Raw genomic sequence first — 272337 nt, 5'->3', positions numbered from 1 at the left:
GATACTACTATATTCCCCAGTAAAGGAAAATGTTTCTGCAACAATTTTAGAAGCTTTCTTCTTTAAAAGCATTCAAGCAACTTATGGAATTATTTTCTGAATTGTATTTTAATTTCCACATTCAATTTTCAATAGCCTTTTTCTATGAGTGTATCTGTTGTTCTGGCAACTTGTCCACATCATGGCAAAAAACAAGGATGCGTGGAGGAGTGGTAGTATAAGCATCATTGGGAAAAACAAAGCAAACAAGAAACAAAGAGAAAGCCACATGGCATTGTTCATTATCAGAAAATATAACAAATTTTGAACAGACTTTATAAAAAATGAAAGTTACTTCTTGGACCAAACTTTGTATTTTGACCTAGTTACCCCTGTAAGTTTGCACAAGTTATTCCTTGGGTGCTGGGTAGCACGGCCATTTCAAAGCGAAGCAAATACCTGGCAGCACTACAACATTTCATGTTACAAACTAGAAAGAATAACAATGCATTAAAAAAAATAAAAGTTTTAAACACTAGTCTATGCATATTTCATGTTATAACATGCAGACAATCATCAAATACTAGCTGTGGTTAAGATGAGTTAACATATAATTTCTACACCCTGTTCTCAAAGTTTACTGTGTCCTATGACCCTTTAAGCAGTTCTCCCACTGTGAAAATGTAATGTTATTTGTATTAAAACACAAATATGCCTCACCAGTCTATGGGAATTAACCACCATTTCTCTCTTTCTCTGCAATCGACACAGCCTCCTACTAAATACGTGTTGGTATGAAAATATAATTTCCTCTAAATTTTTGTTCAATGCCTCCTTCAGAGTGGGCTACCTACAACAATACCCCACATGCAATAATTTAAAGTAAATTAAGGTATTATTTAATACCAGGCTAAGTCAAATGCAAAAATGAAGGGTTTATATCTTTAAAGGTAAAAGTACCTTTTCTGAGTAGAACTGAACAGTGGCAATTAATTTCTACCTTCCCACCAGTGTCACTCTCACACAGGTCTGAAAAGATCTCAGGTCGTTTATATCAGACTATTTTACAATTAAAGTTGTAAATTACCTTTTAATTCTGACAGCCAAAAGCTAAAGTATATTTTTTGACAATGATACATCAGGTTAGTTGTAGTCTAATACTCTTCTCTGAAAGAATATTAGATGCCCTAACACCTTGAGTATATTCCTCATAGGTGCCCTAACACCTTGAATACATTCCTCACTTCTAGAGCTGAAGCTAACTCTGCTGCACAAGCATTGTGCCCACGATCTGAAGTAAAGAAGCATCTCTTTGGAAAATTTAGAGATTAGCATTAACAAGGTTGGATAAGAAATGCTAATTTTTGTTTACTAAAGGGACTATCATGAAAGTAAAAATGGTCTTGAAGAAGAGAGGGAGGCAGTAGAGAAAAAAAATTAATTCTGCATTTAATTTCTAGCAGTTTAAAGACAGCTTGCAATATCCTCAGGGGAATGCCAAAAAATATGTTTGTTTATTTGAATTTCTTGCTTTACATCTAATGCTGCATGCAAGAGAGCTTTGGTTTAGCTGTAAGCAAACAGTGACTGTAAATCCCACAGATACACTGAAATACAGGAGAACAGGCTGAAGCGGAGGCTGAGCTCCACAGTTTAATGAGTGCCAAGGTCCCAGAAAACTGAATAGGAGAGGCGAAACAGGCACGTTACAGCATTTACCTGAGGTCTAGTGTTCATATTTTCGCTGTCTTGGTGGAAAAAAATGAAGTTACCCAAGTCCATCTCTGAGCTGGATGATAGGGAAATAGCTGTTGTTCTCTTAGTTTTTTCTTCTTGTCTTCTAATAAATTGATCAAGCTCCAAACAAACAAACATCACTAAAAATTGAGAAAGGAATACATTTAAAAAAGCAAACCCAGAGCCAGAAAATCTATGTCTAGAAATCATTCACATCAGTCTCTGAAAACTTCCAGTCTTCCAAGTTGTCTTTTACAATATTGAAAGACAAAACTAACAGCATATTCCTTTTAACAATAAAAAAGAGAGAAAGCTATGTTTACTTTTGCTATCTCATTTTCAACAGCAGTTTCTCCTCCACTTCCCAGCAGCAGAAGTTCTCTATTATTGTGTAATACTGAGATCTGCAAGCTTGATGAAGAGCAGTTTAGAGGAGCTGCATGACGCTACCTGCCACTTGCCAACACGCCTTCACACCGTGCAGCCCCTGTCGTGACTACAGACTTGAAGGACAACCATAATAAGCAATACTTCGCAGAATCATCAGCATCAGAAATGAGATTCTAAAAAATACCTGCAAAAACAGTATCAACATATAGCTGTTGCAGCTGCAGGTCCAGGTACTTCCTCCTGGAGTCCAAGGAGCACGTCCTTCAACGATAATCCTAAACCCTGCTTGAAAGGTCTAATCTATGTCCTGCACCAATCTAATCTGGGGTGCTGGTGACCGCATTAAACCACGGACGAAGGTTTTAATAGAGCAGAAAGTACCAAAGCACTCTAATGCCCCTGCTGCTACTCACAGCCCACACGAGGATGCAACGCAGAATCACCAGGTTGGTACAGAAGCCATTTGTTTGATTTGGGCAGAAAGTAAAGCCTAGTACCTTGGAAACTGCATCAAATAGATGGTATGAAAGAATTTTTAGGTAATGCCCAAGCAGTCTGCATGAGACTTACATATTTATATCAAAACATAGGTCAGGAACAGCTGCAAAAATTAATCAAACTCCTCCTTGTTTACCACTAGCATAATTTTGAAATGTGTTCATTCAGTGAACAGATTCAGTGCTCACAATTCTCATCCCTAAAAATGTATTTTGTATAAATTTTGGACTGTTCCATCCTTTGCAATTATTTTCAATCTATTGCCTTAAATTACTAACCTAATTTCAAGAAAAATAACAGCTCTGAAGACAGAAAAATCCTCCAGATTTACTAGAGCAGAAAGGTTACGTAAAAATCCAATATTCTCAAGCATTCAGTAAGAGATAACAAACTACAGGACAATAGATCTAATATGATTCATATGTTTTTAACCTTTTGAAGCTTGCATTTACGCTTTCAAGCAGGGGTATCCTTACCCACCTCCCGTGCGAGTGCCGATATTGCAACCCGCAGGTGAGCTCAGAGACCGCTCTGTCACAGCAATGCCCACGTAGCAGATGTCCGGACCTTCGCAGCCCTGCAATGAGCACACTCACGCTCACGTTTTTCTATTCTTCTCTTCAAGAAGGTCTGTACAACCTTGGCCCTTCCACATCCAGCATACCCTTCCTTCACATATTCCCTCTTTATCATTTTGGGGTCGTCTTCTGTCATTCATTCCTTCTTTGTGTTGTATCCTCTTTGTGCTCTACTGTCTTTTGACAGGCTTACGGCTCCCCTAGCCAATTTTATCTAAATCCTCTACACAAATGAGCTTCTTTTTCTGCTCTTGTTTCAGCCAGGCCTGTCTTTTGAGCCTTATCTTTGTTTTTCCAAGGCACACAGACCCGACTCATTCCCACAGCGGCACCGTGCCTTGCTCAGACGGGCACACCTGGTATTTCTGCAAGTGAGGAGAGCCCCAGGTCCGCAGAAGCACACTGTGGGTACAGCTCATTTGCTATGCCAGGCCACAGCATAAAGCCAAATTCCAGATTTTCTACTTGAGTAATTCCCAGTGTCAGCTTTGAGCTCCAGAGTACAGCAGCACAGATTTTGCTGGGACACAATTCTCTTGCCAGATGATTTTTTTGCAGCCGTTCAAGCCAATCCCAAACCTAAAGGTGACTACAAAGGAAGATATTATTCAAGCTTCTCTAAGGAATTTCCTTTTTTCCCCTCCTTCGTCGCTGCTTTCTGCGATGAAGCTTTGTGTACACTAATCATCTTCTGAAGCACTATCATAAATACCAGGAAAGATAATTAAATGGATTGATTGGAATAGGTGAATTACATTTGCAATATGCTCACATTTGAGATTTCTCTTCTACAGCTTTGACTTTTCTAGACTATCGACATGCCAAGACCTTGTTTCTTCATTCTATGAAGTTGCGCCTAAACCCTGTCTCATCACTGCCTGTTTGTGTTCCCCCCCCCTCTGGAATGTACTGAAGTTTCTCAAGGCTGTAACCAAAACTTTTTTCATTTTTTTTCATTTTTTCCAACAACAGGTGTGGTTTGCTGCTGGAACTTTAAATTATAACTTTACTCACTTCTTATTTCATCCCTTCAGCCAGCAGCTGCTGATCATTCCCTCTGTCCAAAAAAGTTCATTATTTCAAAGCCACTACTTTTCCCAGCACCAAGTTCTAATCACAGATGCTTTAAACTGTTTTTTGTGTGGATAAGGTCTCCTTGAGGGCTCAGTTAGTTCTATCAGAAACTCATCCAATTAAGCATCTTCTTCATCTGAGTCCTTTAAAACGGGTACAGCTACAAGCCAATAAGCAAGGACCAAAGTCTCTCTAGAACTCTATGAAATGGCCAGAGTGGAAATTCAAAGCCATAACAATCTCTGTCCTCAGCAACCATATAGTCTCTGGAGTCTTGGAATGCTTAAAATACAGATACAAAACTGGTTCAGCAATTCTATTAATGGTGAGCAGAGCTCATGTCATCAGATATCAAACAACTTCAATGCTTTTCTTACAGAATGTGCCTATTCCAAGTACTGAGGATGCAGAAATGCAACAACAAAAACTTTCTGGCTGCAAGAAAGTTCCAGAAAAGGTGTTGAATTTGGTAGTTTTCCAATGGATATTCATCTCCAATAGCAGCCCTAAGTCAACCACAGCATAACAGGAAAACATACAAATGGGATCCTGGGGTGCATTAGGAGGAGTGTGGCCGGCAGGCTGAGGGAGGTTCTCCTCCCCCTCTACTCTGCCCTAGTGAGGCCTCATCTGCAGTGCTGTGTCCAGTGCTGGGCTCCCCACTGCAAGAAAGATGAGGAGCTACTGGAGACAGTCCAGCGGAGGGCTACGAGGATGATGAGGGGACTGGAGCATCTCTCCTATGAGGAGAGGCTGAGGGAGCTGTGCTTGTTCAGCCTGCAGAAGAGAAGGCTGAGAGGGGACCTCATAAATGCCTCTAAATATCTGCAGGGTGGGGGTCAGGAGGATGGGGCCAGACTCTTTTCAGTGGTGCCCAGCGACAGGACAAGGGGCAATGGGCACAAACTGAAGCAGAGGATGTTCCAACTGAACATGAGGAAGAACTTCTTCCCTCTGAGGGTGATGGAGCACTGGAACAGGTTGCCCAGGGAGGTTGTGGAGTCTCCTTCTCTGGAGATATTCAAGACCCGCCTGGACGCGGTCCTGTGCAGCCTGCTCTGGGTGACCCTGCTTCGGCAGGGGGGTTGGACTAGATGACCCGCAGAGGTCCCTTCCAAACCCTAACATTCAGTGATTCTGTGAAAAGCTCAATGAAGAATGGTTATTTCCCAGTGCAATACAGTTCTTGGAGAGATGCTATCCTACATCTTGCCCTTCCTCTTCAAAGTCTCTTGTCTTTTGAGGAATAAAAAAAAGTCAAGACATGCTTTTGAGCATGAAAAAAAGTCAAGACAAACACCTTTCAGTAGCTACTGCTAAACAGAAAGTTTTCCAAACTACACCTCTCAGGACATGTTCACCCACAGCAGAACGTGTCCAAGGCAATGCCTCCCAGAGAACTGCAGTTCCCATTGAAGAACTTTTCCTTCCTTCTCATCTAAAAGCATCAAACCATAAGCATCAATACCATGTTGTACTGTACAGCATTACAAATACAATAAGTAACAAAAATTATAGAATTGTAAACACCTTAGCCATAAAATTACTCGCATAACAAATATCCAGCAGCATTAAAGCTGTTAAGACAGAAACTCTGGTAACCTACTGATGGCTGAGACAGAAACACCTGGTAGATAATGAGGGTGCTCTGCTCCATCCCGCTCTCCAGAGCTGGGACACTGCTGCACGAACCAAGTCTCCATCTCATAGTTCACATCCTCCTACCCTCCTCCAAAGACAGTCAAGCAGCATTTCTCCCTCACCCCAGAGAACTGCCAGAACCACAGGTTTAGGTTAGTGTTGGGAGCAGAGTGATGCGATCTGAGGGACAGAGAATCTCAGCACAAGTCACAGCTCCCAAACAGGACAGCACTGGGAAGAAAGGGGATTTGTAAGGGGAAAGAAAAACCCAGCCTTACTCTCAATTCTATAAAAGAAATACAAGATTAAATTCTATCCCATAGTATACAAGTTTTGAGTGACACCTACACTATTATAACACATATTCTCCTAACTAGCTTTAAGAAAATCATTAGGCAAAACTTAAGCTTATCCAACACATACCCAGTCTTCTCTTGCCCCTTGCTCCTGCAGGACCCTCTATCAATCTGATTTTTTTTTCTTAATCTAAGCTTGTTTTACAGGTCATGAATTTAATTTCTCAGTGCTTTCGGTTCTCCAATATTCTCAATTAGAATTACATTATATCCATCAATCTTTATCTCTGAATCTTCAGCTTTTCATTTAGCCTCCCAGCAGTCTTGATCAGAGCTTTTCAACACCTTATCAACTGCAACCATGTTGACTAAATTATACCATCTATTTGCTAATATTTACTGAACCATTACTAAATACATCCAATTTTGTTTGCTAATGCATGTTTGTGTCTCTCCATGATGTGAAACCAAAACCAGGCAATCCTGCTCATCTCGCGTTTCACAGAAACCTGCGAATAAAACAAAATATTTTACCTTTTTTAAAACTAAAAATTACAAGTATAGGCAAGGAACGTTCCCTATTCTATCCTGTATCAACTACTAATGAGAAAACTTCCTTTCTCCTTGTTCCCTGTTAAGGAACTGTTAATTTCCCATTAATTAAATTTAACTAAAGAGATCTAATTAGAAAACCACTACAATGGAAGCATCAGTGTCCTAAAGAATTAGAGGTTATTCTATTTATTGCTATCATATTGGTAGGGTTTTATCCAGTCCTCCATTTTTCAGTCATTTTCACAGTTCTTCACTCTTCTGAACCCACGCCATTGTCATCATCCTTTCAGGCAAATAAGTTTCCATTAAGCAGCAGCACTCTTTGCCCTAAGTATTCAGATATGTATCAGTGCAGGACGAACATGAGTACAAGAAATTAACCTTTTCACATTTGGGACAATGCTGTCTTCTCTGCAAAATGTATAGATGAAGGTACAGACCCACATTACAGCTGTCATCAATCATCCACTCAATAGCACAGCAATGTCCTCCGCCTGCAGCCCAGTGCAAAGCTGTCCGGCCCGCAGATCTCTGGCTTCCCAAGAAGCACCTTGTGTTCTCAGGTACTTAACCATATCCAGCTGACCAGCAAAAGCAGCTAACATCAGGCTGTGACATCAAAAATGCAGAAGAAAAGGAGATTAACCCGCTGCAAAACCAGGACATCATTATCACTGTTAAAAAATAATTCAAGTTTGTTGCCTACTACGTAAATTTCTGATAAACAAGAGTAAAAATGTACCGATGGTAGCCTAACTCTAACACATGAGAACCGAAAATACTTGACCTAGTAAAGACAAGGAATAACACTGTGAATATATTTTAAAAGCTTGATGCAGTCCTAAGAGCTTTCTGAAATCTCTGGCAGGGTTACCTCGCTTCAAAGGAGGGGAAGACGACAGACGAGCATGGAAACAAGCGCTGAGAAACCCACACTCAGATCTTGACTCTCCTGCTGCCTTAACTATCCATTAGTTCAGAAAGGGGATGGCACTACAACATCTACATTTTACATTGAATGTCATTCTTCTTCCTACTGAATTTTCAATTCCCACTCTGGTGCAAGGGTATGACCTTTATATTTCCAGATATCAGATGGAAACTACTGAAATCTGAAGGACCTGGACTTAAGCTTCTACTCTAAAAGACACAAAGCATGGCTCTGAAAATAGGTTTCTGTCTCCTTGGCTAAATTCCTAAAACACCCTTTTCATACTAAAAAGGAAAAGATATTTAAGATGCTTTTATTCTCCAGAGGTTTGTTACTGCATTTCTATACCACCTACGGCTGGAGGTCGGTGGCACTAACGGCTAAAATAAAACCACCAGATATGTGTCTCTGATAGTTCTTCGCGTGCTTCAATACAGTCAGCTGTGTGTGCCCAGAACAGCTTTCCCCTGCCACTGAACGTCTCCGTCAGCTCTCTAGTTAAGCCTTATCTCCAGCACAAATGGTAAGATCTTAAACTCGGTACCTTTTCTGCAGTGAATGTCTACAACTGCCTTAACCATAGGATCACAAAAACTGGCAGGGACCTCAGGGGGTTTCTAGCCCGACTCTGGCTCAAAGCAGGGTCAGCTCTGAAGTCAGACTGTGTTGCTCAGGGATTTATCTAGTTCGGTCTTGAAAACTCCTAGGGATGAAGATGAGGCACAGCTCTTTGGGCTACCTGTTCCACCGCTTCAAAGTCCTCGTGGTGGAGAGCTGCTTCTCGCATCCAGCCAGAAACCTCTCTTGCTTGAGCTCACGTCTGTTGTCAAGTTATCGGTGAACTTTAAGCATCTATAGGGTTAGGCGGACTGAAGGTGTCGATGAAGTTTAAAATGTTAAACTAAGAGTGTTTGTCTTGCGTTTTCACTCTCATCCTCTCTCTCCCTTTACTGAATACTGTGCTTCAGATGCTCTCAACATCATTAACTGTACTAGCCACACTAGTAGTTCTTGGATGATCCCCTTCTTCATTTAGTTTAAAATCATTCTGGTTCTCAAAACCTTAACCATAATAGGAAATGAAAATAGATACAACAATTTAATAATCAGTGAATAAATGACAATAAAATACAAACACTGTGAAAGAACCCCATAACCTTGTAGCACGCCAGCTAAAGAAATATCTCATCAGAGATTATTATTTTACTTATTTTTTAAATGATTAAAATATCAGATGATTTTGTTGATTTTCAGCTGATACCTTCTGCTACTGTGACTCTTCTGTCCCTCAGCATGGTTCCACAGCACCCCTTATGTGACACCGTATGTTTATTTATAGAAGATATATATACGTATACACGTCTCTTAAAATTTATGAACGTAGGAGTTAAAGAGATCATCCAGGTCATGAAGTCCAGCCTCCTGCTGTTACAAGCAACCATATTATTTTACGTCTTTCCAAACTTTAGCATGTAGAGTCCTCAGTTGAATGAGAACTTTCCCCCTGCTAGCTGGATAGCTATTCTAAAATCTCACTATGTTGATGTAGAAAACTTTCTTTTTTTCCTGAGATGGATGTCTTTTTTCAATTCTGCATATTACAGTCAGACCCAGATATGATTGGTGCTTAATTATCTGCATATATCTCTCAGAGGTTATAATTAACAAAGCTGTAGGACTCTCTCAACTAATGAGTCTTCAATGCAGTGCTCGGCCAAATAACATTTCTGTGTCAATCATGTCAAAACCAAGTTCCAGTTACCAACAGATGAAGTTTTCTGTTTAGTTTTTTTCATTTCTAAATGAGAAAACATTTATATTTATCACAGTTCTTTTCGAAGTACTAGGATATATTTGTCCCACTAGTAAGCAGACCAACCACCATGGAAATGAATATGCAAAGTGTCAGCTACACTATGGTTAAATTCACATGAAAAGGTTTGTTGTCTTGGATATAGCAATGTATAATGTGATTCAAAATACAATATTATACTGGCTTACCCAGTCACTGATACAATAATTCTACACCTCATCAATACATTTACTAAATACGTAGTAAAAACGTAAATAAAGCAAATTAAGGTGAGAGCAGAATGCGAGTGTGGTGACTGTCCATCCTCCTCCACCAGTCAGCTGTAGAGTCACAGTCCAGCTGACACTGCAGTGAAATGGATTTGCAGAAAGAACTGCATGTGAGGCCCATAGGACAATGTCAAAAGCATGTCACGTACCCCGCTTAAACACCCTGGCTGAGCAGGTAAATGCAATTCACAATTCAGAAAATTAGTCTAAAAACATTATCTCAGCAAGCAAAAGTAACCAGCCTGTTTTAAAATACTCTGTGTCCACTGAATGTAGAGTTGCACAGTGATTTTAGCCAGCAAACCTTAAACACTTTGTAAGCTCAGAAAGTTTTCAAACCCTGGCTCCTTGGTTGTAAATACGTACTTTGACAGAGATGAAAACATGACACAAAGCATTTTTTTTCAAGTAAAGACAGTGAATCATAACATCCACATCAGAAGAAATCTGAAAAACTTTGGGACAATACATGTAAGAAAATGCATACAAGAGAGCGAGCCCACCAGTTCCTGAAACACTTTAAGCAGTCCAAGAATGACAGACAGGTCATGAAAGCAACCAAGCAACGCCATTGCCACCTGCACAATTCATCAGCTTGCCATGCAGGATGGCACAGCTTCACGTGGGCCATGAAGCTGCCCAGTAAAACCAGCCCTGCTTGCCAAAATAATGGGAAAATCACCAGAAGGTAGTTGACTGACACACGGGTGCTCCAAGGGAAAGACCTACAGAAGTTTTGTGGCTGTCCCACCAGGTAAGTAAATATGACAACACTGCATGAACACAGGTTACTTACTAAAGAGTACCAAGCTAGTTAGGAGAAATAACTTCCATGGATGGCCAGAGCCCAGGGAAGAAAAAGTCAAGACGGTTAAGACAAACCATCACAACGAATACAGGTTTTAAGCATGGGATTGCTGGAGGCTAACAACAATTTTATCAGCCTCCCCACGATCATCAGTTCTGTGATTGCCAGCCATTAGGGTTGAGTAGGTGTCAAACAATGCAGCAATCAGCACACAAGGACTTCTATGGATTTACAGCTTAGCTAAGAAACAACTGCCAAATTCCAAAAGAAGTGTTTATGCCAAGGTTCTGTAATTTCTGCACTACCCTAGCTGATGTCCTTTAACACCGAGGATGGAGGTGGCATTTGGTTACAGCCTAGAAATTAAAGACATAGTCACCCACTGACAGAACCCTAGACCTAAAATGACATTATTTGGATGGTACCATCTGATCTACAGAAAATTCCTTAAACTCTGTAAACGAAGAGCGATGCCTAACGCAGATTAAGTCGGAGCCATGCCCCTCCTCCTTCAGCATTCTGCTTGTAAAGAGTGCTTCTGCACATCCAGCACACTGAACTCGCCTACCTGAGCTACTTCACTCCTGCTTTTTCAACCTTCAGTAAAAGGGACATAAAAACTGACCTACAACAAACAGAAAGTGGCATTTGACTACATACTGGTTTTTCAGTGAAAATGGCATAATACTACTTTCAGGATACAAGGGAAGATATCAGTAGGACACACAGCACAGCGTACAGTGATGTACAGTGATTCTTTGCCTTTGAATATGGAGAAATAGTTGTTTTTCAAGCAACTCCCTCGCAAAATGTACGTGAAGTGGTGAGGTCTGACACAGAAAAGGCTGCCTACTGATTATCTGGTCGTGCTCCCACGTTAGTCTGCTGGAGTTTATCTTGGGATGGACATTTTTAAATAAAGACATTAGTTTTGTTTGATTTCTTTGCAAATCTAAGAATACACACATGGATTAGTGAAGGGGAAAAAAATCCCTACTGGTTAGAGCCAAGTGCATGCAGACTTTCAGTAATACATAAAGAACACATACAACAAAAGATTCCTCTCGTTAGATCCCATGTAAAAGACATCCCTTCTGACCTACAACGTTCAGTGCTCAGAAGGGAGGCAAAAGCGGATTGTCAAAGCCGCCCGGTTCCCTCAACAACACAGAGATTGAAGGCACAGACGCTTTATTGTGCCAGACACAGCTACGGGACTGTGGGCTATTATCCCTCAGCTGCTTGATGCCAGTTCTCGGGCTGGAGATCACCATCCCCTCCAGAGAATCCGCAAGCAAACTCTAACCTACTTCAGTGCAAGTTCAACCAGCTCCAACCGTATCCACTGGATATTAAAGGAAGTGGCTTAAACAAAGCAGATGAGAACCTGCATCCCATGCACGGGCTAAGGGAATGGTAAGCCCCAACCTGGGGTCTGAAAGAGCATTTGTTTTCACCCCCAACACCTATAGCAAAATCTGGAATATATCAGACAACCCAAGACTAATATTAACATGATATTTTTTAACTATGATCTAAACTAGATTATAAATCACATTCTCCAGACATGAAAAAGGAATAACATAAAAAGTACTTCATGTATTTTAATATGGATATTGATGTGATTCTAGATACATACAGCAATTTTTGTATGTCATATAGCCTCTATGTATCATACAGGAAATATATTCACACTATACCTGCCTTTTCCACTCCATTATTCTGTCACTTTTTGCTTCAATACAAATGCTTGCAGAGTAAGTTTTAGCTAAAATTTGCAGATAGAACAGCTAAGCCTGATATAAAAGAAGATACAGTGATAACTGAATTTGGAAAGTGCAATAGCATGTCGTTTATGTATTTTAACATTATAATGGCAATTATAATGTAAATAACATTTACAGAACATTGCAAAATGTTGCAAAACCAAAATATGAAGCACAAACCTAGAGGCAAGGGCAAACCAAAAGATAAGAACATAACAAGCGAGCACAGTGACAGTCCTTAGCTGCAAAAATCACTTGCAAAGAGGAGGAAAAGAAAAGGAGATACAGAAGGGAATAAGACAAGAGAGAAGTAGTATGAAAGAACAGGAAGGAAAGAAGAAGACAACACTCAAACTTTTGTCAAGTTGAATTGAAGTCTTATGTTTCACTGTGTCATACTTCCCCGGCAAGCTTTGCAACTCTGCTGCAGACCTGCAAATGAGCAGTCAGAAACAGGGAGTAGGACAGATTCCCAGCTCAAAAGAGAAGCTATAAATTAAAGTAACAGAGAGCTTGTGGAAAATAAATAAAACTACATGAAGACTCATGGAGAACAGGAAAAACAGAGATAACGGCTGCCTTCAGCTACCAAAAGAAGTGTGCAGAGAAGGTGGAGAGACTGTTCACCTAGGTGCACAATGGAAGGGTGGATGGTAACAGACTCACCTTGGATGATGGGAAATTCTGACTTTATATAAGGTAACAATTTCTTTCACCATGAGGTGGTAAAACTCTGGAACTGGAGCACAGAGGAGCTGCGGGATCTCCATCCTTGGAAAGCTTCTAAATTCAACTGAGCAAGGCCTTGAGCAACCTGCTGTGGGTAGATCTGATCTGAGCAGAAGGCTGGACTGGATGAGCTCTGGAGGTCCCTCCCAGCCCGCAAGAGTCTATGGTTCTACACGAGAATCCTTTCTCAGAGTGGGAAACCTTTACACTTTGGTATCATTTTTAACAGGAATGTAATCTTTCAGCTAGGGAGATGAAATAATAGGTTTATCCCTTGGTTTCACAGAAGACATCCGACCTTTCACAGGAAATGTGATTCTTAGATGAAAGCAACGAATCTGCGAGGGGGAAGGTCACATCTTTGTCTTTTGAAAGAAATTCTTCATGTATTACCTGAGCTGCTTCATTGCAAATGTGCAGGCAGTCATATCGCGTGGTGATAACACCTTTATTTACAGAATTTCAGGCTGCACTGAAAGCAGTGAGTAAATGAGTCCATTGGTGAAGAAGACATTCACCAATTAACAAGCAGCAGCTGTTTGTCTTCTTTTCTTAGGGTACAATTGATTAAAATTGCATGCTTCATTTAAGCAGAATTCTCTTGTACTTTACCAAACGAGGAGAGAAATCTTCTTTCAAATAGAGTAGTTTCTTTTCTGATTTATTGAACATCTTTCCAGCTGAATATAAATTAGAAACCTATTCGGTTTTGTTGTGTATAATATGCAGACACTGTTTTAGAAATCAGAGTTAAAATATTCTGAATGTTAATCAGAAATGAACTGTAACAAACAAAAGTTGGTGCAATAAGTTATTTCAGGCTTAAACTATACTTCTTTTGCTATTTAGTCCACAGGTGTATATATACACAAACATACACATATGTGTGTTATATATATATATGTATATTGGATAGTAGGAAACGACACGTTAGTATAAAGACCTTCTGGATGTTAGACCAAGCAGAGGACTGCTCTGAACCAGCACAGTCTAATCTGCAACGCAACCAACCTACAGCAAAACGACTTAGCTTTCTGCTTTGTGCAGTTATGAAACAAAAAAGCTCAAAAGTAGTTAGAAAGTATCGAAACGGGGAGCAAAAGCTGCTGATGGCATCTCAGCTTTTCAGTGTAGCAAGCAAAGGCAGAGGAGGATGCATTGACTGGAGACGAAAACTAATGAAGTACACACCAGACACAAGGTGTACATTTTTATGGGGGTAATTAATCCCTGGAATAATTTATGTACTACTGTAGTGGATTCTCCAGTTATTCCAGTTTAGCCATTGCAAGAATTTGAGAAGAAAATCTTAATGCTTAAATTATGCCAGAGATTAGATGCTGCCCGTAATGATCTGGGCAAGGGGTTTATGTGACTTGTACAGTAATACTTTGCGTCCAAAACTATTATTTTAAGCAATCTCTGATTACTTGAAAAGCTGAAGGTTTGTTACAATTGCATGAAGAAACAAGTCTCAACTTTGGAAGATCTGCCTACCATCCAATGAATCTCCTCAAGCTCACTTTACCACATCTAAGTCTCTCAAACATTCCGTACAACGACTCTTACATACTATCAGTTTTAAACAACAACAGCGTCTATAAAAACATACATTCACGTTTTAGGAAAACTCTCCTTTGCTGTGGAAAGAACATCTGCAATGCCAACCTGGAGATTTAATGAAGAAGGCTCGTGGTAAAAAATGAATTCCTGAAGTAATTTCAGGTGTCAGCTAAAAATACGAAAAATTAGAACTTCTGACAAACTTGAAAATGAGTTGCCGGATATGAAGCAGACATTATTCAAACATGAGAATGTTTATTAGAAAAAAAAAAAATCTTTATTATTTTCATTCTTAATGATTTTAATATTATTTTCATGACAGTGGAACACCTGCCTGTTACAGAAGTTCCTCTTGCCTTTGTCTGCTTACGAACACCGTTTCTTTGGTTGGTTTCATCCCACTGAGCACCTCCAACAGCAATTTTCAGCTACTTCAGAAGTACAACACACTCAAGGCAAGATCCTCACTGACCGGTGTCTCGGACACCTGAAATATAACCTACCTTCTCAGTAAAACATGCTGGCTACGTAAGTCCCAGGAAAGAGCATGCATGTCTACACTTTCATTGATGGAAACATTTCTGGTATCATAACCATATTCTTTCTAAATCCAGAAGGCACGAGATAAGCTACATAAAAGGTACACAGCTGCTTTTCCACCTGCTTACCTCAAACGACCAATACTTGGCTAAGGAAAAAAGATTTTTAAAAATAACTAAAAACAAAAAGAAAGAAGAAAATCAAGTAATGTTTTATTCTTCATTTTTAAAATTATGTTAGAGAGTACTCTAGAGATTATGATAACTATAATTTCATCTACAGAATAACTTTAGTCTATATTAGTTAATCTGAGTATTAAAGTAAAATTGTATGGTTTCCCCAATATCTGCTCAGAAAACACTTTTATTCAAGCGTTCCTTTCTTTTTTTTTTTTTCCTAAATCTGTCTAAGGAGTCCTTGAATTAGTCATTTCATTCTAATTTAAAATCTGTACTGCTTTCTAGTAGGAAGCACAGAAATAACTGGACTATAAGCAAAGGCTCCTTTAGGGCTAGGGACCTTCAGTCGATATCTTGTAAGATATTCTTGGCTTACAGCCACCTACAACATGCTGTGTAGAATATCCTCTAAAAAGAAAAGAAAGTCTCGTATGTTCCTTCAAATATTCCAAAGACTTTCCAAACATTTCAGCACATAGTAAGTGATCAGAGATGTTTCCACAAAGTTTTCAAAACATATGCATTATCCCTCCAAATAAAATGTCCTCAAGTTCTGCATCACTGCTTCCATACGGATGCATCTGTCAAATCTAGGCACCAAGATATAATCTATATTGCAGCATAACGATTTTTTTCAATATAGGCTAAGTCATAAATTAAGAGCAAAATACAAATGGAATAATCACTGTTTTTTCCAATTAGAGCAGAGTTTTTTCAGTTTTGCTTATGTCTCTGATTAAAGAGATGTAAAATTGTCACACAGAGGAAAAACTTAATTTGCAACTAACCTTAACTGTGCCAGTGCATTAGCTGTTCTCATACGAAAAATGGCATTTAGAGACAAGAAAAGACATTTGCACATTTAAATACTTCATCTGCACATGTAGTTCAAGCAATATCTGAATATTATACATATTTGGAAAACACCAAAGGGAAAGAACATGTTCTCATTTACAGATCATCTACAAATTTGAGTACTAAAATATTTCTAAAATGTGGGAGTGAAGATTTCAGAAGAGCAGCAAGTTTTATCACAAATCCAAAGTGTTTATCAAATATTTACAACAATTCAGAAGTCCACCATAGTATACCTGCTATTTTAAAAAAAAACCCAGTCCTTCAAAACACCTGCCTTTATTAGAATTTGTTTTAACATTCAGCTCTTTTTGAATGCTGGGTATAGCTAGAATGGTATTTATGGAATAGAAAGAAGCCAACTGGACAAATCATAAAAAAATGTTAGTACTGATACAGTCTAATTCTGCCACCTAGTGACAAGCTTCCTCCATACATTTTCAAAGCTCATTATATGTGTCGCTAGGAAACATATTCGTCTGTCGGAAAAGGACCAAAGCAGGGACCCTTCATAACCAAACCAGCAAACGCTGAATTTTACTGCCACCACCACTTCACACTCAGTTCGAAGGAAAGGGAAACAGAGTGTCTGCACTCATTTGTGACAGTACCTAAAAAGTGAATGTTATCTAAGCGTATGGCAAGTGTTGGTTTGTTCCAAGCAACTCCAGAATTGTCAAGAGGTTCTTTGGGAGATACCTCACACATAAGCAGGGTAGAAAACAAAAACAGACCCAGTGAAGCCGACAGAAGTTGTGCATGCTGTTCCTCCATGGACTGACTGACCCTATATAAGAAGTCGCACCATGATAGATCTGAACAAGGAAGACACGGCAGATTGCTTGGTATGAAATAGCTCTGAAATTATTCAGGACTTGCAATGTCCCCTTCTGAAAAAAATCTGCATGTAGCGGGGTGGCAAAATATTCCTTGATAATATCTAGTCAAAAATGGAATTATTCAAAATATTTGTTAACAAATTACTTTAAATGGTAATAATTCAAAATTCTACTTTACCATCTTAGTCTTGCAAGAGAGACATTTACAGCAAGTATTCAGCATTTCAGTCACTCTCAACTTTAAAATGCTTTACAAATCTGAAGACAGTACCACATTAACTTTCTACCTGTGTATATATCTGGATCATCTTCTTCAACTGAATATTATAACCATTGTCCTTATGATCCTCTTCTATCTGAGTTTTCTTCTAGGGTCCAAAGCAAATGAATACAGTGGTGTGTCACTCCTATAGCTGGAGGATGTGGTTTATTGATGGTTCTTTTTCCTGAAAATGAGTAAATATGTCAAAACTATTTTTTTAATATAGTTTGTATAAATATTTTCACATATGAGAAAATGTATTTTGGACGTTCAAAAATAAATTATGTTAATGTTTGATTTAGCACTTGCACCTATAATAGGTGCTTGGAGAACCATGAGTACACATTAAAATGATACATATATTTTGCATCTACATCTAAGTAACAGAATCAACTTTTAAATTAACTAGTTGATGGAAAAAATAATATCTGAAGTTATTGCATTGGGTTACTTTACAAATCTGCCATCCTAGCGTACTGAGCCCATGCGTTCAGTTTTAATACAGTCTCTACTTCTCAGTACATATCTTTCTATACTCACAGGAACTCCTCTTACCAAATTTTTTTTCAACCGGTCTGAGGTGCCACATGATTGTAAGGAAGGCTTTGGGCTGCTGTATACCAACATGCAGCTCAAGTCACAAAGCAAGCAAATCTAGGGAACAAAACCCAAAAAAAGACCAACCAACAACTGTTCAGCCTCAAATACTGAGTTTCCTGACTACAGAAAAGGAAAATGTCTATTTTTGTGATGACAGCAAAAAGCAGAGATGGTTGCCTTCCTGCTGTTATAGCCTGAGTGACCAAACACATGGTGCCCTAACTTGGAAAGCACTGCTTTACAAATACATATCCCAAAAGTGAGGACAGCAAAAATCCGTATGCAGGAATTTTAAATTAGGCAAGACATATTGCGTTAATGTAAACTATTTTAAAACCCAACCAACATTTTTATTTCTGGTTAAACTGCTTCCAATAACAGAAATCTGGATACAAGAAAGATAATTTTGAAAATAATATGTGACCCTTGATAAGAATTAATATAATGAGAAAAATACATAAATAAGAAAAATATGTGTGAAGGGTGAAAAAAGACAAGAAAATTTGGCATTATGGATCTTCAGGGAAAACAAGATCCCATAAAAATGCCAGAAGAGGGGAAGATGCAGTTCCAATGAAAAGATGAGGAAAACCTTTGATTTCGTAAATTATTGGTATGTCTGACAGTCAGGCTGGCAAGAAAGTATTTCTCAAAAAGCCAGCAGGTGAAAAACTCAGACTCCAAAAAAACCCCCACACACATACATCAGCTGGGAATCTGGGATGCCCAATGATATGGATACTTGCTGTTGACTCTTAAAAATGTCATTTTCATGTAGATTGCCTTTCATAAAGGAAAAAAAGAAAACCCTACAGGTGTCAGTATCATAGATATTATCTGAACCGCAGATAAATATTGCTGGGTTTCCTGAAGAAGTTGCCATATACGGAGGCTGTGAATGGAGTGACATGAACTTAAATCGCCCTTCAGTTATGTTTTAAAACATTGCAAGATATACTTACTGGTTTGAAACTACTATGAGAAAGGCAGTAGTGTTTTCTGTGAGCTACACTACACTGTACAAAACCAGTATTTTTAAGCCTACTAGTAACATCAGCCCCGTTGCATTTAACAAGAAGCACTCGTTATTTATTCTCCCCATTTCACATTATTCTTCATTCATTCCATTTAAGCCTACATAAGCTAAATGTCAACTCTACTTCTCTTACGACAAAATTACCTCACAAAGACATTCTCAATATGTTATTAGTTAATTAAACCTCTTGAATGTAAAACTTACATCACTTCTGCATAACAACACGGTAGCGACCAAAAGCGGTGGGCTTGGGTAGGAAGTAACCAGGTTCAGCAGGATCCATACAGCAGAACTAACGGCCTTCATGCTCCCCACTCAGGTCGTACGAATGCTTCCAGCAAGTTTTTACATCCTCTCTGTGCAAGACATCCCTTTATCAGGGCAGATTCCCTTTTAACGTACAGTCTGATTTATTACAGTGTCTAAATTTGCTCTTGCGAGAAGGACCTGAGCTATCTCGGTAGGTGCCCGCTCTTTTGATGAAATGGTTTCATTTCCCTAAAGAAAAGATGTCTCTCACTGCAAAGCTGTGCAGCAACATCTGATCTGAAGGAAAGTCCCCTCAGCTTCCGGGTCCATTCTACTTTTACACATTGGCGACTTCAATTTGCACAGTTTCCAAACGCATGCAAAGGAGAACGGTGTATTAGCAAACCCAAGCCTTCAAGACTTACTACCACCTTCAGCATTCCTAAATACCAGCGAAGGAGAAACCTTGTCTTAGAGAACCCCAGCTCTCCATCCAGCTAATTTCTTTGGCCAAAGAAGCCTTCAGCAAGAGCTCAGGATCACATAATCCAACCCCTGTTTTGTGGTTACGTTTCTGCTGCCAACCAGCCTAGGTAACTACGTCCTACTCATAGGAACTTCAAAATGCAAATATTTCCTGCATGATTTTTAAATCCCACCTTACCTCTGTTTATTTCTGGAGCACAGAGAAACGGTATAAACAAATGAGTTGTCAGAAGTCTGTATTCCCTTGCTCACTCCCACCCATGTTTTTTCTCCAGTCTGGAATAGCAAAGTTTTAGTAGAACAGTGAGACTGTTTTTCTTCAATGTTAACCTAAAATATTTACAGCTGTTTGTGTATAAAGAAATATATTATACACACAAGTACTGCATTTCTATTACCATATGCATACCTAAAACATTTCCATTTCATTATTTGCTCTCACTTAAATCTCATTTTCTCTAAATGAAGAGAAAATACTACCTTTGTTGACAATATGTAACGGCTCAATTAGCTAAATCTTTGTCCACTGGATATATTTTAACAATAACAAATACTGTTCTGTAACTACTGCTATGCATAAGAATTTTAATCGTTAATCAAGAATTTGCATGTTATTAAAAATGCTGTATCTGTAAAGAAATAGAAAAAATCTTGCCATTTTAATTTAGGAAATCACATTTTCCATGGACAATGAAAATCTCAGAATTTTCTATACTTTAATCCTACTGAATAATAAAAAGCACAGGAGAAAGAAGTCATTTTTAGTCCATTCTGGACACTCTCTCTTCAGCAGCCTCTGTGAGCACAATTTGGCTTTCAGCCCTAGGGACAGAGCAAAGCAAGCTGGATGCAACGTCCTTGCTCCTGCTCCGGAGATCAGAAATCATCCATTAAGGCAAGGAGGGGAGTTGAAGGATGAGTGTGTGATTTGGATTGTTTTACCTCAAATTATTACCTAATCCGATGACTGGATTCCCCACCTAAGAAATCAAAGTTTACCTGCATGCAGATTGCAATGAGTATGATTTTACTGCTTTAACTATTATTTTTGCAAAGCTTTTGCTCACCACCACTTAACTTGAATGACATTCGTTTCACTTCACTCTCATTTCATCAAACATTGCTCTTCATTAGGCAGGAAAGCATACACAACACAGTGCTTAGTATTAGATTTATTTTACCTACAGGAGAAAGAAACAAAACAAACCAACCGCCCTGCTTTATACCTTGCTAGATCCAGGACTGTGATGTATTGCCCCACTTGTATGAGATCGTTCTTCATGATTTATCCCATAAAGGCCACGGCTGAAAGCAACTGAAAAGAAAAAGCATAGAAATAATGAGTAGGTGAATTTGAATATTCAACAGTCCATTCAAAGCTCATGAAAACATGTGTAGTCCTTAGAAATAAACAGTACCATTTAGTCAATCCAATTCTATTCTGATGTTTAAAAAAAAATACTACCTTTATGTACCTACAAAAGGCAAAACCGCTATATTTGCCTCTCATTCCAGAGGCTCTAAAGATTTTTTAATTGAAACACTTATTATTATAGGAGATATCAGATTTCATTACCACGACCATACAGCCCTTCCTAATATATTGCACAAAGGTTCTAGTGCTGCAGCTTGTTTTAGCGCTATCAAAGGAAAAAGTGAAAGCTATCTCTCTTGAAACTTTCAAAGTTAAGGTGACAGGAAAGGTGAAATTTTCTCAGAAAAAGCAACATAGTTACTGAGGATGGAGAAAATAATAAAGCAGGTATTTTTCTTAATCAACATGTAAAATTATATTTGCTTTCTTCTACGGAGGTAAACAAATTCAAGATCAAGAGATCACTCATTATCTAACAGTTACTTTTTTGCTTGCATCTGAAAACTATAGCAAAGTTCGACTTCACATAAAGGGTTACTCCACCTCAAGAAAATTAGATGCATTTCCATAATTCTTTTAACCACACACCTCTCACAGATATATTGACAACATTTTCTGGAAGAAAATTTGGCTTGATTTATATCACTGGGAAAATTCCTTTTAAATTCAAAGGCCAAACATTTAGTTCTGCATCCGTAATGAAGCAGACATTCATACTAAATGTTATCTGCACATGCAACAACAAGGAGGACTTGATTTGGCAGAGTATAGCCATGTAATTCACATTGACTTCCCTAATATTTTGGCTGGAATAATGCCTGCAGGGTAAACGCCAAAGAACAAAGACTGACTCATTTATACGTGCAGCAAAACTCCTACTGACCTGATTAGGGTTGGAATATTGTCACACTTTGGACAAAATCAATGCAAAATGGTGGCCAAAGCAATGACACGGGATTTTCTGGGTCTCAAGTCGACGATCACAGCGTTACAACAGCTCTGTAATGAAACCCAACAGTGACGGTGACCAACGGCAGCTGAGAGGCACTGAGCCAGAGCAGTGTCACATGAAAACGATCTCTGATGTCAAAACAATCTTTTATTTTGGTGCACACTGATCCTTGCCAGTTCCCAGTAACAGTGTGCAACCGGAGGAAAACAGCGACGTCAACTCTGGCTCAGTTCAAACAGTACCAGGGAAAAAAAGTTCAGCTCCATGCAAAGTCGGTCTGTCATAAAGGCCAAGGTCTCATCCTTCTGCCTCGGTTTTCATTTGCAGTACTGCAGCGTTGTGTTTTGCAGGAGTGCAGTATTCATTTATCAGAAAACATCCATAACGTGCAACATCTTCACAGCTCATGCTTCATTAAATGTTATTGCGTTACAAGTTCCTTAAGAGTTAGTAAGGACAAATAAGTACTAATAAATGAAAATTTTTGGAACGTGAAATGAATCAATAGAATTTGTGCTTACAAAAAAGTAGCCACAAAATACTATTAATTTTATATTAAGAAATAAACTAGATTACCTTTGCATATGCTTTTTCCATTCTGCATGATCTAAAGCATTAGAAATCCATACCCATAGAGAAAGGAATAGACCTCTGTGTAGAGAAAGGAAGAGAGCCTGTGATAAAAAAACCCTTGGGGGCTGTGCGTGTAATATATTTCATTGGGCAAATATAAAATATAGCCACATCAATCACATTCTAAAGAGGAGGTTGGAATATCTTAGAATACAGAAAATTAATCCTAAAGAGACTTCTCATTCTATCATGCATCAGAGTAGCAATGCCCACCCTAAAAGTTTCATGCCTGCTGCCAAAAGTTGTAAAGAAAACTGAAGCCATGAATTCCCAAAACAACTGCCTAGCCGCGCTCTGCTGACGCAGCAGGTCTGCTCGTCTCTGCAGTAACCCCTTCTACAGTTGGAACCATCTTCTGATCTGGGGTTAGGTAATTTGAAGAACCCGTATAACTCCTTCTCAAACTCTACCGGTTAAATCAAGGCTCCTTTTCATCAACTGCAAAAGCCTGCTGACTGCTGGGTGACTAAAAGGTTTGCCTTCCACTTGATCCCTTGTCGGCTGCCCGTAAATCCATCACCACCGCTATTTACCACTATCCGTAAATGCTTTACCTTGTTTATTTTCCATCAGATTGCACACATTTCTCTTGCGTTGCTCAACATCCCTCCCATATGCTCCACTTGACCTCCCCAATAATCCAGAAATTCAGATTCCAGGCCATGAAAGTATTTCAGCCTTCTCACTCAAAGAAAAATACAACCACATCACTAATATTTTCACATAGTTCCCAGCTTGTTCCAAGAGACTTTCCAGAGCATATTTTTCATCAGTTTATAAAGCAAAAGCACTCTCTGACAAACAGCCTGATGTTTCTCCATTCCCCATGCTGCTACAGCCCTAGCTTTTTTTGCCGCCCCATCAGACATTTTGGCCCCTACCCAAACTTCTTGTCTGTAGTTCCTGTCATCTGGAACAAACTGTACTAATACTGTCTAGCTGACTCTTCATCTCATTTCAAATCCAAGTTCAAAATAGCCTTTATTCTCTTCCCTGTGAATTATCTCTACTCCTTCCTCCTCCTGCTGTTCCAGCTCTGGAAAGCGTAAAGTCCACAGTACGCTTGAATATTATACTAATGAGAATGCTGGTCTTGCTTTTTCTAAACAACAGAAAGAGAATAGAAAACAGATGAAGATACCCCATTACATTAAAAACACAATAATAAATTAGAATAAAATTCCATTTAGGCCTCCTATCATCTGTCTTTTTAAGATGTCATGGTGTTTAAATAACACTAAACAGCTCAGGAAAAAAAAAGTACTTGCAAAAGATACATATAGCTATTAGTTTGCTTTTTGTGTCATCATTCAAACAAAGAGTAAACAAACAGATCTGATGCCTGGCTGACAGTTCTGTGGATAATGTCCTCACACAGCTATGCTACAGATAATGAGATAGAGAATGGTTTTATTAAGCAAATGGTAGTGATAAACATGGTAATATATATACAAGAAAAATTTGCTTTGAGCTGTCCTTTTTTTTTTTAACTATGCAAGTTCAGGACATTCAGCCTGCGCCTCATACCAAGCCAGCCCACCCCGCTGTCCTTTCCTGGAGATCACCTGGGGTCACGGGGTTCTGACAGCAACCTCCCAACCCCTCTCCTCACCACCTTCTCCTCTTCCCACCACCCATCGCAGAAAGAAACGTGCTCACCAGACTCAGCAAAATCCCAGCAGCTCTCGGTTTGCTCCACAGGTCTGTTAATTGCAGTACTAATGGGAACCTAATGCCTGCTACTCCACACGGAGAAAGCGCCAGGACTTTCCAGATGTACTGTTTGGACTTCAGTGGTGCATAAATTAATCTTCTGTATCCCTATCTAAAAAAGGATACTGGTATCACTAACAAAAATCCTTCAAATTACTCCTGCTACTGATTTGGGATGGGTAGAATACAGAACAATCAATGAAGTACTGAATCTGTGTATTTAATTTACTGTTTCTACTTAAAAAAATAAAACTTACTTCAACTTCTCGTCAATTTATGACAAACAGTATTAAGTCCCGAACTCGCTGTAAGCCATGGTAGAAATAATACTGGAGCAGTTTACAGTTATCGCCACTAGTGAACTGAGCAAAGTCTCTGCACTGCACCCAGAGCCTGCTGAAATGATAAAACAGCTTCTGACCACTGAAGACTCCATGCCAAAAGAGAGTATTTTCTTGATTTGAATCTTGTGGGATGATACTAATCTGAAACCACTCTCAAGTCACTATTAGGCCTCACTGCCTTCTTTTATTACATCTGATTAGAATTTTAAAATATTATGGTTTTATTATTATTTTTTAGGTTATTGAGTATGTAAAATAATTTCATTGCAATTTTAAAATTAATTTTGATATCAATCCACAACTAGGAAAAAAAAAAAGCATCCAAGTGTCTTACAGACTTTTACTTCACTTTCACATAAATGTGAAAATGAAGACTCTCAAAACCAAGCAGGTATATTGCTTACACACGCACAATTTCAGCTCAAAACCCATTATATTTTTATTCAGTACTGGGAAACCAGTGAGTTAAAACTAGATTTTTCTTTTTATTTGCTGACTTGAAACTCTTTGTTCTAAATCAATCTATCACTGGCTGTCAGTACTGCTAAGAGCAGTAATGCAAAACTAATAATATTTTACCAGCCAACAAAACCTTAAGTGGAAATTAAAACATAATATGTTTAACTCATCTGTACTGCTACAGTCTCTCTTATATGATGGAAATTCTCTGTTTTGGTTTTACAATTTGCTCAATAAATAGTAATACAGTCACAGTACAACCAAGGTTAAATGTTGCTGTCAGTAGGCCAACAGAGAAGCTAAGAGAGTCTTCAAATGAAAGGGTTTTTTTCCACATGTTTGCTGCCTGTTGGCCAGGGACCAAGCTTTAATATTCATAGGAGTATAAAAAACAATCCAAAAAAAAATCCTGCAGAGACTATTAAAGTGTCATTTTTAGTAATAGAGCTTCATAAATCATGGTGATGTTCTTACCTCCAGGATCTACCAGAGCTTGGCACTGCCTGCCCCTGCAGTCAGGTCCAGTGAGTTTATGGATACAGGTTTCTGGTTCAGCTTTTTTTACACACAAGAAGACCCCCATCCCCTGTCCTACTTTTATCACAGAAGAGCTCTTCAGTGAGGATTTAACACGGGCCAAAATCTAGCTATCACCCAACCCTCCTACTTGCAATACCTGCTGTGGCAGGCTGGCCGCCCCTTGGGAAAGGTGGCACCACGGCATCGGGGATGGTGAGCCACAGGCCCAGGGGACAGCCTGGGCTTCTCCTTCTCTTGGACATGTTGGTGGCCCTGAAGTCCCACAGCTGAGGCCATCAGCCTCAGGCCACGGGAAACCAGAGGTGGCTCAGCAGGGTAATCCAGTCGCAGGGAATAAACTAAGCTATCTGGGTAGGTGAAACAGAAAGATGTTTACTTCTGGAGGCCATCTGTCTTCCGAGATGTGTTGGCTCCACACAACCCTCATTTGGTCTCATTAAGAAAAACAAAGAGTTCAGACAGATGACAGCTCCTGGTCTAAAGTGCAGGGGAGCAACTGGGCATTGTACCAGGCACACACATAGCAATATGTTACCAGCATACATCTTTTTTATGTTAAAAGGGAAAATGAGCAAAGCCTTCAGGACAAATGTAATTCAAGGTTAGGAACGGCCCCTCCGCTTTCAGCTGCAAAGGTGCATTTCCACGTCCTGGTGGACAGACATATGAGTGCTGGAGGGATTTGGCATCAAAAGACGTTGTGCTGGAAAATAGGATGGAAAGAGGAACTGTGCTTGACAGCATCTGCTGGTTCTCATCTGACAATAATAAACTATAATTTTGCTTTTTAAAATGTGATATATTTCACATTCATAGTTCGTAGGCTTCATTTGCCTCATTATGAAGTAAATTTAATCTGAAACCCTCTATTTCAACAACATTTTGGGGGGAAAAAAAGAAGTGGCATCCTTAAATTCCCCTTGCTATTGCAAACTATTGCTGCCAAAATGTGGAAAGAAAAATGGAAGAGAGAAGAAAGAACTTTATAATACCATTGATATTACAAATCCAAATTCTGCATAAATCACACAGGGAAAATCCTCCTCCTCTGAAAGACTTGATAGCAAAGCTGCAAAGAGTACCTACATATTAACAAGGCTTTATTAAGGATACAGAATATGTTATGCGGTATTTACTGCTTTCCTACAGCACATTATCATAAGCACTTGCACAGCAACATATAATTTAAATCAATAACAAAGTTCTCATTGATATCTCTGAAAGCAGCTTATACCCTAATTTACGAAAAGCACTCATCTGCAGCAAGTGTTTCTGTTATTTATTAGAATTAATTAAATCCTTCTGTATCATGTTAAAAAGTATATCTTGTAAATCCTTAAGGGCCTGCTATAATGACAGCAATCAGCAGAGATGATCAAGAAGCCTTATCAGAAAAGCATGCAACACCCCCAAGGGAAGAGGAGATCTCGCTAAACAGCAAAGCCAAAGCCAAGAACAACGGCAGCGGCGCTACAGGAGACCTTCAACAGAATGACCAAACGCAGGTGGAGTGGCAGGGACCAGGATGGAATAGACAGACACCGCGCGGTCAAAACCATGGGCTGAAAGAGGCAACACCAGAAAACAGTGCTCTGGAAGAAAACGGCAGAGCTACAGCAATGAGGCATGCCGAGTAGCAAAGAGCTACTGCTTGGATGTCTTCATTTGCACGGGCAGTGCTCAACCACGCTCCTGACCCGGTGTTTGGCTTGGTTGATGACACTCCTCGATTGCCAGAGAAGCTGGCTCCAGAGCACTGTTGGGCTGATGCTCCACGAACAGGCTCAAAGGACTCAATCAGGTATCTGGCTGAAGGTCAGGACAAAGCTTTTACAGGGCCCGCTTTAGCAAAGATAAATAATGTCGACCTGTTAACAACCTGTTCTGCTAAAACACTCATTATCGTGAAAGGAATATTGGTTTGATTTCCAAATAATAAACATTCTTCTTGATTTGATAACATTTAAATTTGCTCTCTTCCATTACAGGCATCAAAAAGGAAAAACAATAAAAAAAAAATGATGTGGTATGACCCTTCAAATGTGTTCAATGAACCAGAAAATATTGCTGTCCAATTCTTCGTGTTTTGAAGACAAGGCTATACTGCAATTGAGGAGAGCAGAGAGCACATACTGCTACTGCTGCTAAGCACGTGAAAAACAAGCAAAATGCAGGGTAACAGCAATTCACCCGTTTGCTTCATGTCATTTTAAGCTGAATTGCACAAAACCCAGCCTCTGTAAGATTGTGCTCTGTCAGTCCCCTCATGACATTTATGCCTTATTGAGTGATTTCCACCACATTTGAGAGGCAGAGATCTCAATGGTAGTGAATTTGCAACGATAAATTGGAAGGATGTAACAGAAAATGAGATAAAACATTAGCCTTCAAGGGATCCACTAAAGTCACAGGAAAAGTGACTTCCAAGTTCAGCTGAATGTGACATAATTCAGTGTCATCTTCACAAGGACCGTGGTATGTCATCCTGTCATCTTCACAGGCATCGGGTGCATCCCCACTGATGGTCGGTCTGAAGCCCATTTTGCGGTACTGCAATGCCAGAGCGGGCAGATAAATCACCTGGTCCTTTTGCCTTTCAGACCTGCTCCTCCAGAAGATCACGGTTGGTTTTGGCCCTCAAACTGGGCAGTCTGTCAGGCTTTGCCGCCAGCCACTCTAAGCACTGATAATCAGCCTGTTCTGTGAGCAGCATATAATCAAACTTATCTCATTTGACATCTTGGATTGAGATATTCAGACCGCTGAACAAAAGATTTTCTCCTGCTTCTCTTTGTTGGTTTTCTATGCTGCTGTCATCAGAGAATGCGTTAACAGCATTGTAGCCAATACGGTCCAAAGCTATGAAACAAGAAAAATTTGTAACAAGAGGCAATAACTTTTATTATATTACTTAGTACAGAAGAAAGCTTGATACAGAAAAAGCACACAAGCATTGTGCTCGTAGTCTGTTCATCAAGACATTATCAGTATCATTGTTCAAAAGGAGACTTGCCTCTGGAACTAAAATAAAAAATGTTATTTAATATTTGTGTAACAGTACAGATCAGTCAAGATTAGGAGACTGTTCTGTTACTTCTGAGTCCTAAGAGTTGGAGTTACTTTACGTCAGTAATTTGTTCTTCTCCCATCTTTCAAGGCCACTTCTGGTGCCCTCGGAGGAGTAGAACTGGCATCTCTGCTTTTTTTAGTGTTTTAAGTATACTTTAGATTTTTAATTGCGGCAAAAGCTGTTAAAGCCTGAGTTAACACACAAGAGTACATAAAGAGACTCTTTACTACTCCAGCTTTCTAAAACATTACAAACAACATAAAACAAAGCCACCGGCTCTTCCCGACCGACGCTTTCACGCAGCGGTTCCCTCCCGTTAGCCGCCCGCTCGCAGCCCCCGTGCTGCGCTGGCTGCGCCCAGGGGTGAAGCCGGCCACGTGACGGTCTCTGCAATCACAATAATGCTCACGGCAGCCGGGGCACGGGCGGGAGCGATAAAGGTCAGGCTCAGCATGCTCTTTCCCCACTCTTCTCCAGCCTGGCCAGGCAGTAGTAAGCAAGAGCAAACACACCGGCTGGCACTCACGGTCTGGCTTCAACACGCTACCAAAGTGCAAAGCTGCTCAGCTGCCGTTTAACATCGCTGGCTTTCATCACCATTATTTTTATAGAGTTTGGACATTTTTTTGAGGCTCATTTGGGTTATTGAACCACTTAAAGTGTGGCAAACAGACCACAAAGAAGGCAGCTGGAGCCCAAGACTGAACTTTTAAATTGAAGAGCTGAGAAATACTAATCCTGAAGCTAGCAGAAATGGATTTCCTCGGGTTTGGGGAGCCTGAATGATCAATCAGTACACAAAGGACTTCTGCCATTACTAACGAGTTTTTGCTGGGAAAAATATACACAAGAAAAATGGAGACTTTAACCTTTTCTCCAGAGATCCACTGCTTTTCAGAATTACTCGACTGCAGTGATGGTGGTGAAGAGGAAACACTAGTGTGCGGAGAAGATTTAGAGCTTAATCCTTTCGATGGTTTGCCTTACTCTTCCCGTTATTATAAACTTCTGAAAGAAAGACAAGAACTTCCAGTATGGAAAGAGAAATACACTTTTATGGAAAGTTTGCTTCACAATCAAGTTGTGATTGTGTCAGGAGATGCTAAGACTGGCAAGAGCTCCCAGGTCAGTACAACATACTTGGTTGGGCTTTTTTATTATTTTTAGAACATTTAATATTGTATCTTTTTTAGAGTTACTATTTTACTAGTATTATGTATTTTTAAAACAGAAGAAACTTTTTGCAACCGATTTACTATTCATTGCTGTTACCATTTATCAGGCACATCAATACCCAGATTTAGACTATAGTAGTATCTGGCTTCAGTTAGCAGGGGACTGTTTCTACACTGAGTGCTGTCTGGTGTTGCAATATAATAACATCTAGTAATATAACATCTAGTTTTGAAGAGTTCAGAACTGGTTCAGAGCTGTGTTACACACACACAGGGGTGTACTGAGTTCAGCAGTGCTCAGTGTAGAAACAGATGTGCAGTCACCTATCGTCATCTGAGGTATTAAGTCCAGAGAGGGAAAGTGAAATACAAAAGGAGATAAAAGATTAATGCAGTTAAATACAGATGTAAAATATAAATATATACATATAAACATACATTTGAATAACTTTCTTCAAATATTCACAAATATTTGACACTTACTTTACGTTTGCCCATTACAGCCAATTTTCACTTAGCTGATGATGTCTTTTGGGCTTCAGGGTAAACTGAGTACTGAAGAATAACACTTTTCAGACTGTGTCTGACACAGTGTCATAAACAACTAACAAAAATCTCAGACTACAACTTTATACGTACTAAGTAACGATTTTAAAAATATCAAGCCCTTTCTGAACACTGAATGAAGAACAGATGCATCAACTACTGCAGTCTAAAATTTAGAACCAAATATACATATAACCTTAGAAAAATTCTGCATAAAACATTGCTGTATCTATCAGTATGTGCACTGTATTTTTTTCTTTGTTTGTATATCAAAACATCAAACCTCAATGTGAAAACCTATCAACTATATACTATCAAATCTGCGTATCAGAATACATCAGCTAAAATTCTTCCCTACTGAAATTACAGGTGTTTTCCGCTCTTTTCAGAGATGCCAAGCCTAAGTGTAAAATACTTTCGGACTTATTTCAGGTGGCTCTAGTATTTTATCAATAAATAATTCCATCTACATTTTATTCATTTGGAGAATTCTATTGCCTCCTCCCTAATATTGACCAAGCTTGTCATTTTATCCCCTTTTTGTCCATCATCACACTGAATGCCCAGGGGAAACGGTAAACTCTACAACGCCTATGTTGGATTCAATGCATATTCTTACTTGGAAAGTGTGTTTTGGTTCTGATTAGTGCTCTGTCAGGAAAGAAACAGAGTGGCTTTGCAGGCAGGTTACAAGAGAAGGTGCAGATGTTCTCAGGGAATGAAGGATTGAAATCAGCAGGGCTGCTTCTCAGGGAAAAGTAATGGTCCTCCTCTCGCAAGGCAGAGCAAATGCTTTTTCTGAGAATACACAATTACTTTACAAGAACTCATGCTAAAAGACATCATTGAAGCCAAAATCTTAGCTGACTCACAACACATAAAGATGCACTAGGACTATCAAACTCTGTTGTAATAACACAAAACAACCTAAGTCTGTTACCACAGTAAGCAGAGAAGGATTTTCAAGCAAGTGCTATAAGCCAGACATGATTGTTTTTGACTAGGATTGGGAGAAATCTTCCCTGCAGGTAAAGCAAGATAATCACTGTTACAGGCCATCTCATACCTGGCAGAGACTTTGATGCTGGACACTGCCAGAGATCACATATTAAACTAGAGACAACATCCTTCTAATTGAAAATCCCTGTGTTCCTCTGAGAAGGAGATACACCCACCTGGTGCCTGGAATATTTGTTGGAGTAGAAAGTCTTTACCCTTTGTTACTGACAGTAATTTATACAAAACAAACTTGGTATAATAATAAACTACTTGCTAAGAAATGTTAGGTTTTTTAATTGTCCTTAAAGAAGTTTATTAAGATGTAACACACTGCTGGCTGATTTTTAAAGATTTTTAGAAACATAAATAATTATACAAAAATGAATTATATGTGTCTGACACACCTAGTTTATGTATGTTGATTAAGTAAAGGATTTGAAAGCTAACACTTTCACTAAATTAATATTTATAATGTAATTACACTTTCTCATGACAATTACACATTAATATTTTCTAGTGTTGATTTTCTACTGTAGATATATAAATTAGCGCCTACTGCACAAGTTTGTGGAGCAGTTCCCTTTCAGTTGTCTTTGTTTACAGAGTAATTAATCTGAAATTACATGTATATCCTGTGGCTTTTGTCGGTTTGAAGTCGTCTTCTTCCTGGGACATTTCTCATGCCAAGCACCTGAACACGATACTGCACGGGCAGGTTCCCTGCCCAGCCAGCCCCTGACAACAACTGCACTGACACCGCTGGATCAATCAGCAGATGCTTTAGTACGATACAGCCAGCGTTACCTGCTCCCCAGAGGCCAGTTCTGTCCCCTCTACAGTATATTTGAACTAATCTAAGTCCAATAGAGAAATTCCCAGGTAAACCTTCTAGCCCATGTCACTCCAACTCCTGACTATTTAAGAGATTCAGGGTCTTGACATTTATGGAGGCAGATAATTTCTGTGTCGGGTGCAGCTCATGTGCCAGTAGTCAGGCAGAAGGTAAGCACCAGTTCCTCACGCTGATTTAGTCCTTCTACACTACTTCTTTCGCATTAGTCTCTGCTAAATGTGTTAAATACCAAATACATCTGTTTTTTTACTTCCTTGCAGATTCCTCAGTGGTGTGCCGAGTCCTGCCTTTCTGCCCGCTACCGACACGGCGCAGTGGTCTGCACCCAGGTGCACCAGCAGACAGCGGTGTGGCTCGCACTGCGCGTAGCTGATGAAATGGACGTCAACGTTGGCCATGAAGTGGGGTACTTCATCCCGTTCGAAAGCTGCTGTACAACAGAAACTATCTTGAGGTTTGTGTGTTTGGTTTTTGCTGCCTTCAGACTAATACAGCTTACAGTTCTCCGCAAGTGCAAAAGTTTGCAGCTGACAGCGCTCCAGCCCTCCGCTCTTCATCGCACCACTCCACTGACGTGGTCAGCGCAGATAACCTAACCACTGCGGGGGAACATTGCTACTGCTGCAAAAGATTTTTGCATACAGTATGAAAACTAAAAAAAGAACACTATAAAGTTGCATGTAATATTTTAAAATGCAGATACTGGAGATTTTGTGATTAAGCAATAAGCTGTAAAACGCTTCAAGGAGGTGTTCTGTGCTAAATGGTAGTAGAGATTTAAATGGACAAGGTTACCACGGGTGTAAAGCTTCATTAAGCACCTCAGTAACCTCCATCCTGTGTTTCTTTCTCTGTTTTCCAGTACAGAAGTGTTCATTACCATAAGAGAACATGGGACAATCTATCAGAAAGTACAGCTGGAATTTGAAGGCAATCAAAAATCATGGCTAGAAAAGGGTATATTCAGTAACAAGAGAAAAAAGCATTTAGGAGGATTTTTATGAGATAATAAATGCATTTAATGTATTAAATATAGGCAGGTGACAGCAGAAACACAGGGATTTGGATTTTGAGCCTCTCTGAAAGTTAGTAATTTTCTCCAGTTCCTTAACATGGCAGGAACAAACCATAAAATCTAGATCATAAGCCTTTTCCCCAGCCATGTGAGCTCCCACTGATTTCAAGCAGAGAAGAGGATACTCACCACTTCTGAAAACCAAGTTCAGTCGCTCTTCCCTTTGTGTGTCCTTTCTCTTTCGTGGAGAACTACGTAACCCTCCTCTTGCAGCACATCTTCCGGCAGCTGCTCCTGCTGTGAAAGGGAGACGAATCCTATCCTCTCACACACTGAAACGTGTTTCAAGAAGATTCAAAGTCCTGCTGAGAAACACAGCAAAAAATAACATTCTTCAAAAAACTTCCAATAGCAGGAATAATAGGGATTAAAGAGAGAAGGGCCTTAAGGTATGGATTAATCTCCCGTCTTGGTTCTGGCACTACCAGCGTGTGTGTACACCTTCTTTTCCTCATCTAAAAGTATTAGTTCCTAGCTCAAGAACTGGTTATGGCATGCAGTATGCTTGGATAGTTTGGAAGATTAAAACCAATATAAGTTAGGATTTTAGGGCAGAAGTATTTCTGCTTTTGCCTAGAGCATCCTTTCAACCACAGTGCTGCTTAGTGTCATTGAATTACATTCAGTTTCTAGCTAGTTAAAGGATTTCAACATGTAGTTGAGACTGTGATACTGTCTACAAAACAGAGTCTCTGTTCTTATCAAATCTTTCTTGTTAGAACAGAAAGAACAAAGCTGTCCTCAAAACCCTGAATGAATTTCTTGCAGTCAAAGCTGACCATTCCAGGAAACTTTGTAGAGTTTTCTGTTTGTACGTTGCAGATACTGTACAGACGATATGCTACAAAGGGAAATGATGTCTTCTCCTCTTCTGAACTGTTATGGAGTTATCGTCTTGGATGACGTCCAAGAAAGAACAGTTCCAACGGATGCGTTACTTGGCCTTCTCAAAGATGTCTTGATATCGAGACCAGAACTGAGGCTGGTAATACTCACTGCGCCCCATATGTCCAGCAAACTGCAGAATTATTACGGCAGCGTCCCCGTCATCAGAGTGGAAACCAAGCACCGCGCGGAGGTTGTATACTCTTGCAGCGTTCAGAAAGACCACTTTCTGTCTGCACTAAGATTGCTCTTCGAGATACACCACGCAAAAGAGAAGGGCAACATTGTGATCTTTCTGGCATGTGAACAAGTAAGCTATTAACTGCTTCCAATTATTTCTGATTTTAATCAAGAAACAATTTACATCTGTTTTTATATGACCTATAAATATCTTGTTGCCAATATCTAAGACACCAGACACTGCCAACAGCTTTTATCATGTCAGGTTTTTCATACAAAGAAGTTATGGTATACATAATGCTGTATTATATGTAGCATAGACTAATACAAGGAACTACCAGGCTTTCTGTAGCCTTAAAGGAAGGCCATCATCCTTCTGTGTGATGCAAAAAGTAGCAAAGGCGGCATACAGGGACAAGGGCCATAGATGCAGGGAATTAATACATTGCAGCCTCTCCTGGCATTGGGTATATCACACTTTGTGTTATCCCTGTTTTGCAGGAACGGACGCGTATCCAGCTTGTATAAATGTCCTACTTCATGTGAATGTTTTTACCTTAACCCTGCCTATAAAGTTTTTCCATTTGCATTCTGCTTTACAGCTGCAAACTTCCCAACCATTTGTGTACACAACAGCAGGAGGCAAAGGTCACTCTGGAGGTGCTACAGAAAATCCAGGAATCTGCATGGGCTGGGCTATTTTAAATATTGGCCTCTCTGAATCCCTGAAGACAGCAGAGATGCCCTAGATTCACTGCTGCCAGGACTGCACGATCCAGTCCGGCTCAGAAAAATTTCACAGCACGTTATAGCTGTCAAAGCAATGTCCCATCAAATAAACACATGAAGACTCGAAATTACTACATATTATTATTATTATTTATTTCTTGATAGTGATCGTGAACTTTGTATCACTAAATCTGCTTCAGAATAACAAATTTGCCTTAGTAGCTCCAGGAGATAATGACTTTTACCACAAACTACCCAGACAGCATTGCTTTTCGCTGTAGAAAGGGGGATGGATATGTAACACTTTTAATAATGCTAATAATCAGTTGTAAACTATATAGACTCAAGTTTTACCAATGATGAAATAATGAATTCTCTGTATCCGCTCCCGTATTTACAATAGGTAATGTTAGAGAGAAAACACATAGTCTTTCCATTTCAAAGGACTGGGAACAAAGTTTTATTTCTGCTTATCATTTTTTTTTGGTGGACAAGTCCCACACAATCCTGAAATAATAATTTCTTCCTTGCCGAGAAGAGATTACTCCATTTTCTCTCTCACGACGAACAAAACACTCATTACGAACTGTTACCACACAGTTCACGTCCCATGCCTTCTTGCATAACTGTGATTTAAAGTATCATATCGCTAATGGCTCACTGTTCCCCAGCACTCAACTGTCTTTTAACCTGAACAAAAATATGAACAAAGAACATTAAGATTTATGTGTTGTCTTGGCGCCAGACTTGCTGTTAGATGCCACTGTCATATCTTTATAAGAATTTTTATAGAATACTTTCAACCTATAACTACTGTAAATGTAGTTTCACTCCCAAATAAAAACTCAATCTGGTTTTTCAATTTTGAAAAATGTTTGCTTATAAAAATGCTTTGGAAAAAAAAAATCCTTTTCAAACTGAACAAGTCTATGAATGATTTTTGTATACCTTCAAAAAAAAATGTTCACAATACAAATGATTTTATATTTTAAAAAAAGACTGCAACAACCACAAAAACCCCTTCTACGATTCATATTCGACCTCTGAATTTGTGGACTGTTTTAAAAGCGATGTTCCATTAACACAGCTTAGGGACATTTTATTCACTTTATTAAGTCTTCATAGAGTTTACTAATCATTGGGGAGGGGGGGAACACAAATTAAAACATTTTCAATACTTATATCTTCTTAAATACAATAATCAAGGTAAAGTAGGGAGGTTTCTGCATACTTTGATCTTTTTATGTCTTGCAATTGGAGTAAGAACATAACAGCAGTTTCCAAAGCAACTCAGACCCGGGCTCTGCCATCTCAGCCCTTCCAGTGAAGGGACAGGAGGGGTTGGAGAGGGCGGCAGCAGTGGTTTGCTGTGACCTGTTCTGACTCCAGGAGCACCATGCGTGCGGCACCTTGGCCAGCAGTGCAGGTCACCCCATCACCAGCCCCAGGGTGCACCATGCACACACAGAGAGCTGCTTCCCCAGGGACGCTGCCACTCAGGGCACCCCACACACATTAACTTTGGTTCCAGCACAAGAGATGACATTTGGGGCACAGCAGTGGGGCACCTGAGTATCTGCCACAGCATTACCAGCCCTACGCGCACGACAAATTCGCACCAAACTCTTTGGCACTAAATCAGTGCTGTGGATGCATCCTACACATCCTACACACATAAAGTTTAGTGATTGTTTCACAATTTCTCAGCCCTGCTATTCCTACACTACATTTTGCCCACCTGTCTTCCCCTGGAGGCTGGTTTGGATCTGGTTAAAGCCAAAGAAGACCATACTGAAAATTGCCACAGAGAAAATGGCATTTCAAAAAACAGCCCAGCTTTTCCCTGCTCTACAGTTAGCGGATACAGGCGGTAAATTCTCCTACAAAGTTCTGTTCCCTTTAATTATTAATCATGCAAGATTTAAATGTTTTTATAATTTGATACATAGTTAAAATCCATTTTACAATAAAAAATTGCTTTAATATTGATATTTATTTTTCATACTCATGTGAAAAAAAATAAATAAATCCGTCTTTCTCTTGATACAGGAAATTGAAAAAGCTTACCAAATGATCAGACAGGAACAGTCTCATTTAAATCCTGACCTTGGAGAACTCATCCCAGTTCCTTTATACCCCACAAAACAAGACCTAATGCCCAAATCAAATCAGGACAAACAGAAATGCTGCAAAAAGTACAGAAGAACAGTGCTACTCACCACAAGCTTTGGAGAATCTTTGATTTGGATTAAAAATGTAACCTTTGTCATTGATGTCGGTGTTGAAAGAAGAAAGGTTAGTAAAGTTAACTGAAATCAGTATTCCAAAAATTAACTATGCATCATGGGTTTTTTCAGGGTGGGGGAAAGGGAAATGCACAGCTAATAGATAGGTGTAAATGGTTTCTAAAGGATTAAATATTTTTCTATTCTTTCATAAATCAGATTCTGTAACATCTTTAACATTCAAATTACCAAAATTGAAATAACGTTCATAGACATCTTATGTGAAAACCAAGCAAGAAAACACATTTACTTCCTAAATTCAGTCAGGAGAAAAAAAAAAAAAAGTCAGGTTTAACACTCCCAGATGAAACTGCCACCCATTTGGGCACCAAACCAATGACATTTCATTCGCAAGCTATATCTCACCTTTGTTTTAGCCTATCACTCATAATTATCTCTTCAGTATCTTACAGACAGAGCAAAACACAGTCAATTCTTGGCTACCTGTCGGCAGATTACCTGGTTTAGTAGACTAACTTCATCCCTTGTTTAACAACTCCGTGATCAGTGTAGTGCCAGAGGTCACATAATGTCAAGGGACGCTCACACAGGGAACCACTCCTTTCTAAAGCTTCTTGTGCTGCTTCTGGATATGTGCTTCCATCCAAGTACCTCAAAATGCTGCAATTTATCAACTTAATCTTTGACCTTCTATAGTTCATTCTAAGTATGTCCCAAGTTCTTGTTTTATACCCCGTCCTGGGAAGGACGGGTGCAGCTGCAAACACATCTCTTGTTTCTTTCATTTATACAAAACCAAATGTCCTAAAGCACGAGTGACTATGGTAGGAACAAGTCATTACATGAATTGGAAAGCTGCACTACTACAGGCTTTGTAACTGTCCTATGTGTCTTGCTAGTCAGAAGAAACATTCCAGTAACAGGCAAAAGCAACAATACAGTACAGTTTCTTTACATAATCCAGAATGGAATCACCAAAATTGAAGTTAAGTGTTCCTAAAATTTTGGATGGGGGTTCATTAATCCTGATCAGCCTTGAAAGTCGTTCAGGCAAAAGCTTGGGAACCAGCACTACCTTTCATTTTCACCGCAAAAATCTGTGTCTAACACTCTCATTTTTAAAGGTTCTCATCTGGGAGTTCTAAACTAACTCAGCCTAAAGTCAAGCTGAAAAAAAATTGTCATACTTTTGTGTGAAACGAACAAAAGCCTAAAAGCAGTTTTCAATTAGGCCACACATAAGTCAACTTATTTCTGAGACTAGTTGTCCCAGATGACAGAAATGAATCTCACTTTGATGATGATCTGAAGCCCAAAGTAAAATTGAGTGTTTCCAGTTTGCAATGGAAAATATTCACAAATATGAAGCAGTGGGAACAAATCAGTTTCGACACAGTCCTGATGGCCATCAAGTCACCTCTATTGGTTACACAATTTTTAACCTTTAATTCAACTATTGTGTCCTAACAGCTAAAGTTCAGTCCTGTAACTGTCATTCCTCAGCAGTTCAAATTCCCATTCAATCCACACGGCTGAAAGTCAGTTGAACATAGAGGGAACAGGCAAAGTTTTGTGCAGAAAAAAATCCCATGTACGTCTTGCAGTTGGGATACATAATACATTTACCTGGAGGAAAAGAAATTTGTCCCCTGCACTGAAGCACATTTTATCTTTTTTATTAAAACCCTGCTTAGAACAGCCAAAGTTGATTCAGATGGCATGACTAGAAAGTTGTTTTATCCAGACGTTCTATGTCTTGCCATATACTACAGAAGCTTACGGACATCATCTGGTGGTCAGAAGAGTCAGTGAATCGGCTCCTCAGTTTAATCAAAATAAAATACAATTAAGAAAAAAATAAAATGGGGCATTGTGCACCTTTGTTACAGTCCTTGCCTCCTGTAACGAACTGACAGGTTTCAGTATTAAGACAAAAATCTGGAGTTATGGAACAAAATGTTATCAGACAATGCTGGGATTCTGTCACTGGAAGAAATAAATAATCCTTCTTGATGCTTTTCTTCACGATATCATAGATACACATTTTGTGCTTTAGTACAGTACATTTCTTCAGAAAGAGATATTTATCTTGAAGTATACTCACAGAGTTATTGCCAAACATGTCTGTCAATTTATCAAAGTGCTGACTGCTCTCGTTTCCAAGCTGGTGACATACATAGTGTAAGAAGAAATGCAACTGTTACTACACTTTCTGTAAAATGACCTGGACAAAAATTCAGTGCTGACCGTTAATATTTTTGTAGTCTTCACTTACTTATCTGATGCTTAATATCTCTTTCATTTAAAGGTGTACAATCCTAGAATCAGAGCAGACTCTGTTATAACGCAGCCTATCAGCACAAGTCAAGCAGAGATGCATAAGCAAATTCTGGGCATGTCTTCCTCAGGTAGAATTATTAGCTCAAAATTAAAATCCATTAGCTCAAAATAGTAATAGAATCAATGTGGCAATGAAAAAGAAAAAAAAAAAGGTAATTTTCCCGAAATCTCTTCCAGGAAAACTCTTCTGCTTGTATCCTGAAGAATTTACTTACAATGAAATGAAACCACATCTACCAGCCAAAATAGAGGAATCAAACCTAACCAGCATGGTTCTCTTCCTGAAGAGGATGGATATAGCAGGCTTAGGTCACTGTGACTTCATAACCAGACCAGGTAATGACAATGCAGCAATTTTCCATATTTTTATTACTATTTTTGCAGTTCTTTAAAGATTGATTTTGCCCTGTTATTCACAGTACTGGCTTTTTTATTGAAGTATTTGTGACAATATTGCCACTGCTTTTACTGCTTGCCTGCTAGAACAGTTCACAGTGCAAAAGTTGCACTTAGGAAAGCAGTATATGAACTGTTTGCACTGAAAAAGACATAAAGGTAATAAAGGATCTGAATGGAATTGGAATGAAAAAAAAAATTCAAAAATCAATATTGCAAGTATCTTCTCATCTAGGTTTCATATAATTTTCCTCGAACTTGCAAATAAAATGTGTCCCATTGTACAAGGCCTTGTACAGATATCTAGCAAAATATATTCCTTTAATCAAAAGTTTATAACCCAAATAAACTACTATTGTTACCTAGGAGCTGTACTTGGAGGAAACCAGCTTTCCTCTTATCCTCCAGCATCTCCCACCTCAATTTTACAACAAGCTATTACTTAAGGACAAGATTACTTACAAAATAAACCCACATAAACTTTCAATACGAGACAGGGAACACTCTGAATTTTGAGATAAGAATGTGAACAAAGTGGTTGTTTTTTTGTTTGTTTGTTTTTCTGACTTCATATTTTAGGGCTTTTTTATAGAAGGATATTCTCCTCTGTTCTGACCTACCACAAAACCCAAGTACCACTGCAAATTCTGCCGTTGATTTGAAGCCAGTTAAAGTGAGGGAAATAGCATTGATTTCACTGGTTTCGGCATCATATGACCTATTTCTAGCTTCATCCAGTGCAAACAGGAAGAATTCTTATATTATCCTCCCTTTCCTCATGCACAGACACAAAATTCGAACAATCACTTGTCTTCTATGTGTTGTGCATGATAATTAATGAGTAATAAAGAGTTTAATTCCCACTCTTGTATGTTGTAATAGATTGTAAGTGGAATTTTTAAGTAGAATTTATTCTACTTTTCCTTTGTCTGGCTGTTTAGCAGGAATGTGCTTAAAAGAAATGTGAAAAAACTTTGCCAGTCTGAGTGGTAACTAATTCAAGACTGATGAGAATCAGAGTATTTTGGCCTTGTGAGTGTCACCTCCTGTGTTGAATCTAGAAAACCTTCATGGAAAGTGATTATGGAGTACAGTTGGCTTCCACTCAAACTTGTAAAGTATTTTACTAAACAAAAAAAATATTCTAAAACATATTAGTGCTTTTACTGGATATGAAGAAAATTGTTCTTGAACTGTAGAATGAGTGAGTAAAGTTACATTAGGAAAAGCATTCAGCATTTTTGGATTTAAAGGCACGATGAAGACGGTTGGTATTCAGAGAGAATGAAATGCTGGAGGTATTTAAGGATTTCACAGATACAGGAATTCTAAGCTTTGTCTGCATTTTTGAGATAATGCAGCTGTAGAAAGCGTCTTGCTGATATGTACAAAATTGTAAAGGCATCTGATGAATGTATCAGCTATACTTGGATGGGCATCAAATATGAAAAAGTTTTCGCTAACTAGATAAAAAATGCAAGGTCAAGGTATTGAAAAGTTTGAGGAATTACTGAAACAGTGTGAGGAGTGTTAGACAAACTGTTTGAACAAAGAAAAAATCCCACAAATGCTGTAGAGGGTCCACTGAAAGGAGATGAGAACGTCTGCACAATTTCCTGGTCTCCTTGCCATCTTAAGGCCCCACACAATTAAACATTTGAAACACTGCTTTAATTGTCTAGTACAACCCTTCCTTTATCCTAGGATGGATCACACACTGGCTTTCTTTTTCCCACTTCTGAGCAGGCAACAAACCTCCCTCCTAGTAACACTTCAGTTGTAACCCTACCACAGTTCTCCAGAGCTGACTCCAAAGCTCACACTGTAAAAAGACAGACAGTTTGAAGTACCTGGTGCGAAACACGTTTGTCTGAAAGACAGGAACACTGAAGTAAGCAAATTTGTAAGGCGAGTTAGTTACTGTATTAGACCAATTACAGAACTCAAAACACATGTCAAGCTTTCAAGCTCACAAAACCTTCTTTTAGGTCCTTCATCTTCCCGAGAGCTTTGGGTCAATGATCTCAGCCTGTGAAAGCCCAAGCTTTCTCGTTCTGTGCTGAAATAGCCCCAGCCTGCCGTGCACGCTCGATGCCACAGCGGCTAAAGAAGCACACCATCCTCCAGCAGAAGCAGAGGCTGCCCCTAAAGTCACACCACAGAGTCCTTGCTGCCCAGCTCCAAACACCTCTGCTGCCCAGTTAAAGGGTAGCCCTGAGGATTTCTCGTGGCTAGTCATAAGGGCAAACGAACATTACACCTTTTGGGTTTAGGTACTGCAGGAGAGTGTGGGAGAGGAAGCAAAGAGAAGAGCTATCAGAGATGGAAAGTGTCCTCTCTTGAGCAAGAGATCTCAGCTTCCCCAAAAAGCTTCATTTTCTCGGCTGCAGTCAGTTCAGCTGCATAAGCCTTCTGTAAAGGCTGAGGAAGAGGAGGAGGGGTCTGTGAGATGGTATACAGACCTAAGTGAAAAAGATAAGCAACAAAGCTCACGAAACAAGCAGTGTGGCTTTTCTGACCTAAGAAAACTCCTGGGCGTAACAGTTCTTCCTCACATCTACTACCAATGTATACAAAGCCGATTTGCCCACCTTCAACCAAACATCGCACAAGGTCAACCGGACCAAAAAACCCACCCCACAAACAAGCAAACAAAAAGACATGGCAGCATTTCTACCTGCTCTCATCCAAACTGGCCAACTCAAGCGCTGTTCAGAGCGTACAGATACTAAATACTCAGTCAGCCTTTCTACTTCTCCCCAGCACAGTTTGTCCTTGGCTTGACTATTCCGTATCTCTTCACCTCCTTGGACTTGATTTCCCTGTGAGTAAAGGGAGTAGACACTGGCAGCATCTCCTGTGTGCCACACATGCTGCGGTCTTCCCTACGCACCCTTGCTGTTCAGCTAACATTCTCAAGCTTTCTTTGCAATTGAAACAGAGGGAGGCTTTGGGGTTTTTTAACCCAAGGTGAATTTTCTCCTAAACAAAATAATGCTTTCACTGAGATGACAGAGTGACCTACGAACACAAACTGGTGAATAAACAAATCAGAAGTACACCAAAATTCACAGCAAGAATTCAAAGAGAAGTACTTCACAGCCCATTCCCCGTGCATGAAGTAGAGCACATACAGCAGATAAGTAAAGAAACAAAAATTACAGCAGTAAAACATTTTATTTCTGCTCAGCAACAATGTGCACAGGGTTTTTTTCTGCTGCTCTTTGAGGAAAAACAGAAGCCTGGATTAACTCTGACTCATTACTGCATTATGGAAGCAACAAACATGTCAGGCTTACAGCTGCTGCATTTAATTCACGCTATAATCGAGATGAGCAAATGCAGCAGACTTGTTACTCTTTTTAGAATTCATGAGCCATATGAAAATGTATTTGGCACTGCAGTTCTGAAATGCGTTATCTGAAATCCTGTGCCACCGCAACAGGGAGGCCTTTACATTTTTATCAGTTAACCAGCTAGATCTTTACTGTGTTACATAACAGGACAAAAGAACTCCTTTCCCATAGATTGCAGCAACATTATGCACTTTTGTAAATCACTGGAAGATCCTTATTTAAACTATGCAAATCAGTATAAAGATGAAGCCTTGTAAACTTTCCATGAGAAATCAAGGTGAAAGCTGTTTGCAGATTCTGCATTCATGCAGAATTACCATAAACAATTTTCAGATTAAAATATTTGCGGATGGTCACAGATACCATGACATTTGAGAGCTATGCTATTATAAGCCCACTGAGAATACATTTTTTAGAATCTCCATAATAACAAGAGTTGCATAAATGCATATAATTTCATGTTGTTTCAGAAACAAAATTGTTTGCCTATTTTTTCATTAGAAACAGTGTCAAAGATAGAAACTCAATGTGCCATGTAAGGTCCGCTCAACAGAGATCACTTCACGGCAGATTATCTTAAGTTCACCTGTTGATGCTTTGATGTTTTAATTTCTGAATTTCATTACTTAAATAGTATATATCTCCTAGCAAAAAGCTTTCTGCTGGCACAGACATGGCCACACACTTCAGAGTCTGTACTGCACAAACCAGTGGAAAAGCATAAAAAGAACTGAAGGAGGTAAGGACCAGACAGCAAGCAAACCTAGGAAGCAAAGTATGGAGTGGACAGCCTGACACTTGGCAGCTGCCCCATGTCCGTGGGACACGAGGCATCGGGAAGGGCAGTCAGGGCAGTATGCACAGCCCAGTAACTGAGCACATACCACACTGAGCGCAGCCAATTGCTTAGAATAGGGAGCTGGTATCACAAAGTGCACCCCAAAAATGAGCAGGGGAGCCCAGTACTGTTAAAGCTGGACTACTCTTGTCATTTAAGAGTGATTAACAAAAGAAACTTTTTTTATGCCATCATATAATATTCTTTAAATTATACTCTTTGTGGATACACTTGTTGCACAGTTATGTACGTGCTTTGAGGATGACACAAAGCAAACAGAAAATCGACTGCACTAAACAGCCAGCGCTATCCCTCGTGTGCAGTTATTACTTGGTACGTTTGTGTTGGGAAAATGCAGGTCAGCCTCTGTGCCGGCTGTCCCTGCTGGCAGAAAAGCACAGTGGGGACCATTACCAACCAGCTTGGAGGAGTGAAGAAGCAGTCTAAGGAGGAATGGAAAGGCTGCAAAGGATGAGTTTGGAAAAGGAATTTTTGATGATCAACTACAACTGTAATTTCAAAATAATAGTTGTAGAATTGGTGGCTTCAGAGCATGACAGACTCATAAAAAATCCTACCTCAGAAGTTACAGGGGAAAAAAGAGAATCCAGTTGAAACCTGCACACAGAGGTTTCTCCTTGCAGAATAACAATCTTTGTATAATTTGAAGAAAACTTGGCACTAGATTTCTCCCTAGCTTTAGTTTGCTATCCAAGGAGCAATGTTAAAAAACAATGACAGAAAACACCATTCCCCAGAACTAGTCTCCCTGCAGTAATTACTTCAGCAGTTCTTCATGCTGTTAAGCCTAACAGAAGCTGGAAAAACTTGTGGTTTGACAGGCAGTGAATCAGCTCTTTAAAGACACTATCACTTCACCTGATGTTCATGTCAGCTCTAACTCTATAACAATTACTTCCAGGGAAAGAACAGATCTATCAAGAAAAAGGTACTTTACATACTCAACATTTTCACACAGTAGGAGACCAGAACACAGGACCTGTAGATCCTCCACATAAGCACAACATAGTAGTTAAACAGACTACTAAAAATCATGAAATTTATGTTTCATTCCTATATCTAATATTCATTTATTACAGAACCTTGGGTTAGTCGCTAAATCACTTGTTTCCTTATGCAACAAGAATACTACTTCTGTATTTATTTTATCACACCTTAAACACTTCTGTTTCAGCCATGTAGGATTTGGTACTGAACAGATTAAAGACATAACCACTGTAAGAAACATAACTTACTCTGCTTGTGCCAAAGTTGCAAAACACCTGTGAAACAAAGAGTATCATCTTAAGTTAACTTGAAAGCCTCTGATAAATGATTTAGGTGCAAAGATTAACATTTAGTCACATAGTTGCTTTACTAAGCCTAAGTATGATCCAGAGTAGGATCTGTATTAACATAAAACTGGTCAGATTTCCCAAGACAAGTCCAGAGCAACCCAGCCTTAAGCAGCCAAAGAACACAGGCAAGGGAAAGAAAGTATCAGAGAAGGAAATACCTTTTAAACTTCCAGGGATGTCACAGTTTCTTGTTGAAAGCACAGGACATCTCTTGAGAGCTTCTTTTTAACTTTGCTCCTGTGAAAGCAGCAGTCGAGTCCCGACGCCTTGCAGTTTGCCTCGATGGCAGCAGTAGTTGGCGTTGGCAAGCAGCCCTAAAAATAATGACGCTTGCTAGAAATCATTATAAGACAGTGCAGATTTCTGTTCTGTAAAGAACAGCTTTCCGCATCTAAACATACACACTACTTTTATCATAGTTTTCATTTAAATAGGAACCATACCATAAAGAACTCTCACATGAGTGTTTGCTCTTCTTACAAAGCTTTTTATTGAATTTGTGCCTCAAAACGCAGACCCACACCTGAAAACCCTTCCCTTCTCCTCCCCTCCCCCCCATTCCTTCATCTGCTTAATCTACATTTTCCATCTTGCCCTTTCTAATACAACAAAACTCCAGGAGTCCTCTTTTCCTTTTTTTTTCTTGTAACACTCATAGCAAAATAGGGAAGTAATTTGTGCTTATAAATCTCAAGGCAACTAACTCTAGGGCATAAAAATGCAAATGACTGATGCTATCAGGGGATTGAAATTGGCTGCCATATAACTATATATTCTGTAAGTTCTAGCATAAACTACTTTGTTGATTTCTGCAAATTAGCTTTCCACGATTTCCTAGTAATTACTGTATGTCTGAATGATCATTTTACTCTCCTGTACTTTCAATCACTGATATCCATTCCCTGTCACTGACTCTTATTCTTCATCAGCTGTTACTTTTCATTTCTTGAAACAGCCTAAGTATGTTCTTCTCAGACACTTCAGCTTTTGCAGAGGCTTATCTTTTATCCCATTACACCTCAGCTATCTGATAACTAATGTTCTCTGTAAACAGAAATCCTCGTGCTGTACAGGCAGATATATGAACTCTAATACTGAAATGAAACAGGTCCACAGTTTTAACAGAAATTTATAGACTCCTGAGACAATTTCTCAGAAAACTAATAGTAAGTGTTTTAAAATTAAGTGAAGGCACAACACTAAGAGATCCTGGAGAAGTTCTGTAAAAGCTCATGCAAGGGGAATCACTAAACTATTTTTACCCTTGAAACATTAGTAATAGAAAAGGGTTAAAATTAACAAGTGTTTGCTTGTTTCCCATTTTACTTTTTTCTTTACTTCATTATCACTAGTTAATTACAGAGTGACGGCAATAAACTAGCAGTTCACTGCCAACAAAGTAAAAACCCAAACTCAGGATCTTCTTGCAGGAAGGCAGGGTGCCTGAAGCGCAGCGTTACGGCTAAATGCGACCCACCAGCTCTTAACAGGCTTTCCTTGCTTTTAATCTTCGTGATGCAGAAGCAGCCTGCCAGAGACAGGTTCACGTTCACAACTAATTCAAGCAAGAAATTATTTCTAGTCATCTACTAGACGACTAGATAGAAGAATAGATACAAGACCATATACACGCCCTGCCTGCGTGGGTAGCTGTGGTTGTGTTTAGTTTTTTTTATTTAGAGATTTTTTCGACATTAATATGCAAACTGATAGCAGTCCAGAGAACTCTGAAAAATTGCCAGCGCAGTCATCAGTTTCCCAGTGCTGGGTATGCTTGGCTGGGGATGAGGCCAAGTCCTGCTGTAGTAGAATTTTTGCCACCAACTTCAGTGGGACTAGAATTTAAGTTGTTATTCATAAAACAGAGAGAAAATATCAAACAGTTCCTTAAACTGGAGTAAGGACAAAGTTGCTGCAGTGATAGGAGAGCAGTTATGAATTTAAATGAACTGGCACTCAGAAAAGATACTGACCATTACAGCAAGACCCAGAACAGAAATCTACCTTTGAAAGGAGCTGGGGGGAAAAAGCCTTCACACTTCAACAGTTCCCAGATTTCCCCCAATGTCTTTCATGCCCTACCAACTACTTTTTGGACAGTGCAGGCACGACAACTTCTACTCAGTGCTCAGGGTCACTCTAGCCCCAGAACTGTAGCCACCACGGCTGCACACAAAACTCTTGCACGCCTGTTTTGCTAAAGGGACCTACTTTCACCAACAGCAGGTTTCCTACAGACCTCCTCAAGTTCTAATTTTAAGTACCTATTTGCTTACTCCTGTCCTTTCAGACATGTTCCCTCGTCACTGCAGCTGTGAGGGTTTGAATTCATTACACCATTCTTTCAGCAGAACAAAGTGGTGCTGAGAAAACACTTATGACTAATCTTTCCAAAATCTGACAAAAATGTCAGAATAATGCTTCGCATTCTTCTGCCACCATCTATCAAAAGAAAAAGCAGTCAACAGTAGTAAAAGGGCTAGGGTATACATAAGCTGGTTCTGTCTTCCACTGCCTCAGATGCAGAAAAGCAAAAGAAAAATAGTGGGGAAAAAAATGGTAAAGGAGAAATTCAGCAAGATACTTAATGAGAAAGGAGAGTGTTTGACAAACTCCTTCACTATTTACTCCCATCCAGCTGAGAGGTTAAGAAGAGCTACTGCAAATGCCATCTTTTGGTCTATCAAGAACTAACTGATGAGATGTAACGATAACTGACGAAAAAGGCACGTTCGTGTCTGTGTGTATAAGCCATTTTCTGTATCTTCAGATCTTGTGGGTTGCTGAGTTCATTCACCCCCATCCGTGAAAGAGGAAGATATACCTATGGTTTGTGGAGGTACTCCTCACAGACTAAGCTTAATTTGCTGTTGATCAAAACCAAATTAAATGAACAATTAACTGAATGAATTGCTGATATTCCAGCAGCCTTCAGAAAAAAGACGCATGGGCCACTTTAGCCTGCGAGCTCAGTGTTCAATGTATGCAGATGCAAACCTCAACGAACACTCCTGGCAGGCCTCCACTTGCACTTATCTACAATATAAAAACATCAGTTTTGTCTTCATTCTCCTCTGCTGTCACTGATCAGTCCCTCGTCTCAAACACTGAACTCTCACTCATAATATCCTTCATGTTTGCTTCAGTTCAAGTCCATCTCGTACTCATGCTCCTTGCTCCCTGCGTGGCCCAAATTCTCTTCTTTCCTACTTTTTTCCCAAATTAGTCTCTCAGCCTACCTCATTATTTTTCTATATTCACTCTATTTTTTCTGCCTCCCTGTTCTCACTTCTACCTGTATAGGTTGTAAGGAAGTTAAAACCTAGAATAAGGGAAAATTGAACACTTATTTTGTAAGAAAGCACAGCAAATTGCTGGGGAGACATTTTCTTTTACCATGCTCCCATTTTTCATCTGCCATCATGAGAAACTATGTAAAAAAGTAATAATAATTTCAAAAAAAGCAACCAAGAGAACTCCAAATACCTGCAAGAACGATAAGACAGCTACAACTTCTGTAAATGCTTGTCTTTTGGTTATAATTCTCTTTCCCAGAGCTGTTGTCTACCCCTCAACACCCCTCAAATGTGACCATCCCTCTTGAAAAGGAACGAACACGCACCAAAAAAAAATACCTGAAGACTGCCAATAGCGCAAGGAGTTTTTGACACGGTCTGGGTGCAATACACTATTCAGCACTCACTGTGTCTTCTGACAAAAACTGGAAAAAGATCAGCAAAGCTATTTACAGCCCTATAATTGTTACCCCTTATTTTCTTCCTCCAGAATGTTCTCAGCCTTCCGTTCATCTCATTTATTACTTTTTCTTCTTACCTGTTGTCAGATTATAGAAGCTGACTTCTATCTTTTTCACATAGGAAATATACAACTGAAATATTATAATGAGAATTCAGTCATTCATTTATATGTAGCTGTTCTCAAGAATTTGAATTATCTTTCCTTTTTGTTAGCTCCTGAAAGCCTGATGCAGGCTTTGGAAGATCTCGATTATCTAGCAGCCCTGGATAATGATGGAAACCTTTCTGAATTTGGAATTATTATGTCAGAATTTCCCCTGGATCCACAACTGTCAAAGTCAATTCTGGCTTCGTGTGAATTTGAGTGCGTTGATGAAATGCTCACCATTGCGGCCATGGTAACAGGTGCTCATCAATAATGTCTTCCGCCTGCCAAATTCACATAGACTCTTTCAGAGTCTATTCACAGAGGCAACCCAAAGGCAAAGTTTTGTTATTCACATCCTGCTTATTTCAAGTAAACGAGTATCTTTGGTTGTTTAAGTCTTTAAGCACGCAGTGAAACACAAGTGATGAATTCACAAACAGCATTCCAATTCCATGCTTCAGATGCCCCATTAACTTCCACCCTTTTGTCAGAAAGCAAACACAGAACATCCCTTCCAAATGAACCTTCTTATCTCATATTCATGTACATTTGTTACAGACTGAAGCAGCAAATTGGTAGTTCTAATTACAAACAATATTGAACTGCTGACCTATAAAAACTTACTCTATGATCTTGTTTCTCCACTTTAAGGCTATGTTAGTTTTACGAAATACTTAAGTGTCCATACCATTCTGCCCGTTCTGTCCTGATGGATCACTCCTACACGGCACTGTGAGAGAAACAAGTTGGCCCCAAACACTGGACATGTGAAGTCTGGAGCAAGAACATAGATATTAGAATGTTGTTAACTATAGAACTTCTTTCATTTGGTGCGAAAGAGCTTTCAAACCAACACATAAACCTCAGATACTTAAAACCTATTCCTTCCGTAAAAGCTGCTATTGAAATCTTAATACATCGAAGATGCACATTTTAGGATAACTGAGAGGAGGGTGACTCCAGAAGTTCAAGTAGCAAATAACGACAATGACTTTTTAGGATCCCACCAGATAGTGCAGGACCGGGCTAGACCTAGATTCTTTCAGGTCTCAGCATTACACTGTGATGTTGGCTTCGCTAATATTTAGCTGTTCTACTTCTCTGCACAGCAGCCCACTAAACATATAGCCCTATGCTACTGGTTTTCTGGCATAACCCTAGCACAGGACCAACGTTTGAGAGCTATCTACTGCTCAACAGCCACAGCTTAACCTTGCCTGAAGAGAATGTTTTGGCATGGCACTACTGTGACATGAACCCACAGGACAACAAGCTGCAATAGCTACTCTCCATATACAACAACTTGGTGTTATGCATAAGCTAGCTTGATTTTTAATAGTGGTCCTAAACTTGTGATAAAATTTTTAAGTACATACAACAAATGCAAACAACTGAGCATGGGCACCTTTGAGTTTTCAGAAATCCCAACCATCTCGAAAGACAATTTTGTAGCACAGTACCACAACAGAAGTAAAATGCACTGGAAGGTACAAATTTCAACATATAGGAGCAAATTAAGGCACTACATCCATAAATTCAGTTTCTTTCTATATTAAAGAAACCATATGCTTGGATTCTGGATAAACTGGATCATGCCATTCTGAAGCACTTTTGGCATCAGTCTAGGAAAAAGCTTCTCACCTTCTTTTGTGTTTACAGCATAAATTAACTAAACAAGAGATTGAAAGAACATTCGTATAAATAAAACCTTAGTGAATGCAATAGACTCAGTTCATCAGCAGCTGAAAATTAAAGGGAACTGAGAAAGGAAAAATCCCCAAAATATCAGTGGAGGTACTATTTGTGCATGCACCTATGTAGCTTAATAACCAATGGCTTGATTTTTTTCTAAGCTCCTAATTGCTTCTTACACACACCTCCTGGAACAGAAGAGATTGCTCTTACTCGCTGGAGAAAATTCTCGCACCCTGCAGGAGATCACTTTACTCTTATCAATGTCTTCAACGCCTTCAAGGAAGCCAGTGCAAACTCCACAAGCCCACGTAAGTGTACTCACACCAGACAAAATGAAGCACATTCTAACTAATTTGGAAAAAAACAAATCAAAAAGAATATTGTTGGCATTTAGTTCATAAACCCTTTTTGAATGATTCTTTCTAGAATTGCTAATTTGCAAAGAGAAGAAAAACCTAAGATAGTAGCCATTACAAATGAGTATTAATTTTAGTTTCTTTAATTGAAAGTGACCTAGGATAGCGTACCTCATCCAACACGGATATGCAAGCACTATTACAACTGTTACGTGACAACGTACAAAACCACAAAGATCATTCCTCCTGTAAGAGCACATAACCCAGGTTTAAGATGTAAAATGACACAAACATAGATGAGGAAGGACTTGATTCCCCCAGCAGCCTAAGAATTCTGGTATTTTTTGGATAGCTGTCCACTAAAAGGAAAGTTTAAGCGAAAAAATTGAAAGTAGTAAAGTTCACATTTACAGAAAACCAGATAAAAGCCAGGGGACTGCACAGCAGACAGCAGCTCTTCACAGCATTCTCCTGAGCTCAAACATCTTGCTCAGGTTTGTTTAGCGTGCGATCAGTGCTTAGACATTGGGGTGACAGATTTGGATATACCAAGTACAAACATAGGACAGGAGAGTAGGATTGTTTCACATTCAGTCATGCCAAATGCTGAAAAGAGGTCCAAGAGAACCTGTCTTTCACCAGCATGCAGGGTGTGATTTCAGTTCCACATCCTGGCCTGAACCCAGACAGCCTGGAAATAGAGTTGCTACTCAGTCCATTTGAAGCTACTACTTTTTACAGACCAAATAAGGGATTTTGAACAATTTTATTCAGAAAAATATAGCTAAAATTCCATAAAACTAAGTAAGGATATCAAATATTGCCCACTCACTTCGCAAGCAAGATCAACAAGCCTAAGCTGTCCATATGGTTCTTCTTATCAGAGTTTTGGACAGCTCTGGCATAGCTACTCACTCCAAAATGTGTTTAATCTATTGCACCAGCCACAGATCATTTTACAGAGCAGTATCTGTGGATGCTACCTATCAGTAAGACTTTGCTTTAAGCCAAAATACTGTTTTTATCTCCACAGACTACAGTAATGAGAAATGGTGTCGTGATTATTTTCTAAGCTGTTCTGCACTGAGGATGGCAGAAACTATCAGAGCTGAACTAGTAGAGATTATGAAGCATATTGAACTTCCCATTTCAGAACCGGACTTTGGATCAAAAGAAAATATACTAAGCATTAAGAAATCTCTCTTATCTGGTTACTTTATGCACGTAAGGAAAAATATTGTGGTTTCATCTTACTGCATTGTTAACTTACATAGAACGCTTCCAGAGAACTTGAATTAGGTAGTGAAATAATTTGATCATCAGAAAGGATATAAGCCATTTTTTTTTCCCCACAGTGTATCAGACAAACACTTCTGCCAATTCCAATCTTCACTCTGGGGTTCAGCTATCACAGCAAGAAGTCCACACACTTCACTGCAAGAGGAAAACTGTCAATATGCCTTTCACTTAAAGAACTCTTTTATCTCAAAAAACTCTTCAACTTGTAACTTTCTCTCAGACCTCATTTCCTTTTTGAGGATATTTTTGTGAAAATACCCTGGAAACAGAGAATTCCCTTGTTGAATATGTCTAGGTATACTTAATATACAGCTGTCTTCATCTCAACCAAATGAGATGCTCTAACTGTAACTGTAAACATAGGGAGATTAACTTATTCCCACTTGAAAACACGCTTTCCTGCACATCATTATGCTCCACCTAAATACAAGAATGACACCCCCAGATGACACTACTTCAAGTACCCACCCACACATTGCATTTTAAAGTCTTAGAATTCTTTAAGAATACATCTCCTTTCACACAGACCCTCCAAAGCCAAGTTCAGGTACTTACTGTGTAAGGCAGCCCTCATTTATTGCAGAGTTTCCTTTCAAATACATAGATGAACATTTCCGTTAACTCTCAGCCTCATTTAATAGCAGCCAGTTCCTACCCTTCCTGCAAAACCCTGGGAGGAGGTTTAGGCTTGCGCGACACAGTTGAAAGTATCTGAATACAAGTTTGATTCCTGGTTTTAGTATACAAACACTGATCCATGCATCTTGAACATCCACTTAAGTAATGAATAACTCTCTGCATTTTTTTAGATTGCTCGTGACGTAGATGGCTCAGGTAACTACTTAATGTTAACACACAGACAAGTGGCCCAGCTTCATCCTTTCTCATCTTATTACAACACCAGAAAGATTCCCGAGTGGGTTTTATTCCACGAGTTCAGTGTATCAGAAGACAATTCCATCAGAGTCGTCTCTGAGATATCACCCAATCTGTAAGTCGACAATGCTGAAACTGTTTCTTCACTCAGACCTCTACCACAAAAGTGTAACTTATGTCACAAACAGGGTAAGGATGTGTGTGTACATTGTACATGGACAGTAACGCTTGAAGAAGTCAACTCCAGTCATCTTCTCCTTTTCCTTTATCTCTGGCATAAAAGTAGCTGTGTTCTGGTCCTGTTGAGAAACCACTCAAGTGTAACTGATTCACTCTAGGTAGAGATGTGGGTTTAAAAAAAAAAAAAAAATCAGTAAAATAGGCATAAGAAAAGGACAATTTTCATACCTAGTCAAGAAAAAGGAGTTGGCATCATTGCAAGGGTAAATTAATTGTTGTTTTTCACACTATTCTATATTCACTAGTGAATATATGTGGAATAACTTTTATGTCTTTGTTGCCAGTATTGTTCTGTCACTGTGCGTAGCTTTGCTTGATGTCTTCATTTTCATTCAGAACACTCACTGCATTAGAAGACCTCAGAACTATTAAAAAAGGGAAGAACTGTGATCTCACACCCTTACTATTCTTTTCATGCTAAACAAAACATCATTTAAGTCAGCTTTTCTATTTCCTAACATGTGCTTATCTGTTCAGGTACTGAAGTTACGTCTCCATGTCTGCCACTGCAACTGTAATCAATTCATCCACTGAAAACACACCTTACAAGTAGCAAGTTTCTTCTAATGTGAAATACACAGGAAAAAAAAAATCAAGGAAGAGTTAACACAGCAGTGTACTCATAGATTAATCTAGCTGCAAATTTCTTTGTTCCTTGAAAAGCTATTTTCCAGCAAATCTTTTTCTTGACATGTTTTATGTACCCAGCCAGCTAAATCATCCTGTGTCAACTGTTCATGGATTCAAGAAAGACTACAGTTCTCCTTCTGCAAAAATGCCTTGACAATATACAATTACTATTTTCAGTGCTTATAAGACAGCCTTTTTCATACTTATATTGAACCAAAAATATGTTCGAATCCAGAAAAAACACTATGTAATGCAATCTGCAGCACTGAGAATTGAACGACAACCGCCTCAAGTGCAGACCCAGCACATTAAGTGCAAGTCCACTGAAAGTATAAACTACGATGACATCTTGCAGAGAGTTTTGATTTTGAGTTGAAATACCGACTTTGTAGCTGCACGCATTAGCATGTTGCTGGTGTCTTTTGTACAAACCTGGAAATAGCTATTCAAACATTTCAAAATTCAGTTAAAAATGTAATAATGTTTTTTTCCTATTTCCTCACCAGATTCGTGGAGCTGGTACCACAGTATTATTTTAGCAATCTTCCTCCTAGTGAAAGTAAGGATATTCTGCAGGAAGTGATCAATCACTTGTCACCTGTTTCATCCATGAAGGAGGAACAGAAAACTAACCATGACAACAAAGAAAATGAAAAATTCCCCCAAACTCCCACTGAACAAAGATGTATTATTCAGTGATTTTAGACTGAACTATCATATACTGAACAAATATAAATAAAAGCAGCATATGCAATACACAACCACATCTTAACCCATTTAATTATTTTGAACTTTTTGGCACAAAAAGAAACATACAGAAAAACACTTTGCTTAATAAAAGGAGTTGTGTGCATTATTTTGTAACAAAAATATACAATTTAGTTTTGGTTAAAAACATATTCAGCAGATCCTCAAGTTTTCTTGTAGCACTGGGTTTTTATTGACTGGTTAATGATGACACCAAAGTACAATGAGATACAATGATGGATACTTTTAGTTGTACCACCTACTCGTCTTCTAAGCGTACGTAGGAAGCACTCGAGCAGTACAAAACCATTAACTCAATGGCCGTCTTTGGAAAATATTGTGAAGTCAGTTCTGCACCGCTGCTTTATAAAAACAATTGTTTATAGGAAAGTTCAGAGTGAGAGATAGTCTTTGAGTTTATCCATAATTGCATTAATTCCATCAGCTGGAACTATCATAACAGTCCGCAAAGGTTTCATGGGTACATCATCAAAGGACCATCTGCCGCCCAAACAGGTGTCACTTTCCTCTTGCACAGAGTAGTCAAACTTCAGAAGGGCTTTCTAAACAACAGAAATAAATGCATTAGATTTAAAATTTTTAATTAGCATGAAGATAATACACCATCTAAACAAAGTAAAAATGACACTATTATGCACATGCTTATTAAGAAGTTATTTTCTTCGCTCTCAAAAGGCTCACCAAAAAAACCTACAAGAGAATCCACTACTAAGTGCTTTAAATTATTTGCCTTTTACACAATTTATATAATTCATATTAAATTCTAAAATACTTGCTATCATTATAGTTTGGTATCAGAAAAAATACCTAAGAGGGAGGGGGGGGGAGGGAATCGATGTCCCCTGCCTATCCTTACTGTGCCTCATTTCACATGGTTTTAAGACAGCATTTCATTCCATATTATCACATTAAGAAATGCCAACCCTTAGAAGCTGTTGTGTGAACTAGCAGAGATCCTTGACCAATATCAGGCTCTTAATAGACCTTCAAGCCTGGAACAAGAGCAAACCACTAGCTGTGTAGTTTTGAGAATTAGCACATCAGCCAAAACCGAGACAAAAGGAACAGCAAGAGCATGCAGGTAGAACAGAGCCTGCAATAAGGATGACAGCTTGGTGTGGGCAACATGTGGAAGGCCTGTAGCAACAAACAGGCTCTGCTCTTTTCGTGGCCTACTCTAAAACTGCTCAGAGTCCTAAAAATTAAAGTATCTGTAAGAATATGCGGCACAGTAATCCCCTCTTTCACACACTGCCAGGAGAAATTAAATATTAAGGGGATGGGCACCAACACGAATCCTGAGCAGAATTTCAAAAGCTCTTGGAAAGCCTTGAGATGGCTGGCGCCACTGAACAACATATTTATAATGGTTGCTTCTTCAGATAGGTAGGTGTCCATATTGTGTATTATTTCTTTTCAATGATATATACTGTGCACAGATAGAACAGTCCTTTTTTATTAGCTTTGCCAGACAAAATGCCTGATGGATAAGAAAAACCTAGCTAACAAATGTTTTTAGTTCTCAAACAAGTCCGATTAAGAACTTCGAACTGAACTCCTACATCAAAAAATGTATCTAACCTTTTCCATTTGCAGGGAAAGTTCAATCCAGTTTCCTTTTACGCTTGCCATTTACTAACAGTATCTCAAGGTTGTAAATTTAATTTTGGAAGAACCATCGAAATAATTGAGTGGCTTTGCTCAAGAACAAACAATTTGTGCAATGGAGGCCCTAAACCTTTAATCAATTCCAAGTTTGGTTATAACAGAACTTTTCTTCTGCTCCCTCAATAGCATTCTAAGGAACAGCACAAAGCACAAGGAACCGACAAGTCCAGAAAGGCTTCTCTCTGTTTCACTTGGCTCTAAGTGTCTGCCTCACCACATTTAATACTATTTTATGGCAATCTAATTAACGCTATGTGTGATCAGGGAGGATATACACTCCAACACTAATTTAACACATATACATTATTAAGTACAGAGACCCACTTAATCTAATACCTTCCATCATGTTTAAAATGAATTGGTTCAAAACACTAGAAAGACTGATAAAAAGAAAAGGATGTTCAGTTTGAGTCTATCCACTTCAGTTGAAAACTATTGCAATTTCTATAAAAGCATGCAATTAGTCTTTAAAATGTCACCCAAAATAACAAAACAGAGATAAATACAAAATAGGCCTCCTAGAACATAACACCTGTGGGCACACGGGCATCACAGACTTCCGCCCTTCAGTTTTTCAGTAACACGTTTACATAGTTCGAATTCAGTTGGTAAAGCTGCTGTGGCAAAAACACAAAAAGAAAATCCCAAACTTGTTACTGCATAGAGGCTACAACAGTATTCCCTATAGCTAACAATGAATTCACCCACTTCTATTTTTCTTCCTCACAAGAAATACAATTACAGCCATATCACAGGCTCTAACGGAGAATGTCATGAATGATTACACACAGGAACCTTTGCCATTAACCATATGACTCATGTGCAAGTACTTTATCCTGTAGGCACTGCCAGAAATGAAAAATAATGGGCTCTTGACAAAGCAATGATATTGTAGAATAATATTTTTAAAGCTTTGGAAAAAAAAAAAGAAAAATTCTTTGCATCTCAAAGTACATTTTTTCTTTCATTTCCTACATCGTCCCCTCTCCTGATGTGGCTTGGGACCAGCAGAACTGTGTAGACAGGTTGCCTCAGGAAATCAGAGTAATACTTTCATCTCAGTATTTTAGCACTTTTTATTAATATACTTGCCCTGAGTAGCACAGAGACAGAAAACAGAAGTGATAGCTACTTGTTTGGATCTTTGAAAGTTTTTTGTTCTGAGCATTTTTTTAAAGTAACAGATATCCAAAAGGAAATTGATAAATCAGCTTTCCACATAATACAACGAGGACACAAACACAGAGCTTTGCGTCGGTTAAGTTTCTTGGGAAGAGATCTCAGAGAAATGCATTTAACTGCATTACCAATCCTAAATGAAGTCTCAGCAACTGTTTCCTGACACAGGACTAACCACGCAGGGGCAAGGAAAAGACATCTGTATATTTAAGTATTAACATGCATTGCAGATGCTGATTGAGACTCCTAAAACAGATTCCTCTGCATTTTTTTAAATCTTTATTCTTTTTAGGGCTTAAAGTTGTGACATGTGATTAAGTTAGAGCACCTTTGCAAGTTACTACCTGTTGTTTGAGCTGCCACTCTTGCACACCACTTGTGATGCAAATCATGTTAGGCTGAATCTCAGAGACAGATATTCAAGCTAAGGTGCACTTCTGCAGCCAGTCTTCTCTGTTCAGCCCACATTGCAATTTAACCGGTCTTTCACATTTCTTACTATTCAGGTTAAAGAAGACAACTTCACTATTTCAAACTTTTGTAAACTCGGAAGGCCTGGGACTTGCTGCTAAATTCAATATCCAGATTTATTACCATTTGTTCATCCTAAAACCGTGGACATTCCATTCACAGTATTTCAACCAGTTTGACAATTATTACATTCAATTCAATTTCTTCAGCACTGCTATACGAGTAAAGAGATGAAGTTTATTAATTCTTTGAGGCCAAGACACCGGCCTCAAGACAAAGCAATGCCTGAACTTTCCCCTGAAGTCTTTGCTTGTTTCAGGTATTCTTTGAATTTTTCCATTACCCTCATAGCACTGGAGACCCTATTGGGTAGCAGTGCTGCCACAAGCAGTCTACGCCACACCCTCTTATAGTCAGGTAAATTGTGACCAGATACAAACAACATATTGGTAAATTCATGTCAATACAGAGGATTCATTTCATAATTTGGATTTATGGATGGCACACATCTCCACAATTCTCTAAATACAAAAGGTATTGTGTTCAATACACAAAAATAGGTTGCTTTCTTACCTCTCAACACTACTCTGAAAAAACCTGGAATTAATTTAAAAGATATGTGACAATCTCTTTTTTTAAAGTCCCCCTTCAATTTAAGATGAAACACCTATTTTTGCTGATACATAAAGGAAAAAAAAAATAAAGAATCACATATGTTACCTCATAAAAGAATTCTTCCTCTGCATTTGCAAACATTAATTCCTTCTTTTGCTGATTTCTCCCTTCCCTCCTCTTAGAATTGCTCTTTGTGGCTTCTGTAAAGGTCTTGCTGATAAGAAGATAGTAGTGGCACTTTCCACAAGGTTTGTTTGTTCTCTGTGCCTCAGTCAACTCTTTCCTAAAGATAAAGAAATACTTACACATACAAATTGAAAATACTTGTTTACATACAAACCTCAAACCCTCAACAAATGTATAAGCAAATCTTATAATGTATTAGCATAAAAAGGATATTCATAGTGCAGCCTACTCTCCTACGAGTGCCGCAGAACATAAATTTTTCACATGCATCCCCAGTACTTAAACATAATATTTCCACTTTAAAACAATAAAAAATATGCATGTCTTTTCACACCTCCCAAAATAACCCTTTTTTTTTTTCCCCAAAAATCTTGTTCATGGTAGAGAGTCTGTGAAATGATTCTAAGTGCAACTGTCCTGAAAATACATTACACTATTGCTTCTATAAGATACTCTCGCCCACCCTTGTGTTAAACATGTTGTCACTGCAACACTGCAAAACCTTTAAGACAAAGAGGCTGAGACCTGAATCTGAGCTGTGGCAAGTGCTGCACTAACAGTAAGCCTCAAAGCCAGGCCTTCAAGCATTTCATTTCTTTCTTTATAAACCTTCCTGACCAACCATATCTACATATTTTCTTTCATACCAAAGTAGTAATTCTTTAAAGGACTATTTCATTGTTTAAATGAGCCATTACAGCAGTCAACTTCATACCAAAGTAGTAATTCTTTAAAGGACTATTTCACTGCTTAAATGAGCCATTATAGCAGTCAACTTCATCTGACTTCTACTCTCACCTTGCACAGGAGAAAAGAATTAAAAGAAGAAGAAATTTAAAAAAGATATCTTCATTTGATTAGAGGAGTTCCTTATCCAACACAATTTCCTGGTTCCCAACATGGCACTAAAACAATACAACACTGTACCTCAGTGGATTCATTTACTTACTGTCACCCAGCCTATGATGCAAGCCCATGAACTGGTAGCGATCAACCAGCACCTATCCTGCTTCACTCATTTACTTGAAACTAATCAAAACGCTGTGTATGGTTTCCATGCACCAGAACTCATCCACCTTGTAAGCCTGTCCCTCAATCCAAATCTTCCATTCCAGAGCCAGATAGTAACACACGAGTCGATACATTCAACTTACTCATCATCCGCATGCTATAAAAAGTTCTCACTTTTACATTTTCCTAGATCAATATGAAAATAATCTGCAACACAATGATAAACTACAATATCCACACAGGTATTTCTGCAGTAGAACAGCATATATTCTGGCATGATTTCCTCTGTCTTAACGTATAGAGCTGGAAAAGCCTAAAGATAAAAAAAATATTTCAAAAATAACCAAAGACCTTACATGATACGAAAATATTTTTTTTCTGCTCATGTCTTATTTATCTCTGTAGTATCAACTGACTTAACATAGTTCTATATACATATGATTTCTGGAAAAATATGAAGAAAAAGTGCTATTCAACATCATGTCAAGAAAAACCCCACACAAACTTACTGCAGCTGCTGGTGCATGGGCAGAGCGATCTGCGGTGGCACATTAATGAATCTTTCACTTAGTAGAAGTCCCACAGGCTTTGTACCATCATTTAGGAGCTTACTTAGTTGTTCAACTACATGCTGTTCACAGCTCTTCTCACACCGACTTAGAACCAGCTCTTTGATTTGTTCAGCACACTGTGTACCCTAGAATCAAAAGGTATATTTTCTTCATATTATAGAACAACTACATACACAAGAAAACCTTGAATGTGAACTTCAGGGGAATATTCTACAGGCCTACTGGCAATTTCCTTCACCAGTCCCTAAAGCACTGAACAATTTCTCTGAAATTATTTACCAACCCTGAAGTTAGGGGCAAACAGAAGTTCTTAACTGACAGGAACGCAGCTAGGAGCTGCAACACCAGTACACTCCACAGCAAAACTCAAAAGCTGCAAAAGATGAAAGTGAAGAAATACAAGTGGCTGGCAGCTCAGTTACCCTGGAACGACTTCTCAGACCTGGTTTTAACTCTCTGTTCCACTTTTTGCTTTATATGTGACCTTCAGCAAGTTATGCAGGACTAGATGCAAACGCAAGCTAAGTGAGACACAACTTTTAAGACCACAGTCCTCCACGGTGGAACTCAAAATCCTGATCCGGCTGTCCAGGCTTGTTACACAAGGCAGAAAAATCACATGCAGTCTCACTTATTACCGTCTAGACATTAATGACGAATACCAACCTTCCTTTCCGCTAAGTTTAAGCAGCTTATAAAACCAAAGACTTCATCATCATCTTCATCATCATCGCTACCGTCTTCTTGGACTTCTGCTTGCTATTTAATGAAAGAAAAAGCAACAACTCATATTGACATTCTATTTCCACTCTCTGCAGCAAGAAATGTTTTTCTTCCCAGAAGACGCTCGGCAGATGACAACCATCTAGGTAATCTGAACAAACACACAACCTACAAATTCTGGTTACGGTTATGAAAGTGCTGCATCACTGAATGTCTCTGTGCACTTAGAGCCAGCTATATAGAGAGCCAGGTCATGTATCTTCTACAGCACCATCTTCTGAAAGGCACTAAAATTTGATAGCTCACATATAATGAGCAGCATCTCAGTATAAAAGATGGCAATACCTTAAGCAAAACCAATTTTCTTCAGTTTCTAACGTAGGGAAATAAACCTGCAAAGTCTTATAAACCACAGAGCAATAGAGCTTTGATACAGACTGAAACAAAAAGCTCAATAAAACTCTGCAATGAAAAACTTGGGGAAAGAACTGGGGATCATGCAGTTGTAATATCAGGATCTTATTAAACTTGGGTGGAAAAACTGTTGGCACAGGACAAAAAGGGACTGTATAGCAATGATACCACGTGACATGGTACAACCATTGTGATAGCACAAGGGGTGATGGTTTTAAACTAAAAGAGGGGAGATTTAGACTGGATATAAGGAAGACAATTTTTACAATGAGGGGTGGTGAAACCCTGACACAGGTTCCCCAGAGAGGTGGTCGATGCCCCATCCCTGGGAACATTCCAGGCCAGGTTGGACGGGGCTCTGAGCAACATGATCCAGTTGAAGATGTCCCTGCTCACTGCAGGGGGGTTGGGGTAGATGGCCTTCAAAGGCCCCTTCCAACCCAAACCATCCCGTGATTCTATAATTTTTGTTCTGTACCTCTGCACACTCTGAGAATGTAGGGAAATCACAAGGTCCTATTTCTTATGGAGATGGTAACAGACTTCTCCACAGCACCTACGGCATTATTACTCTACTACGCCAAAATTGAGAGAGAAAAGTGAAGCGCCTTCCATATGCAAAAAGCAATCAACCAAAATAATCAGTCAAGTTCCCTGTTTGGTTGAAAGCAGAAATTTCAGCTCCCATAGAAGAATTATTCTCAAAGCAAACCAGCAAGAAAGCGCACAAATTACACAGGCAGGATCCTGTTCTGAAAGTCTTTTGTTATTTCAACATGAAAAGTATTGTACTTCATTTACAAATGTAAATTCTGTCTTACCTTGATAATACTTCCAATATGATTCTGTTGTATTAATATATCAGTTAATTCAGCGGTGTTAACAGGAGCTTTTAGAAACAGCTGGAATATAAGAAACAAGTATTAAGAACTTTTAGGCCTGATAATGTATCATGGGCCACTCAGTAGAAAATAAAGTCTAATTTCCCTAAGTTGTTATGCAATACTGTTGCATTTTTAATTTCCAATTAGTGAGTTTGTTTATTTAACTTCCTTCAATCTAATACCGCAAAGACTAAAAATCAGCTTCCTGAAGTGCTCGCTCCTCGACCCTCCACAAGCCGGCATTCTGCAGACCTTTTGAGTTTGGTATGATCTGAATGCTTGCTGAGCATAGATTTACAACAGAAACAGCCGAAAGAAGACTGGAAGCTGCCATGTTGAACAGACACCTTACTCACTTGTCTGTTTTTTAAACGCTGTAATTTACAAAAACAACCTCCAGAAAGCTGATTAATGTGGAACGAGGTTTTCTGGGTAGCAACTAACACAATGAAGATGGAAAGATTACAGACACTGTGGAAGAACAGCCCTACAGTTCACTGGGTAAAGTTCTTGAAACCACGGTTTAGAAGGCACATGTTCACTGTGGCTGTAATTGTTTAATCTTCATGAGCTGAAGCACAGCAAAACTATGAATCAGTACAGATAACTGATGACTTTGCATAACTCTTTAGATATGATTTATTAATGGAAATATCAACCAAGCTAAGAAGAATTCAAAGTACCTGTTGTAGTAATTTCTTTATCCCATTGTAGTCATTGTCCGATATGGAATGTGCTTCAAATTCAATATTCACTTCCTATGAAGAAGTAAAATAAAGAATATCAAACATACTTGGCAAGAAGCTATATCAAAACAAAGCTAAATTGTCAGAAACTTGAAGACAAGTAATGGTCAACGTCAGAAATGGAACTTACTTCCATCTTTCACTAATCTCAGCAGTTGTTACAGTTGTCATTTCTTCTGTAATCTTTAGTGGGCATGTGTGAAACTAACCTTTTGAAACTAACTTACAAACTGTGTTGTGAACAAGCCTTTAATGCTTTGTTCCTGCAATCTGGTTCACACTATGTTTACCGTAGCCACACAGACTCTTACCACAGAGAGGCTTCATCCAGGCAGTTAAACTCTTAAAACTGCAGGATTCGAGTGTAATGCCTTGGCTAAAGACGAAGATTCCACTTTCTGAACAATGTAAGCCACTGAGCCTTACTTTTGTCACCAACGAAGACTCCTAACTCTCTCCAATCCCGTACCAAGGTCATGGTCTTCACTGTCCATTGGGCAAAGAGTCTTACTGGCTAATTTACAATGTAGAAAACAGGTATACAACCACTTTTGAGGAGGAAAAAGTACAGATCAGGTGACATACTCAGATATTCCTCTCTGGTCTATCAAAGCAAGGAAGCTCTACAGAGGCGATACATAAGTGACTTTCTTAAGAAGGGCGCAGTATTTGCTTGAGAAGCTACTTGTCTAAGAGAACAGATTGTACCTTTGGTGTATAGAGCACTCATCCCTAGCATCCAGGAACCTTTTGACCATTTTAAAATTCAAGGATCTCAATGAATGATTAAGCCAGTAAATTCTGAACAAAACACGGTTTACAGTGGTTCTGAATACTGTGCAAATCATAGCCATAAAATTGATATAAACCACCGGAGCACTAGATGTTCTAACATTGGTCTTGCTTCATGGCTTTTCCACTACGCAAAGTAACAGCCTGGTGTGAGAGTTTACAAACCTTCCATCTTTCATCTATTTAAATAAAAAAAAGGCAGATAAAGACTCATCATATATTCTGGTGTGGCCTGTCTTGCTACTGTGTGCTTATTCTTCTCCCCCTGCATTGCATCCAAAGCACAGTAAGAGCCTGCAAAGCAAGCTGTTATATGCAACAGTACTCTGCTACACACAACTCCGCAGCAGCGAGCAAAGCTCCTTCTCAGCAATCAGGCCCCCTTTGGCGATCACATAGTTGTGCTCAGATTGACAGAACTACCACGTGCCCCTTTCTATGAAGAAAATATCTGCATAAAGGAAGATATTTTCCTTTTGCCACCTGAAGGGGTAAGAGGCGAAGGGAAAGGCTAATATGGTAAAAACAAAAATGCTGAGAATTGCAGAGAAACAAACGCCCGTTAAGTACATGACTGTACAAATTTCTACATTGTACAGTTATAAAAGTTCAGTACATTTCTCTAATATTAGCAATGCACATCTTGATGTCTTATACAAGAACTGAGAGAAACTGAATCTACCTTCACATCAAGACTTCCAAAATTAAACAGATGCAATAGTGATATATCATCCCCAAAAGTCGGACGACTAAAATAAGTGTTATATTGCAAATTTTATCCAGTGCACAAACAATTGCAAATAAAACACAGCAGTGCACACCAGCGCAGGACGCACAGAAACCATCCTCAAAACCCCTGTCACTGAAGACTCAAGAAACTTCATCCACAAACACCACAATAAAAACCACCGTCCTACCAGGAATGCTGAGCACTTCTAAGGAAAAAAAAAAAAGGATTATTGCTATTAGCTTCAATTTCATAGTATCTAGACACTGGTGCAACACCTTCTATCAGCAGCAGCCCCAGTCACAAACTTCATAACCATGTCAGCTCAAACTCAATCAGTACCCGTTTCACGTGGCACATATTTCTAGCAAATGGCAGACATGCTTTTCCATCACTTTGGTATGACTGATAACACAATTAAACCTACACTTTTTATCATTCCATAGTTTTTAAAAAAGGTAGGCTTTGCCTTTTTTATTTCCTAACATAAGCTAACTAAGGCCTCGTCTATGAAAAAAAAAGATCACTAACTCGGACCGAAATCTGAGTGCAGACAACGAAGTCAGCAAAATATTTAACTTGAAATGTACGGAGTTAAAACCCACAGATACTTCTATTTTTCAACTCTTTTAAGCCCTGTGACAGCGACAGGCTGCCTCATCACCTGCAGATTTTAATAAGAGTTCAAAGTGCTGCCTCTTCCTTGCCTAGAAAGGGTGACTCCTCCCAGCGTCGTGTTTCACAACTAAATAATGCATTTTCACACATGTCCAGGTGCAGCTATAGAGAGCGAGCTCAGGAAGTAAATTAAAATTGGATGTTTCTTCTTCCCCCCCCTCCTTCTTACACGAGTAGAAAATCAGAGCAAGCCCCCTGCGTGGATTATCCCAAAATGTTTATAAATATCTGCAGGGTGGGTGCCAGGAGGATGGGGCCAGACTCTTTTCAGTGGTGCCCAGTGACAGGACAAGGGGCAATGGGCACAAACTGAAGCAGAGGAAGCTCCAGCTGAACATGAGGAAGAACTTCTTCCCTCTGAGGGTGACGGAGCCCTGGCCCAGGCTGCCCAGGGAGGCTGTGGAGTCTCCTTCTCTGGAGATATTCCAGACCCACCTGGACACGGTCCTGTGCAGCCTGCTCTGGGCGACCCTGCTTGGGCAGGGGGTTGGACTGCGTGACCCACAGAGCTCCCTTCCAACCCCCACCATGCTGTGAAGTGGCCGCCTCCAGCCCCGCACCAGGTCACGCGTGGACAGGCCCCACGCAAGGGCCAAGCCCGCACAGCCGACCGCGGCCTCGGCGATTCCAACACTAAAACCCCCCCCTCCCCGACAGCCCCGTCAGCCCGGCTGCTCTTTCCCAGCGTTTTACACCGTGTTTTAGCTACCAGCGCGCAGGGTTAAGGCTCCGGAGGGCGGCAGGGGATGACGGAGGGGGAGGGGGGGTGCCGAGGCCCGTGAGGGGAGGGCGCGCGCAGGCGGTGGGAGGGTCCGGGCTTCCCGCGCTCACCTTATCGATCCTCTCCTCCTCTTCCTCCTCCTCCTCCTCAGAGACCGACTCCGAGTCCGACTCCGAGCCGCTCTCCGCGGCCGGGGGCTGCGGCCGGGCCCGCCGCTTGGCCGGCGTCGCCATGCTGCCCCTGCGCGCAGGCGCCCCGCAGCCGGAAGGAAGGGAGCGGCCTGTGGCGGGCGCGGTGCCTGCTCGGGGCGGCCCGGCCGCCGGCCCTGCGCGCAGGTGAGCGCCGGGGGGAGCGCGGCCCTGCGGGGCACCGGCTGCCGGCGTGTGGTGACCGCAGCGCGGCGGAGCTCCCCGGCGGGAGCCGCGTGCCTGTCCGGGGGAAATGGCGGGGAGAGGCGAGAGGGGCCTGTGGGGAGCGCGGAGCCGGGGGCGGGACGCGTCCCGGGCCTGCCCTGCTGCCCCACCGTCTGCTGAAAGGGAAGAAATAATTCTGCCGTGCGGCAAGCGGCCGCCCGTTGCCAGCAGCCTCTTCCTTGGCCCGCGTCTGTCGGGGCTGTCAGGGACAGCGGTGTCAAGGCGGGACGAGCAAGGGGTGGAGGGCAGGCTGCCCAGGGAGGCTGTGGAGTCAGCTTCTCTGGAGATATTCCAGACCCGCCTGGACGCGGTGCTGTGCAGCCTGCTCTGGGTGACCCTGCTTGGGCAGGGGGTTGGACTGGGTGACCCACAGAGGTCCCTGCCAACCCCGACCATTCTGTGATTTCTGTGACAGTGCTGGGGCCTGGGAGCCTGTCCCGAGCAGCTATCGCTCGAGTCACATTCCCGAAAGCCAAATTCAGAAGGGAATCAAGTGCTGACTGCTTGCTTGAAAGATTAATTCCCTGGCTGGTTATAGATAATTCCAGACAAGCGAGCGGCAAAGGCAGCGAGGTGGAGCGTGGTAAACACAATGCGAATATGTTCGATAGAAAACATCGGTCAGGAAAAGGTGTTGAAAAATCCGCTGTTAGAAGTGGCTGTCAATATTTCAGCCTCATTCATGCGGACCGTGTGCCACTGAAGTTTCAGTGTCTAGTTAATGAAGGAAGGTGGGTGTTAATGAGGTCATTTGAAGAAGAGGATCGGGCGTTTGCTGTTGCCAGGCGGAAGAAGTGCAAGGCACAGGGCCTGGGATGTAATTCCGCTTTTATAAATACAATCCAAATAGGCGAGCATTTGCATGTCCCTTTAAAGTATCAAACATGTCTGCGTTTATTCTTTTTATTATTATTTTTTTATAATTTATTATTTTTTAAGAGCTGTGTCTGCTCCGGGGGTGCTTAGGTCACTGCCAAAATACGGATACTGATACACGGGGAAAGAATTTAGTGTGGAAAAAGATGTAGTGGCAAAGTCCTTTACTGCTGCAGTGAGACTCCTGTGTGGGGCTACAATCTGTATCTATACACCATTTTCCGTTTTGGTTTTGAAACTGTATCAGTTAAGAATGACACTAATTACTAACATTGCTTTTGGTAAAATCCGTGATGTAGTAGAAGGGTCTGAGTCCTTTGCTGCTCCTGTGGATTGCTGTGTCAAAGGACCAGTTTTGTTGTTGAGCTTTGTGACATAGAGACCCAAATAGCAGGTAGTCTTCTCAAATCTGTTCTTTGCTGTTGTTGTTGTTACTTGATGAGATGTATATTACATGATCTGTGAATCCGGTAGATTTCTGAACCGTGCTTCATGGCAGCCTTACAGGTAGGCTTTTTTTTCTTCTCCGGTTATTAAACCCACGTAATTCTACTAAAAGAATATTGGTAAGAAATGCATAGCATCAGAAATCCTAGCCCAGGGATTTTTAGCAGTTTTTTAAAAATCATATCTCAGTAATGTCTTACAATTCATCTCCATTTATGTTTGTGATGGAACAGACAATTCCCTTTGCATCTGATAATCAGACCTTCTTGTGTGACCCATTCAGTAGCCTGTAAGAAGAATAGTATTAGAAAAGTTTAATATATTTTGGAGCTCTCAGTGTCACTTAGCAGCAAGAAACAAAAAGACACATTTATTTCTTGTTACCAGCTGTCTTCTATATTAAAGATAGTTTGCAGTTAGTCTGAGGACAGGTGAAAGTTCAGTGACCTGCAGAAATGTTCTTTCTGTACAGTGTTTTATATAAAAACTCTGCAAAGGTGTTTTTTTTAATATGAGAGGGTATTGCTCATTTTTACTGTACTAATATCAGAGACCTAGAAATACAAATTTTACTCAGCTTTATATTTTAATTGAAGGCACAAGGATGTTGAATTTTACTGTGTGATGGTGTGAATGGGAAGCATTTCAATTATGTCTGTAAAGATAGTATTCTGAATATACAATGTGACCTAAAATTACCCTTCGTCTTAAGTAAGTAATGTAGACTGAGAGAAATAGCACCAAACTGGTTTTAGCCTTCAGTCATGATGTAATGCCTCAGACACTCCAGTCACTCTTGTAGTTTGTTATCAGAGCTAATTGGATGGTTCCCAAACCAACCTCAGACTAATACAAGTTTTTCTTCATCTTTTTGTCTGTGTGCTGAAGACAGAAAATCTGTTGTCCTCTGATTAGCTGTTTGCAAGCCTAGTGGGTTTTAAATGGTGTTTTTTTAACGTTTGAAGAACAATCTTTGCAGGGATGGTGGTGGTGCTCAGGCAGACAAAGTGCTTGTTTAGTGAGCCAAAAGTGGGTGCATAGCATCATCCTACAAACAAAGACTTGGCAGTGTGAAACTTAATAATGTTATTCATACACATTCTCTTTTCCAGATGCAGATTGAGCACTGCTGGACTCTGCTGAAGTCCATTTGTTGTTCTAAACAGAAACTTTTTATGGCTGTTTAGAAGTTTGTGCATACCTGTCTTGATTAAATATATAATATAGAAGATACAATTTATAGATAGGTAAAATATATCTATATATTGTAAGTACTTCCCTCAGAGTACATCAAAAATTACCGAAGATGCTGAATGTCCTATGTATGTGCTTTCTCTTAATACTCTTTGATTCTATAGGAATGTTTGTCAGGGTTCTTGACTCTTAGATTTTTTAAGAGTTTTAACTTCTTCACCCACTGAATATGTATTGGCATATATTTTGTTTGAGAATGTGCTCCGGTGTGTTGGTCCCTCTTTGGGATCTTGTCTGCCTTCTCCCCTGCCTGCCCTTTGAAGTGGCATTTTGCCCCCGTTCCCAGCGATGTGGTGGTGGGACACGCTTTCTGAGGAAGTGAGTGTGGGTGGGTTGCACTCACAGTGTCGGGCACGAGGACCTGGCATCTGGACATGGGTACGTTCCACCAGTTTTCATTTGGTCACACCTGTCACCAGGTCTGGGTGAACCTGTCTGAACCCCGCAGGCAGGAAGAACAGAGAGGTTTATGGCTGTGGAAAAAGAGACTTAATTTTTTCAGCAGTGAAACCGAAAGCACTCAGAGGGTAGTTGAGATCAAAATACCTGTTATTCATGAATGCACAAACTTACAGATTCACTAGGTCAAATTTGTCTTACGCTGGACGCTTGCAGAGCCTTTTTGGAGTCGATAAATGAGCTGCCTTCTGGCAGAATCGAAACTAAGCCAGTGGCTTCTAGAAGCGCCAGGGCTGTGCAGTCTTGCTCTTTTTACAAGTGAGCCAGATGGCCGAGTCCAAAATACAGCTTGTATGATTTCTTTGTGGAGGAGACAGCTAGGTAATTGCATCTTCATGTAGTTCATGATATTTTATGGCTTTGTAATTATTCCTTGGTTTCAGTATATATTTTGTACGCAGGATCTGAACAAAATAATTTATTTGATTATCGGAAGTCACCTTGTTAAGCATGGATGTTTACCCATTTCTTATTGTTATTCGTTACTTGACACAGTAATAAGGCATAGGATGGGAAGTTAATTCATTTCCAACTACCTAAAGTAATTAATTAGAAGTCTGCATTCCCCAGGTGTACCTGAATTAACTCTCTCATGTCATCTAGGGGTTTGTTTACAATTCTTTTGGAAATTGCTCTTTCCAAAAAGTATTATTGTCTTGTATTACACAATTTGGAAGGATTTTGCATTTTTTTCCTTACATTTATGTTTTGATGACTTCATAATGTTGTTAAATGTTATATAGTTCGGAAATAGGAAGGTGTGGTAGATTAGAGTTAACAGCATTTTTCGTGATGCTGTTAGACTTTAAGACTACCAGTAGAAATGTAAGTATCATACTTAGAGCATAAGCACTGAAAGCAGAGTTACAGTAAAGATTGTTAGTAGCATCAGTATCAGAACAACAATCTGTATTACAGAACTGTACTACTGAACTGTGTGCAAACTAGATTTTTATAAGAATGTCAGTTTTTTTCAAGTGAAGACTGTTACAGTGTTAAAGTGACTGAGAAAAGTCGCTCAGCCCTACCTCCTTCAAGCTACCAGCAACTGGATACTCAAGAGTATTTGGGAGTCTGACTCTTGAAAGCCAAGGATGGGATCTATGTTGGCACTTGCTGTAGTTTGAAATCAGCAAGAATTACAATTTCTGAGGATACAGCCCTCGACAAAGTCCTTGTTTCTTTTTCTGTGTGTGCTTTTAATCATTCCCTTTGACCTCCCTGGCTGTGGTGTTTCAGAACTGCAAAGCCCCCCACTTCCCTTTGTGTCAATTTAGAGTGCTGGAAGTCTTGTGGAAGTAAGCGCTTTCATGTCTAATGGTAAGATGTTCAGAATCAAGCATCACAATCATGACACCATATTTTAAAACCTAGATTAAAAAAAGAAAGTTAAGAATCCATCAAATTAACGTAGTGTCACTGTCGGATATCGAGTTCCTGGGGGTGGTGCTTTGGGTGCCCTTCTCGCCACCTGCATTTCGCAGTGCTTCTGGCTATCGATGAATGTGTGACACGGAGCTCTGGTTATTTGTGCCAGATCCTGGTTTGCCCGGTGCTGTCTAAAGCTGCCTTTTCTCTTTCCATTTTTGTCTGAACAGGTTTTTTTGTCTTTTATCAAGTTTTGAGGATTTCGATGCATGTCATGAAAATGAATAAAATTTAAGATGTTGTGTACATATGAATATTCATAATTATTATAAAGAGAATTTGCTACTATGTAATGTATCAGGAAAGTAACACATAGCTAAGTAAGGTAAATGTGCAGTTAGAGAATGGATTTCTCTTTGTTTGTATTATTGCGTTTGTTTACTTTGATACTTGGTACATTTGCTTATGCATTGCAACAGACTTTGAATGCAGCACCAAAGTCAACTTTTAAGGAACTGAGAACTATCATCTTCCATTTTAATGGCAGAATATATTTTTTCAGTCTTGCTTTGTTTACTACAGAGACATCAAAGAAGGCATATGAATATTATATATATTATTTTCATATGTATAAATATGTGCGTATATATACATACATATGTTGGTATTTTTTAAAAAAACCGAAACACTGCCCTGCACGTTTTCCGCCATGAAAAGGGTGAGACCATAAATGAAGGCAAAGAAGTTATTTGATCCATAAGCCCTTGCATACTCATTATGGTGAGCATAGGGTGGAAACTAGCATAGAAATTAATAGAGTAAGTAAGTACAGACAGAAACTTATTATGTTGCTGAACATGATTGCACTGTAGGGTTTGTTACTTCTTTTACAAAATATTCTCCTTTAAAATGTGTTCTCCTTGATGGCTTTCATTATAGTTCCTCCCTTAAGCAGTATTATCTAAAGGCAGCATGCTGTTTGTCGGTCTTATCAGGGTGGATATTCATGCCCAGAGAATGTACGTTAACTGCTTACTCATTGTGTGGAGTGTAGCGCAATTGTTAGCAATCCGTTTCATTGAAGCTGAGCTATTAAGGTCACTGTTCAGTAGAAAGTCCTCTAGATCTAATTTAGATAAATTCCCTTATTGTATTTCAGAGTTCTTTTGCAGTTATTTGGTAAACAATGAAGGTTCTGTTGCTGAAGGATCCCAAAGACAAAGATTCAGGACCAGATCCCTATATTAAAGTGAGTAAACTTTTCAAAAAAGTAAACAATAGTGTCACTTCACTGTTAAATAGTAGTATCATGTGTTCAGCAAGATAGATGAATGTAACTGTTTCAGCTGAAAAACGTGCTTAATCAGTATTAGGAGTGCATGTCTGAACTTCTGCTAAGAAAAAAGTATGCTAGAAAATGTACCGTTACTGAAGAAATTACTCTTGTTATGGGGCATTCGTACTGGATTCACTGTTAAAACTGTCAGCGAAGTACTGATATTAAAAATTTTTATTGTAAGTAATTATTATGGATTACGTTCATATGGATAGAATTAAGATTACAAAACATGTTAGTTGTTTTACTGGAAATGTAATGTGAAATAGAGGTTGCCTGCTGCTGTGGTCCTTTCTGCTGTTGCCTTTAGTCATGTGAGTGGGACTTGCTCATAAGAGCGGTTCTAAATTACAGAGATGTACAGGAATATTTGCAAGACGAGGTGATCGTTTGTCACTCGGGAGGTCAGAATTATGTGCTGGTTTACTCTGTAACTATGCAGTAGCCGTGTAGGAGGCCTCAGTTCCACAGCTGTTTGTGTAGTGTTACATTCTAATTCTAAATAACTAACAAAACCAAACTAGATTCACTAGTAAAAGCAAATAAGATGCCTTTGTGTTTTACTTTAGTAAAAAGAAATATTTGTGCTAACTTAGTCAGTTCTTTGAAAAAGAAAAAACTACTGTTTGAAATATACCTTTTTTGATAGGAATTAGGATTATATGGATTTGAAGCAACTTTGATTCCAGTTTTGTCATTTGAATTCATATCTCTTGAAAGCTTATTTGAAAAGGTAAGTTTTAAATTATTTCAGTTGTCTTATTTTCAACAGAATTTGGGCCGTGGTTGCCAAGATGCCGTGTCTTATCATAGAATCATAGGTTGGAAAAGACCTCTAAGATCATCAGGTCCAGCCATCACCCTATCACCACCATGTCTGCTAAACCATGTCCGGAAGTGCCACATCTACACATTTTTTGAATACCTCCTTTGATTTAACTCCATTCACCACCACTCTGCGCTCGGCCATCCAGCCGGTTCTTTATCCAGCAGAGAGTACACCCATCCAGACCATGGGCAGCTGGTTTCTCCAGGAGGAGGCTGTGGGGAACAGTGTCAAAGGCCTTATGAATGTCCAGGTAGACAACATCCACAGCCTTTCCCTCATCACTAGGTGGGTCACCTGGTCGTAGGATGAGATCAGGTTGGTCAGGCAGGACCTGCTTTTCATGAACTCATGCTGGCTGGGCCTGATCCCGTGGTTGTCCTTCACATGCTTCACATGCTCAGTGAGCACACTCAAGATGAACCGCTCCATAATCTTCCCCGGCACCTAATGCCCTTTGTGGTATCTCTTTTTGTGTTTCTGCAGACACGGTTGTATACAATACAAGGTTGTGTACAGCACAATACAGATCAAGTAGGTTCCCCATACTTGTTAAAGATTTTAGTTGGTCAGATGGAATTCACACTTAGATTGATGGACTACAGATAGTCACGGGTATTGTGGCGTTTTCTCACAACAAAAAGTTAGAAAACTGTAGTGACAACTGACGGTAGCCTGAGGTTCAGCCTTATACTGTAGTAAAATTGTGTACTGCATCTCCTAGTTACTTGGAATAAAATTACATAGTCAGTGTTCTCTTTCTACTCTTTCTTCAATGTAAATATTTCACTTTAAAATGTTGGAAAGACTTTCCAAAGGAGGTTCCCTTTGTCGGCAATCTCCAGCAGCAGTGAACTTTATTAGGTGTTTGAATATATCATGATCTACATTAGCAAGTGATCCAAGAACATTTTTCCTTTCTTTGCACTGATCTTTGAGAGCCCATTAGTAATCTTAGCTGTTCTTTGAGGGGTGGGGGGCAAGGAGCCCTCTGAGTAGTACCCTCTGTGTTACTACTTGGAATAATGGTTCATTTCTCTTGGATGAATTTGTAAGTACTTCCCATGTTGTTTGCCCATCCTTCCAGCTCATTTCAGTGACAGGAATCCTTGTCCATTCCTGCAGATTCTCAGAATGAATATAACCTCTGCAAGTTTTGTTCTGAATTTGAGATTTGGTTTACATTTCTCTTATAAATACTCTGCCTGCCAATAGTAATGAAATATTTGCCCATTTCAGTTTAGACATTTATTGAAGCTGTTCTGTTCTTCACAAGATTATAAAGAATCGGTCAACTTAATTTTTAAATTTATTTACTCTTTTTTTATTTACTTCTTAAATTTACTGTTTATAAATAGCTTTCTCATCCAGAATGTTATGGAGGCCTAGTTTTTACCAGTCCAAGAGCAGTAGAAGCCATCAAGATATGTTTAAAAGAGAACAGTAAAAATGATGGTAAGTGTATACCAAGGAAGTGCACTCCTTGGTCTTTCTGTTTCAGTATTTTGTGAAGTCTGTAATTTGATTTCACCCACCAGTTGATGTTCGGAGTATGTCTTTTTTAAAAACTCTTTATCTCATAGTTCTTTTGGCAACATAAAGGCCTCATGCTAAATCGAGCTTTTAAAGGTTGCGTTTTCCACACTTCTGCTCTTGTTAAAAATGAAAGGAAAGAGCTTTTGGTGCAGATTACTAATTAGTGTGAGCTTATTCAGATGTGGCTGTCTCGTGCATAAGGAATATTTTGCTGCAGTGCCTAGTTTCGCTTACTAACTACTTTCCTCACTTAAAGGGAGGAGCATGGTATAGAAACTGCCCACTGCTACGGCTGTGCCTATGTAATTTATATGAAGTCTTACAGACAAAGAGATTTCTCTGTCTTGAATATAAAATTTCTCAAGTGAATTAAGCATTGGCTAAAAAGCTGTGAAGAAATGTTGACGCATAAAAGGCAACAGATTAGCTGAGAGTAAGAATCCTGCAGAGTGCTAAATAGAAATGACCCTACCAATGCTCTATCAAGTCATTGTAAACTCTTCCAAATTCTTAAGCTAAGTGATAACTTCTGGCTTGGAGTTGCTCCGCTTACTTAGGTACACTTCAGTTGTTTTAGGACTTTAACTGCTCCATATTTGGGCTGTAGTCCTACTAATCAAGGTGCAGTGACTAAGGCTACACTCTAGAGTAAGCAGTAAATACGCTGAGGCGATAGGCTTATTTTAGCATTTTCGACAGCAGAGGGCTACATTTTAGGATTGCTGGCCAAATGTAGTCTCTTATCTAGAGTTCATTCCTAATCTAGATTAGGACTTTTGGGAGCTGCTGAAATACGTATTTTAATGAATAATATGAGTATTTAGTTCCCATTTGAGGTCCTTTCAAAGCTAATCAGTACTTATCTTTTTACATCTTTAGAATAGTCTCCTCTGATTTTTTTTTTACTGTTGCTGTAGTTTCTGTTTCTAATTTTTGTTTTTCAAGAATACTAGAAAGGAACTCAGTGTCCTATATTGTACTGTTTTAAGTCAAGATAGTAAAAGACTTAGCCTGTCTATTTTTGACCCATTAGGATTTCAGGCATAGGGATCAGGTAGCTACATCTGAGAAGTGTAATCTATGACATACTTACTGCCTGAAAGAGGAAAATCAGTTCCTGGTAATTTTATTTTGGTCTCTGGTTCATTCTATTTCTGAGCTGGTACCTTATTTTTTGTCTATGTTTAAAATATGATCAGTTTCTATATTTTTCTTGTATAAGAAAGAGTTGCTTTATAGAGTACTGTAGTGCATGGATGTAGATTTTTACCTTTTGCCTAAGCCTCCAGTTTTAAACCACCAGGTTTTATGTCTAAATCTCCCTTTGTCCTATGTGCTGTTTTTTCCTATGAGTTTTGATGCTTTTTTAAGTTCTTAATGCCAAAATACAAATGTACATTGCAAGTTGCGTGCAATCTGCCATAGAGCAAGTGTGCATTAAAAATGCTACTTAACAAAAGCAGCTAAGAACTGTTTACTCAAATTAAGCTTTTACAAACATGACTGCTATTTACACAATGAAAAAAATACATTAAAAATTCATTTTGTACCTCCAGATTTGCTGAAACATGTAGTGGAGTATTAGTTATTATTGTGTTGCTGTATTTGTAGATTAAACTGAAGTCCGAATACTCATTTAGCATTCATATTTTGTTGCCACGTGCTTAAATTTAATGTAATGTTTTTCAGCCTGGTCAAAATCTCTTAAACAAAGATGGAATACCAAACCAGCGTATGTGGTAGGAAAAGCTACAGCTTCTCTAGGTAAGCTGTGGTTTAAAGAAAGAAGCCGTAGATAAATATGTCTTACATTGTAAGTACAATTTTTGGAGTATTTGCTGCTATTCAACGGTGCTCAGAAAAAAATATAGGTAAGTGTTATAAATAGATAATTAGAAAAGTAGGAAATTATATACACATTAGAAATATATGGGCTTTGTTCATCTAAGGATCTAGGTTCTGTTTTCTCATTACTTTGATTGTAATGTGATGGTAACTACTTTAAGTATTTGGCCAAAAATGACAAAAACGCTTTGTTCTTCATTTGCATGTGTTTTTTTTCATTCACTTTGAAATTGAAATTGGATTAAGAGGATTAGAACATGATTGTCTGAGATTGTACGCAGTGTAGTGCACTGGCCCTTCGTTCCCTCGGTGTTCCTTTGAGGTGTTTGCCAGACAGAAGTCAGCAGTATGCATCTCATTGACTTCAGTGGGTCAGCTGCTTTGTTTGTCTTGGCACTGGTTTTGATCTGATGCAATATATATTTCATGTACGTAACAAAAATGCGATGTAGATTTTAGTTTGTGAAAGCCTTTCTTGTTATGAAGTTGCACTGTGGCTTTGGCTTCCACTGCACCGCACAGGAAACATGATGAAAAGCATTTGAGAATTTTAAGTGTCTTGAGGTTTTTCTGCTTCTTGTCCAGAAATAATTGGGATAAGAACTGGCATACTTTTTCAGGCAGGCTGGTAACGACACTGGATCACCAACCGGTGATGCCTAACGAGCGTCTTGAATCAACCAAGTCCCAAATGAGTTAACTTCGCAGGGGTTCTTCTTATCCCTACTTACCTGCTTAAATAAGAGCAGTGTTCTGCTCTTGGGTTTTCCAATAGGGTTTCAGCCTTCACTACAGAGAACAGCGATGCACTCACTAGCTGCAACCAAACCATGCCAGGAGCTGCAGCCCCTTCAGCATAGTCAGACCGTGCTTTCTGTTTCACCACCCCAGGTATGAGAGTTTAACAACTCTCCAAAACAGCTATCCCCAGGATTCTGCTGTTGTCCTTTTTTTTAATCTGTGTCTTTCCAAATCGAATTTTTCATAGCGCGTTACTACTTGAAGTGCTCTGAGTTTTTGCTTTTCAAAGAAGCATTTGTGTGCTTGGATCCACTTGTGTCTCCCTTTTCAACCCATGTTTCTGGGATGGTAAATCTGAATTGTTCTTACGAATTTCAGTGTCTGTCTTTGTTACTTCTGCTTACAGTGGAAGAAATTGGCCTTACTCCACAAGGAGATAAGTCTGGAAATGCTGAAAAGTTAGCTGAATATATTTGCTCAAGTAAGTATCTAGAATTTTCTACTTAAATTAAGCTAATGTACCTTCCATTGTTTGAGAATTTCCTGTGAATAAAATCGAGTGTACACTGAAGCAGAGAAGTATGTGCCGCATATATCTCTCAAATGTAAAACCTGTGAATTCAGCTTCTGGGAACGTGGGTGATATCTCTAAAAGATGACTAAAAATAGTTTGAAATACCTGTACAAAATACTAATTCACATGAAATCTTAGACTCTGTGATTAATTAATAATACTATATGACCCAGTAGACTTTACTAAAAGGCCAGAGCTGTAATGGTTGGAAATTGCTGCTTAATCATACGATTTAAATGGTGGTGACTGCAGGTGTGCTGGTTCTCCGTGAACTTCAGCTGACCTGACTTTCCTTGCTTCAAAGCAGTTGATGCTGGGGTTTTTTCACCGTGCTGTAGTTCAGAGTAGCTAAGGGGAACTCCTTTCCTCGGGATGAACATGTGGTTTCAGGGGAATCTGTTTCTCAGCACCACAGGAGAGTGGTTTCAAAGCAGTTGTAGAAAGGGTTGGTTAAAATGATGGCTGATGTTTTGTTTAAACTTTTTTTTATGGTTAAAGCTGCAATGCTGATCAGTTTGCTGCTTCTAAATGTGTGATCGGATTGCTGGGTAACTTGAAATGTCTAGTTAGGGTGCTTCCCCTTTTACTGTAATTTGTCAAAATTTCCAATAGTAATAAGAAACATTTTTAGGCTTAGGGGCTGGTTATTTTTTCAGTGGATAGGTCAATACAAGCTGTGAAGAAAGAGGCTGTGTTTTTGTACAGCCTGGGTTATAGAAGAACTTGGGTGAAGAGTGTCGTAAGCAAGAGCTGCCAGTGCAGTGCGTTTGACCTCGGAGCTTCTGACGCATGTGGGAACCCCGTCACTCGGGTGCATGCTGCCTTCAAAGGGTCCGTCTGAGTATCCACTGCGAGGAACAGTTATCAAAAGAAGTCAGCAGAGTTAGTCCCCAAGCACTCTTGCTAAAATAATCTCTGTACCAGGTAAGAATCACGCCTAAGGCTCAGTATCTCAGCAGCAACCTCTTTGCTGGCAGATCCCTCTCAGTACTTGTACGTGGCCTGGATACATCCCTGCTCGTCTGAGAAAGCAGGGGGCTGTGTAGTGGAGCCTCACAGCAAAATTAGAGGGCAGCTCTCAGTCTGATAACAGAGGTCTAGCCTTCGCTGAAGGACTTTCTGCCCCAAATTTAAAAAGGGAAACAGAAACCTTCATCTAGAGGCTCGTGCAGTGTCCAGTAATTGAACAGAGGCTGCCCAACGCTTCGAAAAGCCACGTTGATCAGCCAGTCAGGGTAAATAGTCTGCCTTTGGCTAACGCTAGCCAGAGAAACAAATGACCATCCGTGCAGTGATTCTAGATGTTGGATGACTTACTGTGTCTGCTGGTTTAAAAGCTCTGCTGCTGACCACGCTTTGTGAACTTGCTGAATAAGGTGCTGGGGTGCCTCACTAGTGGAAATGATGTCAAGAACCCTGACATGTTATTTTTGGCTGTTAGGCAAAACATTAGGCATGAAAGAGAGTGTTGATTAGCAAAGTCTGCGTAGCAATAGAGGTTTATAGGTAAAAGAAAAATTGATTTTAGCTGGCAAGTATTGGTTTTTATGGGCAGGATGCTCTGTAATTCATTGGAAAATACAATATTTTAACTATCTAAAATATTTCATGATAAAAATGATAGTTGCCAACACAAGATTAAATAATAAGTTCTGAAAATTAAAAATGAAATTTTCGAAACAAAAATGCCATAAGTGAAGAATAACCTGTATTTACTCATCAACAGATATTTTAAAACAAAGCTTTTAGCTGATTTTTTAGTGCTAGGAAATATACTTCTGGTAATGAATTAGTGTTTGCCAGTTTGCAGAAGGAGGGTTCTTTTTGGAAGGAAGACGAGAAGAATACATGTGTCTTCTGCTGTATGAATGTGAAAAACCATAGAATCAGAGAATGGTTTGGGTTCTAAGGGACCTTAAAGCTCATCTCGTTCCAACCCCCTGCCCTGGGCAGGGACCCCTCCCACCAGCCCAGGTTGCTCAGAGCCCCGTCCAGCCTGGCCTTGAGCCCTGCCAGGGAGAGGGCAGCCACAGCTTCTCTGGGCAGCCTGGGCCAGGACCTCACCACCCTGAGTGAAGAATTTCTTCCTAATATCTAATCTAAATCTCCCCTCTTTCAGTTTAAAGCCATCACCCCCTGTCCTGCCACCCCATGCCCTTGTAAAAAGCCCCTCTCCAGCTCTCTCATGGGCCCCTTCAGGTACTGGCAGCTGCTCTAAGGTCTCCCCGCAGCCTTCTCTTCCCCAGGCTGAACAGCCCCAGCTCTCCCAGCCTTTCCTCCCAGCAGAGGGGTTCCAGCCCTCGGATCATTCCTGGGGCCTCCTCTGGCCCCGCTCCAGCAGCTCCAGCTCTGTCCTGCGCTGAGGGCTCCAGAGCTGGACGCAGTAATCCTAAGCCTAGGATGAGGTCTAAAGAAAACAAGGCATGTAGTACCAGGAGTGGAAAAATGCCTTGTTGGTGAGCCTGTGGCTGGCACGGTTACTGCGTCGTAGCCTCTGCTGGGTTATTTTCTCAGTCTGGCTGAGGACCCTCCAGGCTCTTCTAACTCCCATGTGAGCTCTGTGGTTCACAGACCCTGTTACTCCTGACCGGGTTTGATCCCAGGGCTGCATTTAGCAGCTGGCAGTCACAGAGGGAGCAGGGCAGGGGACAGTGCTTTCTGGTGACAGCAGAGAAGTTCGGTCCAGAGCCAGCAGCTCCTCCTGGTAGCCACCCCAGGGAAGGGAGATCTGGGTGTTTTACAGCCTTTTACAGAGGGTGTCCTGAGGGTGGTTTCCCACCAGAACGCAGGCAGGCCAGTTAGACCATTATCCTTGTGAAAACGACTGCCTTTGAATGCCCTTCAGCTCTCCTAACCGAGCAGTGAGTTTCAAGCGCTGGAGGCTGCCTGTTGTTGATACATACATAATCATGCTCGGTGATTTATTGGATTGTGCATATTTATGCGGTCGCAATTTCTCAAGGGGTTTATAGCAACCTCTGAAGTACGGGTTAAATTACATCGTGTTCCCCATTATGCATGTATTTAGTTTTGTTTATGCATAAAATGAGAAGTAAATGAAAAGAATAGCTCTAAAATTTTTAAATCATTAAATTTATTGTCAGAATAAAAATAAAATCTGAAGCAATGATATTTCTTTTGCTATTCACCTTTTGTGCTTTGGTACCCAATGCAGCTTAAGTGATTGGGAAAATAAAGGCATTTACTCCTTGACTAGCTAGCTAGCTTTACTCTCTTTTCAAGGCAGAGATTTTTTAGTTTTATTACAGTGTGACATTTGTGTTGGTGAGAGAAGCAGGGGATAGCATTAGGGCCGATGCTGCTTGTATTGCTCAGGCCTGGTAAGGAATTTTTCTGTGCTTTGTAAACCCAAGTCAGAAAGGATTAGTGTTTCGTTACAGATACCACACTGACATTTCAATTAACTGACACGAGTTATAGAAGTATTAATGCTGAAATATTTAGCTTTTATCTTGTTATTTTAAAATCTCTTTTATATTCTGTCCCAAGTTCATTCTTCCTTCCTGTAATTTATTACAAGTGTATCTATGGCTTCTAATAAAACTTCAGCATGCATTTAGGACAGACAAATATATCTGTGTTGACTCCTGCGAAGGTCTTTCCATTTGGTTTTTAATATGCTGTCCTGTTTTTTGTTCCCCTGAGGCATCTCTGATGCTTACTGTTATAAATCGAGAATCTACTTCCAGCACTTTAAAAAAAGCATTATTTTTCTAGTAGTCGTCTTAAACGTGTATTAACATATCTGAATTCATAATAAAATAATGTGTTGAGGAATTTTTACTTATTTTGAAAGGTGAATGCAAAGTTGTGTGCAGCTTTGTAGAACTGCGTCTTGAAATTTTCTTTTCTAGAAAAGGCACACTGTGCAAAAAAAAAAGTCTGTTGTTAAATTCTTATCCAAAAATCAAATTCTACCTCGAAAATGCTCTTTATCTTTTAAAAAGTGTCAATATTCACTAAATCTAAAATAAAAGATAATATCTAGTAGTGAAAAGCTTTCTACGTCAATTGGTTTGAGCCCACAGCCCCGGAAATCATGGAGAATCCCGTACAGACAGTGCCATGCCTTCCTCGGAGCCAGGTGTTTGCCTTCGCACCGCGATGACTGTGGTCAGCGTTTGCGCTTGGCCGTCTCCGGCGCGTGGGCGTACGTGGGGGCACAGGGACAGGGTGGCCGCGTGGGTGGAGGAGCTGTAACCCCAGAGACGGCGGCAGGAATGCTGTTACCTGGTGGTGTGCTTTAAGCAGAATTTGTCCAGCCCTCTGATGATGTGTTAGAAACATAACAGAACCCGTGGGAACTGTGCCCCGGGTGTATCATGTCCTACCAGAGGTAGGTTACGAACAGCCCTGTGTCAGAAAGGTCCTTCCAGCATCACCCAGGGGCTTTCACGTGTCGGCAAGGCAACAATAATTAGTGCTGGAGGTCAATTCCATTTTGAATGACAAGGGCGAGTGAGGATATCCACTTCCACCCTAGCGCTGGGAGTAGAATCGTTTGTCCTTGGGGAAGTAAGAAAATAGTTTCAGATAGATTGAAGCTTTCCAGCAGGGTATTTCTGTCCTCTGCTTTGTCTGCCTGAACATTGTTTTGTACAGGGAGAGCTATCGTGTAGCGAGAGGGACTAAGGATTTCAATAGAAGATTGAGGAAGATTGTGTTTCGGAGGAGGAGGAGGAGATAACTTGCACAGTCCTTGTTCTGCTTTGTTGAATGGCAGGGGGAATTGCAATGCTGTTTATCTGTGTGAGATCTTTTCAGCCAATGTATTCATATTACAGTTATGGAATATTTTTTAATTTGCATGCTAAGTAGCCTCTGTCCTCTGAGTTGTGGATGCAGTTGCACTGCGAATGTTTGCAGTTGTCTTAGGGCTGTGTCTGTGATGAAGCAGGCAGCACTTTCTGCAGCGATCATCATTTGATACCTTTAAAACGTATTAAATGTATCTTGTTTACTCTTTATTAAAGACAGAAATTAATTAAAGTTCTTGTTTGTGTGTTTACAGGAGAGAAACCTAATTCCTCAGCTCTTCTTTTCCCTTGTGGAGCCCTGAAAAGAGAAGTACTTCCTACAGTACTGAGGGAAAAAGGTTGAACTTCCCTTGGAGCCTCATTTTAATTAGTCAGTTATGAGAAAAGTTGTGTCTAAAGCTTGTGAACCAAATCTGAATAAGTGAAAATTGAATTTGCTGTTGTGTTGGCTAGAAGTTAGAGGGTGGGAGTGAAAACTGTGAGGCTGGGTTGCTGCCCGCAGCCGTGGGACCGAGCTGGGGCTTGGCAGGAGCAAGGTTAGTTGCCTTGTTGGTCACTTGGCGTTCTCACCTGCGAGGTGGAGGGTCATTTACTCCCAGAAGCGTTGCAAGGCCTGCCAGTTGCCCAGCGTGCTCCAAGGTCCTCTGAGGATGGGTGCTTTAGTTGATCTTGCAACTCTAGAAATGCCTCCAAATCCTTCACAGAAATTTTTCTGTATCTTTTTAGCCTAGAATAGTACACTGAAGTGCAATTAGCATGTTGAGAGTGTTTTATTGAAATGATAGAAATTAATGAAACCCTGGTTAATGATGAATGTACCTTCTGATTCCAGGGGTACCGCTGGAAAGCCTTACTGTGTATCAAACAACCCAACACGCTGATCTGCAAGAGTCTTTGAGCCGTTATTTCTCACAACAGGTATTGGACACTGATGTGGGCTGAGAAGTTTGGAGGTGTACGATAATACCTAGCAATATATTCCCTTTTTTTCAGCTGTCTGTAAATGGTACTTGCAGTGATACAAGAATATCCTGCACAGGCTTCTTGTTTTGTTTCCCTGTTGATTATCAACAAAATTCTTTAGCCAAAGTTTCAGGCAGAGCGTGAGCCCCTCAGTTACTTCTTGTGGCAATTATAAACAAGCCTAAAAGACGGAGTGCCTCCCTTTGGAGAAGAAAACAAATCCTTTCACGTTTTGTCTGACTTTCAAAATATCTGTATACTTCGGAATTACTGGGAAGAAACTCCATAAATAATTACATATTCAGTTTATTCCTGTGATCTGGATGAGACTGCTTTTTAAGTAATATGCTGTCAGAAATTACATGTAGCTTTATTAATTTTTATGAATTTTTACTAGCATCATTGAACCATCACTGGATGTCTTTGCTATATATTACAAATCACAATCCAACAGGACTCTGCCCTGCATAGTTTCAGTGTTCCTTCTCCGATTATTTATTTATGGGGCCAAGTTCCTTCCAGTGGTGCCCAGCGACAGGACAAGGGGCAATGGGCACAAACTGAAGCAGAGGAAGTTCCAGCTGAACCCGAGGAAGAACTTCTTCCCTCTGAGGGTGACGGAGCCCTGGCACAGGTTGCTCAGGGAGGCTGTGGAGTCTCCTTCTCTGGAGATATTCCAGACCCACCTGGAACAAGGTCCTGTACAGCCTGCTCTGGGCGACCCTGCTTCGGCAGGGGGTTGGGCTGGGGGACCCACAGAGGTCCCTTCCAACCCCTGCCATGCTGTGATTCTGTGATTATCCAATCTATGAATGTATTCATGATCTCATTTGAAGTGTGAGAATTCCAAGCGACATGCTGTTGACAATTATATTGAGATATATTTACTAGAATTTTTAATGTTTTTCTCTTTTTAAAACCATCTAGTAAATCTCATTAAGCAAGGATCAGTGCGCAGTAAAAGATTTGAAGGTGCTAATATAATAATTGCTTTTATTTTTTTCAAGATTGGCTTTCTGAATTTTCAATTTGTAGGAACCTACGTGATATCTAGGATTAATTTTACTCAAAATATAGCCTTCTTACAGAAACTTGGCCTGCTTGAGCATGCTCCACCTCTTTTGAAACTCTGTGCATTAACGTCTTGTTAAACTACATATTGATTTTAAAGTTCTTTTTCAAGAGGTCACAAAGGGTTATGGCACGGGCAACCTAACTGATGCGTTGTAGTATCCTGGGGTATTGTAGTTGTGAACCCCACGGTATTTAGTTTATAGCAGATGTAAAAGCGAGTCAGTAGTACGTACGTGTGCTGTTAACTTCCCAAACTCTCGTGGAACTCCTCGCCTGCTGCAATTACCCGTTAGCTTCAGTGTAGAGCTGTTAAAGTGTGTTGCTCACGCGCTTTTGAGTTGTTCTTAACTGCTGACGTTGTGGTTATATATTTAGTGCACGCAGAGCTGACACAAAATGACAAGTGTTCAGCCCTGTGTGAGGCAGTGAGCAGCACCGTGTTCAACTCGCGTTCTGGCCCTCCGGGGCTCAGGCTGACTGCCCAGCCCTGCGCTGTAAAATAGCAACAGATGGGGTTTGAGCGGAACCAGCGTCTCTTTGTGGTCGGACGGAGAATCGTGATAAAGGAGGCATGTGCTTTGGGGCTGCAGCTCGAGAGCTCGGGACCTTCACTCCAGACAGAATTTTGTGTTCAAGAAAGATGAGGAGCTACTGGAGAGAGTCCAGCGGAGGGCTACGAGGATGATGAGGGCACTGGAACATCTCTCCTCTGAGGAGAGGCTGAGGGAACTGGGCTTGTTCAGCCTGAAGAAGAGAAGGCTGCGAGGGGACCTAATAAATGCTTACAAATATCTGCAGGGTGGGTGTCAGGAGGATGGGGCCAAGCTCTTTTCAGTGGTGCCCAGAGACAGGACAAGGGGCAACGGGCACAAACTGAGGCACAGGAAGTTCCGTCTGAACATGAGGAAGAACTTCTTCCCTCTGAGGGTGACGGAGCACTGGAACAGGCTGCCCAGGGAGGCTGTGGAGTCTCCTTCTCTGGAGATATTCCAGACCCGCCTGGACAAGGTCCTGTGCAGCCTGCTCTGGGTGACCCTGCTTCGGCAGGGGGGTTGGACTAGATGACCCGTAGAGGTCCCTTCCAACCCCTGCTATTCTGTGATTCTGTGATTCTGTTTTATTTGGCTATGGAAGGCTTCTGCCGCTGTCTTAAGGCAGGCTGATTCTGCCAGAGAAAGCCCTTCCATGGGTCGGCAGTTTTAAGGCATCACCTCGTCTTTGCCAGAGCATCTCAGGGCGGGTGGCACTCAGGGTAACCCCCACGAGCTGGGAAATGGAGAACACGTGCAGGATCGAGATAAATGGGAATGGATTTAGGGAAATCACTTGCTGAGTTTTCTTGCTAAACAGGAAAATGGAGGGCGGCCTCAGAACCCGTTCGGGACCTTTATCAGCCAGCGCTTGGGTGACGAAGTGTTTGGTTGAAGTCACACCTGAATTTCAGCATTCTGTGGTAGAATGGGGTTTGGCAGGCTGGCTGCACCAGGGAAACCCTTTCTGTTGGCTTAACTGCTGCTTCTTGCCAAGAAAAATGCTTCACCTCCATCAGAGACAGTTGAGGGGATTTATGTGAAAGTGTGCTGGTACACTGCTGGGGCAGTGAGCGATCGATGCCAACCTATGGTTACTTTCACCCAGGGAATTCCAGCGAGCGTCGTGTTCTTCAGTCCATCTGGCGTCAAATTCTGCCTCCAGCACATTCAGAAGCTTTCGGGGGATTTTATCCACCATATCAAGGTACCTTCTCTTTAAAAGTGGTGAAGTACAATAGCGAGTAAGTTTGGGGTGGGTGAATGAGAAACAGGAAAGCTGTTACACCTGTTACAGACCTCCATTTTCTCTTTTGTTTGTGTTTATTTCTCTGAAAAAACAGGTGATAGCAAATACAAATGCTGTTATATAGCTGAGAGCCTTTTTAAAAAGAGAAAGGAATGGTTTTCACCTAGAATTTTTTTCCCCAACTAACTTACCCAGTCTCCACCAGGTATAGGCTTTATTTTCTCTTAACGACGCAAAGGTGGGAGTAGGACTTGCTTGAGTCAGCAATTACAGGCTGAGGCATATTAATATTCCTCTCACTTTTCCTGTTTCGTGGGACTAAGAGCTTTAAATGTTTGTAATGGCGAGATAAATAATAATGTTTCCTAAGTAATTCCTAAGTAGCTCAATTGATAAGCGGTTTTTCATACTGAAAATCTTCAACCCGAAATGGTTGGCGCAGGTGTGTAAGCTCAGCCGTGCAAGCTGATGCGCTGACACTGCCAGCAAGGAAGGGTATGTGCCTCAGTGACCAGTTAAGAGCCAATCCCCCACCGGCCTGCGCTGCTGTAACCGCAAACACCGTCATTGCAGTTTGCTGCCATCGGTCCGACGACGGCGGAAGCCATGGAAGCAGCAGGAATCCCAGTCAGCTGCACTGCGGAGAGTCCGACTCCCCGAGACCTCGCCGCTGGGATCCAGGGAGCGCTTCCCCTGCAGAACTGCTTTTCGTCGGAGTAAGAGCACGGCCTGCGTTGGAGGGTGACCTGGTGCGGTAGAAAAGTTTTCTGTTTTGCAAACCTGTTGTCCTGCAAGGAAATATTTTTCAGGATTGTGCAGCACTGTCCTTGTCAGGGCCTGGTGTGAGAAGCTTGCTTCAAAGAAATCTAGAGTTTGTCCGGCGTCTCTTAAAGCATCTTGCTCTTTCCCTTTCCTCATCTGTGCAGTGTAAGTCCACAAAAACTACTCGTGAGAGGCTCATCTGCACCAGAGTGGTATCTTGAACTAGGTTCAATTATCACCTCAGGTATCTCCTAGCATACAGGGTAAAGTTTTGATTTCTCTGTATAATCAGTTTACATCCACATCTTCTTTTGTGGACGAAAAGCATACTTACCCTGAAGTGTTTTCTGTTGTGACGCTTACTCGGTCATTGTTCTGCTTTTCAAACATTTATATTGAAATGATGATCATAGATTCTCAGTGGAAGAGGACTGCTCTTGCAGTGCAGTTGCACTGCGGGGAGCTAATAGCAGGTCAGCTGTTGCCACTCGGTATCCTCACAGTACCCGGTCTTCAAAAATTAGTGTTTGCTTTCTATTCCTGTAATGAAGGAGGATTTATTAACAGAGAAATAAACTGGCTTATGGCTAAAGTGGTGTTAGAGTTGTCTGGTTTGGATGTGGTTTATGCTTCAATTGTTTATCTGTGAAAGGAGAGACAGTAATCCTATTTAGCGCTAATGCTACCTTCGCTAATGCTAAGAAATCCAAAGAAGATTTAAATCATAATATACTCAATTATAATCCTCATGAAAGTCATTTGTGTTGTTAGCACAGTGCTGAGGTTCACAGAATAACAGAAATCCTCATTTGCTGCAAGTTTCTGTGAGCTTAGCTCTGAGAGTATGACCTGAATTCCCAGTCAGGGGAGATGCTGTGCACCCAGAGCAAGAGTTACGCTAACGTGAGCGGCAGGGATTTCGGATGTGTACGTGGATTCATCAGCCATTTTGCGTTATAACGCAGCTCCGATCCTCGAGATGAAATAGACTCTCAGAAGCACGCTCGTCGCTGGGAGATACTGCGAGCAGCGGGAGGAGTACTTCACCCTGAAAGAGCAGCAGCCTGTAGGACACCGGAATCACTGTGGTAACAGGATGTAGCTGCAGGATGGGGCAGAGGGAGGAGAATGTTCACACAGCAGTTGTTTACTTTCTTTGGATTTTTTTTTTTTAGAATCATTATTATTCGTTAAGGTTGGAAAAGACCTCTAAGGTCATCAGGTCCAACCGTCAATCCATCACCACCACGCCTGCTAACCCGTGTCCCAAAGTGCCACATCCACACGTTTTTTGAACACCTCCAGGGATGGGGACTCCACCACCTCCCTGGGCAGCCTGGTCCAACGCCTGACTACTCTTTCAGTAAAGAAATTTTTCCTAATATCCAACCTAAACCTCCCCTGCTGCAGCTTGAGGCCATTTTCCCCAAGAGAGTTGTGGTTAAGCTGTTGAAGATGTGGTTCAGCTGGGCAGTGTCATTATCGCAGAGCCCGCAGTAGCGTTCATCTCTTCGCTCCGAAAGACGCGACACTATGGCAAGTTCTTCTGCTAGTGTGAGTTGTTTGTCCCACTGACTGGCTCAGGACCATCTCTCCAGGTCTTTCCAGCAGGAACTGTCAGTAGCCACCGTTTCCGAGCAGCACGCACTTACCCCATTCGATGTAACAACGCAGAAGTGAGATGGCAGCGGGCTCGGGCAGCAAACCAGGCTGCCCGACGGCTGATCAGCGTCCTCCTCCTTGATGCGGCAAACGGAAGAGAACATGGGAGGCTGGCTCCGTGGTGGAAGAGGGAAACCTACGGGGGTGCAGCTGGCGTTTGCCGGGGTGCGCGGAGGCCGCGCAAACAGCTCCTGTGACTTGGCTGAGGTTAGGGCTGAATCTGAAATTCAGACATGCTGCTTGCCCAGGAAAAATACCAGCTTGACAAACAGCAGTTGGAAAATACCTGTTTCAGTAAAAAGAGAGCAGGAATGCAGTAATTGAGTGGCTTTTTATCCCTTCCCAGCCAGGTCACAGAATCACAGAATAGTAGGGGTTGGAAGGGACCTCTGTGGGTCACCCAGTCCAACCCTCCTGCCGAAGCAGGGTCACCCAGAGCAGGCTGCACAGGACCTTGTCCAGGCGGGTCTTGAATATCTCCAGAGAAGGAGACTCCACAGCCTCCCTGGGCAGCCTGTGCCAGGGCTCCGTCACCCTCAGAGGGAAGAAGTTCTTCCTCATGTTCAGACGGAACTTCCTGTGCCTCAGTTTGTGCCCAGCTGACGTACAGCCCTGGCTTGGCTTCGTGCAAGCAGCCCTTCCACCATTCGCAGATCCCAGTTCTCCCCGGGCTGGGGAATTCATCTTTTTAGGCGATCCCTACAGTGTGCAGTGCGGTGGGCTGGTGGTTGGTTGACCCACCGCCAGCCTGCCTCCAGAGCACTGCAGGAGCCTGGTCCCTGCGCACCACGGCTGCTTCACGCTGCCTGCGTCATCAGGAAGCAGGAGATGCTCTCCTCCGAGGAGTCATCGTCCTGCCCAGCTGCTGCAGCAGTCTTAAGCCCTCTCTGGTTTGAGACTTCTATTAGTCAGCGGTTTGACCTGATCTATTCTCTGTGTCTCAACAAAGCACTGTAAAATATTACTTCGATTTTGTTACAGGGAAGCGGGAAGAGGTGATGCAGCTACCCCAGAGGCTCAGCAGCAGGCTGTTCTTGGTCCTCGGAGCTTACGCTGAGGCTCTTCTTGTCAGCTGGCTGACAGTCGTGTGCCGAAACACCGCGAGCCTGCAGCCGCACGCACCAGTACCTATGCTAGCAGCTGCTTCCGACATCAGCAGCGCAGGGGAAGGTGTACACGGGGTTTTCTTCCAACCACTCTTCACAGCACTCAGTTTAGGGTTGGTTTTTTTTTTTTTGAAATAGCAGAAACACCTCCCCACCACTGCCTACTGCCCCTACAGCCCCCTTTCCATTCCTCCTCGTGCCTGCTACCCGTTTCCTCCGGAGAAAGCGCTGCCTTGCAGCACGGATCCGTACAGTGCCGTGCCAGCAAAACACCCTCAGGCAGGCAACATCTCTCCTAAAAAAGCCCAGTGAGGCACCTGTTTCGGTCCCAGGTCTGACACGTCTCTTCAGGACAGACCTTCTGGACTTTCCCTCTTGGACAAAGTGAAAACCGCAGCAGTGCACACAAGGACCCCTGGTGTCACGGGGGCATTGCACAGAGCCACCCCCGGCTGGGAAGGACACGGAATCCTGAAAGATCCCGCCGCCTTGTTCAGGTCAGTCACTGCAAATCAGAAGGAACAGAACCGACACAGACAGGGCCTGTCGCCTTTCATCCGTTCCCAAGGTGCTCTCGCTGCTCTCGGGTGCATCTGCGCTCTGTGGCGCAGCGGAAGCAGCGGGTTGTGTCTGAAGACAGAGCTCAGGCTGCACTTGTAAAACCACGTTTAAATTGTCATGATTGTAGAAATTTCTACAAACTGGGGTTTTCTGGGTGAAAATGTGCCCTGTAACAAAAAAGCATCGCTCTGTATCTCTCACCATGGGAGTAAGAACCACTTCCTCAAAACAAGCAGCTTAGGGAGTGAATTCACTACTTGTGTATTAAGTAGAGATTAAAAATATATACACCTCCATAGATACACACATGTAAAAAATGTTAGTACCTTTAAATAAACAGTATGTTTTATACTGTGACTATACAATAATGAGCCACATTTGTAGAAAAACATTAAAACATCAGATGTTATGTTTTTGAAATCTTTAAATACATATTTCTAAAAACCAGAGTCCCCTCATGCTGAGACCAAGACTACATTTGTTATGCTGGATTTTACAGATTTTTTTTTGCCAGCCCCCTCCACCTTTCAAAGTTTTAATTCTGTTGAGCAGTTTGCGTCTCTGATGAGGGTCGTAACGGTCATAACCGACAAAAACAAGACAGATTCATCAGTTCATATTTAATAAATAAATTTTTATTTAAAAATATGCTCTCATTTATTCACAGTTTCAAGTCTGAAAAAGATAATACTATTGTTGATCAATTCAAACACGGCTAAAACCACTCCCCCTCGGGGTACGTCAGGCCCCAGCGATGGCGAGTATTTGCGGGAGTCCTGCCCCACAGCTAGGAAGGCACACGCTGGTGCGCGGGGCCGCAGCTGCCGCAGACAGAGCGCCCGCGCGGCCACGCGCTCCGCAGAAACCTCCTCGCCGTGCATGTTACCAGTTAAAGTGCTCCCACGAAGCCTTGCTTACAAAGTGCGTTTAAGTGTCAAACCAGAGCAACTGTGAGATTACATTTTGATGCCAGACATTTCTATCACTGCAACCCCACTAACTGTAGGAGAAAAATCGTGACTTTCTCCAACATCAGAAAACTGTTAAATTTCTCTCCAGAACCCCAAATTGGCATTTCAAAGAAACGCCAGCGAGCGAACCGCCGCAGAGCTATCGCAGGATAGAAAGGACTCCCTGTCCTCTCCCCGATGCACCGGGGAGCCGACACTGCCACCGCCACCCAACGCAGAGACCACGTGGGAAGCAGCAGCCCTGCCCCCCGCGCAGCAAGGCACTGTTTCTGCTGCCCCGCAGCCTGCCGGTCACTGCGCTCCTCCGCTACCAGCCTCGCTGCTTCCAGCCAGCTGTTCCAGTAAGCTCACCATCACCTCTACTCGTTCCAGCAGGGTCGTACTTCTGTTCGCAGTTGCGCGCAACAGCAGGGAGTAAACTTGCTTGTTTGTTTTAAGAACAACTTCTTCTTCATTAACACCCCTAAAAAGCAAGCAGATAATACAAGGCATTAACCCCACCACGGTATTTTATTCTGGAAATTATCAAAACAGTGGTTAAATATCAAGATTGATGACTACCCCTGCGAAGCCACATGGCTGGTGTTCCAACTGGCGCCTTGTTCCCTCGGTCCCCATCTCCTCCCATTCCCCAGCAGCGCAGCCAGGGCTGTGGTTTGTGCGGCAGCGCGATAAAGCGTTCCACTCCGTATTCAGCTCCCATCTGGCCGTGTTAGAATCACAGAAAGGTTTGGGTTGGAAGAGACCTTAAAGCTCATCTGGTTCCAACCCCCCTGCCATGAGCAGGGACATCTTCCACCAGACCAGGGTGCTCAGAGCTCCATCCACCCTGGCCTTGAGCACTGCCAGGGAGGGGGCAGCCACAGCTTCTCTGGGCAGCCTGGGCCAGGGCCTCACCACCCTCATGGGGAAGAATTTCTTCCTGATATCTAATCTAAATCTGCCCTCTTTTAGTTTACAGCCATTCCCCCTTGTCCTATCACTGCACACCCTTGTGAAAAGCCCCTCTCCATCCTTCCTGTAGCCCCTCCAGGTACTGGCAGGCTGCTCTAAGGTGTCATTCACTTAGCGTCCCAAATCGCATTGCAAACCCTCCAAACCCAGGTGTCCATGCCAAAACCCTGTGCTTTGGTCTCCATCAGCATCCCACCTGATCACACCAAAGGCCAGCGGACACCCAGAGGCCCAGGAGCCGTTCGCTCCCCGGCCATCGGCCCCTCCAAACCACCACGGGCATCCTTGTCCCAGGCCAGTCCGACCTGGCCTCGTTCTCTCAAGCTCCATACGCCTGCCCTACTTCCCTGCGACAGAGACCTCCCCGTGCTCAACACAGCTCTGCACAAAGAGCTTCTCCTGCCAGCCTGCAGCCTACGCTCCCGCCCATGTTCACCATCTGACAAATACTGTCAATCACTTCGAACACACGTGCTGGGTGTCTGCGTCAGTGCTGTCACCCCTCCTCTGCTACATTAACATCCAACACTAATAAATAAGTGACCCAAACTAGAAAAAAAATGAAAATAAAAAATGCTGTCATTGATGAAATAAATAAATTGTTGTCTGTGTGCAAGGAGCAGTCAGTCTAATGGCAAGTGCTTCAGGAATTACCAAGAAACGGTGAAGCAAGCCAAATTCATAACACTTGGCAGAAATCAGACAGGTATAGGTATTAAACAGAACAGGCAGTTAGTAAAAAGTCACGGAAATGAGAGGTATTTCCAGGGTAAGTTACAAGAATTCCCAGAACAAAGCATTAGTTTCAATCACTTCTTTCCTCCGATTAACATAGCCAAATTCAGCTACACATTTCACTTTTAGAGGCTAAAACTCTGATCTCATCCGATTTTCTTGCTGGTCTGCAAGTTTCTCTGTCAAACGTTGGTTTCGCCACATGCTCTGCTCTCCGCCAAAGTGCGCCCGAGACCCTGACGCGGCATTTGTGAGCTCCCACTACCACCCTTTTCAGGCTCTTATTAAAGCAGGCGGACGTTACCTCCTGCTACAAAGCAGAACCGAGGACACGTATGCAAGCTGTGCGCAAGGTACCGAGGAAGGTTAAGCAAAAGGTACGTTTTAAGCTCAGCCTCAATCCACCATTGTTTAAGAAGCGAATTTAACATGTTGCAGCAAGGCTCCCACTTCCCCACGTTCACCCTGAAACACGTTCCCTGTATGGCATCTCCAGTACACAACCCCATTCAACAGAGCCAGTGACGAGACAGTAAACAGGGGAGAAAAAACCCACAAAACAAGAAGGTGTTGGGTTGGTTTTTTTAAAACATTTTTTTTTCCTTTTACAACACTTGTCCAAGTAACCGAGTACATTTGTTTTAGTTCTGTTATCTTGTAATATGGGTATCTACTTGGTCACATACGAATGCTGCTTCAGTCCTCCACATTTCCCATATTCGGATTGCCACCTTGTGGAAGCTCTTCTCTACAGAGCGAAAGCACCGAACAACACACCTAAGCCCTGGCTGAGACAGCACACGGCTTTCTTCTCGTCTCACATTTTTCTATTTACCAGTCTCCTACTATAAGACCTCTTACTGCGCAGAATGAATTCCTTTCACAGCTGACTTTTAGCAAAATAGCACTTGGCATCAGCAGTGCTTCCATCGGAAAAAACTACTGACACGGCTTCCAACAATAAAAGAATTCTCTAGAACTAATGACACCGTTTCGTATATTAACTTGATATAACATTATAAACAGCAACAGTGTGCTGCTGTAGCTTCTGCAGACACGCTCATTAGCTGCTGAGGGAATAGAGGGTATCTTCTGGATCCACAAGCACCACCACGCGCATTCAGATCTAACCAGCAGCAGCAGCCGTGTAAGGAACCGCGCTGCCGCACCGAATCCCAACAACGCTTCAAGGTCAACGGAAAAAGGAGAAGCCACATTTACTCTGCATCCCAGCAGCAAGGCAGAAGATTATTTTCTCACTGCATTCCACGAGGTGTTAGAGAGTTCTTTAACCCCAGCACCTTCCCCACGTGCATCCCTCTCTATTTACAGCATTACTGACGTCCCTGCACCTATTCTGAAATATTTTGCTTGCTAAACTATGCTGTCACTGGTATGTTTCATCATCAAGACGTGTCAAAAGATCAGCAGTATGCAGGACTTTCTCCCCCATTAACGTTCAGATGCTCTGTCACAGATGAAGACCCAACGTCTGTTAAGACACAAGACATCACATACCTGTACCTCCTTCTCCGAACAAACCATTCGGTTAAAAAAAAAAAGTGGGAAGCATGCCAGCAAAACTACAGCAGTACAAGTGAAACTGCTTTGTGTGTGCATTAATACCCATGAAGGACATAGGATTTATACCCTCTGAAGGGTAAGTTAGGTATCGCAGAGCACGATAAAGCATCAGTGATTCAGAACTGTACCGTGCTTTTCAGACGGTGATTACGAACTTCTGTTCTCCTGTGTGAACAGAGCCATCCCAGCCTGGCTTTTTTTTGTCCCTGCTCAGTCCTGGACTGCTATCAGGAAAGAGGAGACAAAAACGCTGCCCAGACACACTCAGTAAAGATGTTTCTTGGTCATTCCCTCAACTACACACAGAACCACAGAAAATGCTCAAAGTTTAGATGATCCAGGTGTTATCTCCGCTCCTTCTCCCCACAGAAGAGTCACCAATATAAAAGAACAAATATCACACCTCCTTGCACACTTAGGAGCATGTAGTTTGTACGTATTTACGGATGAGAATCACACCTACATGCACAGACCAAGGTTCAACTCACCCAATTTTTTTTTTGGTTGAAGTTAACAATTTAATGGATTGGAGGAGAAGGAATGACATTCTGGACTCAAAAATACCAAGCAGTTTCAACACTTCTTCTTTGTTAAGGCCGGCAGAGGAATCACTGGGTGGCATGTTCTCAGCAGTGCTTTCACCCTGGCTTATCTGCAAGAAGAGAGACAACAGAAGCCACTTCATTGAATGCCACCGCGGCAGGGTTACGGCGACAGCCACGCTTGCCGGCGAGCGCACTCTTCCCAGGAGCAGCGCCGATGTCACAGCCGCGCTGCACCCTGTTTACGAGGCTTCAGTAGCTGGCTCAAATCCACACCGTGCACAAATCATGCCGATTGCATATGTTGTACATATATGTTGGAGTATTTAGTTATGAAAACATCAGGGGAATGTGGACTTGACTACTGAATCTGTTGCTCAAATTGCCAGCAAGGGATGAACACACGTCGGCACATAATGCAAGTAATTCTTTACTTAGGCATCAAGAACCTATTAACCCTGGCTACAGATAACCTTCCACAATTTAACATTTCAATATCAAGTATACTACACAGAGAGAATTCCCGTTTATACTGTACACACATTCTTAAGTTAAGATGACTTTTAAGGGATAATGGGGTTGCACAGAACCCCACTCACTCAGTCACTCCACATACATCCATATACAAACAGGTTTTAGTCCACTTCTGGATGAAGGGTGTGCTCTATTTTTTTTTATTTAAATCCACTGAAAGGCTAAAAGTGAACTGCAATAGGGTGGACAGGGTTTCAACCTATCTAACCAACTAGCTCTACTGAAAAGCAACCAAGCAGTACCAGTACCATCACTGCCAAATGACCAGTTCTACGTGAATGCAAGCGATCCAAGGCAGCAGACAACCACACCGCTTTTCCGATTACCTGTTCGCTTTCTGCCACAAGCTCCTTTCCGATGAGCTGAAACGCACCCTTGGTCTTCACCATGATATCTAGGGCCCCGAACAAAGTCTTTAATTTCCCAGCACTGCTGTTCTGACCTTCAAAAAAAAAAAAAAAAAAAAAAAAGAAAAAAGTCAAAATGCAGGACAGACAGCTTGTGTTATGGATTGCACTTTTTCTTCCATCCAAAGATTTCAAGACTGCTCACAAGCAAAGCACATGCTGTTCCTGGTCAATTGAAAATCAGTAAGATAAAAATGTCTATTCTCTCAAAGAAAATTCTGCTCCAAGAAGCAGATTACTCCTGCTCTCACATACAAAGTTATCTGAAAATTAAATTAAATAGGTCATGGTAGTTTGGAAAGCTGTTGCAGTAAGACAGAGCCAGACTTACTCGCCATCTGGAATTCTGCAAACGCCACTCTTTCCAGCTGCACACGAAGGAACTCGCAGGGCGCGTCCTTCAGGAGTTGGAAGAGTCGTACTGCTTTGCTATAATGAAGATCAGCAAGTACTCGGTGCTGTTTCCTCAAATGTTCATCACCAACCTGCGCTCAAAGTAGGGCACATCGTAAACCCCAGGCACTTCGTATGTTCATGAGGAAAACATTAGAAAAAAACCTGCATGCGTTGGCAGAGGAGGTACCAACAATTGTTCCCCAGCTCATTTCATAATGGTTCATCTGAATGCCTGCACGGTTCTAGAACACATCACCAGCCTGCCGTCTTGGAAACTACTGCAATTTCACAGAATCACAGAATCACAGAATAGTAGGGGTTGGAAGGGACCTCTGTGGGTCATCTAGTCCAACCCCCCTGCCGAAGCAGGGTCACCTACAGCAGGCTGCACAGGACCTTGTCCAGGCGGGTCTTGAATATCTCCAGAGAAGGAGACTCCACAACCTCCCTGGGCAGCCTGTTCCAGTGCTCCGTCACCCTCAGAGGGAAGAAGTTCTTCCTCATGTTCAGCTGGAGCTTCCTGTGCCTCAGTTTGTGCCCATTGCCCCTTGTCCTGTCACTGGGCACCACTGAAAAGAGCTTGGCCCCATCCTCCTGACACCCACCCTTCAGATATTTGTAGGCATTTATAAGGTCCCCTCGCAGCCTTCTCTTCTTCAGGCTGAACAAGACCAGTTCCCTCAACCTCTCCTCGTAGGGGAGATGCTCCAGTCCCCTCACCATCCTCGTAGCCCTCACAGCTAATGCTAACAAATTCACACCAAGTAGAACCAAGTTAACCATAAAGAATAATAATTTGGGAAAAAAAAAAATCAGAAAGCGATACGCACGTCTGCACTAAGGCTTTAATACATCCTGTGCTAATGCTCTAACAGAAGCCTGGCTGCTGAAGTAGCAGAAGGGTGGCCTGGATGCAAACCCAAGCCAAAGAAAACATTTATCATCAACAGCTTCTGTTGTGAGAGCTACTTAGAACAGACAGAGCCATAAAGCTCAATATAGTCTATAAAGGACAGGCTGCTCTTCAAAGTAAGATTATATTTCACAATGATTTGCAAACAAACCACCTCACAGTTCTTTGGTTAAATCGTTTAGATAACTATATCCCAGCTACAGGTAGAAGGATAAATATCACTCTGCGCACACGCTGGAGACACATGGAACCTCTGCAGAAGAACAAAACCGTCTGTACTAATACCTGGTTTCTCAGGCAACTGTGGTACATGGAAGCAAGCCTGTGGTGGATGGTCGCAGCCCGGTACTGGCAGAGAGGCTGTCGGGCAGACACTGTATCAACATCACAGTATTTCAAGGACTTCATCATGGCTTCACTAACTTCCTTCTCTATCTACAAAATAAAACAAAAAGATGTAGGGTGGTTACTTTGAAACTAGTACACTACTACGTGCAAGCGCAAGGGCTAAAACACTGTTTGTGGCACCATCTTTTCATTTGGCAAAATCTTTAAAAAAGCAAATGACGAAACATTTTATGGTTTGCAGGAAATACTTTACAGAAGTTTTGCAATCTAATAGAGGTTTAGAAGCTATTCCAATATCAATTTTGTTCACTGTTCAGTTTTTCAGGAAGATAAGAGCTTTTTTTTTTTTCCAAGATGTCATAAACGCTCTTTATTACCTGTTCCTGAGCCTTTCTAGACAATGGAGCATAATCCTGCTGTAGAGTTGCCATAGTGAAATACGTAGTAGACAGCTCCCAGTTCACAGAATCCCAAACAGCTGGATGCACGTCTCTCTTACCTAGCGATCTTAACGCCTTCAGGTAGTAGTCAATAGCCTACAAATGACAGAATAATACACATACAGAGTTACTGCCTGTATTTATAGCAACTAGAATTTAATTTCCCTTCACTCATTCTCAAGGAAGCATTCCAAAAATCTCCGAGTCTTCTTCAGTATTTTCTTTATGCCCATTTCAGTCATAATTTTAATGCTGACCACACATTTCTAGCTCCCTTGCATGCGGTACTGCAGTCTGTTACTGAACATCACAGCGCTTTATGTATCAGAGCAAGGGAATCAAACCTCAACAACACTGAAGCTTATACAGTGCAGATTAGGACGGTATGAAAGCAGGAGAGGTATCCCAAGTTATTACGTCAAGTCTTACAGATACTTACAAAGATATTTACAAGTATTCTACAGCAAAAGGCATATTAGGGCATGGGCTATTCTAAGAACAGTATGGTGTTACCTTATTATAATACAGGGCCTCTTCTGGGGAAAACTCTCTTTTGAAGTCGCCTTCGGTTGCACAGTGCGCTTGAGCGCAAATTCGCATCAGCCTCCCCGTGTTGCACAGCAGGAGAGCGGCGTTGGTCGCATCATCAATCGCCTCAAAATTCTGAATTCCTTCTTCAAAGCACGAGAAGCTTTTCTTCCAGAGTTGCTGCTCCGTCGTCGATACAGTTTTACTCACTAGGGTTAAGACACAAGGCTCACCATCTTATTCAGACTCTTAAAAGACACTCAAACATTTCCATTATGTTCTTTTTCTCGTAAACGACCTTTTAGAATTTAAGGGTGGTAAATGATTCTGGAGACCCCATTCATAGAAAATACCCTTAGGAAAACCCCAGTCTTAATACCTAGAGTGCACAATTACACATACGATATTTCAAAAGAATTGTGGTAACGTGACACACAAAAAACAGGAGAAATTAACGGGATAAAACACAGGTAGTTTTTCTCCCCACAGTAACATTCAGGGTACTGCAGTTACTTCTATAAACTTCCAGTATGACAAAAGTAAAAGCCACCAACATCTATTTTCTTCTAGTTTTATATAACTCTTACTTGTAGAAGAGACGTTACTGGTTTTGCTTACAAAAAACTGTCAAAAAAGGAAGCTTAGGCAACCTCCATTTTCCCCCAAAAAAACACAGAAAAACACCACCATCCCCCCCTAAAAAAAAAACAAACCCCAAAAAATCCTGAAAGCAAAGCCTCCAAGGATTTACTTACCAAAAATTCATAGACTGACTTCACTAAAACTATTCTTATGTTCAAAATTAAGCTTACGCTTGTTCATACTGAGCTAAACCAAACACATCAAGCAAGCAACATGCCCTCCCTTCTATCACAGTGTTGGTTTCAACTTTCTATCATGTTTCTGAGGGCATTGTACACACTTTAGAAGAAAATCTCCAAAGCTAGATTCCATTATTCAGTTTAGGCTCAGTTAAGTACAGTGTACAAGACACAGTAGTCTACTGTAGCCAAATATTTCTAACTGACATTGAAGTTCTTCAAATGTACTCCTTATAATCAGAAATACTCCAGGTTTCCCGCACTGCTAGTGAACGTGATCACATGATCGTTGTTGTAACTCCGTGAAATAGCAAAAAGTGAAGAAAGAATACTTGCCCACTCTCTCAGTCTGCACCGCAGCCGCCTGGTTCATGTAAAACACTCCGATCTCGTTCCTGATATTACCCATCCTCTTTAGTACCTGTACACGCTGCTCCGGATTTTGGTTTTTTAAATTACTGAAAAGTAAAATTTCATGTGCTGCTTCATAACATTTACAGCTGACGGAAAGTTGGCATTCCAAGTCCGTAGACAAGTCAGTTGCCCAGGCAAACACTAGAAAACAAAACGCAAAGCCTGCATATCAAACAGTATTTCCAGACAAACTTAAATCTGCCACGGTCATCATTTTGGGCATTCCCCTCCAGACTAAGTATCAGACCCATGTCAGAATGGTCCCACAACTTCTACAGAAAAGCAAAATTTACCCATTACTTAAACAATTACAGTCTTTAGTTATTTTACGGCTTCAGGCAAGTCATACAATACCTTGACAGCCTCCCTGCGTGTGACAGGCACAATAAGCTTGCTCTGAAGAAAAGAGAACTGAAGCGTAATAAACCCTCCTCCAGAAATAATACTGGTGCGGGGTTTGGAGGAAGCACAATGAAATTACTTATGTCTGTCATATAACCGAATTATGGCAGTTATCTTGTCTCAGCATCATACCTTGGCACCTGGATTCTCTGTGAAGACTGTGTAATATTTCCTGATCTTCTTTTGTCTGGTAATTATATTCTTCCAGATATGCCGCTCTGTTGTTTGCATTTTGAGCAAGCATTAATTGGATATCTCCACAAAGGGTTAAACACTGACAAAGAAATACTACTACTTCAGGAAGCATGCTGGCGCAGAGACAACAGTAGGTATCTATTTGGAAAAAAAAAATTACACAGATGAGGGAGCAGAGGGAAGAAAAGAATTAAACGTCAAAAGGTTTGACGCAGACTGACAATATAATTGGTTTTTATGTTACCTGTCACACTCATTCTCTGCATGCAGACAACACATGTTCTTCTAAGACGAACTAAGAGATTCTAAAGTCACAGTTGCTCTACGCAGCTGACAGTTTCAAAACAGCAACTATGTTGTTCAACATGTGCACTGAATCTGGTAATTACAAATGCTAATCTCATTTGACAAAAGGAAAACTGACTTTCCACAAAATAACTCGTGAGATATAGCCTGAAAAATTAATTTCCAGAAGGCTCAGTTTAAACTTCATTCTCAAGCCTTTAAAAGGCTGAAAGCTGAAGAATGTGTTATCGATGAGCATATTGATGCTTTGTGTCAAGATCAAGTGTTCCTGCTCTATAAGCCTCCTCCTGCCCCAAGCCCTACAAACAGGGAAGCAAAATCGCAGCACTATGGTACTAATAGCATTTTTCAATTACTTATTCTCATTATTGTAGTAATATCCTACACAGCCTGACTGTACTTCCTTCATTTTCCTTGGAAATACTTGGAAGATATATTTAATGTTAGGGGAGCATCCAATTCAGCCGATGAACAAGTTTGGTATTTCAGAGTCAGGAATACATTTAAATGAAACTGGCATTTCCAGGGGAAAAACCATCTCTCTGCAGCGACAGCACTTAGGCCACAGAACACTGTTTTGGGCTTGGCACCAGCACCGACTCTCCCAACTTCAGTGCTCTGAAGCTCCAAATCTGCACTCTAAGTTTCCCACTGCGTCAAAATGGGAGCACCTTTCTACCAAACAGAGACGAGAGTTATTCTTACCCCAGACTTCCCTCCAAAATAATGAGCTAGGACACCTAGTTCAACTAAACACCCGGTAGTCACACTTGCCACTGCATGCCACAAGGGTAAATCATGCACAACAGAAGCGTGTGATATCGTGAAAGGTATATACAGGCAATGGCACAGATCACAAATACCTTCTAGCAACTTACCGTGGCACTGTAAAGCCAGCTTGATGTATCGTAACGCTCTCCCATATTTCTGTAGAATCATAGCAGCATCAGATAGGACGTAATAAGCCTTTGACGATTTCAGAATGAGCTGGAGTTTCATTTTATACTGCCACGATCCAGGAATCATTCCCGACTGACTGGAATGCTTATCCTTCTGAAACGAGCCCACTGTAACACAAGCAGAACCTCATCAGTAAATCTCATCTCCGTAACATATGCCTGAGGTCAGACACAAGTCCATCAGCATACAGGCAGAATGTAAATTGCCTCATTACAGCTCTGCACAAGTAGAGTTATGCCAACTTGTCTGCCACTACATTTTTCATCTGCAAAAAGCACCCAACACTTGGAACTTTTTCCATGTACTCCACCTGACGGCCAGGTGTTCGAATACAGCGAGCACAGTGACCATGCAGCTGCCCTCTCATGCTCTGAGCAGCTCCTGAAATGCGGATGCAGTGGCCAAAACTATTCCATTAGGTTGCAGTAGAAAAAAAACAAGAAAACCACAGGCATAATTTGTCACGTTCTCCACCAAACCCTTAGATACATGCTCTGTTCCTGTATGAACAGTTTCAAAGTGCAAAAGCCTCCATCCGTGGGTTTAGCCTCCAGCACAGAAGAAACTGGATAACCTGGTCCTTCCCACAAGGAAAACCAACATCCTTCTCACGCTAGTTTCAAGACATTCTCAGCATAAGATTATGCAGGTTCCTCCTTCAATGCTGCAGTGGTTATGGAACCAGAAAGAACAGGCCACTGACTTCAGGCATACCAAAAGGACAGATTCTGTCCTAACAACATTTGCATACAAAAATGAGTCTCTTGCTTACAGGTGGACCTACAAGGCCTGACTTGCAAGCCCATTATCTTTAGTAAGTACTAGAAGAACTACATGTTTATGTTAGGACAAAGACAAATCTGATACAGCAACATCTCATGCAGTTAAAGACACTGATCACACCTATACTGTATCTAGATACTACTCAGAAGTACTTCTCTTCAAGAATTAGGAGCACTTGTCCTTTCTATATGTAAAAATACACATGTAGCAGAGAAACGACGTAATTTGCATCACAGAAAACAAACCCACATACTGGAGAAGCAAAAGTTTCTCCCTTTTGTTTGAACTGTTTGTCTCTAGGTCCAATTAAATCCTTACAACTCAAACAAGTAACACCATTGCTACTTCAGGGAAGAACTCCAGCACAGCTCCAGAAGTCAACTAAAATATTTTTTTTCTGATCTGTGCAATATTTACCTCCCACATCACCCAGGAAACACTTGTTTCTAAACAGAAAAAGTTCACATGTGGACACCCTCCTTGCCAGCTGGCAAGCAGCTGCAATGTGTCATCAGTTCCAAATTGTGAAGGCAGAACATAGAGCCTGGCTGCAGGAGAGCCGAAACCAGCATAAAATCTACTGTTTCTCAGTAGATCATGGTAAAAATTAGTCTCACAGTCCATATTAACAGGACTGTGCAGAATTCGTGCAAGCCTAATGTAACTTTCTGATGGAGGTGTTAAAATTCTGTGGTCACATGTCTGGTAAAAACTAAGCAAGCATGCGTACGTCTCCAGGTCACTGACATTCAAGAGACAATCATAAAACTGGAAGAGAGACGTGAGAACACTTAAATGAAAAACTCAAAACAGAACTGGCTTATTATTTAGAGATTTTCATACAGGGAATGGAGGAGAAAGGAAAGAATGAAAAACTGTAAAAATATGCAAGGCTTAAATTTCTTGCTGGGTCATGCTTACAGGGCTTCTCACCCTGCAGAGAACTCTATAATTTTCAGAAGAGTCTCTCCTATCCCATTTAATGGCATTCCAGATAAAAAGAAAACAGACAGACTACAGTCTGAAACTTCTCAAGTTTGAGTATTTAAGCAAACAAAGCATCTTTTATTTGCTGCTTCCTTCCACAAATGTAGAGTTACAGGAAAGAAAACAAAATCGTAGTCGACGTTTCATATGCAATTCAGCAGCAAGCATAATGTAGGAGAAAAACCTACCAGAAGCAAGTTCTTCCACAAAACTTCCAAGTCAGAAAAAAAGAATGAAGACTGTTTTAAAAACAACCCCCCTCACCAAACCCCCAAATACTAAGCCCTAACGGAAGTCATCGGCAACTCACATCTAAATAAGGTCCAGTAACATTATGTGTTTACTAATAAAAGACGCTTTGATATGCAAAATACCCCAGATGAGCTATTGTTTTCATATTTAAAAAGAAACAGACTGTTCTCCAATTTTCAGTATACTACTTCTGCTTAGGCAATAGCGTAATTGGTGACTTAGAAGTACACTGTTTTGACAATCAAAATAAAGTAGCAGCAGTTTGTGTTGGCACTGGGAAGGTGTTATTTGCACAACAATACAACTTACTTTTGTCTAAAAATAATGCCATCTGTTTTTCCAGACACTCGGGACCACCACTGGTGGATTCATCTTCATATTTCAATGGGATTGGTGTGCTGGGGTCAGCTGCAGGAAGGTCACCCTCTTTTTTAACACTGCTGTCAACAGACTTCAAGCCCTGCAAGAAGAAGAAATAATTTAATTCACCCTGAAAGCACTATTCAGCACATACAGAAGACACCAAGCACTGGGTACTAGGTGAAATGTCATTAGAAAGTTGATGATAAAGTTACCTCCAGGACGTAGCTGAGCACTAGCCTGCAGCGCTCCTCAGTGCCATGGCAGATGGGAAACGCACAGCTCGGCTTCAGGGAGCAGGGCAGCAGGGAAGCAATGAAAAGAGAATAAATGTTCAACACACAAAATGTCAAAGTTACTGGCTAGAAGATGCAAATCATAGAATGGATTACGCTGGAAGGGACATTTAAATGCCAACTAGTGCAACCTCCCCTGCCATGAGCAGGGACATCTTCAGCTGGACCAGGTTGCTCAGAGCCCGGTCCAACCTGGCCTGGAATATTCCCAGGGATGGGGCCTCGCCACCCTCACTGTAAAAAATGTCTTCCTTATATCCAGCCTAAATCTCCCCTCTTTTAGTTTAAAACCATCACCTCTTGTGCTATCATTACATGCCCTGCTAAAAAGCCTGTCCCCATCTTGCATATAGGCCCGCTTCAAGTACTGGCAGGCTGCAATAAGGTCTGCCCGGAGCCTGCTCTTCTCCAGGCTGAACAGCCCCAGCTCGCCCAGCCTTTCCTCACAGGAAAAATCTCTCTTCCAATAAGAGATAGCACTAAGATAACCTGTTACTGAAACATCTGAACTCTATAATAAAGTATCGCAGTATTTCTTTCCTTTATCCCAGACAGCAATTCACATACCCAGTCGTCTACACTGGGTCTCTCCTGGTAATGCCAGAGACAACGCAAAGAGGAGAAGAGATGAGACAACTCCATTCCCTAATAAGAATTACAAAAGCATCCACAGCTGGTTGGCAACACAGAGCCAGGAAGACAGGCAGATTAAATACTCTGCAGAAATATTTTCTTCAGCCTATACATCAGAGCTGCACTTTCGTCACCTCTGAACAACTCAGTGTCTTGGGCGTTTTTTGGGGGGTTGTACTTTGTGTTCTTCTGGGGTAGAGTAGAAGGGGCAGAAGAAACGGGAAATGGAGTGCTTCTGCACCTGTACAGGTTGTTTTATTTTTCACCTGATGGACCCTGAAGTGTTAGAAATTAAGATAGCAATAAGAGTTACAAATTTTTTTTAGGAAATCTTGTTCTTTGCTACTCAGCACAGATGTTAGAAAAAAGGTTTAGCTTTTGACCAGTGAGAGTCATTTCATAACCATATCTCTATACAGGTAAGACAAGTAAAACATCAGAAGAAAAGTAAAATGCTACGAACAGTTTCCTCGCTGATCTTCGTGGCTTCTCGTATTCCTCTATTTTGTTTCAATAATAACGCACAGAAAGCACGATGAAGGTAGCAATATTACACTTCTGCCAATTCGTTGATTAAGCACATGTATGTCAGTTTCAGGAATACTATGACTATGCACCCAGCTGTCCCCTTTGACACAACACACACATATGTGCAGAGTAAAGTTTCATCTCTCTTTTAAAATTAGCCATTACCAAAATTTCAAGGAAATCAAATTGCTGTATTCTGACCAGTTACCTTGGAAAGACAAATCAAAGAGGGAAATCAAAGACTATGTGGATATGAAGTAGCTGATGCTCTCAGAGAAAGCCACAAGTGTTAATATTACTCCAGAAAAAAAAAAAAAACAACCACACTACAATAACCTAGGTATCCACACAAACTTGTGGTCATTTACAGCTCTTACACATGGCCACAGCTGGCAATGTTTTCTCTGCTGCCATGACAGGAATAATTTTCCTCTAGCCAGCCATGCAGACTCATGCCATAAACCACACGTGCAAGACGGTAGAGGAAAAGCTACATTAACTGTGCTACACTGTAAAATTCAATGACCTCAAATTTTATGAGCAGCTCATGAAAATTTTGTTTCCCTACTGCCTCATGCTTCAGTTAACCTGAAGACAAAACTAACAGGTAACCAATTTTCAATAATAAACCTTGCACGTGAACCGAATCTTTCAAGAAAACCCTTAAAAAAATCCAGAACTTCACTTACACGTATTCGATGAACAGACTTGTATTTTTCTGGTACTGATAACTCTCCAACGGATTTGATTATAGCCACTGCTTTATTGTCATCTGGTGGATCAGAACTGTTACTGTAAGAACCGTTTTCATCACTGTCTGGCATTTCTTCTTCTTCCTCGCTATAGCTTTCATCAGAATTTCCATTTATAGGGAAGTCCGTACTGTCTTCTTTTTTAGGTTCATCCAACTGAAAAAGCTCTGATAACATGTAGTTTGCTGAAGCAATAATCTTTTTAAATAAGAAAAAAAAATTTAATTTGTTTTCAAGTTAAATGTTCTTTTTAAGAGGCAACATCAATTCAGTTTGTCTTAAAATAAGGAATAAACAGTACATGCAAGTAGGTATTTGATCAGCTGTAAATACAGCCTGTACACACACATACACACACACTGTATGACCATGCTTTTGAGCCCTGATTTTTATCAATATTTAAGAAGCAAATGGCTGGAGACAGCATCTTATCAACTATCCACATATGTGCACACAGCTCCTGCAATCAAGCTTGCCCACCCTTGGTTTTAACCCCCAGCTTACAAGGTTTTCACCTCTTGTTTTGCAAGTGAGAGCATAAAGGCAAAAACTGGGAATATAGACCACCATAGCCCATGATGCTTTCGTCTGGGGGGTTTGGTTTAAAAGAAAAATAAATAAGAGCATCTCTTCATCACCCTATTTACATCTTTTGAGCACAACCCTAACAAACTCCTTGTTTATTAGCATCTTTTGAGTTTTATGGATTCTCTCAAACTGCAGCTAGCTGCATTCCAGAGAAGCTTCTACCTTCTTCACTTTTGTTCTATTTCAGGCAAGAAAGGTAAAATCTGCCATAAGAAAAAAAAAAACCAGCAGCTATCTTCTTAGTTGATGGTAAGGAGGTATTTACCCTTTCTCTTCTCTAGACTGCTGCTGCATGGAGAAAAATGAGGAAGTAATGAAAGCTATGTTCTGGCAGGGCTCGGCATCAAGCAGTCTGCATTTCACTCCTTCCTGCTTCTTCAGTTTATTCATCGTGTACTTTAACATTATACACTGCCAGAGTTTCAAAACATATTGACAACGGAGGAGATACTGGATACAAGCATTTAAAAGCTACCCTTTAGCAGCAGCAGCATTCACAGTACTAAAAGTTTAGAGCATGAAGAAATCAATTTCAACTTCTCAAAAACAAGAAAACCACCAGAACTGACAACTCAATAAATAAAGAGATTCAAACTGAAACTCCAGAGGTCAAACAGGGCACCAGGGCACAAACAGCATATACCTGTAGCAGTAACTGTAGCTTGCTTTTTATAGTGAGAAAGCAAATAAAACTATACAGTGAGTCAGGAGAAATACAACGCACGCTGGTGATAGCCTAAAACAAGCAGCAATCCCCCGTCCTTCAGTGTGGTTTTACACAGAAATAAAAAGCAGTGAGGCAAGACGTAGAGAAGTCCAACCCCATTTCTTGCCTAACAGTACTACGCAGCCCTGCGCACGTCGCTCTGTAACCCTCCCTGTTCCACTCCAAAGAAAAGGAACACGGACGCCTGAAAGCCAGCCCAGGCCAGCAGCAGACTGCACCACACAACGCTCACATCAAAGACTAAGACAGCAAGATGAGAAGTGTGTGCACACACTATAGGCACACATACATACACACACTTTTTTCCCCTCTAACTTCACGAGCCGAAGTGCTTAGAGCAAAGGTTATTTGGCAACCACTGACACACCTAATAATTAAGCCAGTGAGAACAACACAAGAATAATCCTTACAATCAATGTTCCGCCCTTTTCTTTCTACCTCAATTTACTTGGAGACTGAACTCTTGTTCAGACAGTTCTCACACTCCTGTCATGAAGAATTTCAACACTAAGAGATGAGTCATCTGCTAAGAAATTTGGATCAGATTCAGTCTAAAAAAAAAACCCCACACAAACACACCAAATACACATACATGCCTTAAAGTGACCTGCTTTTGGGCACCTGGACCCTGCATTGGAATGAACAATTTTATACCAAGTGCTTCAATCGCACCTTAAATTACCAACTCTTGTCTACCTCCAGGAGTATCCAAACACTAAGTAACAGCTTCAACTTTTCAGGCTTCAACTTTTGGATCTAGGCACCCTAAGAAGGTTCTGACTGCCAAGAGACTTGCATTATTGCTTCATGTGCACACAGAGTGATTATCACAGGGCGTAAGGTCTACAACATATTCCTACAGTTGAATCTCTTGCTTTCACGACGCCTCTTTTTCCTCAACAGCAAGTGAGTGTCAAGTGCAGGACTTGCAATTCACTCTCCTGAAATTCACCTTGGGGATACCAACTCCTGCATTCTATTTCCTGAACATTCTGAATATAAAAAAAGTGTCAAGAGTAATTTCTAAAACATAGCAACAGAGTGGCTGGGGAGGGGAATTAAGAAATCAGTCACAAATTGTGCCCACATTCCCTCCTCCTGCTTCCCAACATCCTCTCTACTTCTGACTGTTCAAAAAAAGAGATCATATTTAACGCCACTGAGCCCTCCGTTTGGGACAGCACGGTTACTTACAGCTCCTGTCCTGGTAATCGAGGGCACGTTCTAGCTCTTGGTTCTGCTGGAGTCTAGTGCGACCGGACCAGAACACAGTCCAGCAATTCCATTCAGAGAGAAACTGAGATAAAAGCTCTCCGCAGTAGCACTGCCATATCATGTAAGCTATGCTAAGTACCTTTCCACCAGAACAGCAACCTTTGGCATGAAACATTTGTCTGAACTGCAAACCAAACAACATCTTCCACTTCTTGTGTATTTTTGGAGGGCTTTTTGCAGAGGTGTTGAAAAAAAAAAATTTAAAAAAAATCCCAGAAAATTAGTTGTTCTACCAGGCTGTTTTCTGAACTGATATACAACTGCTGAGAAGGCAAAGGAGGCCACCACTGTGCAGGAGTATGAATTCAATTACCCACTCAAATAAGCACTCTCTCCTGCCCTACTAAAAAGTTCCTTATGAAGTTAAAAATTCCATATAGGAAAAGGATTCAAGCCTGATGAAGTTTAGAAAAGAATAAAAACTAACTGGTAAAAAAGGAGTATTACCTGTTCTAAAAGCATGTAGATCACAAGAGGCAGAGGAGAGAAGGATCTTAAGCAAGCAAAAAATAACTTTCAAGACCTTTTAGTGGGATTTTGAGAGCTTCCCACAGCTTTAGAAGAAATCTGCAAAACACTTAATTCAGTTTATATAAGCTATGTCTCCTCTTGTTAATCCATTTTAAATACAAACCAGATTTTTCACATCACATTTTTGGGATCAATTTTCAGTTGAAAACAGCTTAAATCTAGACCACTTACATGTAAATTAAGTTAATCTTTGGATCAGATTTAAGTGTCAGTATAGATATTTCTTTTTGAAATTTATGATGCGTTGCCTATAAATAGTGAAAATGTCAAGTTACCATGTTAGTGTACCATAGCCTGAATAAAGCAGCTCCTGCCCCATCACCCTCCAAGCCTTTTGCGGTATCCCAGTTTCTTTCTTTGGTCAAACACATCGATACTCCCTTAGTCCATTATGAACCGACATATTTCTCAATTTAAGACAAGGAGGAGGTTGTGAATAGCCTCAGTCAAAATCCCAATGAGAAAGCAGCACACTCCATTATCTTCTGCAATTAGAAAGGAAGCTAGCACATCTGGCAGCAGTAATACTCAAGAGATACACCTTCTTCACCTCCTTAATGTTTAATCAATTACTTCCCTTTCAGAGCAACTCAATTCCTGTTTTTCTTAGAAAAGAACCAGAATCAAGTATCTGAAATAAAGGAGGTCAATACAGCTTCATCTTTTCATTACTTTTCTTACTGCTTCTGACAAGTGCAGAGCATCAAGGTACCGGTGGCCAATACAATGGTCTAATGAACAGATCAAGAGTTTGAGGTTCTGGAGGTTCCCACCTACCACAGAAGAGCTGAGCCTGGCAGGGACCTCTGGAGACTGCCTAGCCCAAACCCCTTGCTCAAAGCAGGTTGCTCAGGACCATGTCCAGTGAAGCTTTGAGTTATCTCAAAGGATGGACACTATAACCTCTCTGCTTGACCTCTCCCAACATTCAGCCACCTTCAGAGTAAAAATGTTTTTTCTTCTATTCACATCTTACAATGCCTAGCTAAGATCTGCTTTGGTGTCTGTACAGCTTCCAAACACAAAAGGGCTCTTTGTAAATGAGAACAAAAGAGCAAATACAATGAAAAGTTCCTTTTTAGAGCAGGACAGAAGACTTGTGTAGCAATGAAAGTCAGTGAAGGTTACTAATTAAAAAAACCCCCTAGGGTTTCTTTAAACATAAATCAATTGCTAAGTTTATAAATAAATTTAAATCCTCTCCCTTGCAGAGGGAGGAGGAAGTACCACACAAAACATATCCAGGTGCATTACGATGATAGCATTTCCATTACATCTACACAAAGCTACAAGAAAACACGTCATTCTTACCTGAGGATGTCTGCCATTGTCCAGTAACTTAAGGCAATTCAGGAGCAACGTTCTGATAGTGCCATAGTGTTTCTTGTTCTGGTTTTTCTTCAGCATCATATTGCAAGCAACTCTGAAAGAAAGTTAAACAAAACACTAAATCCCTGGATAATTTCTTTGTGCTAGAAGAAAAAAAGCTTTAAAGAGCACTACTGCAAACATAGATCTCCCAAACTTTATGATGGGTCTACAAGACTTACTCAGCAAGAGTGTAGTTTACATGAAGAAATGGTGAAAAGGAGAAAGTCTGTTTTGATTTAGTGGGACTGAGGCTTACCAAGCTTATGTGTAAAAAGATGTTCATTTCATGCATTTTCATTTCATCATAATTTTTCATCTGTATTCTTAACAACTACAACCACACCAACAATCAAGTATTACAACAAAAATTATGAAAACTCACTTGTATAGAAGAATTGCCACTGGCATTGTAAAAGGGTTTTGGTATTTGTCTTCTGTCTCTTCACAAAGGGTGGTTAGGTCGTAGAGCTTTACTATATCACTCCCACTTGCTGAAAGTTAAGACCTTTCATTAATCAACATAACACGTAACATGAATATTTTTAAATTGATCTAAATCTGCTTACCCTTAAATAGCCAATAAGTATGTCCTTCTTTGGTGCAATTTGATTTCAGAAAAGATAAGATATTTTGAGCAATATCTTTTATCACTTTGGTAGAAAAATTAGAGTTTTCCAAGTTCGGAATATCTTCAGTTTTAATCATTTCATACTTCTGCAAGGAATATATGTTAAAACTCAAGATTAGGAGGGTTTTCTGCCCCTTAACCCCCAAAAATCTGTAGATCAGTGTCTCTATCAACTGCTAAAAGAAACAAAGGCTACTATTATGATACAGAGTCATGATAAATCAAGTTAATTTCTAGAATTTACTTTAAAAGCAAGCACATCTTGCTTGCTTACACCACTCAATGAAAGAGGACTCACTTCTATGACAAACCTGGGGAAGTAAACAGAGAGAAAGAGGTGGGAAAGTGGAGAAGGTGCAACATCTAAGTATTACTTCAGTGACACCTAGTCAGCCTAGCACCCGGTAGCATGCAGTTGGTGCCAACAGAAACTCAGCTGGTATGTGTGGTCTATTGTAAATGCAAACAAAAATATTTAAAAGCACACATCTGTGTTGGGAAGCGAACACTACAGATTTTAAGATGCAAGAAACTGATGTATTTCTGCTGCTACATTTTTAATTTTTGCCTTCATTCACACATTGGGGGAAGAAGGAATCTTGCATGCATGGAAGGGAAGGAAAAAAAAAAAAAAAAAAAAGAGAGAACATTATTTTTGGATGACTCTTCCAAGCTGTGTAGATGCTCCTCATTCTGCAATAAAGGATTTTTATAATCTTTTTGTCAGAACAGTAAGATTAGAAAGAGAGCTGTTGCAACTGGAGCCATTTCAGAAACTGAAGAATGGATGAACTAAGCATAATGCAAAGAGCCAGACTTACCTGAACAATTCCATTAACATGAAAGCACATCACAAGCTCGGGTACATTGCATATTAAGTTGTCCAACCAATAGTCAATTCCTGTTAGCACATTTATTGGCTTGTTGTTATCCCTAAAACCAAACATTTCCAGTGTTACTTTAGTCTTTATTTACTCTTCAGAAAATATTAAGGATATAATGGGATTTATATTTGTGTCACCTGAGAGTGGATGGATACTAAAACAATTATTTGTGAATTGCTATAAAGAAACAAGCAAATAATTATATCAAACAAACCAGATGTACTGATCTCTCCCACCAAATACATTCACGTTCCCTCTGCAGTTTTGAGCTTTTGCCTACTGAAACTTTAACAAGCTTCAGAAGTCACACTATTACCAAGATAACAAGTACTCAGGAAGTTCTAAAGGAATAGCAGTAATAGCTGCAACTAGTTATAGTGCAAACCTTCTCCCAGACCTTCCAAAATTCCTTGGAAAGCAAGGTACTGTTCATTCCTAGCAGTGTCTTAAAAGGATGATAAATATACCAAATGAGTTTCCGGTTTTTGCTCATTATTTGCCTATGCACAGATGGGAACAGAAGACTGGTAATCAAGTGATCAACTGTTAGTGAACAGCAAGTCAGAGCTCAGAACAGCTATAGTCACAAATTTTAAGTACTTCTGCCCAACTAGCAGTTACTGAAATTCAGAATCCCAGTAGGAGAAATATTACTGCCCTCTTTTACAAAAATGGCAATAGAATGAAATTAAGGACTAGATATACAGAAGTGTTTTAACCCTCAACGTTCACGCTGAAGTCAGGAAAGGTTGCAAACCGTCACTGCTCTCAGACAGACATTTAGTTACAGAGCCAGAAAAAGCGGCCGAGCATCTCAAGTCCCAGCACAGCAGCATGGCTATGGGACTGTTCCCATTTTCCAGTGCTTTACAATGCCATCATCATTTAAGTTGAAAGAATGAATTTTATTCTTTAAACTGCAGGTAAAAGTTACTCTTAATTTCCAAACAAAACACAGGTAGCTAAACAGGAAGCAAAGCAAGAAGTCAGTCCTGGCTGGCATGTCTATATTATCAACTTCAAAACTCACCTGAGACGCAAGCTCACAGCAGGGTATCTCCCCCCTCCAAATATAGGCATATTTGATCCTACTAACATGTGGATATCTTCAAAGGTCCATAAGATATTACGAACAAAGTCATTTTTAAGTCCCTTCATTAAAAGAAAAAAATGGGTCTATAAATCACTGTTATAAAACATGTTCTCTATGACACTCTGCAGAACTATGAGAAAGCAAGAAGCAAAAGCAGCAAATAAAAGACAGCACAGAATAAACTATGCTACGCATTCACATTAACTTAAAAGACTGAGATCACAGATGCCACAAAAGCTACTTCTACGGGGAGCTTAGGTTTGCTTTTGGTTCCAATTTAGACCAAATTTTAAAATGTTTGATTAAATTGGGGGTTCAGTGTTTGAGCTCAAACTTCACATATAGCATACCTGACTGTTTTCCCCGTCATTGAACAAAGTAGTCAGGTTTTGTTCTTTGGGGGCTGAGGCCACATGCCCCACTATATATGAGGGTTCAAGAGGCACACTTCCCTGTGAAAAGCACAAGGATAAGGAGTGATTCTGCTGCTGAGGTAAAGTTAGGCCATTAAAAAAAAATCTGAACAACAAAAGCACACAAGGGAAAAACCTTTACCTCTAACATCTTTCAATGAGTATTAAACCACAAAAAGCCTCGAGTCAGTGACTAGAATGCTTCTTATCTGTAGCTACTACCAAAATTTTGTACTTTATTATTCTCAGAGGCTTCAGAAAGAAATCAGAAATGTTTCACAGAAACACTTTATTACCCCAGGGGTCAGCACCAGATGATCAGTCTCCGGAAGCAAAACCTCTATCCTGATGTCTTATTTGTAAATTAAAGAAAAAGATCCTGTACAAGTGGACAACAACTTCTTTACGACAAAAGTCTGTTGTATTAGGTAACAGTTCCTCAAGAAGGCAGACAAGAGAAGTAGTTCTTTTTCTAAAAGCTTTCAAGTACCGAAATATTTCTCCACTTTAGAATATTAGTACACCACAACACATACAGTTACACTTTTATAGATAAAGTAGGTTAGAGCCTTCATAAGTTAGCTGACCCAGTCATTTGGCATGCCAGTTTGTAATACTGTCTCAGCATAACTACAGCATCATTATTATATTACTATAGACTTGAGTACAACAGATCTTACGACTTCTCAAAAATTTGATCAATTACTGTATTATATTACTCAGAAAACCACAGGAATTAACAGTTTACATAAATAAGCTTAGCCACAGACCGAAACCCTGATTAGGGCCCAATACTAATCATAGTTTATTGTATAATTGCTATAAACATCTCTGCCTTCCACTTGTGTAATCTCATAGCAAGTACTTGTAAGTGTTGCGTAACTGTTTTGCAAACATGTTCGTAGATCTTCATCTTCCTCTTCACCTAATAAATTCAAGGCCGCAACAGATTGATTTTAACAGCAGATTCAAAAAAAAAAACAAAAAACACCAAACAAAAGGCCAAAACCTTAGGCTTCCAAACACACTCTCTGAATAACAGATTTTCCTACTTTTTGGTAAAGTTATTGATGACTACTCCTAGCCAAACTTTTGTTTCTCAAAAATGCATAGATAAATATGTATTTAATATTACGGTGACAGAAAAAGATAATTCTGACATCTGGAGCTCTGAAACACTGGCATAAGCTAAAGCACATGTACTGCCAAGTCCTCCTAATGCCTTTCTTCGTTTCTTTCCGCAGAGTACTGCAGCAGGACCTCTGAAAACCTTTCAATATACACGTCTCCGCAAGAACTAAAGTGTTATTTAAAACATCATATACACTAACCTGGTTAGAGGCACCTGTATCTTCAGATAATGAAGAAGGCATTTCAAAAGGAGCTGGCCAGGAGGCCCTTCCTGCTTCATCACTCTCACCTGAAACAGGACCCTCTTGGTGCTGTTCTGAAGTGGAAGGAACGGGCTGAGCAGCTCCATCACCATTAATGCTGACAAAGTAACATTAAAAATTTCAGTTGACAATATGCAAACAGAATCCTTTTCAGAATTGTTAGATCTGATGCACTGGTCTCAAAGAACAACTTTGCTAATACCCTAAAAGATTGCTATATTGACAAGCTGCTCAAGCTCGTACAATATTACAGCAGGTGTCACAATCTACCTTGCATGTTATACACTGTTCTTCCCTCAAATCCAGTTCTCAGAAGGAATACTGAGACATGCCATTAATTAAGTCACCCTGTTTATTTTATACTTTAACACTTCAAATGCTTCAATTCCTGTTAAAAACATTTACATGTGATTTCCTCCCTCAGTTTTCTCTACATAAGTATAAACCAGTAAATAAGACAGACCATAACGGAATTTTAACATTTACTTCAAGGCAAGAAACCAGGCAAAAGCGAGGGGTACAGAATTCAAGATTCATGCAGACATAAGGTTACCTGTAATACAAAAATTTAGAAAGTATGGCCTTCTGGTACCAATGTTCTTTACTCTTCTTTTTTCGTTGCCACTTCTGATCAATCAGCCTTTGATAAAACTCTTTCAGCCATGTCCAGTCCCCTGTCTAGGCAATATCATAAATAGGAAATCAATGTCAAGAAGCATCTACAAAGTAAACCAAGTGCCTTATTAACTTACGAATACTCTTCCACAACAGCAAAAAAACCCTCAAACCCCAAAAGCAGAAAATAACTTCACAGCTAAAGCCCTGAATTGGTCATTTATTGACAACGTATCTTCTAGAGAAGTTATATTCTCACTGAAAAGTTGACCTGATTAGAAAGTCAGATACCTGCTAAGAGATTACGCAATAACAAACAGCAATAACAAAATTAATAAACTAGTATAGAAATACTGAAGTAATTACAGGAATCTGGGACATGCAATTCTAATCCTACAATACCATAAATACGGGGCATCTCATGCAGTTCGTGGGTAAACAGATTGCTGCAGAATACAGTGTCTTTTGTACTCGCATATTGGTCTCAGGAATTTTGATACATACACGCTTTCTTGCTAGCTACATAATTCTTGAAATAATGCCTTCTGACCATACAACACAGTTAACAAAAGACAAACGGTTAACCTGAGATGATCTCATGAAGAGTTCTTGAATATCTAGCTCATCCAACAAAAGAGTCCGCCCAATGCGATGTACTGCCATGCTCACATGGGACTTGCTGTAAGGTATCTTCAGGAGTTTTTTAATATTCTTGCAGAAGAAAAGAGAACAGAGATCATATTCCATATAATTATACTGCTTTGCAAGACAATTCTCAGGAAATTGTAAGCAAATAATACAGTACTAACACTGGAGAGGCACGGGTAGGCAAATAAAACGTTACAATGCCAGTGATTTTAGGAAAACCATTTCGCAAGAAGTTGCATTTGTTGAGGTCAGAGAACCCGAATGACAGTGAGAAAGAGACCAAGTGATCAGTATCAACCACACACATGGTTTAAACCTGATCTCTCTTCAGATCATCACAACCAAGTATCATCAAAAACAACAAAAAAATGCAACTAGATAGTTTGAAATTTAGAACTTTGGTCTTCACCAGATGAATACCAATACTCTGTCAGATACCCAGAGTAATCTGGACAGAGATCCAAGTCTGACTAAAAGTCTATCAAACACAGATGTTTTCTCTTCGGAACAGCTTCATCTGAATTCTGCAGATATTACCAGCACCAAAAATAGCCGGCAAAAATCACAGCAAAGAAGAAGGAAGTTAGAAGGGGGCTATCTCTTCTAGGTAAGAGTAGAAAAATACATCTTGAGAGTAATAATTTACATCAAAATAACCAAATTTCAAACACACAAGACAACTCCATTGCAAGACTGAGGTGCCGCATTCACTAAACTGCATATTTTAGCTGATGATTATTTGTAGAAATCCACAGGAAATATGATGTTATCTATGCATTTCTTACTCGGTGATCACAACTCCTTTAAATGACAGAGCAAAAGTTAGGTGATCTGCTTGTGTTTCACTAGTGGATCTTTACTTTTCCTCAACAGGCACAAAGATGACAGAAACCATGACAGTATTTATACAGCATAAGGGTTCAAATAATGGAACTTGAATGTTGTACATACCTCTGAATCAGACACAACATCGACATCATTTCCAACTGAGTCAATGAAGTCATACGCCATCCCAAAGCTATTCAGAAAATATTACAAGTTAAGACAAACGCAGTGTGACAGCAGAGATCCCTTTCTCCAAAGTTTATTAAGTCTTTGAAAGCTTTTTCTTCACCATAAGAAGAATCTAGCTAAACATTACCAGGTGTAACAACCTACAGTTAATTAACAAAATCATTCTGACATTCTACAAGTTTTCCAAAGATATCCTTGGAAGTGCTCAGAACCAATTTCAAGACATTCTAAAATGTATTTTAAGTTTTGTTGAAATTAAGAAAATCAGAAATACTTAGTGTTTGTTAAGACAGCTATGTGAAATTAGAGAAATTAATTTTTTTTTTTTTTTTTACACCAAAACGGAGAGCAGTTTTTCAAAGAGCTTAAGGCATTAAGCAAGCTGGATTATTTCATTTTAGCAGCTGTCATTTCTTTTTACTTCTTATTTACATTTTCTAAAACTGGTCTACATATTGCAACAGACTCATCCTTGTATCTTCATCCACCCTCATTAAGGCCTTTTTAAATCACAATCTATTAAAACAGAACACTTCAATGTACTGATCATTCCTTCAAGTTAAACCAGGTATTACTATAAGGGAACTACAGGCCGGTCAGCCTCACCTCCATCCCGGGAAAGATAACGGAGGAACTCATTCTGGAGGTCATCGCTAAGCAAGTGGAGGAAAAGAAGTTCAGCAGGAGTAAACACGGATTCACCAAGTGGAAACCATGCTTGACCAACCTGATAGCTTTCTACGATGGCATGACTGGCTGGGTAGATGAGGGGAGAGCAGTGGATGTTGTCTACCTCGACTTCAGCAAGGCTTTCAACAATGTCTCCCATAACATCCTCCTAGGGAAGCTCAGAAAGTGTGGGCTGGATGAGTGGTCAGTGAGGTGGACTGAGAACTGGCTGAATGGCAGAGCTCAGAGGGTTGCCATCAGCGGCGCTGAGTCTAGTTGGAGGCTGGTAACTAGTGGTGTCCCTCAGGGGTCAGTACTGGACCCAGTTTTATTCAACTTCTTCATCAATGACCTGGATGAAGAGTCAGAATGTACCCCCAGCAAGTTTGCTGATGACACAAAACTGGGAGGAGGGGTGGGTACACCGGCAGGCTGTGCTGCCATTCAGCAAGACCTGGACAGGCTGGAGAGCTGGGCAGAGAGGAACCTGATGAGGTTCAACAAGGGCAAGTGCAGGGTCCTGCACCTGGGGAGGAACAACCCCAGGCACCAGTACAGGCTGGGGCTGACCTGCTGGAGAGCAGCTCTGCAGAGAGGGACCTGGGTGTCCTGGTGGATGACAGGTTAACCATGAGCCAGCAGTGTGCCCTGGTTGCCAAGAAGGCCAATGGGATCCTGGGGTGCATTAGGAGGAGTGTGGCCAGCAGGTCGAGGGAGGTTCTCCTTCCCCTCTACACTGCCCTAGAGGCCCCACCTGCAGTGCTGTGTCCAGTTCTGGGCTCCTCAGTTCAAGAAAGTTGAGGAGCTACTGGAGACAGTCCAGCGGAGGGCTACGAGGATGATGAGGGGACTGGAGCATCTCTCCTATGAGGAGAGGCTGAGGGAGCTGGGCTTGTTCAGCCTGGAGAAGAGAAGGCTGAGAGGGGACCTTAGAAATGCCCATAAATATCTGCAGGGTGGGTGTCAGGAGGATGGGGCCAAGCTCTTTTCAGTGGTGCCCAGCGACAGGACAAGGGGCAATGGGCACAAACTGAAGCACAGGAAGTTCCAGCTGAACAGGAGGAATAACTTCTTCACTCTGAGGGTGACGGAGCCCTGGCCCAGGCTGCCCAGGGAGGTTGTGGTGTCTCCTTCTCTGGAGATATTCCAGACCCGCTTGGACAAGGTCCTGTGCAGCCTGCTCTGGGTGACCCTGCTTCGGCAGGCGGGTTGGACCAGATGACCCACAGAGGTCCCTTCCAACCCCTAACATTCTGAGATAATCCAATCAAATACATGATGTGTAAGTGTCTAAAGTTATACTTTTGTGATCAGCTTTTTACTACCAACACTAGAGACAGAGATTAAACTGCCAGCCTCTATTTGACAAACACAGTATCTAAAATACATCGGAAAAATACATAAAGCCCTGAGAAACATTACCCTGCTCAAAAATGCACATCTCCCAAAACAGATCATGAATATCCGCAAACTCTTAAATTTCACTAACTAGTTGACTTAGTGTGAATCTGCTTGCCCAGCACAGGACTGAAGCCTCCTATTTATAAACACTCTGAAATCAACTCATCCAACTATTTAACAAACATCCATACTGAAAGGTAATGCTGCTTTTTGGTTTTGCCCCTCATTCCACTTCTGTGATCACTCTTAACAAGACTATGAAATTTCTTTCACCATTAGTTAGACAGTTCCAGTTTCTCAAGATGCAGAAGAGCTATAAATTGGCTCTGTAACTTTCACAGGGAACCACATTTGTTCCATTTTCACACATTATCAAAAGCAGAATGGCTGGCTGAACCAGCCTAGTTTGATTTTGGCCAATTGACAACAGCCAACCAGGGAAGAACATGCAGGAAGTTGGACTGTCTCAGGCAAGGTGTCAACATGCACTTAAAAAAAAATAATAATCAACAGCATTATTAACCATTTCGAAAAGAGACAAGATTATAGCATACAGGCAAGAACTAAGGATGAACACGTAGAGGGAGACTGGTTAAGAAAAAGCGATAGCTAGTTGCTATAGTGAAGTCTGTACTTTATACTTTGAATTACATATGGTCCAAGTTCACCGTTAGAATTATTCTTAAAGGCCTGGGGAAAAAAAAATAGAGCCTGCTGTTGTTTACCTTGAAAATGGTGTACTTTTTTTGTTGTTGCCAAGAATGGTTGTACCCGCCGGTCCCAGCTTGGCGCTTTCGCGCAGCCAGTTGGCAGGCGGAAGCTTCAAGTCCGTTTTCTCCTGCAGACGGGCGAATGCTGCTTGCGGCGGGGCAGACGAGTACTTCACCACAGCGCTGCTTTTCACTTCGTTGCCTCCAAGAAACAGCACCGACCCCTGGTTTTCAAAGAGAAATCAGTCTTCTGTTTATAAAGTAATGGCATAATTGCTCTACAGTAAGCTGTTTTTAACAGTAAGTGACCCAAGCCCAGTCATGTGTTCACTCATAACGCCCTCCTGGACACGTATTTCGGTCACCCTGACCCTGACACTCTTGCCAAGCCTACGCTCCGCGAGCCGTAAGGCACAAGGTCGGCTCCCCACGGAATGTGAAATCACTCAACAGGGCCAAAGCTAAAACACCATCCCCTCTCACACTGCAGAACTGTCTGAAAGTAAGTGTTCGCTAACATACACCAACATTGAAGCTAAACGCTTTCCAGCCCCAGGTGAGCCTCACGGCTGCGTTATTTCCCCTCACACACGGTGAAACAGGCGGCCGCCACGCTTGCCTTCAGAGCTTTGAAACAACACAGGCTAAGAGGAAAAAAAAAAAAAAACAGATCCACGGGACACTGTTTACCCAAACACCGCGCAGCACACCGCACTTCAGCATAACAACAGAAAAAATGCTCGTAATTAAAGCTTAATGATAATTAGCAGGTTTCCCCGCCGCGCTCCGTTCCCTCCCTCGCCAAGCCGGGGCGAGCACGCGCGCCCGTGAGGCGGCTCCCAGCGCTACCGAGGGCCGCGCTCACCGCCCGCCCGGCCCCGCGGCACCGGGCCGGCTGAGGGACCGCCGGGCGGCTCCGGTGCCCCTCCGCCGCGGGACACCTCTCCCGCTGCCCGCCGCGGGCGGAGTCGCGCCGCGTCCCCCCCCGCCGTTACCCGCACGGGCTCCTCCGCGTCTCCCCTCAGCGGGGCGGCGGCCCCCGCCCCGCGCAGCTCCTCCATCTCCCGCAGGCCGCTGCCAGCGCCCGCCGCCGGCCTGAGGGGAGGGAGGGGGGCGCCAGGCCGGGAGCAGCCGCCTCTCGCGCGGCTTCCCGGGAAGCCCCAGGAGGCGCTGAGGGTGGGGCAAGCGGGCTCTGGCCAATAGGAGAGCGCGGAAGGTGGGACTCGCGCGGCGGGGCGGGGCCGAGGCGTGAGGAGAAGGGCGGCGGTGGCGAGAAATGGCGGGCGCCGGGGAGGGCCGGGGCCGCTTCTCGCCCGCCTCAGGCGCGGGTTTGGCTTTCCTGGGCGGTTTGCCGGCTGTTAGGGGTGCTGAGCCGAAGCGGTGGGGCCGCACCATCAGCAGCCGGTTCGTGCCGTGCCCGGAGAGCGAGGGGTTTCTGTGTAGCGGGGAGCTGCTGAGCCTCCGGGGCCTTCTGGCCTGGTTTGTCCCAGCCCTGTCCTGAGGGAAGACTGGGCTCGTTGCCGTGTTAGGTAGCTTAGGTAAGGGAACGGGGCATGAGGGGCTGATTCGTGGGGCTTGCACACGTGCCAAGTGGCTGTAACCTTGGTGGAACCGGAGAGCGCTTGGTGATGGGGCACCTTTGAGTGCCGGGGGTCAAGAACTGTAGGGTGCTGGCCTCTGGATTTGGCAAAGGCTTAGCTGTGATGGCCTGAGCGAGCAAATGGTGCCTTGAATAGGGCCCAAGTGATTTTTAGTATTTATTGATTTCCTCTTAGTTGACACCCTTTATTCTCCATGCCACATGAGACAGTACAGTTTGTGACTGGTCAGGAAATACAAATGTTGACTGGCTGTCATCATCTTCCCAGGCAATATAATGCCTTTCTTTACTGGGGTGCTTCTCTGTCCTGCCACTGATCCTCGTGGAGCTTAGCCGATCCTAGTCATTGTCAAGATTCTTTCTTTCTCTCAAAGTTGACTGAAAATGGCCTGAAGATTTGAAAATTGTTGTGGGATCTCAGAGGCAGAAAGTGCGGTTGGATAAGCCTTGTTTCCTTTGTAAACCAAGTAATTTTGCATATTTTTACTAACACAAAGCACATGTCTTCTAGCAGTAACAACAATGTTGTAAAGACAACAGTACACTTTGGCACGAAAAAATTCTATTTAAGAAATATAATTATTGATGATAATGTTTTAAAGCAGTTTTAGTCAAACTTTTATTATACTGGACCTATGCCTGCTGCTGTTGCTGACCAGCCCAACTCCTCCATAATTTAATTTATTCCTTATGTTCCTTTAGAATCCTTCTGCAGTGTTAGGAGGGGACCTTTTTACGTTTCACCCTTAAACTTTTATTTTTCAGCTTTACCCATATCTCACTGGAAAACAGCAGTTGCCCTTCAGGGGGAAAAAAAACTTATAGTGGAGTAATACTTTAAAGGCCAAAGTGCTGTCTGAGTTTGCAATAATGGGCCCCAAGTTACTGAATCTGAAAGTGAGTAGAGTGGAATATAAACAAATGACAGGTTCCTCTGCCTGTCATGGTCTTTAGCCTTCTCTAGTTGTTTCTGTGACTGGCTTAGTCTTAAAAATAGCATGAGTTATCCCCACAGCCTTCTGATCTGATCCTGGTGCATTTAGACATCAGCACAGTTCATTACAGTCAAGGCTGAGATGACAATATAATCGTGACAGTGTTTCACAACACACTGCTCTTACAGCTTGTTTACAACGGTTGGGTTTGGGGTTTTTTTGCTTACCCAAAATTGCATTATCTGGAACAGCTTATTTTTCACACACAAGGTTTACATTAGCCTCTGTAAATCATCATAAAAGGCATTTAGCTGCTTTTGTACTTAGAAGTAGCTTGCAGCATGGTGTTGTTAATAATTGCAAGTTCCAAATAATCACTCTTATCTGTATTATCAAAACTTTAACAGCTACTTAGAGAAACAAAGTAGGTAATTAGAAGAAAGCCTTGAAAAACTCCATGATGGCAGCTAGTATTCCCAAATATTGTTACCAGTGTCTGATAGTAAGATGGAAAACTAGACTGTCCTGCAGGAACTTTGTAATTGCCTTTGAAATAGATGGCTATGACTGTCTGAACCATTTATACTTAACTAAGGCAAGTACCATATTTTTTCTTGTTCCGTTTGCCCACCATGGTATACGATTCCCACATAAGTTAGCCTTGAACATCAATATAGTGGAAAACAGGCCACCTGCCCTACCAGTGTCGTGTTGTTTACAGTCTGCCAGGGCCCAGGAGGCAAAGTCTTGGTTTGTGCTTTGTTTAGTGGGAAGTTCTGCCTTGTCTAGAGCTCACCCACAGGCTCATTTCACGGTAAGGAAGGGCTCAGTTTTCTTTCTGTGAAATAAGCCTTACCTTTTGGTTGGTTCTCCACTTCCCCGTCCATAAAAACACGTTATGAAATGTTATACATAAAAAGTCTGCTACATCCCTCTTGGGCACTACACAATACGAATGAACGGAGCGGGGACTGTCCTGGCCAGTGGCACGGTGCCGACAGCACCCACACCCCAGCGCTGTCTGCCCCGGCAGGGCAGCCCCCCCCAATTCCCCGGGGGACACCATCCCCGATGGGTTTCCTGGAGCCCCTGCCTGGGCAGTGCTGGCTGGCAGAGCGTGCTCGTGGTTACATATACAGGTGTTTGCAAGTCAGCACTCATAGGCAAAAATACCTTTAAGGTGCTGTCAGGGTTTTTTTAAACATACTGTTTGTAATTAAGATGTGTGTATGTGTAAAGTGATTTTAGAAAGAGCGTGAAGTTACATGTTAATAATATACCTAGTGTCCTTGGTTTTCTCCTCAGAAATGACCCTCCTTTCTTTAGATATTACCGCTCCAATTGTAAAGTGTCTGTGAAGTAATTGTGCAGGACTAATTTATTTTTGAATGGAACTCAATTTCTCTCCCATTTTCAGACACCATTTAGTACTTTTACCAACATTTTTTTCCCTATCATAGAACCACAGAACGGTTTGGGTTCGGAGGGACCTTACAGACCATCATGTTCCAACCCCCCTGCCCTGCACAGGGACCGCTTCCACCAGACCAGGTTGCTCAGAGCTCCATCGAACCTGGCCTTGAACACTGCCAGGGAGGGGGCAGCCACAGCTTCTCTGGGCAACCTGGGCCAGGGCACTGCCACCCTCGCAGGGAAGAATTTCTTCCTAATATCTAATCTAAATCTGCCCTCTTTTAGTTTAGAGCCGTTCCCCCTTGTCCTGTCACTACACACCCTCATAAAAAGCCCCTCTGCAGCTTCTGCAGTAGGTGGGTAAGGGCAGCATTGCCTCCGCTCCTCTGGACCTCACTGATGCCCCGGAATCACGGAGTGATGCAATCAGGGAGGTTCTGAAGTCACAGTGGGGGTTCCACCCCCCTCTCTGGGCCAGAGCGGACTGGGCAAGAGCGGCAGAGCCATGCCCAAGGGCCAGTGCTCCCACCCCAGCCAACAGCGCACCGGCATCTGGGTGAGCGTTCGGCCAGAGACCCCCAACACCCTCCAGGGCTTTTTTATCCTTAAACTCTCGAAAAAACGCCGTGCTGGGACTGACCTTGTGCTTTAGCCAGGATCCCCTTCCCGGTGTTCATAAAAGTGCCCTAAGTACTCAGAGGAAGCATGCTAAAGCAAACTGGCAGGATTTTTTTCTCCAGTTTTCAAGCAGGAAAGATCTCTTGGAGGAGACCTCTCTGGAGGTCTCTTACTGTATATTTAGCCCTCGCTGATTTTCTGTGCCTTCTGGAAAATGCCAGCTGACCTGTGTGCCAGTTCTTGCTGTCACAAGTGCCGCAGCCCCGGTGGGAGGCCCTGGCCCAGGACATCTGGGCATCCCGGGGTGCTGGGACACGCGCCTGGCACAGGCCGTTCTTCGTCGCTGAACCCTTAGGCCCAAAGTCTGGCTGAGCTGTACCCCAAAAGTTCTGTGCTTTCTAACCTACAGCAGCGGGAGCAGCATAGGGGGAAAAAAATATTGTAGCAGAAGTGGTTTTGCTGGACGGATTATCGCTATATAAACAGTTTTTGGAAAGTTCCTGGAGAAATAATATTTGTGTCTGGTTACTGATCTACATCCTAAGGTCTTTATGGTAGGAGTTGTGCTGTCGGGGGGAGGCTCTTGATTTCTCCAGAGGCCGCTAGGTGCTGCTGCAATCCAAATAACAAAAAATAAATGGGAAAATACCATTTTGCCCACATTTCCGATCAGATTTATTGGGTTTTTAGTTGTTGGCTTTTTTTGTTTTAATGAGTCACAATTTTCATTGTTTTCTAGTTTGCTCAAGTGGGTGCGTGCCAGAGTCAACCTGAGTCAACTACAAGGTCTGCCCTGAAACAAGTCTGGAACTCAGGAGCGGCTCAGTATGTTGAGGATAGATTGCCACAAGCGTACAAAGCTCGGGAGCAGGTGAGTTACTGTGGCAATATAGTCAATTTACAGCGCTCCTTTTTGCAAGAAACCTCTTGCTAAGTTATGAGTAAGAATAGCACTGATGGTAGTTAGCAAAGCAGTCGTAGTGGGCTGGCAGACTTTGTGCCTCAGGGAGTAAAATGATTGCTAGCTGTGCTAAAGAAGGAACATATTTCACAGTTACTCGGTTACACTTTTGGATTCTCAAAGTCCTGCTGTAGTTATTGCTGATTTCCAGCATCAGTTACTTTTCCTTTTCTTAGCTACTATAGCTGTTTGAGACACGTTTATGTGCCAGAATATATTATGATTGATCTCAGTCCAAAATCTGTGTGTAAAGGCCTATGAGAATGTTTAATTGAAATTTGATGATCTGTTTTGAATTGAATGTCAGAAATTCTGTGTATTCAGGCGAAGGATTTTTTTTTTTTTTTTTTTTGATTATTAAAAAGTTGGAAGCTTCCCATTTGAAACATTTTTAAGGCTTGCTTAAAAATGAGATTTGGGACAATTTTGGAAACAAATAAAATACAGCAGTTTAAAATCACGAGTATTTAAAATGTTACAATTTCATAAGCAAGTTTTTATGTCCTTATTTTATCATCATGCTGAGCTTTGCTTCACCAACCCACTCTGTGCACAGAATATTTTCTATTTTTATTTTCTATAAGCACAGCAATTATATGGAGTTCATTTCACAGATTTTGCTGTAATGAAGAGCAGAAATGGTCTAGGAAGGGATATTTAAAAAGGAAGCTTGGGGCTAGTGAAAAGGAAAGGAGAAGATTATACTGTAACATGAGGATACAGTATGTTGACACTACCTATGCCTTTCTGTGGAGCGCCTGGCCTTAGCCACCTTCAGTGGCTGAAAAGGAGAACCAGGTTAGATGGACCTTTTGCCAACACTGCTATGGCTGTTCACCTGATGTTTTATGCCTTGTGTTTACCAGCGCTTCACTGCTAAAAAGAATTAGTGGAATTCCTATCTGTCATAAATCAAGAATTAAAATGAGGTCAGTGGTGAGAGTACAAAGATGCATTAAAGGCTAAAATGTGATGTCCCAGAAACAATCTGAGGAAGTTTGTTTATGTGACACGTTTAAAAAGTGCTGACAGTGTTGCAAGCTCACTGCGTGTGAAGCTGGATGTCTCTCGTCTCTTTGTGTGACGGAACTCACTGGCTGTGAGACTGATTAATTTTCTCAGAAGTATAGTACTGTTTAAGCTTATATTACCTCTTATTTCTCACTTCGTGATAGTCCAATAGTTATTGTGTAATAGATCTTTTTAACCATTCGTTAATATGCAGAATCCTTCCAAGAGATGACATTCAGTATTTACCATCTCGGTATTCAATTTTCCTGCAGCATATAGGCACTAGTAATAAACACTGTTCCTAAAATGTTAAGATTGATGTGTAGCTGCATAGGATATTTTGATAAGTCTTACATTTTACTGACTTAGCAGGTGCTTATTTTTAAACACATATATGAGAATGTATCCGTTGAATTTACTTATCCATTGAACTGCAATCTGGTTGAATCTGTATGAGAAAACAAGTGAACGTGTGGTACATACCTAAAAAAGGTGGAGAATCTGTCTAGTACAACAAATACCTTAAGATATGTTCATGCAGCTGACTCCATGCAGGCCGATTTTGTATTTGATGATTCTTCTTGCTGGATCAGGCATCCAGTTTCACATTCACGTACTCTTGAAATACTCTTTTTTAAATTGTGTTACATTAAAACTAGTTGGAAGATGAAAAATGTGTTCCACAATGGTAAAAGTAAATATTGCTAGAGCATTTACAGAAAAAATATGAAAGTCCCAACATGAAGCAGGAAAATAATGCTTGGGGAAGAACAGAGGCAATCTAATAGTCCAGAAGAGGTTTTAGTGTTTCAGTTTTTAGCTATTTTAATAATATTGCAATGAAATATCAGAAACTTTTTAAAAATTAAATATGTTAAATTACTTTTAAAATAGTTCCCTTGCAGTTGTCCTTTTTTCTTCTAAAACTGTAGTTTCATTTTAGAGACTGGATGAACATTATGTTAACGAATGAGATTATAAATTAGTTATGCAATTAATACCTCCTCTACTTCCCCTGCAACAAGCAGTGTACATGACATTCAGTACGTAAATCATAGATTAATTCAGTTTTGGGGTCCCTTTTGTGGTTTATTTTAATTAGCTTTAGGCTTACTAGTGAATCAGACAAGGCAATCCTGACATGTATCTAGTATTTTGCTGCTTGCAGACAGGATGTATCATTTCTTAATCTGAAAATTCACACTTTTATATTAATTATATATATATTCAGCAAGTCAAGGGAACGCAAATCCTCCTGATGATTTTGTAAAAATTAAAATACGGAGGGTCCACATTACCCCTATAAAATTATGTGCAGTTGAAGTTTTAACATGGAATATGACTTCTGTGTTAGACCATAGGCAGCTGTAATTTCAGCATCTGTCAGAATATGAGAACTAAGACTATTAGACTCCAAATAAGGTATGTGAAACTTCATTTTTTTTGCTATAATTTCTTTTTTTCAGAGAGCAGTGAACAACAATTTCCCATTTTCTTCTCATGACAACAGACACTGTCTACAGAATGTGGGAGAGTATTTTGACTTTGTAAGTATCCAGCCTGAGAAAAATCAAGCAAGTTCATTATCTCGCAGTCTGCCAGAGATTAAACCCAGTATCTTTTCTCTCCCTGCAAAAATTATAGATGGTCGAAATTGTGAGAAGAGAAAAATACAAACAGCAAAGAAAGCCACGCTTTTGAGTAGTGTAGGGATGTAACTCCTGTGGGACTGGCTCAGGTATAGAGCAGCGCACATGAGAGTGGCAGAATTCAAGGGGAACAAAAGCCCCATGATTTGTGTCTCTGACAGGTGTTTTGTAGTGGTCCTGGTTTTTACATATTAACATGGTTTTGTACCCAGTTGTATGCCCTATTGGTATGCTAAGTGATTGGCCTTGGGGTGAACTTTTGTAGGGGTCTCAGCCACCCGTAATTCACAGTCCCACATATTTGGTTCGGGCTAATCTTTATCAGAGGTTTAACTAAAATCCATAGGACACCCACAGTCTATCTCCAGAATGCATTATTTTCCAATCCAGATCTTTTTATAATATACCTGTTTAAATGTACGTCACAGAAGCCACAACTTTTAATAGAATTTGAATTGGTTTGGGCTTTTCTGCATGTGCAACAGTTTCATGTTTTTCCAGGTTCTTAGATTGTTGATATTTTTCTAGGCAGCAAAATAAATAGTACAGTTCACAAGATAGTGAGTAGAGGAGAAGGAAGCGAGTTGTGATATTGGAATTCTGTCTGACTTTGGACTCTTTTAGACCTAGATTTTTTGGTATTCATTATTCACAGAGTAATCTCCATTTCTGTGCACTTTGTGCAGTGTCTTATAGTATTAGAGATACTGATCAACCATAACTCCAAATAAATTTCCTGCAAGCTATGGAGTGTGAAAATCAGGCTCCGTCTCTCTGTGTTTGGACACACAAAGGATAGATTTTGAAGATTCAGATTTCGTGGTCTGTCTCAGTTTCTTTATTGTAGTCCAAACATAAAATTATTAACCTATTTCTTTGAGTTACTCTGAAGATTAATTTAGCTGAGTATAGCTAAATAGCTTTGAGTATATAGTATGCTACAGAAATGCAAAGTATGAGTGGTTTATTAGTACTAAGAGATGGAAGGTCAGCAGATTTCCCATTATGTATGCAACCAGAAATGTTCATACAGGCAAGTCTGACAATATTATTTTTAACTTGCTGAAGATCAGCCACAAGTTCTTGAAATCACTGTGGTAACAGCTTTGTTAACTTCCCAGTGGGGTAGTGACTGTTACAGTCACAGTTTCACAGCTGAATCTCGTAAGTCATATGTTTAAGTGAATTTTTCTTTCAATTTTTTTTCTAGGGTATGGGCCGGAAGAAGGTGGAACCAGAGAGATGGCAACAGAACTCACAGAACTTCTTCCTATGGGCTCAAGAATCAGTTCCTAGCAGCAAGGATGGCTTAACCACTTATCAGGCATCATTTGTGAAAGAACAAAATACTGAGAGCCCGTTTTATAGGCGATATCCAAAACACCACTCAGAAGAATGTCGCACTGAAAAACCCGTTCCCGAGAATGGAAAAAACTTGCAGCCAAAAAGCAATCTTAATTATGAAAACACCTTTGTAGCACTGACTTATCATCATCAGCTCTCTTTCTCGACATCTGAAGTACTTGTTACTCAACTGGATGATGAAATAAACATTTATGTGAAGTGAATGTAGTAGTACAGTTGAGAGTTCATTGAAATTAACAATCATGTGTTACTCTGAAGACTTACATTACTATACAATTTTAATGAAGAAGAGCATTATAAGGAAAAGCATGATTGTACATACTTTTAGAAATACGGCTATTAGGAGAACAGAGGTAGTGATTGTACTTGTGTTATTTGATACTGATTGACTCTCATCTTGATACAAAAGCTCCTTCAACTGCAGAATCAGTGGTGTGGCCGTACCTCAAGCAGCTGGCAGCATCTGTGTTGACGGAAGTATATACTGGGACTGGATCCTCGAGGGTTCACTGCAACAGGGAGCCAAAACTGCACGTTCAGGTAAGAGAGAAACTTTTCTGAAAGGTTTCGTGGGTACGAAGGCAGGTTACTAGCCGCTAGAGAAACTAGATAAAAAAGCTACGTATTAGATTGCTCTGCGAAATAACGGTATTGTTTGGTTATAACTGAGCAGTTGTGTAAGTAAAGAAAGAAAGGATGTTGTAAACAATGTTTGCGTGCACTCACAAAATGTGAGTATCTGTACGTATGCGTCATTCATGGCAGTAAGGGGAAAAAAGCTCAAGTGGAAGGCTGCATGAGGGTTTGAGTTTGACGTGGACTGGATCTGAAAAGAACTGATGGTTTTACAGTTACGTGTCCCTAAGGAAGTGAATTCAGAACCAATCCTCCAAGCGCTCTGCTCCCAGAATACTTACTGGCTTTAGGATATGGAAGTCATTAAGAGTCAGACCCAAATAATGTGTTTTCCTCTTCTGGATCATTTCCATTAATATCAATAGAATAACAAACCAAACTGTGTGTCTTAAAATATACTAGAAATAAGCTTGTTGCTATGCAAAATAATGTGGAGTAAAAAAATTTAAGCAGAAGTTTATGGGATAATTTCCTTTGTTTACAAGATAAATGGAAAAATAAACCCTCAAATGGAAAAATAAACCCTCAACCCTTAGAATTCCCTGCATTGTAAGAGACGCCTGGAAAATATGCTATGTTAAGAAATTATTTCTGCCTTTCAGTGAACAGATATATCTTTTTGTATCAGCATGCAATGGCCGACCTTTTTGTGCGCCATTGAAATAGATTGTATTAGAATATTTCCCCAAACATGTAGCAATTTTATTAGCACATGCTGAAATAATTAACTTCTTTCTTTTTATGAAGTTCCCCCTACTAAAGTTCTTGGGGTGCTGCACAATATGTAGAAATGCAAAACATTAATGAACAATGTAAAAACAGATAAAAGGCCAAGTAACATGTGTTAGAATTATTTTTTTTCTCAAAGACAAGACAGCCTGCGTGACAGCTCTAGAGTCAGAATTTCCAGAGCTTTAGCCAACAATTTCATCTCCAAACTGATTCAAAACTCAAGTGTGCGCCAATCACATGGTAAATGATGTACCCCATGCTGTTTGGCATACTCAAGAGGGCAATCTTGGACCTCCATCAGAAGGAAGAAACACATTCTTGCTACATTAGTAATGTTTATCTGTGGTTTAGCATTACAACTGGATATGGTGAAATAAATTGCTGCAGTTTGTTATGCCTTAAAACACCATTAGAAAGATTCCAGATTTCTTTTTTTCCTCTTTTTTTTCCTTTACATTTTGACTCAAACATGGATTTTTTTTTTTGTTAAAGTAATTATGGATTAATGCATATTCTCAATGATATTGTGATAAAGATTCCAGAGGAGAAAGTGGAGAGATCATGCAACCTCTATACAAACTCAAATACACTGTGTTGGAATGAACAAAACAGGTGATGCCCACGTATCTCATGCTCTGGCTGTGTTTCTTGGGTAAATAACATGAGATATAATACACTGAATTTCAAAATGAATAATAAAAGGCCCAAATAAAGTCCAAAAAGTCATAGACCTGCATACTTTGGATAGAAACCATCAGCTTTGTTTAATCTTGTGATAATAATGGCTCTGAGAACAAGGCCCTACTGAGTTAAAATATTTTTGCAGTATGAGTTTTTTTCCTTCTTGGGGGATGGAAGAGAGGGGTGGAGGGCTGGTGACTCTCATAAAGGTTTCCTAGTGTGTGCAGGAAAGTGCTCCCAGCTGGGAATTAATTAGGATCAGGTGGATCTAGGTAGGCTCAGGAGGATAAGCATACTATAGGTTAGCTCAGCCCAAAACTACTATGCAGAATCAGAGGGTATGCTCTAGGTGATGCTGATAAAGATGGAATTTTTTACACCTTGTTTTATTTAAAAAAAAAAAAACCAATAACCCGGTGAGTTGCTGAAAAATTTCCTTGGAACAGTATTGTCAACAATTTGAACACAGCCAAAACCTCTTTACAGAAACAACAGGCTTGGTACTATAATCCTTTTGAATAAGCAGCTATCGTTGCCCTCTGTTTTTTTCTCATGAGCCTGCATCAATTCAGGGACTGTCTGTACAGATTTCTTAAGAAGCCCCTTTCATGTTAATTTAAAAGTGTTTTCAGTATGTTAGCTAAACTCACAGAACTCAGGAAAAATTGATTACAAAAATTAAATCAAGGGGATGGGCAGATGGCTGCAAGTTCCTTTGGTTGAATGAGTTGGTACTTCTCAGCTGAACCAGGCAACAGCCGGAGGCTGGTGACTGGTAGGGCTGAGCTGAAGAGTAGCACCCTGGTCATTTAACTTCCCAGGCCCTGGCTCAAGACAGCTTGTTCCTCAGGTTGTGTCCGTTCAGCCACGTTGGAATACAGTCTTATGCTCGTGTCTGCATGGTTACCTTCACTTGTTTAAAGTAGGTTTGGTTTTTTATCTTTTTTCTGCCCTGGTTGCTGATAACTAGATCAGAGAAAATGGTCTCGCTCAAAGCTGCTGTCTCTTGGTCCGTGTGGCCTCCCGGTAAGCTAGATGTCAGCTTTCCTTTTAGAGCTGTTTCATTTATGAAATGTTGTGACCTATGAAATGCTTTTAATCGTCGTTTTGACCCTGATAGACAAACTGTTGACATTGTATGATAGCAGATTGGGTTTGGTACGATAGGAGGCAAGATTTAAATTTTGCCTTTTGTTTACTTGGTGTCTAAAGAAGCTTAAAGTAATGCTTAAAGCCTGAAGTGCCTGGCCTGTGCGGAGGGATAGGTGGAGGGGGGAGTGCTGCTGCTCATGGAGCGAGTAATTCAGTGGGGATGCAGCAGCTTGACTTCCAAGTCATCTGCTGCTAATCTAATCACTCTGTGTTCGTAATCGAATCAGTCCGTGTAGCTGAAATGCTGTTTCTTAGCATGTACTCTCAAGGTTAGTCCGAGTGAAGCAACTTGATAAAAATGTTGCACTGAAGATGAGCCCTTTTCCTTCCACAGCAGCAATACTGTTGGAGATCTGTCTAAACAAAAATCTGGTGCAGCTTTATTTACAGTGATACAGTTGAAGTGTGGATAATATTAAGCTTCTATAAATGTGCTCATACTCATTTCACTGTTCCCTAGCTGAGTGAAATAACTGGCATAACTTTGATGGTGCTGATGTTGAACCAAAAGTGGAGACCTGTATGGAATAGAAATGTTTATGTTGATACAGTGGCCATGCAGGTTGAGAAGAAATAAAATTTCTGAAATTAAGTAGAAACTTGGGATTAGGCATCTCTATCTTTAAATTGGAGTCTATCTTAATATCAGAGTATTCCAACTGTTTTTTTTAATTATCTGTTAGCCTCCCCCCTCCTCCTGCTGCATGATCTCACTAACAGGAGGTGGCAAATACAGAGACCCATCCCACTCTGGAGTGGGAAAGGACTATATACAGCTGCCTCATCCCAAATTTCTTCTTTTCTGCCTGCCTCCCCAACAAAGTAATAAAATAACGAGCTGTTAAAACATTATCTCTGGAATATCAAATTAAAGGGAAGCCTATTCAACAGGGAAGTAACCCTAACTGACTTTAATTTGGATGTATGGCAATAGTGGGTGTGAGTGAACCATTAAAGCACACAATTTATGATTCGGACAGGCAGCTGTGTGGCGTTTATGAAAAGCACATTATCAGCTTGCTCTCTTGTCTGATCACAGTTTGTTATTCACCTGAAAGTGAAATATCTCACATTATTATTTCTTAAATGGGGTGTACAGAAAGAAATGTAGTTTGAAATAGAGAAGTTTGAGCCCAACCGAATCAAGCAGCACTGCTCAGAGGGGACCTCTGGGACAGTCTAGTCCGACTTCCCACTCAGGCCAGACCCTTGTCGGCACGGGATCGGCTGAGCCGTGGCTTTGTTGATCTGCGTCTAGAAAGCCTCCAAAGAGGGAGCTTGCACAGCCTCTGCCGGTGGCCTGCCCCAGCACTGCAGTGCAGTGCTAGAGAGCAGTGTTTCCCTGATACCCAGCCCGAACCTCCCAGTCTGCGCTCTGTGACCGCTGCCTCTTGGTGCATCATCAGGCACTGCCAAAAAGCTTGGCTAAATCACCTTTGTAACTGTTCCTGAAGCAGTCACGGGCTGGTCTTAGCCTCATCTTCACTAGACCAACCCAACCCATTTTCCGCAGCCTCTCCTCGCAAGTCATGTGCCTCTGACCATCTTACTGTTTGCTGGATCCTGTCCTGTATCTCTGCAGCCCAAAGCTGGTCACGATATTCCAGGTTCAGCCTATAATATGGAGGGAATAATAACATCTCTGAGCCTGCGTGTGGGAAGTGATTTTCAAAACCTTAATCTCTCTTGAAGCCAATGGGTTGAAATCGTCTGTTTGGACACTCTGTAAAACGGGATTTAAAAAAATACAAGCAAACAAACAAACAAAAAAAACACAAACCGAAAAACAGAACTGAGTGACCTTGCGTTTTCTCCATCTTTCTGAAGTTATGCAGCTAATTCTGTATGTAGAAAAAGTGGAAGCTGTGTGGAAGTCACAGAGACTAAATGTATTTGAACGCCTGTTAATCTGGTGGCAGATGCTAGAGACACCCAAGTCCCAGAAGTCTTCCACGGGTGTTTAAAGTGCTACTTCTGGACGAGTCTGAAGTGCCTTAGTCTTGACAGCACCAAGCTCAATCCTGTATCGGGGAAAAGATCCATGAATTAATTATTCTTGTGTCACCACCATGCTTGAAGTTGGGAGAATCCTCAAACACATCAAGTTCTTCAGGGGGTACACGAAGAGCAGCTATTACCGTGTCTCGGTGTAAAAGCTTAGTTGTTACAGGACCCATTTGAAACAGGTTCTATTGTTTCCTCTGTTCTTGCATTGTTTCAGGGAGAGGGTTATGGTTTATTACACAGCGGTGCAAGTTTTCTTTCCTCTTCCTGAAGCTGTCTCATCTGCATGGAATTTTTAGATGTTCATTAAATCGGCAAGATGAAGTTCACATGTACACATGAGTGAGCATGATGATCTAACCCAGGGGTTAGGGCACCCACCAGAGAGAGGGGGTTGCCCAGGTCAGAGTCCTTATATGACTTTTAAATTTGAAGTAAACATTAATTGAAGCAAGGACTGGAACTCAGGTCTGCCTGCTCACAGAAGAGTGCCCAGACCGCTGAACTAGAGAAGCCCCTGTGCTTGCTTTCAAGCCCAAAGTTTAACTATTTTGCACAGAATGTGGCAGCTCTGGCAGAAGGAATATAGAATCACAGAATCACAGAATAGTAGGGGTTGGAAGGGACCTCTGTGGGTCATCTAGTCCAACCCCCCTGCCGAAGCAGGGTCACCTACAGCAAGCTGCACAGGATCTTGTCCAGGTGGGTCTTGAATATCTCCAGAGAAGGAGACTCCACAACCTCCCTGGGCAGCCTGTTCCAGTGCTCCGTCACCCTCAGAGGGAAGAAGTTCTTCCTCATGTTCAGACGGAACTTCCTGTGCCTCAGTTTGTGCCCGTTGCCCCTTGTCCTGTCACTGGGCACCATTGAAAAGAGCTTGGCCCCATCCTCCTGACACCCACCCTTCAGATATTTGTAGGCATTTATAAGGTCCCCTCGCAGCCTTCTCTTGTTCAGGCTGAACAAGCCCAGTTCCCTCAACCTCTCCTCGTAGGGGAGATGCTCCAGTCCCCTCACCATCCTTGTAGCCCTCCGCTGGACTCTCTCCAGTAGCTCTTCATCTTTCTTGAACTGGGGAGCCCAGAACTGGACACAGTACTCCAGATGAGGCCTCACCAGGGCAGTGTAGAGGGGAAGGAGAACCTCCCTCGTCCTGCTGGCCACACTCTTCTTGATGCACCCCAGGATCCCATTGGCCTTCTTGGCAGCCAGGGCACACTGCTGGCTCATGGTTAACCTGTCATCCACCAGGACACCCAGGTCCCTCTCCGCAGAGCTGCTCTCCAGCAGGTCCACCCCAAGCCTGTACTGGTGCATGGGGTTGTTCCTCCCCAGGTGCAGGACCCTGCACTTGCCCTTGTTGAACCTCATCAGGTTCCTCTCTGCCCAGCTTTCCAGCCTATCCAGGTCACGCTGAATGGCAGCACAGCCTGCTGGTGTATCTACCACACCTCCCAGTTTGGTGTCGTCAGCAAACTTGCTGAGGGTACATTCTAACTCTTCATCCAGGTCGTTGATGAAGAAGTTAAACAAGACTGGGCCCAGTACTGACCCCTGAGGGACACCACTTGTCACCAGCCTCCAACTAGACTCAGCGCCGCTGATGACAACCCTCTGAGCTCTGCCATTCAGCCAGTTCTCTATCCACTTCACCGACCACTCATCCAGCCCACACTTCCTCAGCTTCCCTAGGAGGATATCATGGGAGACTGTGTCGAAAGCCTTGCTGAAGTCAAGGTAGATAACATCCACGGCTCTCGCTTCGTCTAGAGGGGTCTTTTCTCCAGACTACCTGAACTGGTTTAGAAAACTAGAAGGATCTTAGGAATACCTTTCCCCCTTGCTGTGGGATTTCTAGAAACACGAATACGATCATAAAGCACTACCCTAATAGCAATGAATTAATCCTTAGAGTAGCCCCATGGAGTATTTAAGTAGTAGCACTCGTTTTGCAGGTGACGTACCTGTGGCATGCTGTACTGAGGGCGATTGCTCAGTCAGCCCCAAAGCCATGAGGGTGAAACGGAGGAGTCCTGCCTTCCAGACTTTGCTGTAACCAGCGCTACTTCCCCGTGCGTAGATTTGCTAGAGAGTATTTAGAGCTTCATCAGAGACCTAGCTGCCTGCCAGGGTATTATTTTAAGAAACTTGTGTCTGTGTATGTGTTTTTGTGATCCCTTTCAGTATTCTATGGAATGAGAGACAAATTTTGTAACTCGGAGCATGCTATTCCTGAAACAGAAGTGGTTTTTTGAGTTTCAAATGAACATTCACTGCCCCTGTCTCATTCCCCCTACCTCCCAAAATAAAGATCGTGTTTAGATTGTCCAGCATGTTCTAATACCTGCAAATGGCAGTGCCTACTATGCAAACAGACCAACAGAGGTATCAAGTGCTGCGCTTAGACGTAAATTCTTGTGGGATCAGGCTGTGTAATACTAACCAGACGTTCATGCCTCAAATGGCATTTTAGGCATGCATTAATGACCCTAAGCGACAGACCTTCTCATCTTATTGCTTAATTAATCAGTGGCCCAGTGGCACATTGGCAGTGCTCTTTTTTCAAGCTGTGCCTCCCCTCAGATGGTAATCAGATGGTATATGGCTGTATCTACTTATGGGAAAGTCAAAACCCAGTAAATAAAGTTTAATTTCCTGATTCCCCTGGGATATAGTGATTCTTTTTAACAATGCTTCTTCAGTTGAGTTGAAATTAAAAACCAGCATGATCAACATATTGCGTAATATTTCATGGATGGAGGTTAAAAAAAAAAGAGGACTGGCAGGGGAAGACTGATAGAGAAGCAGAATATTTTCCATTAAAAATGCCTAATCCTATTTTTGTTACTGGTGTTAAACACTGTCAACTTTTAAGCATTACTGTGAAGCTTTTCTGTGCCTGTGACATGAATTTTCATTCTAAGTTAAGCTTGCTTTCTCTTGGGATAGAATTAACATTTAATCTTAGAAATATTTTGTAACATGTAATGCAGCTAGGCACCACAGGAGGGCAGATGTGCTGAACGGCTTTATTTTGAGATGTAAGTGTCCCATCGGTGTAAGATCTACTGCTCTGAGTAGATGAGTGAGTTGAATTGTAGGGTTGATACTGGTATCAGTGAGCTCTCGATCATGTCAGAGAAATGCAACAACTTGATTCAGACACAAATGGAAATATGTAAGTCTCGTGGGTTTTGTGGATTTGAGTATCTTTTTCCAGCTGTTCATTTTTGATGCTTACAAAGTTCAAGGATTTTTCAATCCACAGTTGTTTTGTTTTGCCTTTGAGAGCCTATAATCTGACTACAGTTACTTATTTAACCACTGACAATATCCAGCAAATTAACAAAAATTAGTTCTTTGGTTTACTACTTAGATTTAATTCAACTTTTTATTTTTCTAGTGTCAAATTTTCAATATGTGCTAATTTATGCTACAGTTTTCTTTACGCTTCAAGTTAAATTCAGGCTTAAACATAAAAGAGCTTTAGCCTCTAGGTTAAATAATTTCTTGTAAAATCTGAAATTCCATTTAATCCATATCTGCCTTTTCAAGTGAGTGGAAAAATGAAGGAAACGTGTTTTGTTAGAGGAAGAAGTGTGTGTGCGCTTTCATGGCTCAGACGATCCCTTCTCGCAGAGTAGTCAGGAGGGATCCTGTCGCGGTGACGGGTTCCTGCGCACGGAGCTGGTGCCAAGGTCCCCACCGACAGACTGTTAGGTTCCGAAACATCGCCTTGGAAAATATTTGTGACCTCCCCAGCCTGCCCCGTTGGCTCTGCTATTCTGACCCTGAAGCATCACAGGAGGGACATCCCTGACGAGCTGTTAAGCAGAGGCTGCCCTGGAGCCCTGCCTTCCTGTAATGACTGTGAACCGAAGGCTGTCAAGGGGCAATGCTATTTCTTCTGAAAGTGGAGAAAAATTTCCAGCATCTGGAGTTGGAAGAGCAAGATGAACGCTTCATCTATCTCCTATAACGAAGTCCCTGAAGTAGAAGAGGGCTTGTTAAGCAGCGAAGACATTAAGAGGCACAATTTCCCAGACAAATCCAGTTCTTCAGATGCAGGAATGACTGTGTGGCAGCCTGACCCTTTCTTGCTGTTCAGCTGACCCCGCTTCTTCCCTCTGAGACTGGCCAAGTCTCTCTCCAAATACACAGTAGCACCTGCAGACGGGATTCAAACAGATTTCCTGAAGCACGGAGCAGCTTTAAACTGCTGTGGAAGCAAATATTCTTAGGTCGTAGGAGCATGATGTGGAAGAGTGGTACTCTGTTGTCCCCAGCCCCAACAGCTCACAGAAGGCAAACCCTACTGTGCTCTAAAAATAGGTTGTGATGGGGTCGGTTAGCAGATGGGTCAGCCCTTGCTTGTGGAAGTGGACACTTCTGTTCCATATCCTCCTTCTACAACACAGCATCGGACTGTGAAGTTGTCACAAAAGTATGTTTGCCTTAAGGAGGAAGATGCTCCTCACCTCCATTCTCTCTCATATTCTCTGGATGCTTTTATATTTAAAACTATCTAGATCTTGATCTTACTGCCAGAGTAGGTATCGGAAGCCAATATGGCAGGTGTCACACAGGCAAAGATCCTGCTGAGATCTGTAAGAATAATTCATGTGTCAGAACCCAGGCCACCTGATATGTTATCTTGATGTGCAAGTGTCATGTTGCATAAGTGCAGAATAATCTCAGTCCGCTGCCCAGTGTATGGTCTAAAGGCTGGTACCTAGGACAGGAATATAACCTGTCACAACTGCTGATGTCCTTAGGACACTACACGTAGGAAGTCTGTCTTCACATTTTCTTTGCACTCTGATAATGAGTATCTACAGCTTGCTCTGTATAATGAAAACCTCTCTCCCGTTTTCCTGGGTGGCATGGCTGTAGGCTGGCATGCCAACACTGCGCTTTTACAAAGATGCAAAAACTTTTATAGCCAGCTGTGTTCTGCTATGTTTTCCCTACTTCTCCCTACCCTTTCCCTCCTCCCTTCACTTTAACTCCCCCCAGCAGGATTTTTGCAATACATTCCTGGAAATATTGTGTGCACTCTGACACAAAACCATATCTTCAGCAGTAATAATAAATTAGACGCAGTGGGAATTTAAGCTTGTTCTTTTGTCCAAGGTGATATAATGGAAGTAATTCATAATGAAGAAAAAAGTAATTGTTATGCAGCGTTTTTGTATTAAACATGCATCCCCAAATTATCCGGAGTATAAAAGAGAATGTTTTTAGAGCTTTGTTACAGCCATGGTTGAGCAAAATGCATGTGAATGTCCTCTTATTTGCATAACTGGGATTTCTTAAAATACAAACCATTTGTACTGTGTTAAGCTCCCTCAAGCCTTGCTACCGCACAAGACATATCATAATTTTGTCATTAATCAAAACAAAGCCAAAATCAATAAACATGCATAATCAGGACTCTCTGATTCCAGTATGCAAATACACTACATATCTTTCTGAATCTAAAATAGTTTTACTTTTTTTTTTTTCCCTCTCAGAAGTCCCTGAGCCTTTTAATTTTAATATTTTATGCATTGCAATGCAAACAGTATAAGAGTGAGTTCATGTGTCGGAGATAACAAGTTAAAAGATAAATGTTGGATGAATCTCCTAATAGCTTTTGTTTACTTTGTTGGCTTTAAAGGCAGTTGATGTTTCTGAAAGGCCGGTAATTACTTGACCTTTAAAGGCCCAATCCTGCAAAAGCAGTTGCTCTGCTGTGCGCTTCCCTGCCGGTACCAGAGCGTCGGCAGCCGCGTCCCCGGGCCCTGTGCCAGGGCTGTTTGTTAATTAGTGAAAATCAGTTGTTCCTTCTGTGTAGGGTGATCAGAGTGTTACGTTACACGGGGACAGAGACGATGTTCAGCCAGGACACGCTTGTGTCCTTGATGGGTGGCCAGGACAGCAATCGGCACCCACAGCTGCCCGGAGCACGGGCGCTCTTCAGGGGTACGAGCTCTGCTGCTGACGCCGGTGGAACCCCAGCTCTTCTGACACGCTAGCAGGTCATGCAGATCGTTACTGATATGTATCTAGTGCTGCCCTCTGTAGTTCTAAATTCCTTATCAAACACATGTACAGTATGAGACAAAAAACGTTACCATCTGAAGATGCATCCAGAAATAAACATTGCAGCGAGAGGCTCAATGATTTCATAGGTGTCAGGGGCGTTGCACCGCTACAATTAAGAACCTTTATCAGTGCATGGCTCAAATTAATGCTGCAAATTATTTTAATCTGAATCACAGATTTCTATCAAGTGAGCTGTGATGGGGTAAATCTTGGCAACTGCTGCTTACCTCATTCTGAAGGTATGCATATCCATAGCAAGTACAAAACAGAGACCCAAAAAACGGGCACAACAACAGCTGAAGGATTAAAATAAAACAGAATTCTATGAAGGCCAAAGTTAAAGGAAAGAAGGATGGAAAAGATCAGTGGTGGAAAAGCCAGGCTGCAATTAAGTTGAAAAAGTTCCTTGTTTGCTAGTCAAATAATAAGCCGTGTCAGAGCTGTAGAATTGGCTATTCTAACGTAATTGCATCTCTTGTGCATCTATGGGACTCTGCTAACCACAGGCACGATCCTCTCATGAGAGTCATCCCCTCTGAGCTGATTTATTAGCAAAGTGAAAAGTTTAGAGGTGTGATGTTTATTTTATATCATAATAAAAGAAACGTGGCAGCAATCATAGATTAGGAAGCACGGTTTCAAACTGTGAAAGTCTTTTAGGCTTATTAATTTGCTGTGGAGGAGTTGCACAATGGGTATGTCTGTTTGCCAAGTCATGCTTATTTACATTTGCTCAATGCTTGTTTTCACAATGGTGGAGTGTAAAACAAACAAACAAACCACCAGAATCCACAAAACCCAAGTCCTGTGCCTTTGGTGGGAACAGGTCCTCACCTGAAGAGAAATGGTAGATCCTGTGAGTAGCTGCACTCCTTGCTTATTTGTGGAAGCAGCCCCACGGAAGTCAATGGGATCACGTGTGTCTGAATCTATATACTCATACATATAGATGTATAAGGTGAGGGGTGCAATGAGCTCCTCAAAGTCGGTTACTTCTTGACATTTGTTTTTGTTTTTTTTTTTACAGGAAACTTTGTAGTTATGCTTTTTTAATTGATTGTTCAGTGATCCGATCTGAAACTCTTCTTTGAAAAACAGGAAGAGTTTTAATTTTCATGACAAATGCCTGCACTAAGGAGGGTATTTGGCAAAGGGAAGAATGAGTGTTACTGCAGCGATGGGTTGATGAGCAAGAAGAGCTGATGTTTCAAGCCAGAACGTCTCTTGATGTTCTTGTTCACTGAAATTGCTTTCATTTTAATTTACTGCACTGCCGACCGCGTAGTGCTTGGTCTGCGTTTGCCTGCCTGCCTGTGCCTTAACCACGCTGCTTCTCGGAGGACAGTGGTCTCTGGCTGCAGTGTGCTCTGCCAGCGTAACTGTGGGTGCTAGCAACGCCCTGGAGAGCGCGGCAAATTATTCCTCAGCATCTCCCTCGCCACGCAATTTCCCGAGCCAGCAAGAGCAGTGAGAACTGTTCGTCTTTGCTTGAACCTTTGCTTATACAGTCTGAGGCAGAACTTAGCCTCTAACCTTTTCCTTCCTGGTTCTGGTAATTGTAGTCCGTTGCTGCTGGGCTATGACAAGCTCACAGTGGCCGTGCCTGCTTTCTCCACTGTCACTTACTACATTGCACGCATGAGATACGATGTGGAGTCTTGTTGTTTATTTTAACTGTAATTTGTCATTTTGGTAGGTCTAAGGCTAGTGAGTAATTGTTCTATGTTACAACTTTTTATACCCAGTTATTTTCAAACAGGAAAAAGAAAAACCCATCAGCCAAAGCAGGAGAAAGAAACTATAAAGCCTATCTGGTCTTGGCGAGGATAGCAGAGGAAAATACAAGTGAGGCCACTTTCTTACAGCTTGTGGGAGGTATTCAAATAAATAAGCTAGGCAGAATAAGAGTAGTGATGCGAGTGATTAATATTTTTAAAGCTCTTGGGTTTCTTTGGCTCAAGCTTCCTGCAAAACAGTGGAGTGTTAACATTAATCACAGACAGGGACCTTCAGTCTCCAGGACCGTCAGCCTGGCACCTCTGCTTGTTGTTGCATTTAAAAAGGAGAGAATAAAAAAAAATTACCTGGTGATCTTGCAGAAACATTGCAGAGGGTAACAAGCTCCAGGGTAAAGGAAAGTGTGATCTTCTCAACCAGGTCTGAGGGCTGTAAGTTTTAACATCAGTGTGTACTGCAACTCCAAGGAATGATAGTCATTGGGTTTATTAGCCTCTAGCTACATAGACTACCGCTTGCATTTAGACTCATACAACGTTTTGTGTTTTGCAAATATTTTTCACATGAGACTTCTGAAGTGCAGTGAAGAGAATAAATGGACCTCTCTCCACCCTGGAGAGGTATAATTAACTACTTGGCAAAGATAGGAATGGAACCAAGGAATCCCCTTGCCTTTATCTCCTTACCCTGCTCCAAACGTTTTCATGACCTTTTTTGGAAAAGTTTTGCAGAAGTAATATCAAACGGAGGACTTTTTTCCCATGTCCTCCTCTGTTTTGTTGCACAGTGCGGTCTGTTTTAAATAAGCTCTACAGTGCAGTCATTTAAGGAAATGAAGATATTTCATAGCACACTTAGCATTTGCATTTGAATAAAGGCCACCCTGCTGTTTGATTAAACTGGAGTTTAAGAAAACTATAAGAATCGAGGTTCATATGCAGTGCAGTACTTCACGCTCAGATTGCAAAGGTTGTTGAAGGAAAAAAAAATGATAATATCCTTGGAAGTACATGACTAATGAGAATATATATAGCACTTCTGAGACAGCTCAAATATATAATTATTGTGAGGATTTCACAGACACATAAATATAATGATCTTCAGCTAAGTAAATTGCTACCTACCAATGAAATAAATATGGTCCCTTCAGAATTTGAAATAATTCAGTACTGTAGGTGGTGGGAAATGATTCACCTTAGCTGTTATCTCTGGAACAGTAATATAGAAATATATCTGCCAGTACTGTTACATTTACATTGTTCTTCATATCCTGTGGAGTTTGTCAGAAGATCTGCGGTCCCCGCTGATTTCCACCCTCTTATTTTGATAAGGCTCTGCACAGCATGGCTCAACAATGGGTTGGAGCAGCTAATATTGTTTACCGCAGTAGGCATCTCAGCAATAATATTTTTCCAAGAAACACTGATGTGTTTAAAGGTCAGGTTGATACTGATTTGACTGCTAAACATGAATTCATTTTTCTAGGAGTCGGAGAGTGTACATGGCTTGGGATAAAGGTTAAACTGTTGTTTATGCACTCGATAGGTGGAAAACACAAGGCTTTAATACACAAATCACAACAGCCTGTTCTGGTCAGTGAGGGAAATGCAGTGCTTTACATTTAAATGGAAGCTTTGAGTCCACAGGCGTTTTCTAACTGTCGCTATAGAAGACAACTCACTGAAAACGCCAGTGCTTGCCTGGAAGATCTAGTCTTTGCAACCAGTTAAAACGTTTTTCTGGATACTGTAGTCCAGAACTCATCCAGGTCTTCTGGCAGCACTGGTAAAACTGAGTTTTGCCACCTGTGATGAGGTGCCAGACACTGGCCCTACCTGCTACAGTGAAGGGAGGGAGGGAGAGATGGACAGCCCTGCAAGTCTGGCTGTGCGGTGCTTGCCGTCTTCAGTGGAGTGGGATGTGGTGGTGTCTGCTTTTGTAGCAACCACCTCTCCTGTGCAGGTGCCTCTTTCCACAGACATGAAATCATGGTCAGTAAGGCTGGCTTAGCCAGGGACGTTTCTAGGAAGCTACTGCACTAGACAACTGGATTCAAAGGAAGGTGGGACTTGGTCTGATAGCTTCAGCTGGGCTGGCTGGGCTCCCCAGGAAGGCAAAACTTAGCCAGGTCATGCTCAGTTCCTGACTTCTTAGAGGTGACACGTCAGATGGAAGGGTGAGCACTGAATGCTGAGCTGTGCTCTGTCTGCACTACCCTCTGTGCTCGATCTGTGGTGTTCTCCAGGCCAGGCAAAGAGGGTGGCACATTCCAAAGCTGAGAAGGAGCCTCTACAAAGTGAGTACGAATAGAGAGCAAGGATATGCGTGCACATCCACATAGGTGTACATCTCATCATTCTTTCCTGGCTTCCATTTTCCAGGTACTTGTTCTTATTTAAGTAGAATTTCCTTCAGCCTGCTCTCAAGAGAGATTTTTTCCCAAACCTGTGCTTGGTTTTGTGGGAAGTGATTTTTACTTCCGTCAAAGGGTGTTTGTTGCCAGCAGTTTCTTGTACTATGTCCACATCAGTCACCCCCTCCTTTGCCATTTCTCCTTTTCCCTTCTTGCATCCTCTCAAGGTCGAAGTCACCTCGTTTACCCATCCTGTTTATACCTCTCCTTCCACTTTCTTCTTTTGTTCCTTCATGAGGAAATCTTTAATGTCAGGTTAGAAAAAGGTGACTGTAGCCGTGTGGGAGGCTAACATTTCTTCAAAGAAATTACCAGTGCTGTTTGGTCATGTTACCTGTTTCTTGACCGCACCTTTTACTTTTGGGGGGATAGTGCTTTTGGGGCTGCGTAGGTTTGTGGAGGGTGCTGTGTCACAGGCAGTGGTCCTGTGCTGTTTTCAATACAGTATTCAGATTCTCTCTTCACTGGGGCAATGGGATGCCTCTGTGGTAGACCAACACCAGCTCTAAAAATGCATTTGAAGAACTCAGGTTTACTCATTGGCACTGATAAGCACACAATTTCTTCTTTTAACTTTGCTTTGTAAAAGAATCGGTGCTTTTCACTGTTAGTTTTAAATTTCATTGATTCATTTGAGTTGCAAACTCTGCTTGAAAGCCTCAAAGTCCATCCAGGATTTTTCCTATTGAATTGTCTAATAAATGTGTTCTAGACTTGTTGTCATATTTTTTTTCTACAGATTTTGTCTCTGCAAAGACTCCAGTCCTGGCACGGCAGCTCAGGTCACTGCTTTTATCCGGTTTTCAGTGGGATGTTCTGACACCTTGACCATCTTGGCATTCGCTTTGAGAACAGATGGAGAAAACAGTCCATAATACGCCTGTTGGCCTAAAAGCAGAGAATCTAGTAATGCCATGAGTGGCTTGCTGGCTGACATCAATAGCACAGGATGCTGCATTTGATTAGCTTTGCTTTCAAAAGAAAAACCCACTGTATTGTTTTGAAGAATGTGTTTGGTTGTTTTAGCAAACTTAAATATCCCCCGTGGCTACAGAAATAGAACATTGAAGTGAAATGGCTGCCATGTCAGGGATAAAAAGCCTTGCAAAAACGTTCTGTCTACAGATTACACTCAATCCTGAAGCTGTATCAGTTCAGAAAAACTTCTGGATTTCTTTTTTTCTTTCATCTTCTGAAGACAGATGAATCTAGAAACGCCACAGGAGGATTTCTGACTTAGCAAACAGAGCTTCACTGCATTTTGGTTTGGTATTTTAGCTGAATGTTACAAATACTCGTGTCAAAGATCTTGGCTTGAATCCTGGAATTATTTCAGATGAGATGGTATGATAACAAGAAAAAAATCCTCCCTAGGCTTTCATGCCTGCCTCGCATTTCTGCCAGGTTGCCATTACTCTCTTACTGAAGAGGAAAAGATGAAAAGCTAATGTTGTATTCCTGAGATTTCTTACGGGAAGGTGATTTCCGTGGATGTTGTGTAAGGAAACTTCTTTACTATTTTTAAAAGGAAAACATGATACAGGAGAAAAAAAAAAAATAGGTCCACTTGAGGAAAAACAGCACTGGACTGGAAATGACAACTTTCATTTTCTCCCTGCAGTATGTTTTTCTTCTTCCATCCCTGCTTCTCACGCCAAGGCGAAGTCCCATGCCCCTTTTCCCATCCTTAATATTAATCATTCCCTTACACTGATACCTTCTAATTGCTTTCTCAGAAAGCCATCTCTCTGACTTCCTGAGAAGTGGTGCCTTATCCCTTAAGTGCTGAGCAGTACTGACAGCCACTTGTTAGATTAATTCCAGATACGTGTTTTATCGGAGTAAGTCCATGTTTCTCAAACATTTTAGTAAGTAATTTAAAATACTATGATGAATAGATATTGTATATAGTTATCCACTCTTGGTCTACTTTTAAGGAAATCAAGTGAATCTTTACATTTAGTTGTTATTTTAGAAATATAATCCTATGGATTTTTCTAGAAATGAGAAAATTGAAAAATATGGGATAAATATCGTTCCCTATTATGGTTGTTGCGAACCAGAAAGCAGAAGAGAAAAAGGCTTAATCTGTTAGAGAGATGCTAGGTTTGTTTTCCTTTTCAATAGTAAGTAACAGATATTCACCGCAAACTGTTAGTTTAAAATATTAATTGTATATGATAGAGGATATGACTTGATTTTCTGTTCATTGGTGAATTTTATATCATCCTCATCACCACAGTGCTTGAGTGTTTTTGAGTCATTCTTTAAGTGACATAACTGACAGCTATCGTAATTTTCATGTCTCTTCTTACAGAGATCAGTTTATGCGCTTTATACTTTGGTACAGTCTTGATTAGGTACTTTGTGCTCCCCTGAAATGTACTCACCAGGCAAATAAACTGCATCCTGTGTACTGAAAGTAGATCATGAAGCGTATGATGAATTTTTGGATCCGGAATTGCTGATCAGAATAGTAGGCTGAGTGATGTCTCGAGTCTGAGCACTTCCTAGCTTTGCATCTGTTTCTGACCAGAACATTTATCATTGCTAGATAAACTCCCTCTTTCATGGAAACAGAGCAAGCATAATGGGTAAGGAAGACATAAAAATACGATATAATGCCCGGTTGTTTACGTTGAGACATTCTATTGCACAGCCACATTGAAACTGCTTTGAAAGGAATTTAAAAACCCAGGTCTTTCTCAATAATAGCACAATACAAACCTTTAACTATGAGATGTTGCCTGGGCAAGTTTAAGGCCTGTTTAATAACAAAAGGAAAACAAACAACTCAGATTAAAAAAAAAAAGAGGGGGGGGAAATGTGGCTCTTGTTGATAGTATAAGGCAAGGGTGCACACACCTTCATATTGAAAAAGGCAATTAATATTTATTTCATATCAAAGTAGATTGCTAATTATGGCAGTGCTCTTCCCCTCCCCCAGGGAAATAATCAGCTGAGTGAATCTCATCTGGAAAGTTCATGTGTGGCAATGAGAAGCTCATCATGAAGATGAGACCAGAAAAGAACCTGGATGACCTGATGCGATGTTCAGGCTATCTCATAGACTTTGCTCTCTAATGGGATTTAAAAGACCTAGTATTAGTGAATTTATCTTACTGGTTTTCTGGTGATGCTTTCTAAAAGGCCATGATTATATATAGCTCAGTCACTTGTCAGTGTCCTTTCATTAACGTGCCTAAAGAATTTTAATTGCTCCGTCAGAATAGCAGATTTTTCTTCTGCTGGTAAAGTTTAAGAGGTTATTCAAGCCAAATAGAGAAAATGGAAACCCTGCCCAAATGGATCCAATAGAAAGAACAAACTATTACAGGAAAAAGTCAAGCAAGACTAAGAAGGAAATTGAAGAGCAAATGACTGAAGATAGAAAGATAAACAAGAAATAATTTCAAATGTATCAAAAGCAAGAGTGGCAGAGAGTAAGGCACAGAGGCAGTGCTGGTTATTGAAAAGTCAAAAAATGACAGAGCTGAAATAAAAAATATTGAAAAACAACAGATAAGCTAAACTAGATGGACTTCAACATTTAAATGTCTGAACTGTTAAATAAAATACCTTCTTTCCTACCTGCTGGGTACAATGCCACGTTGTGGGCACTCAGTAAAACTTGTGCGTACCTTTAAGTAAACACCCAAGTGTTTAAATAAGCCTGTTGTTGGTACAGGGATATCACTTGAAATGATGAGTAGGAATGATGTAAAATGTTCTGTTAGTGAAGAATTCCCTCTTTTTCTTTTCTTGACAAAATCTTGTCTGTATCGGTGCAGAAGCAGTTTGTTTTCCACTGGAAAATTTCAACTTTTGTCAGCCTTCCCAATAGCACCATCAAGGTCCTCTTCATTGAAAATTAAATGTTTGGGGTGTGGATGAAAAGTTCATATTTCTATCTTAAAATTTAAAGAACTTCTTGGGGAAAACTCCTGTTTCCAACCAGCTGATAACTGTGCTGTAAGACATTTGGGAAAAATATAGCTGCTCTGAAAATAATCCCTTTCTAGTCTAGTAGAATTTTTTTGTTATGGTTAACTAGTTTAGCTTATAAATTTGGACTTTCAAATGTCTATGATAAGCTGGTAGAATAACTATATTGTCAGGGAGAGAGCAATTTTTTTTTTCCTTTTTTGCAACTACTTTTTAACCTGGAAAGAAACCCCAAACATCAGGACAACAGTCAACTTCTACTGTGACAAAAAATTAGCAGAGATGTATCCCGAAGATTCGTATCATGTCTTATTCAATCTCTTAACCTTCAGGATATAGTGTGAACAAAATAATAAATAATGCTAATATCTACAGATGAAACAAAGTAGCTGCTCACTGAAGACTAGAGGAGCTGAAACTTTGAGGGAACGATACACATTGGTGTTTAGATGTCATAAAAGAAATAAAATTAGGTGTTAAAGTTGCATTAAATCATATGTCAAAGAATCATTATAACTAACCATAGGCATAGAACACAGGTAGTTTCTAAATTCATTCCAGACCCTCAGGAAAAAGACGCAGAAGTCCCTGTAAGAAGATTAATGGATAACCTTTCCATAGCTAAATAGAAGGCTGTTTTCAGAAATGCATAAAAGTAAAACTGAACTATTATAATGTCTTATATCGATTCTATGCACAGCATTGCCTGAATTGCTTTACTTGGTTCTGATCAACCTGTATCAGAAAAGATTTAGTGGAAATAGAAGAGCTAACATATATTATTACAGCTGTGGGGAAAAAACTTCCCCAAAGAATTTAAATAATGAATAATCACCCTAAGTAAACAAAAAGCCTTCAAAATACTGCAAATAAAAACTGGTAAATTTAGTAAAAGAGCCGTGCAATTCTCATGACTTTTTCCTGTGTGGGTGTACACCTATTTAAACCTCTGCAAATTGATTCTTTGATGTTTTGTAGATTGTATTATGTGCTTTGAGGTATTTGTGTGAGGAAAGGTGAATAACTGCAATTTTTTATTTCCTTGCTTTAAATGCCCTGTTTGCTGTTTCAGATTTAACTGAATGATAGAGATTGTCTCCTAGAAGCAGGATGTCTGACATGGTTTGCTGTTGTTCTTAAAAAAAAAAAAAATGGACAGTGTAGTGGAGTCAACCCCAGTGAAACACAGGTGTATCTGCTTTGTAACCTTTAAGGGGTGAGTCTTAATTACACCGTGGGGGTAGTCACTTTACCACTGCAGTCCATTTTGCTGGATGTTGACATTACTAAATTATCTCATGTTCTAAACGCAAAGTAGCTGATTTTTCCTAAATGCATTTCTTGGCAACCAAGAGATGAATTGGTCTGGTTCCATTTTTAAGAAGGGCTTTGTCCTTTAATGGTCCTTAAATTAATCCTGATAATTCCACCTGAGAGGATGGCACTTCTGCAAAGCATAGAACAGAATTGTGTATTGTATTGCTTGTGTGCATTTACAAATATTCTGTAGCCTGCTTCTATTCACACAGAAAAGAGATTTCTACAGTTGTTTAAGGACCGAGATACAGATAGATGAATGTCATTAAAAAGCACCCTTCCTGCCTTTGAGTTTAATGGAAAAGCTTTAGATGGAGGACAGTTTGTCCTAGAGGAATGCAAGTTTTCAGCAGGACTAGATCCCTTAAATTGGGTGGTAGCGATATGTTTATAGATATACAGCGTGAGAATTTTGAATACCTCTCCACCGCGCTTTCCTTCGTCCATCTTAATTCTTCGAGTGATCCTTTGGAACAAGAGACTGCGAGTAACCTGTTTTATTTAGTGAAGCTGTAAGGTTCAGCATTTGGGGATCTACATCCTATTGCCTTCACTCCTTTACATAAGGCAGATTTTTAGGCACAGAGTTTCGGTGACTCTTCTGAGATCACAGGTGTGTTTAGGGGAGCCAGAGCAGAACCCAAGTCTGTTGCTTGTTCCCAGGGTCTCTCCACAGAGTCTTTTGATTTAGTTAGGTTTTTTTTTTTAAATCCTTGATCTCATAGTGTTTTACAAGTTTTATGTTGGAGGAAAGTGCGTCCTGTGTTTGTTTAACAAAAGGGAAGCGTAGCGCAAGAACTCTTAGAGAACCAAACCCACAAGGTACCAATGCCACGAGCTGGGCTGAATGTTCCCACATCATCTGGTGCGACGACGCTTCCTCCTTGCCTCCCACGAACACACTGGTACCACCTCGATCTTAGCCCGCATTCCTCTGTAGTTAAAACAAGGATTTTCCCTCTCGCCCTGTGCTCAGGAAGGGCGATGTGCTCCTGTCTCTTCCGTTCCAGTAAGCTGAAGGACCAGGAGAGTGTCCGATGCCGCACTGACTTCGTGAGGGCCCTCTGAGCATCACATACAACAGCGGGCAATGTCCGCCCCTTGAAATCATCGTCACTACTCTTCTGTTCATCGCCTTTCTGATGCGTAGAAGGTATCCGCGGTGTGGTACGGACCGAGGGCAACTTCCAGTAGATGGTGCTGGTGTAAACTTTTGCGTAACTCAACACAGCCCACCCCTCGGGAGGCACAGAGAGGGCACTTTGTGCGCATACGCACGCTATCTTAGGGCATGGATGGTTACCGCAAATTTCCCAAGGAGGCCTTTCCACCTGGAAAGACTTCCGAAAAAAAGTCTGCCTTTACTTAACACAGCATGATGTGTTTTGAGCACCATAATTACAGCTACCTATACCAATTAATAAATAAAGCAATGCAAAAAGTTGCTCAACAATATACCAGCTCCATCATTTGAGATCAGAAGGACGTCAGTCTTGGTGCCTTCAAAGAAAGACTTCCTTTACTGGCCACAAAAAAGCACTAAAACAATATAAACAAACTATTAATAAATCTGTAGTAGTACATCAGAGAAAAGAAGGGACTGTGCACACTCCCTTTCACTTGGTTACGGTATGAGAAAATCTTTGTTGTGTGATATACAAAAACCCCCAGGGCTTGAAGGGTGCCTGTACTTGCAATCCTTTTGTCTGATTTCTGTAAAGATAATTATTTACAGTTCTGTGATTCCAGTCTAAAACAAACAGGTAAGGTTAATGGCAGCATTTCAAGCTCTCTTCCCAAACATTTTTTCTCTGAAAGTTTCAGTAGTAGATTTCCATCTCGGCCACACAAGTAATGAGAAGGAAAGAGCTCTCAAAAGAGTTACATTTTCGGTTCAGTATCTGAACCTTTCCCTTAAAATCCAGGGTAGTCAGTGAAGGTGTTAACACTGTCCTTATTCAGCAGGATTCTGTTCCTTCTAGAGACCTCAGGATTTGAAACAGGGAAGTATTTATCAGTTAGAAGACTAGTAGCAGATTAAAGTGTCACCTACATCAGGCTTCCACAGTTATTGTAGATAAAGTTAGCATGATACGCTATTTTTAAATCAATGCAGCTGAAGTCCTGTCATACCTCGCTTTGAACAAACCTCCTATCAGAAACTGAGCTGGACTTTCACCTGTCTGCTTGAATGGCCATTGCAATGAGGGTAACTAAGTAAAAAGCAAAAGCCACAATACTGTTTTCCCTTCCATCTTCCTGATTTAGAGTTCTGCATTCATTCCTTTGGGAGTGGAAGAGTTTGTATGGAATGGCACCGAGACCTGGGAGCAGAGACCTGCTCCTGTGGAATAACCCATGGAGATAGGCAGAGCTGGTACACTGACTAGAGACTTGTGTGTGTGTGTGTGTGTGTGTGTGTCTTTCTGGTTATTTTTGGTGGGGTCAGGGCGATGTTATAAAGTAGTTGAGAATGTATTTTGCAACTGAATTGAAATGGCTGAAGGCCATGATGCAGGAGCAGTCTGGGCTCTCCCCTGGTTCCCAGGATCATGGTCCTGGTCTCTCTAGCACTGACAGCAGTGCTTGAGTAATTATGCAGACGTTCAGATCAGCAAGCTGATGCCAATGAAAGCACGCTCACCTGAGAAAGGAAAATGAAAGTTTAGTTTCTTGCATGGACTCCTAAAGCTGAAACAGAAGAAGCATTGAAGATGTGCACTCAGGATGGAAAGAAGGTCAGGCTCACCCCTTTCAGAGCTAACATAGTCATATGCATGCTTCAGCTAGCTGCCACAAGGTACCCATAGGCACCTGAATATTAAGTAAAATTTACTGGTTAACTCCATAATGGAGTTCCCAAAAACTTTAACTTCCTGATTATATAGACCTGAAGATGCCAAAGTCTTTACATGCTTCTGTTCCTTGCCTGTGTTTGCTGATTGCCTGAGAATCCTCCTTGATCTGAGTATCAGCTTTGACAAGGCCAAGTGAAGAGCTCCAAGCGTAATTCAGATCTGCTCCCCTGAAAGATTCAGAGCTGTAGCTGGGGAAGGGCAGTGGCAGAAGGAGGGAAGTGATCTGAACACCAAAATATCTTGCAAATAGCTGTGAGCAGAGTGTTCGTACAAGCAAATGTAATGTGTTGCACAAATAGAGATGGATGTTCGATTTCCTCCTTTGAATAGGAAAGTTCAAATTTCATCTCTCAAGTGATTTATTGGAGTTATAGATGGATGGGACAGGAGCATTACTAATTTTTCCCGTTCCATATTAATTAGACCAGTGAACACTAGCAGGAGCAGGAGTCCACAACCCAGTACATAGGGCACTCAGTTTGGAAAAGAAAAGGGCTGAATGGGAGCTGTCTTAGATGTAATGACTGTTTAGCTTGATGTGCAGAGGAGAGATGCTCTAAAACCTATTGCATATTGAGTTGCCGTGTCTCTGGAAAGTTACCAAATCCTATTCATCCTAAAATCAGACCTTGATGTAGTTTATTGAGGGATCGCAACTTGTGCATTATCTGCTTGTCCTACCAGTTGCCATATAGAGCTGTCTTTTTATGACCCTTTGTGGTGGTGTCATCCAACTCGGAATATAGCAAGGCCTTGGCCAGAACAAATGCCTTAGGTTGACTTTCTGCTATTGTGTGTGTGTGAGTGTTTGCACTGTAGCTGGATTAGCCACCTAGCAGGACAGCAGACAGCTGGAAATCTCAAGTTTCAGGCAATCCTGTGTGAGAAGTGCAGGTACAGAAATGGTTTTGGTTAATTCTGCTGAAAGGTTATTTGGTTCAGTCTGAACATTGACGTTCTTGAGACCAAACGTGCTTTGGAAGCATGGCTTGAGAGGTAGAGGTTAGAGGCTTGCTTGGTTTTATTTATATGGGGTAACGATAGGGGAGCTTTTAGAGGGAATGACAGAATATGCATAATGAATAATACAAACTGAACTCTGCATCTCGTTCTAGAAGATAACAAAACATGGGTCTTTTTCCATAATTGTGGTTAAATAACTGCCCTGTGGCTGCATTTCCGGTGTCAAAATTAACTAAATGTATTATGCATTGCTTTTATTACAACTGGCAAGTGAGCAAGTTACTAATAGTAAGAGAGCCGTTGTGTAATCAAATCTAATCCTTACTCATGGCAAGAATCGGAGTCAAAAGCCTATAATCGTACTGTAGGCTACATTCCTCTGTAGGCTTCCTCTTAATATCTCTTGGGTGTTGCTTCTTGTGAACTATTTTCTGTATTTTTAGGTTAAATTCTTGACCTAAAATTTGTGTTGTTATTTTTTTTGAGGTTTTTTTTCCATGGGGAATGTGTTTGAGTTTGATTCAGTGCCCCCTGCATTGTGTAGCAGCCTGCCTTTATGTCTTCGAAGACAGTCACGGCACTGGCAGTGCTTACGCATTTCATTGCAAGCCTTATTATATTTGCTGCATTGCTTACATTCCAGATTTTTAGATTCCTGCTTTATTTCTGAGAGTCCAAGCTTTTATTTCATAAACTAAGAAGAAATAAAGTCTTTGTGGCTGTGGAGAAAGGTCCGCCATAAAGGCCTATAAAAGACAGAAAAATGAAAGACCTGCAAATTCAGTCCTGTGTTTTTGCAGACCTTATTCCGAAGTTTCGAATGCTTCCAGCTTAATGCCTTAACATTTGATTTAGAATGGATTGTGGTTAAAAGGGACATTGTGCACATGCGCGCGTGGGTGTTTGCAAAGGCTTTTTCCTCTTTTGCCATCGTTGAACAAGTGCATCGAAGTCCTCTGCACTGAACTGTGCATTGGTTAGTCGTTCTGGTAACACTTGCTGGAGATTAATTATAACTCTTTAGTGCCTGTGTATGCTGATTTCCTGATCTGCTGAGTTTATCAGATCAGGATTAATAAGTAACAGCTGTTCTGTGGCTTCCTGCACAGAGTTATTTTTTTGGAATAGCTCACATCAGTTGTGATTGATTGCCAACTTTAATGCGTGGCTTTGGTGCCTATACTGGAATGGACTGTAGATCCATCCAGTGTGCTAACCAGTCCCTACCAGCAGCTAATATCTCAAACTGGAGAAAACAGACTGCAGGAAAACCGCAGCGCTCACAGACTACTCACCGGGTCTGTGCGTGGCTGTGTGGGAAAATTCTTCTCCGAGACCTGTCGGTGATCATCTTACGGCCTGGAGCATGAGACTGAATGCTGCTTATTATCTTGATTTGAATGGACACAAGCTCTATAAAAGGTAGAGGAGTCCGTGCCCTCCCTCCTCGCCTGGGTGCCTGACCTGGAGCAGGAGGGCCGTCCGCAAAGGCCATCTGCCTCTGTGGGTAACAAGATGCCAGGGCACAGTGGAAAGCGGCACAGCAAGCCAGCCTGAGCGGGGCTCATTGAGCTCTGCCACGACTGAATGACGACTGTGTTATGGGTGGTGGTGCTAAAAAGGAGAATTAGCCAGAAAAAGCATCACCTAAACTGAAACGAAACATTTTCCATGCAGTATTTTCTTCTTCCTTTTGCCATCTCTGTTTGACTGATCCAGGTAACACGAGAAATCCAGTCCTGAAGTGGCGGCACATTAAGTACCGGATGGGTCACGTAGCAGCCAAAGCAGTAGGTTCCTGATGTGCATCTGTGTATATGATACGATTCAGCCATCGGATCCCTTCACCCTGGCCCCTGGAGGCAGCTCTCCGAGGCTACCCTCCGAAGCACGCTGCCGAGCCTCTGCTCTCTGCTCAGCCCTGTGCCAGGCCCCGCGCTCCGTCAAGCTGGGGAGGTGATCTCTGGGCAGGAGCCCGTGTGTAGGGTCCACGGTTCCTGCCTCTGGGCCGCCTTTAGTATTAACATTAATACGTTTGGGCTCGGTGTAACTTGTTCTATGGGAAGGGAGCAGACTGGCGGTGCAACTTAGCGTAGCGAGTTGCAGGTAAGGTCAGCCCCATCACACTGGAAATTCTCAGGTGGACTTTGGACAGATGGACCACGGCTCTAGGCAACACTTAAGCCCTAGATCAGGCCTTCTGAAATCACCAAAAGTCATCCTATTGTTTTTCTCTCCTCTTTTCCTTTTTCCCTTCTCTTATTTTCCCATAAACTACTTGGGGTTGCTCATATTTGAGTGTTTTTCCTTTCTGAAACTTCATATAATTCTTGTACCCATACTAATCTTTGGTATTGAAGGGCAGTAAAAGGAATCACAAATCCCTTTCTAGCCAAAGAATAGCTAGCATGTGAAACAAAGCTGCTTTAAAATCTTTTTTCTGCCTAAAATTAAAATATGTTTAAAACTGAGGGGAGACTGCAGTGTTACCAAGGATGAATTGAATGAGGAAGTTTGTAGATGGACATGCATTGGTGATTAATTTGATCAGAAAATCAGTCTTCAATGTACTCAGGCTGTTTTAAACTTTATTGAAACTATTTAATTTTAATTTAAAGGTATGTAATGCTGGTGGAACTGAGATCAATATCTATTTCAAGTTTGTTGTTTTTCTTTCAGTGGTTTTAGGTGGAAAAGAGAATAGAAAAAGGTTTATAAATAAAGTTTTGAGCTTGTTAGAGCTTCAGGTACCAAACTCCCAGTTGAATACAGTGCCATACTCCTTCTTTCACCTGCAACAGTCAACACTTCATTATCCCTTGCCTTATAATCTGGAAACTTAATTATAGAATCACAGAATCATAGAATCATTAGGGTTGGAAAAGACCTTTAAGATCATCAAGTCCAACCGTCACCCCAACACCACCATGCTTGCTAAGCCATGTCCTGAAGTGCCACATCCACACGTTTTTTGAACACTTCCAGGGATGGGGACTCCACCACCTCCCTGGGCAGCCTGGTCCAATGCCTGACCGCTCTCTCAGTAAAGAAATCCTTTTCCGCAGGGCAGCCTCCATTAATTGCTACCATTAATTACTACCACTGAGCAACAATTTCCCACCACTTCTCCTTCCCTAACACAATACAAGTACTAAACTCCGTGCTCAATGCAGAGATGAAGTAGAAAACTTTCCGTGCAGTTTCCGACAGGTTTTGGATTTGTCTGTTCATTACAAGTATCCTGTAAGACTGTGGATTGTTATATGCCGCCTCTTCTGTTTCCAAATAAACTATGGTAGTGAAGTGTGAAACCAGAAACACTTGATATGCTGTGTCTTGAAGTCACAGGGAATTAAAATAAAAAGCCTTATTGTCTAACAAAGAATGCTTATTGCTTGTCATCAGCAACAGTAGATTTTTTTCCTTGCTCTTAGAGTTTGAAAATCTCTACCAGTACAAAACCATGAATGAAGAGTTTTTACACAGACCAAATTATTTTTTTTCTTTTGAGTAGTAGGAATTTTGTCTATTTTGGAATGCAGTACTTCACTTGAAGCTTTATTTTAAATAATTTTAAATCTAGAGAGGCTCTATAGGGTGAGATGTACAGAAAGCATTGGAATAGATCTTAGAGAGGTTGTGGTGTCTCCATCTGTGGAGGCTGGTTGGCCTCAGAAGTCGTTAGGTATCACGATCCTGTTTGTGGCTTGGGGTGAACCAAATGACCTCAAAAAGTCCCTCAAAATTCTATTATTTTGTGATTAAGCAGTAACTTGCCAAAGTTAGCCCTTGTCTATCTTGTATGAACTCAGGCTTATGCCATTCCAGCGAGATAAGGATTTATACCAGGATGTTCCAGAGGCAAACTAGGAAGCCCTGGAAAAATCCAGTGGCAGTTGTCTCTTCTGGCACCACATTTGTTTTTTGACTCTGCAATCATAAGAGGCAATTAAAAAAAAAAATAGAAGACACAGAACTATAAGTATAAAGACATCAGAGGAAACACACAGTGAATGAGAGTAATGAATGGCAAAAGATGATTTGACAGGGAGGAAATATTAGCATGTGTCACACATAGGAGACAAATAACTTTTTAAAATCAACTGTTTATTTTGCTGAACTTTGTTCATTGCAAACATGTAAGCTCAAGGATCAAAAAGAGTTAGAATGCGCTTCATCTCCGTTAGTGTCTGATAATAAAGAGTGAATTGGTGAATATTATGGTGAGTTCCCCTGGTTTAATTCACTGCCTCTGCTTTCACACATGTAGGTTTTTGAAACTGTAGCAATTAAACGCTTGTGATTCTGAACAGCCCCCTTAATGTGAATAGATTTTTTTCTTAGATATTAGACTGAGTTGCATATAATACATGTCTTTTGCAAACAGAGGTGCTTTGGATAGCGATAAACATCCTCTTCCTGCTATCAAGAGTTTGGCCCTGTGATCTGTCTTCAGCTTGTAGCTGCCTTCCTCTGGTGTAGCTGGTGATGGGGGTCGGTTTTTACCAACTTCGCAGACAAGGTGAGGCACTGAGAGCCAGCAGAAGATGGCAAAAGCTCCACCGCAGACTTTGCAGCATTTTGCACACATTTTAAGGTGCAGAATGGTCTTTTACTCTATTCCAGCTTTCAAGAGCTGACTGAAGAGTAATTTTGTATTTAAACTAAGCAGACATTTTAAACTGACCAAACCACTTTATCTGTCAACATTTGTGCCTCCTGTCAAATGGCTAAACCTTGCCCTCCGATGTATTTGCAATTTCCTTTTAACTATCACGCGTTTGTAGAAAGTAGATGGCCCATATGCTGCTTCCGGCAAATCTGTTACTTCATTTAAGCCAGAAAGGGTCATTAGATCCAGTTGAGTCTTGCATGTAACATATACTCCAGCATTTCACCTAGCTGTCTTGGTTTTGAGTGTAGCCTTTTTTCATTGAGGAGGGAGACTCTGAGTTCCTTTTATCAAAAGAGTCTTTGTTCTTACATAGGAGGAGAATATGGTCAGAGATTATCTTCCAGTCTCTTGATATTACAGAAAAGCAGCTATCTTGAGAGCTGCTTTCAAGTAGGATGGAAAAATCAGGTTTTTTCCTCATGAAATTTCATTTTTAATTTTTAAGTAATTGGAAAATATGAACAAAAGTAATTGGAGGAGGTCATGCATTTGTGGTCACTGCAAATAAATTTTAAATAAATTACAGATGGCTTTTTTATTAACAAAATGTTCAGAAGGCCTCAACTGACAAATATATTTAGCTAGAGTGTGTCAACAAGTCAACAAAGCAAACCAAAAATAAGAGATCATTCTCTTTTAGAGTATGCACACAGAATACAACTGTTGATAGAGGAGCACAGCCGTTAGAGCCAGTGGCTTATTCTGCACGTAATGAGGCTACGCTCAAACCAGGAGGAAAAGTTCCCATAACAGCAATGGCAGCGTTGTTGGGAAAAACGCAGCAAACCCATCTGCCGAAGACGTGTGCCTGAGGCATACGCAGCGATGCAGAGGAGAACGGTGCATCCCGGAGAGCAGTCTGCTCCTCAGCTGAGGGAAGAGCTGAGCTAGAGACGGGGCTGGAGCGGCCTGCTGAACACCTTTCTAATGGGGAAGAAAAAAGATACAAAAAAGAAATTTTGAATAAAAAGTTCCCACTTGTTCAGATGACGGAGTGACCCTTCCAGAAACTCTTACAATTTTCCAACCTCTGAGTCTTAGGTTTGAAATATGAATTTTAAGGGGGGGGGGCGGGGGGAAGGTAGAAGGGGAGTGTGTCATTTCTTCTGGTATTTTGTTTCTAGCTCTATCCTTTGATCTCTGCAGCAGTGTAGTTCAGACAATCTGTAGAAATATTGCTAAACCAAGTTACTTTGTTGTATTTTACTTCAGCCATTTGTCAGCATATGCCATAAAAATTTTAGTTTTCTCTCTTGATCTTTATCAGAGATTGCTGTTTCTCTTTGATGTCTCCCTCCTTATTTGACATTTGGGTCTGGTTTCCCATTTAATTATCTAACTCTCTGCTAGTTTAGTTTAAAAGTTCACTGCAATATTTTACTCCTCCTGTTTCTCAGTCCATTCCTCTGTGCTCCAGCTGAGGCACAAGAAAATGATGAGGGTAGTCACCGCGTCGGGGCCTTTTGTGCCCGAGCCCTCCTGTGAACAGAGGGGAGCACAGACCCGCTGGGCAGAGAGCGTGGGCTGCAAATGTGAGCTCAAATTCCGGGTCTCCTCAATCAAAATTTCCAGCAGCCATTCTTTCATTAAATGGTAAATTGAGACCGTTTCATGTAGGTTATAAAGACTGAAATGTAAACAGCGGTGCAGTCAAAATAGCTGTAAAATATGTCATTTAATACAGTCACAGTTCCTACAAACCACCGCAGGAAAATACCATCCTCACTGGTTAGCTGTGGCAGAAGACAGAAGGAATTCCTCGCAGTTTGTGGCTTAGCCGAGAAGGAGATTTGCCCTCGAGAGGGACAGGCTGAAGCAGGGTGGACTTTTCACCTCCCTGACGAATTTCTGGGAGCTGACTGAACCGGTGAGGAGCTGAGACTCTGTGCCACAGTTCAGCAGACGTGAGGTGTCTGTTGTACGCACTTATTCCAGAAAGGGGTCTTGTAATAGCTGGAAGCCCTGCAGGGCAGCCGGTTCTTGGGGCTGTTCTGCAAGCCGTTGGCCGTTGAGCGAGGTGGGGATGAGCAAAGAACAAATGATGGCCTGAGCTAGTCAGTTTATTGCTGCATAGTGTGGCCATGTGAATGTGATATATGAAAGACTGGCTGTCTTCTGGCAGAGCTGGAGAAGTGCGTGCAAACCGGTGAAGTAACCATGCCGCGTCGCTGAGGTGATGAATGCCTGGTAAGCTCCTACGGGGTCAGCAAGTGGAACAGAGACCTTTCAGCTTCGCACAGAACATGACAAGTCAGAGGAAGAGAAGAAGTCTGGGCTCTGTTTCTTGCTCTGGAGTACGGGGCAGGCCAGCAGAACCTCTCTAAGGGTGCTCTGAGATAAAGGATGAAAATATTTCCGTTGATTATTATGAAGAGCAGAACTGGGGCCGTGTACAGCTACAGGGGAAGTCCTGGCATATGGGCTGAGGGTCTTTAGCGGAGGGTGTGGAGCTCCATCTGGCAGGCCCAAAGCTGCGTATCCACTGGGAGCCCGCAGCGGAGCTGCTCTGCAGGCTGAACATATTGTGCTTCTGCCTGGCTGACCTCCTCCCCCACCCCAAATTTGGCAGCCAGGCTGCAACGGTGGAGGGAAATAATAGGTTTGAGCAAACCGTTCTTTTGGGTTTTTGTTTTTTTTGGCTTTTCCCCACCTTTTCAAATGAAATCTTTGAAAGCAAAGAAACAGCTAAACAGGTGATGGTCCTATCCTGCTTCCGTTGAAGAGTCAGAGTGCTTGTCCGCAATGAAGCAGACTTAGGTTCAACCCCCTCTTTTGCCGGAAGAGGCTGGAGTTTGCATTTCACGCCATTAAGGAAAACAACTCAGCTACTGAGATCTGGAGATGTATTCAGATACATGGAGATATTCTCCTGTATTTGCCATGCGTCTTTTCTGTTAAACTGGTTCTTCTTTGTAGGAAGTACCCAGATATTGATGGAGCAGAAGAAAAAGACTGTGGGAGTGACTCCCTGGCAGAACGTTTCAAGCCAAAAATTGTTTTCTGCTCTTTGCGCTGCAATTGTTTTTTTTTGTCTGCCAGATAAGGCACTTTCCACAATATGGTGCTTGGAATTACGCTCCTTTGGAGACAGGCAGAAAATATTCCCTCGCCTCTGGATTCCCTGGACATGTCCAAGGCTGGGAAACCCCATGTACCACATCTGAACAGGCTGTGGGTTGGTTTGCTGCCTGCGTGGAAGCAAGGCTCCACGTTTGTCTGCCTCACCCCGATTCACCTTGTCTCCCAACGTGAACTTAGATTCAACAGTGAAACAAAGAAAATGTTTTAAACACAAACTAGATTTTTGGTAACAAAAAGTAAGTAAAATAAGTAATTATCCAGTCTCGCTCTGTAATTGTGAGGGAGCTGTTCCCTAGCTCTTCCCTCTTTCTCATCGCGAGTGTGTTTTGGGGGATATTTCAGATGAGTAGATCTTCTTGGGTAGTACAAGGAACTCGATCCCAAGCCTTGGCTGGGAAGGAGTGTCCTCTTATCTTCCCATAAAGTTTTATCCTAGCTGAAGTTATTCGAGATTTCTTTGGTGGTTTCTAGGTTATTCTTCAGTTCGTTGTTCAGGGGTTGGGGAACAGAGTTGACTGTGTTAATTACAAAGAGGTCATGATTTTATGAAGCATTTTTTTAAAGTGTAGGGAGGCGTTTGAATACTGGGAGAGATTTTCCAGCAGTTGTGGGTAATAAACTGGAGTAGCCTTCCAAGAGAAGAGAGGGAAGCTTTGCTGACATCAAGCCACTTAACATTAGACTGAACGAGGCTGTATAAAAACCATCTCCACCTTCAGGGAGGTGGTTTTCAGTAACATTTTCTTTTTCTTAGTGTAATCCTGTTCTAATCAACTTTATGCATGTATAAAGTGCCTTGTTTCTAACGGGCAGTGACAATAACACACAAATGACATAGGGAAACACCTTTTCCACTTAGCACCTTGAAAAGCAGGAAACATAAGTCTTGGGGATCCCAAACCATCGATCTCTCTGTTTTCCCACCTAGGGTCAAATTTAATCTCATCCCTCCCAATACACCAAGAAGCCTTTACTCTCTCTTGCACACAAACCCTTAGTAAGTGGATTTTCCTGCGAGGGCCCACAGGGGAGCGGGGAGGGAGCTCGCTAATAGATCCCCACGGACATCGACCGAGGAACGCCACGGTGTGGGAGCCCCATGGGCAGCCCTCGCAGCAGCGGCGGACGGGTCCCTGGCTCTGCCGTTGGGCAGATCTCAGCCTGCGCTAACAACGGGCTTTGCATCCTTTGCATGGAAAGAGTGGTCTAGCTTCAGGTGGCTGCAGAGTTGGATTTACTTCCCTGGCCTCCTGTGTATCCCTGGTGAGGAGGGAGTTGGTGTTTGGTTTGTAGCTGTGCGTCACTTTAAACTATCTATCGAAGTTTCCTTTCGAAGTTATCACGGGGGAAAAAAGAGAGCTAAGGCATTCAGGACTTTACAGACTCAGAAGGACAGCGGCAGAAAAACAAAGAAACTTAATCTGGGATACACAAAGAAGAAGTGGGAGGGGGTCATGATGTAGCTATAATGAGAAACGGCAAGATTGACATGAAAAAGATGGGACAGGCAGCAGAGTATAAATAGTAGCTGCAGTTTATTTGTAACTTTCATTTTTAGGTGGGGATGATTGACACATGGATGGGCTGGATGAAGGTAACCTCCCTGATCTTTAACTCGCGGGTCACATGGAGAAAACTTTGAGAAAATACTCCAACATGTAGATGTCAGATTGAGTGACAGCCGCGTGTGAGGTGAATTGCATTTACTGGCTTTTTTACATGCATCACTTCACAGAAATGATGGCTGCCATTTGAACAAAAAGACATCCTTCCCGACCAGGGTCAACAAACTGACAGTGCCCACCCATTAATAGAAAACACTGTCATTTGAAATAAAATGCTATGGAGAAAACTTCAAAAATCTATTAGCCAACACAGCGGATAGTATCAGTTTATGCACATGAATTACTGTATACCATTCCAGTGTTAATGTACAGCGCAGCGTGTGGTACAATTTTCATCTGTAACAATATATATAGAATGCCATATGGCTGACAGCATGTACTACACATGTCAGGCTCTGCTGGTTTTTAGCTCTGTACATCTTATTTGCTTCTGTCTAATTATCTCGTTCTGTTGAGGGGAGGGAGAGAAAATAATAAAAGCCAATGAGAATTCGAAAATCAAGGGCAACAAATAGTGCCAGTTACTTAATTCCAGCGTTAATGTGTTTCTGCAATGTTTCTTAAAAGGTGCAGTCGGACGTCCGTTGCTGGAGGTGGAATGTGGTGCTGTAATAAAGGCTCTCTCTGTGGCATTTCGAAATGAGAAAGAACAGCCCTGCTTTATGTTGTCTGCTTATATTGTTTAATTCTAGGCATAATTTTTCCAGCTGCTACAATGCGCCCGTGTTTCTTCCTATTTGTAACTCTCTGTCTAAAAGTAGTATCGGGATTTTTTTTCCCAGCTGAAACCAAATAGTGTTGAAAAGAATTGCTATCAAATTGGACTCCTGGATCTGGAGTGGTCTAAGGAGCTACTCAGAAGTTTAAGCCCTGAATTTAAGTTTTTTTCTGAGGGATTTTATATTGTTTAAAGTTCAAAGCCCCAAGATTTGTCTTCGGAGATTTAGTCCTGGCTCATTTGTCAGTCACTCTCATCCACTCAAAGGCCAGAGGCGATTGCCAGCACTCTCCTCTCGCTGAGCCCTTGCTCCTCTGAGAAGTATCTTGTCCTGGAGCGGAAGGGGAAAGCTCCCATCCTCCTTGGGATGGAGATGAGCTTGTCTTTCACGGATTAGGGGTAACTTCTCAACACTGAGCACTTCTACGTGTTGCTGCCCAAGCACTGGGGGTGGAGGGGACCGGAGGGGCTGGGGTGTGCGGCTGCTGCAGCCTGCGGGCTCTGTGCTCGCGCAGGGCCGTGAAGCAAAACCCATAACTCTGTAGTTAGAAATGATTGGTTGGTCCACCGTGGGCTTAAAATAGTAACGTTTTTGGGTCATTAACTTTTAATGGCTGCTGCTTTCAAAATGAAGCTCAATGCCATGCTGAAAAGTCAATATAGTTAGAAATGAATGATAAAATTGGTCAGGAAAAGCAAATGACACAAACAACTGGCTTGGTGCACCAATTTTAGGCTGACAGATGCTAAATAGTACTAGTTAACATCCGGCTGTGTATATAAAATGTTCATGAGTTGGGGTCATAAAGCGAACTCCGTTTTTAATCTGCACAGCATGGTCTTCCAAGCAGGAAAAAAATATACTTAATCCATGAATGTGTTGGTCAGAGCTGCCTTGCTGTGGTACCGATGGTCTGTATGATTGGGATGTTCCAAAAGAGGGCATTCTTTGATCAGCAAGGCAATTTTTCCTTAATGTTTTCAACAGCAAATTGGTTTTTGTAGTAGAAATCTCATTGAAAATTCAGGAAGCAGCCAAAGTTAACAGCACTCTGCTCTGTTGTGTAAGGATCCCTTGCCATATTTTCTCTTAAACCTAATTAAACATGACTATCCATTTAGGAAAAGAACCCCTAGTATCATTTTGCAAAAGTTTTCTGCATTCAGTATATTATCACTTTCTACCATGACATTTCGCTCAGTGATAGGGCCATTTCTGCTAAACTTGTAGCATGACTGCAGCTGGCTTCCTGCTCCCAGAAATGTTTATTCTTCCTATGAGTTGTCGTGATCTTTGTATCAATTCCAAGTACATGGTATTTCATTAACACACATTTCTTCTCGTTCATATTTTTGTTGATTGTGTCAGATTCCTTCTGCACAAATTCCATGGTAATTATGAGGAAGAAGCATGTTCCGCGCTCCCATTTTGGTGTGAAACCTGTTCCAGCAAATGGCATATAATTCCTCGCTCCCAACTTTAAAGTGGAGATTTAATTTTCACACCAGAGGTGTCTGAAATTCCAAAATAGGGGCGTAGTGCAGCAAGACAGAAATAGAATACTTTTAAGATAGAAAATATGAATATTTGATACAATGAAAACCAAAAAATTGAAACTCTTAAGAAAACACTCTGAGCAGTGCTCAGCTTCTCCGCTGAATGTGACTTCAGCGAGATCTGAGACTGTCTTGAAGCTTCCGAGGCAATAGCCCCGGTCTCAGTGACGGAGAGGCCTCAGCAGACTGTTCTCTGCATCCTGCTCCCTGCAAATACTCTGGTACCTGGTAGGGGTGAGGCACAGAAAGAAAGACTTCTTATGGACAGAAGGATTCCTTGTCCTATTTTTTGTATTCCAAAAAAAAAAAAGGAGTTGTTGCAAAGCTGAGAAAGAGATTACAACAGCATTGAAATACTTTGGGGGAAAAAAAAGGCCTGGGGCAGGAAAGCGAGGTGAGGGTGGCCCTGGAGCCGCAGGGAGAAGTGAGCTGGGCTCTCCCGTGTGAGTACTCGCTCCAGGACACAAACAAGGTTACCTTTGCTCGACATTTCTGTTTTCCCCCTAAAAAAAGGATAATTTAAAAAAATCAAAATATCAATACGTGTGTGAGTCTGAGCATCTTGCTGAATAACCACACTGTTGTATGCATACTTTTACTGATGTTATATGCTTAAAGTTAAATTCAGCTCTTTCTCCCATAGTCGTGGAGATTCAGCCCTCCCAAAGTGGATGGTTGGCAAAGATGTGGTATGAAAGGAAACAATAGCTCATTTGTCCATGGCAAATTACAGGATCAAATTCTACTTGGTTTCATTAGTGCAATCCTTGATACTTCAGTTATTTGAGCATCATTTCTCTGGCTTCCTACCAGGGCAGCTTAAGCAGTGGAGTATACCATGCTCTCATGTCTGTCAGACTGATCAGACCTGAGGAATATTTTGGTATTGAATAAATTATTTTTATGACATCTTGAAAATAACACCGAGCTAGGTTCCCCTCTAGGCTCAGGCAAATGAGGCAGTTGCCTGGAGCAGGAGACTGTATGGGAAGCGCAATGGCTGTGGCCCTTATCCACTGCCTGCTTTGCTACAGCGAAAACCCCGGATAGCCAGAGCAGTTTCTGCTGCTAAACAAACCATGATCCTGGAGGGAAAGCATGGCAGGCACAGCTGACGGGAACAGAGTGCGAGGAGTCCCCCTCAACAGCAAGAAAAAATCTCTTTATTTCCATCCCGTGGTCAGCGGAGAGCCAGCCAGGCTCCCCGGGGCCCCTGCTCCCCTTCCAGTACCCCGGTTCTCTGTTTCAATACGCTTGCTGCCTTTTGCCCTTCTACCTTGCTCTACGTAGGCATGGCCCAGCTGCAGCTCTGGCCAAACCCTGTGCTCCTGTCTCTGGGGTGGAAGTGTTCGTTATTGCCTGTGCTGCTGGGAAACCTCTGGCGTATACCTGCGATGGGTAGGACACCTACACGATGGCCACCGGTGTCATTCTGTGACAGTAACATCTCCATAAACTGACCTGCAAGAAGAAGATCTGCAATGCCTCTCCTGGAGCTTTTATACATATCTCCTGTAGCTAAAGCTAAATGTTACCTACCTAAATATTCCCTCCTTGTTAGCTGATCATGCTGGGGTTTTCTTTCCCTCCAGTCTATTGCTGTGAAGAGGCATTACAGAGCATCTCTGTTTCTGTCTGAGAAAATGACTGTATGCACTGGTGTTTGGTCTAGGGCTGGCTTATGGGTAATATTAATCATTAATTCTAATGAAGTTAGTGGTTTGGGTCCCATTTCTGTGTTGCAGTGTTGTAAAGAATACTTATATTCTTAGGATGAAAGGTTCAGGATAAATGTGAGGTGTAATCTGTAATGGGTATGAATAGCTCACTTATTGAAAACAGTGTGAGTGATTAGCTTTGGCTGTTTCGTCATTAATTTTGGTCACAGGCACTTACAAGAAAGCAGAAAGCCTGCAGGGAAATCACGCCAGGCCTTTGCATCTGCCCTTTCCACCAGAAAAAAAAGTTCCTGCTTCCTCTTCTTTGTGACTACGAGAGCTATTCCATACGTGGAATGAGTGTCCACATGAATAGATTCTGGTGATGTGACCCTATAGAGTTGTTAGTTGTGTATGTGTGTATAAAGCTTGTATAGGTCTCAGTGGCTTCCTCTGCTACTACCAAATAACTTGATGCTGACACGGATGGGGAATGGGGAGCCCATGGGACTGCAGCTCTAAGGGAGACCTTATCGCTCTCTACAACTACCTGAAATGAGGCTGTAGTGAAGTGGATGTTGGTCTCTTCTCCCAGGTAACTAGCAATAGGATGAGAGGACATGGCCTCAAGTTGCATCAGGGGAGGTTTAGATTGGATATTAGGAAAAATTTCTTTATGAAAGAGTGGTCAAGCATTGGAGCAGCCTGTCCAGGGAGGTGGTGGAGTCACCATCCCTGGGGGTGTTCAAAAAACGTGTAAATGTGGTACTTTGGGATATGGTTTAGTAGGCATGGTGGTGTTGAGGTGACGGTTGGACTTGATGATCTTAGAGGTGTTTTCCAACCTTAATGATTCTATGATTCCGAGGGGCCAAGCGGAGACACTTCCATCATGTCCATAGCTCCTGTTTCTTGGGAGAAGAAGCTTGTTACCGCTATAGGCATTGCAACGCGGTCAAGCTATTTCCCATAAAACCCCTCCAGTGGTGACCAAGGAAAGGCTATTGCAGAGGGGAGAAATCGACTGTCTCCTTGTAGCCGGATCTGCAAAGTGTGGGAGCCTCAATGAGAGAATTGTGGGATGGGGCCTGAAAGGAGTCAGGTGGGAAGACGTTGGGTCCGTCCAGTCTGGAGTCAGTGGTTCTTCTGTGGCACTTGACATGGAACATCCAGAAACTGGATCCTGCGTCAGCCTTTGATCCAGGTCCCGTTGCTTAGACTTTCAGGAGATGCTGTGGGTGCACCAGGAGCCGCAGAGGCTTTCCTCTTGCTGCAGTAGGCTGCCCGTCTGTAGGTGACACATCTCTGCCTTTTGCTACGCGTCTTCAACACTCAGGCCCCTCAAACCCATCTCATTTCTGGGGAACAAAGCTGTTTCTGCACTTCTGTCTGGCCTCCCTTGTGCAAAAGCTTCCTTATTTCTCCCCAGCCAAGCTCCAAGGTGAGCAGCATGCTTCATGCTGGTGCCTGCATCTGCACCGTCTCCTCTTGACTTGGGCTGCATATGAAACCCAACTCTATTTCACTCCTTCAAGGACACGTGTCTGGTCTGGGACAGGAGGTGTATTTGCGCTTCTGTTTCTCTTTACCCAAATACCACTGAGTTCCTATTCTTCCCATTAACTTTTCATCTTCTCTTGCAACTGCCTACCCTGTGGTAATATTTCCAGCTCTGTGTGTCTGGCTTCTCAGTGGAAAAGACAGTTCCCGGAGCAACTGCTGCGGCGAATGCTTTTTGGCATCCAGATGCGTGTTCTTTCATTTCCCGCGCTGCGCGTGTGCCGTCTCTCGCATCCGTGCAGCAGCAAGTGCGGACAGGTACAGAGGCATGTGGCGGTGGGTATCTCATTGCTGACGCTGACGAGGGGCTTCCTCATAAGAAAGCAGCCAGCTCGGCTACGCCCGCAGCGTTACAACGCCGACCTCTTTAAAGTCAGCGGCAATTCTGTTCTTTGCTTCGGTATCGACTGGCTTGCAGGTGGGCAATTTGCTGTCCATTTCAGCCCCAGATACGGCTGCAAGCTTCCCGCCGAGAGACTGTGTGCAGGCATTCTGCTGTTCGTTAAGCAGATGATTCCCAGACAGGTACGCTGGGCTGGGAAGCCAGTCCTGATGTGACAAAACCCAGCTCACGTAAACGGGCTGTCGTTAATCCTGCTCTGCGTTGGGTTGCTCTTCTGGAGTGGCCCCGGCTTACAGCAAGTGGACGCAGAGGAGATCTGGGGTTCTTGGTGGGTGCTTGATGCCTCGTTCCTAAAACCGCGGAAAACATTGAATCCATTTTATTTCAGCAAAATGAAATTTAGATACACAATTAAGAAAAATGCCTCCCGTGGGATTTCCTGCAGCCCCGGTAGCTGGATTTCTTTGCTGCTGCTGTTCTCTACACGAGCGATGCCGAGATTGTACGAGGGACCTACAGGTTCAGAAGCTATAATGGGAGACTTTTAGCTCTTGCAATTACTTTATTATCCTTCCTCTAGCTGTACCATATGCTAAATAATGCTGTTAAATTTGGCTTTGATTTGCATTGTTTTACAGTCTTGTAACATTCATAGTCTTGGCTAATCCTAGGAGTGTTTGTTTATAAGCCTTATTCATTATTTAGACCAAAATATTAAAAAATGTCTATCAATTCTGGGCCCTTGCTTTTTTGTATTCCATTTGGGTTTTCTGGACTTGTTTTTCGCAGCAGTGCAGAGCATCCCCCTTCCACTGCTGAGAGCAGAAACTTCAGAGGAGTATTCCTGTCTCGTGAAGCGGAGGAGCCCGTGATGCTGCGCTGAGTACCAGGCCGCGCGATGGGTCTTTTCTGTAGGAGACGTGACATGACCTCTCGTGATTGCTAGACACTGGACTGTACTTTAATGAAAGAAAATAATAAAACTAAATCTTTAGCTATGTTAAGCCTGGCTGTACCTTGCCCTGAGAAACAGCGGTTGCTTTTTCTCAGTCCCCCGACAATGTCTGTAGGACACAGCATTCAGCAAAACCGCCTAAATTCTTGTGTTCTAGTTGTGAACTCCTGAAGAACTACTCTGTTTTATCCCTGAGCCGCTAACTTTTCTGTATTGAGTAAACCCCATTTCCGTACTGAAACGTGGTTTGTTTCCCAGTGTTTGTTTTCTTCACGTGTTTCCTGGTGATGCCCGAGGGCTGGCTGTTGTCCAAGCACGGAGCAGCAGGCAGCTCCTGCCCAGCCGAGCTTGCCGTCTAAGCCGACGCGGCGTGCGGGTGGCCGGAGGACAGGTATGGCACACGAGCAGGGCGATTGACACTGTGGCAGCGAGCGGCGTGCCAGCTCCACGGCTACCTGTCTGCTGTGTGAGGTTTGAAGTGAGTAGCAGAAAGCAGCAAGAGCCCTCTTTCCCATCTCAGAGTGGCGTGGCAAGGAGAAACCGGTGCTGCTGAAGCTCTACGATCTGTGCATGGAGAGGTGAGGGTGGTTAGGTGCCAGGCGTGCGGGTGAGCTGCTCGTCACGGTCACCAGTGGTGCCTGGTTCCTTTTACCAAGGTAGCTCTGTACCTGCAGCCCCTGGTCTTAGTTCTTCAACAAAGAGGTTGCGATGTGCTCGTCTTCTCCTGCCAAGTACCTCCTGCAGTACCTGTCCCTGTGCAGCTGCGGCGGTGGGATGCTGCCGTGTGTACCCGATGCCATAGATGAACAAACCCGAGTAACAGAAGTCTCCTGTAACCACAGCAGTTTGGCTAACCAAACAACCAGCTTTCAGAAGCAAGTTGCATTTACTTCCCGCATGAGCTCGAAGTGTGACCGTAATCCTGGACGCTAAACACATAGACTCTCAGCACCCGTTCTTGCAGAGAAAGGACTTCTACTGCAAAACTTGTTGTACGTAGCCAAGCCTTCCCGTGCTGGTGATGAATATTTATGCCATGAATGTAGAGTGGAAGGTGTCATCTTCCTTGATGAACCGGGGGCTAGATACTATGACTGCATTATTTAGACCGCATTATTATAAGGGGTTACAAATTTTATTGCCTGTTGCAAAGCAGATAGATACAGTAGATCTTCCCAAAGATCAAAGTGTGTCTCTAGGGCAGCCAGTAAATTAGTGGAGATTATAAATGAGTGCATAGTCATTGATGTCTTGAGAGCTCGGCTCAAGAGATCAGAGAGTATTCTTTCCCCCTTTCTGTTCATAAGTCACTTTCTAGAATAGATTACTTTTTTTACACTTAAAAGCAATATTCATGGACGTCATAAGAACAAGTATTTCACTAGGACATGCTCTGATCGCATTGCTCCCTGTTGTACATGGTCTTATTATGGACTGATGCTTCCCTGTAATAGAGAGTCATGTAGACTGATGTCAGTGATGTGTGTTTGGGGAATCATATCGCTTAACTAATTTCATCATATTTTATAGCAAGTCCAGCCTCCTTAGGAACTTTTTTGGCAGAACAGGAGCTCTGCGAAGCTCTGTTATGAGGTGCAATGAGAGGATGAAGCAAAATAAAAGCAAATTAGAGAACACTTCACTAGCCTTAAAGAGGAGATTATAGCTATGGTGGGGAAAAGTAAATATAAAACACATCACACTATGCCAAAAAATGCGAATAAAAACCCCAAGAATAAACATCTATTTTATGAAGGGATTTGAAGTTAACTTTTAATATCCAAACTGGGAGACAAGTCAGAATTGTATCTTTGTGCAGAAGATGGAACAGAGCTCTCATTTACTCTAACAAATATGGTGCCTGTATATTGTAAGAACAACCTCAATCTGAAATATTTAAAAACTTTTTTAAAAAGTTTTTGTATATTCCATGAAATAGAAAGAAAAAAATGATCCCAAACCAGAATTTTCTGGACCACTCACCTTTAGAGAAATGCTGTGTGTTGGAAGTTACCACTGTGGAAATAACTGAGTAGGATTATACTATAAAGTTTTAAGACTTAAGACATCTGGTGGTGTCAATGGAGATAACAGCATTAGGTTTTCAGGGGTGGCTTTGATCCATTCATCCTCATGCCCAGTTACAGGATTTTTCTGCTGCCATCCCAGTAGATGCTCTGGTCTGGTTGGTCTGAGAGGTTTAACCCAGGTGAGAGGTTCCTAGCGGAAGGAAAGACTTGTAGTGCAATACAAAATACAATGAGCAGGTCAGTTGATAGTGCTTTGCTACCTGTCTGCCTCTGTAGTATGCTGAATGCCTTGGACAACACTGTAATTCTTCGTTGGACTGCCCTTGGGCAGCTGAGTCAATTTTTCTTAGCAATATGCTACCTTTTCCTTCAGGCCTGTTCTGAACCTTGAATCGAATTCCCCAGAGTTCAGTAAAACAGACTTTATAGCCTTTGCAATGAGAAGAGGTTCAGCTCCATTGGTTTTGTTTCCTGTTTAAAGGAGGATTGGCCATCGCGAAGATACTACACAAGCTGTCAGGTAGAGGCAACACGATTTTGATAGGCTGGGCAGTCTGAGTTGTACAGATATCTTCTTGAATGGACAGGTTGTGATGAGCTCTTCCAGTCTTGACTTTGCCTGGTGGAGCCAGGTCCTCTGCTTGGGTTGCAAACACGCCTGGGCACAGTGAAATAATGTTTTGTATGGAGTGTAGCATTTCACAACCACCCACTGAAGCCCGTGTGATTCCAGGGTAAGATGTCACCAGCCCTCAGCACTGTTTCCAAGTGAATTGTAGGTTCTTTTTTTCTAACTTCATCTAAAGAAGCCAAAGACGTTACAAAGATGCCATAAAGCCCAATTTGATTGAAAAGTACTAGACAAAATGTCATACTAGAAGCAGCTTCTTGCCAAAGAAGTTTTGCCAATATGAGATGCATCATTGTGGTGCACTGCTGAAATGCTTCACTCCTCACTGGAGGGAAGCATTGGACATGCCTTTGCTTTTTATCTCCACTTGCTATGACTGGGAGGACTAACCAGGACTGGCAGCTAGCACCAGAGCAGCATGGTTTGGATTGGCTCCAAGTCATAAATTCCCTTAACTGAAACAATACTACAAGTTGTAGACAGCCTCTGGCTGCCCTAGCTGCCATGGGAAAATTGGACATGAAAGTTTACAAAACAACTCTCTGTCTTTGAAGACGTTAGCACTTTAATGAAGAAATCTAGTCTGCAAGAAATCCCTGATGATAACCTGTCGCTGTGACAAATTGCATAAAATAAACTGCTAGCTGTAAATCACGGTGCGTAGGCGTTGTCTGCTGTGTTTGCGTTGCCCAGCTGAAACGAGTGACGTACCACGAAGTGACGTGTAGCTTGCTGTCCGGAGTGCCTCGCTTGTGCAACCTAGTTCCTAAGGGCTTAGCACTGCGAGCGTCATTTTGGTGAGTGTCTTAAGCCGGAACATCTGCTCAGAACTGTAGCAAAAATGATGTTATTAGTTTTTACAGAAGGAAATTCCTACCCCCCGTGTGAATTCCTTTGGAATTTGTTTTCCCTCTCTGGATGCAGAGAGTTTAATGAATGCCAAAATACCATGTCAAGAACAGGTCTGATTATTGATGCTTTTTCATATGGAGAGGAGTGCATTATCTGGGGAGATTCTTTAGTTAAGTTGTGGAACCTATTTTCTGAGGTGATTCCCAGAGGGATTCAAGTTTTGTCATTATGGTGTTGTGCTTTTCTACCTACCCTTACAAAATGTTTATACCATTTTTTTGAGACCTAACGTGATACTTTCTTAAATGTCGGTTGGTACCAGCTGCGATGTCACCTTACGCTGCTTTCTGTGCTACTTGAGCCCCAAACACTTTAATTTCCTCTCTGTCTTTGTTCAGAGCTCTTGATTACCCACTTTGGTTGTTACACAGCGTCGCTGTTTGCTTTATTGTTGCGATCCGCTCGAGGACAAGCTAGGGTGAATGGCCAGTGCAGTGTAAACATGTGTGACTAATCCGTCTGATATGGTGCTGGTTGGGCTTTAATATTCTGGGCTGAAAGATAATGTCTGAATGCGCCTGTCAGGAGAAGGGGTGGGAAAGGGGCAAGAAGCAGCTTCCTGGGGATCTGAGGAATAATCCTGAAAGGCTGTCAGGTGGGAAACTGAGATGTGAACCAGTCATTAAGATGCGTTTAATTTTGGGTGGGTTTTTTGGGAGGTGATTGTCTGAGTCAACCCTTCATCCAACTTTGAGTGCTGTGGGTAAGCTGAAATAGCTAAACTACCCCTTTCGTGTCTCTGCACAGGAAAAAAAAAACACTTAAACATTTTAGCCCTTAAAATATAGGAAGAAAGTCTGTGCCTGTCTGCTGTGGTGGAAATGTGAGGGAATCCTTGCTGAATTATCTGGGATGACGTGTTTGCTCCCTGCCTCTGGGTTGCTGCTCTGGTTTTCAGTTCTTAGTCTGGGTGAGGAAACATCTGGGCGAAACACAGGTTGCGCATGAGTGTTTGTCTTGTGAAAACAGGTGAAATGACTTGGTGAAAAAGCACTGGGCCTCAGCAATGTGGGTGCTGAATGTCACTACTCTAGTGTAGCCACACGCTGTGAAAAGTGATGGGAAATTCAGAGGTGTTGGAGTCAATCACGGAAGAATCCTTTTCCTTCCAGGAACGTGGTATGGACCGAGTTTCTCCCAGTACCTGAGGGAAGTGATCGAGTTCGGAGGGGGATTAGAGGTTTACAAAATAATAAGAGACCGGGCAGCCAGAGCGAAACCCAGCGCATTCGTCTCGGTGCAGAGTTTTGTTCCTTCGGCAGATACCGCACGCTGAGCCGCAGCCCGGTTTGGCGAGCTGCTCACCGGCCTCGCGCGCTCCGGCGTGCCCGTGCAGGCGACGAGGACGATCTCCGGCGCTTCTGCTGCGCCGCGGCCATCGCCTCGCCGCGGCTGACGGGCCGTGAGCTGATTCATATCGATCGGGATGCTGCTGACACCCGCTCCCATCGCCATGGCAACCAAGAGCCCGAATACTTGTCCACATACTTTAGGAACCTCATTAAATTAGGCAGCAGGACAGCAGCTGTGGTCTCAATGTGTTACGCTGACAGCCGGGGACTCATTTTATGATGCTCAGGTGATTTTTGGCCCTCTCTAGGCCAAACTGTTGAAAATGTGGGGATAGCGGGACAGATGGCAGAATAAATAAATATTGCCAATATGCTTAATGTGCACACATCTTCCGAAAGGTGCAAAGCAACCCCGCTCAGTTTTATCAACTCTGGTAATTTTAAACAAAGCACAAATAAAGGATAAAAGAGTACAGCTGAGCTGAGGGGTTTTTTTTAAATTTATTTAAGAAGCTGATTATAAGAGCAAATGAATTGAGCTTAAGGCTTATAGTAGATCTCATAAAACGTTGCACAGGTATAACTAATTAAAGTTCTCTTATCTTCATATATAATCATTAAAATTCAGCAAAGCAGGACCCAGATTGATAATTTTTACCACTGCCTTGTATGAGGCTCTGCCAGAGGTAAGATCAACAGAATAATATCTGCTGTTTCTGAAGCAGAGGAGTTTCTCATGCACCATAGCAATGAAATACTCCAGCTCCACCCCCCCCCCCAACTTTGGCTTTCACCTAGCTCTGCGGTGCACTCTCCTGAACCAGGGAGTGGTATTATTAGCGTAAATGGGACTTTATACCATGGGGCTAAGCTAAAGATAGATTGAGCCCAAAACCCCTCTAAAATCATGTACAGTGCATTTTATGTGATAATGATTGCAATTATTTCATGTTCTTCATAGTTCACCCATTTCGACTTAGGGTGTCGGAAGGCAGTAAAGTCAGAATGTAATTAAATGTTTCGTGTCATAGTATTTTGCATAATTTTGAGTTGGTTTGGGCTTTTACATTATTGCAGAAATAAAGCGGAGAAGTGGTGGCGTAGACTTTTTAATGTAAACAAAATTGGTTGCATCACTGATGAACAATTCCCCCTGGTGAAAGGTGGTCACCCAGAGTAGATTCGTGGTTCTGATGGTTTCCAAAGGACCGAAGAAAGCAAGCAAAACACTGAACTATGTGGAATACGCATGTTACAAACCCTGAGATCTCAAAACTGGTACCTCTCAACAAGAGCTGAAAAACAGCAATACTGTCATCCAGGTGCTTTAATTTTCCATGAAAGGAAATGACAGATGCCTCAGACCCTAAATTATAATTTGCAGATACTAAACAAAGAACCTCAATTAACCAGTAGTAAAGCAATTATTAATATTGGCTGGAATCCATTCTGCCCAGGGTCTCAGACTGCAATCCTGTCCAGTCGGCTGCCCAGGACTGTCTGACCTGGTAGGCACCTAGTTTCATTTGGTAATTCCCTACATCGTTTGGAATCGCTTTGGGCCCTTAACCTTATAGCCAGGACTGGGTCCTTTGTTTTGCATTTGGATTTTTTTGTAGCCTTTGATGGTCTCGTATAAAACAGGGACGTATCTTAGGACATGTGGACCAAAATGCAAGGGTTTCCGCCTGCCCAGCTGGTGCAAGGCGTTTGGTGGGAGTGAGATATTACCTGAGCTCCTCTCTGGCTGCCTCGTGGGCCGTGTACGCCCGCCTGCAGTGTTGGGAGGAAAGACACAGTCCTCTCAGTGTGATCATCTCCTGGGGAGAGCATTTCCTTGTGAGGTCGATTCAATTGCCCTCGATGCCCAGAACATGGGGCCACCCTCTTTCATCCCTGATCTAGTGTGCAAAAGCAGAGCCCCACTGCTGCCAACCTGACTGATGAGCACACTCAGAGATGAAGAGAGCTGGAAGACCTGGAGCCACAGTGGAGAACAACACCTGAGGTTTCCTATTGCTTCCCTATAGCCACAGAGAAGCAGGCATTCATCTTCTCATGAAAAGGAAACCCTCTGAGGGGTTAGTAAATCTAGAAAAACCTCTTTTGCTCAAAAAATCTTTTGTTTGCAAATCGTTGCTGAATGGGACTCCTGCTCTGGCCGCTCTAGAAGACAGGACTGTGCCCAAGATGGACCTGTGGTCTCATCTCAAGTATAATCAGTCTTACGTTTAACTTTAGTGGATTGGATTGCTGTCAAGAGGCACTTAAATTTTGTATATAGCTGTTGGGAAGAAGGAAATGCATACATTAGACAGATTGGATTGCTCTCTGTGATTCTTCAGGTTTTCCATTAACTGCGTTAAAGATCGAGCAGTTACATGAGATGAACCTGCCTGCCCCTGCTCGCTGCCCCTCGGTGCAGGTACCTAAAATCTCAGTCAGTCAACGGTGAAGACAGGTGCGTCAGAGGGACTGTCAGGATATTCCCCTTAGAATAGTATTTTCAGACTACTCCAGCCATTTTAGGAACATGATCTGTACTATACATGGAAAACTGGACCCTTTCTTTTTTTGGCAGGTTGATTTCCTCATCCACCGTCTTACTTCTTTTGCGTATTTGGAATTCAAAATAAATGCACTGCTTTATATAGTTCATGATCGTGGGCACTTGTTATGCAGCTAATTTTATTCCTTCCATTGAAAAGAAAAATGATACAAATACCTTTTTTGACTGTGTGAATAAGATGAGCGAAAAGAATCTCAATTTAATGACCAAACCTGGGTTGCCTTTCTCCTGCGGTAAACTCAAGGGAATCTGTGTAAGTAAGGAACGTGCCGAGAATCAGGCTTGAAATGTGGCCGTTTTACCTGAGAGCGCTGGAGGACCGACTTAATGGCATTCTCTGTGAATCCTGCACAAGAGAGAGATAATGCCACTACGTATGCAGCTAATATGTGATCATAAACTGCGAGTAACTGTCTGATAAAAATGGCTTTTGGTTGCCAGCACCACCCGTAAGAGCTCAAGGAAAGCTGCTGGGGCATTTCCATAGCCCAAGTGCCGCACAGCTTTGCTGATAAACAGCGTCTCTCGGGCCAAGTTTTGCTTTTCTGAGTGGAGCACAGAATGTTTCTGACACATGCTTGTCAGGACTACTCACCTCCACTTTGCGGGTGAGTTGTAACTGTGTAGGTGTTGACCATGGAAAAATACATTGGAGTCTTGACTTTGGTAGGGTAGAACTATGCTCTGAGTCACAAATAAAGTATTTTAATTGTTAGTCTGTACAACAAATGTTCAAGGTAGTATCATAGAAGGGAAAATCTTATTTATAACGGCCAATCATTAGTGACTGATACGATTAGAATAGTGACAGACTGTCCATTCCACAAATGACTTGTAGTGATGTTTAATAACTGATAATACTGTTATTCCCTTCCTAGATTCCTTTTATGGGTGCTTGCTTAACATACAAATATTTGTATTGTGTAATTAAAATGAATTAATGGATTCCCCAAAAACATGTATCAATTTAAAATGACTCTTAGTAAAACCAATTAAACAGCAAGTAATTGTTTCACTTTCTATCAGTAGTTTTTAATTGGCTTTTTAAATTGAGAAGCAACATATAGCACAGTGAATGCACCTGTGTTTCTAATTATGCAGTCCACGCTAAAAAAAAACAAACAAGAACACTTTAAACTGATAACAAGTGAAATCCAATTCCGTGTACGTTTTAGTATTTGTCGTGCCCGAAGATAGTGCCTGAATCTCATCAACTTCGGTGAGACTTCAGCAAAGTTACAGAATTTCCGTCCGTACTCCAGGCTTCTGCTGAAGAGTTGGCTTAAATTAAAGCCCCTGACAGGCATCAGTCCTGCAAGAGGGAGCAGAGTTTTATTAGCACAGGAGAAAAGAAGCTGTCCTAGTAACTCGGAATTTCTTTCCCCCAGTCCTCTAACACATTCTATTTCTTGATGCACTGTTAAAGCAGTTATTCGCATTGATGCGACTGATAGGTTTCAGTCTCCATGGAGTCAGCTGGAGACACAACAGAGTCCACAGCCCATTCCTTTGAGGAGAATTACCTTGAATTTATTGGTCCTTTTCGTCTCAGAGAGGTCCAATTTGCTCTGTAGAGGAAACCTGCCATCAGATAATGGGCATCCAGGTGGGAAGAGCCATCTTCTCAAATTCGCCTTGAAGCACATGATTTTGTGCATGCGAAAGACAGAAACCTCACCTTCTCTCAAGTAGAAACGACCATTTTTCCAGTAACAAATTAATTGTTGATTAAAAAAAAATTGATCAGTCCAAAATTTTCTATAAGGCCAAGCCAAACTTTATGTAAAAACGGGGTTTTGTTCTCTGTTTACAAAATAGCAGTGGTTTTTTTCTCCTCCCGTGCTAACTCAATGATGATGGTAGGAAGCCATACAAAAGGGCTGGTTCCTGCCTGGCATGGCTAATTCAGACACCCAGAACACCCCAACAACTACCTGCAAAGTATTTTAAGGTGAAACTGGATAAGGCCTTTGAAAATAGCAGTGGGTAGGATCTGGGAGAGGAGTGTGCTGTGAAGGAGGTCTCCACCAGTTGGGGAACATGCTGGTTTGAGCATCTACTCCCCTGAGATCGGGGCCATGATGCCAGGACTTTGTCTTGGAGATGCTGCCTGTGAGGGACGTGGCCTCGTCTGTAGAAGAGGATTAAAAGCAGATTCAGGTTCAATTTATTCTTTCCAGAGCTGGTGTGACTGGGAAGATGACGTATGTTCGGCTCTCTACTGGCCCAAAGCTAGTTTGCACGTCCTATGGGAAAGGGGTCGGCCACTTGGCAACGTCCCTTTGTGAGCTGGTAAATTATCAAGTAGACTCTCAAAACCTCGTTAGTAGCATCACTTGGACTTATTTTTATCTAAATACTGGTGAATTAGGAGGTGAATGTATTCTTCAGCAACTGTATAATTTTGCAGGTCTGTTTTCAAGCAGTAGCGTACTTTAAAAATTAATCTCTCTTAAAGGAAATGTTCATTTAAAAATGATGTTTAATGAGGTCTCATGCATCCTGAGATGCTGGCAGGGGAAGGTTTGTTCTGCAGCTGATCCTGACAGAGGAGGGCGGGAAGGTGATTAACAAAGACAATCAAACTTTCCTTAGTCTTAATAAAGCCTGCAAGTTAAAATGTTTTGATGCAACCAACTGCTATTTGTGTTTCAAAACACCATTCTTTTCTATCAGTACGTCTTTCAAAGATGCTTTATTGTGTGGGTTTCTAGTTGCCACCACATGTAATAGCTTTCTTGGAAATAGAGTTTAACCATTAAACATGAGGATGTATGTCATTATTTTCTTCAGCTAAATGCCTGAAGGTGAAGCTGAGTGAATTTAATGCATTAAGAAAGGTAATTATCAGATAATCTTGATTGCCAAGATTCTTCCTGCTCCAACAAAAACTGATGGTAGCATAATCTGTGTACACGAGCATCTCATTTTTCCTTTATGACTTTGATTTAGCTTTGACAGCAGTACACAGTGATGTTTCTACGTTGTTTTTGTATTTTTCTTCTAGTATTTCTTCTGTATTTCTCATTTGTTTCTATGTCCATCGCCATAAATTACACTTCTTTTAACAACTCCTTTTCTGTAAGTAATAATTATATGGTCAAATGAGTTGCTGTGCATTATGGACTAGAGGGAAAAAAATTGGCAAATTTTCCAGTAACAGATTTTTTTTCTCCTTTTCTGAAAGCTGAGGTGTAAGTTTGTCACAGCTTTCGCAAATCTTCTTTCTCAGCAGTCATGCGTCAAAGGCTTAGAACTGCAAATGAATTATTTTGATTACTGCTGCCCTGGGAAGATCTCCAGGGATGGGAGGTGGCAGGCTTAGCTACTGTCCATTCCTGCCGGGCCAAATCCTGCTCCCAGGGAAGTAAGGCATTAGGAATTTTGCCACTGACTTCCCTGGGAGCAGGATTTAGCGTGCAGAACACAGACATTTTTATTTAGCGGAAAAAAAAAGGTCTGGCTCCTGTGTGCTCATAGGGGTCGACTCCCAGAATTTGGTGAAATTTAACGTTTTGCTTCCCTGCACTAAGCCAATACTTAGGTAAGTGAGGGAGGAGAAGACAAAATGAAGCACACCTGAGGAGACCTCAAGAAATAGAAGAAAAAAATGCTTTCCAGATGTATTTACATCATCAAAGGCAGAAACACCTTTTCCTTCCTCAAGTTTTTGCTTTTGTCTGACAGATGCTTACAGGCCTGATTGTGCCTCCTCGCTACAGGAAAGCCTGAGACGGTGAGATGGATAACACTAGTGAGGATCTAGAGAAAGCAGTCGAAGCCGAATAGAGTCAAGATTTTCTGCAGGACTTTGTAATCAGTTCACAGCACTCCACATTAGAAGGCATATAGGATTTTTTTATCACGTGGTGCTTCTCAGCTGGAAGGGGAGAAGGTTGGGGCAAGAGTAGTTTCTGGGGCTGGAAGCCTCTCTCCATGCTTGTCTCCTGCATTTTCGGTTCAGCAGAGGTTACCTCACTTGTGCTTGACAGCTTGCTCAGGCCTGTGGGTCGGTTCAGCCTCAGACCCCGCTCTCTTGGGTACTGAGTGACAGCCTGTTTATTGCAGACCCCCATTTTCAGTCTCTCTCAGCTTGTCTGCCTGGGAAAGTCATGATGAACCTGGATTTCCCGTGCAAAAACAGTTTTTGCTGACTGTTTTCCTGGGTATTCTTACTGTGTGCTGAACCAGCACCTGGAAAACCTTGCACTCGACTATGCCTTGAGAGCAGAATAAGCAAGTCTACAAGGGGAGTAAGGGCACAACAGCTACTCTTCAGCCACTGTGCCAGGCTACTCCAGTAGTAAAACCTCATGTAAGCTTGCACCAGCTGTACATGTTCCTCCTCAAAGCAATTTTTTAACAAATCAGTGTCTTTTGATCTTGGGGCTGTCCATTTTGGCACATAACCTTGTCATCAATGCCTGGTACTTTGGAGTTGATCCTTGTGCCTCCATCACATGGCATTCCAAATTCAGAGGATGCTCCTCTAGACCACTCTTACCTGTCCTGCTGCAGTCTTCATCCATCCCTTTTGATCTAGTCCTATAGCAATAACTCCTCACCAACAAAAGCGTGCCCTTATAAAATGATATAGCAGATACTCAGTTTTCTATGTCCCTCAGTTAACTGCGGCCAGAAGTGAACTGTTGGTTTGATTTTCCTTGATTATATGCAAGGGCTCTTTAAAAATGCTTTTGTTTTTCTGAATAGAAAAGTGAGATAAATACATCAAGTATTCGTGGCTGTAACCAAGGCACGTATATTTTTCCTAAGCACATACAACCCAACCAGGTTTGGCTTCAGGCTTTTCTTTCTGATCCCGTGTTCTGAACCTATCTTTGAGTGCCTGTGTTCACCTTCAGGGCATTTTGGAGCCTGTATTCTCCCGTCTTCTCCCCCTTTCCATTGTCAGCAACCCCTTAGGGTGAAGATCTTCTTGTGCCCCACGCAGGGGTATGGTCCTTTGAGAAATCACGGGTCCCACTGTATCCCCAAAACTAAAGGAAACGGTAGGAAGAATTCTACAAATTGAATCATTGCAAAGGGCAGACAAGAAGGTAGAGGTGGACTTTACTGAACCAAGAAAATAAGGTCTTGGAAGAAAAGGCTGAGGTTTACTTAATTAACCGAAGTGAGGGTCCTTCTCAGGGCGGATGTCTTCTGGTACTACGCTGCTGCGGGGCTGGCCAGCTTCCAGAGCACAGCGCTTGGCTTTAGTTTGCTTCAGTCCTGTGTAGCTCTTCCCACAGCTTCTTCTGACCTTGCTGGTAGTTTGAAATCCCTCTGTCTCCATGCTGGTGGGGAGATGGACTGATCTCTTGTTATCCCTGAATACTTACTGTTATCACAATTTCCCTGCAGACCAAGCCTCAGAGTGATACAAACCTTCCCTCAGAGGCAGAGAGATTTCCTCAGCCATGCCGTTTCCCTCCGCCATCTCCAAGCAGAAGAGATGTTCCCTCTCTTTTCTCCCTTTGGCTGTCTCTACCTCACTTGCTACGAAGGAGCTGGGCTTTCCCCAGGCTTGTCACGGGTATGGAGCCAATCCCTTGCTCATCGCTGAGCCAGCCCGGCCCTGCTGTACTGACTGCTGCGCTCCGTGTGACCTGGGGAGGCTCAGGCAAAGTCCGAGAGCTGGGAGTCCCCGAGGGAGATCATGTCTTAAATCACACAAAATCCATGGAAAGTATCAAATGACCAGTAAGCGTTGCTTTATTTATGCAGCAGCAATAGTGGACTTGTCAGATAGCGTGAAGGCAAAGTTCTTGCCAAGGAGGGCATGTAAAATAGTCTCCTATTTTAATTAAAGTAATTGTTCATGGGAGTCCAGATGTTTTTAGAAAAGAGAGAACAAAACCCTCTGCCTGACAATGAGTAGCAACATAAATTGTCTGAGTTCTCTGTGTCGGAGGGGCAGAATGGATCCATTGATCAATAGATTTCTCCAGTTTTATAAAATAATGTTAATAGCTATTGCTGTCAATACTCCTATGGAAAATCATTTAATAGAAGATTATTGTCATTCTATGACTTTTCTTAAAAAAAACATTCATGAGAATTATATCCTTGTGCAAGCTGTCTGAAAAAGGGGCTCTGAAAAGGACTCCCTGCTGTACTAAATTCTATAGGCCTTTAGAGGAAATTCCATAGGGCTGTATTACATTTCTGTAGATTGAATTCCCGGTGCTTTCTATGGGAGTTTTCGTCTGGGAGCACATATGTGAGAGATCTAATGCTCTGCTTGTGTGTGCTTGAGTATTCAGTAGTTTTCATCCTTTTTTTTTTGTTTGTGGGCTACCAAAAAATTTTCCCCTGGAACATGTGGGCTCTTGTGTGTTGAATTTAAGCTCAGTGACCGTAGACTTCACTGCTTCATGCAGGAATTAGAAGCCGGCAGACTCCGGTGGATCTGGGGACAGCACGTTGGGAACCACTGCCTGCTTGCTTTCCTTCACACTGGCCACGGAACAGAAAATATAACCACCTCTCCCTGTGCTTGTAAGCGACTGAGAATAGCTGCCTCCACGTTTAGCCTCGTAACACGTTGCTGTAATCATCACCATTGTCGTTTATTAATTTACACAGATTCACATCTGCTTTTCCAAAGTCAAGATCAGGCTGGAATTATCCCCTGCCACAGGAAAACAGGAGCAGTTTTAAGCCAGAAGTAACATTACTGCCACGGTGTTAGTTTTCAGAGAAGCAGCGTCAGGGGAGTGGGACGCTCAAGGGACAAAACATCCCCAGGCTGCTGGGAAACTCCGGATACGACAGAGTGTGTAACTAGTACAAAAATTTGCACCCGCAGTACTGAAACGCAGTGCGTGTTTGGATGTGTGCGTTCGGTGTTGGATCCTTCCCGATACTCATTAAAATGTGAGAATCAGTGCACTTGATTTTTTCAGAGACCAGCATTTTGCCCCCATTTTGGTGTTGAAAGAAAGAAGAAGAATCCGTATGATATTGCACATAATTAGATTTTCTTGACTTCTAGATGGGGAGTGTTTATTGTTGTATCCCTCCCTGTAAGCTAGACAAATCATCTGTGAAAGTGTTCTTGCTGGCTCTGAGCAATCATACAGATGAAGGAGCAGAAGTTTTAAATTATCCTGATGCAAAACAATTCTCCAGGCAGGGTAGACCTTTTTTTTTATTTTTTCTGTTGTAGGAACTTTGCAAGTCCCCATGAATCACTGCATTTGGAATCTTATGGAACAGGTTCAAAACTGTCAAAAAGGTCTATTCAATATTGAATATGCTTGCACTGTGAATAGCAGAGGGGAAAATCCAATGTCTGCCAAAAGAATGTAAAAAGGACTGATAAAACAAGCAGAAATCGGTTCTTTCAACTCCAAAAGGGGTTGGTTGTTGGGGGGGATTTTGTTGTGTTGGTTTTTTTTAAAAAAAAACAAAAGTAAAAAGACACCAAGACAAAAGCTGCGGTTGACAGTGTCTCTCTGACAGCACTTTTGTAGCCATTTAAGCAAAACAGTGCAAAGCAGCTTGCTGGAGGACGCTGGCAGAACATACTGTCGCTTTCAAACTTCGCACAGACTGCTGAGAAATGGAATGTTTGACTGAGAAGCTGATGCGGGTTTGGCAACATTGCTTAATTGATAGTGTAAAAAGAAAGAGGATTCTGCTTCCACCATCTGCAACAGTAACGGGGACCAGCTCTTTGTCTAACAGCATCTGTAGCCTTTCTCCCCCCTCTGCCTCACTAAAATAGGTTAATTGCGAGGAAAGCGGCCAGCACATGTACCTGAAAGGATCAAAGAGTGTGAATTTCCTTTCAGCTTTAATTAGTAGTATGAAACTCCTCTTTGGTCTTTGCTAGTTCCCGTTGGAAGAAGGAAGGTTTAGCAATGGACTTCGGGGCAGGGGCTGGTCGGACAGACCGCTGCGGTCTCAGCTGTGTTGTCCAAGCCTCGCAGGTTGGTGCATAGCCCAGCTGAGAGGTACGAGGTGCTTCAGTGCAGGACTTCCAGGGTAACACAATTGCAGTTTCCTGCTGTTTACAAATTAAAAATAGTTTGCAAGACATTTGTGGCTCTCATACCAGTCCTCGCTCCTCTTTGGAGCAGCGGAAGGGCTGCTCACAGGTGAGCCCTGGGCCGAGTTGCTCCACATACTGCGGTGCGAGTAAATCTAGCACGTCAATTTTACGTGTGATGTTTCACGTGGTTGTAGAGTACTGCCTGTACCACACCATGCCAGCCGGAGCTCTGGTGCCTATATCCAAAGTTGCAGTCTTCCTCTGAAATCTGCCTGCTTGTGTTTGGATCTTATTTTTTTATAAATAGATCTAATCCCTGAAATTGCTGTGTGCGTGTAGCCTTTGGCAACGTGCTCTGGCCTCCCGCTGCAAGCCAGAGGATTGTCTTGTCCTTGGGCAAACACAGGAGTTGCCTCGATGGACCAGAGCGTGGCCTGTTTATTCCAGCATCCTATCTCTGGCAATGGCCAATGCAGGGAAAACACAAGAAATATCAGCACAGCCAGTTAATGGATAAGCCAGACCAATTCCGAATACTTCTTCCCAGTACTCCTAAATCATGAGCTAAACTAAGCCCTATGATGGACGGTTTTAAATCTCTTTGGAAAAAAAAAATTGAAACAAACCCACAGCATTTGTTTTCAGGTCACGGAAGAGTGATCTTTTGTGGACTTTTCTTACTTCCCTCGGCTCCTTCCGTGTTTTCTTTTTTAGTGTGGAAAGGAGCTGATCTAGCCCTGATTTTGCAGAACCTGAGCAAAGAGCAAGTTTCCCAATCAAATTACTTGAGCATCTGCATGGCCGAATTTGGGAGTAGTGAGCTTCATTGTCAGATTTGGTTAGGAAAGAATTTTGCAGAAAGCCTCTAGTAAACATAAAAGTTTAATCGTACCGGCAATTCAGTTTCTACAATGCTTTAGAGATAAACGATAGGACAGTTCCTCCTATTGCATAAATGTAATCTCTGGACATAATTTCATGTGATGAGAGTGTTTGTGACTATGAAGAAGTTTCATCGCAGATTGCCGTTATCGGCTTAATCCTCCTCTGCGTCCATCCATCTGAATTCCCTTCCCAGTCTGCCTTCAGGCACGTTACATACAATTAATAAATCATCCTGAGCAAGTCTGTTTTTTCCCATATATGTAATTTTGGCTGAATTTTGTTTAAAAAAGGGGGGCAGTACTATAGTACTAACTGGAAATATTTTTGTATTATGCTTGATATACAAAGCCTGTATTTTTAATCTCTCCTTTATTTAGCAGCATATATCATGCTGCTCAGACAAAGTTGTAATCCTAATAAATCTGTACTCAGAAGTAGAGAACCATGTCTTGGTCTAGCAAGCCAGTTATGATTCAAGTAAGGAACACACAGGATGTGAGAGTGGACAATTCATGAGCAGGAGAAAATGAGTAAAATGGGTTGAAAATTTGTTTTCATGAAACTTTCACCCAGCTCTGATTTGGACCCCCGAGCACAGAGCTTGTCCTCCTTGCCCTTGGGAGCATTCATTCCCAGCAAAGATTTCCTGGCTTTCTCCCACCGCTGCTCTCGCTTGGGCTGCAGTCCAGCGTCAGCGCTAAAATGTCTGCTCCTGGTTTTCTCCCGTTTTAACAGTCGGAGCCCTCAAACAAGGACCAGCCTAAGAGCTGGTGAAGTGCCTGTGCTCGGAGTCCATCACCTTGCACACCTCTTCCAGTTGACCTTCTCTTGTCTATCGGCTTATACGAGAGGTAGGTGGAAGGGGTACAGCAATGTTGTGGAGCTCACTCCCATGGCAAGCAAGGCTTGGCTTGGCCCACCCACGAGTTCTCCGTGGAGAAGGCAGGAGTCTGCTGGAGCTCAGCGAGTGAACGTGTGCCAAAGCCAGAAAGCCATTGCCCTTTAGGAGCATCGGCACTCACATCAACAGCAGAGCGATGAAGTGACATTATTTTATGCATAGCTCTTCGAGATTTAGTCCTTAAAGTGTAGCAAATATCCCTTAATTTTTACATGTACAAGCTAGAATTCAGATTTTTTCTAAAATGATCAAGCTGCAGTTGTAACTTGCAAAAATTTATACCTTAAAAAATCTGGGGACCCTGTTTACTGACTTTGTTTATTTTTTTAAAATCATAAATAAGCAAATACATTTTCTTGGAATAGCATAACCCAGAGGGAGGCATTTAAATGTACTGGCCTCGGAGGAGGTGACCCCTACTCTTGTGACTAGTAATTAAGAGCCTCTCATTGAAATTGCCAGGAGTGTCTGTTCATTCTGCCTGTCACTTGTTTTTATTCCAGCTGGCTAACAAGAAAGAAGCAGTTTTCTTGCAGGTTTTTATCAGGAAAAATCACAGCAACCTGTTGTGACTGGTATAGATCTGTGAGAGAAATTACAGCGATGTTTGGATGTGTAGCGCTGGTGGTAACACTTCTGTCATCGACTCCCTATGCTGAAGGCAGGGACATCATCACCAGGAGAGGAATTAGATAAAGTAATCTGTAAGAAATAAATGTGGTCTGGGTTGTAAATCGCTTCAGCATTCTTCACAGCGTTTTGTCTTCCTCACGGGCCTTTGGAGGTTCGGTGTCTTCTCTGTGCTTGACAAGTGTTTGTGTCTCTTCCCTAATGAACAATTTGAGTAGGACAGCTGGTGGGAAGGTTCTGAAATCGGAGTTTAGATTTTTAGAATTCAAACTTTAGGATTTTATTTTTGCTTTCCCAGAAACCTACCAAATATTTTGGGGGATACTTCATAAGCAGTAAGGCTGAAAAAAAAGTTGCAGAGGAAGCAGAGTGTGATTCAATGGAAACCTTTCTGAAAAATTCTAATGTTGATTTTACTATATCTTAAAAAAACAAAATTTAAAGTTTTGAAGAAATTTCACGTAAAAGTAGGTTTTGTTTTTTTTGCTTTTGGCAGACTTCGTGCTTACAAAAATCTGCTGCTATCACTTTTCTGTTGTACATATGTGTTACTTCATACTACTTCTATACAATATTTGAAGCTAAGGAACACCTTTCTTACCACTGCTTTTTAATAAAAGAGACCCCTCCAATACAGATAAGAATAGTTCACCATGGTTTATATTGTCTCTTTTTTTTCTTGGGACCAAGAAATTGTGCTTGGGACAGAGTGATGTTTCTGAAGAACAGTTTTATCTATCCGTGCTCCCCAACAGCCCATGACCTGGAGATCAATGGGGCAGCAGAAAAAGCACCACCAGAGGAGCCTGGAACAAGCACAGCTCTGCTGGGAGCAGCTGGCTCACCCCGTGTGGGGACACAGCAGCAACGCCATCCTCCTTCACTAGTGACGTGCTGCAGGCGAACGGGGCGACCCTTTCTTGCCTTGCCTTGCCTTCCCTTCCCTTGCCTTGCCTTGCTTTGCCTTGCCTTGCCTTGCTTTGCCTTGCCTTGCCTTGCCTTGCCTTCCCTTGTCTTGCCTTGCCTTGCCTTGCCTTGCCTTCCCTTGCTTTGCCTTGCCTTCCCTTGCCTTCCCTTGCCTTCCCTTGCCTTCCCTTCCCTTGCCTTCCCTTCCCTTGCCTTGCCTTCCCTTGCCTTGCCTTCCCTCCCCTTCCCTCCCCTCCCCTTCCCTCCCCTCCCCTTGGCTTCCGCTGCTTCTCAGATATGTTTTATACTTCACACTTGGCTAAACCTCCCCTGGATACGAGCACGTCACTGTACATTTTCAAACTCCTCCTGTGGCATGCCTTGCAGTTAGCTCATTCTTTCTGCTGGATAGAACCTCAATACATTAAAAAAAAGGATTAGTATGTGCAAGCACAAAAAAAATCAAAATACTGTAGAGCACTTAATTGGCCAACTGCCGTCAACCATTTCAGCACTTGCATCTTCCTAGCTACTTGTGCCGGATTGTTAGAGGAGAATAAATCACTTGACACAACTAGGTTTTAGAAAAATATGTGAAAACCATTCAGGCAAAAAATCAGTTGAAATGTATGAAATTTTCCATCTGAGTGCTCTCTGCTAAAAGAAAATATTTCGGTGAGGTGCAATATTTAATCTTGTTTTAAAATAAATAGTTTACTATATAAAATCTCTCAGGGTGTGATTCTTAAAATGTGATGTAATTTTTTTTTTTTTTTGAGTTTTAAGATTTATGCCAAGAAATGCTGGAACACGACAAATGAGGTCTAGGCAACCTTGTGCCTTGGAAATAGTCCCGCTGCGGTTGGGTTGTGCAAGGCACGTGCACGGGTGTAAATCTGTGAAACCCTGAACCCGATGGAGATCTGCAAACGTGGCTGCCACAGGGCAGAGCCCATCCGTGCTTTTGGAGGGAGTTTTCCTACCTCTGTGGTACGTAGCCCGGTGAGATGCTTTTCCTCGTCTGTGCTGTTAGAAGTGGTGGGTTTGCGCTAGCTCAGAGCAGGAGGCAGAGCCCAGAAACGGTGGAGGCACGGTCGGAGCCCGGGGGCTGTGCCCGCTGCGCGGCGCGCGCTGATGTCGGGGACCTCTGGCCCTTGGTCAGTCTGCATGTTTGAAGTTCTGTCCTGAAAATACAAAGTTTGTGGAAGATCAGCATGTATAAAGGCTTTTAAACTCTACTTTCTGGACAGAAATGTAAATACAGAAATGAGCGTGTCATACCTGAAGTGATGCATTGAAAATGTCCACCATAGAGCATTTTGCTAATTAAACTATTAAAACTATGGGGCTTTTCCAACACTTACATGCATGTACCCAGTCTGGGCTCAATGAAGTCCTGATCCTGAAAGCTGCTGGGAACAGCAGACATTTCTCTGAACTATGCAATCTTTTTGCTCTGAAGTTTTATGATCTACAGGAAAACGGTCCTGTACCCGACATCGATACACGGCCAATACAATCAAACAGTAAGTGGCTCCGCATGCATCCTCTTAATTGTTAGCTGTCGTATTGAGATTAAATTGGGCATTAAATTAAAGATAAAGAGAGATTAAATTGTGACCTGAGGTGTAGTAAAGTCATCTAAGCACTTAAATATAAACCCCATTGTTTATTGGGAATAAAAGTGAGAACTCGTATGGCTTTATTTGTAGAATTCAGTTTATTCTTCTTAATATAGATTAAGAAAAATTAAAACTAATTTCTGACTGTGTGTGGTCCGTGTTTGCTCTCTCAAAGGCAGAGCAAAAGGAGAAGGTTTAGGGTCCAGAAAGTTTTCCCGAGACCATGCAGCTGCTGCTGCAACACTCTCCGCTGTCCCCAGGTAGCCATCAGGGAAGCTCCTGCGAAAATACTCTCTGCCCGGCTGGGCATCGTGGGGTTTGTGCGTTGCAGAAAGGGAATTTGACTCATTCTTTCTGAAGGTATAGGGGAACGTTTATTTTCTTTGGCTTGAGGACCGGAGGGTTTTTTTGTTGTTTTTATCATTTGGTCCTTGGCAGGAGGGTTGGCAGTCTGTGGTGCCAGGGACGAGCGGAACGGGGTGGGTGGGTGAGGGTGAGCGGTGGGCAGCAGGTCCGCATAGGCTGGGCCTTGGGAGCTGCAGTGGACCCTAGATGAGGTAGATCTTCTGTCCGTGCATCATGATTTTCCTCAGTGAATGTACAAACAGGATGGTCCCAGACACAGGAGCCGGAGGACCGAGCAATGCAAAGGCTTTGCCTGCATCAACGGTGTAGCTGAAGATCCAACCCATCATGTTCCCTGTTCTTTTGAGGCTGAAAATAGTGTTGATGTGAAATGTGGCATAAAGTTAAATGATCAAAACACAGAGCGAATTTTGGTCTTTTAAGTATTGTCAGGCAGAAAACTGGACAACCTTGGATGAGTTTGATAGCTTGCTTGAGACAACAGGCTGAAGCAGTGTCTCATCTGGAATAGATCTTGAAGGTTTCTGGCTCCCTGGCCGGTGCTCAGCTCATTAGACCATCCTTCCTCGCCACTTCAAATAAGCAGTTCTACGGTTTGCTCATTTAAAACCCTTTTGTTCCTATTGCTCCATTTCTTATTTATAAGAATATTAAATTAAGCATTTGCTTTAAATTAAATCATGTAAGTCTGTGATATACTTTTCATTTCAGCAAATATTATGAAATAAACCTTGTGATATAAACAATTAAAGAACAAATTCAGACATTTTCTAGACATTGAGCATTGCAACGAAATGCAATTGTATTCATTGAAAAATAAATTATGGAATTAGATAATTAAAACCATACCCAAACAGGGCCATCGCATAAAAGCTGACATATAAGAGCTCCATGAGATCAGTTCTCAGATCGTAGGCCTACGGAGAAGATGATACAATGCCTCTCACAGCAAAAACCTCCCACAAATGGGCATGAGCTATAGGCATGTATTACAATTACTGTAATTGCAGTTCATTTAGGAAAATTAGGCTGTGTATTACTCATAGATTTGAAAGTGGTATGGGCGTTTGAACAGAAAAGGTGATGATCCCCGTCCTCAGGAGATAGCAGAAGGTTCTTGGAGTCAGGTGGTGGGACCTCCTCCAGGATGGCTGCTGGCCGTCAGAGCTTGGCAGAGGGCTCCAGCACGAGGACCTGCGTTTAACTGCCATGAGATTATTCAAAATCTAGATAATTTATGTCAGCTTCCGAGCCAGATCCTGGACTAATCTGTAGCTTGTGCAAATCCATGAGCTTGCTGTGTTGGAAATTAGAGTAAAATTGGATCAATTTATGCAGAATCAACATGGTAGTGGGTGACACGTACTTGGTCCCTTCACTTTTGTTGATCATGTTTTCACTGGATCTAAATTCGCTTGCTCCGTGTTATCTTGCTGTCGGTTGGTTGCTGTAGACTTTGCTAAAGGGTTTTTTTTTTCTTTCCACCTGAAGACTGAATTGCAGGCTGTTTTCATGGAGGTTTTCAGGTTAAACGCTCCAATATTTCTGTTGCTATTTCTGGGCTTGGAGTAAAGTTTGTCTCTGCTATTTCCTTACTGACCTTTTTAAAAATTGAAATTACTTTGGGCTCCCTGTTATGATTGCAAAAGACTTCTGCATTTCACTCCACTGTAGTGGCATATGATAAATATTCCCTTTGAAGTGTGTCTTTGCTCCATTCCCTCCCACCTTCTCCTTTTCCAGAATGGCATACTGTTCCCTTTCTTTTTCTTCCACACCACAGCTGCTTATCAGCAGCCCAAAGCTAGGAGGTGGTTCCCTTTAGCATGTAAATAAAGCAACACTGCTTCCAGTAAGTAGCTCAGGCTGGCATTCTATGCCAGAAACTCTCATCTACACAATGATGAGTTCGAGTTCTGCATTGTGCAAAGGGTTTTTTTCTTTCGCAGTAGGAAAGGTGATCAGTCTGCAATTAGCCCTCTCCTTCCCCAATCTTTTGCAACTCCATCTTTGCTGGTTTCCCATCTCCAGGGACCAAAGCCAAAGGTAACTTTTCAGAATCCATTTAATGTGACTGTCCTCCCATCACCCAGCTCTGCATAAAATTAGCCCCGTCCTCCAGCTGACAAGAAATGATGTGGCATTAGAGCAATATTTGGAGAGATGTGCCTAGAGTTCACTATTCTGGTCAGACGAGCGGGGAACATGCTTTTGCATTTTAATTTGAAATTCAGTGAATATTTTGAATGCCACAGCATGTCTATAACATTATTTAAAAGATCCTGTGCACTCGGGCATGTAATGATTGACATTGGCTGTAACTTGATGCAATGTTGCACTGTTTTAATTCTTTTTGGGGCAGTGTTATCTTTGATCACTTCGTATTCACTGGAAAAATCCCACAATTGCAATCCCACATTCTGTTTCAGTGAGGATGCCAAGTTCTCTATGGTACGTAGCTATTCAAGGCACTTTGTCCACCCTCAGGCTGCTCATTAAAGTGATGGCAGTTTCTATTTTAATGAATAAGGTAGAGTGCAAATTCCCAACTTCATTCATAGACCTTGAATGGTAAAAAGGAGCGGGTTCTTTTTTCATTTCCCAACTTCTTTGTTTTCTTGGAAATTGTGTAAATGTGTTCATAACCATGGCCACGACTCCATGTGCATGCAAAAACCATCCAAGTTACAAGTTTTTAACTCGGGTCCAGGGTTCATATTGTTAAAACTTCATTCTGTGACCAACATCCCTCATCCCAGATTTCATTTCTAGACACAGTTATGTGTCCATATTGCAAGAGGTAAGAGTAGGAAGATGTCTGACAAGAGAGACTTAGTTCCCTCTTTGAATTCTCTGTTCCTCCCTCACTAATCGTCGGTACTGTGCCAGAAAGCCTTTCCGTACAAAAATAACATTCCTCGCTTACGGTGACTGCCATTTAAAAGACTGCACTTGCCCACTGTTACACAGCAGGAGCATGAAAGCTGCTGCACATTTCTTCTCTGCTTAAAATATGGCACTTTAAGGTAAAACATGAACTAAGTGCATGGCTGAAGTGCTGCGCGAGTGCGAGCAGCCGGTGTCCGGGAAGGAGGCAGAGTTCCCCGCTCGCCCTCCTGCCTGTTATCCGTGTGCCATTCAAAACGAACGGCCTGGCCGCCTGCTTTTGACCGCTCTCACTCCTCGGTTCGCTGTGAAAAACTCTTTTCTCCTGCCCATTAGCCAAAGTTTGGGAATAGCTGTGGCTGCCAAGTGGAGGTTTTTGGAGGTGGTGCCGAGTTGCTCCTTGAAACGGGGTGAAGGAGCATGTGTGTTCTCTGCTGTGCCCGCGTTTATGTCTGTCCCCCTGCAAACCAGAGGCAGAGGGCTTTGGGGGTGCCCGGAGCTGCCCGGGCTGATGACAGCCAGCGCAGGGGGTGCAGCCACATCTCGCGGGGAGATCTGCAGCACCCCGCGAGCGCCGGGCTCTCCCCTTGGCTCTCCATCTGGCGCTGAGAGGTTTTGCTCTGGGCTCCGGCTCAGCTTGTGCTCGAGCTCGAGAAGCGCTGAAGGCCCTTTCCGCCCCCTCAGCACTGTAGTTCACCGAGTTTGGGCGATCCCCGGCTGTCTCCATCCCACAAGGCCAAGCCAAGGGGCGGTTGGAGACCCACCAAGAGGGCTCTGCCTCCATCTTTCCCTGCCCACGGCTCCTTGGACCAGATCCATCTTTTCTGTGGAGACGTTGGCCTTAGCTGGGAGGTACGAGTTCCTTTGCTTAGAGAATCAAGTACAGGCGCCTTTTATTTTTTTCCTTGAGAAAAACTGAAGATAAATATTGAAATTAGGAAAGGATTTGCTGTTTAATAGTATTAAATAACTACACATGGTTGCAGGAGGCTGAGGAATTATTTTAATATTATTTGCATATGTTCCTTCAGAATCCTCTTGCTGAAGCATACGTTTTCAGGGGAGAAGCTGAAACATTTAATCGCTGAATAAAAGCAACTCTTGCCACGTATTTGTTATCGTCATGTATTTTACACTCCAGAGGACTTTTGTGGTACACAAAGAACATCACCCAGAAGGGAGAAGTCCTGCCTCTTTCCAGCTACACTAACACACCTCTTCTTCTTCGTCTTCACCTTCTTTATCCGTGGGGCTCAAGGAGTCGGCCTCGACGCCGGGGAATTCCCACCCCACCACTGTGTTTTGATAGAAACCATGTTTGACTGGAAAACGTGATTTACGGTGGCAACTGGAAGTGGGGCCATACATGCCTGAGTCGGAAATGTTAAATAACTGCCAAAACTCGTGCAGTTTTTTTCTGGAAGAGTCCTTCTTCATTCAGTGACTTTATGTTTGCGTTTGGTACCAGACACCATTGCCTCTGTTTCATGTGCACATCCACCGAGAGACATGCACATAGGTTTCAGTTTCCACTCGTGATTTTCACTGTTTGGCAGGTTGCTCTACTGCCTAAAGTGTTCTTTTCTTCAGGCACAGCTTCAGTGATCTCTTTTGTGCTTTATAATTTGGGGTGATTAGTGGTTGCTGTGAAGTCGGATTTGCAATACCATTCTAATGTCATTTGCACGGTTACATTTTTCTCCTGAAGTCAGAAAGTGCTAGCTTCTATTATTCTTTACCCTGTATTAGTAGAAGTTATTACACCTGGGCCATGCAAAGCTGACAGCCCTGGAGAGCGTGGTCTGGCCGGACTCCTCCGTTGGGCAAGTCAACCCTAATGGGAAGGATCAAATAAAGGGGCTCCTTCCCTCTCCCCATCTGCAGAGGCTGGGGTTTCCCTCCCAAGGCTCCCAGCCACGCGGGAAGCGAGTTTTTTGCTAAAGCTTGCTGTTTTGGTAGGGTTGGTGGCCCTTCCTGGGGAGGGAGCATGGTCACCATGGAGTGCAGGAGACGTGTCCCGAGGGAGCCAGGCTCACTGCAGAGCCTGCCCGGGAAGCTTTGGCTCTCCTCGGAGAGATTCCCTGGGGTGGATCATGATGATCAAATCTGCTGACATAGAAAAATTAAATAAAAGGTTGATGGGGGGTTTGTTTTTTTCCCCTTAACTGGTAGCTCTGAAATCAACGCAGAAAGCCACTTGGTGGCCTTTTTGCCTTAAGCATCCTCAGCACAAAGATTTGGTGTCTGGAGTTTTAAATTATGATTTGATGATATTCCACCTGCCAAAATAGATATCGCTCACTCTCCTAGGGCTGCATGAGCTGCAAAAATAAAAATCCAGAGAAAAGGCAGGATGACTAAACAGATAAACAACACCTCGGTGTACAGAGCTTGAGCTTTTTGAGTAGTAAACACATAATCACAAGGACTGTGGTCTTAGCAGCATCTGATCCCTAACACACAAAAGAAGTAGATCATCGAATTAAAAAAAAAGCCATTTTCCAGAAAGTAATTGTACCTTCAGGGCAAATAAATACCTTCTTGCTGCTTAGATTGGTAGCGTTCCTTCCCATAACTGAAGCATCAGGAATAATTATGCTAAAAGACACTTAAACTAGTAGAGAAAACACATATTGCATTTTATGATGCTCTTGCTGAGCTTCTTGTGTAGCATGAGAGAAATTATATTAATGCCGGTGCTACGCTGGTGTAGAATTACACCCCCGTGTTGGTCTGAACTGCATTGTGCAGCTTTCCTCACTTTTTATAGCTCTATTAATGATTTTCAAAAACTGTGGGCTAAAGGAGTATTAAAATGTCTTGGCAATGTCCTGTTGCTCAATCTTTTTACTGTGGGATTACATATACCTTGTTTCTATTTGATTTTGATTGCTTGCTTGGCCTAGATTCTCCACAAGCATTTGGTACGACTGAATAATTTTTAGTTGCACTTTCTTGCCATGCTTTATGCTAATCTGCTGATGTTTCGCAGTTACAGCGTTGCCAGTCAATGCTGCAGTCTACAGCCTTTATCCTTTACTGGATTTTTAAAAGGGTATTTTATTGCCTGTCATTACCATTCATTGTGGCTTTATGGACTGTGCTCGCCGCTCGCGCGCTCTCCTGGTGCTGCGGCTGCCGCTCGCTCCCCGCCGCGTCCCTGCTGCCTTTGCTCTGCCGCAGGGACCGGCCCCACCGGCACCAGTTTGTGCTCGTCCCTTCAGTCTCCTCGGATCTCCCCTGTTACGCTGGAGCTCACGGGTGGGAGAGCGTCCGTTCAGCTCCCGAGTGCCTTCCTGGCTTAAACTGAAGGGGTTTTTCCCAAATATCACTGGCTGTTTCACAGGGTAAATGTTAAATACGAAGTTCCAGGCAAAACTGCATTATGCTTCGGGAGTTTTGATACCTCTCAAGCATTTTTTATTATGCTGATGCGTATTTGAAGGAAATTGCAAAGTTTCATTCAAATGACATAATTAAATTAATAATTAGTTATTAAGAACGCATTCAGTTTCTCATACCCTGCTTATGAATATTTCTCAGCTTTATTTACTAACGTATGGGTATGGGTCAAAATCAAACCCATATCTGCATTTCCTCAAAGCTTGGCTGGCTTGTGTAAAGCAGAACTCCACTCTAAATAAAATTATTGTGACCTTGAGGAGATTCTTACAACTCAATGCTCACCTTCTTTCACCTGCTTTAATGGGGATACGATCTTGGGTACTCTCTTTTAGTTGGAGATGCTTTCGGGACAGTTGAGTCATCAGGAAAATCTTGAAGCTATATCAGAACATGTGTTTGTCGGTTTAACTTGCTGAAAAATGAATGTGACAAAATAACTTTTGAATTCAGACAGGACCTAATGCCGTGCTCCTAGCCCATAGACCCAGAAACCCACAGACCCATAGACACATAGACCCATAGACCCGTAGACACATAGACCCATGGGCAAGTGTTGCCCGTGAGCCCATCGGTATCGCCTCTGGTCGCAGGAAATGGGGAGGTGACGGTGGAGGCTGACAGGCAGAGAACAGCCTGATGCTGCCCATGATGGATGGCTTTTTCAGTGCTGTTCTCCTGTAAAGCTCTAAAAGGAGGGGAGGCTGGAGATTTACTAGTTAGGATTGAACAGAGGTATTTATGTATGAATACAAATATGCATAAATCTTTGCCTGACTACTCAGCAAAAGGAAAATGGATAGTTTCCTATAGCAATACTTACGTGTTTACATTGGTGTTTTGAAAGTAAATAAATCATTCACTGTGTGCCGTTTTGTGGAGTGATTTATATATTTGAAATGTGGTGTTCTTTTAAAGCGAGCAAATGTGCCAGATCGGGAGAGCAGGAGCAGCGCTGTGAAAGCCCCGCTTCTCAGGCTGGATTATCCGCAGTGGCTGTTAACCAGCAAGTTTGCTCCCCCGTGCTGCAGAGACATTTTAAAAAGCCTGGATTGAACGCTGACTTCGGTGGGAGCTGAGTGCTCAACACCTCCCAGGATTGGACCTCAAATACTTATCTGTATGAGCTTCCCATTATTCATTCTACAAATGAAACTGGTTGTAATGTAAATTATAGCGGGAATCTTTCTATGGCTTAAGATCCTGTAACTTAAACCTCCTAAGGCTGCTTATCTGCCTTCTGCCACCTACCTACAGTTTATCCAGTGCACTTGGCATTCTTGATTGTTCCTTGCATATAAATTTCAATCATACCCACAGGGTACCTCTATTCTATAATAGCTTGCATTGTGAGCAATTTAGCAAGAGAACCGTTCTGCCCAAACAGTGAGTGAGACATTTGCTATTGGGAAAAGCAAAACCCTTGGGAAGCACCATGCATATTCCTCATGTAACACTCTAATAAGGCAATTGTACTGAAATTAAAATAGAGATTGAGAGATTTATCTCCCCTTTCAGTCACACGGTATCATGGAGCTGTCCGGGAGCCTCTAAGCGAAGCAATCCCACGTATGCAAAATCAGCCGTCTCGGAAAGTCGGGCTGATTGGCTAACAATGGCTTGATACCTTCTACAAAAGTCGTTAAAATTCTTCCTTATCTCAACAGAATAACTTTGCACTGTAATAATCTTATTATACCCCAGTTGTTCTATTCCTCTGCCAGGCAGCTTACGCCCAACGCCTGCCTCTGGGATTCTGTGCCGGCCTTTCACCCGCTCGGCGCACGGCCCCAAGCCAGCCCTTTGCACGGGTTTCCCTGAGACACCAAAGATGCTGCTGCAGAGACTCCTTTGCCACCGTGAGAAGGGAAATACGGTCACTGGCGGTGCATGCACATGTGCTGTAGACCTCAGGAAAACCCCTGCGTGGAGTGTGTCAAGTGGAGACCTGAGCAGTGGGGAAAGCGTAGAGGAGGTCTTTGTGGTAAGCGATGCTTTCCAAGAGAGGCAGCAGTAAACTCTGTCCACCTGCCCTCACTTTCTGTCCTTTGCTTGAGAGGAGAAGAGGGGACACGCAGAAGACCAGGGTGCATTAGGGAAATGAGGTCTGTGTAAGTAGGGTGGAAGTGGAATGAGTCTTGAAAGCCTGGTAGCCTATGAGAAAGCATAAGGAGGTGGGAAAGGTGCCATTTGGATGGTCTCAGCCAGGACTGTGATTTGGAGCAGACCTTAAAGCATCCCAGACACGGTCTTTTTTGGTGAATCCGGAGAGGCTTGACATTTTTGATTGCATTTAAATCTGTGTACTTTTTAATTTAAAAAACCACGCTCATAAGGAACAAAACAATTGCTCATGAGATTTCCCGACTCATTGCACCTCGTAGCAGAAGAGTCAGAAACGGAGCAGCCTGTCTGGAGAGACCGCAGAGGGGACGCACGCACAGCAGAACTGTTTCAGGACGTTGTAGGCGAAGGGAGTCTCACAGAAGTCTGCTTGGGAACCTGAAAGATGTATTCAGTGGTTCCTACCAGTATGAGAAAAGAGCAAGAAGGATTATGCTCAAAATCTATTGCAAGTGATTTCCTTTAATAAAGTTAAGGAGATTTCTCTCTGTAATACTCATCATGTTCCCCCTGAAGTTCATTCTATTCTCTCTCTCAGTACTATTCCCCAGAAGCCTTCCGAGTATTTACGGGATAGAGAGTTTTGCCCTCAGACACAGAGGAGAGCATTTTAGGGAGGAAATACTCTTTGTCTGGGGCGGCAATCATGGAGCGTGGCAGTGCGCTGGTGTGTCCTGCTGGCAGGAGCACAGGAGAAGAGTGAAAAATGTACTGGTCAGGTCAGCATATGAACAAAAATGCCATCAACTGCTGCTAATAGACCTTCCCAATCTGAACTGAAAATGGTTTGTCACCAAAATGAAAACCAAACAAAATCCAAAATACTTTCTCGAGTCAAAACTGGAAATAGTTCACTATTAAATAAAACATCTGAATTTGATGTGGGGCAGCTGCCAGAATCAAAGAGAGGAGGTTTCAAGGAAAGGTGGTAGAGGTTTCCTCTTTCCCAGCAGTCTTTGATGGGAAGTTCCCTCATGGCAGGAATAGGATCATCTGAAGTCCTCCAAGTTAGGACTCTTCCTGAGGAAATCAGAGATACTAGCTAAAGCAGCATGCTGAATTTAATTTGTACCAACCACTCTTAGGTCAGTGTCCTGAGGAGAAAGCTCTGGAGCATTTCTGGGCTGGACAGTCTATCCTGTGGGGTTCCACACTGTAGAAAATACTTGGAGAAAGTTTGGGTGGCTTTATGGCATGATGGCACCGCATTTGCCTAGGAGAAGCCTGAAGGTCTGTCTCTGTCCAAATACATAAAGATTAAACGTCAACAGACGTTGAGAAGATGTCTCAGAAAGTCAGTAGTGTGCTCTGCCCTTATCCCTTCTACCATCAATCCTCCTGTTAAAGCCAAAGCAACCTTTCTCAATCTTGTTTTTTCTACATTATATTCCCAATAAGTGCAAAACACCATACTTAGGGTGGGGCGCTTGAGCTCAGCTAGAGAAATCTGCAGAAACAGAGAGACATTCTTTTTTTTTACTGTGGCCCTCAACTTAGGAATTTCATGAAATAATTCTCTTCTTTGGCTTCACTTCACTTTCCGTAGAAAAGCAGGGAGATACCCTTTATCCTAACAAATCCACTTAGACATGGGTGATTTTTGCATATCTTTAAGAGGAGCTATTTAAATCAAACTTTAAGGGAAGATCAGTTTGTATTTTTTAGCGGTCATTAGTAATGACCCCTAGGCACACCAAATAGGCTGAATTCTTGGTGTGGGATATCAACAGTCAAGCAGTAAGTGAAAGTCCTTGTCTGAAGAAGTTAATGAAAATGAAAAAAAAAAAAAAAGCTGTATATTCCACATGTTCACACGTGAGAGTTCAGAGCGACACTGAGTGACTGTTCCAGCGGAGGGCTATGAGGATGATGAGGGGCCTGGAGCATCTCTCCTACGAGGAGAGGCTGAGGGAGCTGGGCTTGTTCAGCCTGGAGAAGAGAAGGCAGAGAGGGGACCTTATAAATGTTTATAAATATCTGAAGGGTGGGTGTCAGGAGGACGGGGCCAGACTCTTTGCAGTGGTGCCCAGCGACAGGACAAGGGGCAACGGGCACAAACTGAGGCACAGGAATTTCCAGCTGAAGATGAGGAAGAACTTCTTCCCTCTGAGGGTGACGGAGCCCTGGCCCAGGCTGCCCAGGGAGGCTGTGGAGTCTCCTTCTCTGGAGATATTCCAGCCCCGCCTGGACGCGGTGCTGTGCAGCCTGCTGTGGGTGACCCTGCTTGGGCAGGGGGTTGGACTGGGTGACCCACAGAGGTCCCTTCCAACCCCGAACATTCTGTGATTCTGTGATCCTGGATGGCTTACAAAGTCCCTGGTAATCTCAATAACCATTACGTTGAGCTCTAGTTCCCATTTATTTTCGGCTTTCACCACAGAGTGGTTTGTAGTGCTCCACGCTTGCTCTAACAGGTAGAATAATTGATATTTTTCTACCATTGCCTTTAGCAAGCTCTAATCCACTTCTGTGGAGATCAGTGGCAAAACTCCTGGCTTCATGTGGAGCACCAGCACAGCCAACGTGCGTTCTAAACACAAGGTGGTAGTAATTACTTCTGTTCCTTTGCTGCGCAGTGTCTGCGTAGAACTTTCCTCTGTCTTTGTCCCAAGAGCTACAATATGTCTTAAAATCAATAAAATCAATACCTTTAAAAAAGATTTGTTGATGTTTGGGCTACACATAAAATTAGATCCTCTGATTAATACTACGACAATGTGACAGCGTCGTTACATTAAAGTATGTGAAGCCTTTCCTTGTTCACTCACTTGCAAGTAACTGTATCTTGTAATAATGAAGACTAAAAATTACAGCTAAAAGAATAGTTATTGACTTCCAGAAATAAACTGTAAGCTACTTCCATTGTGGTCCCTTTCCATATGCATTGTACTGTCATTTATTCACGTCCTTCCTCACGCTGGATGTCAGAGCCCTTAACAAAGCAACACACAATGCAGTCCCACCGTGGGGTTTGTGCGGCAACTGCCATGGCTCCAATAATTTAGCTCTCTCCTTATAAATACCGGACTCTAGGATTTGTTTGTCTGTTAAAAGATGAGTCTAAGCAGTAGGTATTATTTCCAAACGTTTGCTGGGTTCATCTTATTCCCCAGACTCTCCTAGATTGTCTTCTCAGCTGCCTTCATTTCAGCCCCTGGTTCAGGGAAGAGCTTGTCTGTGGTCAAGATTTTGCAGGTGTAAAGGTAATGTGATGTCACTTTTATTAATAAGCTTACCTCCTTCTAAAAGAGAGCGTGAAGAAACATGCGCACTAGGAACACGGTTCGGACGGCTGACCTTGCTGTGCACGGGAACTGTCTGCACACAACTCAAAAAGCAGATGGCCAAACTCTCTGCCCACTGGTAATCGTTTTATGCCCTATGGGGCCTTCAGGGAAGTTGTCCCTGCATTTTCTTAACACCAGAAGCAAACTGGCTTCAAGTTCTCCCACATTTCCCTGCATGTAGATGTGCCACAACACCCGAGGAGTTTCTGCTCCAACGTTCTTGGGCTCTGGGAGTGTTTCTGGGGCAGAGGAACTAGCAAGTGGGAATGCATTGCATTCAGACTGGGTTGTCTCTACTGCTTATGTTAATTAGATTTACATCCCATTTTATAAACTTTGGTAGTATCTTATTGCACTGCCGTAGATGCACCTCTCAGTAGGTTGGTTTTAATTGCTGTGCAGTGCCGCTGAGTTTAGTTATTATCAAATGTTCTTCTCTGTATTTTAATTGTAGTTGCAAACTTGTAGCTCCTATTAAGTCAGCTTCAATGATATTTTCTTTCTGGAGTAGCTCGTGTTTTACTTGCATCTGTGCCGTACGAGACTGTGCTCTGTTCGTTTTGAAAATAATTATTCCCCCCTCGCCCCGACTTTTCAATCTTAAATAACCGTGTCAAGGTATATTATTTTTTAAAGCCATGATAAGAAGTTGCTTTATTAGTCTTCAGATCACAGTATCACAGAATCACAGAATAGTAGGGGTTGGAAGGGACCTCTGTGGGTCATCTAGTCCAACCCCCCTGCCCAAGCAGGGTCACCCAGAGCAGGCTGCACAGCACCGCGTCCAGGCGGGTCTGGAATATCTCCAGAGAAGGAGACTCCACAACCTCCCTGGGCAGCCTGGGCCAGGGCTCCGTCACCCTCAGAGTGAAGAAGTTCTTCCTCATCTTCAGCTGGAACTTCCTGTGCCTCAGTTTGTGCCCATTGCCCCTTGTCCTGTCACTGGGCACCACTGAAAAGAGCTTGGCCCCATCCTCCTGACACTCACCCTGCAGATATTTAGAGGCATTTCTAAGGTCCCCTCTCAGCCTTCTCTTCTCCAGGCTGAACAAGCCCAGCTCCCTCAACCTCTCCTCGTAGGGGAGATGCTCCCGTCCCCTCACCATCCTCGTAGCCCTCCGCTGGACTCTCTCCAGTAGCTCTTCATCTTGAGTAATCAAAGTCATCTGAGACTGCTAGGTGAAACAGAATGAAATAACAGGCTGAAAAGAGGCCGTTTTGGAGAGAACGAAGCGGCTGGTAACTGGCTGCGTTATCGGAATTCGCCTGTTTGGTAGGAGGAGCTGCCCGGCACGGGGATGCTGGGGGAGGTACGTGGTACCCGGCCGTGGGGGTGACGTGAACCTGGCTGGGGACAGTCTGTTTTGGTGGGAGACTGGGGAACTGCTCGCTAAACCATCAGCCAATGGGGCAAGGCTAACTGATTAATCAGTAACTCTACTACTACCATGCTACTGGGAGTTAAACCTGCCCTTTGCAATAGATTGTAGGAAAGGACAACGAAAGACCGAAAATCTGGGCGAGCGGCAGCAGCGGGTGCCGTCCCGCTGACGGGCAGGGAGGTGGGCAGCGGGGAGGGGGTGGCTTGGGGGGCCTCCAGAAGTGGTTCGTGCTTCAGTGGTTTGCTTTGCAGCAAAAGATCTGGCTTTTATTTTGTTTGTTTCTTCTTCTCTTTTTTGTAAATTAAAATGGAAGATTCTTATCGCAACTTTATAGCTTGAATTATGGGAGTGTATGGCCATGTGAAACACTTGTTAAGGTGGCTCTGAGCATACTCACACAATTAAAACATTAACCTAAGGCAGTCCTTCTGTTTTGAAGGAACGAAGTGTTTCTCTCAGAACTATGTCATATTTAATTTCATTTCATCACAGTGACACCCCGTTGAGTATAAAGAAAAAAAAAAGACGTTTTCAATTGCTTCGGCTCTGTATGAAAATGAATTGAATGTATGAAAATTGAGGTTTTGTAATTAAGTTCCGTGACATCGGGAGAAGCAAATATGTCTGGGAAATGTGTGCTGACCCTGCGCAGAAAAAGTCACTTCTGTTGGATAATGTGTGTGTACAAATACAGTTATTTCTGTATCGCTATATACACACAGACTTGTACACTTTGGCATGTTTTCTGCTGAAAATTGCCCTTCACAAGCGCAACTCTCTTCACGTCACTGCCGAGGAGCCCCACGCAGACCCGGGTTTGGGAGATCATCTTGGCACGGAGAAGAAGTCGCTCGGGTGGGCCATCCCCATGTCGTCCAAACAGGAACCGTGTTTGGAGCAACTTGCTGTTTGGGGAGCGCGTGGAGGCTGGAGCACAGCGAGGGTCACCTGCGGAGACGTAGGCTGCTGGAAGGAGAGAAGGGACCTTGGGGCAAATTCTGCTCTCATTCGTATGCGGCTGCTGCAAGGGACAGGTCTGTGGGCTCCTGATGGTGCCCCGGGGTGGTTGGGTCATCCTGCGTAGAGGGGTGGGCAGAACAATTCAGAGAAAAATAGGAACTGACTCAAAGCTCTGCCTGCGTGGCCTGTTGTCCTTCATTTTGCACATTCCTGAAGATGAGCAAACTAAGCAAGGTTATAGGTAGAAGCAGTGAGAAAGACTGAAAAATTCACTGTAGCAAGACTTCCGATTGACCTGTGCGTGGGTATGTCCCTGGGATTTAGTCACCTGGGGCTCATCATGCTTATGAATAGATATATTTGAAGTAAAATTCTTGCTATTGTTTGTCACATTTAATTATCCTACGTGAGTGTCAGTAAGGATGCGAATATTTAGAGTATTTAACAAAAACTCAGAGATACTCAGTAAGGTATTTTTGTCTTGTTAAACACTTATTCCCTCCTTCCTCCCCGTGAACAGCACAGGAAGACTCAGAGAGTTCAGTATTCTTATGGTTCATATGACAATTGAATCCCTCCTCTTGTTCCATCCAGCCTTAATTAGCACTTTTGTGTGCATTTACTTGTTCTTGCTGAAAAGCCTGAGATGAGAGTGAAGATGTTGAGGTAATTAAGTAACTACGAAATACCTACCTCTTTCTTTGACTGCCCCAGGGAAATTTGCCAGCTCGCTAACCTGCACTGCCACGTCCTGCGTCGTCACCTGCCTTGTCACCTGCCCGTGAGCTGCGATCGGGCTGCGGGGTCAGTGCTGCGTGATGCTGCTTTGGTAGCCATCACCATCGTACGCGTCGCTGAGAAGCTCTCTGAAGGTGCACGTACCGTATCTGCGCGTAAATGCAAGGAATCAATTCACAAATAAAGACCTAATGAGTCATCCTTTCTGCTGCGCTAGGACCATTCCTGGTGACCATCTCTTGGTAACCTCTGGGGAGGATGGACAGAAGGTATCTGCCCAACGTGGAAAGCAGCAGACACATCCACTTTTCTGGAGACATCATGAGATGTCCCTGGGCTAAGGGCTCTTGCTGAGCACCGTGCCACTTTGTAGCGACAGATGAAGTGCAGATTCAAAGCCCAGGCTGGTTCCCAGCGGGAGGAGGCTGGCGAGGAGCGCCGTGGGGGTGTGCTGCTGTTGCCTGCCTAGCTCGGCGTGCGGCCGCGGCCCTCAGGACGTTTGCCACCGCATTCAACAGGAGGTAAGGCTGGAGCACGGCTGGCGAGCAGGCTCCATCCAAGCTGATCGTTGCCCATCAGGGGCGATTCCCACTTGGGCACATCGGGGTGGTGGTGCCCAGGGATGAGGGGCAGCAGAAACACAGTGGTGGTCCTCATAGGACCGGACGGCTTGGACTTTGCTGCCCTTCCCCTGTGATTGACAGGCTGCATACATTTATGGCACTTTTCATACCTCACGACAAACACCAAAATTATATGCTTTAGTTGAAAGACAGCCAAAATGTCTGAAAGGCTCATTGTTTCCCAAGTAATATTTTCAATACCAATTGAGCTGAATGGTTCTTGAAAACAATTGTGTATTAAACTCCAGCGAATATACGTGCTGTTCGGGCCCACACAGGCTAATATAAACGCCAGCATGACTTGATAAAAGCACAATGAAAGGTTCTATTTTTGTTAGTGTCAGTGACCTTGCGTGGCTGTTCGAGGACTGTTCAATCTCCTGTTCAGGATGTATAAAATTAATATACCTAAGGGGGAGGATGTTATTAGGAGTTAGCTCGGAAATGCTACAGGAAATGCTGCAGATAGATGGCTGAAATTACCCCGTAGACATTGTTCAAACAGGTCTGTGTTTAAAATTAAACTTACAAGAAAAACCTTTTACTAGTTAGTTACCAACAGAAGAAGTATCTATTGATTGCCTCTCCATTTGTTACATCTTAATAAAAGAAAGAGTTTTAAAACTACATAAAAGAACAAGAGGGGGAGAATGTTAGAAGTGTTATTAACATATTAAAAGATAACCACAATGGATATAATAAAATACATTATTCACGAGGCATGATAGCAAAACTCAGTGAGAGTGTCTTTGCCCCTGCAAGTTCTTAACATCGCTGAAAAGAATTATCTCTCTTCATCTATTTTCTGCTGCGTGGCTTTACCTCAAAAGCCATACATTATTCCCCCAATCTGTTTCATTGAGCAAGGTAATTATCTATGCATGGGTGCTTCAGCATGAAAGACGTCTCCCAGGAAGTACAACTTTCCCATTTATTTATTAATTTTTTTTAACAAAAGGGCTAAAAGAAAGGTGTGTGGGAGAAGGAAGTAAGGATCAGTGTTTAAAACATAGCTAATGACATGCTAATGTGCACAAATGAATATTGAAAGAACTCAAACATTGCTTTGAAATTAATTATACCACTCCCTTTGTCCTGTAGAAATGGGAGATTAAAACCTGTACAGCGATGTTTGCTATGTTTAATTTTCAATTGTTTCTTTGATGTAACAGATAGAAAGGTTTGCACCTGCAAAGTAAAAAGGCTGTGAACAGATTGCAAACATTCTGCAAACACTTCATCAAGAATTTCAGTTGTCAGCCTCCCCAAGCACAAGGGAGCCTTGATGATATCTTTGTGTGCCTTTGACTCCGTTTGATTAATAAATGCAAACAAATTTCCCTCAGTAACCTCTGGTTGCGATCTATGCATGACAATTAGGGACAACCTCTGGTGAAGGGACGCACTGAAGTCTGTTCCCCCTTCCTCTCCTACGTGATAAATAGTTGATGTTTAATGCTTTTTGACAATTAGAGAATGAAATCTTTTGTAGTTGTGCAGTCCTGGCTACTCTTCATTATTCTGTTCTCAGCAGAGAAGGATCAGCGTTTGTTGCAGTGTTACAGTGGTTGGGGCGAATGAGCTGATTTTTCGGTCTCCTTTTCTTTTTCTAATGCTGCTTCATCCCATTACTGAAACTCGGAGTGCAAACACCGCTTTTTTACTGAACGGCATCGCGGGTCTCATCAATACGATGGATTTCAGCAAGTACCGTTCAGAACTCGCGTCAAATCCAAGTAAAGTATCGCTGGACCTTGTGGGTCCACCTCGAAAACAGTGCTAAAACTCCCTTAAAGTGGTGGGGAAAGTACCCGACACCCTGGGCAAGCAGCAGAACCTGTACCTGTTTACTCCGGTGCTAGGGCTGTGGTCCTGCTACTGCACCGCTTATTCCTGTTTAGTTGTGGTTGTGGGCACAGAGGCCGACCCGACTCTCCCGTGTGCTCGCACATGGCAGGAGCTCATGGGTTTAGAAATGAATGGACTGAGTTGCTTTATAGGTGGGAACAAATGCACAGAGGATGCATAACTTGTTTTTATAAGCTCTTAGGTCACAGAATCACAGAATGTTAGGGGTTGGATGGGACCTCTGTGGGTCACCCAGCCCAACCCCCTGCCGAAGCAGGGTCACCCAGAGCAGGCTGCACAGGACCTTGTTCAGGCAGGTCTTGAATATCTCCAGAGAAGGAGACTCCACAGCCTCCCTGGGCAGCCTGGGCCAGGGCTCCGTCACCCTCAGAGGGAAGAAGTTCTTCCTCATCTTCAGCTGGAACTTCCTCTGCTTCAGTTTGTGCCCGTTACCCCTTGTCCTGTCGCTGGGCACCACTGAAAAGAGCCTGGCCCCATCCTCCTGACCCCCACCCTGCAGATATTTAGAGGCATTTCTAAGGTCCCCTCTCAGCCTTCTCTTCTTCAGGCTGAACAAGCCCAGCTCCCTCAACCTCTCCTCGTAGGAGACATGCTTCAGTCCCCTAAAGATACGGTTAGGTGCTTGAAGGAACTCAGGAAGTGTAAGGAAAAAAAAAGTAAGAAATTGTAAGGAACAGTAAGCTGACAAAATATCAGCCAAAATAGACTTTACAAGGAAAAATAAAGGAGATACTGAGGCTTTCTAGCGATAAGAAGACAGAACAAGAAATGAAGACTACACAGAGGGGGTTAGGTAGAAATAATCAAAGTATGACCCCAAAAATCAGTGTCTGTGTCCTAGTTTTCCAGAAAGGTCGCGGTAAGGGACAGAGACTGAATGGTGACGGGAGTCAAGCTGTAGGAATTTCCCTGGTCTGAAGTGGAAGCAATATTGAAGTTGCTCAGGGTGCTCAGATCGGGAAGGGTTAATACATTTATCTAACTGGAGACAGAGCTGTGTGTTGGGAGAACAGCACACGGGGAGGGGGGACAAGGGGGGGAACAGAGTTCTCGACAGCCAAAGCCTGGCTCTCTGATCTCAACAGTGTACGCGACTTCAGATGCTATTTGGAGAAAAACAGTAATGAAATGCTTTAATTAAATTAATTAAATAGTTTGCAAAAAATGGAAGTGGAAAACAGAATATCGTACCATTTTTTTGTCCAATGGTATCATGTGCCACGCTGGCCTGATATTTTTGACTGATAGGATAACTGATTTTCTTGACAAAGAAAATGCAGCAGGTCTCATCTTTATGGACTTCAGCGAAGCATTTGATATAGCACCACATGGGAAATTCTCAGTTAAAATGGAGGCCGTGGAGGTTAGTAGAAAACCTGAAAGGTTGATAAGGAGCGAGCAACAGGTGGAAATGAAAACAGATTGCATTAGGAGGGAAGACATCGCGTTAGGAGGAGGTTGCCCGCAGCATTCCCCGAAGGCTGGTCTTGACACTATCTTGTGTAATATTTCCAGTAATGGCCTCGGGGGGGAGGACCATGCTAAAGGAGCCTGCAGATAGCACAAAATTAAAACCATCATCAGTACAAGAACTCGCTATGTCGTAGATAAGGAGTCTGGGACTGGAATAGTAGAAAAGGATAAGCTTGAGTACATGCCCATAGGGACAAACAGTGGTGATTTCATGATAAGCTGAGGCTCGCAGTGTAGGGGCACGTAGGGGAAAGAGCAACCTGGCCGTACCCAGCAATCCCAGAGGATTTTGAGCCGTGATGTGATGCCGGGAAGGTATTTCAAGCAGTGCTCGTGAGGTATCGCTGTCTGCAGGCATCCCGCTGCTTCTGCTGTGCCTGGCTCCGGTCCCGCTCGAGACCCGCTCGGGAGATCTCCCCTCCGCAGGGGAGGAGCAGCTGCACCCGCCGCTGGCCCTGGCACTGGGAGCTGGGATTCCAGGAGAGTGGACCAGAGCCCGGATCATTTACACTGGCAAAATAAATGCTGAGCTAGGAGATGATCGTTCACTGATAAATGCCAAGGGAACGAACACAAGTGAGGGAAGAAGAGCTAATGGACAACACTGGCACAAAAACAAATGGATATGAAATGACCATTAATAAATTTTCTGATCACAACTGGATTCCCAGCCTGCAGAGACCCGATGAGCCTTTCAGTGGGAGAAGCAGAAGGGAGATCAGATCGTTTATCAGATCGTTTGTTGACTTAACAGCCTCATCCCATCCCAGTGTCCCTTTGGCTCTTTGCGCGGTGGATTTCGACCCCTTCCCATGGCTGGAAAGCCCAGCACTTGCTGGCGGTGCGGCAGGAGCGTGTAGGAGATGAGTGGGAACATTCCCCAGGGTCGCTGGGACATCGATCTGAGCTCACTATCGAGAGGGGGCTGATCACAGGACTGGTCATTCAATCCAAAAAACATAGAGGAGGCAGCAAGACTAATTACGTTAGGGTGGCGTAGGGAACAGACGCCTGCCAGTGCTGTTCCTCAGCCCCGGAAAGACCTCCTGCCCCCAGCCCCTTCCCAGGGCTGCCTTGCTGGAGGCGCAGCCGTTCCCGCAGCGTCCCGAGGCAGGGCAGGTCCCGAGTCCCGCCCTAGCGCAGCGGGCAGTCTACCCTCAAAACTCCCCATTTTCTTTCTTCTTTCCCTTTTTTTTTAATGAAAGTATAAATTAGGAGGAGTGGTGCCTGTAACATTTGCCAGACGTCGCATGGAAGCGGTAACGCATGCTGAGAGCCTTGTATATCTCACAGATGTTTAAAATAATTCCACTTCTAATAACTCAAAATGTTTCCTTACCTTCCAGGTGAAAATTGCTCTATTCTCTAGATCTCGGTAAGGAATAGGGGTTTAAATGAGATTGATATTTTACATCAAATAAATTTTAATTTACAAATAGGCAAAAAAAAAAAAAAAGTAGAATAATTTTTGAAAGATGATGCATCATCGGTTTTCCCAGGTTTCACAGAACTGTAATGGTGAGTCACTGGGAATCCGAGCATATAAAGCACTTGTGTGCTAGGCAGGCTGAAAATTTATCTGGGAAATGTTGTGATGAGGTGGAAGAAACCAGTCATGTGCTAAGAACAGTTTGTCAGTATTATTCTTGCAGGGACAGATCCTGAGTCCTTGTTGACTCACTGTTCTCCACTTAATTGCCTCAAATCACCATCGGTATCTCAGTATCCTTCTTCATCTTCTTTTTCAGGTAAATCCTGAGACGACAAATCAGAACATCTAGAACAGGTATCAACTGTTTGTGTAACTAGTGAAAAAGATTCAAAAGAATAATTAAATGAAAAATTTCCTTCACGTTTTCTTCGTTGCCCCTCTGACTATTGTTGATGTCCTCGAGGGCTACAAGGATGATGAGGGGACCAGAGCATCTCTCCTACGAGGAAAGGCTGAGGGAGCTGGGCTTGTTCAGCCTGGAGAAGAGAAGGCTGAGAAGGGACCTTAGAAATGCCTCTAAATATCTGCAGGGTGGGTGTCAGGAGGACGGGGCCAAGCTCTTTCCAGTGGTGCCCAGCGACAGGACAAGGGGCAATGGGCACAAACTGAAGCAGAAGAAGTTCCAGCTGAAGATGAGGAAGAACTTCTTCCCTCTGAGGGTGACGGAGCCCTGGCCCAGGCTGCCCAGGGAGGCTGTGGAGTCTCCTTCTCTGGAGATATTCCAGACCCGCCTGGACAAGGTCCTGTGCAGCCTGCTCTGGGTGACCCTGCTTCGGCAGGAGGTTGGGCTGGGTGACCCACAGAGGTCCCTTCCAACCCCGACCATGGTGTGATTACAGATTCTGTGATTCTGATCTTGACCTGCAGCCCCTGTGTGACAGCGTGTCCCAGGGCACTGGCTCACAGCAGCCCTCGCAGGAAGGTGCCAGAAGAAGAGATGCAGCTCCGTCTGTACCCATGGCTATGGAGATGCTGCCCAGAAACGTTCCTGGGCGCTGCGTGCTCGGGAGCGGGGTGGTTTTCATGCGGTTCATGTGTACAGTCCTTTATGCCCAACTCTTTATAATACCCAGTTTAGTAGTGTTGGGGCAGATATATTTATTCTCTGTGTTATTTAATACCCAGGTAACTACTGCTGGGGCATTAAATGAGTTCTTTAAAAACAAATCCACTGTGAGCCACACGTTCTCGCATGCCTCCAGCCTTATTTCATGCACTTAATGGACTTCAGCCTATGCTCTGGTAGTTAAAAATCTTCCATTACTATCACTCCAGCATTTTTACTGCTTTTTTTTATTTGCTCAATCATTTCACAGTCCAGTTGTTCGGTTTTGGTCAGGTGGGCTATAAAATATTCCTGTAACAAGTTCAATCTCTGCAACATCTCCGGCCTCCATCGATAATGACTTTGCACTGTTGCTAGTTTCTCCCAAATCACCGCTTTTGAGAACTAACAAATCTTCTGCACAGAAAAACACACATCCCAAACACACACCCCTCTTCCCTAGCAGCAGCTCCCAAGCAGCGATGGTGTTCAATACGCTTGGTTATTCTGTCCCCATTGGAAAGATTTCATTTTAAATTACCTGAATTTGAATAAATGCAAACTTGCAGTGGCTGAGCACCGATTTACCCTGCTACCTACCCGTGCTTTTGGGCTCCTGTTGGGGCTGTGGTTCCACAATCCTATTTTCCTTGGCTCTGGGGGGTTTTTGTGTGTGTGGTTTTGCCCTTCAGTTTGTTTCTGGAGGTCCTTGCTTGCTCTGCAGGCTCTCAGCCTTTCAGTGGACACAGATTCGCATGTGAAATATGAAACAGGAAATTTAATAAACGATATATTAGGGATTTGTGGTGGAGTCGTGACTGCAGGTTACTCTCCTGAAGCCTGTGATGGGAGGGAGGAGGTGCAGCGTCCGCGGAGGCTGCTGTGCGGCTCGTGGCGTAGCACGGCGCTCGCTCCTGCCCTGCGGCACCATTTTGCACGCTCACCAGAAGGAAGATGCCAGCGTCTTTCTCCAACATGCCGCGGTTCTGTTCTTGGTGAGGGGAGGCGGTGGAGAGGTTTAGTCCAGGAGCCTGCAGAAATTTTAAATGAAGAAAGTTACTTTGCTCCGTGTCTCGCCTTCAAATAGTCGCGCGTTCCCACGAGCCGGAGCCTGCATCACCAGCCTGCCGAGTCGGCAGCTCCGGTTGGATTGGCTCACTGATTTACTCCGTGTTGTAACTCAGTGGAGTGGTTACAATATCTGTGGGGTTTACGCTGCAGCCTTCCTCTGCCTGACTCACCTGGCTGGCTCCGATTAGCTCCTTCCCAGTCTATCGTACCAGGCAAAATCGCTTTCCAGCCCGTTCCCCCAGGTAAACATCATCTCCAGCCCATGATGCATTTTGTATCTCTCCAGAAAGTAATACCTATAGAAGTCAGCACTGCAGTGATTTATGTAATTAAAATATGATGGATCAAGTCATTAAAATTCACTAGCGCTGGTACACGTGTTCACAAGTACACAACTTGTCTCCAACTGTGCCTGCCCCGTCATCCCACGATGACCTTGTTTTATTACTTAAGCTTTTACTCTGTGTCAGAAAATTATGAATAGCAGAACAAACAGAAGACTGGAATTAAAACCAGGAGTGCCTGGTATATTTTTCTGCTTGTATTTACTTTGTCACTTCAAAATGACAGCCTTGAAATTCCTGCATGATCTTCAGCATGTTCTGAAAATGACAGGTACTATAATTCAAATTTACTGCTGTATTTTTTTTACTAGTAATGAAGTTGTAAATGCAGCATTTCTTTCATTACCTATTCATTAAAGATATGACATGAAAACAGAGTTACCATGGAAATGGCTCTGTGAATTCTGAGTACATAATAAGAATTTCATTGTTTACACTACAGCACAGATAACTGATGGGTGTTGTTGTTGCCGGTAAAGTCTTATTTAGCCTCAGGAATGCTTGTAAGGGGAAAAAGGTTACGCAATTGGTCTTCCACTAAGTGCCTGCATACAGGCAAAGCTCTGTAAAATCATCAGTGCAAAAGAGTTTTATGATGAAAAGGACTGAATATGTTTTGAGCTTTAAATCTTTGAGCATCGTTTGGAGTTGAATATTTAAGCATTCAAAACAGAGATAGCCTAGTTGGTGTGTTACTAATAGTCTCGTGGCAGATCTAATGCGTACACATCTCATATAAATAAATTAGCATACAGAAAATTTAGGAGTTTTTACGCTTAAACTGAAAACAATAGGTTTTAGTAGCATGAAAGCGTCAGGTTGAATAACAATGCCAACAGCTTTGTGAAAAGATAAAGGTGGTAGAAGCCTTATTTTTTGCAGCAGGGCTTGCAATTTCAAATGAAATAATGAAAATTGGGAGCAGTGTCCTCTACCTGCGTAACAAGGACTGCACTTCTGTGCTGTACTGCACCTGTGAAAAGGATCTGGGTTTCTACATAATGGGACCAGGAGTATTTTTAAATACCCCAATGACACGGTGACCCTTTGACAGCCAAAGTCAAAGTGACAGTCAACAGCACTTCTTCTAGTAAAAAGGTTTTAATCCGATTCTGCGCAGCTCTACAAAACCCACGGAAAAGGCTTGGGCCCTGTTAGGAATAAATGAGTCAGGATTGACATTTATGCCACAAAACCCTGAATGCCTGTTCCTCATTTGCAAACCAGTTCATTCTAGGGAATGAGCCATAAAGAGAAGCATTATAGATACTGTGTTATAAAACAGAGTGATAATGATAGCTGTTCTGTGCCTTAAATAAACATTTAACTGTTCCTAGTTTTAAATGATAAAATATATACATCTGCGCAAAGATGAGGAGTCTGAATGTGACCGGGCATGTCCCGAGACCTTTGATGTCCCTGACACGATTCTTGTTGATAATAAAGGTGCTGAATTGGGTGTTGATTTACATCAGTACTCTCCTGTTCCAGAGTCACTTGCACTAGGCAGCACTAATCACTCCTAATTGCAGTTGATTGGCAGAATTAAAACAGCCTGCACGTTCATCTTCCTAGGTCCTTTGCAGGAGGATTGTTTCCTCCCACATCTTCCAGTTGGCGAGATAACGCGTGGATGGAGGGGGCCAGCCCGGTGACACGCACAGCAGTGACAGGTACAGCCCTGGAAACCACATCTTCCCATTCCCAGCCCCGTGCCGGGAGCTCACGCTGACTTTCATTTTACTAGAATTTGGTAAGTTTGGGGAAAAATGAGACATGGCAGCCATCAGATAGAATAGCTTAAAACAATGAGAATGTGAAGAGCGTTGGATGGGTCACCTACATGCAAATAGCAGCGAGGACTTCCTCCCATGAGCTAATGTGCCACAGCGCAGTGATAACCGCATGAAATCTGTCTTTAGGAATAATTTGATGCTTCCAGTATTCTGACGGACAACCACAGACCAGTTACAGCATAGTATGAATAATAATTTTGTAGGAAAGGATTAGAGCGTTATTCCTCAACCTATCTGGAGCTACTTTAGGAAAGAGATTTAGGCGGTGGGGGGACTAGATGCTGCTGCCACACCTCCGCCAGTAATTTATAGTTTTCTTTGGAGATTTTGTTTCATTGCCTTGAGTGGGAAAGCATGGTTAAAATACTAGATTCTCTCCTGCTCCTGGTAAGAATCGTCTCCCACCTTCAGCTATTAGAAGGGATACTGCTGTCCACGCCTCATGTTGGTGTGCATCACACCGCTCTCTTGCGCGTATTCCACTGGCGTGTAGGGTTGGATGCGCTTTGGCTTCGGCGAAGCTCGGTCAAGTTACACAGCAGCTGATGGGCGGCCAGCAGCGTGTGGCATGAGAGGGAGAACAGTTTTCACATCTTGCTGTTGATTACCAAATGCAATGTAACTCAGATTGTTGGAGCTGCTCAGATTAATGATCTTGATAGTGTTTTAACTTTGCAGAGCATCTGCACCATGTGTGATCCCACCAGTGTTTTGTTGGTTGAGTCACTGCTGTGACAGAGCAAAGAAAGTGTTTAAATCGTATTTTCTGTTGGAACCAGTGGGCGATGTTTTGCTTCTGATAAATTTTCATCAGAGACAAAGAGAATAATTAAATGAAAAAAGAAAGCCGTTTGAGTAATGAGTGCACTGGCCATCATATTAAATACAAAGACTTACTCAGTAAGTTACATTTTGGACCTAAATTGTTTGTCTGAGTCTGTTTTGGTTAAAAATGTCATTATTGTATTCTTTTGCAGTGTTGTAAACTATTTTTATTGATTTTATATGTAAAGTCAAATTTTCCTGATTAGATAGAAGAGCACAGAAACAAAAATGTTCTTTAGGTGCCTCCTAAATGGACCGATGTTTGGTCAGGCACCGGAACAGGCTGCCCAGGCCAGTGGTGGAGTCCCCATCCCTGGAGGTGTTCAAAAAACGTGTAGATGTAGCACTTCAGGACATGGTTTAGCAGGCACGGTGGTGTTGGGTTGACGGTTGGACTTGATGACCTTAGAGGTCTTTTCCAACCTATGATTCTATGATTCTATGTGCCATACATCAAAAAGTAGAGGAGCTATGTCTTGGTCTGAAGCGTTTACCTAGCTCCTTGCATGGAGTTTTGCTCTGCGTGGTTCTGCAGGGAGAGAACCAGGAGGAATTTCAGCCCTCCCTAAAACCTCTTCGAGGGTTTGGGGATCCCAGCTGCTGCTGGTGTGCCATTGCTGAAGGGTGGAGAGATATTTGTACTACGCCCAGCATCAGCTCAGTCCACACCGAGCTTTCACATGGGATCCACATCAGTCTCTGGGATCCCTGCACGCTCCTCATCACAGAAAACTTTCTACGGGGTGTATAGATGAGACTGGGTCTGTATAAATAACAGAGGTATTTCACATTTTACCGTATTTCACAGTTTCGGTTCTCTGGGCTGATTTTCTACACAGCAGGGGCAATTTGCACAGAATATCTTTGTTGCTGGACTGTGAACATTTATGGTACATGAAGTTAAGCAGCTGGTATAAAGCCCTCAGAAATAGAGTTTCATAAAAGAAGTGCTGACACACTTTTAATTGGAGTGCTGGATGCCACAGGAGCACTGTGTCATAAGCCTCGGTAGTTAGTGTATCTTATTTTGCAGCTTGCAATGTCCAAGCTATTGGGCATGACTGGCTTTATTTTTAATGCAAATTATAGCTTATTTCCAACTGTTGAGTTTCAGGTACTGGGAGCCCTGCTTGTTCTGAAAACTGCTATTAGGAATTCAAATAAATTGATTATCTGAAGAGCAGGCAGATCCTTGCAGGCAGGGGCTAAACACAAGTGTTTGCTGTCAGGGTGGTTTGTTTTTTGAAAACATTTATTAAAACTGCTAGAAGCCATGCTGACTAAAAGTGTAGTTTGCAATTTTCTGAGTGCTTTATGTCTTTTTCAGAAAAATTCATTGTAATAACAGAGTACCCGGGCTGACTCTGTTTGTGTAAAACAACAGACTCTCTGGAGATACTAGAGGGGTAACAAAACGAATGTACAACATCCTGATAGAAATAAAAGTATTGATCTGATGAATATTGCAGCCTAAAGACTACATGTTATTAGGGTGCAATGAAATGTTGTTGTTTTGGCTTCAGAGCTGTAGCACTGCTGCTGATCACTACAGCACTGAATTATTCAGAAATCACATCTTCAGTAATACTCCGATGTTTTGGAAGATGCCATCAGCCTCCTTCTTTGTTTTAGCTCTTCTCTCCCATCCAAATATTCTTTTCTGTCTCTAAATATCCCAGAGATGCTTGAAATAAAGCCTTTCCCTCCTGGTGTTGCCCTGTTTGACAGAAGCTGAGGTTGTGGTTCATCGATACAGTAAATCTGGTACTAGGACTCTTGGTCTTGGATCCAAAACGCCACAGGCAAGTGATGCAAAGTGCTGATTCAATGCAAACCGACTCTCGTAGTTCAAATTTATCTGAAAATTTTTTGATAGATTATAGCATAAGTTTTTCTGCTGAATCAGGGGTTGTCTGTACTCCCACTGCTGCGATAAAGTTGGCGTAAAACCAGCATGAACTTCATCTCATCTGCTTTGGCTCCTTCAACAGAAACGCGACCACGTGCCCGCTCCTATCGCAGATCAAGCGTGTGTGCTGGGAAGCCCAGGACTACGCAGGCTGGGTGCTACTGGCAGCAGAACCTCTGCCTGAAACAAAACCCATTCTATCAAGGAGAAAAGAGGGGGTGGAGGTATTTGAGGTGCCATATCCAATGTCAGAGAGAACTTATCCATGGAGCAGCCATCCTTTTGTCGCCCTCCTGGGTTATATCAGATAGACTGTGAGTTAAACGGTGATCGGCCCTTCTCACTGACCGGTCTTTCCTCAGTGATTTCTACGGTCTGCAATTGATCCTCGGTGGATTTGCTACTGGCCCTGCACTCGCACTGCTCATCAGTAGCCTGGTTCAGCAGCAGTGCTGGGGTTTGGAGCTGGTGCCTCCAGCGCGGCGTATGCAGCAGCCGGTGCACCAGCCCGTTGCCCGTGACCATGCTGCAGTGGGATCACTGGCCCCAGAGGGCTCTTCCCAGTGCTTCGGGGACTCGGGTGATGCTCTCATGGCTCCTGCTCGTGGACAACCTGCTCGCAGTGGAGCACACCTCCCCAGTATTCCAAGCAGCACCACCTCCACTGGCTTCCCCCCCTTGCTCCTAGTCATGAAGTTGGGTTTATATATAGCTCTATCCATAGCTATGCCTAATTTCGTGTTTTGGACGTAGATGAAAGACCTCCTGAATGTTTCAGAGGGAAACAGACCATCTTTTGCTGCGCACGATGTCTTCCTACCCTTCCAGCTTTGCTTTATTAGCACAAGTGTCCTTCACTGCTATTTCACTTAAAATCAATCTCTCCAGCACTGATTGGTATGTCAGATTCCCTCTGTAGGCAAGCTTGCTGAACACTTTTATTGTACTGCCCGCAGGCAAAGCGGTCCCACAAAGAGTCCTCTAAACTGAACTCAAGGTCGCAGGTCCTAATAGCTTCCTTAGGGTGGCTGCATACCCTGTTACAAATTCGCTTTCACCCTGATCTTGCTGTGGAATGAAATCCCACTCGGCTTGAGCGCTGGTGAAAGATGTCCAAAACAGACCGTCGCTTACAAAGAACTTACCTGTGGGTTTCTCTGGAGCTCTGGTTCTTCCCTACAGAGAGCAGGTTCTGGCATCAGGGAAGCTGCTGAACTCAGGCACCTGTCTCAGTCTTCTGAAGACAAACACACAAATTCAGTGATTAAGTGCAATCAGTTCAACATGTAAGCAAGCATTTCTTTCACCGAGTCGTCAGTTTGATCCCTCTTACCGCTGCAGACGGTGATGAATCCTCTGCGTTTCACTTTGCTGCTTAACTACAGTTGGTCTCAGTTCAGCTCCGAATAGTTAATCTTGGTTGCTAATTACATCAAGCCTCGCGGGCTTCGTTTAGGAGCAGTACGCAGGCTGCTGTTCCTGTGCCGTCAGCAGCGGTGTGGAGGAGAGGTCCGTCCCGTACCAGACACCAGAGCTTGTGTGCAGAGGATGAGGACATCCCTGTTGGGGGGGCACCGAGAGAGCTTGGAGCAGCTTTGGGCCAAAGTACAGCCCTTGCAGCAAGAGACAAAAAAATGAAACTCCATGCAAAAGCTGCACCGTGTTTGAGATACCGGAATGGCATTTGTGTCCCTAAGAGAGGGATGGGTCCACCTGTCTGCCTAAGATGCAGATGCTAATACAGCCTGTGGGCCCTAACTCTTCCCAAGACAGGACTTTGGAGCCAGTGGTGCAGGCCTAGGGACAGGCGGTCTGGTTTCCCTCCTCCATCCCAGGCTCACCTGAGCTGTTGGTGCACGTGGCTCCACACACGCATCCGATAAGGCAGTCATTATATGGGTGTAAATTAACGCTGTGCTCCGTTTGTTCATAGCATTTGAATGTCTTTGGGCCAGTTCATCCATTTCTAGAGATCTGTCTTTCTTTGGAGAATCACAGAATCATAGAATGGTTTGAGTTGGAAGGGACCTTAAAGATCATCTGGTTCCAACCCCACTGCCATGAGCAGGGACATCTTCCACCAGACCAGGTTGCTCAGAGCTCCGTCCAACCTGGCCTTGAGCACTGCCAGGGAGGGGGCAGCCACAGCTTCTCTGGGCAGCCTGGGCCAGTGTCTCACCACCCTCATGGTGAAGAATTTCTTCCTGATATCTAATCTAAATCTGCCCTCTTTTAGTTTAGAGCCGTTCCCCCTTGTCCTATCACTGCACACCCTTGTGAAAAGCCCCTCTCCCCTACATACATCCTGGAGGGGATTCAAAGATCGAGGCCTGGTGCAGGAGGTCAATGAGCTATGTAAGGATGAGGTACAGTACTGAAGCCGAGCTTTTTACGTGACCCCTGATAGTACCCGTGTAGCATCAGAGGTAGCAGGTCTGAGCAGACCTCGCCCATGGAGCGAGTGAGTTCTGGGCAGCCGTGTTGGGTGCTCGCGTGTCCAAGGAAATCAGTGGCATATTGGGACAGCCGCCTGCTGCCACGCTTTCCCCCTCGGCCTCTTGTCTAATTTGGTGCAATTTGTTTATTTGTCTTAGATTCCTGCACTCAATCCCACTTGTGGTTATCTCTCAATACACATAACAATAGGTTGTCAATCTGTTTTATCATACATCTTTGTTATTACTTTTTTTTTTTGTTTGTGTAACTGTCAGATAAAGGAAAATAGCTAACATTTATCTCTGGAGGCCTTTAGGATATTATTATTGTTTTATTATACGTATAGCATTATCTTCTTGTTGTTTAGGGTCGTTTTAAGATACAGTGCACTTCACCTTTATGTTCTGCACATTACGTGCTTTTGTGTGTGACCTTTCAACAGTAATAAAGAGAGAGGTTTCAAGAACACATCCACTTCTGCTGTATATTGTTCACCTTGAGCCATGCTCTTCCCGTTTATGACATGATAATTTTCATAGCAACCACTTTTCATACAACATAATGCAAATGAATGTGGTACTGCATCATCCCCGTACCACTCTCGCAAAGTTAAGTAGTTGCTTTAATGGAAATGTTGCAAGAAGAAGGTGTGAGATAGAAACAATAGGAAAGGAGAGGCTGCCAGGATTTGATGGGTGAGAGGTACTGCATGTCGAGGTAGAGGAACGACTGATGTAGGACGGCAGTGTGGAAAACAAGAGGTGAACAGAGCCTCTGAATATTGGATTTTTCTAGTTTGATGACCAAGGAACAGGAAACACTATATTAGTTTAAGTAATTACCAAGTAATTTAATGTTAGATTTTTGTCAAAATGAGAACAAGCAGAAAAAATTGTTCAGATTAACCAAATGTTTTGGTCAAGATACAGCAAAGAGGTTGTGTATTTTCCAAATTTAACGCCAATGTGGTTTGGAGTCCCTTTCCACTGTGCCAGACATGGTGCCAATGGTGCCATTCCCTTGGGATTTTTTTTTTTAAATACGAACTCAGTGAGGCCAAGGAAGGTGGATTAAAATATCGAATGTGCAGTGTAGGCTTACATGGCAACCAAGATTTTCTTCCAGACAGGAGAAGGAAAAGCATCCATTTTAAGATTGCTACCATGAGCACTTATAGACACAAAAGCCCATGAGAAGACTCCTGTTACCTTCCATTACCTTTTTGCTCCAACTCTTGAAGAATTGCTCCAGGATATTAATACCCATGGTAAGAATTCTCACAGAGAAAACATAGGAGCTCCAAGCCCTGAAGCAAACCACTTCGGACACCCAGTAGACCCACATGTAAAGAATCTGTGTTAAAAGAATGCCACAGTGGGAAAGTTTGCACGAGGAGACAGGTAGTGCCAGACCTGCAAGCACAATATAGCGCCTTTGTGCACATGGAGTAAGATTTTTCACAAGGGTGTGCAGTGATAGGACAAGGGGGAATGGCTGTAAACTAAAAGAGGGCAGATTTAGATTGGATATTAGGAAGAAATTCTTCCCCATGAGGGTGGTGAGGCACTGGCCCAGGTTGCCCAGAGAAGCTGTGGCTGCCCCCTCCCTGGCAGGGTTCAAGGCCAGGTTGGATGGAGCTCTGAGCACCCTGGTCTGGTGGAAGGGGTCCCTGCTCATGGCAGGGGGGTTGGAACCAGATGATCTTTAAGGTCCCTTCCAAACCTTACCATTCTATGATTCTATGTTGTCTTTAGTTACGTGTTCATATGCTGTTTTCTCCAAAGAACTCATTCAGTGCACAGAACCCACCAAACTAATTGCAAGAGCAAGTTCTGTCATGCTTTTCATTGAATTGCTGACTTTTCTGCCTCATTTGATGTACACCAACCAGACTTTGCTCGCAGTGTACCCTAAATATAGCAATAGTGATCTGCTGTAGTCCTGATGGTAGTATCTGAGAGCTTTGGACACACCAGTGGGCTCATCTTCTCACCACCACACTGATACGAGGAAGATCCCACTTCATCCATCTTGCTTGTCACCCTCCCAGCTCCCAATAACAAGGCTGACTTCTTCCAGCTAATTGCAGTTTGTAAGAAAACAGAAGTATTTTCTCAAAATCAAGCACCAGCATCTTTTCTTTGTCTTTCTGAAGCTCGAGTATCAGTATTTGTGTCCTTCCACTTTTGGGGTCTGTGCCCTCAGAATGAGGTGTGAGTTCATTTTTTGCAACGGATGGTGAAGAGGAGCAAAAAAAAGCTGCTCAGAGTTGTGTTATGTGCCAGGTAAATACAGTCACTAGTAGTGCGGCCATTTGACATTGACTTGACAATTATTGCTGCAGCTGGATTATTTTCCTGTGTTAGATGATAGCTGTTTTATGTATTAAGCAAAGATGCGAAATGCTTTCCAGGAGACACTGTAATTTTGCTTTTTAAGTTGGAAACTAATTTACTCTTCTAAAACAATAGATGTTTAAAAATGGCATTACTTGAAAAATTGAGCTTTTTATGTTCCCACTAAATTAGGAAAAGAGACTAATTGCTGTATTTTTATAACACAGTGGAATACCCTTAATATATCTTCTGGAGCTGCCTAAATTGGGAGTTCTCTGGAGACCCCCATCTTTCTCCATCAAAGACAGAGAGAACCTGTGGTCATGTAGGGTCCTTAGCTAAGGTACCTCAATAAAGTACCCGCAGTCTGCAGTCCCCAGCCTGAGGGTGGCTCGGAATAACAGAAAAGTGACTTTTCCCTAGCACATTACTGCACGTCAGCTAGCCTGGGGTAACGGTCTATGTAGGCACTCTCGATCTATGTCCTTTGCAAGGCAGTGTGTTGCCGTAGGTTAGGGTAAAACCAGAGAGGGCGAAGTTAACTCAAATTACGGTGTGTTTTCTGTGCACTCGGAGCGTGTACACAGACCAGCTGATGTATGGTAACTTACTCACCTGATGTAATTTGTGGTTTGTGTGCTGGAGCCCTTGTAGTCTACAGTAATGAGGTTTTAAAAAGACAGATGCTTCCTCAGCTCCAAGGTCTCATGGAAATGTTGTGTATTTCTGATGTCTCTTTTCACAGCGGAGGCGATGTGTTCCAGTGACTTATTATCGCTGCTCTCCAGGTCTTCTGGAGACTTCTCTGATGCATTTTGGGGGAGAAACCTATTTCTCAGGAATCTGAGCATTATAATGCTTTTATGTATGCCTGGTTCTGCGTGTTTAGTTGACACACAAAGTGTACTACTATGAAGAGGCAGAGAGGTGTTGGCTGTCCTCACAGCGTGACAGGCCTGAGCACCTTTACCTTTGTCATGTATGGTTTGTTCTCTGGACCGTTGTGACACCAACCATCAGCCTTGGGTTTGCGTGTTGCATGTACATCTCAATATTCAGCAACTTCCCTACCCTGGGGTTTACAAAAAGCATGTCCTTTGGGTTTGGGGGTCCAAGGCTGGAGCCCGTGCAGCTCCCTTCCTCCACGAAGGAGCCAGTGTAATTCTACATGGAGATACGTGAGATGCCAAGTTACTGACTTGAATCTTTAAGGGCTAATTCGCTTGGGAGGATTTCTTGTCGACATGCCCGGGTCAATTTGCTGTTAGCTCAGTCAGAAGTGTTTGGAGATAGCCACATCCACGCAGCCCTCCCTCATGCAGGGGATAGCCCTTCTGCAGGCCGCTCACCGCCTGAGCAGATGGAAGGTGATGGCCTCGTTCTTCATTAATGAAGATGAAGATGATGACGATGATGGCCTAACTCTGCAAGACCCCCTAACTCTGACAGAGAGAACGAGACTCTGCAGGTCTCTTCAATGCAGTTGGGCTCAAGAGGCCTGGGGCAGGGAGGGTTTTCCTTTTTACATCGCTCTTCTTTCCCGTGTGCGTTTCAAGGACTGGAAAGCAGATTGCGTTTGTCCCGTAGAGCAGTTAGGTTTACCACTGCTGCCAGCACTTCTTGGGAGCAACCCCACCCCCTGAATCTGTTGCACTGTACCTGGGGTCGGAGGACACAGAAAGACTCTTGAAGGAGGACAGAGACATCCAAATCTTCATCCTTCACTTGAAACTCACAAAGTTCAAGGAGCATCCGAGTTGTCTTAAACGTCCTCCTTTGGTATGCACATGCAACAGCCCTTCACAGACTGAAAGGGAGAGACATCCAACCCAGTGTGTTGAGAAACAGTTTATCTTGCTGAAATATGTAGTTACAATAGATGGTTTTCGTGATTTATTTAGTAGTGTTTTGTTTTTCACTCTTATTAAACTCAACCCTCTTGCTTTTGCAGTACAAAGGAAGAGTCAAACTGACTACTTAACTGACTGAATACATCACTTGGGATGTTTCATTCTAAAAACCCGGGTGGGTTTTTTTTTCAAATTATTTACACTTCAGAGTGGAAAAATAGCAACATTACTATAGCATTAGATTAAATTTCCCCAGGTTAATGGGCTCAGTGTCAGGAGTGAATAATCACAAGTGCGTTGCCAATGGAGAGACCATAAAGGCACGTTCCTTTCACAATATATTCTACTCCATGAATATATTAAAATATTTTTACCATTATAAAAAGAACGGAAATAGCCTTTTGTTTTCCTCTTTTCATAGCAAATTCTCCTGTCATTTGCAGCACAATGAATTCCTTGAATCTGTACCAGTCAGTTTTTATCCTTCCTTGAAGACCCAGAGGCCACTGGAAAAATCTTTCACATGGCTAAACTTTGTTGAATATATTTAACCAGTCAATTATTTGTCTTCTGAACTAGAAGAACCAATACTCATTTATGTTCTAAAAATGGCTTGTTTTACTTACTTCATGAGTTATGTCTGCAATAGTAGCAAAGCCAAAGGACGTTTAATTAAGTTATATTTGCTTTTTCATGATCTTTTAGCTTTAGATTGTAAATCACGAATCAATGAGTACTTAATTTCCTCGTATAGCATTAAAAGTAATTGCTTCATAAATTCGTTTTAGTAATCCAAATATTTGCACAGAGTGCAGCACAGAGAAGTTGTTTCATTGATGAGACTTCTCACTTCCCTTTCCCCTGTAGGAAGAAAATGGGGTTTGCTCATTTGGGGTCCGGCCCTTCATGGTACAGAAGGCTCTGAGTGCTAGTGGTGGCATTGCTATTAAATATTGATGTCACGTAGATTTTTTGGTCATTGATTTACTTGGCACTTGAGTTACAGTCAGCTTCTCTCTAAACTCCAGTCTGGCAAGCCAAATCTTGCGGGTAGGTCCATGATCCTGAGCAGAGCCATGGAACGGCAGTTAGCTACAAATATTTCTGCTTTCTTTCCAAAATCCAAGCCCAGATGTGGAGACGTGCTTAGATCCTTGTGTATCAGATAGTGCATTCTTGGACTTGAGTTTCTGTTTAGCAACATGGAGCAGGGAAATTCTTCCTGCATCACTCACTATGGCAATGTATCATCTGTATAAAGAACCAGCTGCTGGAGATGCCGTAGCCTTCCAGACATACTTAGGTGTGTAGTGTACAGACAATGAGCGTATGTATTGGGTCCTGCTCGATTATAATGATTTGTTATCAGGCATTGCTGTTTTTCCCAAGTGGAGGATTATTTTCCTGAGCTGTGGACAGTGTGCTGAAAATCATGGTCTTTTAAAAAACAAAATGTCACGGTAGTGCAGTGGTCCAAACTGTATGCAGCTCCATGAGAGCTCTTTTTCAATTAAAGGCTTCATTTGAATTGGAAAGCTTCTGATGAATTGTTTTCTGATGGGAAGAAGTGGATAAAATTGCCAGCAGCTGCTGTACAGAAAAGGGTCAGCTTTTCCTAGTTCCTGAAAGGCTCAGTCGATGCCTCGTGCTGTATCTTGAACACCTCTCCGATGGGATTCAGTGGGCTTTGCGTTGTTTCTGAGTCACAAAGGTGGGAGACAGGGAACTGATACTGTGCAGAACCGTGCAGGAGCAGAGCTGGTGGAAAGCACTCCAGCATCCCCTGCTCTGTGGTGCTCCCAGGCACACGAGGAGGGAGGGCATCCCCAAAAGCAGCTGTGGAGTGTGAAGCACACCTGGGGTCCGGCTGGAGGGATCCAAAGCCCGTGCTCCGACTGGAGCCGATGTGACCGCTCCGTCAGACTTCACGCACCGCCAAGCTGTGGTTGTAAATTGGGATATGCCCAACATAGGGAGTCTCCTCTAGCTGGGCTTCCAAGAGTTCCCGCAGGTATCCTTGTGCGACCAGGAGTCAGGCAAAGTCTCCAGGGGAGCGAACAGCAATCTGGGCAAAGTAAAGGGGAAGGGAGGAGGAGGAGGTAAAGGAGGAGCCGCCATGGCCATAATTCGCTTGTGTCTGAAAAAGGTTTTGAGAAGGAAGTGTTTTATTTCTTTAAAGGAGATGTGGGTGGCAGGGAGGGGTCAGAAAAAGAGGCCTGGGGTTAGAAACAACTGTTATATTGGAAGAAGATCTCCACTGGAGTGCAATGGAATAATCAAGATTTATTTATAAAATATTGCTATTAAATAAACATTACAGAAACTTTCAAATATCAAGCTTATTTATAGCTTTAGGCGTGAAAACCCACATTAGTATGTTGAATTATATGAGTTTGCTGCTGCCTGCTAGCTGACAGCACGTCAAATTATTTGCAAATATTTTCTGGAACAGTAACCTTGAAGGATGCCAGCACCGTTCAGTGTAACCTTATCACGAGACAGGAACCAAGTGACGAGATGAGGGCTGAGGATACAGAGTTTTGAGCAGCAAGCGACCTCTGACTCGCTGCCTAAAAAGAGAGTTCACGTGGTACCTCCCTCAGCAGAGCAAGATGCTTTTTTCTCTCTGACATTTGCGCTGATTCTGTGCAGGGGTTTTGGAAGATGGTGTGAGTGATGTCGAGATGAGAAACTGCTCTGGGCAGGAATTTGAGAGTACATTAGTCACATTTAAGTGGGTTTATCTCCTCCAGCCTGCAATACCAAGCTTCTGCGAAAATTATGTAATCATTTTAACAAAGTGTTCTGTAATTGACATGAAAAAGGCAAAGTAAAATAAAAATGAATTTCTCTGTAAGCAGGAAGGTTCATTCATTTTAACTGCAATCTGAAAGAGGGAAATGGGAAAAAAAAATCCCAAATGCAGGCTTTTTATGGAAATTGTGGCCTCGCTGAAATTATAAGCTTTCTGCTATTTAAATGAATAATGTTCCCTAACACAGACTATTTTCTCATTTGAAAGTCTGTTGGGGTATAATTTCATCCTTTTACTGTCTGCTGTGTTTTAACTTACAGTAGTCTGACTAAATATTATATTTTCTATCCATCAAAAATTGTCGGTGCAGTTTGTGCAACAAGCATTTGTTGCTCAATTAGACGGCTCTGGCTTTGACACACAGCAGCCTCCACAGAGGTGTGTCGGGCCCTTGGCACGCGTAAGGCGGGTGGCATTAAAACACACATTTTGTTGCCTGGCGATGGCCAAGGGCGCGGACGCCTGCTTGGGTGCACAAGGAGCAGGAGACCAGAGGAGCCCCAGTCTTTGCTCTGCCTCTGGTCAGTGTGCAGGGAGGCAGGCCGAGTGCCAGAAGGTCTGTCCTCCCGGCGAGGAAGGGACGGAGGGGACGGGCAGGATGAGTGACCGGCTCTAACCCCCACCGGGCAGAAGAGCCGACCCAAGCGGTTGTGGCTTTGGCACCCTGGACATGTTGGAGGGCTCTCTTGGGTGCAAAGTGCTTTTTCACACCGGCAAATTCGGTCCCAGCACGGGCAGTCAAGCACCTTATGGCCAAAAAGCAGTGATCTGCGTGTCCCGCATGCTCCCAGATCTGAAGTCACAGCTCCCAAACCTGGTCTAAACAGAATCAGACAGGAGTAAAAACATGCAGTAGGGTTTCTTCACCTTCTGGTTTCCAAGCCATTTAGTATGCACCCGGGTCACATCTTCGTGTTTTTATCCATGGCTGTGATGACTAGTCACTTTATCATCGTTGCTGAAAGAAGTCCTGAGGTTCTCACATACTCATTTGGCTATGAGTTGGGGCTTTTAAAGACCATGGGGCTCACGGTAAAATGATGAGAGCAAGCAACTTGCTACGTAAATTACCTTTGATCTTCTGAGGGCTTCTTCATTAAGCAGAAGGACACAGCAGTGAAAGATATTTAATGACAACAAAAAATATCTTGCCTCAAAGATGCAGTTAACCTTGACGAAGGAGTGCGAATCCTCTAAGGAGCAGTAGAAGTGCTCACCTACTTTATGTCTGTCGGTCTGTCGTTTGGATGCTGGTGCTGGTGCATACTCCATCAATTCTTACAAGATTTCCAGTGGTGAGGCCAAGTGGTTTATAAAGTTTTACATGCTGCCTGTGTGCCTGATAGAATTACAGCACCAGCACCTCTGTTACAGCAGGAGAGGGCTTCCCGATGGCTGCTGGCGAAGCACGGTTTGTGCCAAGCACGCACAGGGACCCGCACTGAGACACCGCCTGTAATCGGCAGCGCGACCACACCGGAGAGCACGCAGAAGGACTGGCATTGCTCTAAAACAAGGTTTAGAGGCTGCTTCCAGGGGCCTCCTCTGCTTATTCCCCATCGGGGAACACCTTCTGGGTACCTACCCACAGTTTAATAAGGCTGAACTGCTTATCCCACCCACGGGGACAACTGCAACTGGGGGCAGCAGCCCTCGCAGGCATGGCAGTAAAAATTAGCACCCCTGAAAAAAGCCACTGTCTGTGGAGATAATCTTCCTTACTGTGTAGTTTGGTGACTAACGGCTGAAGTTCCTCTCTCCTCTACCCTGCTACGGTGAGGAACACCCCTGACTTCATGATACTGCCAGTACCTGAGCTGCTCCGTGGTTCTCCACAGCGAGAAGAGACACTGGGGAAGAGGAATCGGGGACCACCAGCACTTAAGTTGGGTTATGGTCTCACCGTGCATATGGTCCCTGGCCTATAGACCCTGGTGATTCAGACATCTTCTGCTGAAAAACAGAGGGGGGGTGGACTAGATGACCTTTAATGGTCTCTTCCAACCCAAACTACTCTATGATTCTAAAAAACAGTTAAACGTGGGACAGATATTTTGGGGCTATCGTGAAGGCAATGTTCAAGCCTGAGTTTGCTCTGCACTGAAGACCTACACATTGTGAAGAGAATTTGTTACATTTTATTTTTAGTCCTGTGCGCTTTTTTCCCCACAAAAAGTCCTTACCAGCTCTTGTTTTGTTTAGAAATATGGGAAATACCCAGCTGTAAATATCCATGGTGGAAATGACACCGCTTTGAGAGGGCTCTCAGTGCTGCTTCACAAAAGAGTCTACTGAACATCGTACGTGGTCTTTTGCAGGCTATGGGTAAATACGTGCTAAGGAGCCTGAAATCTTTGTCGTCTGCTTGGACTAACACACCCCATCAAAGTGGACTAGGAACAAGCAGTGTAAGTGGCAGTAACAGTGGAAATTCAGATTGCACCGAGAGACGGGGCTGGGGGCAGTTAGGGCACAAGAAAAGACCAAGTGAAGAGTCCCCACGTGGAGCACGGCCGTTCGTCAGCATGCAGGGGATGGCCTGGCTATGCCGAGTTTTCAGCTCCTGCTATCACGGCTGTTTGAAGGGTCTAGCCAGCCTGCAGGTTTGCTGCCTGATGCCTTTACCTCTTTGCAGTTACAAAAGAAAAGCAGTTCAAACTATGCCAAGGGCTTTTGGCCAAACCGGGCTTGAACTTGGCAGACCCCATGGCCACCAGTCACCTGAAGGAGACAGCCAGCAGCACCAGTGTGATTATGCCCCCTGAACTCATCAAAGCCAAAGCCAAAGCTGAAATACCCTCTCTGTCCTTCTCAGGACTGCTGAGCAATGGAGTGGCTTCTCTCATGGCAGGTTTATTCAGCACGCTGTAGAAGACATTTCAGATTTACTCACATCTCCCAGCTCTGCACTGCTGGTTGCAGGTAGCCAACCTGGTTAACATGTTCATTCCTTCAGAGCTGACCAAACCCTTCCTGCCTTTCAGGTCCTCTCCCTCTGAATTCTGCAGGGACATCTCCGTGGGCTGAATGGACACAGTGGGTGACTCATGTTGTTAGCTTAGTTTGTGTCTAATTATTTCTGTTTTGGCTCGACATAGCAGTCCTAATGCTTCTCTGGCCGCACGTCTGTCTTGCCAATGTCCTTTCTGCGACTGATCATCCACTGCAGAGCTCCCGAGATGCGGCAAGAGGTGGGAAGGAGCCTGCCTTGCAATCGCCACAACATGTTGCTTAATGATATTTACTTAGTTTTGGCTTGAAATCTTATTCTTCTCTTGCTCATTGTCATTACTCCAGCAGTTTGCTTCACCTCTCATCTTGCTAACATGAAGCTTGAATAAAGCCTCAGCAGAAACAGCTCAAGTATGTGATAAATAGCAGCCGTAGGAGGCCACAGCCAAATACTTTCAATTCTTGCCTTTTCTATTTTCTATTGTTTGTACTTAAGGATACATTTTAGATTTCATGGGCCAAGCTCATCCTATTCAAATGAAGTTACCTCAGAGACACGCTTGGCTCTGTTGCTTAAAAAAAAATAAATAATCCCAAACAGCAGGATAATTTTATGACCACTAATTACATTTGTTGCTATGCAAGCTAAGATAATGATAAGAGTAATCGTATCTCATGCTTCAGGGCATACGCTCATCACCTGTGGACGTCAGGAAGGAATTTTTCTCCCCATGTACAGAACTGTTCAATTAACTAGATGTATTGTGGTGGTTTTGTTTTCTTCCTCTGAAGCATCATCTATTAGCTGCAGCCGGAATAGGTATAGCAGATTAGATTAACCGACAGTCTGATCCAATATGGGTATACCTGAATCCCCATACTGGAAAGTAAAATCAGTTGAGGAAAAGGAATATGTAATCTTCTGCAATTTGGAAACCGATTGTTTTTAAAATGTCTGAATATCCCACCTGTAACCAAAGTTGAGAATGCAGCAACGTGGAGCTTTGAGCTACTGTGTCACATAAAACCCGGCGCTGCGAGTGTCCCGGTTTGAGGAAACTTGGAGCGCTGCTCGTCTCTTTTGACTCTGCGAGTAGCATCTGCATTCGAGCACCACTGGGCCCGACGGATTATGTTTGTGGCTACCCGTCACGTTGCATTAGAATAGCCAGCCTCAGCCAGAAAAGCAATTGAAAGGCATTGGAAATCTGCCTCACTGCCCACATCCAGGGAATAAGCTCTCTGATAATCCTAATAGAGAAGATCAAATTTGCCAAGAAAATAGAAGAGATTGTTTGTGTTTTGCTTCATTCTCCTCAACTGTCTTTCTGCTCCTCACAAGACTTAATCGACAGCTAATAAACCTCAGCTTCTCGGTGCACAACAGAGTATTGTCTTTCTAGTGCTTGTGTTGGGACTGGGATTTATCTGTTATTGACTTCGTCCCTTTCCTATCCTTCCCTTTTGTCTGGTCCCCATTCCCCTTTTCTCACTAGTGCTTGCTTTATTTTTATCTCCAGTAGAGCAGGTCTGCCATTTAATTAGCAGATTGGCCTCTACCTGAAGCCAAATGAAATGCAATCTCCCGTCGACCTGCGTGCAAGGTGGAAATTCCATGTCTGAAAGATTTCAACATTTGTCTCTGCTCATTTCTGGGCAAAATCAGAAAACGTCTAGGATTTATTTAAGGAGAAAATTCTGAAAAAAAAAAAAATGGTTTAGATTTGTCAAATGTTGTTGGGTGTTAATAACCCAGCCAAAAGGAAGCCATTTCACAGCAAAACAGTAGCAACTCGGCATTAATTCCACTGGCCTGGGGTAGTGAAAACCTTAACAGTATCATATTCAGATGCAGCTTTCCATGGCAGATGAGAAGATGAACTCCTCTAAAATTAAAGCAGACGTGTCCGTTGCTGTTAGGCTTGTGTGCCGTGCAAAAACCCTCCTGCGCCGAGCGGCTGGGAGGAGCAGGGTTGCTCCGGAGCTCTCCTTCCCGGCTCCGGCAGCAGTCCGGGTGAATCACGAGATACGGCTGGTTTTAACGTCGATATACACCTGTGTTATTAACTGTTCGTAAAACTATATGGCCCTTTTAAAGCATCCAACTCCAGTTATTTAACTCTCTTGACTTGTACAGGACAAACGAGGTGGGAGTGGACATCAAACACTTCCCACAAATACGGATCTTGCGGGGCGCCTGAGCTCCCGTGGTGCTCAGCACCACTGAGCGTTGAACCCGCACCACCTGAACAAGCCCTCCTGATTCATTTCGAGAGGAAAGGCGTCATGTCGTAATCAAACAGCACAGGTCAGTGTAAGCAGTGACAGCCCGTTTTCGTTGCCGAGCCCACGCTGCACAAACACCTATCTGTCAGCATTCCGCTGGTTTCGTTCCAGGCAAAATGACTTGCTTGCTGTCCAATCTGGCGTGCTGGCAACAGCCAGCCCTTCGTGTTCACCTGCAGCTTTATTCCCGTCATCAATAATTGCTAAAAAGACAAGTGAAACTTCTCATACGTTGATTCTGGAATTATATCACAGCAGTGCTTTTGTTTGATCAAAATTGCAAAATGTTTTCCGTAACTTGGAACAGCATAAAAATTGTTCTTGAAAATTACACATTTGCCTCAACTTGAGGAATTCCAAAACTACTGGTGAGACAAGTCATGCTCACCATACTCCTTGCAAGTTGTCCAGAAACGGTTGACCAACCTGTTCTGAGTCCATCAAAGGCAGTGGCAAAATGCCCGGTGCAGTTGGGAACACACTGCTGCAACGCAAAATTCTCCTGAGCTGAGACTTCCAGATCAAAACGCTTGCACAAAGTGAAGAGATCATTCAGGTGCAAGACCAAGCACAGACCTACCAGTTTGGTCCGCGTATCTTTAGATCCACAGCATTGACAATGCTGTGGTTCCCAGGGGCTTTGGCACGGGAAGGTGCCGTCAGTCCTACCTCTAGCAGCAGTCTGCTGAAGCTGAGGGTGGTTGGCACCGATGGGGAGTGCACAGCATTTTGCAGGTTGGCTCCAAGGGAAAAAGTGCCTGTTTCTTTGGGGTTTTCTCCAAGCCCAAACTCACAGGAGCCCCGCACAGTTCCCTTTGCCTTTCTCAAGGATTCAGAACCAAAACGTTGTATTTGGCCCAGCTTTGATTTTTAAGAGAGCACTGCAAGTAGAGAGCGGGGAGCTGGTTGTGGCGCACAGAGAAAGAGAAATGATTAGGAGGACAATTAGGAAAAAAAGAGCAAATACGGAGCTGGAAGAGAGGTGACACAAAAGAAAATGAAGTTACTGCTGCAACAAGAGACAAGAAGTCAGGAAGGACTTCAAGGAAGGGGAAGTTCCCATGGTCAGAAGAACAGGAGAAGGTAACTTCCGCAGGAGAATTTAAGCAAGATTTCAGAAGAGGCATAGATGGAAAGTAAAGAGGAGGAAGACAATTCATGGGCTTTGGCTTCACAGGGAAAAGGAAAAGGATGGATTTGGCACTAGAAAAAGGAAATAAAAGAACCAAGTGGGAGACCCGGAGTGCAGGAGGAGCAGAAGAGTCGACATGGAAGCTACAAGTCTGTGAAGTGGAAAGGTTATAGTAAAGCTCTGACAAAGAGACTGTTAGGAGGGAGGAAAGCAGCTTTGTTCCCGAGAAACCAAATCTGAGGTAACAGCAAGACATTTAGGAGGAAAAGAGAGCTGAGGGAGAGAACTGGAAACGGCAGAGGAAAGAAGGAATAAATTGGGCAACAGAGAAAGTGGCCTTGGACTCGTTAGCATTAAAACCCTGACTTCTGGGGAGTGTTCACACTGCTGTAGCGAGCGCGTCCTTTTATTTTACTTTACTTGGCGACCAGGAGCCAAGACAGAAAGAGAGGTAAGGTGTAAAACTAAAAGGAAAGGTATTCAGCTTCTCAGGTTTCCTTCTCAGACACCCAGAAGCCAGCAAAAAGCTGTAACACCACTGGATTGTGCAGGAGCGGCAGCTCAAGAGAAATAAAAATGAATCTGTTTACATGTGGCAACAAACAAATATCTTAACAGCAGCTGGGAAAAGCAGTTCTCTTCTTCTTCTACACGGGAAGTGACAGGGCCCAGATTGAGACACGCTACGGAGGCTGGCGTGCTAAATGGCAATTGTTTGGTGCTGGGTTCCTGCAGACACCCACATCTATTACGTTCTGATGTTTAATGTTCACAAACCATTAGATACATGTATATTTATGGTTTGATAATCAGCTGTCATTAACAGATGAGTAAACAACATAATGTTCATATTTAGGAGGAATATGCAAACTAAAGAGAAACTGCCAACTCCGAAGAACATTTATTTTTCTCTGCACTTAATGGGGGGAAAGGAGGAGGAAATACTCTGTCTGTAGATTAATTATGGGATATTGGCAATGCCTCCACTACTGTACAACTGTAATTATCTCGTCTCAGTGTGTGGGACTGTAGTCACGCACCCCCAGCTATTCACATCCATGGGAGTTAAGAATATACCCATCAGTGTGCATTTCCAAAGTTAAATCAGTTTTACTGTCTCTTCGAACTCCGAAGAGCAGAGGAATCATGATCTTTTCAACCACTGTTGTGCCAAGATGGTGAGGCCTTCTGCTCTGCTCCCCTCCTGTAAATCAAACGTGTTTCAGACTTCAGGAGGGGGTGGAAGCTTCTGCCCGTGGGAAGTGCCAGCTGAAGTAGAGCTGCTGGGCTTGAACGGGGTTTTCATCCAGTTCTGCAGACCTCCTCTGTTTCCATACGGATTTGCTGTTAGCCACCAACCACGAGGGGAGAAGACCATGAAAACACATTCTCGGCCCCTCCACAAACGTGCCCCGAGGTGAATAGGGTCCAGTGTCATTGTCACTCCATGGTAATATCTTTAACAATCCCTGACAGCGCTTTGCATCCAAAGCCACTTTATGAAAGGCATCCTTATCCTGGTTTTAGGTGTGAGGGAAACTGAAGCACAAGGCAGGATAGGATTTACCCAGGGACGAGGCAAAAGAAGTAGAGAATCCTAAGGAAAGGTCAGGTCTGGAAAGAACGAGAAGACCTTTCACTAGCTGTGGCTGAGAGCTGGAAGAAATCAAAAGGCGTCCAGCTAGGGCTGAGGCTGGGAGCAGAGTCCAGTCTCCTGGCTGTCCTCTCCCCACCCTCCTACCAGTCAGGCCATGTGCTTACAAAATGATACGCGTATTTATAGCGCGTAGGGATATTTGACAAAGAGGAGATTAACGGTGGTTTCCTGGACAATGTAACCAACTTTCCCCTTAGCTGATTCTTCCTCTGCCTGATAAAATTAGAACATTTTCCAATCCATTTTGTAGATGAAAACAGATCACGTACAGACGCAACAGTTTGGCGTGTTATCCCGCCAGCGTTTGCAGTGTGGGGTAGCAGAGCCTCTCCAGCTGCGAAGTATCAGTCCCTTCGGCAGAACCAAACTCACTAATCTGGAGCTTCCTCCCGCCCGTAGCCAGGCTTATTGGGGAGGATTATCTGCTTGTCCAGGGGTAATTTTCTCAAATAAATGGGTCAGAGCCTGTGCTGGCTCCCCTCCTGCAGCCCTGCTGAGTTCAGTGGCTTTGCTCAGAGCGCAGACTGGTTCCCCGTTTCCATCTAGATCCTTGGGCCATGGCTGAATAACTAGAAGTGGCAGGTGAAGCCGAAGGTTTTGGCTTTGTTTTTCGTGAAGAAGAGATGAGTGCAGCAGAACAACATATGGTACACTGCTTGGCTAAAAACGATTCAGTGGGAAACTATTGCTTTGTTTCTGTCTCTCTGCAACCACATACAGTAACGTAGTGGTGTAACTATTAATCTAATAAACTGCTAATATTTATTATTAATTGAACCATTTAATCTAACAGTGGATTAGAGGAAGGCAAATGTAGAACTTAATGACTCTGCTGATTGGTATAAATTTTAACAGTGATCACAGGCTGTATAATATAAACTGTGTTCCTGCTGCTGATAAATACCTCGTAACTGGAAGAAACTGTGCTCAAGCAAAACTTGCACTGGCTCTCAAGAGGTTTTTTGTTGTTGCTGTTTTAGTGAATGCTGCAGGACTTAACTCCAGAAGATAAGGTCACTGTTTATCACCAGTGGTTTATTATACTAACGGCAAAGAAAGTGGTTATTAGTAATGTCTGCTTAACATCAGAGGTCATCTTACATCCAAAAGAGACTCCTGAATGGATAGCATAGTGCCGCTGTGATAAACTGAAGTGCAGTATAACAAACCCTAATTATCTTGCACTTCCAACCAAATCCCCTGTGTTGTCTGCAAATCCATCTTTGCCAGGGCTATCTGCAGCCCACCCGCTGTTCCGAGCAGCTCCAAATTCCTCGTCTTCTGTAGCTGGAAGCAAGCGTGCGCCCACATCTTATGGCAGACAAATATCTTCTTAGTGCTAAATCTTGTTTCCCAGACACTGATGCATGGGGGTTTAGGAATATTTCAGTTTGGACTAGAGAGATGCTTCAGCTCTGTTACCTTTCAAGCCTTTGTAGTCAGAAGTAATGTCCGTATCCTGCGGGGAAATAAATGGAAAAGCCCCAACTTCCTAATGGGACGTAGCTTGCTCTAAGCTCTTGGAGGACCTGAGATCGTAGGCTTTATCATTGTGACATTATGGGCTTTAGACAAGCTATTTTTAGAGGTTTCTTTAAAATTTGATCAGTTATAATTTTCTCTTTATGGTTATAATTTTCCCTTTCGCATGAGCTCTATAGCTAATACAATAACTCTTGGAAACATAGCAGCACCCTTTCTAAGTGAGGGGTATGAAAAACACTCCTAATTAAAAATATTCTTTCAAACATTTCCAAATTAATCTGGGGGAGGGGGGGTGGTTATACGTAGGACATATGGTGATGTTATGTGGCTCACACGGGTTTGATCTTGCATAAGTTATTGCAGCAGTTCCAAATTTCATGCTGAGAAAATGCTGATGCCACCTTCCAGGTCTGATGAAAATCAAGGGCATGTAGTTATTCTTGGCTATCCTTTCTTAGGTCTCCCTGAGGCTTGGAGCTGGTGGAAAGAGTCTGGTTCAGTCTACATCTTCTAGCACAAGCAGAGACCAAAGCATGGAGGTCATCTTCCATTTCGCATGTCCTCTCCCCTAATTTGCTCTCCATTTTCCACAGCTGAAGGAAACATGCCCTGTGCTTCTGCTGTGAAAGCAGGGATCTGTTAAAGAAACTAGAAACCTATTTTCCCCTATCTGGGAAATCTATCTCTTTTTTTCCATCTGCTTCTGGCAAGTGAGCTGGGAGAAAAGCTGTTTCTTACCCCCATGGCCTCCGGAAGTCAAGAGAAGAGAGAAATGGAAGAAACAAAAAGCTGAGGGATGAATTAGAAGAAAGAAAAGGAGGAGAACCTCTCTGGGAAAGGGGTGACCTCACGGCTTGCTTACCTGTTTGAGATATAAACGTGCCAGGAGTTCTGGCAGAAGTCGCTTTATAAACTTGCCTCGGTTAGGAGCTCTCTTGATCTAGCTTTATGGGCACGTCACCCTACTGACACAGCTACACTGCCTCACATTTCCCACCGTTATCCCACACCTGCTGCCCTGCACACTCCCAGATTAGCTGAATCTGGAAGAAAATGCAGCGAAGAGAGTCCAAAGCAATGAAAAAAAGCGAAGGGAAAGAGTTCAGCAGAAGGGCAGACACACTAGAAAGATGATGCAGAGAGAGAACTGAAGCAGAGGAAACCCTGACATTAAAAAATTATCAGGATTTGAATATGGAAATTTGAAAAAGGAAGGACTCAGCAAAGTGTCCTCGGTTCCAAGTAGCAGCTGTCAAGTCTCATTTTCTGACCGATTGTCGGAAGAAGACACGGGGGTGCAACGTGTTAGTGAAGGTGTCGGCGTTCAGCCGGCACGAATGCTGAAAGTTGAAGTGACTGCTGCCTTGGCACAAAACCCTGGCTCTCCCCTCATCTGCGTTGTCCTTCTGACGGTTAATCACAAGCGTGGCTCAATGCTCGCCAAAAGCAGTGCGGAGGAGCTCCCGCGCTTAGCTAGGGGTTGAGTCCTGCCGCGAAGACCGGAGCCGTGATGCAGAGCGAAGGAGCTCGCAGGGCGAAGCCTCTCACCTGGGCAAGTCTGAACGACAAACCAGTTTCAGGAACTGGTGGTGAGGGAAACCACAGCTCTTGGCTGGCCCAACGCAATAAAGTAGCTCAGCACCTGCTGCTAAATGTAGGTGTAATTTATCAGGCATACCGGGCAGAGCCTGCATCTCCTTCACCTGTGGAGATGGCCAAAAGTCTCCTGACCTCCATGGAAACATGCTGGTTTGCACCATGCCTCCCTCTCACCCAGTTTTCTTCTTGCTCCTCTTAGTGCTGGGGGGTATTTTGCAGGAGTTTTCTGGCTCCTGACGCTCACTTAGGTTGCCAGGTTGTTTCAGCTTTCGGTTATTCTCCTGCCCAGCAACAGAATGGGGCCGTAAAAATTTACTTTCTTGTTTACAGCCACTCAGCAATTTTTAAGAAGAAAAGTGGGAAAAGCCATAAGCAAAGAATCAATGCTTGCATTGAATAGTTAAGCATAAAAGTCATTCTTAAACAATATTTTTATTTCCCTTTTAATGAGAGACCAGAAATACCACTACTGGGTTTTTAAGGCCCATAAGGTGTTAGTACTCTTGTTATCTCGGATGTTCATGGTCTCTCGCACATCGTTTATGCTGGGCATTATTTTTGACAATGCAGTATGGCAAATGCCTGGTCTGGGATTCCTTGGAATGAATAAAAGATTTATAGTGGAAATTCTACAAGTAATATCTTGTTATAATACATTTTTGTGCTAACTGTAAGTGACAAGTGATTGCTCAAACTTGTTGCTGCAGCTACCAGGTTTTCCTCTTTAATCCTATATGAGTTCTACAGAAAAAAATACGAAATACAAGGAGAGCTGTCTTTTCATTTATTTTATCTTGCCTCTATAGGAATATTTTCATGGTGAATTCAATATAATTTGTCCAAAATGTAAATGGAATGTTCAATATATTTTTAACTCAAGCACTGTTTAAACATTAAAATCCTCTTTTGCAAATGCCATTGTGATAGAAGTTCAAGACTTTGCAGGGGCTTATTAACTTAGGGAGAGGAAAAGAGGCCGGTTTTATAGTTAAGACTTGGTTTCAGAGGCTTCACTTCCTCACCCTGCTGCAGGCTTCCCACAGGACCGGGGTGAAGATGCGAATTTCTGTGTGCGTCATTTCCCCGTCCACAAACGGGATGCTGGGTGCAATGGGTGCTCCACAGTTGTACATGGCAGGGGAACAAAGGGAAATGTTAAAAAAGGCTCGACACAGGTAGGAGAACTGCAGGTGGGCATTGATGCAAATCCTAGAGAGGATGGTGCTATCATGAAAGAATCTGAATTCTTTTTTGTTCGTAATGTGACAACCATATTTTGGGGTCATGAATATAGAGGTGGGGAGCTTTTGTGTACATTAATTCCGCTATCGTCTACATGAAGTTACGAGGCACCCTTTGGGCTGTGGATTAAAAAAATCTTTAAATGAAAGAGGAAAACCGCAATGAAGTTGGAGACTGGTGGCATGGTGACTGCAGGTTGCGGTGTATTCGTATCTGCAGTGCAAAGGGGAAAAGGTTGTTGTACACAAACAACGTGGGCGTACTGCCCTGGCATACCAAAGAGCAATGTTTCATGTCACGCAGAGGTTACTACCAAATGTTTCCAAGGAATGTACAAGAACCTCCTCAAGCGTCAACTAACAGCAGACTCTATCCAAACTAAATTTTCATCCCGAGTCCAAGGTCTTTTTGGCAGTTTGTGTCTTGAAGGTTGAATATGCAGCCCCTCCATCCGTTTTATCACTCTAATCTAAAGACAAGATGTTATCTTTATTACATGTTTTCAAAACTTGCACAGGATTTTATTGAACTCCTGTATGAGAAGTTGAGAGGAAGAGAGAAACTGGCTTGGGTTTTTTGGGAGTAAAAGCAAACTGGAGGAGAACTTGGAGAAAGGGTGTAAAATGGTCCAAGGCGATGTAGCTGATCACTCAGGGAGCGGTGAGCAGCAGCTGAGCAATACCTGGCTCCATGCTCCGTCGGCTTCAGCAAGCCTCTCTGTTCTGGGCTAGAAAAACACTTTCCAATCCAATATCCAGGCAAGGCTCAGGTTCTTTGCTGAGATTGCCAAAGGTGCCCATTTGGGTACCGGCGATGGTCTATGTGTGGATGGCTGCTTACCAGAAATTGCCTTGATGACACCTGCTGTGTCTGTCAGCTTTTATTGCGACCAGATGTAAGTGGATTGAAGCGGTGACACAGGAGTACGAGACAATCTGCCTCTTTAAATGTGATCTTCTGGACTCAATAAAAACTTCTGAACCTTGATCTATCCTTTTGTTAATCATCCTGCAGGTTTCAAGATTCCCGTCTTTCTTTTGGGTTTCTCACTGTGATTTATTCCCACCCATGTCTGTTTTCCACCAGGACAGCTCGCATCTCCATTTGCTTCTATTTTTTCTCCTTTTACATTTTTCTTGTCATCCTTGTTACCAAAATTTTTTTCAAGCAGAAGTGTTTCAAGAGCCATGAGCTTTTCCTTGCTAGCTTGAGTGTTGCAGCAGTGGGTTGTATCATCATTGTGCCTGGTTCGTTACAACTAAAAGCTGGGCTCAGTGGTTGTACGGATTTATTGGTTTGTAGCCAAAATCAATCTGTGCATATGTTTGTCGTGCTGTGACACAGTTACTGGTTTTTTTAAAGCAGTAGTTTCTCGAAAACTTGGCTCGGTGTCCTCCGGATGATATCGATTTGCTGTAGGTGAATCTTCCTACGGAGTCCCAAACGCTTGCAGCCCGCCGGCGTCGGGACTGCGCCCGCTCACCATCGGTGGGTCTGTCTCCGTAGCCCGCTCCTGCTCTCAGGTCTCTTCTCGGAGCCCGATCTGTGGCTCAGATGCAGAAACGATGGCCCAGATTTCTCAATCCCCACATTGTTTCTGCTCTCTCATTCGCATCTTGTAAGTCTGCCTTTGTGGACAACAGAAAAGAGCAGGCGAGGCAGCGGGTTAATGAGGTTCGCCTTCCTCATCAAGCAGGCTGCAGAACAGCAGTTTTTGCAAAGCAGCAAATGCCACGGTGTTGCCCTTGCTCTTGGTTTCATCCCTTTGCAAATCCACGGTTTTGTCATTAGGAAAACCACCATCTCTTCACTTCGCTTCCAGACTGGTATGGGTGCGTGCAACGAGAGCTGCCATCAGGCTTGTCTGCCGAGGAGCCGCTGCCGTGGAGCCATCTCCGCGGGCGGTAGCTGAAAGACAATTACGTGTAGGTCATAGCTGGCTCGTTCTTGGCTTCTCAGAGACGTTCAACGGGATATCAGCTGCCTTCCTCAGGCAGGTGATTCTGAATATATCACAGTAACCTCGCGGTGGATATTTCTCTATTTGTTCGGCTTCTGAGAGAGGCTGAAAGCGCTGCTGGAAATGCACTTTAGCCAAAGATTGTTTAGGTCAATTGTTCCTTCTGGTATTAAAGTTATGAATCATCTTGGCATCAAGGTGTGACCTTGCCTCTTGACACTATTATGTCACCAAAAAGAAGGCAGAAATGGAAATAGGAAGATGATTGCAATAAATTTCTCACCACTGATATAATGTCTCGTGTGCACTAGGAGTATTGTACTCATAAACCTCATCTGCCTTGGCACAGATCCACCCTAAACTTTGTTTCTACTAATGAAATCCTTCTTTTATTCCAGCACAACTTTCTCGGCATCGTAAAACACTTGCTGGAATGAGTTCTCTGAAGTGACAGTGCAGGGATTTCCATCCAAACCCGATACAGGCAGTCCGAAAAGCTGCGCTCCCGCAGTCCGGAATCCCTGCAGCAATCATCTGCAGCAAACATGATGTTTTGATGTTGATTTTCTAGAGGGGGTAGAGTACAAAAACATTTGAAAAATCTGAAGTGTATGTAACAGTGAGGGAATAAACGTGGATGAAGATGTGAAGATGGAAACTCTTGGATGAAGAGTTAGAGTGCACCCTCAGCAAGTTTGCTGATGACACAAAACTGGGAGGAGTGGTAGATACACCGGCAGGCTGTGCTGCCATTCAGAGAGACCTGGACAGGCTGGAGAGCTGGGCAGAGAGGAACCTGATGAGGTTCAACCAGGGCAAGGGCAGGGTCCTGCACCTGGGGAGGAACAACCCCATGCACCAGTACAGGCTTGGGGCAGACCTGCTGGAGAGCAGCTCTGTGGAGAGGGACCTGGGAGTGCTGGTGGGTGACAGGCTGACCATGAGCCAGCAGTGTGCCCTGGCTGCCAAGAAGGCCAATGGGATCCTGGGGTGCATCAAGAGAAGTATGGCCAGCAGGTCGAGGGAGGTTCTCTTTCCCCTCTACTCTGCCCTGGTGAGGCCCCATCTGCAGTACTGTGTCCAGTTCTGGGCTCCCCAGTTCAAGAAAGATGAGGAGCTACTGGAGAGAGTCCAGCGGAGGGCTACGAGGATGATGGGGGGACGGGAGCGTCTCTCCTACGAGGAAAGGCTGAGGGAGCTGGGCTTGTTCAGCCTGGAGAAGAGAAGGCTGCGAGGGGACCTTAGAAATGTCTGTAAATATCTCTATGGTGGGTGTCAGGAGGACGGGGCCAGACTCTTTTCAGTGGTGCCCAGCGACAGGACAAGGGGCAACGGGCACAAACTGAAGCAGAGGAAGTTCCAGCTGAACATGAGGAAGAACTTCTTCCCTCTGAGGGTGACGGAGCACTGGCCCAGGCTGCCCAGGGAGGCTGTGGAGTCTCCTTCTCTGGAGATATTCCAGACCCGCCTGGACGCGGTGCTGTGCAGCCTGCTCTGGGTGACCCTGCTTGGGCAGGGGGGTTGGACTAGATGACCCACAGAGGTCCCTTCCAACGCCAACCATTCTGTGTTTCTGTGGTTCTGTCACTTCTTGATCTGTATCTGCCTTGGAAACAGTTAAATTTGCAGAGCAGAAACTCAGTGCTGGTTATTTATTTCAATTCTAATCTCTCACTAAAAAAAAGATTTTCCTCTACAATAAAAAATCTTGAAATTAAATTTGACACGTTGGAGTCTGAAATAAACTCTATTTCAAATAAAATTGTATCTTTGGAACATTATACATCAAAATACGGAGGAAAATTGCAGGGAGATGATGATAGGATTAAGCTATTTCCTGCACAGAGCGATAGCACTGCAGCCCTGTCAGGAGCTCTTCTCCAGGATAATGTGGTTGTTCACCGTCGAGCAGAGCTCCTGGAGGATGCTGTTCCCTCTCCAACCTGCCAGCTGGAGCGGTGTTAAAAAAGTGGTGCTGCTAGGAGTTTGTCACCTCGTGTTTCAGCTGGTTTTCATTTTGCTGAGTTACAGAATCACAGAATCACAGAATGGTCGGGGTTGGAAAGGACCTCTGTGGGTCACCCAGCCCAACCCCCTGCCCAAGCAGGGTCACCCAGAGCAGGCTGCACAGCACCGCGTCCAGGCGGGGCTGGAATATCTCCAGAGAAGGAGACTCCACAGCCTCCCTGGGCAGCCTGTGCCAGGGCTCCATCACCCTCTGAAGGAAGAAGTTCTTCCTCCTGTTCAGCTGGAACTTCCTCTGCTTCAGTTTGTGCCCATTGCCCCTTGTCCTGTCGCTGGGCACCACTGGAAAGAGTCTGGCCCCATCCTCCTGACACCCACCTTTGAGATATTTCTAAGCATTTCTAAGGTTCCCTTCTCAGCCTTCTCTTCTCCAGGCTGAACAAGCCCAGTTCCCTCAGCCTCTCCTCGTAGGAGAGATGCTCCAGTCCCCTCATCATCCTCGTAGCCCTCCACTGGACTCACTCCAGCAGCTCCTCATCTTTCTTGAACTGGGGAGCCCAGCACTGGACACAGGACTCCAGATGGGGCCTCACTAGGGCAGAGTAGAGGGGAAGGAGAACCTCCCTCAACCTGCTGGCCACACTCCTCCTAATGCATCCCAGGATCCCATTGGCCTTCTTGGCAGACTTCAGGCAGACCGTGTTACCCTGGGCTGGAGAGTGGCCCTCCGGGACACAGCGGTGGGGTTTTGGGTGCTAAGCGAGCTTTCGGGAAAGGTGCCTTAGTCGACTCGGCAGTCGCGCTTGGCTCAACGTGAAGGGCAAGGAGAGCGGGACGGGAGGGTAGCAGACGAGGGGCCTGAGTCAGGGGACGCAGGGCTCTGCCAGAGCATCTGGATGCCAGCGGTCAGCCCCAGAGATACCCTGCGGTTCATCACCTTCAGCCCCGCTGTTCAGGAGAGGGAGGCAACCGCTCTGCCACCTTCCTCCTGTACTTCTCCTTGGACACCCTTCCCACGGAACTGGGGCATTATGGGGATTTAGTGCAGTGTAAAAACCTCCTCTGTCTTGCAAACCACTTCTCCCATGAATCCAGAAGATCTGATGGCATCTCACTCTGGGTGTCAGTCCATCATCAGAACGTACATGTAAGATAGTAACGATAGCTGGATTTTAAAAGAAACTTGAGGTTTCCCTACGCTGTTGTAGGAACTCTCAGGAACACAGAAAACGGCCAGCTTTGTACAGCAGTAATCCTCTTGCCAGTGTCCCCAGACCTCAGCATTATTTCCCACTAACCTTTTCAAAGAAAAGCCAAGAAAACTAATGGGATCCTGGGGTGCATTAGGAGGAGTGTGGCCGGCAGGTCGAGGGAGGTTCTCCTTCCCCTCTACACTGCCCTAGTGAGGCCCCATCTGGAGTCCTGTGTCCAGTTCTGGGCTCCCCAGTTCAAGAAAGATGAGGAGCTACTGGAGAGAGTCCAGCGGAGGGCTACGAGGATGAGGAGGGGACTGGAGCATCTCTCCTACGAGGAGAGGCTGAGGGAGCTGGGCTTGTTCAGCCTGGAGAAGAGAAGGCTGAGAGGGGACCTTAGAAATGCTTACAAATATCTGCAGGGTGGGTGTCGGGAGGACGGGGCCAAGCTCTTTTCAGTGGTGCCCAGCAACAGGACAAGGGGCAATGGGCACAAACTGAAGCAGAGGAAGGTCCAGCTGAACAGGAGGAAAAACTTCTTCCCTCTGAGGGTGACGGAGCCCTGGCCCAGGCTGCCCAGGGAGGCTGTGGAGTCTCCTTCTCTGGAGATATTCCAGACCCGCCTGGACAAGGTCCTCTGCAGCCTGCTGTAGGTGACCCTGCTTCGGCGGGGGGTTGGACCAGATGACCCACAGAGGTCCCTTCCAACCCCTACCATTCTGTGATTCTGTGAAAAAGAAGTTGTAGGATTTCTCATCTGTGAGCGGGATGTGCCCGCGCGTTGGGCTGGTGAAGATGCGCTGTCCCTGACCGAGGCGGCGGTGCCGATAAAAGCCGCGGGCATGGCTGCGTCTCTTGAGCGGCGCTGGCACGCGGGAGGTGGCATCGGTGCCCCGGGGCGGGAGGCAGGTTCCCGGCGCAGCCGCATCTGCGTGCAGCCGGCTTTGCCAGGGCGTGTGCAGTGGGAGAGCGTTCCTGCGCAAGCCTGCCTCTCAATTATTGATAGGAACTGGGCTTTCTTCTTAAAAGCGAAGAGTGTGATTCATGTTGAAATTCCTATGCTGTCTTTGCTCTTGAAATGTCAATATTTTGTGATGTTTTATTTTTTGAGAGCGTTCTACTTATGGCTCACTGTTCCAGTTTGATAAAAATCTGAGAATTATATCATTTTCTGACAAAAGAACCAAAGCATGCTTACTATAATTTCCATTTAACTGTTAGTAGGGGACTAATTACTGTGAACTTTTGTATTATGATTTCATGTAACTTGTTTTAACAAAAAAAAATCTATTTACAATCTGATTCCTGTATTTTGACTAATCAAATAATTTGCAGTAATTAGTTTTCAGGATTAATAGAAGTAAAAGGAAGAAACCATGGGAGACTAGCTCCACGTTTTAAGCATGCAGAAGGATTTGCTCCCATTTACGTTTGACTTTATATTCATTTTCCAACTATTCCTGGGATAAAATTAATACATAGCAATATTATTAATATCTTGAATTTACAGAGCATTTTGGATATGCCCAGACCCTCCACGGATCATTCCTACCTCAACAGAATTGGGTTTCTGCCCTGCCGTCACGTGAGAGCTCCGCCTTGTAAACCATTAAATTGTCACACAAATCAAAATTTCTCCTGTCCAGACCTTGTGAGTGGGGTCAGTCAACTACAGCTCAATTCCCCGACTTCTCTTTTAACACTTTCAGAATTTATTTCCAAAAGATCTGATCCAGCACGTGATCTGAGCAGGCAAGTGAATCTGTTGAAATCAGCTGGTACGGTGGAAGTTAGGCTCAGGTTTATCTTTCAGCTGTGTGGTGGCCCCGGCAGAGGAGGGAATGGAATTTTTGGGATGTAGAAAGAGCATCCTGCAAACAGGAGGGGCCAGCATCCTTCCCGAGTCGGGACTGGCATGCGCAGAGGAGGCGGCGTGCAGAAGTGACTGCTGCAAGAGAAGCTGTTCTGTGGACACAGAGATTAGGGGACAAGGGAGGTCAATCAGCCCGACCGGGAGGTTCCTCGCTCCCCACTGACCGTCTTTTTGGCATGCGAATGCACCATTGCATGTGACTGCAGCACATATAACAGGAAGAAGAGGCACACAGTGCCTAAAGAAAAATCAACAATTTTGCTCCAGAAATATGCCACGCATGGAAATGGGCACCTGATTGCTCTGACTGGGGAGTCGAAAACATTTGACTGCGAAGTCTAGGCTTATCATTCCCACTTTGGCAGTGACAGTTGCTGTGCCCACACCACACTAAGCCCTGCTAAAAGGCCAGCTGGTGCTGTAGACTCTAGCACACCGTGATGGGTGAGTAATAAAAGCAGGGACCTGGGAGCGCTACCTTTGACATATTTTGTTGTGTTGTTATATAACAATAAAATTGAAACTTAATTCTATTTACCAATACAGTCACAACATGTGTTTGGATTGGATCCTTGGATAAAAAATTGCTGATTTCTATCTGTGTTCGATAACTGGCAGTCTAGATTGCTGTTCACTATTGGTGTAGTCAATGTGCTTTGTGTAGTACCTAACACATAGGTAAAATCTATCCCTGCCCCATGGAATTTACTCTGTAAGCAGCAGCTGTTGGTGGATTCAAGATTTGCTGAATTAGTTAAAACCCATTTTCGGTTTGATGAAATAATCTGCCAGTTGCAATAGATCCACAGTGACAATAGTTTCTAGTTCTTCAAGGTCAAAATCCAGCCTTGTAAGACTTGTTCACCTAAAACGGCTGCTGAGGTAGAGGTGTGTGTCTTCAGCCCAAGTTTTCCATGAGAGTGTACAAGACATACCCCTTGTATAGCCCAGGTTGCTACTGTGGCCATCAAAAGGTCACGTGTTGTTGGCGTAGAGTGACAATTGTTTTGTGAGGAAATGTATTAAACACTTCTAACGTGAGATCATCTTACTCCACTTTAACATCTGAACTGCTACAAATATTTAGAAATTAAGTAGGGCTGGGGGAAAGAACATCCAAACACTTGAAATGAAAGAGCAGGAGTGGTCAGCCCTGATCATGATGATATTTTTACCCTTGTAAGTGCTTTCACCTTGTATATTGAAAATACTTCTTGCAGAGAAGAGAGGCTTTCCTGAAAACACCACCAGGGTCATCTCTGTGTAGTCCCTGTGTTGGTCAGTGGGCATTTCCACTACAGGGCCACTGCTTCTTCTACTTCCAGCACGCAGGTTTCCCAGTGAAGCTGACGTGAGTTAACCTGTAAAGATCTACGACTTGTCGTGGCGCTTCAGACCAAAGATTCCCGTAGCCCAATATCTTTGTGTCTTCTCTGTAACAGAAGCCAGCAGAGGAGGTCTGGGGAAAAACAACAAGAAACAGAATAAGAGCGAGCAGCACTGAGTCGTCCTTCCACTGGAATATACTCCCAGCTTTCAGGGAGATTTAGGGACTTCCACAGTCCTAGTAGTAGAAATTATAGTCCTAAGTCAATTATTTTTGTGTCCTACAGGCAAAAAAACCATCAGTTTTCCATGTCATTATTGTGTTTCACCACAGAGTAGAGCAACTAAATAACAGTATCTTGCAGATAGAAGGTGCTATTGAACTGCAATGCTTTCCAGACCATCTGGTGCCTGTTGCAGCTGCAGCTTTGCTCCTGAGAAACGAGAGCTGCAGTCTTTGCAGGGGAGCAAGGGTTTGTTGGCTCCATTTTTACATCGAAGAGTAGCATAGCTCAGCACAGCGTTTGCCCCAAGCCCTGCTTGCGCTTTGTAAGGCTGTGTCATCTTTCATAGCGTTCACACCACCGTGTATTGATGTACTTCAGAGCAGCCCATTAAAAGAGATTGCTAATGTCTTTCAGCTGCTTTCTTTCTCCTGTCCTCCCTCGTGTAAGCAGTGTGGTGTTTTATTTGGAAAGATTTTGTTTCTCTTGCTAAAGTACCTGCTGCTCAGCCTTGGTGCCTGAGAAGGCAAGTTCAGGAGCACATCTTGTACTTTTAGTGGAAGGTGTTCGGGTTTGTGATGATTGCTGTTATTTCCTGTGGGAGCCGGCTGTCAGAATTATCTGCCACAGCATTACATAGTGACTTGCAAAGATATCGTACCTGGGACTGTGGATGTTACCAGCCATGCTGGAACCCTAGGCCTGTTAGCAGAAATAGTTGGGGAAAAGATCGTGTCTAAATGCCAGAGCGCAAATCAGAGCCAGCCTCTTATCTTCTTCCGTACAAATCACTCCTGCTTAATTAGGTACAACTTCCCACCCGTTAAGCGTCACAAATTCCAAGAACAGGTTAGGAATTAGTATCCCAGATTTACATATGGAAATCCAAAGCCATGGAGAATCCATTATCCAACATCATATGGGAAATGAAATACAGATTTCCTGACATCCACAAGGTTGTCCTCTTAGCCAATCTTACAGCCGTAGGTTATATGAGCATTTAATGGAGACAAGAGACAGAACAGGATGGATAGCCAAGCTGCCAGTTCATGTAAGAGAAGATTCCCATTAATAAGCGAAGGAGGACCAAGCTCCTCATGTACCACCCTGTGTGATGCCTGCCCCGGTGAAGCCAGGAGATTGCACGCGGTAATGAACAACCAGGAGCAGAACCTCACCTTAAGGATGGGCATTTACCTTGCTAGTTATTAATTGATCAATTCTGATTTTCAGCTATGTTCCCACTGCACAGATTGGTATGGATTCACACTTGCAATGAGTTCACAAGGCACAGGAAGAGGATTTTGCACTCATGTGCTGGGAAAGAGGGGACTGTTGACTGAGTGTCAGCCTCTACGGGGTGATGTGACCAAGGGGGCAGGAGAAGATGTTTGAACAGCAAAGAGCAGGATAGCAGAGATTTTTTTTTAATCCCAACTGAAGTATTTGGAGCAATCCTCTGTCCATTCAACAGGCCGAGCAATTTGATGAAAGTGAGACAAGCCAGAAGAGCAGCCAATGATGAAGAACGCCTGTCTCGAGAAGAAAATATGAGGTGCTCAATGCCAGCTAAGTGCTTTCTCCTACTCTGCTGCACAGCCTGCCCTGTGATGGGAGGAGCGAAGCAGGAGAGAGCGGTCACCTGAAGGAGCACAGATGATGAGAAGTATAGATCCCCTGTCACACATGGTGATGTTGTTAACGCATTTCCTTAAAGCCCTGGTGCCCTGACTTGAGGCTGGAAGGCTACTGGCTGAAACTGCAGCGTGCCTCTTGCGACGGAGCCAGTCTGTTCACAGAGAGGTCTGTAAACTCTGGCAGCCTCCCTCCACTTCCTAGTGGAGAGGTATCTACACCCTAAAACCCATGGTAGTACGCCGGCTGGCAGCACACTGGATGAGGAGATCGATTTTGGAGCTGGTGCGGAGGCAGCGCTCCCCTCCCAGCCCTCGGCTGGAGTCACCGCAGCGGGGCAGTGGGAAGAAGCATTTGTCCTCCTGAATAATTACCTGCATGTAGCAACAGGCTTCGATCTCCTGAGCCATTGGTCTGCAGTCTTTCAGCAGCAGTAAATTAACTGGGGAGGAATCTGCAAGTGTGTCTGGAGAATATATAGGAGAAGTTCGAAAGTTTAGCGTGCTGTCGAGGCTGCGTGCTCGCTCCACGTAGCGAGAAGGAGAATGGCTTCTTTAGGAAAGCGACCTTCCTGAGCCACCTGTTGCGAAGGAAAAAAAGAAAAGGAAGCAAAATGATGATGCTCTTTCTGAAGCCAACGCTTGGTTTTGGATCCAGCTACTTATCTGGGAATGTACAATGTAGGTGCTATTGCAACCGTTGTCTGATTTCCACTTTTCATCATCAGTGTCCAACAGAATGTGAAGGGCAAATACTTCAGGTCGGGATTTTTAAGTTACTAGAACAGGAAGGAATAAGGGAGGATGAAGAATTTTCAACAGAATCCTTGCTTTGAATGTGGTATGTCAGTATAGATTGTTACATTGGCTAAGTATTGATTTTTATATTTTTTTTAAATAAAAAATGAAGTCCATTCCTTTATGGGAGATCAATTGACTGGATTTCTCCAATGCTTCTGCAAGTTTATGTGAAAAGTCATGTGAAATATATGATGGACTCTGAATGCTGACAACTGATATGCCAGCAACAACTGGAGCCCAATAATTCTACAGTACTTCTGCAAAACTCCAACAAAAATGGGTCCTTAAAAATCTGTCTAGTGAACATCGTTTACACCACTTTACTTATCTAGAAAATTATTCCGTTTTAATTAAAGCTGTTGTGGCTATTCACTCTACACATACAGAAAGTACACATCATTATTTTTTTTACAGATATTCACAGATACTTCGAAAGCTGAATTATACTTTGGCGTGCTACAGATATCCACACTGGACCTCAGAGTACAGCAGTTAGAGGACTAAAAATTTACATTAACGATTTGGTAAGCCTAATGATGCCTTGATCCTACGGTCTAGACAACTACTTGAAGAGGACATCAAACCCATGTAGGATGAAGAGACTTTGCTGTGGTCAGCCAGTGGATCTGTGGCTCAGCTAGGAGTAGATGCAAGGTCCTGCCTTTCTGCTCCAGACTGCATGTGTTGGACCATAGGAGGTATCCCTCTGGGACAGGTACCTTTCTTTTGACTTTTTAGTTTGTACATTAGCTCTTTGTACATTTTGTATCCTGTAGAAAGGAAATAAGTAACTACTCTTAGAGGTGGGCTTTTGCAATAGCAGGAAAAGCCATAGTACTCTTCTTTCATTTTAGCATTACTGTTGATAAATGTATTCTGATGGACTACTCGGTTTCTCGTTCATGGAGATATTTAGTGCATTCCTTTAATGGTTGGTGATGCACAAATCGGTTTTAATATCAATAATGAACAATTTGGATGGCATTCAGATTCAAAATCTGCCAAAAAAATTTGCTACATGTCAGGATTTATTGAGTACAATACAATAAGGTTGCCAAAGAGGCTGGAGTTCCTTCAGCAGAAAAGTAAACAGATGGTCCCAGGAAAGTGAGCACATTCTTAAACACTGAATTGCATTTGGACAGGATGGAGTCACATCTGCCAAAGCTTGCTGGCCAGAAGTATGGCGGAAGGGAGCCATCAGAAACTAATGTGACATTCTTCAAGCTCTTTCACTTAATATTGATATTAGTAATCTGGTAGGAATGTTCCAGAATTGCCAGGTGTCCTTTTGGTTGGCCAGTTTGGGGGAAGGAGACATGATTAACAGTTAGCAACTGGATACACATATGCGCTGCGGTCTGAAGTGTTTCATTGCTAAATATATCCTTTTAAGTCGTCCATGTCCACCTGGCCTGGAGCTAAAATGGTAGATGCTCCTCATTTCAAATAATTTCTGTTTATGATTTCTGCTACCAGAAGCCAAAAGATAATCTTGCAAATGTGCATGTCCCTCTGAATGACTGGCTTCGAGAGAAGACACCAGATCTGGGAGTGCATAGCACGATTATTCTGCGGATGCTCTCAGACTTAGCACAGTCAGGGGTTCAGGATCAAGGTTCAGGAGATATACAGAGTAGGATGTGTTAGGAGAGATACAGATTGTATGAATGCTAAGGGATTTGTGCTTGTGCAGTACTTTGTAAGTACAAACTGCAGCGTAAGGGAAAAGACTGACTTGTTCTTCAGCTGCGTTTGAAAAGCAGAGTGGGAACTCATCCAGGGCAGTACTGTATGCGAGGAAGGCACATTCTCTAGTTCAAGCAAAGCCTTCAGAGACACAAGATAAATTACTAGCTCTTGGTCTAGCTTTGCAAAGAGTAAAAATGTCGCTAAGTCTGCTCAATGACTCAGCTTGCCGTCATAATACAGGAATCATAATACTCGCCTCACAATTTAATTCGTCAATAAATATGAAACGTGAGGTCCTTGTACAGAAGGATCTGTAGGAATGCACCAACTGGACATCGCTGCGAATCACAGGAAGAAATCACATCATTGATGTGGTGGCAGAGGTTGTCTGGAGAGCCAGGAGCTCTGCTAACGGTTGAGGCGAGACACCTAACACGCTCAGTGAGTTCTACAGATGGCAAAACGTTAGACAAATGTTTAGGTTCTGTTTGAGACTGGCACCTACAAAGCTGTGCAGAGGTAGCGTACCAGTAAATGCAGCTGAACAGAATTCATTCCTTCCGGCATACAACAACAAAGTGAATTTCACCTTTTTATTTCCTACCCGAAGAGCTGGCACGTGGGGCAGTGGTGCAGCGAATCTCACACAGACTGGAGTGTCGCAGCCGTGGCACCCGTGGTTAGTCGCGTCTCGCGTGATGCCAAGAGTAGTGGGAGATGTAAGCTTCATCTTATCCCTCTTCTCTGCTCCTTCCCATCAGCGAGTCTGGGTGAATTAAAATGACTGGCGGATCTTTGCTAGGCATGGGGAGAAGGACAGAGGGTTGGGTCGGTGTCTTTGCTAAGCGTGAGCTGTCTCCCCAAGGAGAAGCTGCTGTGAATTGTCCCCATCCCAGAGATCTCTATGGTGTGGCTGTTCTGAACGCTCTGCTTGTTTTGCTGTGCAGAGTTAACGATGTCTTAGGTAATACATGCTTTTGCCTTGACTACCATATATATAGTACTCCTTGGAGTCAAGTGGTTTTTAAGATGGCAGTGCTAACCGCTGCCAGGTCCCTCATCTACCTCTTCACGAGTCTCTCCTGCCTAGAACAGGTGAATCCATCCTCCACATCCACCCGGCATGAATCTCAGTGTCCCACACCTCAGCCTGTGTGAACCTCAGGGCTGGTCAGAGGGGAGCAGCACATTTGTGTTCCCGGCAAAAACCCTCAGACTGAAAGCCCTGACAAACTGGGTGCGTCAAGCCCTTGCATCCTCTGCCTCCAGCCCCTGCACTGCCGAACGCGCCGTAAACTGGTTGAGTAAGCCCTCCCGCTGCCGGCGGGGCGAGGGGAGGGTGCTCAGCACCTTGCAGCGGCGCGCAGCATCGTCCCCCGGCAGTGCCGAAGCAACTCCCCTGCCAGCGCCGGAGGAACACGGTCGTTCAGTCAATCATCTGTGTGCGTAATGGGGAAACGGGGGAAATTTCCTCGCCTGTGTTTATGCAGGAAGTCAGACGATACGATCGTAATGGTCCCTTCTGGCTGCAAAATCTGTGAATATCCCTCTGTGCTTGCTGGGGTGTTTCATGCACACGTAGGGAGCCTGTTTCATCTCTGGTTTAACTCCGCTGACATCAGTGAGTTACACCAAGGATAAATTTGGCCTTGTCACTGTGTTTTGTAGTGTAATTCAGTTCCTCCTTTGTTTAACACTTTTGGCAGCTTAATATATTAGAAGTGCCGCGTATATATAAAATGCATTTCTTTGAGCAAAGAAAAATATGCTAATATGCATATTCCTACTTTGTCTCTTTCTTGTTACCAGTTAATCAATCACACAGAATGTTTGTGACACTTATTAAAGGGAATGAGTAGATAAAAGCACATGACTTTCATTTAGGAGACCCTGATAAGTTGGAAATACAAAGGATCTTACCAAAGGGAGTCCGTGTATACTAATGGGTAGAACAAAGAGCCGAGAATGAAAAAGACATTGAACGTGGATCCCGGTTCTATTAACTCCCTTTGTGATCTTGTGTAGCTCAGCTTTTCCCCGCACTTTATACGTGTGACCAGCTCCAATCTGGAGGCCATGCTTCAGTTGAATATCATTAGGCCAATCATTTTTTTTACATAAAATACTTCTGGGCTGTCAGCTTTTAATTGCTATCATCAGCCAGAAACCCAGATTAAAATCCTGGGTCCTGGATCCAGGAAGATTATGTTTTCAGTATGTGTTCACATGCAGCTTCAAAAGAAAAGCAAATCCCAACTGCTGTGAATGTTACATGTCTTTTTTTCTCTCTTCATGTCCTTGTGTATTTGGATTGAGTGGCAAATCTGCAAACCTTTATTCCACCTGCCTGCATGGTACAAACGGAGCCATTTCAGTTGAAAACTCCTAGGCTTGAGATAAATAAACCCCTGGAAATACCAAGTTGAGGAGCAGAGGGGATATTGATCCAACATGCCGTGTTTCTCAGAGCACATTCCTTTCCTCTTCTGAGGAGAGCGGGTCTTCCCGAGGGCAGGAATGCTGTCCTGGTGGCCGGTGCTCCGGCGCAGACCGCAGCGGCGGGGTGAGGGATGCAACGCGGGGAGGAAAACCAAGCACTCCAGCCCAGTTGCCATGGGGTTGTCCAGGTGATGGTTACTGCAGCACATCTCGGTATGGGGGACCCCAGGAATCTTCACGGACTAATTTACATTTTATACATGCTTCTCCTTACATATCCCAACTCCAGATGTCCCTGTCCCAGGGTGGGGAGAGAGGCGGCAGCCGTCGAAGTGTCTCTAGCAATATCGCGCACGTGGAGCAGGCAGATCTTGGCCACGGGCTGGGCTCTGAGGCACAGCCCCGTCCCTGGGGTTGGGCAGATTCAGCGCCGCGGGACGGCAGTGATCCTCCGCTGCACCCAGGCAGGTGGCACCAGCCCTGGGGCTGCCCTCGGTGCTTCTCAGATTGAGGAGCAGCGTCGCAGAGCTGGAGAAAATAAACATTTTGTGGGCTTGTTCCTCTGCTGCTTTTTGCTTACTTTATTTCCCGTAGGCTGCTAGATAGCTTTGCACTAGCTTTTGAAAGGCAAATGTTAAAAATGGCCTCTGAGAAAAACAGCGCTTGCCTCCGCAAGTTAATTTGGCGGTTGAGCGTATGAGATGGTGACAAGTGGCAACACACGCTGGGCCGTGCAGCAGACCCCCTTCGCGAAGCGTGGTAACCGTGGAGGTGGTGCCTTCTGGCGAGGGCGTCTGGCTCCATCAGAGGGAGGTGGATGAGCCACTTGGCCTTGGGCTTCTCAGAGGCAGCTCCAGCTCACCAAGCGATGCCCTCATATGTGTCGCTTCTCCCCAGGAAGAGCGTGGAAGAGGAGAAGTAGAGGTCCCAAGGAGAGGAGAAGATGATTGAAGGTGTTCAGATTCCCCCCGAGATAAGCAGCTCGTTTTGGTGCTGCTCGGAAGCGAGGACTGAGGTCTGCCAAGGGCAGAAGAAGCCAAGGGGCAGAGCATGGTCGGCCCTGAAGGAGAGCTGAGCTCTGCTCCTAGCTTTGATGCTGCTCCGTTAGCACCAAGCAAGTCATTTTCTCTCTCTCTTCTCTCCATCTGCAAAGCTGGGATGGTGATGCCACCCTGCTTCATAGTGTGCTTGGAGATATGCAAGTGAGCAGTGATATTATTGTTTTTATTAATGAATCTGTAAATCTACGAATTCAACGCTGCGGCAGCATAATAGCACGCAGTACCTTACATATGGTTCTTTGGTGGCTGCATGAAACATATGCTGTTGCTACTTTGACTTCTTTGTATATTTTCTAAATTCCTCCCTTTTGGTAAGAATAATGTTATAAAGTTTGGAAACTAAAGAGAACTGTGCAGTGTAAATGCTCAGGAATGACTAATTTTGAGAGTATTCTACAACAAAGATGTTCGAAATGCAGTTAAAGGCCTGACTGTTAATGAATGAAAAAAGTAATTTGGATACTACCAGCGGTGCAGGAGGTACTTTTATTAGGTAAAGCAATGCAAAAGTTTGGCATGGGTTCAGTAATAATAAAAGAGCAACTATAAAGAGTTAATTATCTCTGATCCCTAAAGGAAGTATATCTTTCCTATCATCATTGAGGCCCTTTGTAGTGCAGTGTTGGGAAAAACACAACATTTTGGCTGAGAGCCCAACACCTGGCCTGGGAATCGTGTTTTACAGTGGCCAAAGATCATCAGCTTCTAGTAGATAGAGTGCTGCTAATGTGAAATCACTGCTGAAGTTACCTCATTAGTGGCACCACTAGTAAACTCCATAGCATTCTTTTATGGAAAAAAAAAAGACAGGAGGCTTGGAGTCCTGGTGTTTGCCTTGCTTTGATCTTTAAATACAAGTGTCAGTGTAGTTTCCTAAATACAAAAAGGTATGGCTGTTGTTGGCCTAACTCTTCCTTGTCAAGTCCTCCCCGCTGCAAAAATGGGAAATAAAACCATACAGACTCTGTCATCTATGTTAAAAAAGGGGAAATTAGGAAGGGAAAAAAACCCTCTAGAGCACTGGAAAATGCTCCCTCTTCTACCGTTCACTCCAGCTGAACATTTCTAATTTTTTTTTGCCATAAAACCAGATATTGGTGAAATATTTCGATTCACGTGTAGCCTGTCCCAGCGGTGCTGCGAGTGCATCGTGGCTCCACACTGCTTGGCTGCCTGGACAGTGGCAGCCTTAGTGCTTTCGAGTTGACCGGGATTTGAAGAGCAAACTCCGTGCGTGCCGATGTGCACGCGGGCATGGATGCATGGAGAAAGCAAAGGAGCTTTCAGAGAGCGAACCGTCCAAAAAAAGCAATAAATTCACCAATAACTACAGAGCAGGCACACAAATGCATGTGGAATCTGGAACAGGTTAAAGCATTGCTAGAAATAAAAGTCTAGGGACACTTTTTGCGTGTTACAAGTTGTTACAGGTTGCGGATTTCGCTGGCTTTCCCCAGGCGAGCAGGGACGAAGCAGCTCGGCTGAGAACAAAAAGAGGCACGTAAAGGAAAGCCACAAGGTCCTTTACAAAGAAACAGCCATTTCTTTTTCTGTTTTCTGGCTGAATACTCTCATCTTGGTCATGTTACCTGGGCAGCGATTAGCCTGTAGTCTTCTCTTCAACCTCTCCCACTTTACACCACCGCTGCGTGGCCCTGTGACGGCAGAACAGCCAAGGAAGGTTCTAGCAAGGCTGGTGAGCTTAGGGAGGTTCACGCGTTTCTGGCCGGGGGGGACCCCCACCTCGCTGCCCGAGCGTGGGGCCGAGGAGCCACAGCAGCTCCGTAGGGTCTGTCGGCAGAGATGAAGTTCAACGTCTGCCGCAGCTCCGGGGAGGGAAGGGAGAAGGGAGGCCCACGGCAGCAAATCCAGACTGATGTTTAGGGTTGTTTGGTCCAGAACCAGGACTCATCAGCTGCATGGGGGGGAAGTAAAAGCCAAAAAAGCAGGTATTTTCTTTAAAAGAAGGTGACAAATGTGGAAAATAATTTCTGTAGTCATTTGCTTTGCCAGAAAATAAATCTTTCTTTAAAAGCAAATGAATAAACGCAAAGATTTGAATTGCAAATGCTATACAAACCTAGAGCACATCCTTCCCAAACCAGTGTGAAATATTTCTGTTTTGTAAGGATTTTGCTTCGTCTGCCCCTGTTCAGAAAATCAAGCTGGAAAGCAAGGCCGCCCTTTATTATGCATGCCAGCCAACAAGTCGCTTCCATCCTTTAATAACTGTGTCACAACACCTTTTTCAGATGCTTGATGGTATAACGCAGAGGTTAATTGGTTATGGAAATGGCTGCTAATGTTAGAAGTGTGAGGGTAATTTGTTCCCCCGAGCGGGAAGAAGACGTGGCGGCGGCACGTGAGTGGTTGCATCCCCCCCGAAGGCCGGTCTCTCCGCTGTCCCACCTACCATGGCTGTGGGATGCTCTCGCGGCGTGTCTGCTGACCTTCCCCTCCACCACGGGCTCTCGGGGCTACCACACCAGAGCGGGAGAGCTCACGTCCATGCTTCTCGGTACCTTCCAAATCTCCTGAGAGGAGCAATGAGCCAGTCTTACAGCCCATCCCCGAGGGAATCTGGCTGGCTGCGATCCTCCTGCCTGAAGTCAGCCAGACACCCGTGCCCTGGGGATGCCGGCGCTGCTTGCATTGCATCTGCCATGGACATATGCTTAAGGTCTGCTCTGCACTGCTTCCAAAGCCAACTTTTCCATAAGTTGGGAAGCTGAGTCCTCCTAATCGGTACGAACAGCATCCAGGTACAAGCTTTTAGGCCATGGGAAGGTTGGATGCATTTCTGCTTCTTTGGTATCTGTGTTTCCTAAGGGCTGTTCTCCCTGTGCTGGTATTTTCAGGAGACGTGTATGTACCAGGAGGGCATCTCCCAGCCTGGCTCTGCAGCGACAGCGTGCCCTGTTTTGGTGAGATATGGTGCTGCTTAAAGCCAAACCTTGGTTTTGCTCATTGGCCCTGGCCCCAAGCCCTGGGCGAAGCGACCCTTGGTTTCCCCATCAGGGAGGAGGCTCAGTCCTAGGTCTGGGCAGAGCCCATCCGTCCCCGCCATGGAGGCTGGCTGGCCGTTGGTGGCAGGCACGGCACCCTACGTGATGCGCGGGGCAGCAGAAGGGCTTGGAGGGATGTTTGGGGTGGTCTGGCGGGCACTGAAGCCTGCACAGACAAGGTATTGCCGCCCCTCGGGATTCATTAGGGCTGCTCTTTGGGTTAGCATCGTGCTGCAACACCAACCAGCTAGTTAGGGAAGGGGCATATGCATTGCCAAGTCTTCTATCCTGCATTCACTCGTGGTTTAAATTAGCTCCCAAAGTGCAGCAAGTACCAAAGTACCGACACCGCAATACTGCGTTTTGCAGGTTTCCCTTGCGCGGTAATAAGGGCCATGACTTTGGCAAAGGAAGAGTTAACAATCCCCACAGACATACTTCTGTTTGTAACATACTCATCAAAAGCTTTTAACCCAGAATAACATTTACACAAAGGCTGCAGAGCTCCAGCGTGCTGCTAATGCTTACAAGATTTCCCTAAATACTTTTCCAGCAGCTCTTCTTGTGGAGAGCGTCCAGAGGGAATACGTGAGCCAGAGCCGGGTGCGATACCCCGCCGCGCGTCCTTCCCAGTGACACCATTGCCAGTCCAGCCTCATTGGAGCCGCTTAGCGGCGTGGCTCGGGGCGTCTGCAGCTCCGGCACGGGCTGATCCAGGGTGGCTGGGGAGATGACGGTGGTGGCTGCTGGGGAGATGGTGGTGGCTGCGGCGCAGCTGGGCTGGTGCAAGGGGACGGTGACGGATCAGCTCATCGGATCTCACGCATCGTGACAAGGAGACAGGGAGGCAGGTGCTTGAGTCTTCACCACCCAGACAAAGAGCTCCGGCAAGTGCCACCCTCCCAGGGGGGAAGGACAGGACTTGCAGTGCTGCACTGCATGTATTTGGCTTTCCTTTACGTCTCCAGTGAAAAAATTGAAGGCTCCTGCCATCTCATTCATCCTTTTCAAAGTGAGCGAGTGAATAAGGCGCCTCTTTCCTCCGGCTTCCTCGTTGCCCAACCCAGTAAATAACGTGCCACTTAAATATCCCCATTTCCCTTGATGACAATTTATTGCAACAGAAGCGCCGTGAATTTGGCTGCATGGCTTCCAGGTGGGACCGTGCTGGAGCGGCGTGTGTGCTCGCTGTCCTGCCAAAAGCCCTTGCTCCCTGGCTGCAAGGAGCCGAGCTGGCACCGGAGGGGAAGCATCCAGCTGAAAGTCTCGGGGTTTTTTAATTTCTAGCCTCCTTGTGCTTTATTCTAGACATTAAATTGCAAGGCTGGACCTCTGAATCCAAAATGCAGCGAGTGCAGATCGATGTAGTAAAGCCAGTGGAGCCAACAGGATTTACACTAACTGAGGATCAGGCCCCCAGCGGGTACTCCGCACCATGGTAAATTCCTACCTGCAGGCACCAGCGTATTTATTCCTGACATCATGGGAACATTACCTACCTGTAGCGGCTTAATTTACACACTCCCCAACACCTTTAAGATGCTTTATAACCTTGAAAATCCCCTGGCAACAAATATTCTCCGCTAGCATATGCCAGCAAGGAAACGGTGCAGTATAGCCAGACCAATTAAGACTGAACATTTTGTGCGTCCGTGGTATTTTTTTATTGAGGTACTGTCTATCTTTTTAACTAGGTTTGTTTTTATTGAAGCAAAAACCTGCCCTTTCAGATGAGCAGGCTAGTCTATCAGAGCTGACATTTAGTGGAAAACAAAGTGCAGGCATGAGAAGGTTACGAGAGCTGGCACATGCTTTAGCCCAGATTAGCCCATAACAGAACTGGACTCGTCTAGTTTTACTTTCAAAAACAATCCTTCCGTCAGTAAATTGTGTCCTGCTTGTGAGCAGAGTAGGAGGCCAGAGCAGCAACGGTACTCGACAGCCGTAGAGAAGAAGGGGTTGGGATTTATTCCGTCATATCCACTCCAGAATGGATAAAACAGGTCGAGACTGGCTACAGTTGTAAGCTCAGAGGCTAAATCTGTTGTGGCTTGATGTTTTTGTGCCGGGGGGAACATGCTCGGTGTGCAACCCAAGGCAAGGAGCCGAGCACGGTCCCCTCGCCGGGACAGAGCATCGTCCCCAGTGTCATCGCTGCTGGCCTCCGCCCCCGTCACCCCACAACCGAGCTGCTCTGCTGCCGCCGTGCCCGGGGCAGCGTGGTCTCATCTCTGAACAGCGAGCTGTGAATCCCTGCTCCCGGCAGGATTCGGCCGTGGGAGCCGAGCACCGCCCCGGCTGCCCATTAGGCCTGGCAGGACGCGGCGTTGCCGCTTACTGATGACAGCGAATTTGGCCGTGAGACCGCGCTCCTCTCCTCGCTCTCTCCGTGCAGCTGCCATTGGGATTGGCAGGAACTTTAAGCTTTCTTAACTATGGGTTTCTAATGGCCTTTTTGGCCCGCTGTAGGTAAGCAGATTTTATTATCCATGTCCAAATAATGCTAAATTAATTATGCAGCCCAAACTTGAGCAGTAGGTATCCGCTTGCAGCCATGACATTTACTAACCGCTGGGGAAGACTTTTCCTGGCGTGTGTGATTTGCATCGTACGGTCAGACATTGGCCCCCAGCCGCAGGGCAAGGCTGCTTTGTGTTCAGCACTGCCCGAAGACGACGAGACTGTTCCAACCCCAGGCAAGCTGCGACGTGGCTCTGTGTGGAGATAAAGCAGGCAGGAGGCAAACTGAATTAATGGCAGGAGCGTGGGTCCTGGAACCACAGAGCAAGTGGGCTGTGCAGAGGGGGAAACTGGGGAGGGACTGGAAGAGAGGCGTTGTCTTCCCAGGTATTGGTAGGAAGTTCTTCTGCAAGTGAAGGGACCACAGTGCCCAGGTTTTGGAGGTATCATCACAGCATCACAGAATCACAGCATGGTAGGGGTTGGAAGGGACCTCTGTGTGTCACCCAGTCCAACCCCCCTGCTGAAGCAGGGTCACCCAGAGCAGGCTGCACAGGACCTTGTCCAGGCGGGTCTTGAATATCTCCAGAGAAGGAGACTCCACAACCTCCTTGGGCAGCCTGGGCCAGGGCTCCGTCACCCTCAGAGGGAAGAAGTTCTTCCTCCTGTTCAGACGGAACTTCCTGTGCCTCAGTTTGTGCCCATTGCCCCTTGTCCTGTCGCTGGGCACCACTGAAAAGAGTCTGGCCCCGTCCTCCTGACACCCACCCTGCAGATATTTATAAGCATTTATTAGGTCCCCTCGCAGCCTTCTCTTCTCCAGGCTGAACAAGCCCAGCTCCCTCAGCCTCTCCTCATAGGAGAGATGCTCCAGTCCCCTCATCATCCTCCTAGCCCTGTGCTGGACTCTCTCCAGTAGCTCCTCATCTTTCTTGCACTGGGGAGCCCAGAACTGGACACAGTACTCCAGATGGGGCCTCACCAGGGCAGAGTAGAGGGGAAGGAGAACCTCCCTCGACCTGCTGGCCACTCTCCTCTTGATGCACCCCAGGATCCCAGCATAGTATTTTTGTTTTTGAAAGGGTCTGGAAGCAATATTCAGCAGATCTCAGTCCCACGCAGAGTGAGCTTTTAGCATTCACGCCATCCTCTCAATGAAGTGGAAGGGGCCAGCCGCTGCCGGCGTGAATCCGGTTTTAGGTTTGTGCCAGAAGAACCTGCTCTACTCAGGCAAGGAGCACAGGAACTAATCAAATCCACAGAGTAAAGGTTTTTAGGAAACTATTTGCTTCTCTAAAACTTAAAGTCTGAGTGTATTTGCTTTTCATACAACTGTCTTATTTGCTGGTAAATATTAATAGCTGCGATATTTAAGCTAAATGTTTGGAAGAAAAGCTTTCCCTCTGCAATTCAGTGCCTTTATCTCCCTATTCATAGACCCAACTCAAAATTCTTTACTCTTAACATCATCATCTGTTGTCATAGAAACTATTGCAATACATAAGTACTCTAAATGACTGCAACTTCATTGAATGGCAAGGGATCAAGATGGACTGTGATGGGGGAACACTTTAAACAGGTATATCTGTCGACAACAATTGATGGCGAGAAGAAGTATTCGGTCTCTCAACAATGCGACGTGTGCAACATTCTTTTTTATGCTAAAAAAATCACAGAACGGGTATTTATTGAAGCTTTTGTTTATTTGGTGTATTCTTTCCTCCGAGACACGTAAACCAGGAGGCTCTTTGTTTTCTTTAAACAAATCTATGTAGTCCAGTTCTGAACTAGTTTTACTGGGATTTCGTGGTGAAATTTCCTACTGAGACTTGGGGTTTACATTCCTTATTCCTGAAGTTTATGTTTATTTGTACCTTGCTCACAAAGAAATAATACATCTGCTTGGTTTCCTGTGGCTGAGAAAACTAGCACTGAGCTTTGCCTCTTTGAGCATTTGTACATCCATATTCTCTTCCAATGACTAGTGGAAATACATTCACCAAAACCAGTTAGGTTTTCATTCTACAGCAACTTAGACACCTCCAGTACCTCTGCAGTCCTTTAAGTCCCCTACATCTCTCTGAAGCATGTACTGTTCCCAAGAAGCAGAACAGAAGGTCAGTTACCAGTTATCTTCCCCCCCCCGCCCCTCCTTGCTATAGCTGCAAAATGCCAGAAGAGCTTCAGTTCGAAGCCTGAAGAAACTGTTATTCCTGCATCATCTCAGTGGAATGCAAAGCTCAGACAGGTCCTTAGGATGTGTAAATGTCACAGAGATTCAGTTTTGCAGAGAAGTCATTGACACTCCAGTGACAGCACAGCAGTATTTTGCTTCTGGTTCAGTACAAATTGCAGACAACTTGACATTAGAGACCTTCGAATGCAAAAGCAGACTGAAATCAACTGACTTTCCCTATTTACTAAAACACAGCTTTCGTTTAGACGTCTCTGCAGGGACAAATTGATGGAATGGAAATGGAATAGGAAGAAAGCCGGGCAAGTTTCCGATTCGTGTGGTACTGCCTGCTCCGTGCTGAAACCTCTGAAGTATGGCTGTGACTCCCTTGCAAGATACTACACGGAGATGTTATTGGCACATCCTTGAGCTCTAACGTTCAGCCTTTGCTCTCTGAACTCCCCCTGCGTAAAGCACAGAGAGCCAAACCATTTAAATAAGTAAAGACCTTAGCAGCACTTCCAGTCCTTGCTCCTGTTGGTTATTTCAGAGAATTGCCTGTGTTCATATATGTTTTCTGGTGACTTCGCAATTATAGTCTTATCTTTCTTTTTACACATAATAACAGGCTGGTGACCATTCTGTTAAGGTGGCTGGATGCAGCTTGATTCTGCATTTTAAAGTCATTTGCTGGAAATCAGACAAGAGAGATCATGGCTCTGCTGGGAACTCCCATGGGCCATGGGTCAAAATGATGCTTCGGGCTCTACAGACAAATTAAAGAGCACACATGCAGGGTGGGGTGTGTATGGGGCCAAGTGATCAGGTGAATGCAAAAGGGCTGGGGCAACAGCTTTAAGTGCCTGTGAAGTGAAGATATCATGACATTCTCCCAGCTGAGTCCCGTGGAGATCAAGAGACCGTGCAAACATTGCTTTAAGCAGTGCCAGCATCGGCAAAGCACGCTCTTGCCCCAAAGAGTGACTCCATGCCCTGAATTCCTGAATTCCTGAAGACCAAATCAGAAATTCAGGAGACATTCTCATGGCTACGCTGCCCAATTTTTGATTTCTGACAGGGTGGATGGTGGTTTTTCAGCCTGCTCCCAGCAGTGGCTGCTGACAACAGCAGCCATCCCATACCTTCATCAGAATCAACCCGAGCAGTCCCTGCGAGCCGAGGCTGCCACTGCCCAGGATTGAGCAGGGGAGCAGGGGCCTTGCGAGCCCCTCGCTGCTGTTGGAGAGGGCAGAGCTCCTCCTCGGCACCTCCCCGGTCACAGAATATCACAGAATGGTAGGGGTTGGAAGGGACCTCTGTGGGTCACCCAGTCCAACCCTCCTGCCGAAGCAGGGTCACCCACAGCAGGCTGCACAGCACCGCGTCCAGGCGGGTCTGGAATATCTCCAGAGAAGGAGACTCCACAACCTCCCTGGGCAGCCTGGGCCAGGGCTCCGTCACCCTCAGAGGGAAGAAGTTCTTCCTCATGTTCAGACGGAACTTCCTCTGCTTCAGTTTGTGCCCATTGCCCCTTGTCTTGTCACTGGGCACCACTGAAAAGAGTCTGGCCCCGACCTCCTGACACCCACCCTGCAGATATTTGTAGGCATTTATAAGGTCCCCTCGCAGCCTTCTCTTCTTCAGGCTGAACAAGCCCAGTTCTCTCAACCTCTCCTTGTAGGGGAGATGCTCCAGTCCCCTCACCATCCTCGTAGCCCTCTGCTGGACTCTCTCCAGTAGCTCTTCATCTTTCTTGAACTGGGGAGCCTGGTCCTCGCCAGGAAGGCGGCAGTGGCTCACACCCCGGGACGTGGTGTCCGACCTTTCGGCCGTGGAAGGACTGTTGCATTTCGATTCCCGCCTGACCGGGGTCGGAGGAGCAGCAGCCCGGGTGACACCAAACTCCTAACTACTGATGCTACTTAGTGAAGAAAAGTCGTCGCAACTCGCGGCGCCAGCCTGGCGAAGCTTGGGCCGATCGGAAGGCAGGGTTTATATTGCCTGATTAATTCAACTGTCATGAAATTAAACTATCATGTACTTTGATATCTGTCTGTTTTCTCAGGTGCAGTTATATTTGAAGAGACCCCACGCCTGTTTAGCTGTGATCCCTTTTGGAAATAATTGGCGCGGGTTTGATTGATAATGTGTATTCCTCTTTAAAAGAAAACACACTATTTTTCATAATCAGAGGCTGAATGCATAATGAGCGCTCTGGTGCTGCCTTTAGCATCAGGTCTGTCAAACTGCACAGTTATTTCCATATTGATGCAAACTAAGATATTACACTCCCTCATTACATTGACATGGCACATCTTTCAACAGTCAGCTTCCAATCATACGTTCCTTGCAAACAAAATTACCTTCATTTTCTCTTTTGCTACAGAAGGAACTAGCAGTGGAAATGTGCCCTAACAAGCTAATCAACTAATTTTTAGAATATGTTTGAACCATTTAATATTCTAAAAGAAAACAAGAAAAAGTTGCTAATGGGTATGCTGGCATAAACAGAAATAAATAGACAACTGGTTGACTGAACATTAGCATACTTTAAGTTTTATCGAAGTCACAGAGGAATTCATTTTGCAAGTCAAAAAAGCAAGGTCTATTTGTATCCATAAGCCGAACAACCTCATTTACTCTGTACATTCTTGAGCAGATAACCTTGGTTATGAAGGTAGAAGAAAAAGGGGAAACTATCCTTTTATGAGCCAAATACCTCAGGCGATAAATTGATTTTAGTGGGACCAGTGTGTAGGGCTACTGATAATAGTTAGTGTGATGCTAATGGCCCTGCTGCTAGGAGAGAGGAGTCGGACTCTTGGTTATGGGCTGCCATTCAGTGGCTTGGCAGGGAGCGAGGGTGTTTCCAAAGCAACGTCCAGGGATGGGAAGAAGGGAGAGGCCGCTTTGCATCGCTAAATGCTAACTCCTGTCCCAAGCAGGCAGCCGTCAGCAGGGAGATGAGCTGGTGTTTTAAATGACCTCAGGGGAAGGGTTGCACTAAGCGAGATATAAGGAAAACCTTTTTTATGCTGAGGGTGGTGAAACCCTGGCACAGGTTGCCCAGAGAGGTGGTCGATGCCCCATCCCTGGGAACATTCAAGGTCAGGTTGGACGGGGCTCTGAGCAACCTGGTCCAGCTGAAGATGGCCTTGCTCACTGCAGGGGGGTTGGGCTAGATGGCCTCCAAAGGTCACTTCCAGCCCAAAGCATTCTGTGGTTCTATGGTTTATTCTATGATTCTATGATTCTAAGCAGACTGAAAAGGACCACAGGTGAAGAATATTGACCAGAGAAAGCATTGCTGAGGTAGCAAACACCGCGCAGAGGTCGCTGCGGGCAGGCTGAGGCCACGAGGTGCCTCACCAGCCCATGGCCAGGTCCCCGGCCACCCCCCAGGAGCTTCACAAGGACCTTCCGATTCTTTCAGGAAACACATCATTTGTTTTTCTGCAGAAATGTTACAAACGCTGTGGAAGTATCATCGTTCTGCCTCACACTTTATCATTTGTTTTCAAAAAGGAGCTTGGTTTCATCTCCTGTCGAGATACAGCTCTGCATTTGTTACATATGTTAATTTGCTTTGGATAATTCACGGAAAAGCAAATTATTGTGCTGATACGGTGTTTAGGCAAACCTTCAACGTCTCCTCTGGGTCTGAGCGTGGAACAAGTGACAGCCCTTCCCCGGGCTGGTGCATGATTGCAAAGCCCTGACCTGACAAGGGCCACGGTGGTCACCGAGGCTGGTTGAGCCTGAGGACAGCCCTGGGCAGCACCTTCTCCTGAGGCAACGCAGCAAGCAGCAGAGCCAGCCGCACGCCAAGCAGGGGCTCGCCTGGGGCAGCTGCGTGTCCCGCGTGTGCACGGCAGCTTCAGGCAGAGCACCGATACGTCCCTGTGACAGCTTGCCTCTTCCGATGTCTCCGCACAGCGCTGGATGCGAAGAGTATGACTTCCAACCCGTTTTGGACCAGGAATTTGCTTCTGCACCATTGATTATCCCCAGAATTCATTAAGGTCAGGTGGACCTTGAAGTTTGCAAGTTGATCCTGAACACTTTGGTGTCCAAATTGTAGTCGTTCCTTGCCCAGGTCACCGCAAGGAGTATATGGCGTGATTTACACATCTGAAACCATAACCTGGCAGCAGAACTTAGCCTTTCCAGGTGTATGTCTAAAATTCGGGCACTGTGTTTTCCATTTCTTCTCCTATAGGACGTTTGAGAATCCAGCCCTGAAGGCCATTAGTTTAGAGTCGCTGTAAAACCTGATCTTGTGATCAGCTGCATTTCCTTACATACCCAGGGAAAAATACCTTCCAGAGTTGACAGTTGCATGGGAATGCACCAGACTGTTCCCTGACGTGGGATTAAACAGCGTGCTGTGTAGCAAGAGAAACATCTGTTTGTTCTTGAGCTGAGCAGCGACTGTCTCGGATGAGGGTCCGGAAGAGGAGAAGGACGGCTCAAGATGAAAGCTTGCACTTCAGCTGTTGGGGGAAGGACTACACCCAAGCTCCTGTAGGATATTTCCGCTCGATCGTAAAAATCAAGGCAGTGGCTATTCCAGCAAATACCCCAGCACCGCTGCAGCATGACGGCCAGCAAATGAAACTGGAAACATTTCCATCATAAAATCATATCCTACTAGTCGAAAAGGCGGGCTAGAGAACAGATGTCCCAAGATCTGTGAGCGTGTCATCATGTATGGGTAGGCTAGAAAACAAAAAGGGGTTTCTGATGATGGAAGTGGCTGTTGGAAGGAGGAGGGTGGGGGAGGCTCTCATCTGTTGCTGCAGCTCCGGCAGCCTGTATCCCACCAAACGGAGCCTGCGGATGTGGCAGGGAACGGCACGTGAGATCAGGGGTCGTGGGCAGCCAGCCAAGCCAGGGGACTCGCTGTGTCGTGTGGTATCGTGGTTTCCAAGCAGTTGGGCTGGTGTGGGGCACGGAGCCGGAGGGACAGCTTTCCCCCAGCGTGTCCTTCCGAAGAGGTTTTGAACGCGCTCCTCAGTTCGCAGGTTTAGATACAAATTCGCACAAAGAAGTGCCATAACTCTCCCTGAAACCTGATTTGGTTTTCTCCCTTCGCTATCAGGTCTGGCCTGGAGGAGACTGAAGTCATACCAGATTATGAAGTGTTATCCTCTCTACTCAGCCAGAATATCTGCGGCCAGGCGGGCTTCCAGAGCTGAGCTTCAGGGTGCCTCAGACTGCAGGCGGAGATTTTGAAGGTGCTTTTTACCCGGCCGCGCACTCGGAAGATACAAACGCAGAATCCCATGCCTGGTAATTTCTTTACATAAATAACAATTCTGCAAAAGATCCCTTTAATGACATCAATTATACTTAACTAAGTGCACTTTAAAGACTGATTTCTTTTTTTAGGGGGTTGTTTTGAAGCACCTTTGAATTCATCAAGAGTAATTTTCCCTTTATAAACTAAAAAGCAAGTTTCCCGTGGAAGCTAACCCCCCTGACAGGTACATTGTTCCTCTTTCAGGTCTGGTTATTTACTTGCCAAACGCATCAGACAGAGTGCAAGAACAGCTGCACAGATATAAAAATTCATGACTTTTAACCCTCCCCTTTTTCCCAGCCGGCGCTGGTGCGTGTGGGTCGGAGGTGGAAGCGGGGATGTGCTGGGGGCTGGCTCCCCTCCCCGGGGGCTGCCCTGGTGCCGCGGGCTGTGTTTAGCCCAAGCTGCCTGCACAGCGGGAGGAAAGAAACAACGAAGAGTTGAAATTACTTCGTGGAAAGGTTCAGTGAAGGAAGGTGTGAAGGCTAAAGGTTCCGTGCTCGCTGTCCGTCGCAAGCCATACCCGCAGACTGAGCAGGCTCTGACACCAGCCCCTCTGTGGGCGTCAGTGCGTCCTTCCACCCAGGCTGCGTTCCCAAGAGCATCAAGACCACCTGAAAACGCAGCAGCTCGAGTTTGAACTCGTGATAGTGGCCAGAGCCACCAGACTTCTTCTTTCCTTCCCACTTCTCCTGGCAGCGGCAGGAGGTCCTGTCCACACAAAGGGCTTTTTCCCTTGGCAGGGTGAAGGAAACCTTTCTCTCGAATTCTGTATGCAAACCTTCGTTCTTGGCCAAAGATCTAAACCTCGGCTGTTGGTGCTGCATTGTGAGAGGTTGTTTGATATTGTCCCCGTTCACGGTGCCTCTGCGCGGGGAGCGGGGACGGCCGTCTGTGCCAACTCACGCAGGCGCTGCAAGTACAACCACACTGAAGACATGAGGCACTGTGGACAGATGGATTTCTGCAGTGGAAAGGGAAGACCCGATCGTATCGCTCCCTCTGCCATGTGAGCTACTGTTTCTACTTAAAATTTCATTGACAATATAGAAAAATGCCATTCAGGCAGAGCAATGTGCCTGTGCATAGAGGGTTGCTGGAGAGTAGAAAATACCAGCCAGCCGGCAGCTGATAAGCTGCTTGTAAACTCCTGTTTGAAAATAAAGACAATCCCATTTTACAGTAACCAGATGTTTAACAGAATATTAGTGTTTACAAGGGCCTCGGGCGATTGTTTTATAAAGGTCTGAAGAGGGCTTACAAAAATGTAAAATCACGAGCAAGTGTGCAGTTCAAAGGCTGCTGGAAGCTGCGAAATTCCATCTAAGGGGGGAAGGATGGCCTTCTGTTTGTGCCTGGTATCACGGGCGGGACTGATTGCCGAGTGTTCCTCCACAACTTACCTAACCAAGTTCCTCTCTGCTCCGATTTTTCCCCGTTCTTTATTATCCGTAATTGGATAACTTCTCTCCAATTTTCTCCTTGGAACACTAAAGATAAGGTTTCTGTTTAATCACCACACTTTAAGTACTTGCAATCAGGCAGGATATTGCTGCTTTTAAAATAAGACAATGACATTTAATGACTTTCATTTCTTCCCATACAAAAGATTAATTTATATGCCGGCGTCATCTTTTTCACTGGAAAATTCTCTCCATTCTTTTTGAAATGATTCAGCCTGATTAACAGCTTCATTCGCCTTTGATATTCCTGATTTTGTGGCTTTCAGCGCAAGCGTTTGCTTGTCATCTTTTTGCAGAGCCTAATTCGGCTTTTGTTTCTGAATTAGCCCGAAGTTCGGAAGCCAGGCAAGTTGTGAGGTGCGTGAGTGCAAACACGCCGCGGTGTCAGGGAGGAGGCGGACGGAGCGGCGGAGAGCGTCGCCGCGCTCCGAGGCACGTCGTTAAACGCTGTTGGAAAACCCAGTGCTTCCCGTAACAGCCCTTAGAGGCTCGAAGAAATTC

The 272337-nt window shown here is 43.1% G+C and overlaps 5 protein-coding genes and 1 long non-coding RNA gene across 8 annotated transcripts; 3 read left to right on the top strand and 3 right to left on the bottom strand.

Annotated features, from left to right (window-relative positions):
* Positions 1 to 19884: 19884 nt before the first annotated feature.
* Positions 19885 to 22016, bottom strand: LOC142361767 (uncharacterized). Its single transcript, XR_012764373.1, has 3 exons — positions 21932 to 22016; positions 20900 to 20988; positions 19885 to 19949 (listed from the first exon to the last, which is right to left on the bottom strand). It is a non-coding gene; the product is annotated as an uncharacterized LOC142361767 (long non-coding RNA).
* Positions 22017 to 29614: 7598 nt separating this feature from the next.
* On the top strand, positions 29615 to 55436 carry DHX32 (DEAH-box helicase 32 (putative)). Its single transcript, XM_009934603.2, has 11 exons — positions 29615 to 29884; positions 32593 to 32786; positions 34230 to 34602; positions 37251 to 37496; positions 39756 to 39855; positions 39965 to 40123; positions 49707 to 49898; positions 51495 to 51644; positions 52726 to 52916; positions 53801 to 53982; positions 55244 to 55436. The coding sequence occupies exons 1-11, from the start codon at positions 29615 to 29617 to the stop codon at positions 55434 to 55436; spliced, it is 2250 nt and encodes a 749-aa protein (XP_009932905.2).
* A 63-nt stretch (positions 55437 to 55499) lies between these two features.
* Positions 55500 to 67160, bottom strand: BCCIP (BRCA2 and CDKN1A interacting protein). The gene is made up of 7 exons (XM_075423912.1): positions 67003 to 67160; positions 63912 to 63986; positions 63166 to 63246; positions 61874 to 61966; positions 61145 to 61332; positions 59544 to 59721; positions 55500 to 56047 (listed from the first exon to the last, which is right to left on the bottom strand). Exons 1-7 carry the CDS (start codon positions 67123 to 67125, stop codon positions 55877 to 55879), a joined length of 909 nt encoding a protein of 302 aa, XP_075280027.1. The 5' UTR covers positions 67126 to 67160; the 3' UTR covers positions 55500 to 55876.
* Positions 67119 to 91909, top strand: UROS (uroporphyrinogen III synthase). Of its 3 annotated transcripts, none has more exons than XM_075423909.1 (10): positions 67119 to 67227; positions 72869 to 72958; positions 73695 to 73778; positions 75230 to 75326; positions 77097 to 77171; positions 78400 to 78474; positions 83600 to 83683; positions 84178 to 84263; positions 87021 to 87119; positions 87735 to 88515. In XM_075423909.1, the coding sequence occupies exons 2-10, from the start codon at positions 72896 to 72898 to the stop codon at positions 87879 to 87881; spliced, it is 810 nt and encodes a 269-aa protein (XP_075280024.1). In that variant the 5' UTR covers positions 67119 to 67227; positions 72869 to 72895; the 3' UTR covers positions 87882 to 88515. The 3 variants fall into 3 exon arrangements, with proteins under 3 accessions (XP_075280024.1, XP_075280025.1, XP_075280026.1); XM_075423910.1 differs by lacking the exon at positions 87735 to 88515 and adding an exon at positions 87604 to 87728; XM_075423911.1 differs by lacking the exons at positions 87021 to 87119; positions 87735 to 88515 and adding an exon at positions 90567 to 91909.
* On the bottom strand, positions 91866 to 122388 carry EDRF1 (erythroid differentiation regulatory factor 1). Its single transcript, XM_075423913.1, has 25 exons — positions 122250 to 122388; positions 121270 to 121478; positions 118412 to 118478; positions 117398 to 117523; positions 116751 to 116875; positions 116135 to 116294; positions 114741 to 114842; positions 114328 to 114449; positions 113235 to 113346; positions 112352 to 112499; positions 112168 to 112276; positions 111726 to 111837; positions 107231 to 107491; positions 105300 to 105371; positions 105034 to 105184; positions 102621 to 102809; positions 101374 to 101574; positions 100762 to 100980; positions 99590 to 99813; positions 99014 to 99172; positions 98574 to 98723; positions 97311 to 97464; positions 96899 to 97014; positions 95985 to 96148; positions 91866 to 92686 (listed from the first exon to the last, which is right to left on the bottom strand). The coding sequence occupies exons 1-25, from the start codon at positions 122313 to 122315 to the stop codon at positions 92515 to 92517; spliced, it is 3690 nt and encodes a 1229-aa protein (XP_075280028.1). The 5' UTR covers positions 122316 to 122388; the 3' UTR covers positions 91866 to 92514.
* Positions 122389 to 125707: 3319 nt separating this feature from the next.
* On the top strand, positions 125708 to 271072 carry TEX36 (testis expressed 36). Its single transcript, XM_075424134.1, has 7 exons — positions 125708 to 125758; positions 126560 to 126691; positions 129259 to 129339; positions 130652 to 131346; positions 216518 to 216615; positions 270173 to 270363; positions 270578 to 271072. The coding sequence occupies exons 1-4, from the start codon at positions 125708 to 125710 to the stop codon at positions 131006 to 131008; spliced, it is 621 nt and encodes a 206-aa protein (XP_075280249.1). The 3' UTR covers positions 131009 to 131346; positions 216518 to 216615; positions 270173 to 270363; positions 270578 to 271072.
* Positions 271073 to 272337: the final 1265 nt, after the last annotated feature.

This window comes from Opisthocomus hoazin, chromosome 6 (assembly GCF_030867145.1).
Source record: "Opisthocomus hoazin isolate bOpiHoa1 chromosome 6, bOpiHoa1.hap1, whole genome shotgun sequence".
In the NCBI taxonomy this organism is placed as follows: domain Eukaryota; kingdom Metazoa; phylum Chordata; class Aves; order Opisthocomiformes; family Opisthocomidae; genus Opisthocomus; species Opisthocomus hoazin.
This window is presented reverse-complemented; position numbering and strand designations above follow the sequence as displayed.

Excerpts from the sequence above, each read along its gene's own strand:
- BCCIP (XM_075423912.1), bottom strand. The coding sequence starts at position 67,125 with ATGGCGACGCCGGCCAAGCGGCGGGCCCGGCCGCAGCCCCCGGCCGCG. Across the intron at positions 61,967-63,165 it reads ATATTGGAAGTATTATCAAG|CAAGCAGAAGTCCAAGAAGA; the intron begins GTAAGACAGAAT and ends TTCATTAAATAG. Across the intron at positions 61,333-61,873 it reads TAAACTTAGCGGAAAGGAAG|GGTACACAGTGTGCTGAACA; the intron begins GTTGGTATTCGT and ends TTTTGATTCTAG.
- EDRF1 (XM_075423913.1), bottom strand. The coding sequence starts at position 122,315 with ATGGAGGAGCTGCGCGGGGCGGGGGCCGCCGCCCCGCTGAGGGGAGAC. Across the intron at positions 121,479-122,249 it reads ACGCGGAGGAGCCCGTGCGG|GGGTCGGTGCTGTTTCTTGG; the intron begins GTAACGGCGGGG and ends TTTGAAAACCAG. Across the intron at positions 114,843-116,134 it reads ATACAGGTGCCTCTAACCAG|GGAAGTGTGCCTCTTGAACC; the intron begins GTTAGTGTATAT and ends TGCTTTTCACAG.
- UROS (XM_075423909.1), top strand. The coding sequence starts at position 72,896 with ATGAAGGTTCTGTTGCTGAAGGATCCCAAAGACAAAGATTCAGGACCA. Across the intron at positions 84,264-87,020 it reads GCCGTTATTTCTCACAACAG|GGAATTCCAGCGAGCGTCGT; the intron begins GTATTGGACACT and ends ACTTTCACCCAG. Across the intron at positions 87,120-87,734 it reads ATTTTATCCACCATATCAAG|TTTGCTGCCATCGGTCCGAC; the intron begins GTACCTTCTCTT and ends CCGTCATTGCAG.
- DHX32 (XM_009934603.2), top strand. The coding sequence starts at position 29,615 with ATGGAGACTTTAACCTTTTCTCCAGAGATCCACTGCTTTTCAGAATTA. Across the intron at positions 51,645-52,725 it reads TGCAAACTCCACAAGCCCAC|ACTACAGTAATGAGAAATGG; the intron begins GTAAGTGTACTC and ends TTATCTCCACAG. Across the intron at positions 52,917-53,800 it reads TATCTGGTTACTTTATGCAC|ATTGCTCGTGACGTAGATGG; the intron begins GTAAGGAAAAAT and ends GCATTTTTTTAG.
- TEX36 (XM_075424134.1), top strand. The coding sequence starts at position 125,708 with ATGCCCAAGGGCCAGTGCTCCCACCCCAGCCAACAGCGCACCGGCATC. Across the intron at positions 126,692-129,258 it reads CGTACAAAGCTCGGGAGCAG|AGAGCAGTGAACAACAATTT; the intron begins GTGAGTTACTGT and ends TCTTTTTTTCAG. Across the intron at positions 129,340-130,651 it reads TGGGAGAGTATTTTGACTTT|GGTATGGGCCGGAAGAAGGT; the intron begins GTAAGTATCCAG and ends TTTTTTTTCTAG.